A 288,358-nucleotide genomic window follows, 5' to 3' on the forward strand; every position below is an offset into this window, starting at 1 on the left:
TTTAGGTTGAAAGTTAACTCAAAATCAACTCCCAAACATAGTGCAAGTTTTTAAAAGACACTTTCTTCAAGCAGTAGTACAGGAAAAAGTCTGAATCTTTCAAGAAAATCATGATTTTTATGCAGAACAATGCTCCATGGCATGCATCGATGTACTCATTTGCTTGGGTAGCCAGTAAATGCCTTAAAGATGAAAGAGTAATGACGTGGCGCCTTCCTCACCTGATTTAAACCCTATTGAGAACTTGTGGGCCCTTCTTAAACAGGAGATTTACGATGAAGGAAAACAGTATACCCCTCTGGACAGCGTCTGGGAGGCTGCGGTTGGTGCTACCCAAAAAGTTGATAGTCAACTGCTTAAGAAACTGACAAACTCCATGGATGGAAGACTCATGTCTGTTATTGAAAAGAAGGAGGGTTATATTAGTCGCTGATATATTTTTTAATCTCAGAAATGTATTTGTGTACATTTTGAATTATTTAGTTATTTTTCTCACTTTAAAAGATGAGAATAAACAATTTAGATAAGAAGACTTAGATTTTTCATTTGGCCAGTAATTCTGTACATATAGATATTCTCCTAAGAAAGACAAAACCTCACTTTTACTTTCTTAAATATTCAGGTTTATTAACCTTTTGGCTTGATTAGCTGCCCTGTAGTTGTTCAATAATAAAATTAAATTTTCAAAAGTGCAAATTGCCTAATAATTGTGCACACAGTATAGCCTATAAAAAAGCAGAAGTAGGGAATGCAGCAGTCATTTTGTGGTGAATCTGGATAATGAGAGGATATCACAGCTCAAATCTTAGCCATAGAGATAGGGAGAGAAAGTCATAAAACACTGAACATAGTACTATATACAAAGAGTATGTGCAATAGATCAGCAGTAAATATTAGTGTGTGAAGAAAGTAAAATAATTCAACAATTCAATTGGTAGGAAGAGAGAGAGATAGCCGAGAAAGCAGTGATTCATTAGTACTGCTGGCTGGCAGAATTTCAATTAAATACAGTTTTTTTTTCATTCATCCAAAAACAGAGCGTAAACATTGCTCAAAGAAAAAAAAATACATTTCACTCCGTGACTGCTTCACAAAGTACGTCACAAACTACAGTTATTTTGTGAACCTCTGATATTAGTCTAATTTACATACTTGCCACACCAATAATGTAGTCTGTTGCCCCTGTTGTTGTTTTTTGGGGCATGTATCTAGTATTTTTTGGTCTGTCCTCTTTGAGAAGAGGGTAGTTCTGTAAAAAAAAATACAAAAGAAAAGTAAAAAATGTGAATATTTTACTTGTGGCTATTTGCTTACCCAAGTGTGCATTTCACAAACTACTTATTTTATTGCAAACCCATTTAGTCAAATTTGATGTACATAAATATCACTCAAATACTGCAGCCTGTTGCCACTGCGGTGTCAATGATATCTGTGTCTTTTCTAACCTCTGGTCCCCTAAATTACTGCATTCTGGGTACTAAAAAAAAGATATTTCACTACAAAAATTTTCCAGTTGATGCATTGAGAAACTGTTACCTGAGATCCGCAAATTGCAGGTGATGAGGAACACAAGTCGCTTACTGAGGCCCTTCAAAGAGGCTCCAAAATTTGCTGGTAGGGATAAATGTAGCATCAACTAGGACATTCCCCAACTATGAATATAAGAAAAAATGCTGCCAAGATTCAACAAGTGATGGAGGTATTTCCATATTTATCCCGTCATCTCGGATTCATTGAGACCTTATGGTGCTTCCATTTGCTGTTGACAGGCTGTCGTGTATCGGTCAACCACTGCTGCTTCTTGGGACTTTCTTTGGTCTGTGTTATGCTATAAAATGTAACATTTTTAGAAATTTTAGTGCTGCACTGCGAAAAACTTGATTTATCATAGCATAAAAAATAAGTAATTGCTTCCATGATTACTTATTTGCCATCTTTATAATTTTTGGCTAAAAGTACAATTTTTGGGGATATTGACTGTGCAGAAAAGGCTAAAATTAAAACATAGTGAAAATGATTACCATATCTTATGGGCATTAATAGGTGTTAATTCCCCCAGCAGGCCCCTATGCAGGAATGGGGCTCTGTTCAGAACTGTATACTAAAGTCTAAAATTCTGAAAAAAAATCCATTCCATAATTACTATATTCTTTACCTCCATTCTCAGTTTTCATGATAATTGGGATGTTTTGGGCAGGGATGGACTGGGACTGAAATTCAGCCCTGGCATTTGAAATCACACAGGCCCATTCTGTCCCCGCCCCCGAGGACCAGTTGGAGATAAATTACTAACGTTACTCTGCCTAGAGGAAATCAAGATTTACTACAAGACCAATATTTGTAATAATACCAATAATACTGCTATATAAAATTAAACAATTATAATATAAAAAAATAATATAGCAATATTACAGACAAATACCAACAAACCATAACCAAATATTACCAGAATATACCATATTGATAATACCACCATACTGATCGTTAAAGGGATTGAGGTGAAAGTCTATGTAACTTCAGACTTCTGAATCATCATAGTGCACAGTTTGAGGATTCTCTGGTGCCGGCATTGGGAGCGGCCATCATGTAACCGGATGTATGCAATTTTCACACCTCCAGACACATTCCGACTAATTGTTTTTGGCTTTGCTAGTTTCACTTGTATTGAGCGAGGCTGTGCACGTCTAGTTAGCTTGTGATCACATATATGCCAATTACATACTTGCGGTCACATGACCAGGGGCGTAACTCCAGTAGGTGCAAGGGTTGCAATCGCACCCGGGTCCTGGAGCCTAGGGGGCCCCAAAAGTCCCTTTGGTCTATATGAAAAGACCAATGCTATTAACAGCTTGCAATAATTGGGGGCCCCACTAGAGCTTTTGCTTTAGGGCCCATGCTGTTCAAGTTAAGCCACTGCACATGATCACCAACTGCCAGTGCCAGCACCTGAGAATCCTCACAGCGTGCAAGTTATGTGAGTATTCAGAAGTCCACAGTCATATACAGTCACTGCAGACTTTAACTAGACTTTAAAGTATGATGACCCCACACAGTATGATTGCCCCATAAACCTTACAGAATGTATGATGTCCCACAGCACCCCACACAGTAAGATTGTCACCACAGCCTCCCATAATGTATGGTATCAACCAAAGGCCCCAGTATATAGTGTAAGAGGCTTCACAGACCCCCACATAGTATGATATCCACCACAGCCACTCCACACAGTATGATGTCCATCACAACTACTCTGCACAGTAAGATGGTCCCCCCATAGCCACACCACACAGTATGTGTGATCCCCCATACACTATGAAGATCCCTTATAGCCCCGATACCGTATGAAGGTCCCCCTACAGTCCTGTATATAAAGTATGATGTCCACCAAACCCCCCTGTACAGTATGAGGACCCCACAACCTCCAAAGAGTATAATGTCCCCCATAACTATCCCATACAGTATGATGGTCACCACAGTCCCCAACATAGTATAATGTTCCCCATAGACCTCCACACAGTATATTGTGCACCACAGCCACTCCACACAGATGTCCACCACAACCACCCTACACAGTAAGATGGTCCCCCACAGTCGTCCCACATAGTATGATAGATTCCCCATACACTATGAAGATCCCCCATAGCACCAATACTATATGATGGTCCCCCCACAGCCCCCTATATAGTATGATGGTCCATATCACAGCCCCATATATAGTATGATGGTCCACCTCACAGCCCCCCATATAGTATGATGGTTCCTCCAACAGCCCCCTATATAGTATGATATTTCCCCCAACACCTCACCCCATATAATATGATGGCACAGCCCCGACAGCCCCTCTTATAGTATGATGTTTCACTTCATAGCCCCCTATATAGTAAGATGGTCCATATCACAGCCACCTAAATAGTATGATTGTCCCTACAACAGTCCCCTATATAGTATGATGATCATCCCAACACCCTCCGCATATAGTATGATGGTACACCCCACAGCTCCTTATATATTATGATGGTACACCTCTCAGCCACTATATAGTGTGATGGTACCCCCAACAGTACACTATATATAGGGGGCTATGAGGTGAAACATCATACTATGTGGGGGGCTGTTGGGGGTACCATCATTAGGCTGGGACAGCTCATAGAGTCTCACGGCTTTCAGTATCACCTGTATGCTGATGAGACACAGATCTACCTCTCCGGACCCGATATCTCCTCCCTACTAACCAAAATCCCACAATGTCTGTCCAATATTTCATCCTTCTTCTCCACTTTGTGCCAACTCCAACTCAAAAATATATCCCGGATCTGTACATTCCTTAATCAACAATCTGCAAAAACACTACTTCACACCCTCATCATCTCCAGCCTTGATTACTGCAACCTCCTGCTCTGTGGCCTCCGTCCAATTCAAAACCCTAACCTTCGCATACAAAGCCATCCACAACCTGTCTCCTCCATACATTTGTGGCCTAGTCTCCCGGTACTTACCTGCACGCAACCTCCGATCCTCACAACATCTCCTTCTCTACTCCCCTTTTATCTCCTCTTCCCACAATCGCATACAAGATTTCTCCCATGCTTCCCCCCTTCTCTGGAACTCTCTACCCCAACACATCAGACTCTTGACTACCATGGAAACCTTCAAAAGGAACCTGAAAACCCACCTCTTCCGACAAGCCTACAACCTGCAGTAACCCTCACCTACTATATCTTCACCCATCCCTTGTAGACTGTGAGCTCTCGTAGGCAGGGTCCTATCTCCTCCTGCTCAAGTCTGTGACTTGTATTGTTTAAGATTATTTCACTGTTTTTTATTATGTATACCCCTTTTCACATGTAAAGTGCCACTGAATAAATTATGCTATAATAATAATAATAATAATAATAATAATAATATGATGGTCTAATTCACAGCACCCCAAAAATTAAAAATCCCTATACTCACCTAATCCAGGCACCACATCCTCCATCTCCTCTTCTATCCATTCTCGCCGTGGATGCTGGCGGTGCGATGCAGTGACATCATTGCACCGTCGACGTCCCCCGCTTGGTGCTGGCCTCAGGCAGGTCACAGACAAAAGGGACACTCGCGGCCTGCTCGGGTAAGTGATGGAGCCAATGACTTTATGCTCCATCATAACTGTTAACAGCATGGGCATCTTGAGGATGCAGATTCTGATAACATTGTAGCAGACAAGGAGGCCCACGACCAGACAGGCCCTTCTGGCATTTGCCAGAATTGCCAGATGGCCAGTCCGGCCCTGGTTCTGGGCATTAGATCTCGAAGATATTCCCAGAAAGGCCCCTGCACGTGATTGGGCCCCTGCACAGGGCTTCCCATGTCTTCTATGATTACTATTTTCCATCCTCATTATGTTTAAAAATAAAGAGTTTCTGGGAATTAAATGGCATGGATTTCCTTGGCCATCCCCTGCACAGAATTGGGCCCCTTCTTTGCCTGAGCACAAAAAAGCTGGTGTATACCATTTTTTAGTTGATCTACAAGATTTCCATAAATTGTTTGGAGCTAAGACGATGCACTACTGCAACTAGGCAAGATGCAACTGACACCTTCAAAATTGGGAAAATCTAGTTCTATTATCTTGCCTCCCACATGTACAAGATTAGCCCCTTTCCTAGGACTGGGAATATAAAAAGCTGCTGTAGTGTTATTTTTCATCTTTATCACATGGGTTACAGAAGGTAATCAAACCAGGAATCAAACACTGATTCTATGTTAGCCAAACTCTGGTCTCCATAGTAGCCACAGATAGGGCAGACAGCGACACTCGAATGGATGGTTGCCATCAAGACCCTTCCCTACGTTCATCATTTATAAAATGCATGATTCATCCAGGTTTAACCTGGACCATATCCTTAAGCTGATGAATTCTGCCAGTAGACCCCTGGGCAGGAAACTTGATTCTTTCTCCAGGATTTACAGGCAGCTACAAGATGGTCTGCCTAATCACAAAAAAAGGATAATGTTTGGACCGTCTTTATGATTTAAAAAGCATAAAAAATCTGTCAGTGCAGACAGACTGTAACTACTTGGTTAGCCATAGCCACATATTTTAAGAACATGGACTTCAACCTTACTAAGGGCTCATTCATACATCACTTTTTCATGTATGAGTTGTGTTTTCCATGGATAGAATGCATACACTTGATAATCACAAGGCTGTTCACATATCCGTGCATTTTCGTGGATGAAGTTGTTTGCTCCAAATCATTGAAACATGTCTGATTTTGAGATAAAAAATATATATAAAACAACTTGCACTAGTGTATAGGGTATGTGGCAAGAAATAACAATGAAGATGTTAAAATTGTCCAATTTTATTAAATACGTAGGTTACAAGAAGTTAAAACTCAATGTTTTAAAAGGTGGCTAGTGGGCTAAAAGCAATGGGAGGAAAGATAGTCAGGATGGGAGCCCTAGAAGTTTTTCCTGGTTGAGAGGCAGTTATGAGCTTCCTGGAGGGTCTTTTGATGACCAGGTCAGAGGGTCCCCCTTATATGGAGAAAAGGAAGGGAATTGTTTAGTGGAAAGTTTTAGAGGTTGCCTTCTTATATTATTGAGATATCTAGTTACCTGATCTGAGGTGTAGGAGGCTTTTGGGGAAGGGGTCCGGTCAGGTGTGGGTTATCTACGTTCCAGTTAGACAGCAAGGGAATGAGAGTCGATTTTCATTCAGTCATGGGAGGTCTTAGTTGCCTAGGGGAGGGAGGGGGGAGAAAAATGGGTTTTTGTACCTGTGTTGGTCGATTGTGGTGAGAAGGTTTGAATGTAGACAAGGGGGCGGCTTCCACTTGTGGAGTGAAGGCGATCACCTATGTTTAGCGACAAAGGGAGCGGAAAAAAAGATTAATAGGAAATGGTGGGTTCCTTGCTGGAGTGGAGCGGGGTAGAATTCCTGCAGCATTAGCGGGTGGCTTGTCATGGTTTCATAGAAGTACAGTCATGGCCAAAAGTATTGAGAATGAGACAAATAGTAATTTTTCCAAAGTTTACTGCTTCATTTTTTGTAATGGCAATTTGCATATACTCCTGAATGTCAAAGAGTGATCAGCTTAACAGCAATTACTGTACTTGCAATGTCAATATTTGACCAGAAAATGAACTTTAACCCCCAAAACACATTTCAACATCATTGCAGTCCTGCCTTAAAAGGAGCAGCTAACATCGTTTTAGTGATTGATCCATTAACACCGGTGTGGGTGTTGATGAGGACAGGGCTGGCGATCAATCAGTCATGATTAAGTAAGAATGACATCACTGGACACTTTAAAAGGAGGCTGGTTCTTGGTATCATTGTTACTCTTCAGTTAACCATGGTTATCTCTAAAGAAACACGTGCAGCCATCATTGCACTGCTCAAAAATGGCCTAACAGGGAAGAGTATCGCAGCTACAAAGATTGCACCTCAGTCAACAATCTATCGCATCATCAAGAACTTCAAGGAGAGAGCTTCCATTGTTGTCAAAAAGGCTCCAGGGCGCCCAAGAAAGACCAGCAAGCGCCAGGACCGTATCTTAAAACTGTTTCAGCTGCGGGATCGGACTACCAACAGTGCCGAGCTTGCTCAGGAATGGCAGCAGGCTGGTGTGAGTGCTTCTGCACGCACTGTGAGGCGGAGACTCTTTGAGCAAGGGCTGGTTTCTGCAAAAGGTACATGGAGTGGACTGCTGAGGACTGGGGCAAAGTCATTTTCTCTGATGAAACCCCTTTTCGATTGTTTGGGACATCTGGAAAACAGCTTATTCGGAGAAGAAGAGGTGAGCGCTACCACCAGTCTTGTCTCATGCCAACTGTAAAACATCCTGAAACCATTCATGTGTTGGGTTGCTTCTCAGCCAAGGGAATCGGCTCACTCACAGTCTTGCCTAAAAACACAGCCATGAATAAAGAATGGTACCAGAATGTCCTCCAAGAGCAACTTCTCCCAACCGTCCAAGAGCAGTTTGGCGCCCAACAATGCCTTTTCCAGCATGATGGAGCACCTTGCCATAAAGCAAAGGTGATAACTAAATGGCTCATGGAACAAAACATAGAGATTTTGGGTCCATGGCCTGGAAACTCCCCAGATCTTAATCCCATTGAGAACTTGTGGTCAATCATCAAGAGACGGGTGGACAAACAAAAACCAACAAATTCTGGCAAAATGCAAGCATTGATTATGCAAGAATGGACTGCTATCAGTCAGGATTTGGTCCAAAAGTTGATTGAGAGCATGCCAGGGAGAATTACAGAGGTCTTGAAGAAGAAGGGGCAACACTGCAAATATTGACTTGCTGCATTAACTCATTCTAACTGTCAATATAACCTATTGGTACTCATAATATGATTGCAATTATATTTCTGTATGTGATATAAACATCAGACAAACACTAATAAAAACCAGAGGCCAGCAGATCATGTGAAAATATAATTTTGGTGCCATTCTCAAAACTTTTGGCCATGACTGTAGGGGCAGTCCTTTGATCGCTGTTGTTTTAAATCCTTACGTGGGTCAGAGAAAACAAATCACAGCTTAATCACAGCGTGCATAGCACAGTCCAGGGAGCTGCACGTATTGTAGCAAGCTGGCACAATGACTTACGGTTCAGTCGCACTCTTCTTGTCAGTTGTGGACATCCAATGTCAGTGGACCTGTGTGGCTGCCGGTCCGTGTGGCAGAAGAAGCTTCCTCCGCTGTATGAATGAGTGGCGTGGTGCAGAGAGGGGAGGGGCAGGGTCCCGGCCGAGACCCGCCGCTCTCACCAATCTCTGTGTGTCGGCACTCGGCGGTGCAGTAGAGGACCTGCGCGCTTGTGCACACTGGCCGCTTGAGGACCTGCGTGGCATCACGTCACGTGGGTGAGTACCGGTACGGTAGCCTAGGGAGATCAGAAAGGCTGACACGTTTCGGAAACTGCGTTTTCCTTCTTCAGAGCTGATCCCTAGGTACTTGTGTGTCCTTTTTCATAGGTATATGGGTGGGAGTGTACCAATGGGCAGGTAGCTGTCACTTTTTTTTTTTCTCTCCCTTTTTTTTTTTTTTTTTATTTTTTTATGGCTGTCAATCTTCATTAAACGCAAACAGTTCGATTTCTGAGTTCAAACCTCTAGGTTTTAGAGAGTCAAACATAAAGATCCATTTACTCTCAACCCGAGACATTTGTTTCAGGTAGTCACCTTTCCGCCATTGTTTTGGCACTTTTTGTATAGCTGTCACCACGATTCCTGCTGTGGAACCCCCATGTTTTTCAGCATAGTGTTTTGAAAGTCGGTGTCCGTCAAACTTGTTGGTGATATTCCGTAGGTGTTCATTAATACGCGTGTTCATGGGGCGTTTCGTTCTGCCTACGTATAGTTTTTTGCACGGACATTTTAAGCAAGAAATAACCCCCTCTGTTGTGCATGTAATGAAATCTGGTATAGTATGTGTTATGTCTCTTTCGGTATTACTTTTTGTTTTTCATAGTCAGTTTTTTGCATACTGTGCATTTTTGACATGGGAAGAAGCCGCAGATATCTTTAGTAAAGGAGAGGGTTCAATTTTTTGGGGGGGGGGTAATTTTGGACTGTGGGGACCACAAGATTTCCCAGGTTGCATGCTTTCTTGTATATAAAGCGTGGGTACTTTGGGAGTTTATCACTGATAATCTTATCATTTTGTAGGACACTTCAGTGTTTTTTAATGATTCTCTTTAGTAAATGTGTATTGGAGTTATAGGGTGTTATAATGGGTACATTCAAATTATTAGATGGTACCTGAATCTTTTTAGTGGGGTACTTTAAAATGTTGTTACGTGGGATTTGTTTTACTAGATTTTTGGTTGATGTGAGGAAATGAGGGTCATATCCTTTATTTTGGAATTTGGTGGTTAGTACTCCTGCTTCCTCCTCAAAGTATTTGGTATCTGAACAGTTTCTATGAAGTCGCATAAATTGGCTCTTAGGGATGTTGAATAACCAAGTAGGGAGGTGGCAACTGTCCAGGGAGATGCAGCTGTTTGCATCTGTGGGTTTGGTAAAAGTGCCGGTGTGGATCTGATTATCCCGGACATGGATATTGAGGTCAAGAAAATTGATTTGTTGGGTACTCGTGGTTGAGGTAAAATGTAAAAAACAGTCATTCTGGTTAATCTCCTCAATGAATTTGTCCAGAGAGAGTTGGTTGCTGGACCAGATAAAAATTATGTCATCAATAAAGCGATGCCATAGGACCAGGTTCGCGCGCAGCGACCCACCCGGGTAGATGGTGGAGTCTTCCCATTTTCCGACGTACAGGTTTGCATAACTGGGCGCGAACCTGGTCCCCATCGCTGTGCCCCATTGCTGGGTATAGTAGTTCTCCAAGTGTTTGAAGTAATTGTGTGAAAGTATGAAACGCATACATTCACTGATGAATGAAATCTGGCCCTCCGGGAGTTTATTCTGTTTTTTTAGGAAATATGAAGCCGCTTGGCATCCTTTTTCATGTTAGATTAACGTATATAGGGATGTGATGTCAAGGGTGCCGAGGATGTAATTTTCCTCCCATGTGACTTGTTTTAGTATGCGTAGTACATGTTGGCTGTCCTTGATGTAGGCCAGTAGGTGTGGTACAAAGTCATGTAGATGGTTGTCAATGTATCTGGAAAGGTTTGCAGTGAGGCATTGTATCCCTGAGATGATGGGTCTTCCTGGTGGATTGGTAAGAGATTTGTGTATTTTAGGAAGATAATAGAACACGGCTAATCTAGGTGATCGAATGTTAATGTAGGCAAATTCCGCTTTATTCATAAAACCTGCTTCTAGTCCCTTTTTGGTAAGTTGTCTCATTTCATTAGAGTAGGTAGAGGTAGGGTCGTTAGCAAGTACCTTATAGGTGCGTTTGTCGTTAAGTAATCTAAGTGCCTCATTTTGATAATGTTCGCTATCTAGGATGACGATGCCTCCTCCTTTATCTGCAGGGCGTATGATTATGTCATGGTTGTTTTGTAGGGATTTTATTGCTTTTCGTTCAGCCATGCTTAGATTATTTTTCAGTTTTGTGCATCTTTTATCACTGAGTTTACGTATATCGGTTATTACATTATGCTGGAAGCTCTCAAAGGCTGTGGAGTATTCGTTGAGAGGGTGTAAATTAGATTTCATTTTTAGATTGGTGTGTATATACGATGAAGTGGGCGGATTGGCTTGATCCTGTGTTGGAGTTTGGGTTTCCTTTTTTATGTAATATTTTTTGAGAGCCAGTTTTCTCATGAATTGTTTGATTCCAATAAAGGCCTGAAATTTGTTAAGGCCTATCGAGGGGGCAAACTTCAGGCCTTTATTAAATAGGTTGATTTCATTGGGTTTTAGGTTGTGTTTACTTTGGTTAAAAATAGAGTCACCTTTACTGTTTATCTCTTCTGATTGTTTCTTCTTTTTGGAGAATTGCCCTCCTCTACAGCCCCTTTGGCGCCTTTTCTTTGGGCCAACTGAAAAAAAATTGAGTTGCTGGCCCTTTTACAAATTTGTGGGTGTTGAGAGTTTGCTCTGGTTCTCAAGCCGTTGTCTTGGGAGGAGGTAGGATATTGATTATTATTGCTAGGGGATTCAATAATTGTTTCCAGTGGGTCAAAGCGGTTTTGTGTGTTAATGGGTGTAAGTATTGGGGAGGTAGCTTCAGTGGGAGGTTGAGGGCTGGTTGTTGTTCCTCTATGGCCATCCAGATGTGCTTGATGATAATTGTCTGGTGTTGGATGGGTGGAAAATCTGTCCTCTGATATTTGGGTGTCCGATGGTGGTGGACTGGCTATGGCCTCGTCCACAACTCAAAAACTAATCCTTCCCGTACGTGATATTGTGTGTTAATGGTTGGGACAGCGTCACATCCAAATTTCCATCTTTTCTTATCCACAATATCTTTTTCTTTTTAATTTATCCTATTCCTTATACTGTTTGAAAGACTGATAATTTCCGGATGATGTTTATATGGTTTTATGTCATTGAATAGCTCAGCAATTTTGGTTTTACTCTCCATCAGTTGTTGTTTTCTTTTGTTAATAATAAACAGAACAGCCTGTTTGGAGAAGGATTTAAACATGTTGTCCCATTCCAGAAGTGTATCTGGGTCACATATGTCTCCTGACAGGGATTTTGTTACTAATAGGCCGGCTGGGATACTGTCATAGGCTAGGTATCTTTCTAGGGTGGCAACTTCCCACAGATCCCTTTATTTCTTTAAGTGGGAGTTGCTCCAGGGTTTTTAGTGATTCTTTCATCTCACTAATGTGGTCTAGATTTGTTGCTGGGGGTGATATGTTTTGGGCTGTATTAAAAAACTTGTGGATATTTTGTATACGGTTTTTACGATCAGACCATAAGTCACTCATGATTACAATAAACTGCTAGGATGGGAAAAAACGAAGAGATGTTACTGTATTGTATACCTAAAAAGCAGCCTCCAAGAGTGGTAAAAAAGGGGTTAGAAAACAATTTAATGGAATGGTGGCACTAATAGTTATGCCCTATATCTGCTGCAAGAGAGGACAACTACCACAGTTGTCTGACGTTTTCAAGATAAAAAATATATCTAAAACAACTTGCGCTAGTGTATAGGGTATGTGGCAAGAAATAACAATGAAGATGTTAAAATTGTCCAATTTTATTAAATACGTAGGTTACAAGAAGTTAAAAATCATTGTTTTAAAAGGTGGCTAGTGGGCTAAAAGCAATGGGAGGAGGGAAGATAGTCAGGATGGGAGCCCTAGAAGTTTTTCCTGGTTGAGAGGCAGTTATGAGCTTCCTGGAGGGTCTTTTGATGACCAGGTCGGAGGGTCCCCCTTATATGGAGAAAAGGAAGGGAATTGCTTAGTGGCAAGTTTTAGAGGTTGCTTTCTTATATTATTGAGATATCTAGTTACCTGATCTGAGGTGTAGGAAGCTTTTGGGGAAGGGGTCCGGTCAGGTGTGGGTTATCCACGTTCCAGTTAGACTGCAAGGGAATGAGAGTCGATTTTCCTTCAGTCACGAGAGGTCTTAGTTGCCTAGGGGAGGGAGGGGGGAGAAAAATGGGTTTTTGTACCTGTGTTGGTCGACTGTAGTTAGAAGGTTTGGATACAGACAAGGGGGCGGCTTCCACTTGTGGAGTGAAGGCGATCACCTATATTTAGTGACAAAGGGAGTGGGAAAAAAGATTAATAGGAAATGGTGGTATTTTATAACGAGTACTGCTAGAGAGCAGTGGTGGAATATACCTGTACAGGTCGAGTCACTTATTTGTTGCTGACTGGTGCTGTTTAGGAGGAGACCAGCATTTAGTGGTTGCAAGGTGCTAAACACTGGTGGGTGTATTTGTGGACCCAGGAGTAGTTAAAGCAAATGGGTTCCTTGCTGGAGTGGAGTGGGGTAGAATTCCTGCAGCACTAGTAGCGGGTGGCTTGTCTTGGTTTTATAGAAGTAGGGGCAGTCCCCTGACCGCTGTTGTTTTAAATCTTTGCGTGGGAAAGAGAAAACAAATCACAGCTTAATCACAGCGTGCATGGAAGAATCCAGGGAGCTGCATGTATTGTAGCAAGTTGGCACAACGACTTACTGTTCAGTCACATTCTTCTTGTCAGTTGTGGACATCCAATGTCAGTGGACCTGTGTGGCTGCCGGTCCGTGTGGCAGAAGAAGCTTCCTCCGCTGTATGAATGAGCGCTGGTGGCGTGGTGCAGAGAGGGGAGGGGCAGGGTCCCGGCCGGAGACCCGCCGCTCTCCCCAATCTCTGTGTGTCGGCACTCGGCAGTGCAGTAGAGGACCTGCGCGCTTGTGCACACTGGCCGCTTGAGGACCTGCGTGGCGTCACGTCACGTGGGTCAGTACCGGTACGATGGCCTAGGGGGATCAGAAAGGCTGACACGTTTCGGAAACTCCGGTTTCCTTCTTCAGAGCTGATCCCTAGGCACTTGTGGGTCCTTTTTATAGGTCTATGGGTGGGAGTGTACCAATGGGCAGGTAGCTGTCACTTTTTTTTTTTTTTTTTTATGGCTGTCAATCTTCATTAAACGCAAACAGTTCGATTTCTGAGTTCAAACCTCTAGGTTTTAGAGAGTCAAACATAAAGATCCATTTACTCTCAACCCGAGACATTTGTTTCAGGTAGTCACCTTTCCGCCATTGTTTTGGCACTTTTTGTATAGCTGTCACCACGGTTCCTGCTGTGGAACCCCCATTTTTTTCAGCATAGTGTTTTGAAAGTCGGTGTCCGTCAAACTTGTTGGTGATATTCCGTAGGTGTTCATAAATACGAGTGTTCATGGGGCGTTTCGTTCTGCCTATGTATAGTTTTCTGCATGGACATTTTAAGCAATAAATAACCCCCTCTGTTGTGCATGTAATGAAATCTGGTATGGTATGTGTTTCGTCTCTTTCGGTTATTACTTTTTGTTTTTTCATAGTTAGTTTTTTGCATACTGTGCATTTTTGACATGGGAAGAAGCCGCAGATATCTTTAGTATAGGAGAGGGTTCCATTTTTTGGGGGGGGGGTAATTTTGGACTGTGGGGGCCACAAGATTTCCCAGGTTGCATGCTTTCTTGTATATAAAGCGTGGGTACTTTGGGAGTTTATCACCGATAATCTTATCATTTTGTAGGATACTCCAGTGTTTTTAATGATTCTCTTTAGTAAATGTGTATTGGAGTTATAGGGTGTTATAATGGGTACATTCAAATCATCAGATGCTAACTGAATCGTTTTAGTGGGACACTTTAGAATGTTGTCATGTGACATATGTTTTACTAGATTTTTGGTTGAGGTGAGGAAATGAGGGTCATATCCTTTATTTTGGAATTTGGTGGTTAGTACTCCTGCTTCCTCCTCAAAGTATTTGGTATCTGAACAGTTTCTATGAAGTCGCATAAATTGGCTCTTTGGGATGTTGAATAACCAACTAGGGAGGTGGCAACTGTCCAGGGAGATGTAGCTCTTTGCATCTGTGTGTTTGGTGTGTTTGGCACAGGATGCCATGGGCTCTTACACTGGCCCTGTAAGTGGAACTGCTTAAACCGTGAGTAAAGGATCTGGGACTGCATCATCTGGACTCTGTGATCATTCTTGCACAGCGACACATTGCACCATCACCACCATCATCCAAACACGCTGCCCTGAAGCTATACTCTTCCTGTGGGGAGTTACACTACCTTGCTGCACATACCACCAGCTTCAGTGGACTGCTCCGCAGCGGCGGTTCCCAATAACCGCATTCCACAGGTGGCATAGTCGGACTATATATAACAGAGACACAAAGACTACCCTGGTTTGACCGCCATGAGTCACGGACTGGGTCACCGCCACGGTGACTACAACCCCCAGCATCTACTAGGCCTGGCTCCGGGTATCCCCACGGCCCAGGGGGCGCGTCAATTCTTCTGCCACACGGACCGGCAGCCACACAGGTCCACTGACATTGGATGTCCACAACTGACAAGAAGAGTGCGACTGAACTGTAAGTCATTGTGCCAACTTGCTACAATACGTGCAGCTCCCTGGACTCTTCTATGCACACTGTGATTAAGCTGTGATTTGTTTTCTCTGACCCACGCAAGGTCTTAAAACAACAGCGGTCAGGGGACTGCCCCTACTTCTATAAAACCAAGACAAGCCACCCGCTACTAATGCTGCAGGAATTCTACCCTGCTCCACTCCAGCAAGGAACCCATTTGCTTTAACTACTCCTGGGTCCACGGATACACCCACCAGTGTTTAGCACCTTGCAACCACTAAATGCTGGTCTCCTCCTAAACAGCACCAGTCAGCAACAAATAAGTGACTCGACCTGTACAGGTATATTCCACCACTGCGCTGTAGCAGTACTCGTTATAAAATACCACCATTTCTTATTAATCTTTTTTCCCACTCCCTTTGTCACTAAATATAGGTGATTGCCTTCACTCCACAAGTGGAAGCCTCCCCCTTGTCTGCATCCAAACCTTCTAACTACAATCGACCAACACGGGTACAAAAACCCATTTTTCTCCCCCCTCCCTCCCCTAGGCAACTAAGACCTCTCGTGACTGAAGGAAAATCGACTCTCATTCCCTTGCAGTCTAACTGGAACGTGGATAACCCACACCTGACCGGATCCCTTCCCCAAAAGCCTCCTACACCTCAGATCAGGTAACTAGATATCACAATAATATAAGAAGGCAACCACTAAAACTTTCCACTAAACAATTCCCTTCCTTTTCTCCATATAAGGGGGACCCTCCGACCTGGTCATCAAAAGACCCTCCAGGAAGCTCATAACTGCCTCTCAACCAGGAAAAACTTCTAGGGCTCCCATCCTGACTATCTTCCCTCCTCCCATTGCTTTTAGCCCACTAGCCACCTTTTAAAACAATGATTTTTAACTTCTTGTAACCTACGTATTTAATAAAATTGGACAATTTTAACATCTTCATTGTTATTTCTTGCCACATATCATATACACTAGCGCAAGTTGTTTTAGATATATTTTTTATCTTGAAAACGTTAGACAACTGTGGTAGTTGTCGACTCTTGCAGCAGATATAGGGCATACCTATTAGTGCCACCATTCCATTGAATTGATGTCTGATTTTGATTCTAGTGTCAGATCAAACTAACCAATGCAAGTCTATGAGTCCGTGAAAAAAATCGGACAGTACTCGAATACCTTCTGAGTGCTGTCTGTTTTCCAAGGATTGTTTGAGAAACCTTCATAATTTTTCTTTTTTTTTGATATGAAAAAAAAATGATGACACTCTTACCAAACTCTCTGTGTTTGTGTTTAAAAGCTTGAAAGCAGTTGTATACAGTCGACCAGTTGGAGCGTTGGAGTACTTATAGCAAATGTGGTGCCAATATTCAAAAAGGGGACAAAAACTGAACTTGGAAATTATTGGCCGGTAAGCTTAACCTCTACTGTGGGTAAAATCCTGGAGGGTTTCCTAAGAGATGCTATACTAGAGTATCTGAAGAAGAATAACCTCATGACCCAATATCAACATGGGTTTACGAGGGACCGTTCCTGTCAAACTAATCTGATCAGTTTTTAGGAGGAGGCAAGTTCTGGACTGGGCCAAGGAAATGCAGTGGATGTTGTGTATATGGACTTTTCAAAAGCTTTTGATACGGTTCCACACAAAAGGTTGATACATAAAATGAGAACAATGGGGATAGGGGAAAATATATGTATGTGGGTTAAGAATTGGCTCAGTGATAGGAAACAAAGGGTGGTTATTAATGGAAAACACTCAGACTGGGTCTCAGTTAACAGTGGGGTACCACAGGGGTCAGTATTGGGCCCCCTTCTTTTTAACATATTTATTAATGACCTTGTAGGGGGCATACATAGTAATATTTCAATATTTGCAGATGACACTAAACTCTGCAGGGTAATCAATACAGAGGAGGACAATTTTATATTACAGGAGGATCTATGTAAACTAGAAGCTTGGGCTGATAAATGGCAAATGAGCTTTAATGGGGATAAATGTAAGGTAATGCACTTGGGCAGAGGAAATAAAATGTATAATTATATGCTTAATTGTGAATCACTGGGCAAAACTATAACTGAAAAAGACCTGGGAGTATTGGTGGGTGCGACCACACTTAGACTACTGTGTACAGTTCTGGTCTCCGGTGTATAAGAAAGACATAGCTGAACTAGAGCGGGTGCAGAGAAGAGCGACCAAGGTTATTAGAGGACTGGGGGGTCTGCAATACCAAGACAGGTTATTACACTTGGGGTTTTTTACTGTGGAAAAAAGAAGGCTTAGGGGTGATCTTATTACTATGTACAAGTATTTGAGGGGACAGTACAAAGACCTTTCTACTGATCTTTTTACTCTGAGGCCTGAGACTGGGACAAGGGGGCATCTTCTACGTCTGGAGGAAAGAAGGTTTAAACAAAATCACAGACGGGGATTCTTTACTGTAAGAGCAGTGAGACTATGGAACTCTATGCCGCATGATGTTGTAATGAGTGATTCACTGTTAAAATTTAAGAAGGGCATGGATGCCTTTCTTGAAAAGTATAATATTACAGGTTATAAATACTAGATTCCTTGATAGGGCGTTGATCCAGGGAACTAGTCTGATTGTCGTATGGAGTCGGGAAGGAATTTTTTTCCCCAATGTGGAGCTTAGTGTTTGCCACATGGCTTTTTTTTGCCTTCCTCTGGATCAACAAGTTAGGCTATGGGTTGGACTAGATGGACTTAGTCTTCCTTCAACCTTAAAACTATGTTATGTTACTTTCAATTTGCACTGAATCGATTCACCATGAATCACATATTTAGGAAAAATTTGTCTAAGCTGTTGAATTTGAATTTAAAAAGCTTCACTCAAGAACATAATCACATACAAAGTTGAAAATTTGCCAACTGAACAATCTTATCGTATTATCCTCCCACTTCATAATAAACAGTATGCCACATTCTAAAGCATACAGTGGGGAAATGAGTATTTGATCCCTTGCTGTTTTTGTAAGTTTGCCCACTGACAAAGACATGAACAGTCTATAATTTTAAGGGTAGGTTAATTTTAACATTGAGAGATAGAATCAAGAAAAAAAATCAAGAAAATCACATTGTATAAAATTAGATACATTTTTTTGCATTTTGCAGTGAGATATAAGTATTTGATCACTCTGGTAAACAACATTTAATACTTGGTGGCAAAACCCTTGTTGGCAAGGACAGCAGCCAGACTTTTTTTGTAGTTGATGATGAGGGTTGCGGACATGTCAGGAGGAATTTTGGTCCACTCCTCTTTGCAGATCATCCTAAATCATTAAGATTTTGAGGCTGTCGCTTGGCAACTCAGAGCTTCAACTCCCTCCATAAGTTTTCTATGGTATTATGGTCTGGAGACTGGCTAGGCCACTCCATGACCTTACTATGCTTCTTTTTGAGCCACTCCTTTGTTGCCTTGGTTGTATGTTTTGGATCATTGTCTTGCTGGAAGACCCAGCCACGACCCATCTTCAATGTTCTTACTGAGGGAAGGAGGTTGTTGGCCAAAATCTCGTGATACATGACCCCATCCATCTTCCCTTCAGTACGGTGCAGTCGCCATGTCCCCTTTGCAGAAAAGCACCCCCAAAGTATAATGTTTCCCCCACCATGCTTCATTGTTGGGACGATGTTCTTAGGGTTGTACTCAACCTTCTTCTTCCTCCAAACACGGCGAGTTGAGTTAATGCCAAAGAGCTCAATTTTTGTCTCATCTGACAACAGCACCTTCTCCTAATAACTCACAGAATTATCCAGGTGCTCATTGGCAAATTTCAGACGGGCCTGCACATGTGCCTTCTTGAGTAGGGGGACCTTTCGGGCACTGCAGGATTTTAAACCTTTAAGATGTAATGTGTTACCAATGGTTTTCTTAGTGACTGTGGTCACAGCTGCCTGGAGATCATTAACAAGTTCCCCCCATGTAGTTTTAGGCTGATCTATCATCTTCCTCATGATCAAGGATACCCCACGAGGTGAGATTTTGCATGGTGTCCCAGATCGATGTCGATTGACAGTCATTTTGTATTTTTTCCATTTTCTTGCTATTGCACCAACAGTTGTCTCCTTCTCAACCAGCATCTTACTTATGGTTTTGTAACCCATTCGAGCTTTGTGCAGGTCTATGATCTTGCCCCTGACATCCTTAGAAAGCTTTTTGGCCTTGCCCATGTTGTAGAGGTTAGAGTCTGACTGATTAAGTCTGTGGACAGGAGTAGTCTTTTATACAGGTGACTATGTAAGACAAATGTCTTTAATGCAGGTAATGAGTTGATTAGTAGCGTCTAACTGGTCTGTAGGAACCAGAACGCATAATGGTTGTACTGGATCAAATACTTATTTCTAACTGTAAAATGCAAATAAATGTATCTAATTTATAGAATGTGATTTTTTTTTTTTTTTTGCATATTCTCTCTCTCAATGTTAAAATTAACCAACCCTTAAAATTATAGACTGTTCATGTCTTTATCAGTGGGCAAACTTACAAAAACAGCAAGGGGTCAAATATTTCCCCCACTGTATATGCTCAAACTCTTTAAGCTGACCGTGCAGACAAGAAATAAATTCTACGCTGACTTGCTTAGACTCACCCAAAATGCCCCTGCAGATGATAAGATTATCATTCTTGGTAACTTTAACACCAGAGTAAGCAAAGACTCAATGACCTGGTAAAGAGTAATCAGCAAACACGGCATTGGAAAATTAAATCATGATGGGTGCCTTTTTCTAGATTTCTGTGCAGAGAAGCAACTTGCAATTACTAATACCATTTTCCAGTCAGAAAGACAACTTGGATGCATTCTGAGTAAAATGCTAGCACCTCATAGACTATATTTTAGTGCACCAGATAGTCCTACAAGATGTCCTGCCAACCCAAGTAATGCCAACACAGAAAGTCACACCAACTACTGTCTTTTGCACTGCAAACTCAGGCTGCACTTCAAACCAAAGTCAAAGAGGTATGGTATCAAAACAAATAAATTCAAATTAGACAGACTCCAGTCGGCCACTCTGGAAAAAAACTGCTTCCAGACAAATCTTCAAACTAGATTTCTGGATCTCAATTGTCCAACCGACTCCTCCCCAGAAACACTCTGGAAACACCTAAAACCAGGATTCTGCAGACCTATGTAAAAGTCCCAGGAAGAACAATGAGTAGTTTGTATAAAACAACAAGAAGATGCAGGAATTGTTAGCAAAGAAAAGATCTGTCCACCAGGTGCACCTTGCTCAGTCGTCCTGCCCTGATAAGAAAGATGCCTACAGACAAGATTGCCATACTGAACTGTTGGATGGAACATCCCCAAACTCTTTTCAACTTTTTTTAGCTCCATACACACAGTTCAACATTCAGAATTACACTTAATGTTGCAACATTGAAGAAATTATTTAGGCCATTATCACTCTATGAATGCGCAGTAAATTCTGGACCTACTCTCAGCCGGAAGCCCTGGCCTACAGTGAACACTGAGCGCCAGAGATCTGGTGCGACCAAAGCACTGAGTACCAGACAGGAAGCAGCAGGGGCTGCCAAAGAGGCGAGCAGCCAGCAAAAGGTTAAAAAGAAAAAAAAAAACATACTTACCTAATTGATCACCTCATTGGTAGTGTTGAGCCACCCCCGTAGTGTTCGGGTTCGGTTCGTCGAACACCGTTAAAACCAATGGCAGGCAAACAAAAACACATAGAAACACATAGAAAACACCTTCAAAGGTGTCCAAAACCTGACAAACTGCTCAGAAGACACAACTAACACATGGAAAAGTGACAAGTAAATATAGTCATGCGAAAAGAAAGAGGTGGAGGAGTAAAAGGAGGGGGAGACACAGATATAGGCATGTCATGCCCTTCTAAAACCAAAAAAGTGAGAAGCCAACACGGCCAGTCCGTTCCTGCCCGTGAGACCTCCGTGTCACCGGGTTTGTGCAAGAGCTGCGGTGGACCCTGACGGCCAGCCCCCCTCTCAATACTGGTGCCTGTCCGCTGGTGGGTCGAGCCCCCCTGTGGTGGAGGTAGGTCTAAGCTCTGTAATTTAAATTTTCTCTCTAATTTGAATGAGTACACTTTAAATCCTTTTACAAGGATCTATTGGAGTGCAAGTCTGATGCCAGCAGCCACAGTAATTCCAGCTCCAGTAGCGTCCACTAAAGCTGCTGCAGTTAAAAAGCTTTTATAAGGATCGAGCTTGGCGGTCCACCGCTAGGCGTCCTACCGCCAGTCCCAGCCCCTGTGCCTTGGGGTGCCTCCCCCGATGCTCTTCACTGAGTGTCCCGGGGGCCCAAAGAATTTCCTTTGAAAAAATTAAGTGTCCAAACTACAGGTGGTATAGCTTGCTTAACAGCAGGAATAATCCGCTGACTAGCAGACACTGCTACTAGGCCCAAAGTATTGCCTGGGCTAGATGCAGTTAAAAATTTGTAATTAGATCTACAGGCAGTGGCTACTCTGCTGACTAGCAGACACTGAAGCTTTGCAGCAGACCTCTGATTCCCAGGCTATAGTATGAGTAAACAGCTCTTCAGACTCAACCATCTGTATTACCCCAAGCCATAGTGTATGTACTTTCTTACGGTTAAAAGGGGGGGTAGAGACCCGACCCACCTGGAATTGACGATGCCAACGTCATGTAAAACACAGCAAGGGGACTCCAAAAAGAGTCTCCATTTTTTCCAAAAATTGTGGCACAGACACCACTTAAGTGGCATCAATTGTCCCAGAGTTGCTTAAAATGGTTGGTGAGGTGATTTTCCAAAATCCTCAAGCTTTTAGTCTACCCAGGATGACACAGGTGGGGCAGATGGTGGTTGGACCGGCCCGCTAGGCCGCATTGTAGCACAGTGAGATTCGCACTGCAACTTATGCTTCATATCCATGTGACGGTTCAAGCATAAAGTACTCAAACTATTGTTTTTTTGGCCTCTACTTAGCTTTTGGTGACAAATGTTACAAATAACATGAGTTGGGTCATCCTTAGACATCTCAAAAAATGCCCAGGCTATGCAAGGTTTAGAGCCCATGCGACTCTGCTACTAGCAATACTATCAAATGATTGGCTGGGTTAGATGCAGTAAAAAATTCTTATTAGATACACAGGCGGTGCAGCTTGCTTCGCAGCTGGGCTACTACGCCCAAAGTATTGGTAGACTCTATACTAAATAAGGAAGGATTCACTGACTGTAGTGGCCCCTCCGCGGGCCGTGGCGATTGGTCATCCACTTTCGCTGCCCCTTACTCAACGAATTCACAAACATCTCCCGTCGGTTTGGAGTCCCATTATGCCCAACCAAAAGCATAGGCCCCACAACAAAGATATCGTTCTTAGGCAACGAAATTGACACCACAGCAAGGTTGTTCCGCCTCCCATGGGAAAAAATACCAAAAGATTACACCTGATCTAGGTTTTTTGCACAGTAGATGCAAGTATTACTAGGTCTCCTCTTGTTTGCGAGCCGGGTGATGCCAGTCGGAAGAGTTTTTTCTCTTCATTTATCGCCCGCAACAAAAGGGGCATCTAAACCGAGTCATACAATCAGAATTAGCAGCCAGCTACGGGCGGACATAGAGGTGTGGAAAACCTTCTTATAATCATTCAACGGTCACACGTTATTTATGTCAGCAGAACAGTCCAACATTGAACTAAGATTATTCACCGGGGCGGCAGAATCAGGCGGATATGCAGCGATACTAAATAACCAATGGTGCACAAGCTTATGGCCTCTGTATTGGGCAGAACAAGTGCTGACAAAAAAACAGACAGTCCTGGAACTGTTTCCAATAGTGGTAGCAATAGAAATATGGGGCGCGCGCCTGGCTAACAAAAATATACGCTTCATAACAAAAAACACCAGCCTAGTGCACTTCATTAATAATATGGCATCATCGTCTCTCCCAGTGCTAGGCCTACTACACCGGCTGGCATTCCTGTGCCTAAAACACAATGTATGGGTCCGCACTAGCCACGATGCTGAGGGGTCTAACGCTGCCGCTAATGCTTTATCACAATTCAATTGGCAGATTTTCACAGAGCTCCTCCCCAATGCCCACCCATCGGGTAACAGTTGCCCAGCCTCCCTATGGGATCTAGTGGCGAATAGTTGATGCCATTAATCAGAGCGTCAGTTGCCCCGTCGATGTGGCAAGCATACGGTAGGGCATGGGAAGAGTGGACACGACTAGTAGCAGGCAGGCGGGTTGACCAATGTGAGCGAGCCAGATTACAAGTCACCATAGAATTTCTTCACCAGCTAATGATGAGGGGCATATCAGGGGTGTCAGCGCAGTGGTGGCTGACCGGAGTAGCATTTTACTTCCAACTACTGAATTGGGGAGATGTGACAAAGAGATTCATCATCAGACAATCCATAAAAGGGTGGAAAAGGGGTCAGCCAAGTCAGGAGTGTAGACGTCCCGTCCCGTGTCACTAAAACTGATTTCTCACATCATATCCCTAACACCATTAACATGACACTCACAATTCGAAGCAACACTACTGTCTAGTGCATTTGCGATCGCCTTCTTCGGGGAGCTATGCATAAGCGAATTAGTCCCTCAATCCAAAATTACCACCAGTGGAGGCTTATTACACCAGGACGTAGTCATAGCAAATAATGCAATACGTCTACGCATACGCAAATCGAAAATGGTTCCAGCGGGCAGGGGCACTTGGGTACTTCTACAACCCACAAACGGTACGCTGAGTCGGGTAACAATAGTAAAAACATATATAACCATCAGATCACAAAGTAATTTCTTCCTATCACACATTGATGGAATGCCATTATCAAGAAGCCAGTTCCAAGCTATATTTAATAAATGCCTAACATCGGCAGGGAACCACCCCAAAGATTATGGGACACACTCATTCCGCATAGGCGCGGCCAAGGAAGCAGCAAGAGCAGGACTGTCAGAAACGGAAGTTCAGAGGATAGGGAGATGGCGATCCACGTGTTTGGCGAGATACAAAAGACCGGACTTGTTATCCTAACGTGGTTTGTTTCTTTTACAGGTGACGCTAAGCCAACAGTGTGGGTGATAGGCCACTCGGATATATATTGTGCAGAAAAAAGGGCGAAAGTCCGCCCAGGCGGGAGGAAATTTGAGTTTCATAACACATATTTCAACTGGAGAGGTATTAGAGGCCTGCAATGGCCACAGGTACTAATGGAGGTAATCAAGGTAGGGAGAGAGGCAAGAGGTTCGGTCATCTTAGTTATACAGGCCGGGGGAAACGACATAGGTTATCACAAGAGCGCATAACTAATGGCAATAATGAAACTAGACACTGAGTGCTTCAGATTTTTCACAAAAATAACTATAGTATGGTCAGAGATTGTGCCGAGAGCGGTATGGCAAGGTGCCCGATACATCACGGCCATTGAACGGACAAGGGGGCTAATAAATATTTGGATGGCAAAATTTATAAGAGACAGAGGCGGTGTAGTGATAAGACATCAACAACTGGAAGGAGATAAAGCAGGCCTCATACGGCCCGACGGTGTTCACTTAATGGATATTGGACTGGACATATTCCTGTCAGGACTCCAGGACGGAGTGGAACAAGCGTTAAGAGTGATGGATGGGGGTCAGAGTCCTGCATACGAGTACGCAGGATCCTCTGTGGTCTGGAAATAGAAAGGACATGTTGGAGAGTTACACTTGATGGCCAACTTGCCGGTGTGGAGACACAGGGCATGCTGCAACAAGCAGAATTATTTTAGAAATAAAATGCCTTTCTAATGTCATGAGTATAAACAGTTAATAAATCTGTGACCGATCCTCACCCATCCAGTTGTAAGAGTTACATGATTGTATTGTCAATGAAAGGGGGGCGGTAGGGGGGCTGAGCGTCTGGGTTTGGTTGGGGGTTCCCACAGTCTGCCTAGGCTGGATGCAGTTAAAAATTATTATTAGATACACAGGCGGTGCAGCTTGCTTCACAGCTGGGCTACTACACTGACTAGCAGACACTGAAGCTTTGGAGCAGATCTCTGAGTAAACAGCTCTTCAGACTCAGCCATCTGTGTTACCTCAAGCCACAGTGTATGTAGTTTCTTACAGTTAAAAGGGGGGGGGGACCCAACCCACCTGTAATTGACGATGCCAATGTCACTTAAAACACAGCAAGGGGACTCCAAAAAGAGTCTCCATTTTTTTCCAAAAATTTGTGGCACAGACACCACTTAATCCTCAAGCTTTTACTCTCCCCAGGATGACACAGGGGTAGAAAAGTCCTTGCGGATCCATGATTTGTTCATCTTTATGAACGTGAGTCTGTCTACATTCTCAGTGGACAGCCGCGTGGGCTTATCTGTCAGCACACCACCAGCAGCGCTGAACACACGTTCAGACAGAACGCTGGCTGCGGGGCATGACAAGATCTCCAAGGCGTAAGTGGCTAGCTCCGGCCATTTATCCAGATTGGAAGCCCAAAAAGAGCAAGGGTCCAGTGACACAGTCATGGCTTCAATGTTTACTTGGAGATACTCCTGTACCATCGTCTCTAGGCATTGAATATGTTTCAGACTTCTTGTCTCCTGTGGCCTTGCAAAGGATGGGCTAAAAAGTGGTGAAATGACTGCACAAAATTGCTGTTACCAGCAAATACTGTGTTTCTGTTACGGTTTGAGTGCTGAAGACTCGACAATCCCACGGTTGGCAAGTTAGAACTGTGAGATTCACTACGTGCACCACTGGTGTTTTGTGGAAAAGCACATGTAAGATTCTGCAACAGTCTCTGCTGATACTCCTGCATGCGTGAATCCCTTTATATGGCAGGAATTATTTCTGCAAATTTACTTTTGTACCGGGGATCTAAGAGTGTGGCAGCCCAGTAGTCAGGATTATTTTGAATTCTGAGAATCCGATGGTCATGTTGCAGGTAGTGCAGCAAGAAGGCACTCATGTGTCTTGCGCATCCAGGAGCACCAAGTCCCTGTTGTGTTGGTAGCGAGGTAAGAATTATGCTTCCTTCCTCTGCCCTCTCCCCCCAACCCCGCACAACAGAAATGTGATCAAGGTCTCCCTCATCTGATGAGTCTTCCATGCCCATCGCCAGTTCGTCCTCCACTTCTTACTCGGCTCCTGCACCATCCTCAACAGTTTGGCTGCTACCATGCGCCCTGGTTAATTCCTCTCCCCCACCCTCCCATGCGTGCCGCCTTGGTGCTGCCGACCGTCTAGACCTTGCAGATGTTAGCCCTTCCGCATACAACTCCTCCTCCTCTACTTCCTCCACCTCCTCTTGTCCCACCACCTGACTCCGAATTCTGTTTAACGTGTGCTCCAGCATGTAAATCACCAAAATAGTCATGCTGATAATGGCATCGGCAGCACTAAACATCTTCGTCGCCATTTCAAAACTGTGCAGAAGGGTGCATAGGTCCCTGATCTGAGACCACTCCTCCAGCGTGATTTGCCCCACCTCTGGATCTCGTTGGCCCAGGCTATACCTCACAACGTATTGCACCAGGGCTTGTCGGTGCTGCCACAGTCGCTGCAACATGTGCAGAGTTGAATTCCACCGTGTCGGCACATCGCATTTCAGCCGGTGAAGTGGCAGGCCCAACGACTTCTGTAGAGATGCAAGTCGCTGAGCTGCGGGATGCGAATGGCGAAAGTGAGCACACAGCGACCGTGCCCTCTGCAGAAGGCCATCTAGTCCGGGATAGTGGGCTAAAAATTGCTGGACAACCAGGTTCAACACGTGAGCCATACAAGGCACGTGTGTGACATTGCCCCGGCGAAGGGCCGCACCGAGGTTTGCAGCATTGTCGTACACGGCCTTCCCTGGTTGCAGGTCCAGTGGAGGCAACCATTCATGAAACTGGTTTTGCAGAGCTGACCACAACTCCTCAGCTGTGTGACTCACATTTCCCAGACATTTCAAAGTATAAACCGCCTGATGACGTTGAGCCCTGCTGCCAGCATAGTAAAGAGGTGTGCAGGATTCCTGTTAGAACTCTCCCTGTTAGGTTTTTTCTATTTTGCTGGTCACATGACCTTTTTGCCTATTTAATCCTGCTCCGCCCTTCTGGCCATGCTGGACTTCATTGTAATTTCTACTCTTAAGCTAGCCAGGTGCTTTGTAACCTTTCTCAGTCAGTTTAGCTAGGTCTTTTTGACCTTTATGTTCTATGTTGTGTGTTTGTCTTTTTACTGCTGCAATTTCTGCTAGGAGGTGTCCATCTTTCTCCCAGTCCCTAGTTCTTGTAGGGTTCCCTCCCTCACATCTATAGGTCTTCGTTCAGACTAGCTGAGGACTTTAGCGGGTCTGATCGCAGGATCAGGTTCCCCGTTACATCGTAGGAATCTAGCTTAGTTCGATTGTAGGGACAGATCTCCTGTCTTTCCTTAGTGCTTGTAGCCTATCATAACAGTAAGTCCAGCCCAAAAAAATATCTCTAAGGAAAGACCTCCAGTTTCCATCATGGTGTCGGTTCAGGATTTGGCTCAACGCCTGCAGGGACTCTCTCTGGAGGTGGCCGAGCTCCAACAACACGTGAGTAGCTGTTCTGGAGCGCATTTTGTGGAGCCAAAGGTACGATTGCCTGATTTATTTTTTGGTGAACAACAAGATTTTTTTTCCTTTAAAAATGCTTGTTTATTGTATTTTCGTTTCAGACCCAGATCCTCTGGTGATGAATCACAGCGCATAGGGTTCATAATGTCACTTTTGCGCAAAGAACCTCAGGGATGGGCCTTTTCTCTCCAACCTAGTGATCCGTGCTTTAGATCAGTGGATAGTTTTTTTTCTGCTTTGGGGTTGTTGTATGATGATCCTGATCGTGTCTCATCAGCTGAGACGGAATTGAGACTTTTGAGACAGGGATCAGGTAATGTGGAAAATTATTGTACTCACTTCCGTCGGTGGTCTGCTCCGGTGGGGTGGAACGATTCAGCTCTGAAAAGTTTGTTTCTTGCTGGGCTAGGTGAAAGGGTTAAGGATCTGCTTATTGCTTATCCTACACCTGGAAACTTGCAGGAGGCAATGCAATTAGATATACGGGTGGACAGGAGACTGCGTGCAAGGGTTAATGAGAGTAAATCCTTTGCCATGTCAGCTCCTAGTCTTGAGAGGGTCTGTACTGACATTGGAGAGCCGATGGAGATTGGGGCGATGTTACCCCGCTCTCAGGAAAAAGACCGCAGGTTTTCTGAAGGTTTGTGCTTTTATTGCGGAAAATCTGACAATTTCACTAAGAACTGTGTACTTCGTATGAACAAAGAAAAAAAAAAAAAAGGTCAGTTACACCCGTATAGCCTGTTTAAACACTAAGGGGGTATTTCTTTCTGCTACTACTGCAGCTCAGGAAGAATTAATTGAATTTTCGGGTATTTGTGGATTGTGGTTCTACTCTGAATGTGATTGATGGGGGATTCTTGGAAAAACTTAAATTAAAACCCAAACCTTTGTCACCCCCTATTGCCGTGGTTTCTGTCGATGGCTCTCCCTTGAAATGTGTTACTCACAAGGTTTATGAATTTCCCCTCACTATTTATGGTATTCACCAAGAAAATTTGGATTTGGTAGTATTAAATAATTTGTCTTCTCCAGTAATTTTGGGGTTACCCTGGTTAAAATTGCACAATCCTGTACTGGATTGGTCTACTAATGAAATTAAGTCCTGGAGCCCTAAGTGTTATGACAAGTGTTGTAATGGGTGCATTGCTGCTGTGGATAAAGGGGAATTACCTGTACCTATTCAGGATTTTTGGAAAGTTTTTTCTGAGGAGGATTCGCAAATTTTGCCTCCCCATAGAGACTATGATTGTACCATTGAATTTGTTCCTGGAGCGACTCTTCCTAAAAGTCGTTTATTTAATCTTACTATTCCTGAGAGAAAGGCTTTGGAGGAATACATAAAGACGAGCTTGGCTGCCGGTCATATCAGACCCTCTAAGTCACCTGTGGCTGTTGGATTTTTTTTTGTTAAAAAAAAGGTTGGCGGTTTACGTCCTTGTCTGGACTTTCGTGAGATTAATAAAATTACTGTACGTAATCCCTACCCACTGCCATTGATTCCTGATTTGTTTAACCAGTTAGTGGGGGCCAAGTGGTTCTCTAAAATTGAGAATACAATTTGTTGCGCATGAAGGAGGGTGATGAATGGAACACTGCTTTTAACACTCCTGTGGGTCATTTTGAGAATCTGGTTATGCCTTTTGGTCTTACCAATGCACCAGCATTTTTTCAGAATCTTTTAATGACATCCTTAGACCTTTGATCGGCAAAAATGTGGTTGTGTATTTGGATGACATTTTGATTTATTCGCCTGATCTCGAGTCTCATTGGCGGAGCGTACGTGAGGTATTACAGTTATTAATTGACAATTCGCTTTTTGCTAAGCTAGAGAAATGTGAGTTCGCTGTACAGAGAATTAGTTTTTTGGGCAACATTATCTCCAGCGAGGGCTTTGAGATGGACCCGGTGAAAGTTCAAGCTGTGCAGGAATGGCCTAGGCCTATTGGTTTGAAATCGATACAGAGGTTTTTGGGTTTCGCCAATTATTGCAGAAAATTCATGAAGAATTTTTCTATTATTGTTAAACCACTGACCGATCTCACCAGGAAAGGTGCTAATACGGTTCAGTGGACTACTGAGGCCATTGAGGCGTTTGTGTTTCTAAAGGAGAGGTTCAGCTCTGCTGCCATCCTTATGCAGCCTGATGTGACTAAGCCGTTTTTGGTTGAGGTTGATGCTTCTTCTGTGGGGGTCGGTGCAGTGTTGTCTCAGGAAAACAAGGATGGAGTACATCCCTGTGCCTTTTTTTTCAAAAAAATTTTCTGAGACTGAACTTAATTACGATATTGGTAATCGGGAATTGCTGGCAATTAAACTCGCATTTGAACACTGGCGTCACCTCTTGGAAGGTGCTGAATTTCCCATTCAGGTTTTCACTGATCATAAAAATCTGATCTATCTTGATGCTGCCAAGCGCTTGAATGCCGTCAAGCTAGGTGGGCACTTTTTTTTTCGCGGTTTAATTTTTCCGATACTTACATCCCGGGTACCAAGAATGTTAAAGCTGATGCATTGTCTCGCAGATTTTCTCCCATGGTCGGTGCTGAGGAGGAGGAGAGCATTTTACAAGAAGGTGTTGTGATTGCTGCATTGGACTCCGTTTTGGAAGATGAGATTCTTAAAGCACAGGAGAATGCTCCATCTAACACTCCCCATGGGAGGTTGTTTGTGCCTAGGACCTTTAGGAGAGATTTGTTTGTTGAGTGTCATGAGTCTCGGTTGGCAGGTCATCCAGGAATTTCTGAGACCAAGAGACTTGTGGGTCGCAGTTTTTGTTGGCCTGGATGGCAGACGGAAGTCATTAAGTGGGTGCGTCAATGTACTGTGTGTGCTAGATCTAAGTCTTCTCATACTCCTGCTGCGGGGTTGCTTTGCCCTCTGGAGGTTCCTAGTGCACCTTGGACACATCTGGCTATGGACTTTATTACTGACCTTCCCTTCTCTGAGGGTTTCACGGTCATCTGGGTGGTCGTGGACCATTTTAGCAAGATGTGTCACTTGGTTCCCTTCATCAAACTGCCCTGCGCTAAGACACTCGCTAAGGCCTTTGTCAAGGAAATTGTCAGACTCCATGGTGTCCCTACTGACATTGTTTCTGATAGGGGACCTCAGTTCGTGGCTCGTTTTTGGAGTGCCTTTTGTGACAGGTTGGGAGTTCATTTGTCGTTTTCATCTGGATATCATCCTGAGTCTAATGGCCAGACAGAAAGGAAGAATCAGGATGTTGAGCAGTTCTTGTGTTGTTTTGTGGCAGACAATCAAGAGGGGTGGTCCGAGTTTCTGCCGCTTGCTGAATTTGCTCTTAACAACCATACATACTCTTCTGCTGGGTGTTCGCCTTTTTTTTGTTGTTCTGGGAGACATCCGTCTTTTGGGTCATTCTACAAATTGGTATCGGCTGTGTCTGAGGAGGAGAGTTTTTACGGTGATTTGGAGAGAGTTTGGACGGATGTGCGTGGTAATCTTCAGGAGGCTAACAAAAAATCTAAGAGGTACTTTGACAGAAAACGTCAAGAGGTTTTGTTTACGGTTGGTGACATGGTTTGGTTGTCCTCTAAGAATCTGCGGTTGGGGATTCCTTCTAAAAATTGGGTCCCAAGTTTGTAGGGCCCTTTAAGGTGCTTCAGGTAGTTAACCAATCTGCTGTTAGGTTGGAGGTTCCTACCTCCTGGAAGATTAATCGGGTGTTTCATGTTTCTCTATTGAAAAAAGCTGATGTATCAGATAGAGACGCCACTGCCACTGTTCCTCCGGTGGTGGAGGACGAGGAATATGAAATTTCCCGCATCCTTAATTTTAGACGGTATAGGGGGAGTTTGCAGTATCTCGTCGCTTGGAAGGGTTTCGGTCCCGAGGATAACTCATGGGTGAGGGCGGATGATGTTTCTGATTCCAGACTTGTCAGAGCGTTTCACAAGAGGTTTCCTGATAAGCCTGGTCCTAGGGGATCCGGAGGATCCTCTTAGAAGAGGGGGTACTGTTAGAACTCTCCTGTTAGTTTTTTTCTATTTTGCTGGTCACATGACCTTTTTGCCTATTTAATCCTGCTCCGCCCTTCTGGCCATGCTGGACTTCATTGTAATTTCTACTCTTAAGCTAGCCAGGTGCTTTGTAACCTTTCTCAGTCAGTTTAGCTAGGTCTTTTTGACCTTTATGTTCTATGTTGTGTGTTTGTCTTTTTACTGCTACAATTTCTGCTAGGAGGTGTCCATCTTTCTCCCAGTCCCTAGTTCTTGTAGGGATCCCTCCCTAACATCTATAGGTCTTCGTTCAGACTAGCTGAGGACTTTAGCGGGTCTGATCGCAGGATCAGGTTCCCCGTTACATTGTAGGGATCTAGCTTAGTTCTATTGTAGGGACAGATCTCCTGTCTTTCCTTAGTGCTTGTTGCCTATCATAACAATTCCTTCTGCGCAGTTAGAAAGCGGGTGGCATTACCAGACAGACTTTGGGTGCAGGTGGAGGACCGAGAGGAGGTTAAGGAGGCAGAAGCAGAAGCAGTGGAGGAAAGAGGATTGATGCACAACTCGTGGGGATGGCAAGACTTGGACAGCAGCCCCTTGTCCTCCTGTCACCATAGTTACCCAGTGCCCAGTCAGCGACATGTAACGCCCCTGTCCATGCCTACTCATCCAAGTGTCTGTGGTGAAATGCATCCTGTCACACACAGAGTTTCTCAAAGAAGCGGTGATGTTGTGTGCGACATGCTGGTGGAGCGCAGGCACACCTTTCTTTGAGAAGTAGTGCCGACTGGGTATCTGGTACTGGGGCACTGCGACGGACAGAAGGTCTCAAAAATCCTCTGTGTCCACCAGGCGGAAAGGCAGCATTTCTGTAGCCAAGAGCTTGCAGATGGTGAAATTCAACCTCTTAGCTTTCTCATGGCTAGGAGGAAATGGTCTTTTACTTGTCCACATCTGAGGGACCGAGGGCTTGCTGTTGTGCTTAGACGGGGTTGAGTAGGGTGTCCCAGGCAAACTGACGGTCTGTGAGGAAGATGCAGGCGGACATGTTAGGTTGCCTTGATCGAAAGATGGTGCTCTCGATGTCTGAGAGTGCTCAACACCAGCTGGTGTTTCCACCTCCAAATAAAATGATGACCTGCCAATCACGCTGGCTGTTGCGGGTAAAGAGGTGGCAGGTCTGCGTCCCGAAACATGTATGACTGCTGTCCCCCCAGTCACAGAGGATGAAGAGGCCGCGGATGCACAAGATGGGGCAGACGGTGGTTGTCCCAGCCCGCTAGGCCGCATTGTAGCACAGTGAGCTTCCCACTGCAACTTATGCTTCATATCCATGTGACGGTTCATGCATGAAGTACTCAAACTATGGATTTTTTGGCCTCTACTTAGCTTTTGCTGACAAATGTTACAGATAACACGAGTTGGGTCATCCTTATCGATCTGAAAAAATGCCCAAGCTATGCAAGGCTTAGAGCCCATGCAACCTGAAGAGCCACCACGACTTGTGGTCAGAGGCACAGTTGTGTTTGAGGATGCAGTTGTTGACGTGCTTCCAGTACTACGTCTCTGTCGAGGAAGGCGCAACCTAACCTCATCATCACTAGCATCCTCCTCAACTTCCTCTGCTGACCTCATCGACTGGCTGACTATGGGTTGACAGTAAGTGGGATCTCCAACCTCGTCATCATCACCCTGTGTGTTCTCACACCCGTCGTCCTCAGAGCCAACCTCTTCCTGCCCTGACCGAAAACTCAAGTTGTCGCTCCAATCAGGTATTTGAGTCTCATCATCGTCTTCATCATGGTCTCCACCAACAGGGGTTACAGTTTGGGAACGAGGGTCTACATTATGCTCAGAACCTTCTTCATCTGGTCCTGGATCCGACTCATAAAGATTCTGGGCATCAGTGCAGATCATTTCCTCGTCTGGATTCACCGAAGCTCTGGAGCAGACCTCCGTTTGGGGTGACACCTCTGAGGACTGGAGTATTTGTGATGTTGAAGTTGAGGTGGAGGAGAGCCAACTTAAAGGAGCACTTGATATCCGTTGAAGCACCTGCTGTTTTTGTGCCTCATCTGGAATTTGTAGCGATGGGCGTGGCCGTAAGAAAGGGATCGGATCACATTGTCCAAGAAAAGAAGTAGACATCTTACTTTGGCTGGAAGATGGTCTTTCTTCTGCAGATGTTACTGTTGCTTTAACACCTACCCCACGGAAGCAACCTTTTTTTCCCTTCCCAACACGCCTATTCCCCATTCCACCAGCAGCAGGCCTTTTGCCACTCATTTTGGTGGTTAACTAATTGACAACTGTTATGCACACGCCCGGGCTGAGCGGCGTGTGCGTGTGATTGTAGTGATTCCACTGGACCATGAACCGGAGAGTGCCTGGAGGGGCGTGACTAAGTATCTGGCCGATCCGACCAAGATGGCACGACGGCATACGACGCCAGTGCACCAGGGAGAAACCGGGCAGAGGGACCAGGTGCTACTCCAGGTCAAACTCCGGACACGGGGGTTGACCCACACAGGGATTACTGGATCAGGCTGGTTAGGCTGGCGCACAGACTGGAGGGTATAGGCAGGCACGACTGGTATGCAGGCAGGCGGGTAAAAGCAAGCGCAGCTAGAGTGCAGACAGGGAGGCACTAGCAGGTAGGAACACAGGCGGGATAGGACCCAGTACACACTGGGACTCAGGAACAATACAGGTAGAGGGGTACAGGCAAGCACAGCTAGAGTGCAGACAGGGAGGCACTAGCAGGTAGGAACACAGGCGGGATAGGACCCAGTACAGACTGGGTCACAGAACCGCAGATGCGGTAGACAACCACAGCAGAGAGGGAACGCCCGAAGCGGTGGGCAAGAACAGAGCAGGACGGGGCTGCAGGAGCAGCGAGCACAAGCAGGGCAGGACAGGACTGCCGGAGCAGCGGGCAGAAGCAGGGCAGGACAGGACTGCCGGAGCAGCGGGCAGAAGCAGGGCAGGACAGGACTGCCGGAGCAGCGGGCAGAAGCAGGGCAGGACAGGACTGCCGGAGCAGCGGGCAGAAGCAGGGCAGGACAGGACTGCCGGAGCAGCGGGCAGAAGCAGGGCAGGACAGGACTGCCGGAGCAGCGGGCAGAAGCAGGGCAGGACAGGACTGCCGGAGCAGCGGGCAGAAGCAGGGCAGGACAGGACTGCCGGAGCAGCGGGCAGAAGCAGGGCAGGACAGGACTGCCGGAGCAGCGGGCAGAAGCAGGGCAGGACAGGACTGCCGGAGCAGCGGGCAGAAGCAGGGCAGGACAGGACTGCCGGAGCAGCGGGCAGAACAGGACTGCCGGAGCAGCGGGCAGAAGCAGGCTAGGCTGAGTAGGGGGGACAGGGCTCTGTTCACACGGAACAGACAGGAAGGGAAAGGCAGAGCCAGACACCCACAGGGTACTAGCAGAGAAGTAGCGAGTGGACCACAAACTCACAAACGGGAGTACAGAGACAACAAGCAGGAGTTAGGTACGAGTTCAGACTCTGCAGAAAAAGGAAGGGAACGGACATAGAGGCAAAACAGGTAAAGGATAGGAGAGAGTTCAGACTGGAACTGAGTGTACAGAGGAGACCGACACTGCAGCGGAATACAGGAGCGGGTCTGGGAATACGGCCCCCAGAGAGGCAGGACGAACAAGCAAGGTGCGTGTTCAGACAGGACAGACAAGATACAGGAGCAGGTCTAGGTAAACGGCCCCTAGAAGGCAGGAGGAACAGGCTAGGAGCGTGTTCAGACAGGTCAGACAAGATACAGGAACGGGTCTAGGTAATCGGCCCCTAGAAGGCAGGAGGAACAGGCTAGGAGCGTGTTCAGACAGGCCTGGAAATACAGCCTCCAGGATAGGCAGACAAGAGAACACAGAACGGGACCTGGCACCTTCAGAGTGCAAGCACACACTGAAATGAAACACTATGCTCAGGCAGGGATAGATGGGAGCAGCTGAGCTATATACCAGGTGACAGACAGCAATAGGCTGAGGACGCACAAGGGGTGTGACCCACAGCAGGTACAAAAAGCAGGAAGTGATCGGGCGCCGCCCTTAAGCAGCAGAAACAGACACAAACAGACAGCATGGAGGGAAGCCAGAGAGACATTCTGGACAGGAGATCAAGTGCGCGCTCTTGCACAGTGGGAGATGGACCACTATGCAAGGACGCCGCCAGGTATGTTACAGTACCCCCCCCCTTACGCCCCCTCTTCTTCAGGCCTGCCAGAATCTTCCGCAGGGAATTCGAGGGCCAATTCTTCACTTCGAAGAGATCACTTCCCCTGTCCACCGGAAAAACTGGTCTCCTCTGGGTAGCTAGGATGCTACCTCCCATCCAGCCACCCTTAGCAACAGACGAAATGGGTGGAGTACCAGGAACAGGACACAAGGAAGTCTCTCTCCACATATTTTCAGGTGGCACCCCAGAGGGTACAGGAGACAACTGGAAGTCCTCCACCGGGTTGGAGGGGGACAGAGACTTGGGGGTAATCTCTGCTTCGAGGTACATCTTGTCAAGCTCACAGGAAGAAATAGACGGGTTATCAGGTACATAATGAGGAAAAGTCACTGTCTCTTTGTTTTCTGGTGGTACCCCGGAGGATTCAGGAAACAACTGGAGGTCCTCCGCCGGGTCAGAAGAGTGCAGAGGCTCAGAGAAAACATCTGCTTCAGAGTACACTAGGTCGGACTCACTGGACGAAGCAGGCGAGGTATCGGGTACCGAGTATAGGAAAGTCTCTGTCCATTCTCCACCAGGTGGCACCCCGAAGGGTTCTGGAGACAACTGGCGGTCCTCCGCCTGGTCAGAGGGGGGTAGAGACTCACGGGTAACCTCTGCTTCAGAGTACACTAGGTCGGACTCACTGGACGAAGCAAGCGAGGTATCAGATCCAGGATATAGGAAAGTCTCTGTCCATTTACCACCAGGTGGCACCCCGAAGGGTTCTGGAGACAACTGGAGGTCCTCCGCCTGGTCAGAGGAGTGTAGAGACTCGGGAGTAACCACTGCTTCAGAGTACACTAGGTTGGACTCACTGGACGAAGCGAGCGAGGTATCAGGTACAGAGTATAGGAGAGTCTCTGTCCTTTCGCTACCAGGTAGCACCCCAAAGGGTTCAGGAGACAACTGGAGGTCCTCCGCCTGGTCGGAGGGGTATAGAGACTCGGGAGTAACCTCTGCTTCGGAGTACACTAGATTGGACTCACTGGACGAAGCGAGCGAGGTATCAGGTACAGAGTATAGGAGAGTCTCTGTCCTTTCGCTACCAGGTAGCACCCCGAAGGGTTCAGGAGACAACTGGAGGTCCTCCGCCTGGTCGGAGGGGTGTAGAGACTCGGGGGTAACTACCACTTTGGGGTACCCATTGTCAGGCTCACAGGACGAAGCGGACAAAGTATCGAGTACCGGGTGTAGAGAATTCTCTCTCCATTTGTCATCGAGTGGTATCCCGGAGGATTCAGGAGGCAACAGGGGGTCCTCCGCCAGGTAGTAGAGGTGCACAGACTCTGAGGTAACCACAGCTTTGGAGCATCCTTGGACATGCACACCGGTTAAAGTGGGTGAAGCATCTGATGCCGGGTGCAGGAAGTTCTCCTGTGTGGAGTCTGGATGGGCAGAAGTCTCTTCGGGCAGGAGAACTGGTGCACTACCCACGCACATTACCCTTTGGGGCTTCTCCGGGATACAGGGAGATGAAGCTTCAGTAGGGACTTCAAGGTTGGGGTCAGGAGGTCTCAGGGAGGACAGACCCTGGCGTGACGGCTTGCCTCTACGTCTAGCACGTCTGGACTGCCTCTTGAGGTTGGGAGAAGTATTCCGGAAAGCGTAGTCACCCTGTGAGGATTCTGGGTGGGCAGTAGTCTCATTGGGCTGGAGGACTATTGCGCTACCCACACACATTACCCATTGGGGCTGCTCCGGGATATTGGGAAGTGAAGCTTCAGCAGGAGCCTCCGGGTTAGGATCATCGAAGACCATTAGAAAGGCCACCAGGAAGGCCATTAGGTCCAGGAGGATCGGATCCTGTGTTTCATATAGGGGGTTGATCCATTCCAAGGCATCACCCGCCAGGTAAGACATAATGAATGCCACCTTAACCCGATCGGTGGGAAAACATAGAGGGTAGAACTTGAAGTGTAGCATGCATTGCTCCACAAATGCACGACTTTGTCTAGGATCCCCATAATAACGTAGCGGATCCGCGGGAACGAGAGCAGATAGATCCATCTGGACGGGTGCGTAATTCGCCTGGAACTCAGCTAAAGGAAAAAAAAAAAATTTATTTATTTATTTTAATGCATGTATTCGCTGGAAAACTTCTCAGAGAGCGAAGGCCGTGGGGCTCAACAGGAACCATGGCCTGAGCATGCTGTTATGCACACGCCCGGGCTGAGCGGCGTGTGCGTGTGATTGTAGTGATTCCACTGGACCATGAACCGGAGAGTGCCTGGAGGGGCGTGACTAAGTATCTGGCCGATCCGACCAAGATGGCACGACGGCATACGACGCCAGTGCACCAGGGAGAAACCGGGCAGAGGGACCAGGTGCTACTCCAGGTCAAACTCCGGACACGGGGGTTGACCCACACAGGGATTACTGGATCAGGCTGGTTAGGCTGGCGCACAGACTGGAGGGTATAGGCAGGCACGACTGGTATGCAGGCAGGCGGGTAAAAGCAAGCGCAGCTAGAGTGCAGACAGGGAGGCACTAGCAGGTAGGAACACAGGCGGGATAGGACCCAGTACACACTGGGACTCAGGAACAATACAGGTAGAGGGGTACAGGCAAGCACAGCTAGAGTGCAGACAGGGAGGCACTAGCAGGTAGGAACACAGGCGGGATAGGACCCAGTACAGACTGGGTCACAGAACCGCAGATGCGGTAGACAACCACAGCAGAGAGGGAACGCCCGAAGCGGTGGGCAAGAACAGAGCAGGACGGGGCTGCAGGAGCAGCGAGCACAAGCAGGGCAGGACAGGACTGCCGGAGCAGCGGGCAGAAGCAGGGCAGGACAGGACTGCCGGAGCAGCGGGCAGAAGCAGGGCAGGACAGGACTGCCGGAGCAGCGGGCAGAAGCAGGGCAGGACAGGACTGCCGGAGCAGCGGGCAGAAGCAGGGCAGGACAGGACTGCCGGAGCAGCGGGCAGAAGCAGGGCAGGACAGGACTGCCGGAGCAGCGGGCAGAAGCAGGGCAGGACAGGACTGCCGGAGCAGCGGGCAGAAGCAGGGCAGGACAGGACTGCCGGAGCAGCGGGCAGAAGCAGGGCAGGACAGGACTGCCGGAGCAGCGGGCAGAAGCAGGGCAGGACAGGACTGCCGGAGCAGCGGGCAGAAGCAGGGCAGGACAGGACTGCCGGAGCAGCGGGCAGAAGCAGGGCAGGACAGGACTGCCGGAGCAGCGGGCAGAAGCAGGGCAGGACAGGACTGCCGGAGCAGAGGGCAGAAGCAGGGCAGGACAGGACTGCCAGAGCAGCGGGCAGAAGCAGGGCAGGACAGGACTGCCGGAGCAGCGGGCAGAACAGGACTGCCGGAGCAGCGGGCAGAAGCAGGCTAGGCTGAGTAGGGGGGACAGGGCTCTGTTCACACGGAACAGACAGGAAGGGAAAGGCAGAGCCAGACACCCACAGGGTACTAGCAGAGAAGTAGTGAGTGGACCACAAACTCACAAACGGGAGTACAGAGACAACAAGCAGGAGTTAGGTACGAGTTCAGACTCTGCAGAAAAAGGAAGGGAACGGACATAGAGGCAAAACAGGTAAAGGATAGGAGAGAGTTCAGACTGGAACTGAGTGTACAGAGGAGACCGACACTGCAGCGGAATACAGGAGCGGGTCTGGGAATACGGCCCCCAGAGAGGCAGGACGAACAGGCAAGGTGCGTGTTCAGACAGGACAGACAAGATACAGGAGCAGGTCTAGGTAAACGGCCCCTAGAAGGCAGGAGGAACAGGCTAGGAGCGTGTTCAGACAGGTCAGACAAGATACAGGAACGGGTCTAGGTAATCGGCCCCTACAAGGCAGGAGGAACAGGCTAGGAGCGTGTTCAGACAGGCCTGGAAATACAGCCTCCAGGATAGGCAGACAAGAGAACACAGAACGGGACCTGGCACCTTCAGAGTGCAAGCACACACTGAAATGAAACACTATGCTCAGGCAGGGATAGATGGGAGCAGCTGAGCTATATACCAGGTGACAGACAGCAATAGGCTGAGGACGCACAAGGGGTGTGACCCACAGCAGGTACATAAAGCAGGAAGTGATCGGGCGCCGCCCTTAAGCAGCAGAAACAGACACAAACAGACAGCATGGAGGGAAGCCAGAGAGACATTCTGGACAGGAGATCAAGTGTGCGCTCTTGCACAGTGGGAGATGGACCACTATGCAAGGACGCCGCCAGGTATGTTACAACAACTCTGTAGTTGTTTGCACAAAAAACGATGGATGGAAACTGAGCAGAGCTGAGTGGCCAAACTGTGGTACTAGCCCAAAAGGATTGGCTGGGTCAGAAGCAGTAAAACAATTTTATTACATACACAGGTGGTGGAGCTTGGTATAGATGGCCTAACAGAATGAGTACCACACACTGCTACAGGCCCAAAATTATTTTTCGGGCTAGAGGCAGCTAAAAATTATTATTAATTTCAAAGTTGGTGGAGCTTAGTATAGATGGCCTAATAGAATGAGTACCACTCACTGCTACAGGCCCAAAATTATTTTCGGGGCTAGATGCAGCTAAAAATTATTATTAATTTCAATGCTGGTGGAGCTTAGTATAGATGGCCTAATAGATTGAGTACCATACACTGCTACAGGCCCAAAATTATTTTCCGGGCTAGATGCAGCTAAAAATTATTATTAATTTCAAAGCTGGTGGAGCTTAGTATAGATGGCCTAATACAATGAGTACCACACACTGCTACTATGCCCAAAATTATTTTCCGGGCTAGATGCAGCTAAAAATTATTATTAATTTCAAAGCTGGTGGAGCTTGGTATAGATGGCCTAATACAATGAGTACCACACACTGCTACATGCCCAAAATTATTTTCCGGGCTAGATGCAGCTAAAAATGGTTATCAATTTCAAAGCTGGTGGAGCTTGGTATAGATGGCCTAATACAATGAGTACCACACACTGCTAATATGCCCAAAATTATTTTCCGGGCTAGATGCAGCTAAAAATTATTGTTAATTTCAAAGCTGGTGGAGCTTAGTAAAGATGGCCTAATAGAATGAGTACCACACACTGCTACAGGCCCAAAATTATTTTCGGGGCTAGATGCAGCTAAAAATTATTATTAATTTCAAAGCTGGTGGAGCTTAGTATAGATGGCCTAATAGATTGAGTACCACACACTGCTACATGCCCAAAATTATTTTCCGGGCTAGATGCAGCTAAAAATTATTATTAATTTCAAAGCTGGTGGAGCTTAGTATAGATGGCCTAATAGATTGAGTACCACACACTGCTACAGGCCCAAAATTATTTTCCGGGCTAGATGCAGCTAAAAATTATTATTAATTTCAAAGCTGGTGGATCTTAATATAGATGGCCTAATAGATTGAGTACCACACACTGCTACAGGCCCAAAATTATTTTCCGGGCTAGATGCAGCTAAAAATTATGATTTATTTCAAAGCTGGTGGAGCTTAGTATAGATGGCCTAATACAATGAGTAACACACACTGCTACTATGCCCAAAAGGTTTTACTTGGCTAGGTGCAGTAAAAAATTTCTATTACATACACAGGTGGTGTAACTTGCAACACAGATAGGCTACTCCACTGACTAACACACACTGCAAGAGGCCCAAAAGGATTTTCTTAGCTAGATTTAGCCAAATGCTGTGAAAAACACTTGCACAGCACTAAAACAGACCTGCCTGGCATAAAGTCCTAGGAAATGCTGTAACCTAGCCCTCAAAAGGGCTGCAATTACAACTAGTCCCTACTCCCAACCTATCTGTCTATTTAAGAGCAAATTCGCTTGCAATTCACACAGTTAGAAAGTATAGCGCCCACAGCAGCTTCGGTGCCGTCTAACACTCAGCTGCAGCAGTGAGAAAATGGTGGCGATGTGGAAAATGGCTGGGTCTTATAGGGCAAGGACATATGACATACACAGCCAATGACACATGCCCTTGCTTGTGTGAAAAAAAGCACTTCGCTACGTGTGTGCGCTGCTGATAGGCTGACAGACTGCACCTCCCCACTGTAATTGCGGGAAAGAAAAAAAAAATGGAGATCTTCATTATTTCTGCAGAGATCCATCCCCTGCCCCTCCCCCCGCCCACTGTACACTCAAACTGTGTATTAACATTGATTAACAGCATTACTGTGAAAAAATCCAGTTACGATTTTGGTGCACGAACAGTTATCGAACATAACCTCGAACAGCCGGATTTTTTTCAAATCATTCGTGTTCGTCGAACGGCTCGAACACCGCCCAAAACAGCTCGAATTTGAGATTGGCGAACAGTTCGAGTCGAACACCGCTCATCTCTACTCATTGGTGCCCTTACTGCTCCCTGCCTGATTTCAGGCCCTCCGCGCCTCCCTCATTTATGGCCCAGTGCTCACTCTAGGCTGAAGCTATGAGCAAAAGCCGGAGATCAGGCTCAAGGAGCATGTGCAGTGAACTAGAGTGATCACTGGGTCGGCGATGTTACGCAAAGGAGATGTGGAGGATTGGCCAGTGGACATGGAACACTGGGGGTGACCACAGAGATGAGCGTTAGATATGTTTGTTTTCTTTTTAACATTTTTCTGGCCCTTTACTGTTCAGCAAGATGTAGACCATTTTGCTGAATTCACAAAGAATGAACTACAAAAATATCCGTATTCCCCAGAATTTGGATTTTTGTAAAATATGATTACACTTTAATTCCATTCAAATAAATTCACCCATTTCTAGCTGGCACCTCAGGAAGCTTACCCCCTCTATAGATCACTATTGGTGAATCATAGCTGAAGAAATTCCAACAATTCAGCTACCTGGGATGTCTCATTTCCTGAGATGGCAAGGTTGACAAAGGGATAAATATCAGACTAGCAAAGGCATACAGTACATTTGGTAGACTGTATATAAGAGTGGAACATCAAGCATCTGATGAAAAGCACAATGATTGCATTGTATGGTGAACTCACCATAGGTCACCATGACAGGGGCACCAAAGAAGATATATAAGGACACCCTTAAGAAATCTCTTGATGCCTGTGCCATACGGAATATTGTCAGTCGACTGCCCTAGCTGCTAACAGCGGGCGTTGAAGACATGAAGACAAGGCTGTCTCCTCCTTTGTGAATGCATGCCAGGTTAGCTTTGAAGACAAAAGATAATGGCGCAAGAACCAAAACATTACTTCAGCACAATGTCCAAATCTGTCCTTTTGCTGTAGTCAATGCGACCAAAACTGTTAATCCCGCATTGGCCACATCAGCCACCAGTGTAATCGACATGAACAGTCTCCCTTCTTCACAGATCTTTGTTCGTGAAGCTAAGCCATGATAATCATAACCATTTATATCTTGACAATTTTTACCCAAGTGTGCACTTGTTATATTCAGTTTATTCCAGAGGCACTGCCGCCTGTAGAATAATCAAGTGTAATTAGAATGAATTGCCCAAAACATTTTCAGGTCAATGCACTAGATTAGGAGAAATTAAGGCTGCATTCAGCAATATCATACTGCTTATTAAATGCAAAGACAAGAGAGAGGTCCTTGTATTGATAAGCATCCACTTGGAAAGATCCAGCTGCGTTCAAATCCGTAGTAGCACAGAGCCAATAAACAAGTCTGTAGATGAAGACTACAACAATTTCATGGGCGAGGCGGATCTATCCGATCAGGTTCTGCAACCATAGTTTTCCCTTTGCAAATCCAGAGGGTGATACATAAAATCAGTGCTGAACTTAACACAATGTGACCTTTATACAGCACTTATGCATGCATATATAATACATATATAAATATATATGTATATATAAGCAAAATGCTAATGGGGAGAAATTTCTAGAATTTTGCAAAAATGTCATTAAATCTCTGTTATTTGGACAACAAAAAGGTGACGGCAGCAGTGCAAGCACGGTATCCCAAATATTTCCAGGCCAACATTTCCCTGCAGAAATTGAGAGGAGGCCCCAAAAGAAGTGTAGGGTTTGCTCAAAGCAGAGATTTCAATGAGACACCACCCACCACTGCAGATGGCGCCTATCAAAACCAGGCCTATGTACAATTAACCGATTTAACATTTACACACGTCTCCAGGTTTTAGTTAACCGCTTCCAGACCGCCTACTGTACATAAACGTCGGCACTGCCTGGGCTCTGTGCAGCGCCGACGTTTATGAACGGTTGGTGGTCCCGCAGCCCTCAGGACCCCCAGGGTCCTGCAAGTGCTGCGGTGGCGTTTCAGAGCGACAGCTATGACAGGGGACATCATCGGGACCTGATTGGATCAGGTCCCAATGATGTTAACCCTTTGCTATCTTCTATATGCCGCGATCTATAGTGATCACGGCATTTAGAAGATAGTGAAAGGAGAGGGGGGGGTTGTCCACTTACCTCTCCGACGGCCCCCTGATGTCTTCCAGGATCTGCCGTTGTTATGGCAGCCAGAGTTCACATGACTGCCCCCGGATCTGCCATATATGGTGTCCTGCTAGGCTCAGCCTGCAGCTGAACTCTAGCAGGAGACACTGACTGTGAAACAGTCAGCAAAGCTTTCATGCAATGCAATACATGTCTATTGCACTGCATGAGAACAGTGATTAGAAAAATGAAAATTAATGTCCCATACAGGGACTAAGTAAAAATTAAAAAAAAAGTCAAAAAAATGTTTTTAAACTGTTAAAAAAAATCACAAAATAAAAAATATAAATAAATAAAATATTAAACCAATAAATCCGTATATTTATGCAAAAACAAAAAAGTACACATATTTGGTATTGCTGCATCCGAATCAACCTGATCTATAAAACTGTGACACTAATTAACTCCTTCTGTGCACACCGTAATAAAAATAAATAAAAAACGGAGCAAAAAATGATGCTTTTTCATCATATCGCCAAACAAAAAGTGGAAAATTATGCGATCAAAAAGCAAAATGGAAATAAAAATGGTACCGCTGAAAACGTCATCTTGTTCCGCAAAAAAAAAGGCACCATACAGCTCCATCAGCCGTAAAATAAAAAAGTTATAGCACTCAGAATAAAGCGATGCAAAAAAAATATTTTTTCTATAAAATTGTTTTATTGTGTAAAAACGCCAAAACATAAAAAAAATAGACAGTAAGTGTAGTATCGCTGTAAACGTACTGACCCGAAGAATAATGCTGCCTTATCACTTTTACCATACGCAGAACGGCATTAAAAAAAACCTCAAAAAACAATTCCTGAATTGTTGGTTTTTGTTAATTTTACCTCCCAAAAAACGGAATAGAAAGTGATCAAAATATGTCACGTACCCGAAAATGGTACCAATAAAAATGTCAGCCTCGTCCCGCAAAAAACAAGCCATCACATACATTGTGTTCCAAATTATTATGCAAATAATATTTTCTCAGATTTTACCAAATTACCTATATGAATTGCAGTCATTGTAATTTTCCAGTCAAATAACTATTAGAGTACAATTGAAAGGTTTTTGTACAAACTGCCTATGATAACAGTATATTTTTAAAAAAATAAAAAACTCAAACTGCACTCAAAATGCATGTTCCAAATTATTATGCACAGCAGAGTTTTCAACGTTTTCATTTTAATAAAGAACAAAAATATGGTCATTTTTGAAATTATAAGCATTAGCAGGTTATTACAAACTGAAATCAAACAGTTTTCAACTCAAAACTTTCTTCTAGGTGATGTTACATTTACACATAGGACCGCTTGTTCGAAAGGAGCTTCTGAACTCTCTCATCCATTGAATTTGTCAGGTTTTGGATGGTTTCAGCTTCAATTGTTTTGCATGAGGACAGAATACCCTCCCAGAGCTGTTGCTTAGATGTGAACTGCCTCCCGCCATCATAGACTCTCCTTTTGATGATGCTCCAGAGGTTCTCAATGGGGTTGAGGTCAGGGGAGCATGGGTGCCACACCATAAGTTTGTCCCCTTTTATGCCCATAGCAGCCAGAGATGCAGATGTGTTATGTGCAGCATGAGTCGGGGCATTATCATGCATGAAAATGATCTTGCTGCGGAATGCATTGTTCTTCTTCTTGAACCATGGAAGGAAGTGCTGTTTGAGAAACTCAACATACATTACGGAGTTCATCCTTACCCCTTCAGGGATCCTAAAAGGGCCGACAATCTCTCTCTCCATGATTCCGGCCCAAAACATTACTCCACCTCCTCCTTGTTAGCGCCATAGCCATGTTTGCATGGGGTGTCCATCAACCAGCCATCCTCCACTCCATCCATCTGGACCATCGAGCTCATTTCATGCATGATAATGTACCGTCTCATGCTGCACATAACACATCTGCATCTCTGGCTGCTTTGGGCATAAAAGGGGACAAACTTATGGTGTGGCACCCATGCTCCCCTGACCTCAACCCCATTGAGAACCTCTGGAGCATCATCAAAAGGAGTGTCTATGAGGGCGGGAGGCAGTTCACATCTAAGCAACAGCTCTGGGAGGGTATTCTGTCCTCATGCAAAACAATTGAAGCAGAAACCATCCAAAACCTGACAAATTCAATGGACGAGAGAGTTCAGAAGCTCCTTTCGAACAAGCGGTCCTATGTGTAAATGTAACATCACCTAGAATAAAGTTTTGAGTTGAAAACTGTTTGAGTTCAGTTTGTAATAACCTGCTAATGCTTATAATTTCAAAAATGACCATTTTTTTGTTCTTTATTAAAATGAAAAGGTTGAAAACTCTGCTGTGCATAATAATTTGGAACATGCATTTTGAGTGCAGTTTGAGGTTTTTTTTTTTTTTAAAATATACTGTTATCATAGGCAGTTTGTAAAAAAACCTTTCAATTGTACTCTAATAGTTATTTGACTGGAAAATTACAATGATTGCAATTCATATAGGTAATTTGGGAAAATCTGAGAAAATATTATTTGCATAATAATTTGGAACACAGTGTAGCTCTCAAAATATGGCGATGCAAAAACTAGATTTTGCAAAAAAAAGCGTATTTTAGTGTGTGACAGCTGTCAGTCATAAAAACCCGATATAATTCTGGTATCGCCGTAATCGCACCGACCCGAATAATAAAGTAATCTCATCACTTATACCGCACGAGAAACGGCATAAAAAATAAATAAAACCAATTCTTCACCTGCTACTGATTTGCTTATTATGTCTCCCAAAGATCTCAGTATGCTCGGCACACATTTATCCTGCGCTCTGCGCTGAGCAATTACACAAGAGTTTACGTGTAAATCTCTGAAATACGTGATTCAAACGGAACCCATGACAGAAGATTCCCTTTAATGAGGCAGATATAGGCCACTGCGGATGCCGTCTGACCTGTGATCCCACGGTGTCAGTTTTTTTAGGCGTGCATAAAAGTGCGGTTGGCCACAGTTTTGTGCACTTCTGAAAAAATGGACACCGCTAAACAGAGGCCAGACAGAGTCCAGAGTAACTCTGCTGCCTCATTACAGTGAATGGATCCCGCAGGGGTTTCATCTGAATTACATCACTTGGAAATTGAGATGGAAACCCCGATGAAAGTGCTCAGTCTAGAGCGCCGGATAAATGTTAAGTAAAATGTTCCCAATAAAAGCTTCAACTCAGTCCTCAAAAAAAGCTAGTCCCCACTCAGGTCCATCATCTGTTAAAAATATAAGGGACTTCCAAGTTACTGGTAGCAGAAAGGCTCTGGAAAAGCAAATTGGCCCTTGACCCCCAAAAGAAATTCAGAAAATGTTGTGCTCCCAAATGCAAATGCCTATTCTACAATAATTTGTTCTCCAATTGTCAAATAGCACTCCGTCCCTCCCAGATCTCGTCGTATGGCTAAGCGGTACGATACAGCCACATATGGGATATTGCCACTTTTAGAAGAAATTGTGTGACACATTTCGGCACCATTTTTACCCATTGCCCTGTGTGAAAATGTAAAATCTGAGGGTAAAACATTTTTTTGTGGTAAAAATATAATTATGTTTTCTTCACTGCCCAATGGTATAAATTTAAAAATTAAAAAATACTCACTACTTCCCTAGATGAATTCCATGAGAGGTGTAGTTTACAAAATGGGGTCACTTGTTGGGGTTTCTGCTGTTTCGACATGTCAGCAACTCTTCAAATGTGACATGGTGTCTGCAACCTATCCCAGCCAACATAGCACTCCTTTCTCTTCCGAACCCTGCCGTACACCAAAGCAGTGGTTTTCCCCCACATATGGGCTATCGGCGTACTCAGGAGAAATTGCACAACAAATTTCATGGTGCAATTTCTCCTGTTATCCTTATGATAATGCAAAATTAGGGGATGAAAAACATTTTTTGTGGGAAAAATGTGAAAATTTTATTTTTACGGCTCAATATTATAAACTTCTGTGAAGCACCTGGGGGTGCAAGGTGCTCACCACACATCTAGATAGGTTCCCTAAGGGGTCTAGTTTCCAAAATGGTGTCACTTGTGGGGAGTTTCCACTGTTTAGGCACATTAGGGGCTCCCCAAATGCGACATTGCGTCCGCTAATTATTCATACAAATTTTACATTCAAAAAGTCAAATGGCGCTCCTTCCCTTCCGAACCCTGCAGTGTACCCAAAAAGTGGTTTTCCCCCACATATGGGGTATCGGCATACTCAGGAGAAATTGAACAGCAAACTTCATAGTGCAATTTCTCCTGTTACCCTTATGATAATGCAAAATTAGAGGATGAAAAACATTTTTTGTGGGAAAAATGTGAAAATGTTATTTTTACAGCTCAATATTATAAACTTCTGTGAAGCACCTTGGGGTTCAAGGTGCTCACCACACATCTAGATAAGTTCCCTAAGGGGTCTAGTTTCCAAAATGGTGTCACTTGTGGGGGGTTTCCACTGTTTAGGCACATCAGGAGCTCTCCAACACAACATGGCGTCTGCTAATTATTCAAACAAATTTTACATTCAAAAAGTCTAATGGTTCTCCTTCCCTTCCGAACCCTGCAGTGCGCCCAAACAGTGGTTTTCCCTCACATATGGGGTATCAGCGCGCTCATGAGAAATTGTACTACCAATTGTATATTCCATTTTTTCCTGTTCCCCTTGTGAAAATAAAAACATTGGGTCTAAATTAACATTTTTGTGAAAAAAAGTTAAACGTTCATTGTTTTCTTCCACATTCCAAAAATTCCCGTGAAACACCTGAAGGGTTAATAAACTTTTTGAATGTGGTTTTGAGCACCTTGAGGGGTGCAGTTTTTAGAATGGTGTCACTTTTGGGTATTTCCTGTCATAAAGGCCCCTCAAAGTCACTTCTAATAAGATGTGGTCCCTAAAAAAATGTTTTTGTAAATTTTGTTGGAAAAATGAGAAATCGCTGGTCAAATTTTAACCCTTATAGCTTCCTAACAAAAAAAAATGTTGGTTCCAAAATTGTGCTGATGTAAACTAGACATGTGGGAAATGTTATTTATTAACTATTTTGTGTGACATATCTCTCTTATTTAAGGGCATGAAAATTCAAAGTTTGAAAATTGCAAAATTTTCGAAATTTTCACCAAATTTCAGATTTTTCACAAATAAACGCAAGTGATATCGAAGAAATTTTACCACTATCATGAAGTACAATATGTCACGAAAAAACAGTCTCAGAATCAGGGGAATCCGTTGAAGCGTTCCAGAGTAATTACTTCATAAAGTGACAGTGGTCAGAATTGAAAAAATTGGCCTGGTCACGAAGGCAAAAACAGGCTCTGGCGCGAAGTGGTTAAACTCCCTTCAGTCGTTTTATGTAATTTTATTCCTTCATTTTCCCCATAACCATAACCCACAAACCAATTGGCCTTCCAGTATACCTCCTAAATTTAAATGGGTTAAGTCACATGATATTGATGACCTAGGTCGTCCATCAATAACAGGTAGGTTATTTAAAAATTATACAATGTGATTTTCTGGAAATTTTTTAGATTCTGTCTCTCACAGTTCAAGTGTATACCTATCATAAAAATTACAGACCTCTCCATTCTTTGTAGGTGGGAAAACTTGCAAAATTGGCAGGGTATCAAATACTTATTTTCTCCAGTGTATATCCTGGTATGATTTGCTTCATCATGGGCTTCTTTCAGTAATAATATCCCTGTTTTGCGACTCTTCTCCAACAGATATAAAAAACCCAGATTCATCTCCCCTTAGCCGTTCTCATGATGTGCGGTGTCCTCTTGCATAGCCGATAAAGAAGCCGGCATTTGACTTCAGCGTGCAAGCGATGGGCAGCGCATGACGTTACTGCCATGTACAGCCAGTGACTTGCACGCCAACGTCAGTTGCCGGCCTCTGATTGGCCGACAGAATGTATTGCAGTGCAGGGACTCAGCGGGTCTCTACATCACAGAACATTTCAGCTGAATGTATGCCCCTGGACGCACATCCAGCTGAAATAGCTGCTGGCGAGGGCAGGCTCCTCTATTACTCGGGCCCGGTTGCACTCTCTGCGACGACAATTGTTATGTCCCTGCAGACAACCTTTTTAACGCAGAACTCTCATTAAACCCTTAGATAATACTCAAAGAAGTGTTTCTTTACAATTAGTCACAGAAAATTAGAATGTCTGTAAATACCTTTTAATAAAACTAAAAATTCTCTCTATACCCCTAGATGAATTCATTGAGAAATAATTCCATTTTAAAAGTTACAGTTCTCAGAGAGTTTCTGATTCTGCCACTTCAGAATCTGTGCAAATAGTATACATCTGAAAATTGGCAATGCTACTATTCCTATTATTTAATTTAGGGTCACTAATGATTTATTTTCATACTTCTGAAAATAACCAAATATTTCTAGAGGTATGTTTATCACTTAATATGTGGGAAGGTTCTCATTAGGTAATCAATTAATATTATTCATATTTTCCTGTTTATTTTTTTTATTGGAGAAGAAATATAGCATATTTTTATCAGTGAAACACATTTTACCTTTATTATTTCTTTATTATTTTTTCAATATATTTTTTAGACCTATTCCAGGCCATAACATAACTGATTTTATTATTCAAATTATTGTTTACACACATCTGTATATTCTACAATGTGGACCCCTAGAATCGTTCTTGAAAATTGAATCCTTTGGATAATTAATTTCAGGCTTCAATCATCACAAACCAAATTTTATTATTCAGACAAATTATTGTTTGGCCGACCATGCCTGTTTATCAAAGTATGTTAACCTAAACAAGTGTTCTTGAAACGTAAAAAAATGGCCATTAAACTATATATGGGGTTGATAAAAAATAAATAAAAAAAAATCCTAAACAGATCCCATTGGATATTTAATGTAAGCAGAGACTGTAGAGCATCCTGCACTTAATCCAGGTAGGTGTCTGTAAGTGTGTATTATCCCTTGATTTATTATTTTTTACTGCTCCAAGCCACTAGTGAACGTTTATTTTTTCCTGGATAGCCCCTTTGATCACCCACATAAAAATTGCATTTTCATTATTTTGTGGGGGGTTTTTACACCGTTGTTACGACTTTGTCTTACTACACCACATGTTTCGCTCCATTCATATCATTATTCGTTGATATGGGCATGATCCAATTTTTTTTTTTTTGGACGATCTCTAACAATGAAACTTTACGGTATTAATACATTATTGGCTTTATTACTGTATTGTATGGTTTTTGCTGAACCTCTTACAACTAACAATACTTTTAGAATTTCTATAAGTGTATGTTCACACAGTGATACCTACCTTGCCAGGCACATTGTGTACTATGTTGCTTGGCACATTTGTCCATCTTAGAGAGTTTGATGAGGCCAATAGTCACTTTGAAAAATAAACTGGCTGTTAAAGCCCTACTGGTGTTCTTTTATTTTGGGAAAAAACTCCAAACTCAAGTTTGCCACATTCTGGATACATTTTCCTCTATATTTTAGACATATTGCCCTTCACTCCAGTTCAGTTAATTTTTTGTGCTTAATCTACACAAAAGAAGAATAACTGGATTGTTATCAAGACAAAGTTGTATATACCACAAATGCGCTTTTAGGGACATGCATCGTTTTATCAATATTAATTCCAGGAAGGTTTCTATTGTTCAGGTAGATATATGCCTCTATAAGCATTGAAAAACAATTTGGTAACAAATTGTTTGCTTTATTACTCCTTGTCAAAATGAAGAATGCAGTGCTAAGGCTAAGTTTTATTGAAAAATATTTTTGGGTGTTTAAAATGCTCTCCACACTAGAGGAAAATCAAAACTTAGGAGAAAAACAAATGAGCAAATACCGTGCAGTAAGTAATAAATAAATAGTGATAGTACATGTAAATAATATAAGGTACTTAGCTGACAGTATTTTGATCATAACAGTGTAAAGCCATCCCACTGCGACAAGGTGTACCCAATCAGGATGGTCTCTAACTCTTGTAGTTCACCTCACTGCATGCCAGCAGGCCTCAAAATAGATGGGGCTGAGCAGGACCCAGACTGCACTGTTTCAATATCTGCTTCTGGAAAACTATATAGCCGGAACTCACAGCCTAAAAAGGGGGAGCCATGCCCCTGTATGTACAAAGTTCAAGAAACTAAAGCTAAACCAAAGAAATGGGCCCGCACACATGTTGGTATAAGTGCAATGTTAATGTGCACATTCACACTATGGCCACTTAACAGACAAAGCCTAGGATTAAAAGCAAATGAACAAATACCTTACAGTAAGTATATAAATAAATACATAGGAATAGTACATGTAAATAACATAAGGTATTTAATGGACACTATTTTGATCAATAGAGTGTAAAAGCCATCCCACCGCAACAAGGTGTACCCAATCAGGATGGTCCATAAGTCTTGTAGTTTATCTCACTGCATGCCGGCAGGTCTCAAAATAGACACCTGACTGTTTCAATATCTGCATGTGATAAACTATACATATGGAATGCACAGCATAAAAAGGGGGAGCCGTGCCCCTGTGTGAACAAATTTCATACAAGAAGCTCAAGAAACAAGTCAAGAAACTAAAGCAATAATGGAGAAATCGACCAACACACATGTTGGTATAAGTGCAATGTGTAGGTACACATTCACACTATGGCCCTTTAATAGACAGAACCTAGGATTAAAAACAAATGAGCGAATACCCTGCCGTAAGTAAATAAATAGTAATAATACATTAGTTAATAATACTTTGATCAAAAGAGCATGAAAGCCATCCCATCGCGACAAGGTTGTTCCCTAACTCTTGTGAACCTACACGTTATACTTATTCCAACATGTCAAATTTCCTGAAATTCGCAGTTTTACGTGAATCTTAGCAATTTTACTTGAGTTTTGATTCGCTGTTTCCAAAAAGAACTTGTCCTGCACTATTTCCCAGACAGCTGAAGTATCAAAGAGTAGGCAAATGTTAACATTTTGCGTTGCCATGTTTGCTTCCCCAAAATGCACTGCAACTATGATATCTTACGGATTATCATACATTGTATGATATCACAGATCATCACAGATCATCATCACCTGACGAAAATGTCTGCACAGTACTGTATATATATACTAGATGGTTGCCCGATTCTAACGCATCGGGTATTCTACAATATGTATGTGGCCGACCGGGCGTGACTAAACAGCGAAGCAGTGTTTAAATGGGTTGTGCACTACTTTAAATTAACCCCCCAATGTATCCCCCCGGGGCCCCTAAGGAATTTTGTAATTATGTCATGTTGTCAATACTGCTTATGACAACATCGCTGACCACGCACAGCCAGCATGTAATTCCCCCGGCTGCAGCCGACTCTTGCTTCCGCTTACATCACGACTATTTGTGGCTGCAGTCAGGGGTCTCCTGTTCCGTGTACCACAGTGAATGACGGGCTGTGGGCGGGGTTATCCCCCATCGGGTGCGGCGCTGCCTGTGCGGGTACTTCCGCTGCGAGCAGCCGGGAGATGACCGGCTAGCACCGGTCATCTCCTGGCTGCATCGCCGCTGACCTCCATGTGGCTACCATCGGCTAGAGCCGCTGATCTCCCGAAGGCAAGTGTGAAGGGAGGACCGGGGAGAGGCGCCGCCTAGGCCGCTGGTCGGGGTACTTCTGCTGCTAGTACCGGTCATCTCCCGGCTGCATCGCCGCTGACCTCCGTGCGGCAGATGAGCTGCTAACGGCCGCCATCTTGTTCTGAAATCCCACGTCGCTGATTGGCCGCAGCCGGACCAATCAGCGACGCGGGATTTCCTGGACGGACAGACAGACGGGATAAGCCGATTAAATAGTAGATATACACATAGTATATACCTGTGTGTGTGTGCGTGCGTGCGTGCGTGCGTGCGTGCGTGCGGTGTGTGCATCTTTGTTTATATCTTTTTTGCAAACTTTAAAATTGGACTAGACATATTGTGGTGTATAGTTATTTTAATTTCTATCAGTATGAATACTTAAAAAATGTTGTGCTGTAAGTGTTAAACCAAGAAAAATCAGACATTTTCAATCTCGGAATCTAGGGCAGATGTAAATATGCATACCTTTGCCTGTCACAAGTTCACCAATATTTATGAATATTTCATTATTTAAATGTTCCTTTTTATCTGGAAATTTACGGTATACTTACAATTGGATCATATTATTATATTGTGAACCTTTGGGAATTACATGCCTTTTTCTTCTCTCATGGGGGTCACCAGAACTTCCTGTATGATGAAATTTGCATGGATTATACCACTAAAGTTTTCTACTGGGGTAAGGGGTGGAAACAGAAACTCCTATCACAGTTACCGGTGATAATCATACAGCTCTTGACACACAGTTATGAATGATGACAGTTCATTAGCTTATTTGGGAGAATTCTGAGATAATCATAGTGTTACTAAAGCAAGCAGAGATTGCACAGGCTCTAGCTGCCCTTGTTAGATTTTGTTGATTCAGTAAGCATAGAAGAATGTTAGGCTAAGTGAAATCTGGTAAGCAAGATGAAGGCTGAATAGAAGCAAAGATGATGCTGACTGCCGGAAGGAAATGAAGTTTATTCCTCCCGGCACCCTCAAGCTTTTAGTCACAGAGGCGCGGACAGCGCAGATTCAGTTACTTCTCAGTACATAGTGAGTGCTGGTTGAAACCTTGCACTTGCCACTGATTGACAGCCGGCTCTGCATTGCATCAGTCAGTGTCGACAGCGGAGGTACATCCGCCGCTCACTATGTACTGAGCGGTGACTGAAGTCATGCCAGCCGTGCCTCTATGACTGAAAGTTCAAGGTTGCCGGGTGAAATATAGTTAATTTCCTCCAGGTAGCGGGGCTCTCAGTGTGGCAGAATGCTATTAATCTACAGATTAGCCCCATATCTGCAGGTTATCATAATATCATAATACCTTAAGCGTCATGCTAATGTTTGCTACACTTTTTTTATAATGTAAATATGTAGTTATGTACATCGGCTTCTCTGTGACCACATGCTTCTCTGAATTCAGTTCCTGCCCTCCTGTGTAAGGGGGAAGACCGGGGTGTAAGTACTTTCAGAACAAGGGATCCAGAACTGCCGGGGCCGTGCCTCTGGTTGCAGGGGGAAGACAGACTGCAAGCTCAAGGGTCAGGTGACCGGGAAGCTGGGGCGTGTCCAGAGCCAGAGCTCAGGGGTCAGGTGACCGGGGAGCTGTGGGCGTGTCTAGGAAGAGGGAGAAAAAGGAATTTTGTGCTGGAAAGCAGGCAATTGACAGTTGGAGTCAAGCCCGACTAGAGGGTGAAGAGACGCAGGGTCTGTGGAGCCAAGCAAGTGAGGTGCAGTGTTATGGTCTAGGGGCTCAGCTGGTCAAACCGGAGAACGCCCGCTGACACCAGAAGACGGAGCATTGTTTAGGCGGGGAAGCCAGAAGAAAACAACACCAGCATCAGCCGGCAACGGCCTTGTGGGGAACAAGTCAGCCAAGTGTAAAACTGCCGATTACAACCGTCTCGACTCTGCTACATCTAGCCAAACTGTGGATTGTCGGTTATAGCCTTAACCTGCTACTCCCCTTGTTGTCCCCATATTTCCCCTGTGTGAAGATTGATCCTGTTACAATAAATCCCCCCCTGTTTATTAACCATGTACTGTCTGCTCTGTGTTTCTGTGTCACTGCATCTAAAGTACCTGTGTCACATTTGGCGTAGTCGGCATGATGCAGTCTTTAGACACAGACACTGCAGATCAGTCCATCCTGGGAGCCCCTAGATCTAGTTGGCCGCTGGGGGCCATGCTCAGCAATCTCCTAAAGATCATCGGGGACAATATGATTTGGTGGGACTGGGTTGAGAGAGTTAGGAGTATGCTACGTATGCATCCGATGACCCCAGCTATGCAAGCCGAAATAGCCTTACTGGCCCTGGACGGCGAGGCCTGGCACTCCGTGATGTACCGCCCTCCTCATGACCGGGATACTGTAAAAAAAGTGGTGCGGATATTGGAGGAAATGCATGGGGATCCCACCAATGTAGGATAGCTGATGATACGGCTGTTTCACCAAGTGCAGCAGGAGGGGGAGACTGTGACGCTGTATGTTAATGCATTACAGAGGGTGCAAGCCTATATCACTAGAAAAGACGACATGGGGAATTTGGGAATGGCCCCGCCCTGCAGGAGAGTTCCAAAGAGAAGTGAGGCAGCCCTACACAGACAGAGACACGACCTGCTGGAAGTGTGGAGACGGAGGACATTATGCCAGGGGCTGTGCTAGCCGAGGGTGGCCCCTGTCACGGCAACTGTTAAAATAATGGGCTCCGTGTTAGGGGGACTCAGCCCGGAGCCTAAGGAAGGGAAAAGAAAGAGCGGATGTCCCAAGGACCAAGTTTCCACCAGCCCAACTGTCTGGGCTGAAATAAGTGGCCGGGCTGTTCACTGCCTGATTGACATGGGATCCCAGGTGACTACGATGACAGAAGCCTACTTTCAACAGCGATTTCCAGAGATAGCGCGGCCTGAATGGGGACCAGTAATTAGACTCACGGCAGCTAATCAATTACCCATGCCGGTCACAGGGGTGGTATGGATGAAGATCCGAGTGTGTGCAAAAGATGTGGGAAAAAAAGGGGTCATCTTGGTCACAGGGGGAACCGGAAGTGGACCCCCGGTGACCCTCTGAATGAATGTGCTGAAAGAGATCAGGCAAATCCTGATTAGTGTGCTGAAGGAGATTCCTCTAGACCGGTGGGACCCACGAACCCCCCAAAGGAGGGTTTTTCAACAATTAATCCGAGCCGCCCAGGCTCCGGAGACATCATCTTACCGCCAGGAAAAACTGTACTCACGTTACCCGCACGGGTCTGCACACCTCTTGAGGGGGTCAAAGTTCAGATAGAACCAACATCGATGGACAAAGTACCCCCCGGACTCCTGGTGGCTCGGACACTGGCCACCGTCCAGGTGGCAATGTTATAGTGCGGTGTGTTAATCTGGGCGAAGGTGATCTCACACTCTCTACCAGGGCGGAAATAGCCCAGATTCTGGGAATGCCAGAGAAGTTGGTGCAGCCTGATGTGGTACAGCTGTCCGCTGTATGAGGAGACCCCTGGACTCTGGCAGTCACCATACTGCCAGAATCCAACCGTGCTAGTGTGAAGGGGGGACGAAGAATCCTAGAACAAATGCGGGCTGAATTGACGGGACTTTCATCTCAACAGGTGCAGCAGGTTGAGGAGGTACTGGAGCAGTATCAGGAAGTCTTTGCTCGCGATGAGGATGATTTTGGTTGCACCGAAGCCATTACCCAGTGCGGGAGAGATACCGGCAGATACCTCCTCAGATGTATAAAGAAGTTATGGAGATGCTAGCCCATATGTTACAGAATGGTGTGATACGGGAGAGTCAGAGTCCATGGGCAGCCCAGATTGTCCTGGTCAGGAAGAAAGATGGGACCCTGTGGTTCTGTGTGGACTATAGACAACTGAATGCCTGTACAGTATGAGACTCTTACCCACTACCCCGAATCGAAGAATCTCTGTCGGCCTTAGGGAAGGCAAACTACTTCTCCTCCTTGGATCTGGCCAGCGGGTATTGGCAAGTGCCCGTGGCCGAACATGACCGTGCAAAGACGGCATTCATATTACCCATGGGACTGTTCGAGTTCAATCGGATGCCCTTCGGCCTGACTAACGCCCATGGGACGTTCCAGCGTCTGATGGAGAGATGCTTGGGCGATTTGAACTTCGAGGCGACACTGATTTATCTTGACGACATAATTGTCTATGCCGCCACCTTCGAGGAGCACCTCCAGCGACTGGAGCAAGTACTGAGTCGCCTACAGAGTCATGGCCTAAAGGTGAAGCCCCAGAAGTGCCACCTGTTCCGCAAACAGATCGAATATCTTGGTCATACTGTGTCCGGAGAAGGAGTCAGGCCCACCCGGGAAAAAGTGGCCGCCGTACAGGAGTGGCCTACCCCGAAGACAGTGAAGGACATTCTGGCCTTCCTGGGACTTGCCGGGTACTACCGAAGATTCGTGAAGAACTTCACTCGCATAGCCAACCCATTGCTGGAGCTACTTAAGGAAGTGCCGGCGGGTTCCAAGAATAGGGTGATTCGGTGGGGAAGCAGCCAGGAAGAGGCCTTCTGTGCCCTAAAATGGCCCTGACCGAGGCCCCAATACATGCCTATGTGGATTTCTCCCAACCATTCAAACTCCACACTGATGGGAGCCTACATGGTCTGGGAGCTGTGTTATCCCAAGTACAGGAGGAGAAAGAGCGCGTGATTGCGTGCGCCAGTTGCTCCCTTCACGACTCTGAGAGGAACCCAGATAATTATAGCTCTTTCAAATTAGAGTTGCTGGCTCTGGTTTGGGCAATGACCGAAAAGTTCGCAGAGTATTTGTCCGGGTCCGAAGTACTGGTGAGAACAGATAACAACCCGCTGGCTCACCTGGAGAATGCGAAATTGGGGGCCCTGGAGCAGCGATGGGTGGCCCCCATGGCCAGGTACCGGTATAAGATCGCCTACCGGTCTAAGGCAGAGAATACTCACGCCGACGCCCTCTCCAGAGTGACATATGAACGGCTTGATCATGATCGCGATGAAGATTTGTAGGTGGACGAGGTCCCGAGCTTCCGAAGTTTCGTGGGACCGCTGGTTGCGACGCAGGGACAGATCGGAGAGACATCAGAAGAACAGGGCAGCCAAGAGATGACTGGGTCCAACTTCAACAGACTGACAAATAAGTTGCCCAATTACATCAATGGGTGGCTTTGAGATCCCCAGTCGAGAAGAGAGGAGTACCCTGTCCCCGGGGGCGCTGAAAATGCTGGGACAATGGGAGAGACTTTGTTTGCGAAACGGGCTGCTGTACCGACGGGTACAACTACTGCGAGAGTTCGGGATCACCTGGCAAGTGGTGATCCCAGAGAAGTTGGTCGGAGTAGTGGCTAAGGAGACTCATGAACAAGGGGCTCACTTCAAACCAGAGAAGACATTTCAGTGGTTGCAGAGGCTTGTGTATCACCCCCGACTGCGATCAACAATAGAAGACACTTGTCGAAGATGTCGGAGCTGTGAGCTGGTTAAGCCCCTGGAGCAGCGAGTCCCCATGCAAACTATTGTGACTTCTGCCCACTTGCAGGGCTGATGATCGACTAGGGGCGAGAGATTACCGAGTTAGAGCTGGACCCCGAGGAGGACTACCCATGGACGGGGATGTCTTCCTGGGTCCGAGAACACCGGCATCGACTGCAGACCCTCTGACGGTTGGTAAAATAAAAGTTTCGGGAGCTCAAACATCATGAGACATTGCCCCTTCAAGGGACAGCTCTGAGGCCCGGGGAGCAAGTGTTGGTTTGAGACAGGCAGCCCCGGGGCAAATTGAGTAGGCGGTGGGAATGTAGCCCGCACCGAGTGAAGCACAGGGTTGGCACTGAAGGACCTGTGTATGAAGTTCAACCCGAGGGGGCTGAAGGAGCCCCTACCAGAGTGGTTCATCGTAGTATGCTGAGGCCCTGTCTGTCTAAAGATGACGAAGATGAGGAAGGATCACCTGCTTCTAGAGAGGGTCCTGTCACAGTTGCCCCAAGCCACGATGTGGATGAAGAAGAATTGTTGATTCTACCTCTGAGCCCCAGCATTCGATTACCTGCAGTCCCCAGTGCAGGTGGCAAGGGAACACCATCGGTTGAAGCCACCAGGCAGGCGGAGAGTGGGAATCCAAGTAACCCTGCACCCCCCATCGGTCAAGCTGAGTGCATGCAATGGCGATTTAAAGGAGAGCGGGAGTGTAAGGGGAAGACCAGGGTGTAAGTACTTTCAGAACAAGGGATCCAGAACTGCCGGGGCCGTGCCTCTGGTTGCAGGGGGAAGACAGACTGCGAGCTCAGGGGTCAGGTGACCGGGAAGCTGGGGGCGTGTCCAGATCCAGAGCTCAGGGGTCAGGTGACCTGGGAGCTGGGGGCGTGTCTAGGAAGAGGGAGAAAAAGGAGTTTTGCACGGGAAAGCAGGCAGTTGACAGTTGGAGTCAAGCCCGACTAGAGGGAGGAGAGACGCAGGGTCCATGGAGCCGAGCAAATGAGGTGCAGTGTTATGGACTAGGGGCTCAGCGGGTCAAACTGGAGACCACCCGCTGCCACCAGAAGATGGAGCATTGTTTAGGCGGGGAAGCCAGAAGAAAACAACAACGGCATCAGCCGGCAACAGCCTTGTGGGGAACAAGAGTCAGCTAAGTGTAAAAATGCCGATTACAACCGTCTCGACTCTTCTACATCTAGCCAAACTGTGGATTGTCCGTTATAGCCTTAACCTGCTACTCCCCTTGTTGTCCCCATTTTCTCCTGTTAATCCCTGCGTGGAGATTGACCCTTTTACAATAAATCCTCCCCTGTTTATTAACCCTGTACTGGCTGCTCTGTGTTTCTGTGTCACTGCATCTAAAATACCTGTGTCACACCTGCACACTTCTCCTGCTGGCCCCAGTATAAAAAAAGGATCAAACAAAATCAACCAACTTTACTGTACTCCTGAAATAAATGTGCAGATAGCCTTAAACTGTTATAGGGCTTTGATGGTTTCTCTTCATTGTAATTATACACAGACTTTCTAGAGCTATTTTAAAACAATTACCTATACAATACCGGGGGCAACATTTATAGATGTAATTACAATTATTTCTCAATATTACATGGTTTCATTCTTAGGTCTGTAGCTGGCAGTACATAAGTGCTGTTCTTCCTGACATCTATACAGCAGAGACGAGACACAGGGGGGCTCAGTACAATCACTAAAATCCCAGGAATCAGAAATAAGTGACTGGCAGCCCTCAGCATGCCCGCTAACCTGTAAGACTCAGAATCTCATATGCTACAATGCTATGTTGTTTTTATTACTGTGTATGTATTATAATATGTGAATGCATAAACATGTTCTGTGTGATTACTTATTAAAGGAAGAATACATCTAAAATGTATTTTTCCCTTTAATCCTTTACCCCCCAATGGTAAATCAGCGGGAGTCCTTTGAGATTCTTCTCTTCAAGCTGAAACAATCTGAAAATGATATTGTTAAAAATGTGCTTTTCTAAAGTAAAAATATGCAGATTTTAAATGTAGCACTTAAAGTGCAATTCTCATTAGTTTAATTTTTAACACTTTGTTTACAAAGTTCCTAATTTTCTGTTTCTTAAATTAACAGTTTCTCAAACTTTCTATCAAATTTTATAAACATATTGAAAGTTAAAAATATGTTTCTATTTTGTTGTCGCATACAATTCCAATGGTCTAAAATCACCACAATCAATGAACCTATTTAGAGATGGTTAGAAGATAGGTTCACACCACAGGTTGACAAGGTGAGGATTATTTTTATTCTTTTATCATACATAACCAATAGAGATAAATGGATCTTTTGAAATTCTAATTTGCTGACTTCGTCGAATTTTCCCAAGAAATTTGATTTGCGGCAAGTAAATTTGCACAAATCTCAATACTGAAAAGCTTGTAATTGCTCAGAGAATATATATAGAGGAGAGGAAAGAGAGGACCCCGTTGATAATAAAAGTTTACCGTTTATAGGTGAGAGAGTGAGGTAACTCTGCTGACCATAAGAGCTTATACTTTACAGAAGAGAGAGAGAGAGAAGATCCCGCTGAGCAAAAGAGCTTACACTCAATAAGAAAGAGAAAAAGAGGAATCCCATTGACCATAAGAGCTTACACTATACAGGAGAGATACACTTAGGGCTCGCTTACACGAGCATATACATCAGACGGGTGCTATCCGATGTTTTATCAGATAGCACTCAGACCAATGTTATTCTATGGGGCAGTGCTCCTTGGTGGGTTTTTTCTTATGCCGATTCGGCATGGGAATAAAAGTCACAGCATGCTGCAATTTTCAGCACAGATTGGATTGGACTCACATTCAAATCTACGGGTGCGTGTGAAGCGTCGGGCTGCTGTTGCATGTCATCTGAGTGAAGTCCGATTTCCACAGACTCACAGATTGGAGAAGATGGAGAAATTTTGTTCTCTATTTTCTCCTCACCTGTTCTGTCATTCTCTCATCCGAGCAAATCGGATCACACTAAGCTGACACCCGGATCGATCTCTGATCAGAGTTTGATCCAAGTGTCAGCCACATAATCGATCCGATTCTATTGGAAGAGAGAATCTACATTTGTGTGACCTCGGCCTTAGCCAGTGACTGTGGAGATGGAAAATGACTCTGCCATATAAACTGTGCTCCACTGGGAACATCTGATTGGTGATGGCCCTTATAAGTACTGACAACCACTGTATAAGATATGATAATCCGTAATATGGGAGAGCGGTGGGGCATTATGGTGAGGCCTGGACAGCCACGCAAAACAACGTTGTTGCTCTCTAATGCTTCACCTGTGTGGGAAATAACGCTGAGCAATGGGCAAGTTTGTTTTTTAGCTAAAGTAACCATGAATCGAACTCAAAGTGTTTGAATTTGCATGGAACTGCTAATTTCAGGAAATTTAACTCGAACTCTACCCTCCAAGGATCCATGATCCTTACAATGGATTGCGTATAGTAACAGAAGACCAGTTCTAGAGCAATTGATTTGTATAAGAAACTGAAAGGCAAAACCATATTGAGAGGAGGGTTAGAAATTGACACACGCAGCATGAAGCAATGAACCCTTCCTGTCAGGTTCAAGCATTGTGGCAATCCAATTTCATTATTCATGGTAGCAGAAAAACGTTTTCGACAGGACAACGTACCATGCCACATGGAAATCATAGTAATCATAGATTAGTTCTGGGACATCATAGCAGCTTTTCTTTATTCCCTTGGCCTTCACAGTTTCCAGATATTAAACCTGATATGAGGTAAAACAGGCTATTGAGAACATGTCAGTAGCTCCATCTAATTTAAGGAAACTTGTATGTTTTCCGGTGTTTGCGTAGGTTTCCTCCAGGTTCTCCGGTTTCCTCACATATTCTAAAGACATACAGATAGGGAATTTAGATTGGGAGCCTCATTGAGGACAGTGAGGATGTCTGTAAAGTGCTGTGGAAAATGATGGCATCCAAAGCATAATAAATAAAATAATAAATAAGGAAACTGCAAGAAGCACAGGTGTCTAGATGGGCCAAAATAGCGAGGTAAATATTTCAGTCACTGATGTACTCTATGGCATGATGAACTGCCTTGTTTCAAAGGCCAAAGGAGGTCCAACAATACTACTTGGGTGTCTAAGAAAGTGGCCAATCGGTGCCTTTTATGTTGTGTTTGGCTTCATTGCTAGTTTTAGAAGCTTTCAGATACTTTGTAAGCCAAATAGCATTGAGTTTTATGTACCAATTGTCCATATGAACTAACAGAACAGTCAATGAATAAATCATTTCACTTACTCAAAGAACGATAAAAGTTATTTTATTAATGAGTAAGAATACACAAATCATAAAGCAGTGGTCTCTAAGCTAGGACATTTCATATCATGCCCTGGATGCAGCAGCCATGTCTTGTGCCATACGCATGGTCTTTGGCGAATGGCTGAAGCAGTCAAATGAATATCTGCCAAGTAATTACTACGGCAAAGTTAACAGAGATTGGTACCTGTCACCAGAGTAGCCATCATGGAGCGCCGCGAAAATTAGCAGGTAACTATTAAGTATTTTATTATTTTCTAAAATTCTTTATTTGTAGGTTGTTTTTTTTTATTCTAAACAACCGTTCAAATTCTGTCCACAGGGAAATATCAAAGCAAATTCCATTTATCAATACAGCTCCACTTAATATGTCAATGCTATTTAAATGCAAATAATAACATTCATGCCATATAAAGTGTATTGTGCTTCTTCATGCAATATATTAACACATGTATAGTGCAGTCTTTCCTGCCAGGGAAATTTCTGCATCCAGAGGGAGAAATCGTCATTACCGAAGTGAGTTGTAATAAAAAATGGATGTACAGTATGGAGAGCAAATAGTATCCTAAGTATTGAATTAACCTCTCATATAAAATACTCAATTTAGTAAAGCACTGGGTCTTACATGTGCCGCCCTGTGGCTGAGGAACGGTTAATCATCTATGCGTCTTATCCTACTATAAATAGCCAGCCTTAAGCCATTTTTCCTTCCTGTAAGTGGGTATAAAATATTAAAAACAGAATTTCCAGTGGGTGACTTAGATGAATACATTTTCACTAGCGTCCTTCCAGTGAAATAGGTGTGAGTGCATTAACTAGTATTGGTCTGCATGTATATCTGTTTCTATGGCAAGAATAGAAAACTACAGCCATTTGCTCATCTGGATTTTCTTTGACAGCTTGAAGGCTTACAGAACCGTGCAGCCAATCTTCAAAATGCTACTGAAATAAATATTAATCTTGTTGTCGATGGCCTTCTCTTTATTTGAAAATGGCTAAGAAGCCTGTTTGACCTTTGTAATCTAATCCTGTTAACAGGAGTGAAGACAGATGTATGGAAATCTCTCGCTTCCCTGGTAAAATCTCTACAGAGGCAATCTCAAATCTCTCCCTTACAAATGTTGTGCTGCTCCTTTTATTTGAATAATATGCTTGGCACCAAGACAAATCCCTTAATTCTTCCTCCTACGCCAAGAAGTCTGTGCAGTCAGTGAAATATAATACAGATATTTTGAGTTGATCCGGAGCAGAAAATAGCATCTGGCCGCCATTTTCTGCATGCTCTCCTCCATGAAGATTTTTTTTTATATTTGGGGTGTCATGAAGGAATCTGTAAGTATGTATTAAATTTTTAAAGTACATGTCAGTAAAATTGTAAGCCAACCATCTCCAAGCCAACTATGGTACCCAACGGACTTTATTATAGTTAAAGGGTCCAGAAGGCATCAGTACAGGCATACAGATGGCTGAATAACAGTTTAAGTCACTTGTACTTTACAAATTTGATTTTGTGTTAGGCTATGTGCCCACGTTGCGGACCTGAAGCATATTTTTTACGCTTCTCCCTGGCGGGAAAATCGCATGCGGATATTACATGCGGTTTTCCCGCCAGGTAGAAGCGTTTGTGAGGCGTCTTTGCATGCATTTCCGCATGCGGGTTATCAAGCACTTCTCCAAGCATCACTTGGAAAAGTGCTTGACAACTTGTTCAGAATGGTAAAAAATAAAAAAATAAACTTTATACTCACCTTCTGATGCATTCTCTGCCCCGTCCGGAGGCTTGAGCGGCTCACGCTGTTGTGTGCAGGACCTGCGGTGACGTCATTGAGTCATGTGGTGGGTCACATGACTCAATGACGTGGCAGGTCCTTCAGACAACAGCGCGACGGAGGGAAAACATCATAAGATAAGTATAAACTTTATTTTATTCTTTTTTTTACAGGTTCTTTGGTACCCAGGTCTGGAGGAGAGTCTCCTCTCCTCCAGACTTGGGTACCATCCGCACATTGATTCCGCTGCGCTTCCGCAAAATTAATGAACATGCTGCGGATTTTTGACTGCAGCATATACGCTGCGGAAAAATCCGCAGCATGGGCATTGACATTGCGGAATGCCATTGGGGACCATGGGGTGCGGATCTACATGCGTTTTTCAAGCGTTTACGCTGCGGAAATTCCGCAGCATATACGCTTGAAAAACGCTACGTGGGCACACAGCCTTATGGTGTATAACATTTTTCCATTAAAAAGATGGAACCCTAATCAAGCCCCTAACACAGGTGTAAACAAAGTCTAAAGGGTACTAATGGGGGGATGTAGCATTTGATTTATTTTGGAACATGTTTTGTGACATTTCTGTCTTCCTTTTGCCAAATACATAGCAAATCTGATTTTTAAATTTTGATTTTGATAAAGGTTTTGCAAAAATTACCGGTACTATTGTTATGAAGGTGCCTCAGTTTGTCTATTTGCTAGATGCTTTTTTATTTGAAAACCTTTATACCCCAATTGCTTAGCTAGTTTATCCATTGTATTTTCATGAGATGAACTGATACTATGTCACTATAATTTCATGTGCTGAATTGTAGAAAAAAAAAAAGACATGGACCCAACATCCAAAAATCATACGTTGATCTATTGCTGCTAGGCAAAAATTTACAAAACTGAAAATGAAGATCTTAGTTTAACATTCTGATCAAACTATATGAAGCCCACTGCCACGTCACGGTGAACCTCTCAGTGGGTCTCTAACCTAAAAGGTGTGGTGCCGTGCCGTGCACAAACCACCTGCACAGCGCCAATGCTCCAGCAGGGGGGCGGGTGACCTCGTGCCCCAGAGATCTCATGCTGCAAGGCAGAGTCCCCATGACTCCGGGCCATATCACTCCACAGGCACAAAACCACAGCAACAATGGCCGCCATGTGCGATTCATTTCTTTTTTCTGCAGGTCCTGCTCTGCCACTATAATTTCATATTTCACTTCAATGAAGGATTAATAAAGAAGTCTGTTTGAAATAATTAGTGCACTGTATTTTTATAACACGCTGATTAGATAAAAGTAACAAAGAGACTAGTCAAAGGAATTATTTTTCACAGTCATAAAGAAAGCTTTTAACCCCTTTACCTCCAAAGGTGGTTTGCACGTTAATGACCAGGCCAATTTTTACAATTCTAACCACTATCACTTTATGAGGTAATAACTCTGGAATGCTTCAATGGATCTCACTAATTCTGAGAATGTTTTTTTGTGACTTGTTGTACTTCATGATAGTGGTAACATTTCTTTGATATGATTTGCATTTATTTGTGAAAAAAACAGAAATTTGGCAAAAATTTTGAAAATTTAGCAATTTTCAAAATTTGAATTTTCATGCCCTTAAATCAGAGAGACATGTCACACAAAATAGTTAATAAATAACATTTCCCACATGTCTACTTTACATCAGCATAATTTGGGAACAAAAATTTTTTTTTGTTAGGAAGTTATAAGGGTTAAAAGTTGACCAGCGATTTCTCATTTTCCCAACAACATTTACAAAACCATTTTTTAGGGACCACATCATATTTGAAGTGATTTTGAGGGGACTTTATGACAGAAAATACCCAAAAGTGACACAATTCAAAAAACTGCACCCCTCAAGTTTCTCAAAACCACATTCAAGAAGTTTATTAACCCATCAGGTTTTTCACAGGATTTTTTAGACTCTGGAAGAAAAAAATGAACATTTTTTTCACAAAAATGTTAATTTAGACCCATTTTTTTTTATTTTTGCAAGGGTATCAGGAAAAAATGGATCCCAAAATTTGTTGTGCAATTTCTCCTGAGCATGCCGATACCCCATATGTGGGGGAAAACCACTGTTTTGGCATACGGCAGGGTTCAGAAGGAAGGAGCGCCATTTGACTTTTTGAATTCAAAATTTGCTTGAATAATTAACGGATGCCATGTCGCGTTTGGGGAGTCCCTGATGTGCCTAAACAGTGCAAATCCCCCACAAATCACACCATTTTGGAAACTAGACTACTCAGGAACTTATGTAGATGTGTGGTGAGCACCTTGAACCCCCAGGTGCTTCACAGAAGTTTATAACATTGAGCCATCAAAATAAAATTTTCACATTTTTCCAACAAAATGTTTTTCAGCCCCCAATTTTGCATTTTTATAAGGGTAACAGGAGAAATTGCACCATGAATTTTTTTTGCAATTTCTCCTGAGCACGCCGATAATACCCCATATGTAGGGGAAAACCACTGTTTTGGCACACGACAGGGTTCGGAAGGGAAGGAGCGCCATTTGACTTTTTGAATGTAAAATTTGCTTGAATAATTAGCTGATACCATGTCATGTTTGGAGAGCCCCTGATGTGCCTAAACAGTGGAAACCCCCAAATGACACCATTTTGGAAACCAGACCCCTCAGGGAAGTTATCTAGATGTGTGGTGAGCACCTTGAACCCCCAGGTGCTTCACAGAAGTTTATAATATTGAGCTGTAAAAATACAATTTTCACATTTTTCCCACAAAAATGTTTTTCAGCCCCAAATTTTGCATTTTCATAAGGGTAACAGGTGAAATTGCACCATGCAATTTGTTGTGCAATTTCTCCTGAGTACACCGATACCCTATATGTGGGGAAAATACATTGTTTGGGTGCATGGCAGGGCTCAGAAGGGAAGGAGCACTGTGTGACTTTTTGAATGCAAAATTGGCTGGAATCGAAAGCGGATGCCACATTGCGTTTGGAGAGCCCCTGATGTGCCTAAACAGTGGAAACCCCCCACAAGTGACCCCATTTTGTAAACTAGACCCCTGACCCCTTAAGGACTTTATCAAGGGGTATAGTGAACATTTTTAACCCAGAGGTATGACACAGAATTTAATAGCATTAGGTCATCATATTAAATAAGTTTTCATTAGTATTGAACGCAAGTGCTCGCTACTTGAGCTTGCATCAGGTACTCGGGTATGCACCAAGTATCGTGGATGCTCGAGTGACATGCTAGAGTCCCCACCCAGCATATTTCACGGTTGTTAGACACCCAAAAAAACATGCAGGTATCGCTCATGCATGGCAGGCAATTCCCACAACTTTTTTTGGGCTGTATAACAGCCACAAAACATATGGAGTGGAGACTGGAGCGTGTCACTCGAGCACCCGCAATACTCAGTGCATACCCGAGCACCCGATGCAAACTCAAGTAGCAAGCACTTGCGCTCAACACTAGTCTCCATATCGTCTTTATTTTTTTTCTTTACTTTTGAAAAAATCCCAACCCCAACACAACTCTAACCCCAACTCTAGCACAACCCCAACTCTAGCACAACCCTAACCTTAACACAACCCTAACCCTAGCACAACCCTAACCCTAGCACAACCCTAACCCTAGCACAACCCTAACCCTAGCACAACCCTAACTCTAGCACAACCCTAACCCTAGAGTTTATTTTTGACGTCGTTCCTCGTGTGGTATAAGAGATTAAGTGATTAGATGACTTTATTCTTCGGGTCGGTGAGATTACAGCGGTACCAGATTCAAATTTGGTTTTTACGTTTGGCAGCTGTCACACAATAAAAGATGCTTTTTTTTTGCAAAGACTAGTTTTTGCAATCATTTTTCTATATTTCGGCCGACAGAGTCATGTAAGGGCTTGTTTTTTGCAGGACGATTTGACATTTTTATTGGCACCATTTTCGGGCAAATTACATTTTTTGATCGCTTTCTATTCATATTTTTGGGAGGCAGAATAAAGAAAAACCAACAATTAAGGAATTTTTTTTTCTTTTTTATGCCTTTCCACGTGTGGTAAAATTGATAGGGCTGCTTTATTCTTCGAGTCAGTATGTTTACAGTGATACTACATTTATATAGTTTTTTTATGTTCTGGCGCTTTTACACAATAAAAACTATTTTATAGAAAAAATATTTTTTTGTATCGCTTTATTCTGAGAGTTATAACTTCCTTATTTTTTTCGGCTGATGAAGCTGTATGGCAGCTTATTTTTTGTGGGACAAGATGACGTTTTCAGTGTTACCATTTTTATTTACATTCGTCTTTTTGATAGCGTTTTATTCCATTTTTTGGTTGGCGGTATGATGATAAAGCATTGGTTTTTGCTACTTTTTTTTTTTTTTACCGTGTTCACTAAAGGGGTTAACTAGTGGGACAGTTTTATAAGTCAGGTCGTTCCAGATGCAGCGATTCCAAATATGTGTACTTTTATTGTTTTTTTTTATTTTTTTCCATAATAATATTTATTTATGGGTACAGTATATTTTTATTTATTTGAATTATTTTTTTCATTTTTTTTAAATATATTTACTTTTTTTTTCACTTTCTGAAACTTTTTTTCTACTTTTACAGCTTGTCCCACTGTGGGACTGTAGCGTTGCCTTAACAACACTGCCAGGCAGGTCTCAAATACGGTACAGTAGACGAGGAGACAGAAACAAAACACCGGCTTTATTGAGAAACAGAGGATTATATGCCGGAAAATAAGACTAACAGTTGTAATGATAAATACAATAGTGGTTACAAGAAGAGATAGCTGGAGCGCGTCACACAAGCCGTGCTCCAGCTATCGCAATGCAAATTACAATACAAATAGTAAAAACTATCAACTATTCTCTGCTAATTTCCTATCTGGCTGCCGATAATCGGGCCGCGCTGCTACAGCGCCCTAACTAGAGAAACCTGCTCTAAACCCTAAAACAGTTTGACAACAGTGTCACTCACAGCTTTGTAGTCTTAGAAGAAGGTCTTATAATTGCTACTTGGTCCTGATGCGATGAAGCAGAGTTTGTTGTGTTGAGCTCTTCTTTCAGGTTAATAGATCCGTCCTCTTCCAGATCCGGGCAAGTTTCATTCCCACTTTCAATGTTGAAGGATTACTGGTACCAGAGAGTAGTTTTCCCCAATCAGATTAGAGGCACTCGGGGAGAATTACCCTGGATATGCAATGAGTTTTTCTCCTTCTGACATGGTCCTGGAGATGGATCCTGTGGTAAATGGGCACTATCTTTTCTTTGTTAGGACACACTTACTGTCTTGCCTGCCTTTCTCAGGGCAGCAGTCGGCTCACCATGGCAAAAGTCTCTCACAGCATCCACAAGTCCCCCTCGTCTGTTGCTCAACAGTACTATCTCTTAAAGTAAAAGTGTAATTCAGTTGGTAGGCTGACTAGGGGCCAACCCCCTACATGCCTCCCCACTTAAAATTGGCTGTCCTCGGCCTTGCCGTATAGTCCAGGAAGAGGGATAAAAGACTTTATGCAACTGTTTACACAGCAGTGCATCGTTGCCCACAATATATACAGGTGGACCAAATGAACTGATCAGCATCATACCTATTTGGTGGAACCCCTGCATTAGGCCTACTGGATCTCCAGAGGTCATGACTATCTTCAATGGGAACAGTAATGGTAGTACTGTTATTTTCAATAGAAATATCGGACAGACCCCGGGGTTCCTCTTCTCTGCGAATAGGCAATGCTTCTGTCTTGGGCATGTCAGCATCCATTGACTGGGGACTTTCCGCAGTCTCAGGAACAGCCCACCAGTCTTCACTAAAGTCACTGTCAGGGAAATAAAAAATAAAATAAATTCAGCTCACCTGGATCTCACATGCTCCTGGTGCAGGGAAGCCTAGTAACGTGTGGTCTCACATAGTAGAAACAGTATAAATGTAAGAAAAAAATGGCTTCCAGGAAAAAATTTCCCCCAAATTTTTTTTTTTTATTTTTTTTTTTTTTATTGATAGAAAAATAGTTCAGATCAGTTCAGGTAATGAGATAAAAATTCAATGGATAAATCACATCATAGGATCCAGCTACACGTTTCGAGCATGACACTATGCTCTATGTCAAAGGCTTTGACAAAGAGCATAGTGTCATGCTCGAAACGTGTAGCTGGATCCTATGATGTGATTTATCCATTGAATTTTTATCTCATTACCTGAACTGATCTGAACTATTTTTCTATCAATAAAAAAAATAAAAATTGGGGGAAATTTTTCCTGGAAGCCAGTTTTTTCTTACATTTATACTGTCAGAGAAAGCCAGCCTTGCTGCAGGACCGGGGAATCCAGCCCCGGGACAGATGGGGGATCTTCAGACCGGCATGGCCGTAACATATTTCTGAGTAAAGTAGATTCTTCATTTTCAGCTTGTACTTCATACACTGGGCCATTGGGGTACACTCTTTTGATCACTTTGTATGGTTGCACCTCCCAACGTTCACTCAGCTTGTCTTTGGGACATCTTTCCCGCACCAGCACCCGGTCTCCAGGTTGGAGCAGAACTTCCTGAATTGGAGGTCGGCTATTATAAGTCTTCTCTTGTAATCGCTGGCCTGCTAGCCCGCGGATGGTCTGGAGTCAACGACGATGTTCTTTTACCCATGAGGTGGTACATCATTCAAATATATTCTCTGGCTGTTCTAAATTTAGTTTAATGATTTCTCGACCAACTCTTCCAAACAGTAGCATGTACGGGGTATAACCCGTGGTGGTGTGGACCCGATTGTTATAGGTCCAGACCAATTCGGGCACGTAGTTAGGCCAATGTACTTTCTTGTCTTCCTCTAATGTTCTCAACATTTGAAGTAGAGTCCGGTTAAAGCTCTCACAGGCCCCATTCCCTTTGGGGTGATATGGGGTCGAGTACAAGATAAAGATGCAGGGTTGCAGCAAGTGAAAAGCTGGGTAGCCCAGCGAAAAGTACCCCACAAGGAAGAAAGTGCTGACCTAGATGCCGAGATGAAGTCTGTGCTGTGCCAGTGGGATAGGTTGGAATTTTGAGGAGCTGTTCTATACCGCAAGTGGCAACAGTCTGCTGACTTAGAGGCAAGATGGCAAGTAGTAATCCCCGGGAGAGTGGCACGCGAAATTGCCAAAGAAGCTCATGAGTTCGGAGCCCACTTTGGACCAGGAAAGACCTACCACTGGCTGCAGTGCTACGTATATTGCCCCCGGCTGGAAGCCATGGTTGAGGAAGTTTGCCGAAAGTACAGAGTGTGTGACCTCACCAATAGCACAGAACAGAGGGCACATAACAAACCATACAGACCAAAGAACTGCTTGAAGTGTTAATAATAGACTACCTCCTGGTGGGACAATCAACTAGAGGTCCACAGTACTGCCTGATCATGGCTGACCACTTCTCCAAGTTTGCAGTGGTCACCCCAACTCGGGACCAGACAGCTGAGTCTGCTGTGCGAGCCATCTGTCAAGATTTCATTCGGGTCTACGGGTGTCCAAAGCGGATTCACTCAGACCAGGGAGCGTGTTTTCAGGGTAAAGTAATGGAGGAACTGAACCGACAGTACGGCATCGAAAGATCCCAAACAACCCCATATCACCCCAAAGGGAATGGGGCATGTAGTGGGGAGGCATGTAGAGGTTCCACCATTGCCTGTGGTACTCACATTAGCCACATTGCTGTTGGCCGCCTCCATCTCTGTGACCGTACCCTGCTTGCAGCACCACTTGTAGCGGTGCCTGAACGACACCACCGGGCAGGTCTCAAATATGGACAGTAGACGAGGAGACAGAAAAAAAACACCGGCTTTATTGAGAAACGGGATTATATGCCGGAAAGTAAGACTAACAGTTGTAATGATAAATACTAGTGTTGAGCGAGCATGCTCGACACTGCTCGGTACTCGCCCGAGCATCACGCTACTCGGGATGTTCAGCGAGCACCGAGCATTTCCGGGTTACTCAGGCGGGAGCTCGGGTCTCCGCCCTGCATGTTTGACGCTCTTTACAGAGCCAATGAACATGCAGGGATTGCCAGCCAGTCACTGTAATGCCGCAGCCATGTTGTTTGTGGGCATTACAGTGATTGGCTGGCCGCACAGCGTCACCTCGAGTATTTAAAACCGGGTGCCACCATCTTGGACACAGACGCTCCGGATCAGACAGTGTAGGGACAGCGCTGCTGAGCTAGGGAGAGATTTTTCCTGCGAAATAGTTAGTGTAGGGTCTGTAAAGGCTGCCAGAACAAACAAACAGTCCATCTCAGGACTAATATCCATCCCAGATATCAGATAGGCAGGCAGGCAGGCTGTATAGGAGACGCAGTGGTTATACCAGCAAACGCTGCATTACAGTCCTGTGTGCTAATGTTTCTGAAATTGCTGGACTTAGCTGCAGGTCTCGGGGGCCAGTAAAAATCCTTTTTTTTCATCTAAATCCTCTTTTTTTTTTCCTCCTACACACTGTACAAATACCCGTCTTATTAACCTATTGGTGTCCCCCCCCCCCCAAAAAAAAAGTGTGTCTCTGATATTTCAGACACAAATATATCTGTTGAAAAGAGTCTGGTATAGGCCACAGAAACAGAAGTGTGATTTTGCAGTTCCACGGCTAAAATCTCTGTAGCATCCAGTTTTGAGCCTTTGGTATCTAAAAAAAAACATTTTGAGTGTGTCGCTCACTGTTCAGCCACAAATCTATATTTTTAAAAAATCTGGTATATACACCAGTAAATTAAAACTGTGGTTTTGCTGTTCCACAGTAAAAAATCTCTCTTATCCTGCTTTTCGCATTTTTTTGCAGTAAAAAAACCCAGTAGTGTCTCCTGAGTGTTCTGACACAAAAATATATCTGTTGAAAATAGTCTGGTGTACGCCTGACAAATCCCAGTGTGGTTTTGCAGCTCTACGGGTAAAATCTCTGTAGTATCCAGTTTTGGGCCTTTGGTATCTAAAAAAAAACAGTTTGAGTGTGTCGCTCACTGTTCAGCCGCAAATCTATATATTTTAAAAAGTGTGGTATACACCTGAAAATTAAAGCTGTGGTTTTGCTGTTCCACGGTAAAAAATCTCTATTATCCTGTTTTTCGCTTTTTTTGCCTTAAAAAAAAAACAGTAGCGTCTCCGGAGTGTTCGGACGCAAAAATATATCTGTTGAAAATAGTCTGGTGTACGCCTGACAAATCCCAGTGTGATTTTGCAGTTCTACGGGTAAAATCTCTGTAGTATCCAGTTTTGGGCCTTTGGTATCTAAAAAAAAAAACAGTTTGAGTGTGTCGCTCACTGTTCAGCCGCAAATCTATATATTTTCAAAAGTGTGATATACACCAGTAATCAATAACTGTGGTTTTGCCATTCCACGGTAAAAAATCTCTATTATTCAGGTTTTGGTATTTTTTCCGTAAGGAGAAACAGTAATAGTTTCTCCCTGATTGTTCTGATTGTTTAAAAGAGTCGGGAGTAGGCCAGAGAAATAGAACTGTGGTTTTCCTCTAACACGGTTCTAATCTACTTTCTATTAAACTTTTTCCATTGATAGTGCGAGTGTAAGCTATTTTACTTCATTTACAATGGACAAGGCGCGTGGCAAGGGACATGGAACTGGACGTTCTGGTGATGGTGCGTGCAAAGGACGGGGCCGTGGCCAAGGTGAAAATGTGCCACAACCAACAGCCACATCTTCTCGCTCCCACTTCTTGACCGAATTACTAGGGAAGCACAGAACAACACCAGTATTGAGAACTGATCAGTGTGAACAGGTTATTAATTGGATAGCAGATAATACTTCCAGTTACCTGGGCACCACCACCTCCGGTCTGTCTTCCACATGGTCAACTCTTAGTAGCCGTGAGTCTCGACCGCATACTCCTCCTCACCCTGATGCTCCTTCCTCCCACCATGCAGAGTGTCGTCAGACAGCAAATGATCCCACACTTGGACACTCTGAAGAGCTGTTCACTGGTCCATTTCCATATTTGTGCCCCTCGCCTGCTACGCTTGAAGTGGTGGAAGAGGAGATCCCATGTAGCGTTGCCCAAATATTTGAACAGCCACAGCCACAGGAAGTCGACGCTGGCAATTTGTCACAAGAGGTGGACGATGACGAGACACAATTGCCAGGAAGTGAGGAGGAGCATCGTGGTGCCCAAGTGGAAAAGGAGGAGGTGGTGGATGATCTAGTAACTGACCCAACGTGGCAGGAGGACATGCAGAGTGAGGCCAGTAGCACACAGGGGGATGGAGGCAGATTACCCCAACAGGCAGGAAGAAGCAGTGTGGTGGCCGCAGACAGAAGGCGGGCAACCGTTCCCCGTAACACCAACACGAGGGACGTTGCCAGTACAAATGGTAGGTCTTCCAGAGTCTGGAATTTTTTTTAAGACTCTGCTGATAACCCCAAAAAGGCCATTTGTACCACCCGCCATGCCAGCATCAGCAGGGGTGACAAAACTACCAGCCTGACCACCACCAGCATGATCAGGCACATGGCAGCAAACCCAGGGTCCACGACCAGTGTCAGCGGGTGTCACCACTCCTTCTGCTGTTGTGCGTGCAATAGAACCCCCTGTTGTGTGTGCAAGGCAAACCCCTGTCCATACTGCATGCAAAGATGCCCTCTCCTCTCAGTCTTCACTTGTTATGGCAGTTTCTCAAGAAACAACATCAACGTCCATATCCATGTCCCACCACAGCGTTCAATTGTCCATATCCCAGAGCTTTGAATGAAAGCGGAAATTCGCAGCTAACGCCCCACAGGCCACAGTCCTAAATTCGCACATTTCATGACTGCTTGCATTGGAAATGCTGCCTTTTAGGCTGGTGGAGACGGAATCCTTCCGCAACCTTATGGCGGTGGCCGTCGCTCGGTACTCGGTCCCCAGCCGACACTATTTTTCCCAGTGTGCCATCCTCGCACTACACAAGCACGTGTCCCAAAACATCTGCCATGCCCTCAACAACGCAGTTACTGGGAGAGTCCACCAGACAACGGACACGTGGACAAGTGCTTGTGGCCAGGGAAGGTACATCTCCCTGACGGCACACTGGGTAAACATAGTGGAAGCTGGGACCCAGTCGGACCTTGGGAAAGAACACATCCTCCCCACACCGAGGATTGCGGGCCCTATGTCAGTCAGAGTTGCCCCCACAGTGTACAACTCCTGCACATCATCCTCCTCCTCCTCCTCCTCATGTTCAGCCTCCATCTCGGATATCACCACATCAGTTACATGCTGGAAGCACTGCAGTACTGCCTCCGCCAAGCGGCAACAGGCTGTGCTGAAACTCATAAGCTTAGGTTATAAACCTCACACTGCTTGTGAGTTGTGGACAGCTGTGAAAGAGCAGGCAGATCTGTGGCTGAGACCGCTGAACCTACATCCAGGCATGGTCATGTGTGACAATGGCCGTAACCTGGTGGCGGCTCTGAGGCGAGGCGAGATCACACACGTACCATGCCTGTCTCATGTGCTTAACGTCGTGGTTCAGCGGTTTCTTAAATCGTACCCCGAGTTGCCAAATCTGCTGGTGAAAGTATGCCTCCTGTCAGCTCATTTTCGCAAGTCGGCTACAGCTTCCGCCGCCCTTGCTGTGTTGCAGCAGCGTTTGCAGCTTCCAGCTTCTGGTGTGTGATGTCCCCACACGTTGGAACTCTACCCTCCACATGTTGCAAAGAATTTGTGAGCAGAAGAGAGCAGTTGTGGAGTACCAGCTGCAACAAGGCCGTCGATATTCAGGTCAGACTCCACACATAAGACCTCATGAGTGGACCTGGATGTCTGACATATGTATTATCCTGACAAACTTTGAGGAGGCCACCAAGATGGTGAGTGGCGATGACGCCATCATTAGTGTCAGCATCCCACTTGTCTGTCTTTTGCAACGCTGTCTGCAGAGAATTAAAGAGGAGGCATTGCAGCCAGAGTATGATGAGATGGATCAAGAAGCCGTAGTGGGCGATTACACACAGCCCAGCTGCATCTCATCCCAACATGCATTGGGGGACAATGAGGGAGAGGAGGAGGAGAAGGAAAAACAGGAGCTGTTTTCATGCGCTGTAGACGGTAGTACCTGTACAAGTGTCATACCGTCGGTTCAGCGTGGGTTGCCTGAGGACAGGGGAGAGGAGAAGGAGGAGGAGGAGGAGAGCATGGTCAGTCGTCATCTTGGTGAAGACACGGAAATCTTGCCCGTTACCAGTCTGGCACGCATGGGTGACTTTATGTTACGCTGCCTTAACCGTGACCCTCGCGTTGTCAAAATGTTGGGTGACAGTCATTACTGGTTTGTGACACTTGTAGACTCCCGCTACAAGGAGAACTTTCACTCTCTTATTCCTGAGGTGGAGAGGTCTACAAAAATGGGCCAGTACCAGAAGGCCCTTGCTGCAGAACTGTTAAAAAAAATTCCCATCTGAACAAGCTAGCGGCAGAGGTCACAGTTCGTTGACCAACCAAAGTGAACAACCAAAGAGGCAACTCCAATCCAGCAGAGGCAGGGGAACACTGTCAATGTTCTGGGATAGTTTTCTCAGACCCTCCCTTTGGACAGACCCTGAGGCGCGGGGTACTCTCACAAGGAGTGGAAAGTTTCAAAAGATGGTGAGGGAGTACCTTGCCGACCGTACCAGCGTTCTCCGTGATTCCTTTGTGCCTTTTAATTATTGGGTATCCAAGCTGGACACTTGGAATGAACTCTCTCTGTATGCCTTGGAGGTCCTGGCCTGCCCTGCCGCTAGCGTGTTATCGGAGCGTGTTTTTAGTGCGGCTGGGGGAATTATAACTGATAAGCGCACGAGCCTGTCAACTGACAATGCTGACAAGCTGACCCTTTTCAAAATGAACAAGGGCTGGATTGGGCCAGACTTCTCATCACCACCAAATGACAGCAGAGTAACAAAGTCAAATCCACTGTGTTATTTCGGGAGGTGTATTCACATGCACAGCTTCCCACCCACACATGGGTATACGCTTCCTCATTTCGGCTGTTTTATGTTCTTCTCCTTATCTTCAAGCTTCACCACCACTATACCACCAGGGTGACCGTGGTCTGTGTTGCCATTATTGAAAGTTCCTCCGTCCTTATTTTTGTCAGCTTTTGCTTGGAAGGCATAAGCAAAGACTGTGGGAGACCCACGCCCCAATAATGAGAATAATATTTTTAAGATGCTGTACTGTATGGCTCTTGTAAGGGGCACTAAAACCATCTTGTTATACCACTCTGACCTCCATGTCTCTTGTAAGGGGCATTAAACGTGTCGTGTTATACCACTCTGACCTCCACGTCTCTTTTAAGAGGCATTAAAAGCATCTTGTTATACCACTCTGACCTCCACGTCTCATATAAGGGGCATTAAAAGCATCTTGTTATACCACTCTGACCTCCACATCTCTTGTAAGGGGCATTAAGAGCATCTTGTTATACCACTCTGACCTCCACGTCTCTTCTGAGGGGCATTAAAAGCGTCTTGTGATACCACTCTGACCTCCACATCTCTTGTAAGGGGCATTAAAAGCATCTTGTTCTACCACTCTGACCTCCACGTCTCTTGCAAGGGGCATTAAAAGCGTCTTATTATACCACTCTGACCTCCACGTCTCATTAAAAGCGTATTGTTATACCACTCTGACCTCCACGTCTCTTCTGAGGGGCATTAAAAGCGTCTTGTTCTACCACTCTGACCTCCACGTCTCTAGTAAGGGGCATTAAAAGCGTCTTGTTATACCACTCTGACCTCCACGTCTCTTGTAAGGGGCATTAAAAGCGTCTTGTTATACCACTCTGACCTCCACGTCTCTTGTAAGGGGCATTAAAAGCATCTTGTTATACCACTCTAACCTCCACGTCTCTTCTGAGGGGCATTAAAAGCGTCTTATTATACCACTCTGACCTCCACGTCTCTTCTGAGGGGCATTAAAAGCATCTTGTTAAGCTACTGGGACCTCTACGAGTCTTCAAATGGGCATTGCATTTCCTCCTAATTTTTGGAAGCTTTTGCTTGGAAGGCATATGCAAATACTAAGGGAGACCCACTCCCCAATAATGGGAATAATGTTTGTAATATGCTGTACTGCATGGCTCTTGTAAGGAGCATTGCAAGTTGCTCCATCCTAATTTTGGAAACTTTTGCTTGGAAGGCATAAGCAAATACTATGGGAGACCCACTCCCCAATAATGGGAATATGTTTGTAATATTCTGTACTGCATGGCTCTTGTAAGGGGCATTGCAAGTTGCTCCATCCTAATTTTTGCAAGCTTTTGCTTGGAAGGCATAAGCAAATACTATGGGAGACCCACTCCCCAATAATGGGAATAATATTTTTAAGATGCTGTACTGTATGGCTCTTTAAGGGGCATTAAAAGCGTCTTGTTAAGTTACTGTGACCTCCACATCAGTTCCAAGGGGCATTCAAACCGTCTTGTTAAGCTACTGGGACCTCCACGTCTTTTCCGAGGGGCAATAAAATAGTCTTGTTAAGCTACTGGGACAGCCACGTCTTTTCCGAGGGGCATTAAAACCGTCTTGTTAAGCTACTGTGACCTCCACGTCTCTTCAAAGGGGCATTAAAAGTGTCTTCTTAAGCCACTCTGAACTCCACAGCTCTTCCAAAGGGCATTGAAATGTTGTTTTTAATTACCTCTAACCTTCACGACTCTTCCAACGGGCATTGCATTTCCTCCTAATTTTAGTCAGCTTTTGCTTTTCAATGCAAAGGCGAAAACTAAGGGAGACCCACTCCCCAATAATTGGTAGAAAGATTTTAGTACGCTGTAATCCATGTCTGTTTCAAGGGGCATTGCAGTTCCTCATAATTTTTGGAAAGCCTTCCATTCACTGCTTAGGCTAACAGTGTACAGGAGACCCAGTTGCTATAAATGGAAAAAAACGTTTTAATTAAGGCCCTCTGACCTCCATGTCATTTCCAAGGGGCATTGGAGTGCCTCAAAATTTTTGGTATTCATTGCACTCACTGTATGCCCTATAACTGTGTAGCCAAATCGCTCCTTTTGTTACAGAAACATATCCTTCAAGACATATGTGGTTGACTGGCCTGATATTGATGTGAATGGTCCCTGTTCCTCCTGCTCTTTCTCCTTTGCCACTACCTCATCCATCATTTATCACCTGAAGCTATGTTTTAACGGGAGTCTAAGAACAGGAATAGTAGCAGGAAAACATCCAGCAATCCTCGGAGGAGGTAGGATATGCGCCAAAACGCTGACCACCTCAGGCCTAGCCGCTACTACATACATGCGCTTGCATTCCAAGAAAACAAAGCAGATGCTAACTTGTATCATAATAATCATGGTCCTCACCTTGGCACTCTCAACTCCCCTGATGGAGAAGCCAGGGCCCACCGGAGGAGTCTGGTTCTCTGATGGGCTCGTCCAATGCTGCCCTAAAGCAGGCCGGGCTAAGAAAAGTGTGTGGGGGGAAGTTGACAGGAGAAATAGGGGTGGCTGGGGACCGTTTATGGACACCCGGCTGCCCCCAGGCGGCTGGGGACCGAGTGTGGACACCCGGCCGCCGGGCGGCTGGGGACTGAGTATGGATTACAGGCCGCCAACACAGCCAAGATGTGGTGGCCAGATTCCGCCTCCACATGCCTAAAAGGCCCAATTTCAAGTGCAAGCAGTATGGTATTGCGGCCTGGGGGTGGGTGGGTGGCAGGCTGCATACGTGCGCTTGCATTGCAAGGAATGGGAGAGGTACAATTGAACACTGCCCTGGGACAAGGACTTGAACGGGGATAGTTGCAAGTCTGCAATGACAGGTGCAGGGTGGGAGGCATCTTCGCATGTACCATGAACAGGGGTTTGGCATGCACACACTACAGCGGAATAGGCTGTCCTTCCCACTAAATGCACTGGGGAGGGCACAGGTAATGTTTTGGTATACGCGTTTAATCTTATGTATAAGCCACACCGGGACAAATAGGGGCGGCTGGGGACTGAGTATGGATACCTCGCTGCCGAAGCAGCCAGCTTCGGCCTCCTCCAAACTAAAAGGCCCTATTTCAAGTGCAAGCTAGCAGTATGGCATTGCATCCCCAGGGGGTGGGTGGGTGGCAGGCTGCACACTTATGCTTGCATTAAAAGAAAACAAAGCAGATGCTAACTTCTATCATCATCATGCTCCTCACCTTGGCACTCTCAACTCCCCTGAGGGAGAAGCCAGGGCCCACCAGAGGAGTCTGGTGGTCTCATCCAATGCTGCCCTAAAGCAGGTCGGGCTAAGAAAAGTGTGTGTGGGGAAGTTGACAGGAGAAATAGGGGCGGCTGGGGACCGAGTATGGACACCCGGCCACCCTTTGGCGGCTGGAGACCGAGTGTGGACACCCGGCCGCCGGACGCTGGGGACAGAGTACGGATTCCAGGCTGCCAACGCAGCCATGACGTGTTGGCCAGATTCCGCCTCCACATGCCTAAAAGGCCCTATTTCAAGTGCAAGAAAGCAGTATGGTATTGCAGCCTGGGGGTGGGTGGGTGGTTGGCTGCATATTTGCGCTTGCACTGCAAGGAATGGGGGAGGTACAATTGAACAGTGCCCTGGGACAAGAACTTGCACGGGGATAGTTGAAAGTCTGCATCTTCTGATGCAGCAAGGATGACTTCTGATGGGCACACTTTTAGGCAGTGACCTGGGTGTCAGAGATGCTTCCAGGGGTCTTCCCCATGTCTTTTCAGCACTGTATGCATGTGTCACACAGCACATGGCCAGATTTTACCTTATACACAAGTCTTCTTTACCCTGGAAAGGAAGTTCCTTAACATATTTCTCAGGAAAGCAGTTTCAGTTTCGTTTTTGAACGTTTTATTGTGAGCCCTTAAAAGTGGCTTAATACCTCTGACCACGTTGTTGACAGCAGTGACCTGGGGGTCAGAAATGCTTCCTGGGGCGATCCCCATGCTGTCCCCATGTAATTTGAGCACTGTCACTATCGTTTTGGGCACTTGTTAGGCTTTTAAAAGACTGCCGGGGGTGCCGCGCCAAAAATGCTCGGGTCTCCCATAGACTAACATTGGGTTCGTTGCTCGGGTCGAGCACCCGAGTATCACGGCGAGCTTGGCCCGAGCTTTGAGCACCCGAGCATTTTAGTGCTCGATCAACACTAATAAATATAATAGTGGATACAAGAAGAAATAGCTGGAGCGCGTCACCCAAGCCGTGCTCCAGCTATGGCAATGCGAATTACAATACAAATAGTAAAAACAATTTCTATCAACTACTCTCTGCTAATTTCCTATCTGTCTTCCGATAATCGGCCGCGCTGCTATAGCGCTCTAACTAGAGAAACCTGCTCTAAATCCCTAAAACAGTTTGACACCGGTGTCACTCACAGCTTTGTAGTCTTAGAAGAAGGTCTTATAACTGCTACTTGGTCCTGATGCGATGAAGCAGAGTTTGTTGTGTTGAGCTCTTCTTTCAGGTTAATAGATCCGTCCACTTCCAGATCCGGGCAAGTTTCGTTCTCACTTTCAATGTTGAAGGATTACTGGTACCACAGAGTAGTTTTCCTCCATCAGATTACAGGCACTCAGGGAGAATTACAATGGATATGCAATACGCCTTTCTCCTTCTGACACGCTCCTGGAGATCGATCCTGTGGTAAATGGGCACTATCTTATTCTCTTGTTAGGACAGACTTAATGTCTTGACTGTCTCTTTCTCAGGGCAGCAGTCGGCTCACCATGGCAAAAGTCTCTCACAGCATCCACGAGTGCCCCTCGTCCGTTGCTCAACCGACACCAACTGTCCCACGTCCCAACCAACACACAGCAGGCTGCAGGGGGGGAAAGGACTTGTCCACATACAGTTATATGAAAAAGTTTGGGCACCCCTATTAATCTTAAGCTTAATGTTTTATAAAAATTGGTGTTTTTGCAACAGCTATTTCAGTTTGATATATGTAATAACTGTTGGACACAGTAATGTTTCTGCCTTGATATGAGGTTTATTGTACTAACAGAAAATGTGCAATCTGCATTCAAACAAAATTTGACAGGTGCATAAGTATGGGCACCCTTATCATTTTCTTGTTTTAAATACTCCTACCTACTTTTTACTGACTTACTAAAGCACTTTTTTGGTTTTGTAACCTCATTGAGCTTTGAACTTCATAGCCAGGTGTATGCAATCATGAGAAAAGCTACTTAAAGTGTACACTTGCAAGTTGTTCTCCTGTTTGAATCTCCTCTGAAGAGTGGCATCATGGACTCTTCAAAACAACTGTCAAATGATCTGAAAACAAAGATTATTCAACATAGTTGTTCAGGGGAAGGATACAAAAAGCTGTCTCAGAGATTTAACCTGTCAGTTTCCACTGTGCGGAACATAGTAAGGAAATGGAAGAACACAGGGACAGTTCTTGTTAAGGCCAGAAGTGGCAGGCCAAGAAAAACATCAGAAAGGCAGAGAAGAAGAATGGTGAGATCAGTCAAGGACAATCCTCAGACCACCTCCAGAGAGCTGCAGCATCAACTTGCTGCAGATGGTGTCACTGTGCATCGGTCAACTATACAACGCACTTTGCACAAGGAGAAGCTGTAAGGGAGAGTGATGCGAAAGAAGCCGTTTCTGCAAGCACACCACAAACAGAGTCGACTGAGGTATGCAAAAGCACATTTGGGGAAGCCAATTTCTTTTTGGAAGAAGGTCCTGTGGACTGATGAAACCAAGATTGAGTTGTTTGGTCATACAAAAAGGCGTTATGCATGGCGGCAAAAAAACACAGCATTCCAAGAAAAACACTTGCTACCCACAGTAAAATTTGGTGGAGGTTCCATCATGCTTTGGGGCTGTGTGGCCAATGCCGGCACCGGGAATCTTGTTAAAGTTGAGGGACGCATGGATTCCACTCAGTATCAGCAGATTCTTGACAATAATGTTCAAGAATCAGTGATAAAGTTGAAGTTACGCAGGGGATGTATCTTTCAGCAAGACAATGATCCAAAACACCGCTCCAAATCTACTCAGGCATTCATGCAGAGGAACAATTACAATGTTCTGGAATGGCCATCCCAGTCCCCAGACCTGAATATCATTGAACATCTGTGGGATCATTTGAAGAGGGCTGTCCATGCTCGGCGACCATCAAACTTAACTGAACTGGAATTGTTTTGTAAAGAGGAATGGTCAAAAATACCTTCATCCAGGATCCAGGAACTCATTAAAAGCTACAGGAAGCGACTAGAGGCTGTTATTTTTGCAAAAGGAGGATCTACTAAATATTAATGTCACTTTTCTGGTGAGGTGCCCATATTTATGCACCTGTCAAATTTTGTTTGAATGCAGATTGCACATTTTCTGTTAGTACAATAAACCTCATTTCAAGGAAGAAACATTACTGTGTCCAACAGTTATTACATATATCAAACTGAAATAGCTGTTGCAAAAACACCAATTTTTATAAAACATTAAGCTTAAGATTAATAGGGGTGCCCAAACTTTTTCATATAACTGTACACACAAATCAGAGGGGAGTATTGTCTCTTAAAGGAACAGTGTAATTCAGTTGGTAGGTTGACTAGGGGCCAACCCCCTATAGGACTTTCATTTTTTGCAGGCAGATCGCTTGCAAAGTATTGAGATGCAGCAGCATCTCTATGCTATACACGCTGACAGCTCTGTACAGCACAAGTTAGTTTGATCGTTCACTCCGCATGATCAAAGTAACTTCCTGAGGCCTGGTGACCCGGATGTCATCATAGTAACATAGTAACATAATAACATAGTCTTCCTTCAACCTTAAAAACTAAGTCCATCTAGTTCAACCCATAGCCTAACATGTTGATCCAGAGGAAGGCAAAAAAAACTCATGTGGCAAACACCAAGCTCCACATTGGGGAAAAAAATTCCTTCCTGACTCCATAAGACAATCAGACTAGTTCCCTGGATCAACGCCCTATCAAGGAATCTAGTATATATAACTAGTGTTGAGCCACCCCCGTAGTGTTCGAGTTCGGTTCGGTTCGTCGAACACCCTCGTGTTCGCCGAACTGTTCGTCGAACACCTTCGAACACCGTTAAAACCAATGGCAGGCAAACAAAAACACATAGAAACACATAGAAAACACCTTCAAAAGGTGTCCAAAAGCTGACAAACTGCTCAGAAGACACAACTAACACATGGAAAAGTGACAAGTACATATAGTCATGCGAAAAGAAAAGAGGTGAAGGAGTAAAAGGAGGGGGAGACACAGATATAGGCATGTCATGCCCTTCTAAAATCCAAAAAGTGAGAAGCCGACACGGCCAGTTCGTTCCTGCCCGTGCCACCTCCGTTTGTGCCAGAGCCGCGGTGGACCCTGACGGCCAGCCCCCCTCTCCCAATACTGGTGCCTGTCCGCTGGTGGGTCGAGCGAGCCCCCCTGTGGCGGAGGCAGCTCTAAGCTTTTTAATTTAAATTGTCTCTCTAATTTGAATGAATACACTTTAAATCCTTTTACAGGGATCTATTGAAGGGCAAGTCTCATGCCAGCAGCCGCGTAATTCCAGCTCCAGTAGCGTCCACTAAAGCTGCTGCAGTTAAAAAGCTTTTATAAGGATCGAGCTCGGCTGTCCACCGCAAGGCGTCCTACCGCCAGTCCCAGCCCCTATGCCTTGGGGTGCCTCCTGATGCTCTTCACTGAGTATCCCGTGGTCCCGAAGTATTTCCTTTGAAAAAATTAAGTGTCCAAACTGCAGGTGGTGTAGCTTGCTTAACAGCCGGGATAATCTGCTGACTAGCAGACACTGCTACTAGGCACAAAGTATTTCCTGGGCTAGATGCAGTTAAAAATTTGTAATTTGATACTCTCGTTGGATGCTGAGAAAGCATTCCATAGAGTCTCCTGGCACGCCATATATTATTCTCTTAAAAAGCTTGGGGTAGGGGTCTAGGGGACCCTTTTATAGCCAAAATCACAGCCCTGTATCACAATGCGTCACCTAGGCTGAAGATAAATGGAACTGTAGCACCCCGAGGGCTCGGTTGCTGCAGAGGTATTGCACCTCACCCAGAGGTGTGATATCTCACTCTCAGGTAAGGATGGAGTGTGGATCAGGACCACGACACCTGCATGCATTACACCACATTGCCATGGGGCAGGGCGACCAATATGCCCCTGAGATGGGCACGACAGTCCCTGTCCCTGGCTGGAGTGGGGGGAGGGAACACTGAGGAAGGGGAACCCTGTAGTGCAGGAGCAGGGAGGAAGCAGTTCCTGGGTGCATTGAGAAGGGAGTATAAAAGGTGGGCACCATCTTAGTTCAGTGCAGAGAAGTCTGAGCAGAAGTGACAGGGAGCAGGGGCTCTGCATGTGCTCTGCTCCAGAGGCGGGCCTAGTAACAGAGGCCCAGGTCTGGAAGAGGGAGAAGGAAGGAAGAGGAGTGGAGAAGGCTCCAGGAACGAGGAACGAAGGGATCCCAGGGGTGTGGACGGGCGAATCGCCACCGCACGCCCGAATCCACCTGCGTGGAGGGGTCAGGCCAAAGGGGGAGACCGGTCCCCGAAACTAGTGGAGGCAGGAAACGACCCTCAGCTAGAAACCGGAGGCTGTGACATTTTATGTGGCGCAGCCCCTCGCTACACCCGCTAGGAGGGCAGCACATAGGGTCAGGGAAACTGGCGCCAAGTTTACCAAGAGGAGGCCCGAGGCAGCCGGACAGAAGGGTTGGTAAGAAAGGCCAGACAAAGGACACACAAAGGGGGTCCTGTGAAGCGCTCCAAAGTTATCTGGGAGTTGTCTGAGCCCCTCACCTGGTGAGCACAGTACGACGTGGGCAGCCGTTACCTGCAGACGTGGTCTGGATAATAAGAACTGTGAGTAAAGGCCCTGGACTGCATCACTGACTCCGTGTCGTTACTGCTGCTGCCCTGCACCATCACCCCCATCCTCCGCATACACTGCCCTGAGGCTATACTCCTCCCGTGGGGAGTTATGCTATGCTCTGCTGCACCCACAACACCAGCCTCAGCGGTCTGCCCTGCAGCGGCGGTTCACTCTGACCGCAATCCACGGGTGGCGTAGTCGGACATTTAAACATCAAAACCACATAAATAGTTCCGCCACTGGTTTGACCGCCCTGAGCCACGGAACCGGGTCGCCGCCACGGAGACTACAACCACCAGCATCCACCAAAAAGGGTCCGGCTCCAGATGTCCCAAGGCCCAGGGGGGCGTCAGAACATTTTCATCACCTTTCATAATCACCAATGGGACAAGGCAGGGATGTCCTCTATCCCCTCTCTTATACATCCTAGTGACGGAGCACCTGCTCTCATCAATTCGCCATAACCCCAATATTAGGTGGATTGAGGTGGGAGGCACCGAGTACAAGTGCTCTGCATTTGCTGATGATGTCAATCACATATATCCATCAGCAGGCTGTTATGGCTGAAATAGATCACTTTGTTACATGGTCAAATTTTAAAATCAATACAGCGAAGTCTGAGGCCCTCGATGTCTCCCTCCCCAAATCCATACAGGATTCCATCCAGTCCAACTTTCCCTTTGCCTGGCCCTCACAGGGTATCAAATACTTAGGAATTCCTATTCATAGAGACCTCTCCCATCTATGTTATCTTAATTTTGGGCCCTTTATTGAACAACTCCATACAGACCACGGTTGGCAAGTTAGAACTGTAAGATTCACTACGTGAACCACTGGTGTTTTGTGGAAAAGCACATGTACACTGTGTTCCAAATTATTATGCAAAAAGTGTTTAGGAGTGATAAGGGAAGAATTTGTTTGTTTGTCAGTTAAACTCATTGATGGTGACGTGTGTCAGGGCTCTTTATATCACTGTAAGCAATTGCAGACACCTGTGCTAATTAGCTTGGCAGGTGTGTCCAATGAACGGCAAGACTACTTAAGAAGGCTGTCCCACATTATTAAGCAGCCTACATTTTCTGCCAAAATGGGAAAGAAAAAGGATGTGTCGGCTGCTGAGAAGCAACAAATTGTGGAGTGTTTAGGTCAAGGCATGACTACAATCAACATTGTGCGATGATCAGGATGAAGTGTCTTGGCAATCAAGAAGTATGTAGCTGATTCACAGTACACACGTGTGCGTGCTGATAAGGGTAAATTGAGGACTCTTTCCTACAGGCAATTACGTCAGGTTAAAAGAGCAGCGGCAAAAAAGCCTTTTTCATAGCAGCAGACAAGTTTTTGAAGCTGCTGGTGTCTCCACCATCCCCCGAACAACAAGATGCAGGGTCCTTCAGAGGTTTGCAGCTGTGCGTACGCCATCCTGTCGACCTCCTCTATCCACTGCACACAAGCAGAAACGGCTCCAGTGGGCCAAACATTACATGAAGACTGATTTCAAAACTGTTTTGTTCACGGATGAGTGCCGTGCAACGCTCGATGGTCTAGATGGATGGAGTGGAGGATGGCTGGTTGATGGACACCCCATGCAAACACGGCTACAGTGCCAACAAGGAGGAGGTGGAGTAATGTTTTGGGCTGGAATCATGGGGAGAGAGATTGTCAGACCCTTTAGGATCCCTGAAGGGGTAAAGATGAACTCCATAATGTATGTGGAGTTTCTCAAACAGCACTTCCTGCCATGGTTCAAGAAGAAGAACCGTGTATTCCATAGCAAGATCATTTTCATGCATGATAATGCATCGTCTCATGCTGCACATAACACATCTGCATCTCTGGCTGATATGGGCATAAAAGGGGACAAACTCATGGTGTGACCCCCATGCTCCCCTGACTTCTACCCCATTCAGAACCTCTGGAGCATCATCAAAAGGAGTGTCTATGATGGCGGGAGGCAGTTCACATCTAAGCAACAGCTCTGGGAGGGTATTCTGTCATCATTCAAAGCAATTGAAGCAGAAACCATCCAAAACCTGACAAATTCAATGGACGAGAGAGTTCAGAAGCTCCTTTCGAACAAGGAGTCCTATGTGCAAATGTAACATCACCTAGAATAAAGTTTTGAGTTGAAAACTGTTTGATTTCAGTTTCTAATAACCTTCTAATGCTTATTAATTTAAAAAATGACCATTTTTTTGGTCTTTATTAAAATGAAAAGGTTGATCGAAGAGTGTGGGGGATCTAAGAGTGTGGCAACCCAGTAGTCAGGATTACTTCGAATTCTGACAATCTGAGGGTCATGTTGCAGGTAGTGCAGCAAGAAGGCACTTATGTGTCTTGCGCATCTCGGAGCCCCAAAATTATTTTCCGGGCTAGATGCAGCTAAAAATTATTATTAATTTTAAATCTGGTGGAGCATAGTATAGATGGCCTAATAGAATCATTACTGCACACTGCTACAAAGCCCAAATAATTTTCCAGCCAAGATACAGATAAACATGATTAGTAATTTTAAATCTGGTGGAGCATAGTATAGATGGCCTAATAGAATCATTACTGCACACTGCTACAAAGCCCAAATAATTTTCCAGCCAAGATACAGATAAACATCATTAGTAATTTGAAAGCTTAAAACGGTTGGTGAGGTGATTTTAACCAATCATCAAGCTTTTACTCTCCCCAGGATGGCACAAGGGTAGAAAAGTCGTTTCGGATCCATGATTTGTTCATCTTTATGAACGTGAGTCTGTCTACATTATCAGTGGAGAGCCGCGTGCGCTTATCGGTCAGCACACCACCAGCAGCGCTGAACACATGTTCAGACAGAACGCTGGCTGCGGGGCATGACAAGATCTCCAAGGCATAAGTGGCGAGCTACGGCCATTTATCCAGATTGGAAGCCCAAAAAGAGCAAGGGTCCAGTGACACAGTCATGGCTTCAATGTTTACTTGGAGATACTCCTGTACCATCGTCTCTAGGCGTTGACTATGTGTCAGACTTCTTGTCTCCTGTGGCCTTGCAAAGGATGAGCTAAAAAAGTGGTGAAATGATTCCGCAAAATTGATGTTACCAGCAGAAACTGTGTTTCTGTTACGGTTTGAGTGCTGAACACTCGACGGTCCCACGGTTGGCAAGTTGGAACTGTGAGATTCACTACGTGCACCACTGGTGTTTTGTGGAAAAGCACATGTAAGATTCTGCAACAGTCTCTGCTGATACTCCTGCATGCGTGCATCCCTTTCTATGGCAGGAAATATTTCTGCAAATTTATTTTTGTACCGGGGATCTAACAGTGTGGCAACCCAGTAGTCAGGATTATTTCTACTTCTCCCAATTCGAGGGTCATGTTGCAGGTAGTGCAGCAAGAAGGCACTCATGAGTCTTGCGCATCCAGGAGCACCAAGTCCCTTTTGTGTTGGTGGCGAGGTAACAATCATGCTTCCTTCCTCTGTCCTCTCCCCCCTACCTCGCACAACAGAAATGTGATCAAGGTCTCCCTCATCTGATGAGTCTTCCATCAGTTCGTCCTCCACTTCTTCCTGGGCTCCTGCACCTTCCTCACTAGTTTGGCTGCTACCATGCGCCCTGGTAAAACCATCTCCCCCAACCTCACATGACTGCGGCCTTGGTGCTGCCGACCGTCAGGACCTTGCAGATGTTAGCCCTTCCGCATACAACTCCTCCTCTTCTACTTCCTCATCCTCCTCTAGTGCCACCACCTGACTCCAAATTCTGATTAACATGTGCTCCAGCATGTAAATCACCGGAATAGTCATGCTGATAATGGCATCGTCAGCACTAAACATCTTCGTCGCCATTTCAAAACTGTGCAGAAGGGTGCATAGGTCCCTGATCTGAGACCACTCCTCCAGCGTGATTTGCCCCACCTCTGGATCCCATAGGCCCAGGCTATACGTCAGAATGTATTACACCAGGGCTTGTCGGTGCTGCCACAGTCGCTGCAACATGTGCAGAGTTGAATTCCACCGGGTAGGCACTTCGCATTTTAGCCGGTGAAGTGGCAGGCCCAACGACTTCTGTAGAGATGTAAGTCGCTGAGCTGCGGGATGCGAACGGCGGAAGTGAGCACACAGCGACCGTGCCCTCTGCAGAATGCCATCTAGTCCGGGATAGTAGCTAAAAATTGCTGGACAACCAGGTTCAACACGTGAGCCATACAAGGCACGTGTGTGACATTGCCCTGGCGAAGGGCCGCACCCAGGTTTGCAGCATTGTCGCACACGGCTTTCCCTGGTTTCAGGTCCAGTGGAGACAACCATTCAAGAAATTGGTTCTCCAGAGCTGACCACAACTCCTCAGCTGTGTGACTCACATTTCCCAGACATTTCAAAGTAAAAACAGCCTGATGACGTTGAGCCTTACTGCCAGCATAGTAAGGAGTTGTGCAGGATCCCTTCTGCGCAGTTAGAAAGCATGTGGCATGACCAGACAGGCTTTGGGTGCAAGTGAAGGACCGAGAGGAGGTTGAGGAGGCAGAAGCAGTGGAGGAAAAATGACATAAAGAGGATTGACGCACAACTCGTGGGGACGGCAAGACTTGGACAGCAGCCCCTTGTCCTGCTGTCACCATAGTTACCCAGTGCCCAGTCAGCGACATGTAACGCCCCTGTCCATGCCTACTCGTCCAAGTGTCTGTGGTGAAATGCACCCTGTCACACACAGAGTTTCTCAAAGAAGCGGTGATGTTGTGTGCGACATGCTGGTGGAGCGCAGGCACACCTTTCTTTGAGAAGTGGTGCCGACTGGGCATCTGGTACTGGGGCACTGCAACGGACATAAGGTCTCGAAAATCCTCTGTGTCCACCAGGCTGAAAGGCAGCATTTCTGTAGCCAAGAGCTTGCAGATGGTGAAATTCAACCTCTTAGCTTTCTCATGGCTAGGAGGAAATGGTCTTTTACTTGTCCACATCTGAGGGACTGAGGGCTGGCTGTTGTGTTTAGACGGGGTTGAGAAGGGTGTCCCCGGCAAACTGCCGGTCTGTGAGGAAGATGCAGGCGGACATGTTAGGTTGCCTTGATCCAAAGGTGGTGCTATCGATGTCGGACAGCGCTCAACACCAGCTGGTGTTACCACCTCCAAAGAAAATGATGACCTGCCAATCACGCTGGCTATTGTGGGTAAAGAGGTGGCAGGTTTGCGTCCCAAAACAGGTGTGACTGCTGTCCCCCCAGTCACAGAGGATGAAGAGGCCGCAGATGCACAAGATGGGGTAGACGGTGGTTGGCCCGGCCGGCTAGGCCACATTGTAGCACAGTGAGCTTCCCACTGCAACTTATGCTTCATGTCCGTGTGCCGGTTCATGCATGAAGTACTCAAACTATGTATTTTTTGGCCTCTACTTAGCTTTTGTTGACAAATGTTACAGATAACACGAGTTGGGTCATCTTTATCGATCTGAAAAAATGCCCAGGCTATGCAAGGCTTAGCACCCATGCGACCTGAAGAGCCACCACGACTTGTGGTCAGAGGCAGAGTTGTGTTTGAGGATGCAGTTGTTGACGTGGTTCCAGTACTACGTCTCTGTCCAGGAAGGCGCAACCTGACCTCGTCGTCACTAGCATCCTCCTCCACGTCCTCTTCTGACCTCATCTCCTGGCTGACTGTGGGTTGACAGTAAGTGGGATCTCCAACCTCATCATCATCACCCTGTGTGTTATCACACCCGTCGTCCTCAGAGCCAACCTGTTCCTGCCCTGACAAAAAACTAAAGTTGTCACTCCAATCAGGTATTTGAGTCTCATCATCGGCTTCCTCATTGTCTCCACCAGCAGGAGTTACAGTTTGGGAATGAGGGTCTACATTATGGTCAGAACCTTCTGCGTCTGGTCCTGGATCCGACTCATAAAGATTCTGGGCATCAGTGCAGATCATTTACTCGTCTGGATTCACAGAAGCGCTGGAGCCGACATCTGATTCCCAGGCTATAGTATGAGTAAACAGCTCTGCAGACTCAACCATCTGTTCTACCTCATACTCAGATGGGCAGCTGGAGATTTGGGAGCTGTGAGGAAGCAAGTGCGATTGGGGTGACACCTCTGAGGACTGGAGTATTTGTGATGTTGAAGTTGATGTGGAGGAGAGCCCACTTAAAGGAGCACTTGATATCCATTGAAGCACCTGCTGTTTTTGTGCCTCAACTGGAATTTGTAGCGATTGGCGTTGCCGTAAGAAAGGGATCTTATCACATTGTCCGCTAAAAGAAGTAGACATTTTAGTTTTGCTGGAAGATGGTCTTTCTTCTGCAGATGTTACTGTTGCTTTAACACCTACTCCACGGACACAACCTTTTTTCCCTTCCCAACACGCCTATTCCCCTTTCCACCAGCAGCAGGACTTTTTCCACTCATTTTGGTGGTTAACTAATTCACAACTCTGGAGTTGTTTGCACAAAAAAACAATGGATGGGAACCGAGCAGAGCTGAGTGGCCAAACTGTGGTATTAGGCCAAAACTATTGTCTGGGTTAGATGCAGAAAAAAATTATATTCAGTTTGCAACCTGATGGAGGTCAGTATAGATGGACAAAAAGAACAAGTCCCACACACTGCTTGAAGGCCAAATATTTTTTCAGAGCTAGATGCAGAAAAAAATTATATTCAATTTGCAACCTGATGGAGGTCAGTATAGATGGACTAATAGAACAAGTCCCACACACTGCTAGAAGCCCAAATATTTTTTCAGAGGTAGATGCAGAAAAAAATTATGTTCAGTTTGCAACCTGATTGAGGTCAGTATAGATGGCCTAATAGAACAAGTCCCACACGCTGCTAGAAGCCCAAATATTTTTTCAGAGGTAGATGCAGAAAAAAATTATATTCAGTTTGCAACCTGATGGAGGTCAGTATAGATGGACTAATAGAACAAGTCCCACACACTGCTAGAAGGCCAAATATTTTTTCAGAGCTAGATGCAGAAAAAAATTATATTCAATTTGCAATCTTATGGAGGTCAGCATAGATGGACTAATAGAATGATGCTATGCCCAAAAGGTTTTACTTCACTAGGTGCAGTAAAAAAATTGGTATTCTATACACAGGTGGTGTAGCTTGCAACACAGATAAGCTACTCCACTGACTAACACACTCTGCAATAGGCCAAAAAGGATTAGCTTTGCTAGATTTAGCCAAATGCTGTGAAAAAAACTTGCACAGCACTGGCACAGACCTGCCTGGCAAAAACTGATAGGAACTGATGTAACTTAGTCCTGAAAAGGACTGCAATTACAATTAGTCTTTACTCCCACAACCTATCTATTTAAGAGCACAGACCTGCCTGCTAAAAGTCGTAGGAAATGCTGTAACCTAGTCCTTAAAAGGACGCAGTCACAACTATTCCCTACTCCCAAGCTATCTGTAGATTTGTGCGAAAATTGGCTTGAAATTAACAAGGTATAGCGCACACAGCAACAGCGGTGCCGTCTAACACGCAGATGCAGCAGTGAGAAAATGGTGGCGACGGGGAAAATGGCTCGGTCTTATAGGGCAAGGACATGTGACTTACACTGCCAATGACACATGCCCTTGCTTGTGTGAAAAAAAGCAATTCGCTCCGTGTGTGCACTGCTGATAGGCTGACAGATTGCACCTCCCCACTGTAAATGCGGGAAAGAGAAAAAAAAAATGGAGATCTTCATTATTCCTGCAGAGATCCATCCCCTGCCCCTCCCCCCGCCCCGCTGTACACTCAAACTGTGCATTAACATTAATTTTCATCATTACTGAGAAAAAATCCAGTTATGATTTTGGTGCACGAACAGTTATCGAACAAAACCTCGAACAGCCGAATTTTTTCAAATCGTTCGTGTTCGCCGAACGGCTCGAACACCGCCCAAAACAGGTCGAATTTGAGATTGGCGAACAGTTCGAGTCGAACAACGCTCATCTCTATATATGACCTGTAATATTATACTTTTCAAGAAAGGCATCGATGCCATTCTTAAATTTTAGTAGTGAATCACTCATTACAACATCATGCGGCAGAGAGTTCCATAGTCTCACTGCTCTTACAGTAAAGAATCCCCGTCTGTGATTATGATTAAACCTTCTTTCCTCCAGACATAGAAGATGCCCCCTTGTCCCCGTCTCAGGCCTCAGAGTAAAAAGATCAGTAGAAAGGTCTTTGTATTGTCTCCTCATATACTTGTACATAGTAATTAGTGTTGAGCCACCCCCGTAGTGTTCGAGTTCGGTTCGGTTCGTCGAACACCCGTGTGTTCGCCGAACTGTTCGTCGAACTGTTCGTCGAACACCTTCGAACACCGTTAAAACCAATGGCAGGCAAACAAAAACACATAGAAACACATAGAAAACACCTTCAAAGGTGTCCAAAAGCTGACAAACTGCTCAGAAGACACAACTAACACATGGAAAAGTGACAAGTACATATAGTCATGCGAAAAGAAAAGAGGTGGAGGAGTAAAAGGAGGGGGAGACACAGATATAGGCATGTCATGCCCTTCTAAAATCCAAAAAGTGAGAAGCCGACACGTTCAGTCCGCTCCTGCCCGTGCCACCTCCGCGTCGCCGGGTTTGTGCCAGAGCCGCGGTGAACCCTGACGGCCAGCCCCCCTCTCCCAATACTGGTGCCTGTCCGCTGGTGGGTCGAGCGAGCCCCCCTGTGGTGGAGGCAGCTCTAAGCTTTTTAATTTAAATTGTCTCTCTAATTTGAATGAATACACTTTAAATCCATTTACAGGGATCTATTGGAGGGCAAGTCTCATGCCAGCAGCCGCGTAATTACAGCTCCAGTAGCGTCCACTAAAGCTGCTGCAGTTAAAAAGCTTTTATAAGGATCGAGCTCGGCTGTCCACCGCAAGGCATCCTACTGCCAGTCCCAGCCCCTATGCCTTGGGGTGCCTCCTGATGCTCTTCACTGAGTATCCCGTGGTCCCGAAACATTTCCTTTGAAAAAATTAAGTGTCCAAACTACAGGTGGTGTAGCTTGCTTAACAGCCGGGATAATCCGCTGACTAGCAGACACTGCTACTAGGCACAAAGTATTTCCTGGGCTAGAAGAAGTTAAAAATTTGTAATTAGATACTCTCGTTGGATGCTGAGAAAGCATTCCATAGAGTCTCCTGGCACGCCATATATGATTCTCTTAAAAAGCTTGGGGTAGGGGTCTAGGGGACCCTTTTATAGCCAAAATCAGGGCCCTGTATCGCAATACGTCACCTAGGCTGAAGATAAATGGAACTGTAGCACCCTGAGGGCTCGGTTGCTACAGAGGTATTGCACCTCACCCAGAGGTGTGATATCTCACTCTCAGGTAAGGATGTAGTGTGGATCAGGACCCGACACCTGCATGCATTACACCACATTGCCGTGGGGCAGGGCGACCAATATGCCCCTGAGATGGGCACGACAGTCCCTGTCCCTGGCTGGAGTGGGGGGAGGGAACACTGAGGAAGGGGAACCCTGTAGTGCAGGAGCAGGGAGGAAGCAGTTCCTGGGTGCATTGAGAAGGGAGTATAAAAGGTGGGCACCATCTTAGTTCAGTGCAGAGAAGTCTGAGCAGAAGTGGCAGGGAGCAGGGGCTCTGCATGAGCTCTGCTCCGGAGGCGGGCCTAGTAACAGAGGCCCAGGCCTGGAAGAGGGAGAAGGAAGGAAGAGGAGCGGAGAAGGCTCCAGGAACGAGGAACGAAGGGATCCCAGGGGTGCGGACGGGCGAGTCGCCACCGCACGCCCGAATCCACCTGCGTGGAGGGGTCAGGCCAAAGGGGGAGACCGGTCCCCGAAACTAGTGGAGGCAGGAAACGACCCTCAGCTAGAAACAGGAGGCTGTGACATTTTATGTGGCGCAGCCCCTCGCTACACCCGCTAGGAAGGCACCACATAGGGTCAGGGAAACTGGCGCCAAATTTACCAAGAGGAGGCCCGAGGCAGCCGGACAGAAGGGTTGGTAAGAAAGGCCAGACAAAGGACACACAAAGGGGGTCCTGTGAAGCGCTCCAAAGTTATCTGGGAGTTGTCTGAGCCCCTCACCTGGTGAGCACAGTACGACGTGGGCAGCCGTTACCTGCAGACGTGGTCTGAATAATAAGAACTGTGAGTAAAGGCCCTGGACTGCATCACTGACTCCGTGTCATTACTGCTGCTGCCCTGCACCATCACCCCCATCCTCCGCATACACTGCCCTGAGGCTATACTCCTCCCGTGGGGAGTTATGCTACGCTCTGCTGCACCCACAACACCAGCCTCAGCGGTCTGCCCTGGAGCGGCAGTTCACTCTGACCGCAATCCACGGGTGGCGTAGTCGGACATTTAAACATCAAAACCACATAAATAGTTCCGCCACTGGTTTGACCGCCCTGAGCCACGGAACCGGGTCGCCGCCACGGAGACTACAACCACCAGCATCCACCAAAAAGGGTCCGGCTCCGGGTGTCCCAAGGCCCAGGGGGCGGGTCAGAACATTTTCATCACCTTTCACAATCACCAATGGGACAAGGCAGGGATGTTCTCTGTCCCCTCTCTTATACATCCTAGTGACGGAGCACCTGCTCTCATCAATTCGCCATAACCCCAATATTAGGTGGATTGAGGTGGGAGGCACCGAGTACAAGTGCTCTCTATTTGCTGATGATGTCCTAGTATATATCACTCAATCACATATATCCATCCATTCTGTTATGGCTGAAATAGATCACTTTGTTACATGGTCAAATATTAAAATCAATGCAGCGAAGTCTGAGGCCCTCGATGTCTCCCTCCCCAAATCCATATAGGATTCCATCCAGTCCAACTTTCCCTTTGCCTGGCCCTCACAGGGTATCAAATACTTAGGAATTCCTATTCATAGAGACCTCTCCCATCTATGTTATCTTAATTTTGGGCCCTTTATTGAACAACTCCATACAGACCACGGTTGGCAAGTTAGAACTGTAAGATTCACTACGTGAACCACTGGTGTTTTGTGGAAAAGCACATGTACACTGTGTTCCAAATTATTATGCAAAAAGTGTTTAGGAGTGATAAGGGAAGAATTTGTTTGTTTGTCAGTTAAACTCATTGATGGTGATGTGTGTCAGGGCTCTTTATATCACTGTAAGCAATTGCAGACACCTGTGCTAATTAGTTTGGCAGGTGTGTCCAATGAAAGGCAAGACTACTTAAGAAGGCTGTCTCACATTATGAAGCAGCCTACCTTTTCTGCCAAAATGGGAAAGAAAAAGGATGTGTCGGCTGCTGAGAAGCAACAAATTGTGGAGTGTTTAGGTCAAGGCATGACTACAATCAACATTGTGCGATGATCAGGATGAAGTGTCTTGGCAATCAAGAAGTATGTAGCTGATTCACAGTACACACGTGTGCGTGCTGAAAAGGGCAAATTGAGGACTCTTTCCTACAGGCAATTACGTCAGGTTGAAAGAGCAGCGGCAAAAAAGCCTTGTCATAGCAGCAGACAAGTTTTTGAAGCTGCTGGTGCCTCCAACGTCCCCCGAACAACAAGATGCAGGGTCCTTCAGAGGTTTGCAGCTGTGCGTACGCCATCCTGTCGACCTCCTCTATCCACTTCACAAAAGCAGAAATGGCTCCAGTGGGCCAAACATTACATGAAGACTGATTTCAAAACTGTTTTGTTCACGGATGAGTGCCGTGCAGCGCTCGATGGTCCAGATGGATGGAGTAGAGGATGGCTGGTTGATGGACACCCCACGCAAACACGGCTACAGCGCCAACAAGGAGGAGGTGGAGTAATGTTTTGGGCTGGAATCATGGGGAGAGAGATTGTCGGCCCCTTTAGGATCCCTAAAGGCGCTAAAGATGAACTCCATAATGTATGTGGATTTTCTCAAACAGCACTTCCTGCCATGGTTCAAGAAGAAGAACCGTGTATTTCACAGCAAGATCATTTTTTTGCATGATAATGCACCAACTCATGCTGCACATAAAACATCTGCATCTCTGGCTGATATGGGCATAAAAGGGGACAAACTTATGGTGTGACCCCCATGCTCCCCTGACCTCTACCCCATTCAGAACCTTTGGAGCATCATTAAAAGGAGTGTCTATGATGGCGGGAGGCAGTTCACATCTAAGCAACAGCTCTGGGAGGGTATTCTGTCCTCATGCAAAACAATTGAAGCAGAAACCATCCAAAACCTGACAAATTCAATGGACGAGAGAGTTCAGAAGCTCCTTTCGAACAAGGGGTCCTATGTGAAAATGTAACATCACCTAGAAAAAAGTTTTGAGTTGAAAACTGTTTGATTTCAGTTTCTAACAACCTGCTAATGCTTATAATTTCAAAAATGACCATTTTTTTGGTCTTTATTAAAATGAAAAAGTTGATCGAAAAGTTTGGGGGATCTAAGAGTGTGGCAACCCAGTAGTCATGATTACTTCGAATTCTGACAATATGAGGGTCATGCTGCAGGTAGTGCAGCAAGAAGGCACTTATGTGTCTTGCGCATCTTGGAGCCCCAAAATTATTTTCCGGGCTAGATGCAGCTAAAAAATATTATTATTTTTAAATCTGGTGAAGCTTTAGTATAGATGGCCTAATAGGATCAGTGCTGCACACTGCTACAAAGCCCAAATTATTTTCCAGTCAAGATACAGATAAACATGACTAGTAATTTTAAATCTGGTGGAGCTTATTATAGATCGCCTAATAGAATCAGTGCTGCACACTGCTACAAAGCCCAAATTATTTTCCAGCCAAGATACAGATAAACATGATTAGTAATTTGAAAGCTTAAAACGGTTGGTAGGGTGATTTTAACCAATCATCAAGCTTTTACTCTCCCCAGGATGACACAGGGGTAGAAAAGTCGTTTCGGATCCATGATTTGTTCATCTTTATGAACGTGAGTCTGTCTACATTATCAGTGGAGAGCCGCGTGCGCTCATCTGTCAGCACACCACCAGCAGCGCTGAACACACGTTCAGACAGAACGCTGGCTGCGGGGCATGACAAGATCTCCAAGGCGTAAGTGGCTAGCTCCGGCCATTTATCCAGATTGGAAGCCCAAAAAGAGCAAGGGTCCAGTGACACAGTCATGGCTTCAATGTTTACTTGGAGATACTCCTGTACCATCGTCTCTAGGCGTTGACTATGTGTCAGACTTCTTGTCTCCTGTGGCCTTGCAAAGGATGGGCTAAAAAAGTGGTGAAATGATTCCGCAAAATTGATGTTACCAGCAGATACTGTGGTTCTGTTACGGTTTGAGTGCTGAACACTTGACGGTCCCACGGTTGGCAAGTTGGAACTGTGAGATTCACTACGTGCACCACTGGTATTTTGTGGAAAAGCACATGTAAGATTCTGCAACAGTCTCTGCTGATACTCCTGCATGCGTGCATCCCTTTCTATGGCAGGAATTATTTCTGCAAATTTAATTTTGTACCGGGGATCTAACAGTGTGGCAACCCAGTAGTCAGGATTATTTCTAATTCTCACAATTCGAGGGTCATGTTGCAGGTAGTGCAGCAAGAAGGCACTCATGTGTGTTGCGCATCCAGGAGCACCAAGTCCCTGTTGTTTTGGTGGCGAGGTAACAATCATGCTTCCTTCCTCTGTCCTCTCCCCCCAACCTCGCACAACAGAAATGTGATCAAGGTCTCCCTCATCTTATGAGTCTTCCATCAGTTCGTCCTCCACTTCTTACTGGGCTCCTGCACCTTCCTCACTAGTTTGGCTGCTACCATGCACCCTGGTAAAACCATCTCCCCCACCCTCACATGCCTGCCGCCTTGGTGCTGCCGACTGTCTGGACCTTGCAGATGTTAGCCCTGTCGCATACAACTCCTCCTCCTCTACTTCCTCCACCTCCTCTTGTGCCACCACCTGACTCCGAATTCTGTTTAACATGTGCTCCAGCAGGTATATCACCGGAATAGTCATGCTGATAATGGCATCGTCAGCACTAAACATCTTCGTCGCCATTTCAAAACTGTGCAGAAGGGTGCATAGGTCCCTGATCTGAGACCACTCCTCCAGCGTGATTTGCCCCACCTCTGGATCTCGTTGGCCCAGGCTATACGTCAGAACGTATTGCACCAGGGCTTGTCGGTGCTGCCACAGTCGCTGCAACATGTGCAGAGTTGAATTCCACCGGGTAGGCACATCGCATTTTAGCCGGTGAAGTGGCAGGCCCAACGACTTCTGTAGAGATGTAAGTCGCTGAGCTGCGGGATGCGAACGGCGGAAGTGAGCACACAGCGACCGTGCCCTCTGCAGAAGGCCATCTAGTCTGGGATAGTGGGCTAAAAATTGCTGGACAACCAGGTTCAACACGTGAGCCATACAAGGCACGTGTGTGACATTGCGCCGGCGAAGGGCCGCACCCAGGTTTGCAGCATTGTCACACGCGGCCTTCCCTGGTTTCAGATCCAGTGGAGACAACCATTCATGAAATTGGTTCTGCAGAGCTGACCACAACTCCTCAGCTGTGTGACTCACATTTCCCAGACATTTCAATGTAAAAACCGCCTGATGACGTTGAGCCCTACTGCCATCATAGTAAGGAGGTGTGCAGGATCCCTTCTGCGCAGTTAGAAAGCTTGTGGCATGACCAGACAGGCTTTGGGTGCAGGTGGAAGACCGAGAGGAGGTTGAGGAGGCAGAAGCAGTGGAGGAACTTTGACATAAAGAGGATTGACGCACAACTCGTGGGGACGGCAAGACTTGGACAGCAGCCCCTTGTCCTGCTGTCACCATAGTTACCCAGTGCCCAGTCAGCGACATGTAACGCCCCTGTCCATGCCTACTCGTCCAAGTGTCTGTGGTGAAATGCACCCTGTCACACACAGAGTTTCTCAAAGAAGCGGTGATGTTGTGTGCGACATGCTGGTGGAGCGCAGGCACACCTTTCTTTGAGAAGTAGTGCCGACTGGGCATCAAGTACTGGGGCACTGCGACGGACATAAGGTCTCGAAAATCCTCTGTGTCCACCAGGCGGAAAGGCAGCATTTCTGTAGCCAAGAGCTTGCAGATGGTGAAATTCAACCTCTTAGCTTTCTCATGGCTAGGAGGAAATGGTCTTTTACTTGTCCACATCTGAGGGACCGAGGGCTGGCTATTGTGCTTAGACGGGGTTGATAAGGGTGTCCCCGGCAAACTGCCGGTCTGTGAGGAAGATGCAGGCGGACATGTTAGGTTGCCTTGATCCAAAAGTGGTGCTATCGATGTCGGACAGCGCTCAACACCAGCTGGTGTTACCACCTCCAAAGAAAATGATGACCTGCCAATCACGCTGGCTGTTGCGGGTAAAGAGGTGGCAGGTCTGCGCCCCAAAACAGGTGTGACTGCTGTCCCCCCAGTCACAGAGGATGAAGAGGCCGCGGATGCACAAGATATGGCAGACGGTGGTTGGCCCGGCCGGCTAGGCCGCATTGTAGCACACTGAGCTTCCCACTGCAACTTATGCTTCATGTCCATGTGCCGGTTCATGCATGAAGTACTCAAACTATGTATTTTTTGGCCTCTACTTAGCTTTTGCTGACAAATGTTACAGATAACACGAGTTGGGTCATCTTTATCGATCTGAAAAAATGCCCAGGCTATGCAAGGCTTAGCACCCATGCGACCTGAAGAGCCACCACGACTTGTGGTGAGAGGCAGAGTTGTGTTTGAGGATGCAGTTGTTGACGTGCTTCCAGTACTACGTCTCTGTCCAGGAAGGCGCAACCTGACCTCGTCGTCACTAGCATCTTCCTCCACCTCCTCTGCTGACCTCATCTCTTGGCTGACTGTGGGTTGACAGTAAGTGGGATCTCCAACCTCATCATCATCACCCTGTGCGTTATCACACCCGTCGTCCTCAGAGCCAACCTGTTCCTGCCCTGACAAAAAACTAAAGTTGTCGCTCCAATCATGTATTTGAGTCTTATCATCGTCTTCCTCATTGTCTCCACCAACAGGAGTTACAGTTTGGGAATGAGGGTCTACATTATGGTCAGAACCTTCTGCGTCTGGTCCTGGATCCGACTCAAAGATTCTGGGCATCAGTGCAGATCATTTCCTCATCTGGATTCACAGAAGCGCTGGAGTCGACCTCTGATTCCCAGGCTATAGTATGAGTAAACAGCTCTGCAGACTCAACCATCTGTTCTACCTCATACTCAGACGGGCAGCTGGAGATTTGGGAGCTCTGAGGAAGCAAGTGCGATTGGGGTGACACCTTTGAGGACTGGAGTATTTGTGATGTTGAAGTTGATGTGGAGGAGAACCCACTTAAAGGAGCACTTGATATCCGTTGAAGCACCTGCTGTTTTTGTGCCTCATCTGGAATTTGTAGCGATTGGCGTGGCCGTAAGAAAGGGATCTTATCACATTGTCCGCTAAAAGAAGTAGACATTTTAGTTTGGCTGGAAGATGGTCTTTCTTCTGCAGATGTTACTGTTGCTTTAACACCTACCCCACGGACACAACCTTTTTTCCCCTTCCCAACACGCCTATTCCCCTTTCCACCAGCAGCAGGCCTTTTTCCACTCATTTTGGTGGTTAACTAATTCACAACTCTGGAGTTGTTTGCACAAAAAAACAATGGATGGGAACCGAGCAGAGCTGAGTGGCCAAACTGTGGTATTAGGCCAAAACTATTGGCTGGGTTAGATGCAGAAAAAAATTATATTCAATTTGCAACCTGATGGAGGTCAGTATAGATGGACTAATAGAACAAGTCCCACACACAGCTAGAAGCCCAAATATTTTTTCAGAGGTAGATGCAGAAAAAAATTTTATTCAGTTTGCAACCTGATGGAGGTCTGTATAGATGTGTTAATAGAACAAGTCCCACACACAGCTACAAGCCCAATATTTTTTCAGAGGTAGATGCAGAAAAAAAATATATTCAGTTTGCAACCTGATGGAGGTCAGTATAGATGGACTAATAGAGAAAGTCCCACACACTGCTAGAAGGCCAAATATTTTTTCAGAGCTAGATGCAGACAAAAAATTATATTCAGTTTGCAACCTGATGGAGGTCTGTATAGATGGATTAATAGAACAAGTCCCACACACAGCTAGAAGCCCAAATAATTTTTCAGAGGTAGATGCAGATAAAAATTATTTTTAATTTGCAACCTGATGGAGGTCAGTATAGATGGACTAATAGAGAAAGTCCCACACACTGCTAGAAGGCCAAATATTTTTTCAGAGCTAGATGCAGATAAAAATTATTTTTAATTTGCAACCTGATGGAGGTCAGTATAGATGGACTAATAGAACAAGTCCCACACACAGCTAGAAGCCCAAATATTTTTTCAGAGGTACTGTAGATGCAGATAAAAATTATTTTTAATTTGCAACCTGATGGAGGTCAGTATAGATGGACTAATAGAGAAAGTCCCATACACTACTAGAAGGCCAAATATTTTTTCAGAGCTAGATGCAGATAAAAATTATATTCAATTTGCAACCTGATGGAGGTCAGTATAGATGGACTAATAGAGAAAGTCCCACACACTGCTAGAAGGCCAAATATTTTTTCAGAGCTAGATGCAGATAAAAATTATTTTTAATTTGCAACCTGATGGAGGTCAGTATAGATGGACTAATAGAACAAGTCCCACACACAGCTAGAAGCCCAAATATTTTTTCAGAGGTACTGTAGATGCAGATAAAAATTATTTTTAATTTGCAACCTGATGGAGGTCAGTATAGATGGACTAATAGAGAAAGTCCCATACACTACTAGAAGGCCAAATATTTTTTCAGAGCTAGATGCAGATAAAAATTATATTCAATTTGCAACCTGATGGAGGTCAGTATAGATGGACTAATAGATTAAGTCCCACACACTGCTAGAAGGCCAAATATTTTTTCAGAGCTAGATGCAGAAAAAAATTATATTCAATTTGCAACCTGATGGAGGTCAGTATAGATGGACTAATAGAATGATGCTATGCCCAAAAGATTTTACTTCACTAGGTGCAGTAAAAAAATTGGTATTCTATACACAGGTGGTATATCTTGCAACACAGATAAGCTACTCCACTGACTAACACACTCTGCAATAGGCCAAAAAGGATTAGCTTTGCTAGATTTAGCCAAATGCTGTGAAAAAAACTTGCACAGCACTGGCACAGACCTGCCTGGCAAAAACTGATAGGAACTGATGTAACTTAGTCCTGAAAAGGACTGCAATTACAATTAGTCTTTACTCCCACAACCTATCTATTTAAGAGCACAGACCTGCCTGCTAAAAGTCGTAGGAAATGCTGTAACCTAGTCCTTAAAAGGACGCAGTCACAACTATTCCCTACTCCCAAGCTATCTGTAGATTTGTGCGAAAATTGGCTTGAAATTAACAAGGTATAGCGCACACAGCAACAGCGGTGCCGTCTAACACGCAGATGCAGCAGTGAGAAAATGGTGGCGACGGGGAAAATGGCTCGGTCTTATAGGGCAAGGACATGTGACTTACACTGCCAATGACACATGCCCTTGCTTGTGTGAAAAAAAGCAATTCGCTCCGTGTGTGCACTGCTGATAGGCTGACAGATTGCACCTCCCCACTGTAAATGCGGGAAAGAGAAAAAAAAAATGGAGATCTTCATTATTCCTGCAGAGATCCATCCCCTGCCCCTCCCCCCGCCCCGCTGTACACTCAAACTGTGCATTAACATTAATTTTCATCATTACTGAGAAAAAATCCAGTTATGATTTTGGTGCACGAACAGTTATCGAACAAAACCTCGAACAGCCGAATTTTTTCAAATCGTTCGTGTTCGCCGAACGGCTCGAACACCGCCCAAAACAGGTCGAATTTGAGATTGGCGAACAGTTCGAGTCGAACAACGCTCATCTCTATATATGACCTGTAATATTATACTTTTCAAGAAAGGCATCGATGCCATTCTTAAATTTTAGTAGTGAATCACTCATTACAACATCATGCGGCAGAGAGTTCCATAGTCTCACTGCTCTTACAGTAAAGAATCCCCGTCTGTGATTATGATTAAACCTTCTTTCCTCCAGACATAGAAGATGCCCCCTTGTCCCCGTCTCAGGCCTCAGAGTAAAAAGATCAGTAGAAAGGTCTTTGTATTGTCTCCTCATATACTTGTACATAGTAATTAGTGTTGAGCCACCCCCGTAGTGTTCGAGTTCGGTTCGGTTCGTCGAACACCCGTGTGTTCGCCGAACTGTTCGTCGAACTGTTCGTCGAACACCTTCGAACACCGTTAAAACCAATGGCAGGCAAACAAAAACACATAGAAACACATAGAAAACACCTTCAAAGGTGTCCAAAAGCTGACAAACTGCTCAGAAGACACAACTAACACATGGAAAAGTGACAAGTACATATAGTCATGCGAAAAGAAAAGAGGTGGAGGAGTAAAAGGAGGGGGAGACACAGATATAGGCATGTCATGCCCTTCTAAAATCCAAAAAGTGAGAAGCCGACACGTTCAGTCCGCTCCTGCCCGTGCCACCTCCGCGTCGCCGGGTTTGTGCCAGAGCCGCGGTGAACCCTGACGGCCAGCCCCCCTCTCCCAATACTGGTGCCTGTCCGCTGGTGGGTCGAGCGAGCCCCCCTGTGGTGGAGGCAGCTCTAAGCTTTTTAATTTAAATTGTCTCTCTAATTTGAATGAATACACTTTAAATCCATTTACAGGGATCTATTGGAGGGCAAGTCTCATGCCAGCAGCCGCGTAATTACAGCTCCAGTAGCGTCCACTAAAGCTGCTGCAGTTAAAAAGCTTTTATAAGGATCGAGCTCGGCTGTCCACCGCAAGGCATCCTACTGCCAGTCCCAGCCCCTATGCCTTGGGGTGCCTCCTGATGCTCTTCACTGAGTATCCCGTGGTCCCGAAACATTTCCTTTGAAAAAATTAAGTGTCCAAACTACAGGTGGTGTAGCTTGCTTAACAGCCGGGATAATCCGCTGACTAGCAGACACTGCTACTAGGCACAAAGTATTTCCTGGGCTAGAAGAAGTTAAAAATTTGTAATTAGATACTCTCGTTGGATGCTGAGAAAGCATTCCATAGAGTCTCCTGGCACGCCATATATGATTCTCTTAAAAAGCTTGGGGTAGGGGTCTAGGGGACCCTTTTATAGCCAAAATCAGGGCCCTGTATCGCAATACGTCACCTAGGCTGAAGATAAATGGAACTGTAGCACCCTGAGGGCTCGGTTGCTACAGAGGTATTGCACCTCACCCAGAGGTGTGATATCTCACTCTCAGGTAAGGATGTAGTGTGGATCAGGACCCGACACCTGCATGCATTACACCACATTGCCGTGGGGCAGGGCGACCAATATGCCCCTGAGATGGGCACGACAGTCCCTGTCCCTGGCTGGAGTGGGGGGAGGGAACACTGAGGAAGGGGAACCCTGTAGTGCAGGAGCAGGGAGGAAGCAGTTCCTGGGTGCTTTGAGAAGGGAGTATAAAAGGTGGGCACCATCTTAGTTCAGTGCAGAGAAGTCTGAGCAGAAGTGGCAGGGAGCAGGGGCTCTGCATGAGCTCTGCTCCGGAGGCGGGCCTAGTAACAGAGGCCCAGGCCTGGAAGAGGGAGAAGGAAGGAAGAGGAGCGGAGAAGGCTCCAGGAACGAGGAACGAAGGGATCCCAGGGGTGCGGACGGGCGAGTCGCCACCGCACGCCCGAATCCACCTGCGTGGAGGGGTCAGGCCAAAGGGGGAGACCGGTCCCCGAAACTAGTGGAGGCAGGAAACGACCCTCAGCTAGAAACAGGAGGCTGTGACATTTTATGTGGCGCAGCCCCTCGCTACACCCGCTAGGAAGGCACCACATAGGGTCAGGGAAACTGGCGCCAAATTTACCAAGAGGAGGCCCGAGGCAGCCGGACAGAAGGGTTGGTAAGAAAGGCCAGACAAAGGACACACAAAGGGGGTCCTGTGAAGCGCTCCAAAGTTATCTGGGAGTTGTCTGAGCCCCTCACCTGGTGAGCACAGTACGACGTGGGCAGCCGTTACCTGCAGACGTGGTCTGGATAATAAGAACTGTGAGTAAAGGCCCTGGACTGCATCACTGACTCCGTGTCATTACTGCTGCTGCCCTGCACCATCACCCCCATCCTCCGCATACACTGCCCTGAGGCTATACTCCTCCCGTGGGGAGTTATGCTACGCTCTGCTGCACCCACAACACCAGCCTCAGCGGTCTGCCCTGGAGCGGCAGTTCACTCTGACCGCAATCCACGGGTGGCGTAGTCGGACATTTAAACATCAAAACCACATAAATAGTTCCGCCACTGGTTTGACCGCCCTGAGCCACGGAACCGGGTCGCCGCCACGGAGACTACAACCACCAGCATCCACCAAAAAGGGTCCGGCTCCGGGTGTCCCAAGGCCCAGGGGGCGGGTCAGAACATTTTCATCACCTTTCACAATCACCAATGGGACAAGGCAGGGATGTTCTCTGTCCCCTCTCTTATACATCCTAGTGACGGAGCACCTGCTCTCATCAATTCGCCATAACCCCAATATTAGGTGGATTGAGGTGGGAGGCACCGAGTACAAGTGCTCTCTATTTGCTGATGATGTCCTAGTATATATCACTCAATCACATATATCCATCCATTCTGTTATGGCTGAAATAGATCACTTTGTTACATGGTCAAATTTTAAAATCAATGCAGCGAAGTCTGAGGCCCTCGATGTCTCCCTCCCCAAATCCATATAGGATTCCATCCAGTCCAACTTTCCCTTTGCCTGGCCCTCACAGGGTATCAAATACTTAGGAATTTCTATTCATAGAGACCTCTCCCATCTATGTTATCTTAATTTTGGGCCCTTTATTGAACAACTCCATACAGACCACGGTTGGCAAGTTAGAACTGTAAGATTCACTACGTGAACCACTGGTGTTTTGTGGAAAAGCACATGTACACTGTGTTCCAAATTATTATGCAAAAAGTGTTTAGGAGTGATAAGGGAAGAATTTGTTTGTTTGTCAGTTAAACTCATTGATGGTGATGTGTGTCAGGGCTCTTTATATCACTGTAAGCAATTGCAGACACCTGTGCTAATTAGTTTGGCAGGTGTGTCCAATGAAAGGCAAGACTACTTAAGAAGGCTGTCTCACATTATGAAGCAGCCTACCTTTTCTGCCAAAATGGGAAAGAAAAAGGATGTGTCGGCTGCTGAGAAGCAACAAATTGTGGAGTGTTTAGGTCAAGGCATGACTACAATCAACATTGTGCGATGATCAGGATGAAGTGTCTTGGCAATCAAGAAGTATGTAGCTGATTCACAGTACACACGTGTGCGTGCTGAAAAGGGCAAATTGAGGACTCTTTCCTACAGGCAATTACGTCAGGTTGAAAGAGCAGCGGCAAAAAAGCCTTGTCATAGCAGCAGACAAGTTTTTGAAGCTGCTGGTGCCTCCAACGTCCCCCGAACAACAAGATGCAGGGTCCTTCAGAGGTTTGCAGCTGTGCGTACGCCATCCTGTCGACCTCCTCTATCCACTTCACAAAAGCAGAAATGGCTCCAGTGGGCCAAACATTACATGAAGACTGATTTCAAAACTGTTTTGTTCACGGATGAGTGCCGTGCAGCGCTCGATGGTCCAGATGGATGGAGTAGAGGATGGCTGGTTGATGGACACCCCACGCAAACACGGCTACAGCGCCAACAAGGAGGAGGTGGAGTAATGTTTTGGGCTGGAATCATGGGGAGAGAGATTGTCGGCCCCTTTAGGATCCCTAAAGGCGCTAAAGATGAACTCCATAATGTATGTGGATTTTCTCAAACAGCACTTCCTGCCATGGTTCAAGAAGAAGAACCGTGTATTTCACAGCAAGATCATTTTTTTGCATGATAATGCACCAACTCATGCTGCACATAAAACATCTGCATCTCTGGCTGATATGGGCATAAAAGGGGACAAACTTATGGTGTGACCCCCATGCTCCCCTGACCTCTACCCCATTCAGAACCTTTGGAGCATCATTAAAAGGAGTGTCTATGATGGCGGGAGGCAGTTCACATCTAAGCAACAGCTCTGGGAGGGTATTCTGTCCTCATGCAAAACAATTGAAGCAGAAACCATCCAAAACCTGACAAATTCAATGGACGAGAGAGTTCAGAAGCTCCTTTCGAACAAGGGGTCCTATGTGAAAATGTAACATCACCTAGAAAAAAGTTTTGAGTTGAAAACTGTTTGATTTCAGTTTCTAACAACCTGCTAATGCTTATAATTTCAAAAATGACCATTTTTTTGGTCTTTATTAAAATGAAAAAGTTGATCGAAAAGTTTGGGGGATCTAAGAGTGTGGCAACCCAGTAGTCATGATTACTTCGAATTCTGACAATATGAGGGTCATGCTGCAGGTAGTGCAGCAAGAAGGCACTTATGTGTCTTGCGCATCTTGGAGCCCCAAAATTATTTTCCGGGCTAGATGCAGCTAAAAAATATTATTAATTTTAAATCTGGTGAAGCTTTAGTATAGATGGCCTAATAGGATCAGTGCTGCACACTGCTACAAAGCCCAAATTATTTTCCAGTCAAGATACAGATAAACATGACTAGTAATTTTAAATCTGGTGGAGCTTATTATAGATCGCCTAATAGAATCAGTGCTGCACACTGCTACAAAGCCCAAATTATTTTCCAGCCAAGATACAGATAAACATGATTAGTAATTTGAAAGCTTAAAACGGTTGGTAGGGTGATTTTAACCAATCATCAAGCTTTTACTCTCCCCAGGATGACACAGGGGTAGAAAAGTCGTTTCGGATCCATGATTTGTTCATCTTTATGAACGTGAGTCTGTCTACATTATCAGTGGAGAGCCGCGTGCGCTCATCTGTCAGCACACCACCAGCAGCGCTGAACACACGTTCAGACAGAACGCTGGCTGCGGGGCATGACAAGATCTCCAAGGCGTAAGTGGCTAGCTCCGGCCATTTATCCAGATTGGAAGCCCAAAAAGAGCAAGGGTCCAGTGACACAGTCATGGCTTCAATGTTTACTTGGAGATACTCCTGTACCATCGTCTCTAGGCGTTGACTATGTGTCAGACTTCTTGTCTCCTGTGGCCTTGCAAAGGATGGGCTAAAAAAGTGGTGAAATGATTCCGCAAAATTGATGTTACCAGCAGATACTGTGGTTCTGTTACGGTTTGAGTGCTGAACACTTGACGGTCCCACGGTTGGCAAGTTGGAACTGTGAGATTCACTACGTGCACCACTGGTATTTTGTGGAAAAGCACATGTAAGATTCTGCAACAGTCTCTGCTGATACTCCTGCATGCGTGCATCCCTTTCTATGGCAGGAATTATTTCTGCAAATTTAATTTTGTACCGGGGATCTAACAGTGTGGCAACCCAGTAGTCAGGATTATTTCTAATTCTCACAATTCGAGGGTCATGTTGCAGGTAGTGCAGCAAGAAGGCACTCATGTGTGTTGCGCATCCAGGAGCACCAAGTCCCTGTTGTTTTGGTGGCGAGGTAACAATCATGCTTCCTTCCTCTGTCCTCTCCCCCCAACCTCGCACAACAGAAATGTGATCAAGGTCTCCCTCATCTGATGAGTCTTCCATCAGTTCGTCCTCCACTTCTTACTGGGCTCCTGCACCTTCCTCACTAGTTTGGCTGCTACCATGCACCCTGGTAAAACCATCTCCCCCACCCTCACATGCCTGCCGCCTTGGTGCTGCCGACTGTCTGGACCTTGCAGATGTTAGCCCTGTCGCATACAACTCCTCCTCCTCTACTTCCTCCACCTCCTCTTGTGCCACCACCTGACTCCGAATTCTGTTTAACATGTGCTCCAGCAGGTATATCACCGGAATAGTCATGCTGATAATGGCATCGTCAGCACTAAACATCTTCGTCGCCATTTCAAAACTGTGCAGAAGGGTGCATAGGTCCCTGATCTGAGACCACTCCTCCAGCGTGATTTGCCCCACCTCTGGATCTCGTTGGCCCAGGCTATACGTCAGAACGTATTGCACCAGGGCTTGTCGGTGCTGCCACAGTCGCTGCAACATGTGCAGAGTTGAATTCCACCGGGTAGGCACATCGCATTTTAGCCGGTGAAGTGGCAGGCCCAACGACTTCTGTAGAGATGTAAGTCGCTGAGCTGCGGGATGCGAACGGCGGAAGTGAGCACACAGCGACCGTGCCCTCTGCAGAAGGCCATCTAGTCTGGGATAGTGGGCTAAAAATTGCTGGACAACCAGGTTCAACACGTGAGCCATACAAGGCACGTGTGTGACATTGCGCCGGCGAAGGGCCGCACCCAGGTTTGCAGCATTGTCACACACGGCCTTCCCTGGTTTCAGATCCAGTGGAGACAACCATTCATGAAATTGGTTCTGCAGAGCTGACCACAACTCCTCAGCTGTGTGACTCACATTTCCCAGACATTTCAATGTAAAAACCGCCTGATGACGTTGAGCCCTACTGCCATCATAGTAAGGAGGTGTGCAGGATCCCTTCTGCGCAGTTAGAAAGCTTGTGGCATGACCAGACAGGCTTTGGGTGCAGGTGGAAGACCGAGAGGAGGTTGAGGAGGCAGAAGCAGTGGAGGAACTTTGACATAAAGAGGATTGACGCACAACTCGTGGGGACGGCAAGACTTGGACAGCAGCCCCTTGTCCTGCTGTCACCATAGTTACCCAGTGCCCAGTCAGCGACATGTAACGCCCCTGTCCATGCCTACTCGTCCAAGTGTCTGTGGTGAAATGCACCCTGTCACACACAGAGTTTCTCAAAGAAGCGGTGATGTTGTGTGCGACATGCTGGTGGAGCGCAGGCACACCTTTCTTTGAGAAGTAGTGCCGACTGGGCATCAAGTACTGGGGCACTGCGACGGACATAAGGTCTCGAAAATCCTCTGTGTCCACCAGGCGGAAAGGCAGCATTTCTGTAGCCAAGAGCTTGCAGATGGTGAAATTCAACCTCTTAGCTTTCTCATGGCTAGGAGGAAATGGTCTTTTACTTGTCCACATCTGAGGGACCGAGGGCTGGCTATTGTGCTTAGACGGGGTTGATAAGGGTGTCCCCGGCAAACTGCCGGTCTGTGAGGAAGATGCAGGCGGACATGTTAGGTTGCCTTGATCCAAAAGTGGTGCTATCGATGTCGGACAGCGCTCAACACCAGCTGGTGTTACCACCTCCAAAGAAAATGATGACCTGCCAATCACGCTGGCTGTTGCGGGTAAAGAGGTGGCAGGTCTGCGCCCCAAAACAGGTGTGACTGCTGTCCCCCCAGTCACAGAGGATGAAGAGGCCGCGGATGCACAAGATATGGCAGACGGTGGTTGGCCCGGCCGGCTAGGCCGCATTGTAGCACACTGAGCTTCCCACTGCAACTTATGCTTCATGTCCATGTGCCGGTTCATGCATGAAGTACTCAAACTATGTATTTTTTGGCCTCTACTTAGCTTTTGCTGACAAATGTTACAGATAACACGAGTTGGGTCATCTTTATCGATCTGAAAAAATGCCCAGGCTATGCAAGGCTTAGCACCCATGCGACCTGAAGAGCCACCACGACTTGTGGTGAGAGGCAGAGTTGTGTTTGAGGATGCAGTTGTTGACGTGCTTCCAGTACTACGTCTCTGTCCAGGAAGGCGCAACCTGACCTCGTCGTCACTAGCATCTTCCTCCACCTCCTCTGCTGACCTCATCTCTTGGCTGACTGTGGGTTGACAGTAAGTGGGATCTCCAACCTCATCATCATCACCCTGTGCGTTATCACACCCGTCGTCCTCAGAGCCAACCTGTTCCTGCCCTGACAAAAAACTAAAGTTGTCGCTCCAATCATGTATTTGAGTCTTATCATCGTCTTCCTCATTGTCTCCACCAACAGGAGTTACAGTTTGGGAATGAGGGTCTACATTATGGTCAGAACCTTCTGCGTCTGGTCCTGGATCCGACTCAAAGATTCTGGGCATCAGTGCAGATCATTTCCTCATCTGGATTCACAGAAGCGCTGGAGTCGACCTCTGATTCCCAGGCTATAGTATGAGTAAACAGCTCTGCAGACTCAACCATCTGTTCTACCTCATACTCAGACGGGCAGCTGGAGATTTGGGAGCTCTGAGGAAGCAAGTGCGATTGGGGTGACACCTTTGAGGACTGGAGTATTTGTGATGTTGAAGTTGATGTGGAGGAGAACCCACTTAAAGGAGCACTTGATATCCGTTGAAGCACCTGCTGTTTTTGTGCCTCATCTGGAATTTGTAGCGATTGGCGTGGCCGTAAGAAAGGGATCTTATCACATTGTCCGCTAAAAGAAGTAGACATTTTAGTTTGGCTGGAAGATGGTCTTTCTTCTGCAGATGTTACTGTTGCTTTAACACCTACCCCACGGACACAACCTTTTTTCCCCTTCCCAACACGCCTATTCCCCTTTCCACCAGCAGCAGGCCTTTTTCCACTCATTTTGGTGGTTAACTAATTCACAACTCTGGAGTTGTTTGCACAAAAAAACAATGGATGGGAACCGAGCAGAGCTGAGTGGCCAAACTGTGGTATTAGGCCAAAACTATTGGCTGGGTTAGATGCAGAAAAAAATTATATTCAATTTGCAACCTGATGGAGGTCAGTATAGATGGACTAATAGAACAAGTCCCACACACAGCTAGAAGCCCAAATATTTTTTCAGAGGTAGATGCAGAAAAAAATTTTATTCAGTTTGCAACCTGATGGAGGTCTGTATAGATGTGTTAATAGAACAAGTCCCACACACAGCTACAAGCCCAATATTTTTTCAGAGGTAGATGCAGAAAAAAAATATATTCAGTTTGCAACCTGATGGAGGTCAGTATAGATGGACTAATAGAGAAAGTCCCACACACTGCTAGAAGGCCAAATATTTTTTCAGAGCTAGATGCAGACAAAAAATTATATTCAGTTTGCAACCTGATGGAGGTCTGTATAGATGGATTAATAGAACAAGTCCCACACACAGCTAGAAGCCCAAATAATTTTTCAGAGGTAGATGCAGATAAAAATTATTTTTAATTTGCAACCTGATGGAGGTCAGTATAGATGGACTAATAGAGAAAGTCCCACACACTGCTAGAAGGCCAAATATTTTTTCAGAGCTAGATGCAGATAAAAATTATTTTTAATTTGCAACCTGATGGAGGTCAGTATAGATGGACTAATAGAACAAGTCCCACACACAGCTAGAAGCCCAAATATTTTTTCAGAGGTACTGTAGATGCAGATAAAAATTATTTTTAATTTGCAACCTGATGGAGGTCAGTATAGATGGACTAATAGAGAAAGTCCCATACACTACTAGAAGGCCAAATATTTTTTCAGAGCTAGATGCAGATAAAAATTATATTCAATTTGCAACCTGATGGAGGTCAGTATAGATGGACTAATAGAGAAAGTCCCACACACTGCTAGAAGGCCAAATATTTTTTCAGAGCTAGATGCAGAAAAAAATTATATTCAATTTGCAACCTGATGGAGGTCAGTATAGATGGACTAATAGAATGATGCTATGCCCAAAAGATTTTACTTCACTAGGTGCAGTAAAAAAATTGGTATTCTATACACAGGTGGTATATCTTGCAACACAGATAGGGATAGGCTACTCCACTGACTAACACACTCTGCAATAGGCCAAAAAGGATTAGCTTTGCTAGATTCAGCCAAATGCTGTGAAAAAAACTTGCACAGCACTGGCGCAGACCTGCCTGGCAAAAACTGATAGGAACTGATGTAACCTAGTCCTGAAAAGGACTCCAATTACAATTAGTCTTTACTCCCACAATCTATCTATTTAAGAGCACAGACCTGCCTGATAAAAGTCGTAGGAAATGCTGTAACCTAGTCCTTAAAAGGACTGCAATCACAACTATTCCCTACTCCCAAGCTATCTGTAGATTTGTGCGAAAATTGGCTTGAAATTAACAAGGTATAGCGCACACAGCAACAGCGGTGCCGTCTAACACGCAGCTGCAGCAGTGAGAAAATGGTGGCGACGGGGAAAATGGCTTGGTCTTATAGGGCAAGGACATGTGACATACACTGCCAATGACACATGCCCTTGCTTGTGTGAAAAAAAGCACTTCGCTCCGTGTGTGCGCTGCTGATAGGCTGACAGATTGCACCTTCCCACTGTAAATGCGGGACAGAGAAAAAAAAAATGGAGATCTTCATTGTTCCTGCAGAGATCCATCCCCTGCCCCTCCCCCCACCCCGCTGTACACTCAAACTGCGTATTAACATTAATTTTCATCATTACTGAGAAAAAATCCAGTTATAATTTTGGTGCACGAACAGTTATCGAACATAACCTCGAACAGCCGAATTTTTCTCAAATTGTTCGTGTTCGCCGAACGGCTCGAACACCGCCCAAAACAGCTCGAATTTGAGATTGGCGAACAGTTCGAGTAGAACAACGCTCATCTCTAATAGTAATAAGATCACCCCTAAGCGTTCATTTTTCCAAAGTAAATAACCCCAAGTGTAATAACCTGTCTTGGTATTGCAGACCCCCCAGTCCTCTAATAACCTTGGTCGCTCTTCTCTGCACCCGCTCTATTTCAGTTAGGTCTTTCTTATACACCGGAGACGAGAACTGTACACAGTATTCTAAGTGTAGTCGCACTAGTGACTTGTATAGAGGTAAAATTATGTTCTCCTCATGAGTATCTATGCCCCTTTTATAGCATCCTATTAATTTATTTGCCTTTGCAGCAGCTGCCTGACACTGGCCACCAAACGTGAGCTTGTCGTCCACCAATACACCCAAGTCTTTTTCAGTTACAGTTTTGCCCGGTGTTTTACAATTAAGCATATAATTATACATTTTGTTTCCTCTGCCCAAGTGTATTACCTTACATTTATCCCCATTAAAGCTCATTTGCCATTTATCAGCCCAAGCTTCTAGTTTACATAGATCCTCCTGTAATATAAAATTGTCCTCCTCTGTATTGATTACCCTGCAGATTTTGGTGTCATCTGAAAATATTGCAATACTACTCTGTATGCTTCCTACAAGGTCATTAATAAATATGTTAAAAAGAAGCGGGCCCAATACTGACCCCTGTGGTACCCCACTGTTCACCGAGACCCAGTCTGAGTGTGTTCCATTAATAACCACCCTTTGTTTCCTTTCACTGAGCCAGTTCTTAACCCACATACATATATTTTCCCCTATCGCCATTGTTCTAATTTTATGTATCAACCTTTTGTGTGGAACCGTATCAAAAGCTTTTGAAAAGTCCATATACACAACATCCACTGCATTTCCTTGGTCCAGTCCAGAACTTGCCTCCTCATAAAAGCTGATCAGATTAGTTTGACAGGAACGGTCCCTCGTAAACACATTTTTATATTGGGTCATGAGTAGTGTTGAGCGAGTATGTTCTGTCCGAGTATGCCCGGGCCGAGCTCCGAGTATTTATAGCTGCTCGGTGATATGTTTTAATCGCTCCCGTGTGCATGATTTGCAACTGTTTGATAGTTTTATTACATGTGAGGAATGTGATACACATTCCTCACATGTAATAAAACTGTCAAACAGTTGCAAATCATGCACACGGGAGTGATTCAAACATATCACCGAGCAGCTATAAATACTCGGAGCTCGGCCCGTGCATACTCGGTGAAAGGGTTAATAGAACATACTCGCTCAACACTAGTCATGAGGTTATTCGCCTTCAGATACTCTAGTATAGCATCTCTTAGGAAACCCTCCAGGATTTTACCCACAGTAAAGGTTAAGCTTACTGGCCTATAAGTTTGGTTTTTGTCCCCTTTTTTAATATTGGCACCACATTTGCAATACGCCAGTTGTGTGGTACAGACCCTGTTATTATGGAATCTTTAAAGATTGAAAATAATGGTCTATCTATGATGTTACTTAATTCCTGCAGTACTCGGGGGTGTATCCCATCCGGGCCCGGGGATTTGTCAACTTTAGTGATTTTTAGACGCCACCATACTTCCTGCTGGGTTAAGCAAGTGACATTTAATGGAGAATTTATGTCATCACTAATCATGTTTTCTGTCATGCGATTTTCTTGTGTAAATACTGTTGAAAAAAAATATTTTAGAATATTGACTTTTTCCTCATCCACCATTTCACCCAGGCTATTTTTAAGGCGGCCAACACTATCATTTTCTAGTTTTTTACTATTTATGTAGTTAAAGAATATTTTGGTATTATTTTTACTTTCTCTGGCAATGAGTCTCTCTGTCTTTGCTGCCTTGATTAGGTTTTTACAGAATTTATTTAATTTTCTGTATTTATTTAATGCCTCATCACTACCTACTTACTTTAGCTCTCTAAATGCTTTCTTTTTGTCACTTATTGCGCCTCTTACAGTTCTATTTAGCCATAGTGGTTTCCTCCTATTTCTAGCATGTTTATTCCCATAGGGTATATATTGTGCACAGGTCCTAATCAGGATGCTAATAAATGTCTCCCATTTGCTTTGTGTAGCTTTATGTCTCAGGATATCGTCCCAGTTTATTGCACTAAGATCATCTCTCAACTGTTGGAAATTTGCCTTCCTGAAGTTTAGTGTCCTTGTAACTCCTCTACTACACATCTTATTAAAGGATACATGAAAACGTATTATTTTGTGATCACTATTACCCAAGTAACCCCCAACTCGTATATTTGATATGTGGTCTGGCCTGTTGGTTAATATTAGGTCTAGCAGTGCCCTCCTTCTTGTTTGGTCCTGAACCAGTTGTGAAAGGTAATTGTCTCTCATAGTTGTCAAAAACCTATTACCTTTGCTTGAACTACAGGTTTCTGTTCCCCCATCTATTTCAGAGTAGTTGAAGTCCCCCATAATAATGACTTCTACTTGAGTCGCTGATTCATCAATTTGTTTATGAGGATATTCTCCACTGCTTCCATTATTTTGGGAGACTTATAACAAACCCCTATCAGTAATTTATATTTTTTCCCCCTCCCCTTATCTCTATCCACAGGGACTCTACGTTTTCTTTAAATTCACATATATTCTCATGCAAGATGGATTTTAAGGATGATTTTACATATAAACACACGTTCCCCCCCCCTCGCTTGTTTGTACGGTCATTTCTGAACAGACTATAGCCCTGTAAATTAACTGCCCAGACATGGCTCTCATCCAGCCTTGTCTCAGATATCCCCACCATGTCATAATTATTTTCCATCAAAATGAATTCTAATTAATCGGGTCACCATGGCAGCGATCGGGACCCTGTGCTCACATCGCGGGGTCCCAATTCAAGGTAAGAGGCGCGCGTTTACCTCCCCTTGCTGCCGGAATGCTGCAATCAAATTAGATCGCAGCATTTCGGGGGTTAGTGTGCCAGGAGCAGCGCGGGACCGCTCCTGGCACATAGCATCGGATGTCAGATGTGAGAATCAGCTGACACTAGGCGGCGATCGCTTCTGTGCGGGCGCAATCACATTGTGCATAATAGTATGTACCTGGTCCAATAGGCCCAGGGCACAGGGACGAACTATTACCGACAATGGCAGTAAGGGATTAAAGGGAACTTCGTACTCTATGTTTCGGTATGACTTGTCCAAGGCTGGGCCCTGGCTGCACTCCCCACTCTCTTCCCTAAATTGAGAGGTCTCTTCCTCTGTGTGTATATAAGGAAAGACCTGTTAGTCAAGTGGAGTGGGGTGTGAGAAACCACCAGGGACCGACCTCAAACTAATCAACGCAAAATACATAGCCACCAGGCCGGCTTTTAAAAGTAATCTTTTTCTGCATGCTTCCATCTACATTATGATTAGATGTGCACGGCCTTGCTTAATACAAGTGAATTGAGTGAGGCTGTGCATTGCAAGTTGAAATGTGTCCTGATGTATGCAAATCACATACTTGTGGTCACGTAACCACCCATTCCTGGCGCTGAAACCGGAAAATCCTGACAGCGTGCGGGTGCACAGGCTCTTAGGATTCAGAAGTCTGCAGTTACAGAGTGACTGCAGACTTTTAGCAAAAGACCGGACAACCCTTTAATATCTTGATTTGCTTCAATCACTTATTTTATTTTGATGCCTTGAAAGTTTTTCATAAACTTTTTTTAAATTCTCTTTAGCACTCCGGTCATAACAAACTGTTTTACATAGTAATGTGTTTTCTATTTGAGAAGCATCAAAGAGATGACTGATAAAAATGGAAAGTAATAGTCCTGCATGCATGGGCTTGGCTGAGATTAATGACAGCCTATACCCATTTTTATATCTGGAGGGCATCCAACATTATTTTCATCTTTCTTCATTACTAGAATAAGTGGCATTGAATTGAAATCAGTGAGTTAATGTACTGCAGTATCTATGAAAGGCAATGTTCACGTCACATTTGGATTATAAAGTTAAAGTACAGATACATTTTCTTTATTTTAATTTACAAAGTATTTAGTTTTTTTTAAAGAAGTTAACTTTTTTCACTTACGTGAACGTTTAGTGCACAAGTATTTACCATACAGAATATACACTGCTCAAAAAAATAAAGGGAACACTCAAATAACACATCCTAGATCTGAATGAATGAAATATTCTCATTGAATACTTTGTTCTGTACAACGTTGAATGTGCTGACAACAAAATCACACAAAAATCATCAATGGAAATCAAATTTATTAACTAATGGAGGCCTGGATTTGGAGTCACCCCCAAAATTAAAGTGGAAAAACACACTACAGGCTGATCCAACTTTGATGTAATGTCCTTAAAACAAGTCAAAATGAGGCTCAGTATTGTGTGTGGTCATACAGGCACGTGGAGGCCATACACAATACTGAGCCTCATTTTGACTTGTTTTTAGGACATTACATCAAAGTTGGATCAGCCTGTAGTGTGTTTTTCCACTTTAATTTTGGGGGTGACTCCAAATCCAGGCCTCCATTGGTTAAGAAATTTGATTTCCATTGATGATGATTTTTGTGTGATTTTGTTGTCAGCACATTCAACGTTGTACAGAACAAAGTATTCAATGAGAATATTTCATTCATTCAGATCTAGGATTTGTTATTTGAGTGTTCCCTTTATTTTTTGAGCAGTGCATACAGTATGTCTGACTATAAAAGCAAATAAACGTAAAATAGGCAACACTTCAGATTTTTTGCTGTGATAACCAACTGTTGCAGCAAGGTGATGAAAATAAAACAACGGTGGCCTCAGTCATGCTGGACAGCATGGCAAGCTGTATACTAGAATGTTTTTGGAATGAAAGGCATATTATAAAATGAAGGAATTATTGGATAGCCATGCTTTAGGCTACATTCAAACAATCAATATTTGGTCAGTATTTTACCTCAGTATATGTAAGCCAAAACCAAGAGTGACTGAAAAATACAGAAGTGGTGACATGTTTCTATTATACTTTTCCTCGGATTGTTCCACTCCTGGTTTTGGCTTACATACACTGAGGTAAAATACCCGTGTGAACATAGCCATGTTCAGTGTTGGCCGGGTTTCAGCCCTCCTTACCTCGGCCCTGTCTCTGAGCACAGAACACCTTGTACTTCCAGGCAGTCCAGGGAGGTTGCAGTTCTGGAATATGACAGGAGTGTAGGAGACTATCACAGAGCAGGTGCATTTATACGGAGACTTGATTACTCACAGGTGGATTCTATCTATCATTACCAGTCATTTAGGACAACATTGGATCATTCAGAGATTCTCACTGAACTTCTGGAGTGAGTTTGCTGCACTTAAAGTAAAGGGGCCAAATAATATTGCACGCCCCACTTTTCAGTTTTTAATTTGTTAAAAAAGTTTAAAATATCCAATAAATTTCGTTCCACTTCACGATTGTGTCCCACTTGTTGTTGACTCTTCCCAAAAAAAATAGAATTTTATATCTTTATGTTTGAAGCCAGAAATGTGGCAAAAGGTAGAAAAGTCCAAGGGGGCCAAATACTTTCACAATGCACTGTAATTATATATATATATATATATATATATATATATTATATATATACACATACAATGGTGGACAAAAGTATTGGCACCCCTGCAATTCTGTCAGATAATACTCAGTTTCTTCCTGAAAATGATTGCAATCACAAATTCTTTGGTATTATTATCTTCATTTAATTTGTCTTCAATGAAAAAACACAAAAAGAATTGTCCTAAAGCCAAATTGGATATAATTCCACACCAAACCTAAAAAAGGGGTAGATAAAAGTATTGGCACTGTTTGAAAAATCATGTGATGCTTCTCTAATTTGTGTAATTAACAGCACCTGTAACTTACCTGTGGCACCTAACAGGTGTTGGCAATAACTAAATCACACTTGCAGCCAGTTAACATGGATTAAAGTTGACTCAACCTCTGTCCTGTGTCCTTGAGTGTACCACATTGAGCATGGAGAAAAGAAAGAAGACCAAAGAACTGTCTGAGGACTTGAGAAACCAAATTGTGAGGAAGCATGAGCAATCTCAAGGCTACAAGTCCATCTCCAAAGATCTGAATGTTCCTGTGTCTTCCGTGCGCAGTGTCATCAAGAAGTTTAAAGCCCATGGCACTGTGGCTAACCTCCCTAGATGTGGACGGAAAAGAAAAATTGACGAGAGATTTAAACGCAAGATTGTGCGGATGGTGGATAAAGTACCTCGACTAACATCCAAACAAGTTCAAGCTGCCCTGCAGTCCGAGGGTACAGCAGTGTCAACCCGTACTATCCGTCGGCGTCTCAATGAAAAGGGACTGTATGGTAGGATACCCAGGAAGACCCCACTTCTTACCCCGAGACATAAAAAAGCCAGGCTGGAGTTTGCCAAAACTTACCTGAGAAAGCCTAAAACGTTTTGGAAGAATGTTCTCTGGTCAGATGAGACAAAAGTAGATCTTTTTTGGGAAAAAGCATCAACATAGAGTGTACAGGAAAAAAAGAGGCATTCAAAGAAAAGAACACGGTCCCTACAGTCAAACATGGCGGAGGTTCCCAGATGTTTTGGTATTGCTTTACTGCCTCTGGCACTGTACTGCTTGACCGTGTGCATGGCATTATGAAGTCTGAAGACTACCAACAAATTTTGCAGCATAATGTAGGGCCCAGTGGGAGAAACCTGGGTCTCCCTTAGAGGTCATGGGTCTTCCAGCAGGAGAATGACCCAAAATACACTTCCAAAAGCACTATAAAATGGTTTGAGAGAAAGCACTGGAGACTTCTAAGTTGGCCAGCAATGAGTCCAGACCTGAATCCCATAGAACACCTGTGGAGAGATCTCAAAATGGCAGTTTGGAGAAGGCACCCTTCAAATATCAGGGACCTGGAGCAGTTTGCCAAAGAAGAATGGTCTACAATTCCAGCAGAGCATTGTAAGAAACTCATTGATGGTTACCGGAAGCGGTTGTTCGCAGTAATTTTGGCTAAAGGTTGTGCAACCAAGTATTAGGCTGAGGGTGCCAATACTTTTGTCTGGCCCATTTTTTGGAGTTTTGTGTGAAATGATCAATGATTTGATTTTTGCTTCATTCTCTTTTGTGTTTTTTCCTTGCAAGCAAATTAAATAAAGATAATAATACCAAAGAATTTTCAGGAAGAAACTGAGTATTATCTGACAGAATTGCAGGGGTGCCAATACTTTTGGCCACCACTGTGTATAATATATATATATATATATATATATATATATATATATATATATATATATATATATATATATATAATGAAAAAAATCACAATTCAAAGGTGTCCACAATTTCTATCACTCGGAAATTCAGATCTATATGGTCTGTTCTGGCCGAATCAAACATTTTTTTCACTTAACTACCAATTCACAGTTATATTTCGGATGTGAAGGGAATTGTGTCAAGCAAATTGACTCTGAAGTTCTCTCAACACCTTCAATTTGACATTTAGCTTTTCTTTTACTGTGAGCCAGGTATAATCATTGATTTCTTCGGGTTTGATATATTTATTAGAAGGTTAACATGATGTTTGGATACCTGCTTGCCTATCATGAGTGGCAGCAGGTGTCTGCAAAATTACACAACCATTTAGAAAAAGAAACATTATGCAAATAGAACCTATCACCTCCTGGAAAACTTCATGCAGTAACAGATAAGCAAAATAGTAAACCTTTCTAATATATATGTAGATTTGCTCTTTTGTTTATAAATATACATAGATATACATATATATCTATGTATGTGATGCGCCCCCTGGGGCCGTGGGGTACTCGGTAGCCGGGCTGGTCCTTTTTGGGGTAGTCACGGTGGCAGTGACCTGGTCCGTGGCCCAGGGTGGTCAATAAGCAAAGTCAATTGGGGAATAAAGATTTGGGGATAAAGTTCAGTGACGCCACCCTTGGTATGCGGCTATAGGTAGCCGTCGCTGCTGTTCAGATCTACTGGGGCTGTTAGTGACGCAGCAGAGATGGTTCAGCTCTACACGGGTAGAGCTAGGCCCCAGGGCAGTTAAATAGGAGAATTTTGGATGTTGGTGTTGTAGTGCAAGGCAGGTGATGCAGCAATTAAGTCTAGGACTATAGTTGAGCCACCCCCGTAGTGTTCGGGTGCGGTTCGATTCGTGGAACTGTTCGTCGAACACCGTTAAAACCAATGGCAGGCAAACAAAAACACATAGAAACACATAGAAAACACCTTCAAAGGTGTCCAAAAGCTGACAAACTGCTCAGAAGACACAACTAACACATGGAAAAGTGACAAGTACATATAGTCATGCGAAAAGAAAAGAGATGGAGGAGTAAAAGGAGGGGGAGACACAGATATAGGCATGTCATGCCCTTCTAAAATCAAGAAAGGCTGGAGTAAAAATCTAAAATCAGCCTACCAACACCCAGACGTCGTGACAAGAAAATGAAAAAAAGAAATATCTTTAGGTAGAATGGCGGTTCCATTCAGAACACTTTCCTTACAAGACGCAGTGGTATCCCCGTTGTGAGTTGTGCCAAAAACGGAACCCAATACATTCGGACTAATCCACCATTTGTCATATCCAAGGGGCAGGTCAGTAAACGACAACATCGACGCGGAACCAAGTACAGTCATGGCCAAAAGTATTGAGAATGAAACAAATAGTAATTTTTCCAAAGTTTACTGCTTCATTTTTTGTAATGGCAATTTGCATATACTCCTGAATGTCAGAGTGATCAGCTTAACAGCAATTACTGTACTTGCAAAGTCAATATTTGCCCAGAAAATGAACTTTAACCCCCAAAACACATTTCAACATCATTGCAGTCCTGCCTTAAAAGGAGCAGCTAACATCGTTTTGGTGATTGATCCATTAACACAGGTGTGGGTGTTGATGAGGACAGGGCTGGCGATCAGTCATGATTAAGTAAGAATGACATCACTGGACACTTTAAAAGGAGGCTGGTTCTTGGTATCATTGTTTCTCTTCAGTTAACCATGGTTATCTCTAAAGAAACACGTGCAGCCATCATTGCCCTGCACAAAAATGGCCTAACAGGGAAGAGTATCACAGCTACAAAGATTGCACCTCAGTCAACAATCTATCGCATCATCAAGAACTTCAAGGAGAGAGCTTCCATTGTTGTCAAAAAGGCTCCAGGGCGCCCAAGAAAGACCAGCAAGCGCCAGGACCGTATCTTAAAACTGTTTCAGCTGCGGGATCGGACTACCAGCAGTGCCGAGCTTGCTCAGGAATGGCAGCAGGCTGGTGTGAGTGCTTCTGCATGCAATGTGAGGCGGAGACTCTTTGAGCAAGTGCTGGTTTCAAGGAGGGCAGCAAAGAAGCCACTTCTCTCCAGAAAAAACATCAGTGACCGACTGATATTCTGCAAAAGGTACAGGGAGTGGACTGCTGAGGACTGGGGCAAAGTCATTTTCTCTGATGTCACCCACTCACCACACCGGCGTCCTCTCCTAGAATGCTTCACCCACTCACCGCACAGGCGTCCTCTCCTAGAATGCTTCACCCACTCACCGCACAGGCGTCCTCTCCTAGAATGCTTCACCCACTCACCGCACAGGCGTCCTTCTCCTAGAATGCTTCACCCACTCACCGCACCGACGTCCTCCCCTAGAATGCTTCACCCACTCACCGCACCGACATCCTCTCCTAGAATGCTTCACCCACTCACCACACCGACATCCTCACCTAGAATGCTTCACCCACTCACCACACCGACATCCTCACCTAGAATGCTTCACCCACTCACCACACCGGCGTCCTTCCCTAGAATGCTTCACCCACTCACCGCACCGACATCCTCCCCTAGAATGCTTCACCCACTAACCGCACCGACGTCCTCCCCTAGAATGCTTCACCCACTCACCACACCGACATCCTCTCCTAGAATGCTTCACCCACTCACCACACCGACATCCTCCCCTAGAATGCTTCACCGACTCACCACACCGACATCCTCTCCTAGAATGCTTCACCCACTCACCACACCGACGTTCTCCCCTAAAATGCTTCACCCACTCACCACACCGGCGTCCTCTCCTAGAATGCTTCACCCACTCACCACACCGACGTCCTCCTCTAGAATGCTTCACCCACTAACCACACTGACGTCCTTCCCTAGAATGCTTCACCCACTCGCCACACCGGCGTCCTTCCCTAGAATGCTTCACCCACTCACCACACCGGCGTCCTCTCCTAGAATGCTTCACCCACTCACCACACCGACATCCTCTCCTAGAATGTTTGGGACATCTGGAAAACAGCTTATTCGGAGAAGAAGAGGTGAGCGCTACCACCAGTCTTGTCTCATGCCAACTGTAAAGCATCCTGAAACCATTCATGTGTGGGGTTGCTTCTCTGCCAAGGGAATCGGCTCACTCACAGTCTTGCCTAAAAACACAGCCATGAATAAAGAATGGTACCAGAATGTCCTCAAAGAGCAACTTCTCCCAACCGTCCAAGAGCAGTTTGGCACCCAACAATGCCTTTTCCAGCATAATGGAGCACCTTGCCATAAAGCAAAGGTGATAACTAAATGGCTCATGGAACAAAACATAGAGATTTTGGGTCCATGGCCTGGAAACTCCCCAGATCTTAATCCCATTGAGAACTTGTGGTCAATCATCAAGAGACGGGTGGACAAACAAAAACCAACAAATTCTGGCAAAATGCAAGCATTGATTATGCAAGAATGGACTGCTATCAGTCAGGATTTGGTCCAAAAGTTGATTGAGAGCATGCCAGGGAGAATTACAGAGGTCTTGAAGAAAAAGGGGCAACACTGCAAATATTGACTTGCTGGATTAACTCATTCTAATTGTCAATATAACCTATTGGTACTCATAATATGATTGCAAAAATATTTCTGTATGTGATATAAACATCAGACAAACACTAATAAAAACCAGAGGCCAGCAGATCATGTGAAAATATAATTTTGGTGTCATTCTCAAAACTTTTGGCCATGACTGTACAGTAGTATATACTGTACATCCTTTGACAAGGCAATCAGGCGGATCAAAAAGTTGGGAAGGGTCACCCTAATGGCCAAAACAAGCATTGATGCGGCGTTCCGGTTAATTACTACCTGTGCCTCCGAATAGTGTCCACCTATTGGGCTGCTTCTGGGAAGGAGCATAGTATATAGATCGCTGTTTGCCCATGGGGTGCTCCAGATCCTGCTCACTATTTGAGGCGTTTAGTTGCTTCCTCAAATGGGTTGTAATGGACTTTTCTAAGGGGGCACATATTATCCATTACCTCGACAACTTCTTATGCCTGGGCCCAAAAGATTTTCCACAGTGTGAATACTTGCGGTAGTCCACCTGTGAGAAGGAGAGAGCTGGAGGGAGAGCGGACACCACAGAGCCGAGGGGTTAGATGGAGAACGGAAGAAGGAAAGAGGGCGAGGGAGGTAAGGGAGTACAGTGGAAGGTCGACCTGAGCTCCCCCACGTTCCTGCTGGGCGGGGAACAGCCCTGGGAAGAAAAGCCGCTTGCGCATCCCTTTGAAGTTACGGGCGCGAGTGGGCAGAGGGACTACGCTGGAGTGTGAAGCCGACATGGCCAGTCCGTTCCTGCCCGTGCGACCTCCGTGTCGCCGGGTTTGTGCCAGAGCCGCGGTGGACCCTGACGGCCAGCCCCCCTCTCCCAATACTGGTGCCTGTCCACTGGTGGGTCGAGCCCCCCTGCGGTGGAGACAGGTCTAAGCTCTGTAATTTAAATTGGCTCTGTAATTTGAATGAGTACACTTTAAATCCTTTTACAAGGATCTATTGGAGGGCAAGTCTGATGCCAGCAGCCGTGTCACTTCCTGGGCGGAGTCAGGTAGAGAGAGTCAGGTGTTGGAGAGAGGAGCTGAAGCTCCAAGACTTTGTTTGCCTACAGGGACCCCCCCTTTCTCGGACCCAGGAGAGGGAGGGTGGGTTGAGGACTTTAGTGGGGCCTGTCCCCGTCTCCCACCTCTCGGTTGGTACCGGTGGTGGGAGCCCTATCAGGACCTTTCTGAGAGCCCTGTCTGGACTTTTCTGGGAGCTTTGAGTCCTCCTTCCTCCATTATGAAAGGGAGCACATTAAGGGCTAAAAAAAGCTAAGGAGGCTAAGGCTAAGAAGGAGGTGGCCAAAACAGAGAAGAAGGGGAGGAGGGGCAGCAGGGCACCGGCCGAAGCCGGGCCAGATGCAGTAACCATCTCTCCTCTCGGTGAGGGGCCTAGTTCTCGCGGGGGCTCGGCCATCCACAAGGACTGGGGCGTCCAGGCCGAGGGGGAGCCTGTTGGCACCTATGGCTCCCGCCTGAGTGCGTACCTCCGCGAGTACGGGGAGGCCGGTAATACCTTGGGACGATTCCGGGAGGAGCTGCGGTGTGCCCGGCTGGCCACAGATAGAGCCGGCCTCTGGCCGCACGATGCACTGTCTGTCAAGATTAAGGAGCTGAAAAGCTCAGTAAAAAGTCTGGAAAAAAGGAAACAAGAAATCCTGGAAAATGCGGGTCCCTTCTATGAGAAACTGGTGAACGACGAGAGGTTCTGGAGCATGACTGCCATCACAAAGAGGGTGCCAGGGGTTCTGGTCGCCTGGCCCAGGCAGAGGAATCATCGTCATCAGAGGAGGAGGAGGAGGAACAACAGGAGCCAGAGGGCCTGCCTGGGGACTCGGTAAGTGATCACCGAGTCACGCATAGTCGGCTGCTGGAACACCACCAGGTCGCGCTCCCGTTGGACTCCAGTCTATCGGAGGACGAGGGGAGCGGCGACAGTAGCAGTAGCGAGGGGGGTTACCTCATGTGCCAGATCCGGCAGCTCGAGTCCCTGGGAGTGGATTACTCCCAGCTAAGATTTAGGGATGAGGGCTGCCAGGATGAGGTAACCAGGAGGGGGGAAAGAAAGAAGAAAGGAAAAAAAAAAAGGTGGTGGAGTAGAAATACATCTATGTCCCCCTTCCTGGGACCCCTCAGTCCCACTGTGGGCCCGTTTCCCACCCCAGCCTGGGTTCTGATGTGGCCCCAGTGCAAGGGAGCGGGGAGAATAATGTAACCGTGGTACAGGTGTGACGCCTCTTCTCGGAAGCCCTTTTCTTTACCCTGGGAGATGGGGGACTCGGAGTCGGGTCCTGTGATGGAGAGATGGGGTGCAGCCGTGGCCCGGACCCGACCCGTGCTCAGGGCCGTCACATTAAAAGGATGGTGTGGGCTTATCCGGGTTGAGTGGCTGATTCCGACTATGCCACCTGTGGTGTCAGGTGAGGGGCCACCAGCGCCGCTGCAGTCCGCTGAGGCATGGTGGTATGGCGGCCAAAGTTATTACTACTCCCCACAGGCGGAGCAAGGCCTCAGGGCAGAGAGGCAGGATGACGGGGATAGTAGTCTAGGAGGTCTGGTGCTGTGTAGCGCGGTGTAGTGCAGAATTAAGAGTCCGGAGGCCATAGGGGTGAACTTCCAAGGCTTTACTCACGGTAGAGATGGCAGTAGGAAGGTGACTCCCTGCTCCACGCGGAGTTCTGCGGTCAATAGGGACGGGGGTCCGAAAACCTCCGAGTAAGTCCAGTGTTAGATCAGGACCCTGCACCAGAGTGTTCCTAGACTTCAGACCGAGTGCTTTCCTGTCTGTGTGTGTAGATAGGCCGGGTCTCCCTCTGAACTCCTCTCAGAAAAAGGGCACGGGTGGCAGCGCCATTCCTTCCGATACGATCCTCAGGACCTAACCGGGCTTCCCTGACCAGGACGTGGAGTAGCAAGATCAGGTGTCGGGGGCCGGTACCCCTTTTTGCGGCCGGACTCCCTCTGACTAGATCAGCATAGAGAGGACAGGTGGCGTACACTGCTCCGTCTGCATCCTTCCTGGGATCCATTTGCTATGGAGCTACACTCTTTAGCTCCGGGCCTTCTTGATTATGGTCCTTGACCGGGCTGAGACAATCATTATCTGCAGCCTGCCCCTCGACCCCAAGGCTAAGATATGAGGGCCGTGTCTCCGTCCTCTGCAGGTCCACACAGGATCCACTCTCAGGGAGGGTGATCACATTACAAGAGCAGTCGAAAGAACAAGAACAAGAACCAAGATGGCAATCTATTAAATATGAAATATTAAGTGTAACTAAATTGTGAGTCCTCCACCCTCACCCACTAACTGGTTCCCCAGTCTCCCTGTTACCAGGAAGGCAGCACCTAGTGCATACTAGCCCCCTCTGGTGGAGAAATGTGGTGTTGGATGCAAAGGTTGGGTCCCAACCATCACACTGTTCTTACTTGAGAGGAGGAACACTGCACTCCATTAAAGAAGTGCAGCATCCCTGTGGCGGTTGAACCCTCAGGGGCACCACACAGGCAGCCGCCCCTGCTGGTCATAGCAGGGGGGGTGGGCAAGGACCAAACATGAGGATGGTGCCGCAGGTCCGGCTGACCCGGACCCCCACCTTGGTGGGGGGGGGGTGCCTCCGGGGTCCCCTGCGAGTATGTCATCTACTGGGTCTGCGGGGGCCCCGGGGCCCGCTAGTAAGGGCATAGGGGCAGCCGTGATTGCTGCAGCCATCCTCACCCCGCCCACACCCTCAGCGGGGGGAAGGCAGTCTGCCGGGGTCCCCTGCGAGCCCGCTTCCACCTGGGGCTGCGGGGGCCACGGCGCCGGAGTCTCCATAGGGCGGGAGCAGGGCCGCGACTGTAAAACTGCCGGCCGTATCCCGGACCGCACCACCGGCGGGGGGGGGCCGGTGTCGCCGGGGTCCCCTGGGGGCCCGCCACCATCTGGGGCCGCAGGGACCTTGGCGCTGGTAGAGAGTGAGGGCGGGAGGTGTAGCAGGGATACCGTGGCGGTGACGCAACCGGCCGCGTCCATGACCGCACCTCCGGCACGGGGCGCGGTGTTGCTGGGGTCCCCCGTTGGCCTAATTCCACCCAAGGCTGCAGGGGCCCCAGTGCCGGTATCAGGGGAAAATGCAGGTAATGAAAGTGCAGGAGACATACATTGTAAGAAACAAAAAAATGGCACAACATCTGAAGCCCTCCCCCAACCACAGCAAGGGGGGCCGCACCGACGGGGTCCCCCGCTGGCAATATTTTACCTGGAACTGTGTCGCCTGGGCTGGCGGGGTCCTCGGCGGTGGCTGGTCCCTCAGGGAGTGACGCTCTGCAGCAGGCATTGGGGGAGCAATGCTCTGCTGCAGCTCTCACTGCTTCTGCTGGTTCTGCTGCACACCCTGCTGTGAAGCAGGGTGTGTCTGTTTATAACTGCAGCTCTGAGAACCTTAAAAGGGAAGAACACCTTAAAACAGCAAAACAAGGAAAGAGTCTAGGGGAAAAGCATGAAGTGAGTAATAAAAATAAAACTGTAGTAAATGGTGTAGCAGGAAAAGCGGGAAAAACGCATGGTGGGAATGGGGAAAAAGAACAGCAAAAAAAGAGTGGGGAGGAAAAACCGCATGGTGTGAATGATGCACAAAAAAGTGTATAAATAGTGGTGTGAATGAAAGAGTAAATGGAAGTGAAAACGGTGCAAGTGGGGAATGTGTGGAGATGGAGGAATGGCCACCTCTAGGGGGGGGCAGTGTGAGTGTTGCGGAAAATGGAGCAGTAGGTAAGGAAAATGGATCAGTGGGTAAGGGGAAAAATAATGGTGATAATGGGGTGAATGGTGAAGCAGGGGCCGGTCCATCGCCCCCCACAAATGGTATGTGTTATTCAGAGGTAGTGTCAGGCTCTTCCTCACACCCGGGCATGGGAGGTGGAGATTTCCACCGCCTTTTTCTGCAGGGTCTCAGGCACAGGGAGCGGATAATCTCTGTAGAGGGGAGGGACGTGGACCTGTCCTTTTGGCTGGATAAGTTTGGACAGGCGGCCTTCCAAGGAAAAAAGGGGGGGCGAGACCGTATGGTCTCTCCCTACAGCCGGGCAGGGGGTGAACAGAAGGAATGTGGTCCGTCTCCGGTGGAGGGGCAGTGATACGTGCCCTCCAAGATCTAGGGTAGTGAAGCTCCTTCTGGAGATGGGCTTCAGAGCGAGTGACATCTTTGCCCTGATACATCCTTTTGGCGCTCCCATCTTTGATGTCAGCTTCGTTCGACCGGAGGGCATGGAGCTCTTCTGGTCGAATTACGAGCTGGCAAAGGAGATGCCCGACTGGCGGGGTCTCATCGCTGAGGCGATATCCCGCCAAAACGGACCCAAGGTAGTGACCATTTTGACCTGTAACGAGTCACTCTCGGGGATTGACATAATGACCTGGCTTAGCCGGTACGGTGAAGTGGTGGAGACCACCAAAAAAATCTTGGATGAAGGCATATGGTCAGGGGGCTGGACCTTCATGATGAGGTTGAAGCGGTCCGGCGGCACTGTCGCCCACATCCCTTCCTCGGCCTTCCTTGGAAGGGATAGGATCCTGGTCTTCTACCAGGGACAACCGAAGGTGTGCCACAGGTGCGGCGATCCTACGCACCTTAGTGCGGCCTGCAGGGTGCAGAAATGCACCCTGTGTGGAGAGGTTGGCCATCTCGCCGCCTCTTGTGGTACGGTTAGGTGCCACCTGTGTGATGCCGTCGGGCATCCGTTCAGCCGCTGCCCTCGTTCCTTTGCCAATGCCGTCTTCGGTCAGACGGGGGGTAACCGTGTCGGGGTAAATCCCGGCGGTGCACCCCCTGCGGAGCCTGAGGTCGGCGGAGGTGAGGGAACTGTAGGACCAGTGAAGAAGAGCAGCAGAGCCCACAACCCCTCTTACCAGCGGAGGCAGGTGAGGCGTCATGAGGGGAAGGGGCAGTTGGATCCCCAGGCAACTGGGGTGATGACAGTCCCCCCTCCGGGGGTTTCGGCTGGCGCCACTGAGGCCCTGGGGAGAAAGCGATGAACGAGGAGATCAGGAGGCTGGAGAGAGAGGAGATGGCTGCGCTCTCAGATTCCTCCCAGTATGAAAGTGTTGGAGGGGACGAGGTGCAGCCTAGAGCAATGGATGGCAGTGCAACCCTAGTTAAGAGGAAGAAGAACAAGAACAAGAAGAACAAAGGGAAGGGGGTTGTTAGATCTGCCCCCCCGACCAAAAAGGTGCCAGCGGAAGGCTCCGCGACCTCCCCTTTGGTCCCGGTCTCTAACCGGTTCAAAGCCCTCGAGGACCCTGATGTGCCGGGGGTCGGGGGTGAGGTGCTGGGTGTGCCATCTGTGTCATCTGGGGAACCAGTGGGGGATGGTGGGGTCCCTTCTCTGGGGGTTACACCATCTTCCTCTGGGGGAGGGACTGTCCCCGTGCCTGTTGGTGAGGAAGGGAGGGGGGGCTCCATGGATACCTCGGTCTCCCTCAAGCGCCGGGAGTGTGATAGGGGGAGCAGTATGGGGCCCCTTTCGGATGGTGAAGGGGGTGGGAGGAAGAAAAAGGCCATCTAAATCGATCATCCAATGGCGGCACCCACCCCGTTGACACTGGCGTCCATTAATGTCGCTAGTATTAAGTCTGATGCGGCCAGATTCACGACCTTTGATTTCTTCACCCGGGTTGAGGCTGAAGTTTTATTCTTGCAGGAGACCAGGCTAACGGACATGGGGGTCATTCACAAGGCGAAAAGTGAGTGGAGGTGTGGGCCCTCATACTGGTCTCTTGCGGCCGAGCCGTATAGCGGGGTGGCGGTCCTTTTTAAGGCCGCAGCAGTTGAATGCCGGAGGGTAATCGAGATAGAAATGGGGAGGTGCTTGGTCTTAGACGTCTTCATGAGGGGACAAGAGCTTTGGCTCATAAACATCTACGGTCCTCAGTCTAAGTGGGACCGCAAATGTCCCTTTATGAAGATCAAGCCTTATCTTTTTACAAGCCAGCAGGTGGTCTTTGGAGGTGACTTCAACACCGTCACAAGATTGCGTGACAGGGGAGGTGCCAAGGGCCGGCTGGCTTATGATAGCATTGCCTTGAATAGCATAGCTAGTGATGCTCACCTGGTGGATGTCCACATCCGGCACACCCCAGGTCACAGTGGGTTCACCTATTTCAGTTGTAGCTGTAGGTCAAGGATAGACAGGTTTTTTTTAAAGGAGGAGACCGTCTCTTCAGCAGCGTCCGCTGTGGAGGTGGAATTCTCCGACCACTGTCTAATTTTCTTTTCCTTGAATGTTGCAGAAACCCCCCGGATGGGGAGAGGTCTATGGAAGCTGAATTCATCCCTGCTGGAAGAAGCGGAGGTGAGACAATCCTTTGAGGACTTTCTTCAGAGCCAGGTACCGCTATTGGATCTGTGTAGCACTAAGTCAGAGTGGTGGGAGATGTTCAAGGATCGGGTTGCGAGCTTCTTCCGCCAGCTCTCTAGCCTCAGGAACCTGAGTAAGTACCGTTTGTACCAAGGTCTGAGGAGGAAACTCGAACAGCTCGTTTCAACTGGAGGTGACCGCGAGGAAATCTCCAGGGTGAAGTCTTTACTTAAGAGGTGTCAGTACGATAGACACACATCTTTAGTTTTTGAGAGGGATTTCGGGAGGTACTGCTCTCCCGACCCCTACAGAAATTGGAAGATGTCAGTAGGTTGTAAAGTGGTGACCGGCCTGATTGACTGTACAGGCTCCCTGAACCGATCCAAATCAGGGATCTTGGAAGTCGTCAGGTCGTTCTACTCATGCCTCTTGGGAAAGAGGGATCTGAATCAGGACGTGATGTCGGCTTTCCTGGCTGAAGCCGTCCCTGAATCAGGGGATGACCCCTCACTTAGTGTTTTGACCGAGGTAATCAGGGAAGAGGAAGTGAGACTGGCCATTGATGGGCTCCGGCCCAAAAAATCGCCAGGTCCAGACGGCTTAACGTCTGAATTCTACAAGACCTTTAGGGACTCCTTGGTCCCCCTCTTGACGGAGGTGTTAAACGAATGCCTCTCCTCGGGTGCTCTTCCCCGTTCAATGAGGAGGTCCGCCCTGATTATCCTGTCAAAGGGTAAGGACTCGTCCCGTATTGAGAATTGGCGTCCCATAGCGCTTCTCAATACCGACCGGAAGGTACTGGCTAAGATACTGTTTAATCAGTTGGTGAAATTTGCTCCCCGGCTCCTTTCGGGGTCCCAGCACTGTTCTGTTCCAGGCCGCAGCACTTTTAGTGCTGTGCTCGGTGTCCGAGAGGTAGTGGAGCAGGACAGGGCTGGTCTCTGGAAGGGGTTCCTGCTGTCCTTAGACCAGGCAAAAGCCTTTGATCGGGTGAACCACGACTACCTCTGGTCCGTCCTTCTGAGGTATGGCCTGCCCGGGGGGTTTGTAAATTGGTTAAAGGCATTGTATGCGGGGGCAGAGACTTTCCCTTTAGTGAATGGTTGGTCGGGCAGCGCTTTTGAGGTGGAAGCCGGGGTTCGTCAGGGCTGTCCGATGAGCCCGCTGTTATACGTGTTCGCCATCGACCCCTTTTTAAGGAGGATCGAGGGTGGACCATTGGCTGGAGTCCAGATGGACGTGACGGCCCCGGAGGCCACCTTGAGGGCAGCGGCGTATGCTGATGATGTCTCCCTTTTTGTGTCCTCGAAGGAGAAGGCGGACTGGGTGATGTCGGAGGTTGACCGCTGCTGGGAGGCATCCGGGTCGAGGATTAACCAGGAGAAATGTGAGAGTCTCTGGCTGGGAGGGGGAGACCCCAGTTTTTGTCTCCCGGACACCCTCCCAGTCCCAGTCCACGGCTAAGATCTTAGGCATCATTTTCGGCCCGGGGGATTACCCCCAACAAAATTGGGAGGGCAGGCTAAAGATCGCCGCCCAGAAGGTGGACCAGTGGAAAGGGTGGACTTTAACCCTGAGGGAGCGGGTGAACCTGATCAAGGGGTACGTGCTTCCATTGTTAAATTACCTGAGCAGCATATGTATCTTGCCAGAACCTCTCTGGACACAGGTCTATGGCCTGTTTTTCCAGATGTTATGGGGAAACAGGCTTAACCTAATCAAGGGAGGTCATGTACCGTACGAGGAGACTAGGTGGGTTGGGCATGGTCAACCCGGTGGTGTTCCTAGTGAATGCCTTTCTTAAGACCAATGTGGCAAACCTCTGGTCAGAGAGGGCTCCTCCGTGGGTATTCTCCTGTAGGGGTTGGCTTCAGCCTTTCTTCCAGGAATGGGAGAGAGAAGGGCGTGTGAAGGATCTGCGCACACCGCATGGGCATCTCCCGGCTTATGCTACCCCGGTTCTGAAGGTGATCCGCCGGTGGGGTCTGGGAATGTGGGAGATCAGGACAATGCCAAGGAAATTCCTTGACAGGAGGGTCCTGTTGACCAATTTCCAGAAGCCTCTGGCCCTCAAGGATTACCCAAGTCGGGATCTGGAGGGGGGGGGCTGAGGTTATTAAATTCTGACCGGATGCCCCTGAAGTTTTGGGACTTGGCTTGGCGCTGCTTCCACAGGAGGCTGTATGTGAGGGGCAATTTAAAGTGAAGGAATTCCGATGATCGGGGTTGTCCTCGTGAGGAATGCTGCGACGTGCTGGAAAGCATGGAGCACTTCCTCCTTCATTGCCCCTTCAATACAGGGGTCTACACCAGGGTGGGTGCTTCCTTAGGCTGGCCTCAGCTGGCTCGCCTCTCCTATCCTGAGTGGGCATATGGAGCATTCGGGTCCCTTGGTGGCCAAGTTCGGGGCACTTTATTCTTAGTCAGTTTAGTGGTTAGGTTTTACACATGGAATGCACGTTGTCTAGTGTCAACGCAGCAAAAGGTCCTCCCCGAGGAAGAGGTGGTTAGGAACATTCTGGGTGACCTTGGTAAAGTGCGCTCGCTGGATTTTGACAGGCTGGGCGCAAGGAGGGCTTCTCTCCTTTGGAGGGGTTTCTCCTTCAGTGTGCCCTAGGGACAGATAAACTGTGTTAATAATTTTTGTTCTCAGAGAGGGATAGTTAGTTAGGTATATAGGGGCAGTGTGTTTTAGGGACAGTCAGGGCCAGAATAGGGCGAGATAGGTAGGCACGAGGTGAGGTAGATAGGGCTTTAGGGACAGAGAGGGACAGGTAGGGACAGGTTTCTTTTATGTAGGGATAGGTTTTTTTTTTACGTGAGTGATAGGAAGGGAGAGTTAGTTTCTCTTTTTTCTTTTAAAATGTAGGGAGAGTGCCTGTCTGTCCGGCTCCCGGTGGTGGGCTGTTACTTTTCACTTATAGCTTTTTGTTTTTCAGAAATATTAAGGTGTATGGGGCTCGCAAGCACCGAGCCATGGCTTAAAAGGTGTAAGTTGTATAAGGTTGATAATGTTGTATAAGGTTGATAATGTTGATAAGGTTTGTTTTGTATAATGTAATGTAATGATAGGTATAATAGTGACATAATGCAATGATAGGTATAATGATAGTGTAATATATGGAAATAACATGTGGTGTAGGGACAGGAAAAAATAAAAATTAAAAAAATAAAAAAATAAATAAAAATTAAAAATTAAAAAATATATATTAAAAAAATAAATAAATAAAAAATCTAAAAAAAAAATAGTGTATATAGAATTTTGTAAGCTCCCGTTGGTTTTCTTTTTTTTTAGCTATGTTTATGTTGAAGGGCGATGGACCGTGTTTTGAGTAGACTGTAGGATGTCTGGGTATATTGAATGTATGGTAATGTGGTCCCTGTCTCTTTTCTCTCCCCTTTCCACAAAAACACTGGAGCCTGAAAGGAGGCGGAGAGGAGGAGGGACAAAGAGAAAGACAAAGGAGCAGGAACAAAGAGAGCGAGGGAGAGCGAGGGAGAGCAGAGAGCGGAGCCGAGCCAAATATGGACTCAAAGGACTCATGGACTCTCATGGACTCTCATGGACTCTCATGGACTCTCGCATAAAGAAATGGACTCTTATGGCCCTTGTGGACCCTGGACCGGCATCTGGGTAAAGTCTTGGATTCGGTTTTTGGACATTCATCAAGACATCTTGGTATGGTCTACCCTTTCCTTTTGTTTTGGGCAGCTTAGCCTCTTTTTTTTGTTGACAAAAACTTTGTAATGTTATGGGGTGGGGATTAATGGATGTTGATGGTGTGTGTATAGGTTTTCTATTTTTATAATAAAAAAGAGTTCCAGCTCCAGTAGCGTCCACTAAAGCTGCTGCAGTTAAAAAGCTTTTATAAGGATCGAGCTTGGCGGTCCACCCCAAGGCGTGCTACCGCCAGTCCCAGCCCCTTTGCCTTGGGGCGCCTCCCCGATGCTCTTCACTGAGTGTCCCGGGGGCCCGAAGCATTTCCTTTGAAAAAATTAAGTGTCCAAACCACAGGTGGTGTAGCTTGCTTAACAGCTGGGATACTCCGCTGACTAGCAGACACTGCTACTAGGCCCAAAGTATTGCCTGGGCTAGATGCAGTTAAAAATTTGTAATTAGATCTACAGGCGGTGGCTACTCCACTGACTAGCAGACACTGAAGCTTTGGAGCAGACCTCTGATTTCCAGGCTATAGTATGAGTAAACAGCTCTTCAGACTCAACCATCTGTGTTACCCCAAGCCATAGTGTATGTAGTTTCTTAAGTTTAAAAGGGGGGGGGAGACCCGACCCACCTGGAATTGACGATGCCAACGTCATGTAAAACACAGCAAGGGGACTCCAAAAAGAGTCTCCATTTTTTCCAAAAATTGTGGCACAGACACCACTTAAGTGGCATCAATTGTCCCAGAGTTGCTTAAAATGGTTGGTGAGGTGATTTTCCAAAATCCTCAAGCTTTTAGTCTCCCCAGGATGACACAGGTGGGGCAAATGGTGGTTGGCCCGGCCCGCTAGGCCGCATTGTTGCACAGTGAGCTTCGCACTGTAACTTATGCTTCATATCCATGTGACGGTTCAAGCATAAAGTACTCAAACTATTGTTTTTTTGGCCTCTACTTAGGTTTTGGTGACAAATGTTACAGATAACATGAGTTGGGTCATCCTTAGCGATCTCAAAAAATGCCCAGGCTATGCAAGGTTTAGAGCCCATGCGACACTGCTACTAGCAATACTAGAAAATGATTGGCTGGGTTAGATGCAGTAAAAAATTGTTATTAGATACACAGGCGGTGCAGATTGCTTCACAGCTGGGCTACTACGCCCAAAGTATTGGTAGACTCTATACTAAATAAGGAAGGAGTCACTGACTGTGGTGGCCCCTCCGCGGGCCGAGGCGATTGGTCATCCCCTTTCGCTGCCCCTTACTCAACGAATTCACAAACATCTCCCGTTGGTTTGGAGTCCCATTATGCCCAACAAAAACCATAGGCCTCACAACAAAGCTATCGTTCTTAGACATCAAAATCGACACCACAGCAAGGTTGTTCCGCCTCCCATGGGAAAAAATACTAAAACATTACACCTGATAGAGGGTTTTTGCGCAGTATGGAAAGTAACACTACAGCAGATGCAAGTATTACTAGGTCTCCTCGTGTTTGCGAGCCGGGTGATGCCAGTCGGAAGGGTTTTTTCTCGTCATTTATCGCCCGCAACAAAAGGGGCATCAAAACCGAGTCATAGAATCAGAATCAGCAGGTAGCTATGGGCGGACGTAGAGGTGTGGAAAACCTTCTTATAATCATTCAACGGTCGCACGTTATTTATGTCAGCAGAACAGTCCAACATTGAACTAAGATTATTCACCGGGGCGGCAGAATCAGGCGGATATGCAGCGATACTAAATAACCAATGGTGCACAAGCTTATGGCCTCTGTATTGGGCAGAACAAGTGCTGACAAAAAAACAGATACTCCTGGAACTCTTCCCAGTAGTGGTAGCAATAGAAATATGGGGCGCGCGCCTGGCTAACAAAAAACACCAGCCTAGCGCACTGCATTAATAAGAAGGCATCATTGTCTCTCCCAGTGCTAGGCCTACTATGCCGGCTAGCATTCCTGTGCCTAAAACACAATGTATGGGTCCGCGCTAGCCACGATGCTGAGGGGTCTAACGCTGCTGCTAACTCTTTATCACAATTCAATTGGCAGATTTTCAGAGCTCCTCCCCAACGCCCACCCATCGGGCAACAGTTGCCCACCCTCCCTATGGGATCTAGTGGCGAATAGTTGATGCCATTAATCAGAGCATCAGTTGCTCCATCGACGTGTCAAGCATACCGTAAGGCATGGGAAGAGTGGACACGACTAGTAGCAGGCAGACGGGTTGACCAATGTGAACAAGCCAGATTACAAGCCACCATAGAATTTCTCCACCAGCTAATGATGAGGGGCATATCAGGGGCATCAGCGCAGCGGTGTATGACCGGAGTAGCATTTCACTTCCAACTACTGAATTGGGGAGATGTGACAAAGAGATTCATCATCAGACAATCCATAAAAGGGTGGAAAAGGGGTCAGCCAAGTCAGGAGTGTAGACGTCCCATCCTGTGTCACTAAAACTGATTTCTCATATCATATCCCTAACACCATTAACATGCCACTCACAATTTGAAGCAACACTACTGTCTACTGCATTTGCGATCGCCTTCTTCGGGGCGCTATGCATAAGTGAATTAGTCCCTCAATCCAAAATTACCACCAGTTGAGGCTTATTACACCAGGACGTAGTCATAGCCAATAATGCAATACGTCTACGCATACGCAAATTGAAAACGGTTCCAGCGGGCAGGGGTACCTCTTGTCCCACCACCTGACTCCGAATTCTGTTTAACATGTGCTCCAGCATGTAAATCACCGGAATAGTCATGCTGATAATGGCATCGTCAGCACTAAACATCTTCGTCGCCATTTCAAAACTGTGCAGAAGGGTGCATAGGTCCCTGATCTGAGACCACTCCTGCAGCGTGATTTGCCCCACCTATGGATCTCGTTGGCCCAGGCTATACATCAGGACGTATTGCACCAGGGCTTGTCGGTGCTGCCACAGTCGCTGCAACATGTGCAGAGTTGAATTCCACCGTGTCGGCACATCGCATTTCAGCCGGTGAACTGGAAGGCCCAACGACTTCTGTAGAGATGTAAGTCTTTGAGTTGCGGGATGCGAACGGCGGAAGTGAGCACACAGCGACCGTGCCCTCTGCAGAAGGCCATATAGTCCGGGATAGTGGGCTAAAAATTGCTGGACAACCAGGTTCAACACGTGAGCCATACAAGGCACGTGTGTGACATTGCCCCGGCGAAGGGCCGCACCCAGGTTTGCAGCATTGTGGCACACGGCCTTCCTTGGTTGCAGGTCCAGTGGAGACAACCATTCATGAAACTGGGTCTCCAGAGCTGACCACAACTCCTCAGCTGTGTGACTCACATTTCCCAGACATTTCAAAGAAAAAAACGCCTGATGCCATTGAGCCCTGCTGCCAGCATAGTAAGGAGGTGTGCAGTATTCCTACTGCACAGTTAGAAAGCGGATGGCATTACCAGACAGGCTTTGGGTGCAGGTGGAGGACCGAGAGGAGGTTGAGGAGGCAGAAGCAGTGGAGGAACTTCTAGATAAAGAGGATTGATGCACAACTCGTGGGGAAGGCAAGACTTGGACAGCAGCCCCTTGTCCTGCTGTTACCATAGTTACCCAGTGCCCAGTCAGCGACATGTACCGCCCCTATCCATGCCTACTCGTCCAAGTGTCTGTGGTGAAATGCACCCTGTCACACACAGAGTTTCTCAAAGAAGCGGTGATGTTGTGTGCGACATGCAGGTGTAGCGCAGGCACACCTTTCTTAGAGAAGTAGTGCCGACTGGGAATCTGGTACTGGGGCACTGCAACGGACATAAGGTCTCGAAAATCCTCTGTGTCCACCAGGCGGAAAGGCAGCATTTCTGTAGCCAACAGCTTGCAGATGGTGAAATTCAACTTCTTTGCTTTGTCATGGCTAGGAGGAAATGGTCTTTTACTTGTCTACATCTGAGGGACCGAGGGCTGGCTGTTGTGCTTAGACGGGGTTGAGTAGGGTGTCCCCGGCAAACTGCCGGTCTGTGAGGAAGATGCAGGCGGAAAAGTTAGGTTGCCTTGATCCAAAGGTGGTGCTCTCGATGTCGGAGAGAGCTCAACACCAGCTGGTGTTTCCACTTCCAAATGAAATGATGACCTGCCAATCACACTGGCTGTTGAGGGTAAAGAGGTGGCAGGTCTGCGTCCAAAAACATGTGTGACTGCTGTCCCCCCAGTCACAGAGGATGAAGAGGCCGCGGATGCCCAAGATGGGGCAGACGGTGGTTGGCCCGGCCCGCTAGGCCGCATTGTAGCACAGTGAGCTTCCCACTGCAACTTATGCTTCATATCCATGTGACGGTTCATGCATGAAGTACTCAAACTATGGATTTTTTGGGCTCTACTTAGCTTTTGGTGACAAATATTACAGATAACACGAGTTGTGTCCCATATTCCTCCCAGTCCTTAGTACTTGTAGGGATTCCCTCCTCACATCTATAGGTCTCCGTACAGACTAGATTTGGACTTTAGCAGGTCTGATCGCAGGATGAGGTTCCCTGTTACATCGTAGGGATTCAGCTGAGTCTTATAGTAGGGACAGATCTCCTCTCTTTCCTTAGCTTTGGTAGCAGAACATAACAGTAAGTCCAGCCTGCAAATTCTCTAAGGAAAGATTTTTTTTTTTTTTTTTGTTTTGTTCCATCATGGTGTCGGTTCAGGATTTGGCTAAACACCTGCAGGGACTCGCTCTGGAAGTGGCCGAGCTCCGTCAGCACGTGAGTAACTGTCCTGGAGCATATTTCTTGGAGCCTAAGGTATGTTTGCCGGATTTATTTTTTGGTGAACATCGAGAATTTTTTTCATTTAAAAATGCTTGCTTATTGTATTTTCGTTTGAGACCCAAGTCCTCTGGGGATGAATCCCAGCGCGTAGGGTTCATAATGTCACTTTTGCGCAAAGAGCCTCAGGAGTGGGCCTTTTCTTTGCAACCTAGTGATACATGCTTCAGATCAGTGGATAGTTTTTTTTCTGCTTTAGGACTATTATATGATGATCCTGACCGTGTGGCATCAGCTGAGACTGAGTTGAGACGTTTAAAACAAGGATCAGGTAATGTCGAAAAATATTGTACTCATTTTCGTCGTTGGTCCACTCAAACAGGGTGGAACGATTCTGCTCTGAAAAGTCTATTTCTTGCTGGGCTCAGTGAAAGGGTTAAAGACCTGCTAATTGCTTATCCTACACCTGAGGATTTGCAACAGGCTATGCAATTAGCTATACGGGTGGATAGAAGACTGCGTGCTAGGGTTAATGAGAGCAAATCCTCTGCTATGTCAGTTTCTGGTTATGATAATGTGTGTACTAACAGTGGTGAACCGATGGAGATTGGATCGGTGGCACCTCGCTCTCAAGAAAAAGACCGTCGTTTTTCAGAAGGCTTGTGTTTCTATTGCGGAAAATCTGGTCATTTGATTAAAGGCTGTGAGCTTTGTATGAAGAAAGAAAAAAAAAATGGTCAGTCACGCCCGTATTGCCTGTTTAAATTCCAAGGGTATATTTTTAGCTGCTTCCACGATTGCTCAGGAAAAATTAATGGAATTTCGGGTGTTTGTTGATTGCGGGTCTACACTGAATGTAATTGATGGGGGATTCGTGGAAAAACTCAATTTAAAACCTGAACCTTTATCATCCCCCATTGCTGTGGTTTCTGTGGATGGCTCCCCTTTGAAGAATATTACTCTCAAGGTCAGTGAATTTCCTCTCACTATTAATGGTGTTCACCATGAGAAATTGGATTTGGTAGTGTTGAATAATTTGCCTTCTCCAGTAATATTGGGTTTGCCCTGGTTAAAATTTCACAATCCTGTACTGGATTGGTCTACCAGTGAAATTAAATCCTGGAGCCATAAATGTTATGACAAGTGTTGTAACGGGCGTATTGCAGCTTTGGATAGGGGAGAATTGCCTGTTCCTATTCAGGATTTTTGGAGAGTTTTTTCTGAGAAGGAATCGCAGGTTTTGCCTCCCCATAGAGACTATGATTGTTCTATTGAATTTGTCCCTGGAGCGACTCTTCCTAAAAGTCGTTTATTTAACCTTACCATTCCTGAGAGGAAGGCTTTGGAGGAATACATACAGACAAGTTTGGCCGCCGGTCACATTAGGCCCTCTAAGTCTCCTGTGGCGGTTGGATTTTTTTTTGTAAAAAAAAAGGACGGCGGTTTACGTCCTTGTCTGGATTTTCGTGAGATTAACAAAATTACGGTACGCAATCCTTACCCACTGCTATTGATTCCTGATCTGTTTAACCAGTTATTGGGGGCCAAGTGGTTCTCTAAAATTGACCTTAAGGGGGCATACAATCTGTTGCGCATGAAGGAGGGTGATGAATGGAAGACTGCTTTTAACACTCCTGTGGGTCATTTTGAGAATCTGGTTATGCCTTTTGGTCTTACTAATGCTCCTGCATTTTTTCAGAATCTGATTAATGACATCCTTAGACCTTTGATCGGTAAAAATGTGGTTGTGTATTTGGATGACATTTTGATTTATTCGCCAGATCTGGAGTCTCATTGGCGGAGCGTGCGTGAGGTATTACAGTTATTAATGGACAATTCGCTTTTTGCTAAGCTGGAGAAATGTGAGTTCGCTGTACAGAGAATTAGTTTTTTGGGCTACATTATCTCCAGCAAAGGTTTTGAGATGGATCCGGTTAAGGTTCAGGCTGTGCAGGAATGGCCTAGGCCTATTGGTTTGAAATCGATACAGAGGTTTTTGGGTTTCGCCAATTACTACAGAAAATTCATAAAAAAATTTTCTAGTATTGTCAAACCTCTGACTGATCTCACCAGGAAAGGTGCTGATGCGGTTCAGTGGTCTTCTGAGGCCATTGAAGCTTTTGTGTATCTCAAGGAGAGGTTCACCTCTGCTCCCATCCTTATGCAGCCTGATGTTACTAGGCCGTTTTTGGTTGAGGTTGATGCTTCCTCTGTGGGGGTTGGCGCAGTATTGTCTCAGGATAACGGGGATGGATTACATCCCTGTGCCTTTTTTTCAAAAAAATTTTCGGAGACTGAACTGAATTACGATATTGGTAATCGGGAATTATTGGCTATTAAACTCGCATTTGAACACTGGCGCCACTTCTTGGAAGGTGCGGAATTTCCCGTTCAGGTTCTTACGGATCATAAAAATCTGATATATCTTGATGCTGCCAAGCGCCTGAATGCCCGTCAGGCTAGGTGGGCACTGTTTTTCTCGCGGTTTAATTTCTCCGTTACTTACATCCCTGGTACTAAGAATGTTAAGGCGGATGCCTTGTCTCGCAGTTTTTCTCCCATAGTCGGTGCTGAGAAAGAGGAAAACATTTTACAAGAAGGTGTTGTGATAGCTGCTTTAGACTCCGTTTTGGAAGATGAGATTCTTAAAGCTCAGGAGAATGCCCCATCTAACACTCCTCATGGGAGGTTGTTTGTGCCTGGGACCTTTAGGAGAGATTTGTTTGTTGAGTGTCACGAATCTCGGTTGGCAGGTCATCCCGGAATCTCTGAGACCAAGAGACTGGTGGGTCGCAGTTTTTGGTGGCCTGGATGGCAGAAGGAAGTCATTAAGTGGGTGCGCCAATGTACTATATGTGCTAGATCTAAGTCCTCACATACTCCTGCTGCGGGGTTGCTTTGTCCTTTGGAGGTCCCCAGTGCTCCTTGGACACATTTGGCTATGGACTTTATAACTGACCTTCCCTCCTCTGAGGGTTTTACTGTCATCTGGGTGGTCGTGGACCGTTTTAGCAAGATGTGTCACTTGGTTCCCTTCGTCAATCTGCCCTGCGCTAAAACTCTCGCTAAGGCCTTTGTCAAGGAAATTGTCAGACTTCATGGCGTTCCTACTGACATTGTTTCTGATAGGGGTCCTCAGTTCGTGGCTCGTTTTTGGCGTGCCTTTTGTGACAGGTTGGGAATTCATTTGTTGTTTTCGTCCGGATATCATCCTGAATCTAATGGCCAGACAGAAAGGAAAAACCAGGATGTTGAGCAGTTCTTGCGTTGTTTTGTGGCAGACAATCAAGAGGGGTGGTCTGAGTTTCTGCCACTTGCCGAATTTGCTCTGAACAATCATACATCTTCTTCTGCTGGTTGTTCGCCTTTTTTTTGTTGTTCTGGGAGACATCCGTCGTTTGGGTCGTTCTCCAAGTTGGGATCTGCCGTGCCTGAGGAGGAGAATTTTTCCGGTGATTTGGAAAGAGTTTGGACGGATGTGCGTGGTAATCTTCAGGAGGCCAACAGAAAATCTAAAGACTACTTTGATAGGAAACGACAGGAGGTTTTGTTCACTGTTGGTGACATGGTTTGGTTGTCCTCTAGGAATCTGCGGTTGAGGATTCCTTCTAAGAAATTGGGTCCCAAGTTTGTAGGGCCCTTTAAGGTGCTTCAGGTTGTCAACCAATCTGCTGTTAGGTTGGAGGTTCCTACCTCCTGGAGAATTAATCCGGTCTTTCATGTCTCTCTGTTAAAAAAAGCTGTTGTGTCGGATGGTGATGCCTCTGCCTCTGTTCCTCCGGTGGTGGAGGACGGGGAATATGAAATTTCTCGCATCCTTGACTCTAGACGGTATAGAGGTAGTTTGCAGTATCTTGTGGCCTGGAAAGGTTTCGGACCCGAGGATAACTCTTGGGTGAGGTCAGATGATGTTTCCGCGTCCAGACTTATCAGAGCGTTTCACAGGAGATTTCCTGATAAGCCTGGTCCTAGGGGATCCGGAGGATCCTCTTAGAAGGGGGGGTACTGTTAGAACCTTGCTGTTAGGTTTTTTTTCCTTTGCTGGTCACATGACCTTGTTGGCCTATTTAATCCTGCTCCGCCCTTCTGGCTTTGCTGGACTTCATTGTATATCTACTTTCTAGCTAGCCTGTGCTCTGTATCTAACTCTGTTAGTTTGCTTGGTCTACGGACCTCTATGTTCTATCTATTTTGTTTGTTCGTCTGTCTGCTACTATTTCTGTTAGGAGGTGTCCCATATTCCTCCCAGTCCTTAGTACTTGTAGGGATTCCCTCCTCACATCTATAGGTCTCCGTACAGACTAGATTAGGACTTTAGCAGGTCTGATCGCAGGATCAGGTTCCCTGTTACATCGTAGGGATTCAGCTGAGTCTTATAGTAGGGACAGATCTCCTCTCTTTCCTTAGCTTTGGTAGCAGAACATAACAGCTACTCCAATGAGTAGCAGACACTGCTACTATGCCCAAAAGGTTTTACTTGGCTAGATGCAGTAAAAAAATTGGTATTAGATACACAGGTGGTGTAGCTTGCAACACAGATAGGCTACTCCACTGACTAACACACACTGCTAGAGGCCCAAAAGGATTGGCTTACCTAGATTTAGCCAAATGCTGTGAAAAACACTTGCACAGCACTGGCACAGACCTGCCTGGCAAAAAGTGCTAGGAACTGCTGTAACCTAGCCCTCAAAAGGGCTGCAATTATAACTAGTCCCTGCTTCCTAAACCTATCTGTCTATTTAAGAGCAAATTCGCTTGCAATTCACACAGTTACAAAGTATAGCACCCACAGCAGCAGCGGTGCCGTCTAACACTCAGCTGCAGCAGTGAGAAAATGGTGGCGATTTAGAAAATGGCTGGGTCTTATAGGGCAAGGACATGTGACATACACAGCCAATGACACATGCCCTTGCTTGTGTGAAAAAAAAGCACTTCGCTCCGTGTGTGCGCTGCTGATAGGCTGACAGACTGCACCTCCTCACTGTAAATGCGGGAAAGAAAAAAAATATGGAGATCGGCATTATTTCTGCAGAGATCCATCCACTGCCCCTCCCCCCGCCCACTCTACACTGAAACTGTCTATTAACATTGACTAGCAGTATTACTGTGAAAAAATCCAGTTACGATTTTGGTGCACGAACAGTTATCGAACATAACTTCGAACAGCCGGATTTTTTTCAAATCGTTCGGGTTCGTCGAACGGCTCGAACACCGCCCAAAACAGCTCGAATTTGAGATTGGCGAACAGTTCGAGTCGAACACCGCTCATCTCTATCTAGGACACAGCGGGTTACAGTCTTCAAGTGTTTACTCACAGTTTTTATGGTGTTCCAGATTACAACTGCCAGCAGGTTATAACAGCCCACCGAGTCCTGTGTCCTCCGGGGAAGTGATCCAGCCAACTCTCAGATAACTTGGGTGCACTTGAACGGGACCCCCTTGTTATGTACCTTTCCAGGTCGTCTCTCTGCGCTGGCTCTCGCCCTCCTGCCCTGCGCCTCACACACAGTGTCCCGAGCCAGTGGCCGCGGGCCTTGTTTGGCGATGTCCAGTCTGTCCCCTTGGTCCAATATGGCCACTTTTTCAGTGAATATGTGTGAACTGTGGCTATGACACATAAAGATACTGCAACCTCCAGTTTGCTAGCTGAGCCTTAAAGTACTCCACTAGGCTGGGGCCGGTCCCCTTCTGCGGCCTGATCGCTTCATTGTCAGCGTGAACTCAGGCGCACGGGTGGCCTCCGCACTCTCCATGCCCCTAGGATCCCTTCTATCTCTGGAGCCCCTCTCACTTCTCCGGTGTTCTCTCCTCTCTCTCCTCCTGGGCCTCTCTGACTGAGCCCAACTCCTCTCTCAACTCCTCTGGAACGGCTAACAACTCCTGCTCCAAGGACTGGAGCCAGGAAAATGGACCCTTCTAGATGTTTCTAACCTTCTTTTATACTGTTCTGTCTGTGCTCCCCTAAACGACTTCCTCCACCCACCTCCTCTACTTAGTTCCACCCTCCTGACAGCGACCAGGGGTGTGCTCTCCCTTAGGAGGTATATGGACCTTCCCTTTTAAAGTGGTGTAGTGTTGGATGTGAGTGTGTGGGTCCCGGGTAATGCTCCCTCCTTACCTCCTGGCTGAGATGCAGTACCTCTGTGGCAACTGGACCCGCAGGGGCGGCACATTTGTATATCTACGTATGTATGTATATATCTATATTATAACCTGGGATGCGGGTCTCTGTCTGAAGCCTCGATAGACTGCGCATGCGCGATGCGCAGTCTGACTCCAGACAGAATCACGCATCCAGCCGTTACAGGTAAGAGGAGTATGTATGGCGCTGGAGATCACGGTATGTGTATACACTGAATGCACACCGCGATCTCTGGCGCCATACTTACATACTTACCTGACCAAGAGGAGCGTTGCAGCAGCGCCTCTCTTCGCCGGAGACTGGGGCAGGAGTGAGGCGTCGGATCGACACATGCGCATAGTGCTATCCGGCGCCATTTTACTGAAGACACATTTACAGTGTGTCTTCAGCAAAATGGCGCTGGACAGAGCGATGCTCTGGCGCTGCACTCCTCCCCCGGCCTCCGGCATAACAGGACGCAGCAGTGCTGGAGCACAGAGAAGAAAGGTGAGTATAACTGTTTATTTTCTTTGTATGTGTGTACAGTGTGAAAGTGATGAGGGGGCCACACATACCAGGATTGGGGGGTGAGAGGACCATGCATACCAGGATTGTTGGATGAGAGGATCATGCATACCAGGATGAGGGGTACCACACATAATAGGATTGGGGTGTGAGGGGACCATGCATACCAGGATTGGGGGGTGAGGGGTACCATACATACCAAGATTGGGGGGTGAGAGAACCATGCATAACAGGATTGTGGGGTGAGGGGACCATGCATACCAGGATTGTGGGGTGAGGGGATCATGCATACCAGGATGAGGGGTACCACACATACCAGGACTGGGGTGTGAGGTGTTATGATCTGCTACAAGCACTAAGGAAAGAAAGGAGATCTGTCCCTACAATAGAACTAAGCTAGATCCCTACGATGTAACGAGGAACCTGATCCTGTGATCAGAACTGCTAAAGTCCTCGGCTAGTCTGTACGAAGACCTATAGATGCAAGGGAGAGATCCCAACAAGAACTAGGGACTGGGATAAAGTTGGACACCTCCTAGCAGAAATTGTAGCAGTAAAAGACAAACACATAACAAAGAACATAAAGGTCCGAAGACCTAGCTAAACTGACTGAGAAAGGTAACTAAGCACCAGGCTAGCTTAAGAGTAGAAATTACAATGAAGTCCAGCAAGGCCAGGAGGGTGGAGCAGGATTAAATAGGCAAAAAAGGTCATGTGACCAGCAAGATAGAAAAAACCTAACAGGAGAGTTCTAACAGTACCCCCTCTTCTATGAGGATCCTCCAGATCCCCTAGGCCCAGGCTTATCAGGAAACCTCTTGTGAAACGCTCTGACAAGTCTGGAAGCAGAAACATCATCCGCCCTCACCCATGAGTTATCCTCGGGTCCGAAACCCTCCCAAGCGACGAGATACTGCAAACTCCCTCTATACCGTCTAGAATTTAGGATCCGGGAAATTTCGTATTCCCCGTCCTCCACCACCGGAGGAACAGTGGCAGAGGCGTATCCATCCGACACATAAGCTCTTTTCAACAGAGAAACATAAAACACCGGATTAATCTTCCAGGAGGTAGGAACCTCCAACCTAACAGCAGATTGGTTAACTACCTGAAGCACCTTAAAGGGCCCTACAAACTTGGGACCCAATTTTTTAGAAGGAATCCTCAACCACAGATTCTTAGCGGACAACCAAACCATGTCACCAATAGCAAACAAAACCTCTTGCCGTTTCCTATCAAAGTACCTCTTAGATTTTTTGTTAGCCTCCTGAAGATTACCACGCACATCCGTCCAAACTCTCTCCAAATCACCGGAAAAACTCTCCTCCTCAGGCACAGCCAATACCAATTTGGAGAATGACCCAAAAGACGGATGCCTCCCAGAACAACAAAAAAAAGGCGAACAACCAGCAAAAGAGGATGTATGGTTGTTAAGAGCAAACTCAGCAAGTGGCAGAAACTCAGACCACCCCTCCTGATTGTCTGTCACAAAACAACGCAAGAACTGCTCAACATCCTGATTCTTCCTTTCTGTCTGGTCATTAGACTCAGGATGATATCCGGATGAAAACGACAAATGAACTCCCAACCTGTCACAAAAAGCACGCCAAAAACGAGCCACAAACTGAGGTCCCCTATCCGAAACAATGTCAGTAGGAACGCCATGTAGTCTGACAATTTCCTTGACAAAGGTCTTAGCAAGTGTCTTAGCGCAGGGCAGTTTGATGAAAGGAACCAAGTGACACATCTTGCTAAAACGGTCAACGACCACCCAGATGACTGTGAAACTCTCAGAGGGGGGAAGGTCAGTAATAAAGTCCATAGCCAGATGTGTCCAAGGTGCACTAGGAACCTCCAGAGGGCAAAGCAACCCCGCTGCAGGAGTATGTGAAGACTTAGATCTAGCACACACCGTACATTGACGCACCCACTTAATGACTTCCTTCTGCCATCCAGGCCACCAAAAACTGCGACCCACAAGTCTCTTGGTCTCAGAAATTCCTGGATGACCTGCCAACCGAGACTCATGACACTCAACAAACAAATCTCTCCTAAAGGTCCTAGGCACAAACAACCTCCCATGGGGAGTGTTAGATTGGGGCATTCTCCTGTGCTTTAAGAATCTCATCTTCCAAAATGGAGTCCAATGCAGCAATCACAACACCTTCTTGTAAAATGCTCCCCTCCTCCTCAGCACCGACCATGGGAGAAAAGCTGCGAGACAAAGCATCAGCTTTAACATTCTTGGTACCCGGGATGTAAGTAACGGAAAAATTTAAACCGCGCGAAAAAAAGTGCCCACGTAGCCTGACGGGCATTCAAGTGCTAGGCCGCATCAAGATAGATCAGATTTTTATGATCAGTGAAAACCTGAATGGGAAATTCAGCACCTTCCAAGAGATGACGCCAGTGTTCAAATGCGAGTTTAATAGCCAGCAATTCCCGATTACCAATATCGTAATTAAGTTCAGTCTCAGAAAAATTTTTTGAAAAAAAAAGCACAGGGATGTACTCCATCCTTGTTTTTCTGAGACAACACCGCACCAACCCCCACCGAAGAAGCATCAACCTCAACCAAAAACGGCTTAGTCACATCAGGCTGCATAAGGATGGGCGCAGAGCTGAACCTCTCCTTTAGAAACACAAAAGCTTCAATGGCCTCAGTAGTCCACTGAACCGCATTAGCACCTTTCCTGGTGAGATCGGTCAGTGGTTTGACAATAATAGAAAAATTTTTAATGAATTTTCTGTAATAATTGGTGAAACCCAAAAACCTCTGTATCGATTTCAAACCAATAGGCCTAGGCCATTCCTGCACAGCTTGAACTTTCACCGGGTCGATCTCAAAGCCCTCGCTGGAGATAATGTAGCCCAAAAAACTAATTCTCTGTACAGCGAACTCACATTTCTCCAGCTTAGCAAAAAGTGAATTGTCAATTAATAACTATAATACCTCACGTACGCTCCGCCAGTGAGACTCCAGATCCGGTGAATAAATCAAAATGTCATCCAAATACACAACCACATTTTTGCCGATCAAAGGTCTAAGGATGTCATTAATAAGATTCTGAAAAAATGCTGGAGCATTGGTAAGACCAAAAGGCATAACCAGATTCTCAAAATGACCCACAGGAGTGTTAAAAGCAGTCTTCCATTCATCACCCTCCTTCATGCGCAACAAATTGTATGCCCCCCGGAGATCAATTTTAGAGAACCACTTGGCCCCCACTAACTGGTTAAACAAATCAGGAATCAATGGCAGTGGGTAAGGATTGCGTACAGTAATTTTATTAATCTCACGAAAATCCAGACAAGGACGTAAACCGCCGTCCTTTTTTTTAACAAAAAAACATCCAACAGCCACAGGAGACTTGGAAGGCCTAATGTGACCGGCGGCCAAGCTTGTCTGTATGTATTCCTCCAAAGCCTTTCTCTCAGGAATAGTAAGATTAAATAAACGACTTTTAGGAAGAGTCGCTCCAGAGACAAATTGAATGGTACAATCATAGTCTCTATGGGGAGGCAAAATTTGTGACTCCTCCTCAGAAAAAACTCTCCAAAAATCCTGAATAGGAACAGGTAATTCCCCTTTTTCCACCGCAGCAATACGTCCGTTACAACACTTGTCATAACACTTAGGGCTCCAGGACTTAATTTCATTGGTAGACCAATCCAGTACAGGATTGTGCAATTTTAACCAGGGTAACCCCAAAACTACTGGAGAAGGCAAATTATTTAATACTACCAAATCCAAATTTTCTTGGTGAATACCATTAATAGTGAGGGGAAATTCACAGACCTTGTGAGTAATACTCTTCAAGGGAGAGCCATCGACAGAAACTACAGCAATAGGGGATGACAAAGGTTTGGGTTTTAATTTAAGTTTTTCCAAGAATCCCCCATCAATCACATTCAGAGTAGAACCACAATCCACAAATACCCGAAATTCAATTAATTCTTCCTGAGCAGCAGTAGTAGCAGAAAGAAATACCCCCTTAGTATTTAAACAGGCTATATGGGCGTAACAGACTTTTTTTTTTTTTTGTTCATACGAAGCACACAGTTCTTAATAAAATGGTCAGATTTCCCGCAATAAAAGCACAAACCTTCAAAAGACCTGCGGTCTTTTTCCTGAGAGCGGGGTGCCATCGCCCCAATCTCCATCGGCTCTCCAATGTCAGTACAGACCCTCTCAAGACTCGGAGCTGACATGGCAGAGGATTTACTCTCATTAACCCTTGCACGCAGTCTCCTGTCCACCCGTATAGCTAATTGCATTGCCTCCTGCAAGTTTCCAGGTGTGGGATAAGCAATCAGCAAATCCTTAACCCTTTCACCTAGCCCCGCAAGAAACAAACTTTTCAAAGCTGAATCGTTCCACCCCACCTGGGCAGACCACCAACGGAAGTGAGAACAATATTTTTCCACATTACCTGATCCCTGCCTCAAATGTCTCAATTCAGTCTCAGCTGAAGAGACACGATCAGGATCATCATACAACAAACCCAAAGCAGAAAAAAACTATCCACTGATCTAAAGCATGGATCACTAGGTTGGAGAGAAAAGGCCCATCCCTGAGGTTCTTTGCGCAAAAGTGACATTATGAACCCTATGCGCTGTGATTCATCACCAGAGGATCTAGGTCTCAAATGAAAATACAACAAACAAGCATTTTTAAAGGAAAAAAATTATTGTTGATCACCAAAAAATAAATCAGGCAAACGTACCTTTGGCTCCACAAAATGTGCTCCAGAACAGCTACTCACGTGTTGTTGGAGCTCGGCCACCTCCAGAGAGAGTCCCTGCAGGCGTTGAGCCAAATCCTGAACCGACACCATGATGGAAACTGGAGGTCTTTCCTTAGAGATATTTTTGGGCTGGACTTACTGTTATGATCTGCTACAAGCACTAAGGAAAGAAAGGAGATCTGTCCCTACAATAGAACTAAGCTAGATCCCTACGATGTAACGGGGAACCTGACCCTGCGATTAGACCCGCTAAATTCCTCGGCTAGTCTGTACGAAGACCTATAGATGCAAGGGAGGGATCCCTACAGGAACTAGGGACTGGGATAAAGTTGGACACCTCCTACCAGAAAATGTAGCAGTAAAAGACAAACACACAACATAGAACATAAAGGTCCGAAGACCTAGCTAAACTGACTGAGAAAGGTAACTAACCACCAGGCTAGCTTAAGAGTAGAAATTACAATGAAGTCCAGCAAGGCCAGGAGGGCGGAGCAGGATTAAATAGGCAAAAAAGGTCATGTGACCGGCAAGATAGAAAAAAACTAACAGTTCTAACATGAGGGGCCCATGTATACCAGGATTGGGGGGTGAGGTGTACAAGAAAAATAAGGAGGGCACCACTATACAAATATATATGGATCAGCCCACCACATACAGTTATATAAGTAACACAAAAAAGAGAAGGAAAGACTGTATACAAAGGCAGGGATCACTATAAATCAATATTTATTAGGCAACCATCATGTAAGCAAACCACAAAATATTAAAAACACTTAAAAACAAGAATGTTTCATTCTGTATCAATACCATAGCAAGTCATGATATGGTCAACCCTCATATATGCAAGTGAAAAACAAGGTATTAGGGGGTCAGTTATAACGACAACACCCTAAAGTGTCACTGATAGAAAAAAGAGTAGTAAGGCAGCACCAAAAACTAAAGTAAGCTGTATAGAGAATATGCTGCTGACACAAAAGATTATTTAAGGAGCATAAATGCCATGATGAAATATGGCAGAACTACTGATAAAATAAAGCATCAGTAGAGGGTCCGAAAATAATATGTCCGAACTAATAGGTGAGCCAGAAGCTATACCTGGGAGGGTAGAGAAACTACCAAAGACCCCACGCGTAACGCCGCTACACAAACAGCTTCATCAGGGGAGGTCCTTACTACTCTTTTTTCTATCAGTGACACTTTAGGGTGTTGTCGTTATAACTGACCCCCTAATACCTTGTTTTTGGCTTGCATATATGAGGGTTGACCATATCATGACTTGCTATGGTATTGATACAGAATGAAACATTCTTGTTTTTAAATGTTTTTAATATTTTGTGTTTTGCTTATATGGTCGTTGCCTAATAAATATTGATTTATAGTGATCCCTGCCTTTGCATACAGTCTTTCCTTCTCTTTTTTGGGGTGAGGGGTACCACACATACCAGGATTGGGGGTGAGGGGACCATGCATACCAGGATTGGGAGATGAGGGGTACCACACATACCAGTATTGGGGGTTAAGGGGACCATGCATACCAGGATTGGGGGGTGAGGGGTACCACACATACTAGGATTGGGGTGTGAGGGGACCATGCATACCAGGATTGGGGGGTGAGGGGTACCACACATACCAGGATTGGGGGTGAGGGGACCATGCATACCAGGATTGGGGGGGTGATGGGTACCACACATACCAGGATTTGGGTCTGAGGGGCCCATGCATACCAGGATTGGGGGGTGAGGGGTACAATGCATACCAGGATTGTGGGGTGAGGGGTACCACACATACCAGGATTGGGGGGTGAGGGGTACCACGCATACCAGGACTGGGGGGTGAGGGGACCATGCATACCAGGATTGGGGGGTGAGGGGTACCACACATACCAGGATTGGTGGGTGAGGGGACCATGCATACAAGGATTGTGGGGTGAGGGATACAACGCATACCAGGATTGGGGGGTGAGGGATACCACACATACCAGGATTGGGGGGTGAAAGGACCATGCATACCAGGATTGGGGGGTGAGGGGTACCAAACATACCAGGATTGGTGGGTGAGAGGACCATGCATACAAGGATTGGGGGGTGAGGGGTACCACACATACCAGAATTGGTGGGTGAGGGGACCATGCATACAAGGATTGGGGGGTGAGGGGACCATGCATATCAGGATTGGGGGGTGAGGGGACCATGCATACCAGGATGAGGGGTACCACACATACCATTATTGGGGGATGAGGGGCCCATGCATACCAGGATTGGGGGGTGAGGGGACCATACATACCAAAATTGGGGTGTGAGGGGACCATGCATACCAGGATTGGGGGGTGAGGGGACCATGCATACCAGGATTGGGGGATGCTGGGACCATACATACCAGGATTGGGGGGTGAGGGGACCATGCATACCAGGATTGGGGGTGAGGGGTGACATGCATGCCAGAATAGTGATGAGGGGTACCATACATACTAGGATAGGAATGCAGGGTACCATGCATACCAGGATGAGGGATGGGGTGCCATGCATACCAGGATGAGGGGTACCATGCATACCAGGATAAGGATGAGGGGTGCCATGCATACTAGGATGAGGAATTGGGTGCCATGCATAGCAGGATGAGGGATTGGGTGCCATGCATACCAGGTTTCTGGGATGAGGAGGCCATACATACCAGGATAGGGATGAGGGGTACCATGTATACCAGTATTGGGGATGAGGAGTGCCATGCATACCAGGATGGGGGTAAGGGAGCCACGCATACCAGGATTGGGGGTGAGGGGTGCCATACATACCAGTATAGGGATGAGGAATGCCATGCATACCAGGATTTGGATGAGGGGCCATGCATACCAGGATGTGGATGAGGGGCCCATGCATATCAGGATGAGTGATACCATACAAACCAAGATAGGAATGAGGGATGGGATACCATGCATACCAGGATAGGGATGAGGAGTACCACGCATACCAGGATTGGGGATGAGGGGGCCATGCATACCAGGATTGGGGGTGAGGGGTGCCATACATACCAGGATTGGGGGTGAGGGGTGCCATGCATATCAGGATAGGGATGAGGGGTGCCATGCATGCCAGGATAGGGATGAGGGGTGCCATGCATACCAGGATGGGGGATGAGGGGCCATGCATACCAGGATGTGGGTAAGGGGCCCATGCATACCAGGATGAGGGATACCATACATACCAGGATAGGGATGAGGGATGGGGTACCACACATACAAGGATTGGGGATGAGGGGTGTCACGCATACCAGGATTGGGGATGGGGGGCCATGCATACCAGGATTGGGGGTGAGGGGTGCCATACATACCAGGATTGGGGGTGAGGGGTGCCATACATACCAGGATAGGGATGAGGAGTGCCATGCATACCAGGATTTGGATGAGGGGCCATGCATACCGGGATGGGGATGAGGAGTGCCATGCATACCAGGATTGAGGATGAGGGGCCATGCATACCAGGATGGGGATGAGGGGTGCCATGCATACCAGGATGTGGGTAAGGGGTCCATGCATACCACGATGAAGGATACCATACATACCAGGATAGGGATGAGGGATGGGGTACCATGCATACCAGGATAGGGATGAGGAGTACCACACATACCAGGATTGGGGATGAGGGGTGCCACGCATACCAGGATTGGGGGTGAGGGGTGCCACGCATATCAGGATTGGGAAGGAGGGGGCCATGCATACCATTATTGGGGGTGAGGGGTGCCATACATACCAGGATTGGGGGTGAGGGGTGCCATGCATACCAGGATGGGGATGAGGGGTGCCATTCATACCGAGATAGGATGGTGGGGACAGGATGGGGGCAGAACAAATACCAGGAGGGGGGCAGCACATACCAACATGGGAGACCATATACAAATAAAAATGCTCGCCACCTGGGCGTAGAATGTGTTCAATAGCTAGTTTATATATGTATATATATATATATATATATATATACTGTATATATATATATATATATATATATACACTGCTCAAAAAAATAAAGGGAACACTTAAACAACAGAATATAACTCCAAGTGAATCAAACTTCTGTGAAATCTGAAATCAAACTGTCCACTTAGGAAGCAACACTAAATGACAATCAATCTCACATGCTGTTGTGCAAATGGAATAGACAATAGATGGAAATTATTGGCAATTATCAAGACACCCTCAATAAAGGAGTGGTTCTGCAGGTGGGGACCACAGACCACATCTCAGTACCTATGCTTTCTGGCTGTTTTGGTCACTTTTGAATGTTGGTTGTGCTTTAACACTCGTGGTAGCATGAGACGGACTCTACAACCCACAGAAGTTGCTCAGGTAGTGCAGCTCATCCTGGATGGCACATCAATGCGAGCTGTGGCAAGAAGGTTTGCTGTGTCTGTCAGCGTAGTGTCCAGAGGCTGGAGGCTGTAAAAGGAGACAGGCCAGTACACCAGGAGACGTGGAGGGGGCCGTAGGAGGGCAACAACCCAGCAGCAGGACTGCTACCTCCGCCTTTGTGAAAGGAGGAACAGGAGGAGCACTGCCAGAGCCCTGCAAAATGACCTCCAGCAGGCCACAAATGTGCATGTGTCTGCACAAACGGTTAGAAACCGACTCCATGAGGGTCATATGAGGGCCTGACGTCCACAGATGGGGGTTGTGCTCACAGCCCAACACCATGCAGGATGCTTGGCATTTGCCACAGAACACCAGAATTGGCAAAGTCGCCACTGGCGCCCTGTGCTCTTCACAGATGAAAGCAGGTTCACAGTGACTTGTGACAGACATGACAGAGTCAGGAGACGCCGTGGAGAGCAATCTGCTGCCTGCAACATCCTTCAGCATGACCGGTTTGGCAGTGGGTCAGTAATAGTGTGGGGTGGCATTTCTTTGGAGGGCCGCACAACCCTCCATGTGCTCGCCAGAGGTAGCCTGACTGCCATTAGGTACCGAGATGAGATCCTCAGACCCCGTGTGAGACCATATGCTGGTGCGGTTGGCCCTGGGTTCCTCCTAATGCAGGACAATGCCAGACCTCATGTGGCTGGAGTGTGTCAGCAGTTTCTGCAAGATGAAGGCATTGAAGCTATGGACTGGCCCGCCCGTTCCCCAGACCTGAATCCGACTGAGCACATCTGGGACATCATGTCTCGCTCCATCCACCAACTCCTGCACCACAGACTGTCCAGGAGTTGGCAGATGCTTTAGTCCAGGTCTGGGAGGAGATCCCACAGGAGACCATCTGCAACCTCATCAGGAGCATGCCCAGGCGTTGTAGGGAGGTCATACAGGCACGTGGAGGCCACACACAATACTGAGCCTCATTTTGACTTGTTTTAAGGACATTACATCAAAGTTGGATCAGCCTGTAGTGTGTAGTTTTCCACTTTAATGTTGGGGGTGACTCCAAATCCAGGCCTCCATTGGTTAAGAAATTTGATTTCCATTGATGATTTTTGTGTGATTTTGTTGTCAGCACATTCAACTTTGTACAGAACAAAGTATTCAATGAGAATATTTAATTCATTCAGATCTAGGATGTGTCATCTGAGTGTTCCCTTTATTTTTTTGAGCAGTGTATATATATATATATATATATATATATATATATATAGTTGAAACCAGAAGTTTACACACATTATATAAAAAGACACATATGCATGTTTTTCTCAGTATCTGACATGAAATCAGAATAAACCTTTACCGCTTTAGGTGAATTAGGATTACCATAATTTTTAATATTTTAATATTTGACAAATGGCATTAATATGTGGCAGTACTGAAGCAACATCTCAAGACATCCGTCAGGAACTTAAAGCTTGGGCGGAAATGGGTCTTTCAAATGGACAATGACCCCAAGCATAAAGCCAAAATGGTAACAAAGTGACTTAAGGATAACAAAGTCAATGTTTTGGAGTGGCCATCACAAAGCCCTGATCTCAATCTTATTGAAAATTTATGGGCTGAAAAGGCAGGTGCGAGCAAGGCGACCTACAAACCTGGATCAGTTACACCAGTTTTATCAGGAGGAATGGGCCCAAATTCCAACCAACTATTGTGAGAAGTTTGTGGAAGGATATCCCAAACGTTTGACCCAAGTCATTCGGTTTAAGGGTAATTTTACCAAATATTAATGAAATGTATGTAAACTTTTGACTTTGCAGTAGGTAATAAAAATGCCTTAAAACATTCTCTCTCTCTCTCTTTCATTATTCTGGCATTTGGCACATATTAAAAATTATGGTAATCCTAAAACGGGAAAGGTTGATTCTGATTTCATGTCAGATATTGAGAAAAACATGCATATGCGTCTTTTTATATAGTGTGTGTAAACTTCTGGTTTCAACTGTGTATGTCTATGTATATATTTATATTTGCTGTTCAACCTTTTGCCTTTAAAACAGCACCAATCCTTCTAGGTAGGTCACATGCACACAGTTTTTGCAGGAAATCGGCAGGGAGCTTGTTTCAGACATATTGGAAAGCTAATCACTGGTGATGAGCAGATTGATTCCCTGCAAATCGACCTTAACTTGAATTTTCTGAAATTCGCATGTCTCTGAGAATTGAAATAACTTGTGATACGATTCACGAATATCCCCCAAAAAATGCATTCATGGTCTGCTGATGATTGCATTAGGTCGCGGCCCCACTATCAGTATTTGGTCAGTATTCGGTCAGTATTTTTTCTCAGGAGTAGGAGCCAAAACCAGGAGTGGGTGATAAATACAGAATTTTTTTTACAGTCCCTGTGATAGTGCCCCCTAATTGACTGTGCTACACTATAAAGGAGTGAAAAAGCTGTTTGCACCCCTTCTGAAAAACATGTGTATTGATTGCAATGCACGGACCTGTTTTTCATGTGATTTTACACACACTGTGTTCTACAGCAGTTAATTAGCGTATGACAGGGTTAATGTTTCTATTATACCATTTCTCTGATTGTTCCTCACCTGGTTTGGCTTGCACTCCTGGGAAAAAATACTGATCGAATAGTGATAGTGGGGCCCATGGGCGTACCCACCGCGGGGCAGGGGGGGGCAGCTGCCCCCCTAGAAGCAAGCACGCCAGCTGCACGCCAGGGCCAGCGTCAGCACCCGGTGCACCCTCACCATCAGCGCCCGCTCTCCCCCGCTTGCTCAGGGCCCCAGCACCCGGCACAATACTTACCTCTCCCCGCGCCTCCGCAGCAGCTCCTGCATCCTCCGCCACTGCTGCACTGTGAGGTCAGAGGGCGCGGTGACGTCTTTACACCGCGCTCTCTCCTGAGCAGTCACAGCGCAGAGCGGGATGAGGCCGGTGACGCTGGAGTCCGGAGCAGCGGCAGCAGGTGAGATGTGAGGTAAGTATTTGATTATTTTTTTTTATTGTATGGAGGCCTGTGGCAGTATAAGGGAGGGGGTGAGGTGGAGGTGTGTGACATCCTGCATGGGGCATTATAAGGGGGGGTGACATCCTGCATGGGGCATTATAAGGGGGGGGTGACATCCTGCATGGGGCATTATAAGGGGGGGTGACATCCTGGATGGGGCATTATAAGGGAAGGGGGGGTGACATCCTGCATGGGGCATTATAAGGGAGGGGGAGTGTGTGACATCCTGCATGGGGCATTATAAGATAGGGAGTGACATCCTGCATGGGGCATTATAAGAGAGGGGGGTGTGTGACATCCTGCATGGGGCAGTATAAGGAGGGGGGCGTGTGTGGGGGGAACAGCCTGCGTGGGGCATTATGTGGAGGGAACAGCCTGCGTCGGGCATTAGGTGGGAGGGAACAGCCTGCATGAGGCATTATGTGTGGGGAACAGCCTGCATGGAGCATTATATGGGGGCCAGTATTCTGTATGGAGCGTTATATGGGGGCCAGTATTCTGTATAGAGCGTTATATGGGAGCCAGTATTCTGTATGGAGTGTTATATGGGGGCCAGTATTCTGTATGGAGCGTTATATGAGGGGCCAGTATCCTGCATGGAGCGTTATATGGGGGCCAGTATCCTGCATGGAGCGTTATATGGGGGCCAGTATTCTGTATGGAGCGTTATATGTGGGCCAGTATCCTGGATGGAGAGTTATATGGGAGCCAGTATCCTGTATGGAGCGTTATATTGGGACCAGTATCCTGTATGGGGCATTTTATGGCGGCCAGTATACTGTGTGGAGCGATTCGCCGGTTTATGAGCTATTGTGGAATTTACAATAGATATCACTCATGTAATGTAAGAAGTGAAATCTTTGCATTGTACTATATATATATTTCTCTTCGGTATCTGTGACCATGGATTGCCCCCCCTAGTTTTGATCCTGGGTACGCCCATGGGGGGGCCGTAGCCTTAGATAGAGAGTGGGCCAGTGATGTCAGGTGGAGATGCATGGGTTTCCCCATAATGCTCACCAGCTCTCACATCACACAGTCTTGTAAGGGACCTGTCGCGGCGAGCTTTGCTTTGTGGTCTTAAAACACACTGTTGCAGTACCCCTGAGTGTGTGGGTGTGATGTGGGGGTTTGCTGCTTCTCCCTATTCAAGCCACAAGTGGTTTGATGGTAAAGGGACCTTGTAAATACGTGACAAATCAGTGAGACGAGAATCCATTGTAAAAAGATTAAAACATCTTTACTGGATTTCTTCAAACAAGTTTTCAACAATTGATAGAAGACACAATACTTTTGGTACATATCTTCTCTTCTGTAACATAGAGGTTTTCTTATGTATTTTACACACGGCTTTTCAATGGTATTGGTAAAATTCAAGAATGACAGTATTTCTCAAGTTTCTCAGCTCTGGCTTACTCTTCTTTATCCTCCACTGTAATGATACCACATGTCCTCTCCTGGTCGGAATAGGAATTTTCTAAAGCTCCAGAACTGGACAACATGCCTTTCTGTATCCCACTCCTTATAGATGCCTAGTGGAATTCTGCCTCCCTCAGTTCTGTTTTGCTACAGCTGATACTCACTGATGGCAAAGAGGATCCTTCTTAATACTCCTTCAATCTCTGATCTCTGGCCATATAAGAAATCAACTGTTGAATACTTTGGTCTGGGACTTGCTATCCTTAGAACTTGTGTTACTGAACTCATTTGTGGCCTGTATTATAGACAACAGTGTATAACACTTCTTTCTTTTTCAGCAGCTTCTCAATAACTGCCTAACAATCAGGAACTAGTTTCCTGAGCCCACTTAAATTCTCTCAAACTAGGCTTGCACTAACTATTAACCCTGTCATACGCTAATTAACTGCTGTAGAACACAGTGTGTGTAAAATCACATGAAAAACAGGTCCGTGCATTACAATCAATACACATGTTTTTCAGAAGGGGTGCAAACAGCTCTTTCACTCCTTTATAGTGTAGCACAGCCAATTAGGGGGCACTATCACAGGAACTGTAAAAAAAGAGTGCAGGACAAGCATCGGCCATTTTAAGCTTGCACAGTGTATTGATAGAAGGTCAGAGTGCATAGCTCATTACAACTAGAGATAGCTAAAAGCCTGAATCTGATTGTGGTGTAATACTGCAGTGCTGAGGCACTTTAAAAATGGGAGTAGTAGTCTCAGTCTGTGAATATTAATACAAAGATTCAAGTGAAAGGGAGGCGCAGGATCTGCAGAGTCTGTGTGTCTATAAATTGATTGATCTGTGATATACTGAAGTAACAACACCTTAATAAAAGTATGTTTTTCTATTCTTTTTCACACACTGCAGAGAATGAGAGCAGTTAATAATATGTCCTACTGTTGCTAATAAGAGAAAAGTCAAAAAAAGCAAAAGAAAAATGTCCACTTTCCAGAAATTGAAAACAAAATTGTCTACCTCACGAAGTGTGCTTATTCTGTTGTAATACACTCTCTGACAGAAGTTATGTCGCTTATCCATGTTATGTAAATAAAAGCTTATAACCTGACATTAAATTCATCCATTGGTTTTATAAATTACTCTTTTGAAAGCTGAAACCCTCCCAAATTTGGTTTAGGTTAAGAAAATAAATTGGCATCAATGCTGAAATATTGATCATTTAATGAACACAGAATGGTCAGATTTTGGCAAGACAAAAGTTTTGTCGCCTGGTCATATAATGCACCCAATCCTAGTTTACATCCTCACCTGTGCTCAGCAAATGATCGTTTAATTAGTGAGTGTGTATAAAAAGAAACCCAGCTCCCCAGACCTTCACTTGAACTGCAACTTGAGCTCTGACAACATGCCAAAAATCCACCCTGCGACCAAAGCCTTGATTATCAAGAGGCTGAAGACCAGATCCACTGCAGAGGTGTCTGGCACCTTTAAGGTGTTTCAGTGTCAAGTATGAGGGCTTTGACTAGTCGTGGGGGCGTTCATGTCCAAAGACTAGTCTTCCCACCTAGCATGTTATCATGCCCCAGTGGGCGTGATACCATAACTTAAAAGCGCGGGCGTCATTTTTAGCTCTATATTTACCTCGTGCATAGACTTCTAATCATGTGCAGTGCACCTCTCTGAAGCCGGCAAGGTTACACTCAGCTTCAGAGGATCAATGATGAGAGGGGAAGAAGTCGTGAGCATGCGCGAGGTAAGTATAGTGCTAGCGATGACGCCGGAAATTGTAAAATATGTAATCTCGCCCACAGGGGCATCATAACATGCTAAGTGGGCCGACTTGTCTAAGGAATCGAATGCCCCTTCGACTAGTCAAAACCCTAATTTACAAGTTTACATGGCTTCCATACTTTAGGCAGTCATTGCCTGCTCTACAAAGTATTAAAAATTAACATTTTATTTATGGTAAAGTTAATTTGTCCGATTACTTTTTAACCCCTGAAATGAGGAGGCTTCGTAGAAAAATGGTTAATAATAGTGATGAGCGAGCACTAAAATGCTCGGGTACTCGTTGCTCGGGTCGAGCAAATTGGAATACTCGGGTGTTCGAACCGAGCAATGAGCCCAATGTAAGTCTATGGGAAACTCGAGCATTTTTCAGGCAGCCCCCTCCCAGCGGTCTGCAGAGGGCCTAAAAATTGCCCAAATCGATGGGAACAGTGCTCAAATGACATGGGTACAGCATGGGGATGACCCCTGGAAACATCTCTGACTCTCAGATCACTGCTGTCAGCAACGTGGTCAGAGTATTACACCACTTTTACGGACTCACAATAAAACATACAAAAACTAAACTAAAATGGATTTTCCTGGGAAATATGTTAAGGAACATCCTTTCCAGGGTAATGACTTGTATATAAGGCAAAATAAATAACCAAAAACAAAAATACTCCTCCACAACTTGGGCTATGTTCACAAGTAGCGTTTTTGATGCGTTTTTGCACTTTTGAATTGCTTTCAACTAAGACAAACGCATTCACCAGGAAATGTCATTTTAACATTTTACAGCCTTATCCGGCCATGTGGTGTGTGACACATCATCAGACACATCATACATACAGTGCTGAAAAGACATGGGAACAGCATGGGGAAGACCTCTGGAAGCATCTCTGACTCCCAGGTCACTGCCTAAAAGTGTGCCCATCATAAGTGATCCTTGGTGCATACGAAGATGCCTCCCGCCATGCACCTGTCGCTGCAGACTTGCAACAATCACCGTCCACGTCCTTGTCCCACTGCAGCGTTCAGTTGTCCCTACCCCATTCCTTGGAATGCAAGCGCAAGTATGCAGGCAGCCACCCACAGGCTCTAATACTATACTGACAAATTTTTGACAGCTGCTTGCACTTGAAATGTGGCCTTTTAGGCTCGTTGAGGCGGAAGCTTTTCACAACCTCATGCCAGCAGCGGCCGAGTGTCCATACTCGGTCCCCAGCTGCCATTATATTTCAAGGTATTGCCTCCGCCTTCCACAAGCATGGGTCCCACAACATTACCAGTGCCCTCCCCAGTGCACTTACTGGGAAGGATCGCCTAACCACAAACATGTGGACAGGTGAATGTGGCCAGGGACGGTACGGAGCCAGTCCACAACTTTTTTTGCTAAGAGTTGTATTTAGCTCGGTGAAAGGATTGGCATACCCTGCGTGTCATTTCTCCCAGGAAGTCCTGTAATTGAGCTTGTTGCAGAAGCAATGGCAGCCCATCCAACATCAACTCGCACTTGTCGGTGGTGCTTTGACAAACACACACATCTTTCTTTGCGCATTTAATTTCTTAAATACAGAGTTGGACAATGGCCTGATCTGTAATGCGTTTTGAGAAATAACATGCATCAGCATGGCCGATCCGCATTAAAAAAGCAGCCATAGAGTGTCTGGGAACCTTCCCCCACACTTTTCTTAGCCAGGGCTGCTTTTCGGCAGCTTTGGACGGGCTCACCAGAGAACCAGAGACTCCTCCGGCGGGCCCTGGCTTCTCCTTCAGGAGAGTTCATAGTGCCGAGGTGAGGCCATGATGATGATTGAGGCCACCATCTGCTTAGTTTTCTGTTACTTGGAATGCAAGTGCAAGTATGCAGCCAGCCACCCACCCACCCACCCACAGGCTGCAACACTAAACTGCCAGATTTCTGGGCAGCTCTTTGCACTTGAAATATGGCCTTTTAAGCTCGTGGAGGCGGAAGTTTTCACAACCTCAAGCGGGCGGTGGCCGGGTGTCTATACTTGGTCCCCAGCCGCCACTATATTTCCAGGTATTGCCTCCGCCTTCCGCAAACACGGGTCCCACAACATTACCCGTTCCCTTCCAAGTGCACTTACTGGGAAGGATCGCCTAACAACAAACACGTGGCCAGGGACAGTATGGAGCCAGTCCACAACTTTTTTGGCTGAGAGTTGTATTTAGCTCGGTGAAAGGACTGGCATAGAGGGAAACCGTATCTACCCTGCGTGTCATTTCTCCCAGGAAGTCCTCTAAAGCTTCTTGCACTTAAAATGTGGCCTGAACGTTACTGCTGGTACTTTTCTGTGGGAATTTGCTTGCCTCCTACCAGCCTGGAATATTTCCAGCAAACTATGGTACGACGCCATGGTATTAGCACTGCCCCCAGGTACCAGTAGCGAAGCCATCCCCGATTTCCTTCTCAGGAATTTTATTTGGTAGACTGAGTGGCTGTCCAAATACATTTTCTCACAAAGGAGCAGAAGACAGAGTGGCAGGAGGTGCAAGTTTCCCCAGCCTGTTAGATATTAGAGGGTGAAAGGCAGCACATTGGATCAGTGGTTAGCACTGAAGCCTTGCAGCGCTGGGATCCTGGGCTCAAATACCAGCAAGGACTTTGTATGTTCTCCCCATGTTCGCTTGTGTTTCCTCCTCAGTAATAAAAGCAGCCATAGAGTGTCCGGGAACCTTCCCACACACTTTTCTTAGCCAGGACTGCTTCTCAGCAGGGTTGGACGGTCCCACCAGAGAATCCTTGGCTTCTACCTCAGGAGAGTTCTTGATAGCGCTAACTTTGCCGCTGCTATGGGGCTCTTGAGGGGGTGAGAAAGGTTAGCACTCAGAATCAAATCCTCTGGTGGGCACAATGTTTTTCAATCTGAAACAGCTTCTCAGTGGGAGTTCTATTTCACCACAGCCATATTCTTTAGCTCGGTGAAAGGGCTGGCATAGGGGGAAACCGTATCTACCCCGGCTGTTATTTCTCCGTCACCAGGTTCCGCCCATTGTCACACACGACCATGCCTGGCTGTATGTTCAGCGGTGAGCGCCACAGATCAGGCTGCTGTGTTACAGCTTTCAACAACTCTGCAGCGCTGGGCGGTTTGTCAATTAAGCATTAAGCATCTTATCTTCAGCACAGCCTGTTGCCGCTTGGCCAAGGCAGTGCTGCAGTGCTGTCAGCTTGTGACTGATGTGATCATTTCGGAGATGGAGGAGGAGGTGCATGAGCTGAACAATGTGATTCCATTAAGGTTAAATTGGTGACGCTGTTTTTTATACTAAAGAAAGATCCTATTGTTTCGATTTGTTTACGTTATTTTTTAAGACAAATGCATTCACCGGGAAATGTCATTTTAACATTTTACAACCTTATCTGGCAATGTGGTGTGTGACACATCATCAGACACATCCTTTTCATTTACGATGGAGGGACTCTGAAAGTCATAAAGCCTATTTTTACAGGGACATCAGACGGCCCTTACTATTCTTAAAAGGCCAGCAGTCGGCCGTAGCTATTGTTAGAGAGCTATCAGCCGGCTATGCCTTGTTGTTCTCATTATTAACAAGTGGGTCTCTTATACTATTATTGTGTATTCAGTGACTGCAAGGGCTGCCAAAAATTTGGACGCAACCCAATACCCGTTTGAAGAGATATAGAGGAGGGTCTCAGTAAAAAAAATATTCCCATTATAAAGGAGCGGGTCTCCTTTAGTGGTAATGCCCATGCTGTGACTGCAAGGGCTGCCAAAATTTGGGAAAAACCCCACTAAGAATTTAAAGACACATAGAACAGGGCCACAGTAACAAGGTATGACATGTTCCCGTTAGAAAGGAGAGGCTCTGCTATACAGTTATAGGGTATGCAGTGAGTCCAACGGCTGACCAATTTTAGGAAAAACCCCACTAAGAATGTAAAGACACACAGAGCAGGGCCATAGTAACGACAAATTCCCATTAGAAAGGAGAGAGTCTCCCATAGTGTTGGCCTATACAGTGAATGCAAGGGTTGCCAAACATTTGGAGGCACTTCAATGCCCCTTGGAAGAGACATGGAGGAGGGCCTCATAAAAAAATGTTCCCATTAGAGAGGAGCGGGCCTCCTATATTTGTAATGCCCATACACTAAGTGTATGGGCTGACAAACATTTACCCCTGGGGGGTATACATGAACATACTGTATAAAAAAAAATATTCATGGGCATCATAAACACCCATAAAAAAAAATATGTGGCATCACGGACCACGGTCACCCTGGTGATATAGTGGTGGAGGATGAGGAGAAGGAGGAGGACAAGAGCAAATAGACAAAATCAGGAAGCATATACATGTGTGGGTGTGAAAAGGTGCATGGGAATACACCTCCCAAGAAAAGACACTGGATTTGAGGGTATGTTACGCTGCTGTCATTCGGTGGTGTTGAAAAGTCTTGCCCAATCCAGCCCTTGTTCATTTTTATAACAGTCAGCCTGTCAGCATTTTCAGTTGACAAGCGGATGCGCTTATCAGTTATAATTCCACCAGCGGCACTAAAAACCCGCTCTGATAAAACGCTGGCGGCAGGGCAGGCCAAGACCTCCAAAGCATAGAGAGCCAGTTCATTCCATGTATGCAGCTTGGATACCCAATAATTATAAGGCACAGAGGAATCACGGAGGATGTTGGTATGGTTGGCAAGGTACTCCCTCAGCATCTTCCCAAACTTTGCATTCCTTGTGAGAGTACCACGCGCCTCAGGGCCTGTGCGATGGGAGGGTCTGTGAAAACTCTTCCAGAACTTTGACAGTGTTCCCCTGCCTCTGCTGGATTGAAGTTGTGTCTCTCTCGCCTGTAATCACTTGGTTGTCCAACGAAGTGTGCCCTCTGCCGCCAGCGTTTTCAGATGGGAATTTTTTTAATAATTCCGCAACAAGGGCTTTATGGTACTGCCCCATTTTTGTAGACCTGTCCGCCTCAGGAATAAAAGATATAAAGTTCTCCTTGTAGCGTGGGTCTAGAAGAGTCACCAACCAGTAATGACTGTCACCCAAAATTTTGATAACGCGAGGGTCATGGGAAAGGCAGCATAACATAAACTCAGCCATGCGTGCCAGACTACTAACAGGCAAGACTTCCGTGTCCTCACCAAGAGGATGACTGACCATGCTCTCCTCGTCATCCTTCTCCTCTCTGTCCTCTGGCCATCCACGCTGAACAGACGGTATGACAGCTGTGCAGATAGTACCATCTATAGTGCATGAAACTAGCACCTGTCCTTCCTCCTCCTCCTCCTCTTCCTGACTGTCACCCAATCCACGTTGGGATGAGATGAGGCTTGGCTGTGTGTAATCACCCTTTATGGTTCCTTGCTCCATCTCATCGTGCCTGCAATGCATCCTCTTTGATTGTGAGCAGAGAGCGTTTCAGAAAACAGAGAAGCGGGATGGTGATGCTAATTATGGCGTCATCGCCACTCACCATCTTGGTGGAGTCTTTAAAGTTTTGGAGGATGGTACATATGTCTGACATCCATGTCCACTCCTGAGGTCTTATGTGTGAAGTCTGAGCTGAATACTGATGGCCTTGTTGATGCTGGTACTCAACAACTGCTCTCTTCTGCTCACAAATCCTTCCCAACATCTGCAGTGTAGAGTTCCAATGCGTGGGGACATCACACACCAGTCTGTGAGCCGGAAGCTGAAAACGCTGCTGAAACACTGCAAGGGCGGCGCAAGCTGTCGCTGACTTTCTAAAATGGGCATACAGGCGGCGTACTTTAACAAGCAGATCCGGCAGCTCTGGGTAGGATTTGAGAAACCGCTGAATCACGAGGTTAAGCACATGGGCCAGGTATGGTACATGTGTGAGCTCGCCTCACCTCAGAGCCGCCACCAGGTTCTGGCCATTGTCAAACACTCCACCATGCTTGGCTGTAGGTTTAGCGGTGTGAGCCACACATCTGCCTGCTCTTTCAGAGCTGTCCATAACTCTTCAGCATTGTGTGGTTTTTCACCTAAGCATATTAGCTTCAGCACAGCCTGTTGCCACTTAGCCGAGGCAGTGATGCAGTGCTTCCAGCTTGTGACTGATGTGGTCATTTCGGAGATGGAGGCTGAAGAGGAGGAGGAGGCTGAGGAGGATGAGGTGCAAGAGCTGTAGACCGTGGGGGCAACCCTGATTGACCTAGGGCCCGCAATCCTTGGCGACGGGAGGACGTGTTCCGTCCCAAGGTCCGACTGGGTCCCGACTTACAATATGCTAACCCAGTGTGCCGTCAGCGAGATGTACCGTCCCTGCCCACAAGCACTTGTCCACGTGGTTAGGTGGACTTTACCGGTAACTGCGTTGTTGAGAGCACGGCAAATGTTTTGGGACACGTGCTTGTGTAATGCGGGGACGGCACACCGGGAGAAATAGTGGCGGCTGGGGACCGAGTACCGAAGGACGGCCGCCGCCATCAGGTTGCGGAATGCTTCAGTCTCCACGAGCCTAAAAGGCAACATTTCGAGTGCAAGCAGTCGTGAAATGTGAGAATTTTGTAGTGTGGCCTGTGGGGCGTTGGATACATATTTGCGCTTGCGTTCCAAGGACTGGGGTATGGACAACTGAACGCTGCGCTGGGACAAGGACGTGGACGTGCTTCCTGATGTTGCTACTTGAGAGTGTGCAACGACAGGTGCAGGGCAGGAGGCGTCTTCGCATGCACCATGGGCAGGGGATTGGCTTGCATGCACAACAGCGAAAGAAGCAATGGTGCCACCCATAGACACTGTATCTGGACCCTGGGGTTCGGCCCACAAAGTCGGGTGCTTTGCTGCCATGTGCCTGATCATGCTGGTGGTGGTGAGGCTGGTCGTTTTGCCACCCCTGCTGATTCTGGCCTGGCAGGTGGTGCAAATGGCCTTTTTGGGGATATCGGCAGAGTCTTTAAAAAACAACCAGACTCGGGAAGACCTAACAGTTGTACTGCCAACTTCCTTCGCGTTGTTGTTACGGGGAACGGTTGCCTGTCTTCTGTCTGCGGCCACCACACTGCTTCTTCCTGCCTGTTGGGGTGCTCTGCCTCCCTCCCCCTGTGTGCTGCTGTCCTCGCTCTGCATGTCCTCCTGCCAGGTTGGGTCAGTTACTATATCATCCACCACCTCGTCTTTCACTTCCGCACCCTGGTCCTCTTCCTGACTTTCTGGCAATTGTGTCTCATCATCGTCCACCTCTTGTGACACTTTCCCACCATCGCCTTCATATGACCGTGGCTGCTTAAATATTTGGACATCACTACACATGATCTCCTCTTGCCCCGCTTCGAGTGAACTGGGCGAGAGGCCCGAATCTATAAATGGAAACATGAACAGCTCTTCAGAGTGTCCAAGTGTGGGATCAGTTGTCTCTGGGTACTCGGCATGGTGGGAGGAAGGAGGATCAGGGTGAGGAATATGCGGTCCAGACTCACGGCTACTGAGACTTGACCATGTGGAAGACAGGGTGGTGGTGGTGGCTAAGGGACTGGAAGCATTATCAGCTATCCAACCAACAACCTTTTGACACTGCTCTGGGTTCAATAGTGGTGTGCTGTGGTCCCCTAGAAATTGGGACAGGAAGGTCGAGCGAGAAGCTGTGAGTGTTTGTTGTGGCACAATTTCGGCTTGCCCACGGCCTTGTTCTCGGCCTCTGCATGCACCATTACCATCACGTCCAGTTCCCCGTCCCTTGCCACGTGCCTTGCCCATTTTAAATGGAGGACAGTATCTTCCACGCTCACTACAAATGACTGAGTTTGAGCGAACTTATATGTGATCCGTGTGATAGAGAAAACAGAGTTTTAAATACCTGGCCTGTAAGTAAGTAGTTTGAACAGCAAACTGCGGTGAATTGCTTCAATGACACACTAAAGGAAATTTTTAATGGAGGCCAGAAATGGCAATATTTTCTGACAACGTATATGTGATCCGTTTGACAGAGAAAACACAGTTTTAAATAGCTGGATTTCTAGCACTCTAATATAGCAAGGACCTGGCTGTATTCTGCAGTGCCAACAAGCAAATGGCGCAGAAAAAATTGTGTTCTCTGGATTGCTTTTTAAGCAAATAATGAGGATTAAGATCCAAAGAAAAGTATTCCTGGCCCCTGAGACCTGGGCCTTTGTATAGAAATATCTAACCGCAGCAGAAGGCAGAATTGGAATGGAGCCTCTTGTGCTATATGCACTGCAGTCTGCTATATACACCCTGCCTGCCTGATATCTCTGCAGATGGATTAGTCCTCAGTAGGACTGTTTGTTAAGATGGATAAGTGTAATGTATGTTTTTTCTCCCTACACTACCTAATACACAATCAAATCTGTCCCTGACGCAGCAGCAGCTCTCCCTACACTGTCTGATCAGGAGTGACTGTGATGAGCATGGCGGCGCCAGGTCTGATATAGACCTGATGACGCTCTGCGGTCAGCCAATCACTGTAATGCCCACAAACAACATGGCTACAGCATTACAGTGCATGGCAGGCAATCCCTGCATGTTCATTGGCTCTCTAAAGAGCACCAAACATGCAGGGAGGGGACCCGAGTTTCCGCCCAAGCAACCCAGAAATACTCGGCGAGCACCGAGCATCTCGAGCCGTGAGATGTTTGGCGAGCACCGAGCAGTAGCGAGCATGCTCGATCATCACTATTAATGTCTTATCTAGACTGCTACTCTGTAGTTGCCAAGGTGCTATAAAAAAATAATTATAAAGTGAAATTAGGTTTGCTAATTGCTATGCATGTTCTTTTAACAAACAAAAGACATTGGCTCTAAGCTTGTATGCACTGCAGTCTGCTATATACACCGCCTGCCTATACACCCTGCCTGCCTGTTATCTCTGCAGATGAATTAGTCCTCAGAAGGACTGTTTGTTAAGATGGATATGTGTAATGTACGGTTTTTCTCCCTACACTACCTAATACATGATCAAATCTCTCCCTGACACAGCAGTAGCTCTCCCTACACTGTCTGATCTGGAGTGACTGTGACGAGCATGGCGGTGCCATGTCTGATATAGACCTGATGATGCTGTGCGGCCAGCCAATCACTGTAATGCCCACAACCAACATGGCTATGGCCTTACAGTGCATGGCAGGCAATCCCTGCATGTTCATTGGCTCTCTAAAGAGCGACAAACATGCAGGGAGGGAACCTGAGTTCCCGCCCGAGCAACCTGGAAATACTCGCCGAGCGCCGAGCATCTTGAGCAGTGAGATGCTCGGGCGAGCAACGAGCAGTAGCGAGCATGAGCGCACATCACTAGTTAATAAACGTTTCACAGGATATTTTTGTTTAGCACCTTTATTTAAATCTGAAAGTCTACACTTCAATTGCATCATAGTTATTTCATTTTAAATAAAAAATTGTGGCATGCAGAGCCCAAATCACGAAGATTCGGTCACTGTCTAAATATTTCTGGACCTTACTGTATCAGGCATGCATAAAATCAGTTGAAGGAGTGACTGCAGAACATTTGTGACAAATATTGTGACTCTTTGAAATGTTGCAAATGATGAATCAGGCAAAAACAACTGGAAACTCTGCCCTGAGTGACATCATGTTGTTAAGTTGTCATGTGTGCATAACCTTGGACAAGCAAGTATTTGCCGCTAGGCACCGGAGTGTGTTGTGACGGTCTATCTGTGTATCATCTATATATATAATCGTCTTATCCCGTCTGTCTGTCTGTCTGTCTGTCTGTCCTGGAAATCCCGCATCGCTCATTGGTCCGGCAGCGGCCCATCAGCGCCGCGGGATTTCTGAAAAAAGATGGCGGCTGTTAGCGGCTCATCTGCGGGACGGAGCTCAGCGGCGATGCAGCCGGGAGATGACCGGCACGAGGCGCTCATCTTCCGGCCGGTACCAGCAGAAGGACCTCGACCGCCGGACCCATCTGCGGGACGGAGATGCAGCCGGGAGATGAGTGTCGCGAGGCGCTCATCTCCCGGACAGTAGCAGCGGAAGAACCCCGACCGCCGGCGCCGCTGACCTCCATGCGGAAGGGAGGACCGGGGAGCGGCACTGCGGGTCGGGATACTTCTGCTGCGAGCACCTGCTCATGTCCCAAGTTCTCGCTGCGGAAGTAGCCGCACAGGCAGCTCCGCTCCCCGGTCCTCACCAAGATGATTCGATGATTGGTCGCGGTCTTCGGACCCGACCAATCACTGATCTTACCGCAAAAGTTAAACACCGCTGTGCTGATTGGTCGCGGACGCTGCCCACGACCAATCACCGATTTGGGCGCCACATTTAAATATCAGCCGCGACCAATCACCGATCTTGGCTCCACATTTAAACACCGCTGTGCTGATTGGTCGCCGACGCTGGCCGTGACCAATCACCGACTTTGGCGCCACATTTAAATAGCATCTGTGACCAATCAGCACAGCGGTGTTTAAATGTGGCGCCAAGATCGGTGATTGGTCGCGGCCGATATTTAAATTTGGTGCCCAAATCGCTGCCCGCGACCAATCAGCACAGTTGTGTTTAACTTTTGCGGCAAGATCAGTGATTGGTCGCGGGCCAAGACCGTGACCAATCACCGATTTGTGCGGCACATTTAAATAGCGGCCGCGACCGACCAATTGGATGTCAGAGCCGCTCCCCGGTCCTCCCTTCACACCCTAGCCGCATGGAGGTCAGCGGCGCTGCCTGTGCGGATACTAACGCTGTGAGCAGCTGGGAGATGAGCGGGCGCTAGCAGCAGAAGTATCCCGACCCGCAGCGCCGCTGACCAGTCCTCCCTTGACTCCCTAGCCGCTGATGTCCCCACAGTACCCGCATGGTGTTACAAAGGTCCGGACATTTGTGTTAAAAATCGCTGATTGGTCGCTGGCGCTGCCCGCGACCAATCAACGATTTGGCCGCCACATTTAAATATCGGCCGCGACCAATCATCGATCTTGGCGCCACATTTAAACACCGCTGTGCTGATTGGTCGCGGACGCTATTTAAATGTTGCGCCCAAATCGGTGATTGGTCGCGCCCAGCGTCGGCGACCAATCAGCACAGCGGTAACACCATGCGGATACTGTGGGGACATCAGCGGCTAGGGAGTCAAGGGAGGACCGGGGAGCGGCACTGCGGGTCGGGATACTTCTGCTGCGAGAGCCCGCTCATGTCCCGGGTTCTCACAGCGGAAGTATCGGCACAGGCAGCGCCGCTGACCTCCATGCGGCTAGGGTGTGAAGGGAGGACCGGGGAGCGGCGCTGACATCCAATTGGTTGCGGCCGCTATTTAAATGTGGCGCACAAATCAGTGATTGGTCGCAGTCTTGACCAAGCACTGATCTTGCCGCAAAAGTTAAACACTACTGTGCTGATTGGTCGTGGACGCTGCCCGCGACCAATCACCGATTTGGGCGCCACATTTGAATAGCGTCCATGACCAATCAGCACAGCGGTGTTTAAATGTGGCGCCAAGATCGGTGATTGGTCGAGGCCGATATTAAAATGTGGCGCCCAAATCAGTGATTGGTCGCGGCCAGCGCCCGCGACCAATCAGCGATTTTGAACATAAATGTACGGAGCTTAGTAACACCATGCGGCTACTGTCGGGAGATCAGCGGCTAGGGTGTCAAGGGAGGACCGGGGAGCGGCGCTGCGGGTCGGGATACTTCTGCTGCGATCGGCCGCTTATCTCCCAGCTGCTCGCAGCGGAAGTAGCCGTACAGGCAGCGGCGCTGACATCCATGCGGAAGGGAGGACCGGGGAGCGGCGCTGCGGGTCGGGATACTTCTGCTGCTAGCAGTCGCTCATCTCCCGGCTTATCGCAGCGGAAGTAGCCGCACAGGCAGCGGCGCTCCCCGGTCCTCACCAATATGATTCCGCTCCCCGGTCCTCACCAATACGATTCGCTGATTGGTCGCGGTCTCCGCACCCGACCAATCAGTGATCTTGGCCGCCACATTTAAACACTGCTGTGCTGATTGGTCGCAGACGCCAGACGCGACCAATCAGCGAGATTTGCGCCAAATTTAAACAACGCTATGCTGATTGGTCGTGGTCTCCAGCCGCGACCAATCAGCGAGATTGGCGCCAAATTTAAGCAGCGCTATGCTGATTGGTCGCCGTTGCCAGCCGCAACCAATCTGCGAGATTGGCGCCAAATTTAAACAACGCTGTGCTGATTGGTCGTGGACGCCAGACGCGACCAATCAGCGAGATTTTTGCCAAATTTAAACAACGCTGTGCTGATTGGTTGCGGACTCCAGCCGCGACCAATCAGCGAGATTGGCGCCAAATTTAAACAGCGCTCTGCTGATTGGTTGCAGCTGGGAACCGCGAACAATCAGCCAGATTAGCGCCAAATGTAAACAACGCTCAGCTGATTGGTCGCATCTGGCATCCGCGACCAATCAGCCACATTGGCGCCAAATTTAACCAACGCTCTGCTGATTGGTCGCGGCTGCCAGCCCCGACCAATCAGCAATTTTGGTGCCAAATTTAAGCAACGCTCTGCTGATTGGCCGTGTTCGCTGGCTGCAACCAATCAGCATTATTGGCGCCAATTTTAAACCATGCTCTGCTGATTAGTTGCGACCGCCGGCCGTGACCAATCTGCGATATAGGCGCCAAATTTTAACACCGCTTTGCTGATTGCGCCCGGTCGACTGCATACATATTCTAGAATACCCGATGCATTAGAATCAGGCCACCATCTAGTATATAGTAATAGACTCAGATTAACCCTTTACAAGCAGCTGATTCCCTTATTTTGCAGATCAGTCCTTTGGATGAAGCTACTTTTTCTTGAATATTAATCCTTTAGAAACAACTGAATTTTCCTTTATCTAGGATGCAAAATTCACAGAGACATCTTGTTACATGACTGATAAATAACTTTATTCTGTATGAAGAAGCTCCTTCTTTGGCTGTAGGTATGGTAATTGTTTTTCTATCTGCATAAATAGTCCACTAAGCAAAAAAAGTATAAATAAGGTTATTGTAAGTGGGTTATCTCAATAAGAACAATGTATTAGGGCATATGATCGATTTCTTAGAATGGGATCTCCCTCTAAAATCCAGACCAGAGAACCAGCTCCCGATCTGTCTGATCCGGTCACTATTGCGTTTCAGGGATACAGATCAGCTCGGGGGATGTGATTGGCAATGTGAATACCCTAGAGCTTATATTGATTACCAGAAATATATGGATCTTTATTTGAGGTGTGTAGTCATCCTGTAAGCAATATGAATCACTTGTAGGCATCTACCTACAATTTTATTTTTTAAGCTACTGATTAGGGGAAACAAGCTTAGAGCCAATGTTTTTTGTTTGTTAAAAGAGCATGCATAGCAATTAGCAAACCTAATTTCACTTTATAATTATTTTTTTATAGCACCTTGGCAACTACAGAGTAGCAGTCTAGATAAGACATTAATAGGGATGATCGAGCATGCTCGCTACTGCTCAGTGCTCGCCCGAACATCTCACGGCTCGAGATGTTCGGTGCTCGCCGAGTATTTCTGGGTTGCTTGGGCGGAAACTCGGGTCCCCTCCCTGCATGTTTGGCGCTCTTTAGAGAGCCAATGAACATGCAGGGATTGCCTGCCATGCACTGTAATGCTGTAGCCATGTTGTTTGTGGGCATTACAGTGATTGGAAGGCAATCCCCGCATGCTATATCAGACCTGGCGCCGCCATGCTCATCACAGTCACTCCGGATCAGACAGTGTAGGGAGAGCTGCTGCTGCGTCAGGGACAGATTTGATTGTGTATTAGGTAGTGTAGGGAGAAAAACCGTACATTACACATAACCATCTTAACAAACAGTCCTTCTGAGGACTAATCCATCTGCAGAGATATCAGGCAGGCAGGGTATATAGGCAGGCAGTGTATATAGCAGACTGCAGTGCATATAGCACAAGAGGCTCCATTCCAATTCAGCCTTCTGCTGCTGTTAACTATTTCTATACAAAGGCCCAGGTCTCAGGGACCAGGGATACTTTTCTTTGGATCCTAATCCTCATTATTTGCTTAAAAAGCAATCCAGAGAACACCGTTTTTCTGCGCCATTTGCTTGTGTAAGGAGAGGTGCTGCTGTGTCAGGGACAGATTTGCTTGTGTATTAGGTAGTGTAGGGAGAAAAACCATACATTACACATATTCATCTTAACAAACAGTCCTTCTGAGGACTAATCCATCTGCAGAGATATCAGGCAAGCAGTGTGTATAGGCAGGCAGGCAGTGTATATAGCAGACTGCAGTGCATATAGCACAAGAGGCTCCATTCCAATTCTGAATTCTGCTGCTGTTAGATATTTCTATACAAAGGCCCAGGTCTCAGGGGCCAGGAATACTTTTCTTTGGAACTTAATCCTCATTATTTGCTTAAAAAGCAATCCAGAGAACACAATTTTTTCTGCGCCATTTGCTTGTTGGCACTGCAGAATACAGCCAGGTCCTTTCCATATTAGAGCACTAGAAATCCAGCTATTTAAAATTGTGTTGTCTCCGTCAAACAGATCACATATAAAATACTGCCATTTCTGTTCTCCATTAAAAATTTCCTTTTGTGTGTCATTGAAGCAATTCGCGGCAGTTTGCTGTTCAAACTACTTACCTACAGGCCAGGTATTTAAAACTCTGTTTTCTCCATCACACGGATCACATATACGTTGTCAGAAAATACTGTCATTTCTGGCCTCCTTTAAAAATTTCCTTTAGTGTGTCAGTGAAGCGATTCACCACAGTTTGCTGTTCAAACTACTTACCTACAGGCCAGGTATTTAGAACTGTGTTTTCTCCATCAAATGGCTCACATATAAGTTCGCTCCAAACTCAGTCATTTGTAGTGAGCATGGAAGATACTGTCCTCCATTTAAAATGGGCAAGGCACGTGGCAAGGGACGGGGAACTGGACGTGATGGTAATGGTGCATGCAGAGGCCGAGGACAAGGCCGTGGGCAAGCCGAAATTGTGCCACAACAAACACCCACATCTTCTCGCCTGACCTTCCTGTCCCAATTTCTAGGGGACTGCAGCACACCACTATTGAACTCAGAGCAGTGTCAAAAGGTTGTTGGTTGGATAGCAGATAATGCTCCAGTCCCTTAGCCACCACCACCACCACCCTGTCTTCCACACGGTCAAGTCTCAGTAGCCGTGAGTCTGGACTGCATATTCCTCACCCTGATTCTCCTTCCTCCCACCATGCCGAGTACCCAGAGACAACTGATCCCACACTTGGACACTCTGAAGAGCTGTTCACTTTTCCATTTATAGATTCGGGCCTCTCACCCGGTCTACTTGAAGCGGGGCAAGAGGAGATCGCGTGTAGCGATGTCCAAATATTTGAGCAGCCACGGTCACACGAAGGCGATGGTGGGAAAGTGTCACAAGAGGTGGACGATGATGGGACACAATTGCCAGAAAGTCAGGAGGGGGACTAGGGTGCGGAAGTGGAAGACGAGGTGGTGGATGATATAGTAACTGACCCAACCTGGCAGGAGGACGTGCAGAGTGAGGACAGCAGCACACAGAGGGAGGGAGGCAGAGCACCCCTCCAGGCAGGAAGAAGCCGTGTGGTGGCCGCAGACAGAAGGCAGGCAACCGTTCCCCGTGACACCAATACGAAGGAACTTGCCAGTATGATCAGGCACATGGCAGCAAAGCACCCGGCTTTGTGAGCCGAACCCCAGGGTCCAGGAACACTGTCTGCGGGTGGCACCATTGCTTCTTCCGCTGTTGTGCATGCAAGCCAATTCCCTGTCCATAGTGCATGTGAAAACGCCTCCTGCCCTGCACCTATCGTTGCATACTCTCAAGTAGCAGCATCAGGAAGCAGGTCCATGTCCTTGTCCCAGCGCAGCGTTCAGTTGTCCATACCCCAGTCCTTGGAACGCAAGCGCAAATATGCAGCCAACGCCCCACAGGCCACACTACTAAATTCTCACATTTCATGACTGCTTGCGCTCGAAATGTTGCCTTTTAGGCTCGTGGAGACGGAAGCATTCCGCAACCTGATGGCGGCAGCTGTCCCTCGGTACTCGGTCCCCAGCCGCCACTATTTCTCCCGGTGTGCCGTCCCCGCATTACACAAGCACGTGTCCCAAAACATTAGCCATGCTCTCAACAACGCAGTTACCGGTAAAGTCCACCTAACCACAGACACGTGGACAAGTGCTTGTTGGCAGGGACGGTACATCTCGCTGACGGCACACTGGGTTAACATAGTGGAAGCTGGGACCCAGTCGGTACTTGGGATGGAACACGTCTTCCCGACGCCAAGGATTGCGGGCCCTAGGTCAATCAAGGTTGCCCCCACGGTCTACAGCTCCTGCACCTCATCCTCCTCAGCCTCCTCCTCCTCTTCAGCCTCCATCTCCGAAATGACCACATCAGTCACAAGCTGGAAGCACTGCAGAACTGCCTCGGCCAAGCGGCAACAGGCTGTGCTGAAGCTAATATGCTTAGGTGAAAAACCGCACAATGCTGAAGAGTTGTGGACAGCTCTGAAAGAGCAGGCAGATCTGTGGCTCGCACCTCTGAACCTACAGCCAGGCATGGTCGTGTGTGACAATGGCCGGAACCTGGTGGCGGCTCTGAGGTGAGGCGAGCTCACACACGTACCATGCCTGGCCCATGTGCTTAACCTCGTGGTTCAGCGGTTTCTGAAATCCTACCCGGAGCTGCCGGATCTGCTTGTTAAAGTATGCTACCTGTGTGCCCATTTTAGAAAGTCAGCTACAGCTTCCGTCACCCTTGCCGTGCTTCAGCAGCGTTTGCAGCTTCGGGCTCACAGACTAGTGTGTGATGTCCCCACGCGTTGGAACTCCACACTGCAAATGTTGGGAAGGATTTGTGAGCAGAAGAGGGCAGTTTTTGAGCACCAGCATCAACAAGGCTGTCAGTATTCATTTCAGACTCCACACATAAGACCTCAGGAGTGGATATGGATGTCAGACATATGTACCATCCTCCAAAACTTTGAGGACTCCACTAAGATGGTGAGTGGCGATGACGCCATAATTAGCATCACCATCCCGCTTCTCTGTCTTCTGAAATGCTCTCTGCTCACAATCAAAGAGTATGCATTGCAGGCGGAGCACGATAAGATGGAGCAAGGAACCATACAGGGTGATTACACACAGCCAAGCCTTATCTCATCCCAACGTGGATTGGGTGACAATGAGGAAGAGAAGGAGGAGGAGGAAGGACAGGAGCTAGTTTCATGCACTATAGACGGTACTACCTGCACAGCTGTCATACCGTCTGTTCAGCTTGGATAGCCAGAGGACAGAGATGAGGAGGAGGAGGAGAGCATGGTCAGTCATCCTCTTGGTGAGGACACGGAAGTCTTGCCTGTTAGTAGTCTGGCACGCATGGCTGAGTTTATGTTACGCTGCCTTTCCCTTGACCCTCGCGTTCTCAAAATTTTGGGTGACAGTCATTACTGGTTGGTGACACTTCTAGACCTATGCTACAAGGAGAACTTTATATCTCAAATTCCTGAGGCGGCCAGGTCTACAAAAATGGGGCTGTACCAGAAGGCCCTTGTTGCGGAACTATTACGAAATTCCCATATGAAAACGCTGGCGGCAGAGGGCACACTTCGTTGGACTACCAAGGAGTACAGGCAGGGGAACACTGTCAAAGTTCTGGGAGAGTTTTCTCAGACCCTCCCATCGCACAGGCCCTGAGGCACGGGGTGAGGGAGTACCTTGCCGACCGTACCAATGTCCTCTGTGATTCCGCTGTGCCTTATAATTATTGGGTATCCAAGCTGGATACGTGGAATGAACTGGCTCTCTATGCCTTGGAGGTCCTGGCCTGCCCTGCCTCCAGCGTTTTATCAGAGTGGGTTTTTAGTGTCGATGGTGGAATTGTCCGTGATGCAACACCAACATAATTTTTTTAAAGGGTGTTTATGATGCCCGTAAAAAAAAATTTTTATACAGTATGTTCATGTATACCCCCCAGGGGTAAATGTTTGTCAGCCCATACACTTAGTGCATGGGCATTACAAGTATAGGAGGCCGGCTCCTTTCTAATGGGAACATTTTTTTATGAGGCCCTCCTCCACATCTCTTCGAAGGGTCATTGAAGTGCCTCCAAATTTTTGTCAGCCCTTGCATTCACTGCATAGGCCAACACTATGGGAGACTCTCTCCTTTCTAATGGAAATTTGTCGTTACTGTGGCCCTGCTCTATGTGTCTTTAAATTTTTAGTGGGGTGTTTCCTAAAATTGGTCAGCCGTTGGACTCACAGGATACCCTATAACTGTATAGCAGACCCTCTCCTTTCTAATGGGAACATGTCGTACCTTGTTACTGTAGCCCTGCTCCGTGTGTCTTTAAATTCTTAGTGGGGTTTTTCCTAAAATTGGTCGGCCGTTGGACTCACTGCATACCCTATAACTGTATAGCAGACCCTCTCCTTTCTAATGGGAACATGTCATACCTTGTTACTGTGGCACTGTTCTATGTGTCTTTAAATTCTTAGTGGGATTTTTCCTAAAATTGGTCAGCCGTTGGACTCACTGCATACCCTATAACTGTATAGCAGACCCTCTCCTTTCTAATGAGAACATGTCGTACTTGTTACTGTGTCCTTGCTCTATGTGTCTTTAAATTCTTAGTGGGGTTTTTCCTAAAATTGGTCAGCCGTTGGACTCACTGTATACACTATAACTGTATAGCAGACTCTTTCCTTTCTAAATGGAATTTGTCATTACTGTGGCCCTGCTCTATGTGTCTTTAAATTCTTAGTGGGGTTTTTCCCAAATTTTGGCAGCCCTTGCAGTCACAGCATGGGCATTACCACCCGCTCCTTTATAATGGGAACATTTTTTTTTCTGAGACCCTCCTCTATGTCTCTTCAAAGGGGTATTGGGTTGCGTCCAAATTTTTGGCAACCCTTGCAGTCACTGGATACACGATAACAGTATAGGATACCCACTTGTTAATAATGGGAACAACAAAGCATAGCCGGCTGATGGCTCTCTATCAATAGCTACGGCCGACTGCTAGCCTTTTAAGAATAGTAAGGGCCGTCTGATGGCCCTATAAAAATAGGCTTTATGACTTTCAGAGTCCCTCCATCATAAACAAAACAGGATGTGTCTGATGAGGTGTCACACACGATATTGCCAGATAAGGTTGCAAAATGTTAAAATGACATTTCCCTGTGAATGCATTTGTCTTAAAAAACAACGTAAAAAAAACAAAACAATAGGATCTTTCTTTAGTATAAAAAACAGAATCATCAATTTAACCTCAATGTAATCACATTGTTCAGCTCATGCACCTCCTCCTCCATCTCCGAAATGACTACATCAGTCACAAGCTGACAAAAATGCAATGCAGCACTGCCTTGGCCAAGCGGCAACAGGCTGTGCTGAAGATTAGTGTTGAGCCACCCCCGTAGTGTTCGAGTTCGGTTCGGTTCGTCGAACACCCGTGTGTTCGCCGAACTGTTCGTCGAACACCTTCGAACACCGTTAAAACCAATGGCAGGCAAACAAAAACACATAGAAACACATAGAAAACACCTTCAAAGGTGTCCAAAAGCTGACAAACTGCTTAGAAGACATAACTAACACATGGAAAAGTGACAAGTACATATAGTCATGCGAAAATAAAAGAGGTGGAGGAGTAAAAGGAGGGGGAGACACAGATATAGGCATGACATGCCCTTCTATAATCCAAAAAGTGAGAAGCCGACACGGCCAGTCTGCTCCTGCCCGTGCCACCTCCGTGTCGCCGGGTTTGTGCCAGAGCCGCGGTGAACCCTGATGGCCAGCCCCCCTCTCCCAATACTGGTGCCTGTCCGCTGGTGGGTCGAGCGAGCCCCCCTGTGGTGGAGGCAGCTCTAAGCTTTTTAATTTAAATTGTCTCTCTAATTTGAATGAATACACTTTAAATCCATTTACAAGGATCTATTGGAGGGCAAGTCTCATGCCAGCAGCCGCGTAATTCCAGCTCCAGTAGCGTCCACTAAAGCTGCTGCAGTTAAAAAGCTTTTATAAGGATCGAGCTCGGCTGTCCACCGCAAGGCATCCTACTGCCAGTCCCAGCCCCTATGCCTTGGGGTGCCTCCTGATGCTCTTCACTGAGTATCCCATGGTCCCGAAGCATTTCCTTTGAAAAAATTAAGTGTCTAAACTACAGGTGGTGTAGCTTGCTTAAAAGCCGGGATAATCCGCTGACTAGCAGACACTGCTACTAGGCACAAAGTATTTCCTGGGCTAGATGCAGTTAAAAATTTGTAATTAGATACTCTCGTTGGATGCTGAGAAAGCATTCCATAGAGTCTCCTGGCACGCCATATATGATTCTCTTAAAAAGCTTGGGGTAGGGGTCTAGGGGACCCTTTTATAGCCAAAATCACGGCCCTGTATCACAATACGTCACCTAGGCTGAAGATAAATGGAACTGTAGCACGCTGAGGGCTCGGTTGCTACAGAGGTATTGCACCTCACCCAGAGGTGTGATATCTCACTCTCAGGTAAGGATGGAGTGTGGATCAGGACCCGACACCTGCATGCATTACACCACATTGCCGTGGGGCAGGGCGACCAATATGCCTCTGAGATGGGCACGACAGTCCCTGTCCCTGGCTGGAGTGGGGGGAGGGAACACTGAGGAAGGGGAACCCTGTAGTGCAGGAGCAGGGAGGAAGCAGTTCCTGGGTGCATTGAGAAGGGAGTATAAAAGGTGGGCACCATCTTAGTTCAGTGCAGAGAAGTCTGAGCAGAAGTGGCAGGGAGCAGGGGGTCTGCATGAGCTCTGCTCCGGAGGCGGGCCTAGTAACAGAGGCCCAGGCCTGGAAGAGGGAGAAGGAAGGAAGAGGAGCGGAGAAGGCTCCAGGAACGAGGAATGAAGGGATCCCAGGGGTGCGGACGGGCGAGTCGCCACCGCACGCCCGAATCCACCTGCGTGGAGGGGTCAGGCCAAAGGGGGAGACCGGTTCCCGAAACTAGTGGAGGCAGGAAACGACCCTCAGCTAGAAACCGGAGGCTGTGACATTTTATGTGGCGCAGCCCCTCGCTACACCCGCTAGGAAGGCACCACATAGGGTGGCGCCAAGTTTACCAAGAGGAGGCCCGAGGCAGCCGGACAGAAGGGTTGGTAAGAAAGGCCAGACAAAGGACACACAAAGGGGGTCCTGTGAAGCGCTCCAAAGTTATCTGGGAGTTGTCTGAGCCCCTCACCTGGTGAGCACAGTACGACGTGGGCAGCCGTTACCTGCAGACGTGGTCTGGATAATAAGAACTGTGAGTAAAGGCCCTGGACTGCATCACTGTCTCCGTGTCGTTACTGCTGCTGCCCTGCACCATCACCCCCATCCTCCGCATACACTGCCCTGAGGCTATACTCCTCCCGTGGGGAGTTATGCTACGCTCTGCTGCACCCACAACACCAGCCTCAGCGGTCTGCCCTGCAGCGGCGGTTCACTCTGACCGCAAGCCACGGGTGGCGTAGTCGGACATTTAAACATCAAAACCACATAAATAGTTCCGCCACTGGTTTGACCACCCTGAGCCACGGAACCGGGTCGCCGCCACGAAGACTACAACCACCAGTATCCACCAAAAAGGGTCCAGCTCCGGGTGTCCCAAGGCCCAGGGGGTGCATCAGAACATTTTCATCATCTTTCACAATCACCAATGGGACAAGGCAGGGATGTCCTCTGTCCCCTCTCTTATACATCCTAGTGACGGAGCACCTGCTCTCATCAATTCGTCATAACCCCAATATTAGGTGGATTGAGGTGGGAGGCACCGAGTACAAGTGCTCTCTATTTGCTGATGATGTCCTAGTATATATCACTCAATCACATATATCCATCCATGCTGTTATGGCTGAAATAGATCACTTTGTTACATGGTCAAATTTTAAAATCAATGCAGCGAAGTCTGAGACCCTCGATGTCTCCCTCCCCAAATCCATATAGGATTCCATCCAGTCCAACTTTCCCTTTGCCTGGCCCTCACAGGGTATCAAATACTTAGGATTTCCTATTCATAGAGACCTCTCCCATCTATGTTATCTTAATTTTGGGCCCTTTATTGAACAACTCCATACAGACCACGGTTGGCAAGTTAGAACTGTAAGATTCACTACGTGAACCACTGGTGTTTTGTGGAAAAGCACATGTACAGTGCGTTCCAAATTATTATGCAAAAAGTGTTTAGGAGTGATAAGGGAAGAATTTGTTTGTTTGTCAGTTAAACTCATTGATGGTGATGTGTGTCAGGGCTCTTTATATCACTGTAAGCAATTGCAGACACCTGTGCTAATTAGTTTGGCAGGTGTGTCCAATGAAAGGCAAGACTACTTAAGAAGGCTGTCTCACATTATTAAGCAGCCTACATTTTCTGCCAAAATGGGAAAGAAAAAGGATGTGTCGGCTGCTGAGAAGCAACAAATTGTGGAGTGTTTAGGTCAAGGCATGACTACAATCAACATTGTGCGATGATCAGGATGAAGTGTCTTGGCAATCAAGAAGTATGTAGCTGATTCACAGTACACACGTGTGCGTGCTGATAAGGGCAAATTGAGGACTCTTTCCTACAGGCAATTACGTCAGGTTGAAAGAGCAGCGGCAAAAAAGCCTTGTCATAGCAGCAGACAAGTTTTTGAAGCTGCTTGTGACTCCAACGTCACCCGAAGAACAAGATGCAGGGTCCTTCAGAGGTTTGCAGCTGTGCATACGCCATCCTGTCGACCTCCTCTATCCACTTCACACAAGCAGAAACGGCTCCAGTGAGCCAAACATTACATGAAGACTGATTTCAAAACTGTTTTGTTCACGGATGAGTGCCGTGCAGCGCTCGATGGTCCAGATGGATGGAGTGGAGGATGGCTGGTTGATGGACACCCCACGCAAACACGGCTACAGCGCCAACAAGGAGGAGGTGCAGTAATGTTTTGGGCTGGAATCATGGGGAGAGAGATTGTCGGCCCCTTTAGGATCCCTGCAGGCGCTAAAGATGAACTCCATAATGTATGTGGATTTTCTCAAACAGCACTTCCTGCCATGGTTCAAGAAGAAGAACCGTGTATTTCACAGCAAGATCATTTTTCTGCATGATAATGCACCATCTCATGCTGCACATAAAACATCTGCATCTCTGGCTGATATGGGCATAAAAGGGGACAAACTTATGGTGTGACCCCCATGCTCCCCTGACCTGTACCCCATTCAGAACCTTTGGAGCATCATTAAAAGGAGTGTCTATGATGGCGGGAGGCAGTTCACATCTAAGCAACAGCTCTGGGAGGGTATTCTGTCCTCATGCAAAACAATTGAAGCAGAAACCATCCAAAACCTGACAAATTCAATTGACGAGAGAATTCAGAAGCTCCTTTCGAACAAGGGGTCCTATGTGAAAATGTAACATCACCTAGAATAAAGTTTTGAGTTGAAAACTGTTTGATTTCAGTTTCTAACAACCTGCTAATGCTTATAATTTCAAAAATGACCATTTTTTTGGTCTTTATTAAAATGAAAAGGTTGATCGAAAAGTTTGGGGGATCTAAGAGTGTGGCAACCCAGTAGTCATGATTACTTCGAATTCTGACAATATGAGGGTCATGCTGCAGGTAGTGCAGCAAGAAGGCACTTGTGTCTTGCGCATCTCGGAGCCCCAAAATTATTTTCCGGGCTAGATGCAGCTAAAAATTATTATTAATTTTAAATCTGGTGAAGCTTTAGTATAGATGGCCTAATAGGATCAGTGCTGCACACTGCTACAAAGCCCAAATTATTTTCCAGCCAAGATACAGATAAACATGATTAGTAATTTGAAAGCTTAAAACGGTTGGTAGGGTGATTTTAACCAATCATCAAGCTTTTACTCTCCCCAGGATGACACAGGGGTAGAAAAGTCGTTTCGGATCCATGATTTGTTCATCTTTATGAACATGAGTCTGTCTACATTATCAGTGGAGAGCCGCGTGCGCTTATCTGTCAGCACACCACCAGCAGCGCTGAACACATGTTCAGACAGAACGCTGGCTGCGGGGCATGACAAGATCTCCAAGGCGTAAGTGGCTAGCTCCGGCCATTTATCCAGATTGGAAGCCCAAAAAGAGCAAGGGTCCAGTGACACAGTCGTGGCTTCAATGTTTACTTGGAGATACTCCTGTACCATTGTCTCTAGGCGTTGACTATGTGTCAGACTTCTTGTCTCCTGTGGCCTTGCAAAGGATGGGCTAAAAAAGTGGTGAAATGATTCCGCAAAATTGATGTTACCAGCAGATACTGTGGTTCTGTTACGGTTTGAGTGCTGAACACTTGACGGTCCCACAGTTGGCAAGTTGGAACTGTGAGATTCACTACGTGCACCACTGGTATTTTGTGGAAAAGCACATGTAAGATTCTGCAACAGTCTCTGCTGATACTCCTGCATGCGTGCATCCCTTTCTATGGCAGGAATAATTTCTGCAAATTTACTTTTGTACCGGGGATCTAACAGTGTGGCAACCCAGTAGTCAGGATTATTTCTAATTCTCACAATTCAAGGGTCATGTTGCAGGTAGTGCAGCAAGAAGGCACTCATGTGTGTTGCGCATCCAGGAGCACCAAGTCCCTGTTGTGTTGGTGGCGAGGTAACAATCATGCTTCCTTCCTCTGTCCTCTCCCCCCAACCTCGCACAACAGAAATGTGATCAAGGTCTCCCTCATCTGATGAGTCTTCCATCAGTTCGTCCTCCACTTGTTCCTGGGCTCCTGCACCTTCCTCACTAGTTTGGCTGCTACCATGCGCCCTGGTAAAACGATCTCCCCCACCCTCACATGCCTGCCGCCTTGGTGCTGCCAACCATCTGGACCTTGCAGATGTTAGCCCTTCCGCATACAACTCCTCCTCCTCTACTTCCTCCACCTCCTCTTGTGCCACCACCTGACTCCGAATTCTGTTTAACATGTGCTCCAGCATGTAAATCACCGGAATAGTCATGCTGATAATGGCATCGTCAGCACTAAACATCTTCGTCGCCATTTCAAAACTGTGCAGAAGGGTGCATAGGTCCCTGATCTGAGACCACTCCTCCAGCGTGATTTGCCCCACCTCTGAATCTCGTTGGCCCAGGCTATACGTCAGAACGTATTGCACCAGGGCTTGTCGGTGCTGCCACAGTCGCTGCAACATGTGCAGAGTTGAATTCCACCGGGTAGGCACATCGCATTTTAGCCGGTGAAGTGGCATGCCCAACGACTTCTGTAGAGATGTAAGTCGCTGAGCTGCGAACAGCGGAAGTGAGCACACAGCGACCGTGCCCTCTGCAGAAGGCCATCTAGTCTGGGATAGTGGGCTAAAAATTGCTGGACAACCAGGTTCAACACGTGAGCCATACAAGGCACGTGTGTGACATTGCCCCGGCGAAGGGCCGCACCCAGGTTTGCAGCATTGTCGCACACGGCCTTCCCTGGTTTCAGGTCCAGTGGAGACAACCATTCATGAAATTGGTTCTCCAGAGCTGACCACAACTCCTCAGCTGTGTGACTCACATTTACCAGACATTTCAATGTAAAAACCGCCTGATGACGTTGAGCCCTACTGCCAGCATAGTAAGGAGGTGTGCAGGATCCCTTCTGCGCAGTTAGAAAGCTTGTGGCATGACCAGACAGGCTTTGGGTGCAGGTGGAAGACCGAGAGGAGGTTGAGGAGGCAGAAGCAGTGGAGGAACTTTGACATAAAGAGGATTGACGCACAACTCGTGGGGACGGCAAGACTTGGACAGCAGCCCCTTGTCCTGCTGTCACCATAGTTACCCAGTGCCCAGTCAGCGACATGTAACGCCCCTGTCCATGCCTACTCGTCCAAGTGTCTGTGGTGAAATGCACCCTGTCACACACAGAGTTTCTCAAAGAAGCGGTGATGTTGTGTGCGACATGCTGGTGGAGCGCAGGCACACCTTTCTTTGAGAAGTAGTGCCGACTGGGCATCTGGTACTGGGGCACTGCGACGGACATAAGGTCTCGAAAATCCTCTGTGTCCACCAGGCGGAAAGGCAGCATTTCTGTAGCCAAGAGCTTGCAGATGGTGAAATTCAACCTCTTAGCTTTCTCATGGCTAGGAGGAAATGGTCTTTTACTTGTCCACATCTGAGGGACCGAGGGCTGGCTATTGTGCTTAGACGGGGTTGATAAGGGTGTCCCCGGCAAACTGCCGGTCTGTGAGGAAGATGCAGGTGGACATGTTAGGTTGCCTTGATCCAAAGGTGGTGCTATCGATGTCGGACAGCGCTCAACACCAGCTGGTGTTACCACCTCCAAAGAAAATGATGACCTGCCAATCACGCTGGCTGTTGCGGGTAAAGAGGTGGCAGGTCTGCGCCCCAAAACAGGTGTGACTGCTGTCCCCCCAGTCACAGAGGATGAAGAGGCCGAGGATGCACAAGATATGGCAGACGGTGGTTGGCCCGGCCGGCTAGGCCGCATTGTAGCACACTGAGCTTCCCACTGCAACTTATGCTTCATGTCCATGTGCCGGTTCATGCATGAAGTACTCAAACTAAGTATTTTTTGGCCTCTACTTAGCTTTTGCTGACAAATGTTACAGATAACACGAGTTGGGTCATCTTTATCGATCTGAAAAAATGCCCAGGCTATGCAAGGCTTTGCACCCATGCGACCTAAAGACACCACCAATACTTGTGGTGAGAGGCAGAGTTGTGTTTGAGGATGCAGCTGTTGACGTGCTTCCAGTACTACGTCTCTGTCCAGGAAGGCGCAACCTGACCTCGTCGTCACTAGCATCTTCCTCCACCTCCTCTCTTGGCTGACTGTGGGTTGACAGTAAGTGGGATCTCCAACCTCATCATCATCACCCTGTGCGTTATCACACCCGTCGTCCTCAGAGCCAACCTGTTCCTGCCCTGACAAAAAACTAAAGTTGTCGCTCCAATCAGGTATTTGAGTCTTATCATCGTCTTCCTCATTGTCTCCACCAACAGGAATTACAGTTTGGGAATGAGGGTCTACATTATGGTCAGAACCTTCTGCGTCTGGTCCTGGATCCGACTCATAAAGATTCTGGGCATCAGTGCAGATCATTTCCTCGTCTGGATTCACAGAAGCGCTGGAGTCGACCTCTGATTCCCAGGCTATAGTATGAGTAAACAGCTCTGCAGACTCAACCATCTGTTCTACCTCATACTCAGACGGGCAGCTGGAGATTTGGGAGCTGTGAGGAAGCAAGTGCGATTGGGGTGACACCTTTGAGGACTGGAGTATTTGTGATGTTGAAGTTGATGTGGAGGAGAGCCCACTTAAAGGAGCACTTGATATCCGTTGAAGCACCTGCTGTTTTTGTGCCTCATCTGGAATTTGTAGCGATTGGCGTGGCCGTAAGAATGGGATCTTATCACATTGTCCGCTAAAAGAAGTAGACATTTTAGTTTGGCTGGAAGATGGTCTTTCTTCTGCAGATGTTACTGTTGCTTTAACACCTACCCCACGGACACAACCTTTTTTCCCCTTCCCAACACGCCTATTCCCCTTTCCACCAGCAGCAGGCCTTTTTCCACTCATTTTGGTGGTTAACTAATTCACAACTCTGGAGTTGTTTGCACAAAAAAACAATGGATGGGAACCGAGCAGAGCTGAGAGGCCAAACTGTGGTATTAGGCCAAAACTATTGGCTGGGTTAGATGCAGAAAAAAATTATATTCAATTTGCAACCTGATGGAGGTCTGTATAGATGGATTAATAGAACAAGTCCCACACACAGCTAGAAGCCCAATATTTTTTCAGAGGTAGATGCAGAAAAAAATATATTCAGTTTGCAACCTGATGGAAGTCTGTATAGATGGATTAATAGAACAAGTCCCACACACAGCTAGAAGCCCAATATTTTTTCAGAGCTAGATGCAGAAAAAAATTATATTCAATTTGCAACCTGATGGAGGTCAGTATAGATGGACTAATAGAATGATGCTATGCCCAAAAGATTTTACTTCACTAGGTGCAGTAAAAAAATTGGTATTCTATACACAGGTGGTATATCTTGCAACACAGATAGGCTACTCCACTGACTAACACACTCTGCAATAGGCCAAAAAGGATTAGCTTTGCTAGATTCAGCCAAATGCTGTGAAAAAAACTTGCACAGCACTGGCACAGACCTGCCTGGCAAAAACTGATAGGAACTGATGTAACCTAGTCCTGAAAAGGACTCCAATTACAATTAGTCTTTACTCCCACAATCTATCTATTTAAGAGCACAGACCTGCCTGATAAAAGTCGTAGGAAATGCTGTAACCTAGTCCTTAAAAGGACTGCAATCACAACTATTCCCTACTCCCAAGCTATCTGTAGATTTGTGCGAAAATTGGCTTGAAATTAACAAGGTATAGCGCACACAGCAACAGCGGTGCCGTCTAACACGCAGCTGCAGCAGTGAGAAAATGGTGGCGACGGGGAAAATGGCTTGGTCTTATAGGGCAAGGACATGTGACATACACTGCCAATGACACATGCCCTTGCTTGTGTGAAAAAAAGCACTTCGCTCCGTGTGTGCGCTGCTGATAGGCTGACAGATTGCACCTCCCGACTGCAAATGCGGGAAAGAGAAAAAAAAATGGAGATCTTCATTGTTCCTGCAGAGATCCATCCCCTGCCCCTCCCCCCACCCCGCTGTACACTCAAACTGCGTATTAACATTAATTTTCATCATTACTGAGAAAAAATCCAGTTATGATTTTGGTGCACGAACAGTTATCGAACATAACCTCGAACAGCCGAATTTTTCTCAAATTGTTCGTGTTCGCCGAACGGCTCGAACACCGCCCAAAACAGCTCGAATTAGAGATTGGCGAACAGTTCGAGTAGAACAACGCTCATCTCTACTGAAGATAACACGCTTAATGCTTAATTGACAAACTGCCCAGCTCTGCAGAGTTGTTGAAAGCTGTAACACAGCAGCCTGATTTGTGGCTCTCACCGCTGAACATACAGCCAGGCATGGTCGTGTGTGACAATGGGCGAAACCTGGCGACGGAGAAATAACAGCCGGGGTAGATACGGTTTCCCTCTATGCCAATCCTTTCACCAAGCTAAAGAATATGGCTGTGGTGAAATACAACCCCCACTGAGAAACTGTTTCAGATTGAAAAACATGTTGCCCACCAGAGCAGGGCCGGCGTCAGCACCCGGCGCACCCGGGCAAATGCCGGGGCCCTGAGCAGGCAGAGGGGCCCACTGGCGGTCGCGCACCCCGCTGGGCTATGGGCGGAGGAGAGCGGTGTCAGTGCTCGCCCTTCTCCGCCGTTTGCTCAGGGCCCCGGCAGCCGGATACTTACCTCTCCCCGTGCCTCCGCAGATCAGCTGTCTTCCTGCTCTGCGCTCCCTGTGACGTCTCAGGTCAGAGGGCGCGGTGACGCCTTTACACCGCGCCCTCCCCTGAGCCGTCACAGGGAGCGCTGAGCGGGAAGACGCCGACAACGCTGGAGTCCCGGACCCGAGCAGTGGACAGCGGGCAGCTGGCGGTTGGTAGCAGGTGAGGAGAAGGGAGGTGAGTATTTGATTTTTTTTTTTTAATGTATGGAGGCATGGGGCAGTATAAAGAGAGGGGGGGGCATCCTGCATGGGGCATTATAAAGAGGAGGGGTGACAGCCTGCATGGGGCATTATAAAGAGGAGGGGTGACAGCCTGCATGGGGCATTATAAGGTGGGGAACAGCCTGCATGGGGCATTATAAAGAGGGGGGGCATCCTGCATGGGGCATTATAAAGAGGAGGGGTGACAGCCTGCATGGGGCATTAAAAGGTGGGGAACAGCCTGCATGGGGCATTATAAAGAGGGCGGGGGGCATCCTGCATGGGGCATTATAAAGAGAGGGGGGGACATCCTGCATGGGGCATTATAAAGAGGAGGGGTGACAGCCTGCATGGGGCATTATAAAGGGGGGGACAGCCTGCATGGGGCATTATAAAGAGGGGGGGGGATTCCTGCATGGGGCATTATAAAGAGGAGGGGTGACAGCCTGCATGGGGCATTATAAAGAGGGGGGGGGATTCCTGCATGGGGCATTATAAAGAGGGGGGGTGACAGCCTGCATGGGGCATTATAAGGTGGGGAACAGACTGCATGGGGCATTATAAAGAGGGCGGGGGGCATCCTGCATGGGGCATTATAAAGAGAGGGGGGGACATCCTGCATGGGGCATTATAAAGAGGAGGGGTGACAGCCTGCATGGGGCATTATAAGGGGGGGACAGCCTGTATGGGGCATTATGTGGGGGGTAACAGCCTGCATGCAGCATTATATGGGGGCCAGTATCCTGTATGGAGCGTTATAAGGGGACCGGTATCCTGTATGGAGCGTTATATGGGGGCCAGTATCCTGTATGTAGTTTTATAAGGGGACCAGTATCCTGTATGGAGCGTTATATGGGGGCCAGTATCCTGTATGGAGCTTTATAAGGGGACCAGTATCCTGTATGGAGCGTTATAAGGGGACCGGTATCCTGTATGGAGCGTTATATGGGGGCCAGTATCCTGTATGTAGTTTTATAAGGGGACCAGTATCCTGTATGGAGCGTTATATGGGGGCCAGTATCCTGTATGGAGCTTTATAAGGGGACCAGTATCCTGTATGGAGCGTTATATGGGGGCCAGTATTCTGTATGGAGCCTTATATGGGGGCCAGTATTCCGCATGGAGCCTTATATGGGGGTCAGTATTCCGCATGGAGCCTTATATGGGGGTCAGTATTCCGCATGGAGCCTTATATGGGGGTCAGTATTCCGCATGGAGCCTTATATGGGGGTCAGTATTCCGCATGGAGCCTTATATGGGGGTCAGTATTCCGCATGGAGCCTTATATGGGGGTCAGTATTCCGCATGGGGCCTTATATGGGGGCCAGTATTCCTTATGGGGCCTTATATGGGGGCCAGTATTCTGTATGAAGCGTTATATGGGGGCCAGTATTCCGTATGGAGCCTTATATGGGGGCAAGTATTCTGTGTGGAGCGATTCACCGGTTTCTGAGCTATTGTGGAATTTACAATAGATATCACTCATGTAATGTAAGAAGTGAAATCTTTGCATTGTACTATATATATATATATATATATATATATATATATATATATATATATATATATTTCTCCGCCGTATCTTTGCATCATGAATCGTGGTATGTGTTAAAGGGGCCCACTGAGACTCTTTCGCCCGGGGCCCAGAAAAACCTGGAGCCGGCCCTGCACCAGAGGATTTGATTCTGAAGCTAACCTTTCTCACCCGCTCAAGAGCCCTATAGCAGCTTCAAAGTTAGCGCTATCATGAACTCTCCTGAGGTAGAAGCCAAGGCACACCAGAGGATTCTCTAGTGGGACCGATCAACCCTGCCGAGAAGCAGTCCTTGCTAAGAAAAGTGTGTGGGAAGGTTCCCGGACACTCAATTTTTACTGAGGAGGATACACACGCAAACACGGGGAGAACATACAAAGTCCTTGCAGATGTTGTCCTTGCTGTTATTTGAACCCAGGATCCCAGCGCTGCAAGGCTTCAGTACTAACCACTGATCCAATGTGCTGCCGTTCACCCTCTAATATCTAACATGCTGGAGAAATTTGCACCTACTGCCACTCTATCTTCAGCTCCTTTGTGAGAAAATGTATTTGGGCAGCCACTCAGTCTACCAAATAAAATTCCTGAGAAGGAAATTGGGGATGGCTTCACTACTGGTACTGGGGGCAGTGCTAATACCATGGCATTGTACCATAGTTTGCTGGAAATATTCCAGGCTGGTAGGAGGCAAGCAAATTCCCACAGAAAAGTACCAGCAGTAATGTTCAGGCCATATTTTAAGTGCAAGCAGCTTTAGAGGACTTCCTGGGAGAAATGACACGCAGGGTATATACGGTTTCCCTCTATGCCAGTCCTTTCACTGAGCTAAATACAACTCTCAGCAAAAAAAGTTGTGGACAGGCTCTGTACCGTCCCTGGCCACATTCACCTGTCCACGTGTTTGTGGTTAGGAGGTCCTTCCCAGTAAATGCACTGGGGAGGGCACTGGTAATGTTGTGGGACCCATTCTTGTGGAAGGCGGAAGCGATACTGGGAAAGATAGTGGCAGCTGGGGACCGAGTATGGACACCTGGCCGCTGCTGACATGAGGTTATGAAAAGCTTCCGCCTCCACGAGCCTAAAAGGCCACATTTCAAGTGCAAGCAGCTGTCAAAAATTTGGCAGTATAGTATAGCAGCCTGTGGGTGGGTGGGTGGCTGCCTGCATACTTGCGCTTGCATTCCAAGGAATGGGGAAGGGACAACTGAACGCTGCAGTGGGACAAGGACGTGGACGGTGATTGTTGCAAGTCTGCAACGACAGGTGCATGGCGGGAGGCATCTTCGTATGCACCAAGGATCACTTATGATGGGCACACTTTTAGGCAGTGACCTGGGAGTCAGAGATGCTTCCAGAGGTCTTCCCCATGCTGTTCCCATGTCTTTTCAGCTCTGTATGCATGTGTCTGATGATGTGTCACACACCACATGGCCAGATAAGGTTGTAAAATGTTAAAATTACATTTCATGGTGAATGCATTTGTCTTGGTTGAAAGCAATGCAAAAGTGCAAAAACGCATCAAAAACTCTACTTGTGAACATAGCCCAAGGTGTGGAGGAGTATTTTTGTTTTTGGTTATTTATTTTGCCTTATATACAAGTCATTACCCTGGAAAGGATGTTCCTTAACATATTTCCCAGGAAAATCCATTTTGGTTTCGTTTTGGTATGTTTTATTGTGAGTCCGTAAAAGTGGCGTAATACTCTAACCACGCTGCTGACAGCAGTGATCTGGGAGTCAGAGATGCTTCCAGGGGTCTTTTCTATGCTGTTTCCATGTGATTTGAGCACTGTTCCCATCGATTTGGGCAATTTTTAGGCCCTCTGCAGACCATCGGGGAGGGGGGCCGCCTGAAAAATGCTCAAGTTTCCCATAGACTTACATTGGGCTCGTTGCTTGGGTCGAGCACCCGAGTATTCCAATTTGCTCGACCCGAGGAACGAGTACCCGAACATTTTAGTGCTCGCTCATCACTAGACATGAATAAAAGAAATAAAAGATTGATAGAAATCTATTTAATACCAATTACAAAGCCACTTTGAGGCTATCTAGGCAATCTGGAACTTATGGTCCATCATGAGATGTCACGGTTTGACTCTGATCCATTCAGTAATCAATTGCCGAAGCTACGCTTTGACTTTGTGGGCTTTTTTTCTTTGAAATCTCGGAGTATAGCCATCTTTAAGCCAGCACATGAAGCGGCTGTTATTGCAGATGAATATCGCAGTTTAGTGATGGAGCAGATGTGTGTAACAGTACTTGGACTCTGGTCTGTCTGTGGTAATGATTATTACTGCACCCCCTCTCTTTGCAGGATTTCCAGATATTGTGCATCTTCCAGTCTGCTCAGGCAGAAAGTGCTTTGATAAATCCCTCATAAGCATTTCCAGAAGAGCCTGGCACAGCAGCGGAGGTAAGACTGCAGATTAAAAGAGCCATCTTCTTAAAACTAATGAGTCTGACTATGAACCAAAAGCCCAAGATCCTCAGACAGTAATACCCATCCAATTAGACTTCCAGCTGATCCTCATTATTGAAGCAAGGTTTGGCTCTTGGCTGCTCAGTTGAGTCTGTTAGCTACTGTTTAAAATAGAAAGAAAAAAAGAGAGTTTTATAAAGACAAGTTGACATGTGGTATTTTGTTGTTTCAACATTTGCACCACAGGTGATGACGAGGAGAGGGCACTGGTCCCCTCGAGCTGCCTTGTAAGTACCACACTAACTTCTCAGCTTTGAACCAGCTCTGTCTGTTTTATGAGCCACAGTAACCCTTCGCCTTGTGTCCTGCTGAGTGTCTTCCCTATCAGGAACATTTAATAAGACAAGACTAGATATGGTTCATACAGCATTACCATGGAAACATTTCTTATGAGGGCATGAGTCAAGTAGTGACAGCAACCATGAGTTAAAGGTTAGCAAGGCAAAGAATTATTATCATTGATGAAGTATTTTTAATAAGACCCAAAACTTTGGAATAGGAAAGCGATAAGACTCGTTATTCAGTTTTTACATGTCAGAAAACAATATATTATTCGCTTAATGGCTATATAAGCCCAATTATAGAACAGTCCATAGAACATTTCAGAAATGAAAGTAGAGCTAGTTACTGGGGCAAACGGTAACAAAATAGTAATTGTGTTTGAATTGTCCTCATTTTAAATGGGTGCTCCTATCTCATTAACAGGATATGCAACAATTGTTGGGTGCCCAACCTCTGGGACACCAACCTTTCTGAGAATGAAGCGTTTATGGCACTACTTAAGTGGTGTGTCCCCTTCACAGTTTTTCTTCTTTGCAAAGGACATACGCTGCCAACCAGCTGTAGAGCGGCCTCCGGCACAACGGAGACAGCAAGAGCTAGCTGTCCAGGCAAAATATGTGAAGAGGAAGCATCATTGAAGTAGTAATGTGGTCCCTTCATTCTTAGATTTGGAAAGAGATGACTAATCCTTGCGATATCCCATAACTTACTAAAATAGAAATACCGCCCACCCCACAGCACACACAAACACACATATATAAATGCAAGAATAAATAAAATTCTAGAAAAGTAGAAAAGCTGACATGTATCATAACTGCACTTTTAGTCTTTAATAGCTGTTTCATTTTGGGTGTGGATATTATAATACATTCGTAGAAACTATCCCATTCAGATATAAGACATGGATTTTCCAGTCCAAAAATTTTTAACAATTCTGCCATGTGTGAATATACTCTGAAGACGAGTGACTACTATTTTCAATGTTCAAAATCCATAACTTTTTGTTGCATATCATAAGCACTAAGTGGCCACTAAACTCATTCCAAATGTAGCAGACATATCGTGACCATTTTTAGAAAGAGATATCAATCAAGAAAACAGTTAAAAAAGTATTTTTGTGCTGAGCAGAAAATACAGGTTTAGCACACAACTAGGGTATTTTACAGTTGCTACAGTACATCTGTGAAAACTTTGTAACCCTACCAACTACCATTTCCCAAATAAACATACAAAACATACTGCTTGACAGTGAATAAAGGCCACCACAGCCTCTTTACTAAATATCTAACATTCAAACTACTTAGACAATAATATCCTTTAATTTTTAAGAAGTACACAAATCACTTGTTATGAATTTACCTGGGTTGGAGTAGTGGTATTGCAACCACTAGGGGTAGCACCTGCAGGTACCGTAGTCAGGAATAAGCCAGAGGTCAGTACAGTGGGAGCAGCAGTATAGTTTGAAGGATAAGCAGGTTGCATTGTCAGGAATCAGCCAGAGGTCGGTACCTGGGAGCAGCAGTATAGTTATAGACAAGGCAGCAGGTGAAAGGAGAGCTTGACTAAAGGCTGGGAGCTAAATAATCTCACAAAGAAGGAAGTGCAATGCCAGGTTTAAGTAGGGCGTTCAATCAGGAGATTACAGGGTGGAGCCAATCAGGAATTTAGGGTAGAGGCAATCAGGAACAACACAGAAACTAGTATCTGGGTTAGCGAGGAACTGTCCAGCGAGGTTCAAGATCTGACAATAGTTTCCTCCTTACAGGATAGCCTGTGGACATCTCAGGAGCTGGCTTCTATGGATGCCTCTGATGAAAGGCTCTTGTAAGCCTGGGTGCATGAACATTGCACCCCAGCTCCCACGAATTATCTTCTAGTCCGTAACTCCTCCATTGCACCATTATTGTAATCTTCCTCTAAATCTTCTAGAGTCCAGAATTTTATCCACAATGTACTCTTCTTCACCATGGACTTTTTCTGGTAGAGGAAGTGGCTGAGTTCTTCTTGGAAACGGGTTCTCACTGAATGGTTTGGGCAAGGATACATGGAACACATGGTTTTCAGAGTATTAGGAAGTTTTAAATGGAAAGCAACTCGGTTAATTTGTGTAGAAATTTGAAACAGTCCTATGAATTTTTGACACAATTTTGAAGACGATGCATTTGTTTTCATATTTTTTGTAGATAGTGTAAGGCGGCGGCGTTCACACCATGCAGTAACTGAGGCAGTGACCCAAGCAAATCCAACATAAGCAGCTTTTATTCAGCAAAACTTACAGGTAAACAGAAAGTCCTCCGGTTCGCAGCCGGTTAACACAAGTCCATAACAATGGTTGCCGGGGGCAATGGCTGCACCGGCCGCTCAGAGCCTGACGGGTGCAGAGCCTTCCCAGACGTGGATTCAGATGCTCACAGGCCCGCCAAGCTTTCCTGTTATGCTCCTAGCAGGGCCCAACACTGAACAACACTAATCCTTAATGCTGGGTTTTTAAAGGACCTGTGGCAAGAGAAACTGGAAAACCCGGGTTGGAGGGAGGAGGCCGCCCCACTGCCTTCCTGTAGCCTCCTCCAAGAAATGAAGGCCCTGCCGGGTTTTACTAATCTGCCTTAGCCGGATAGCCTGACCAGGTCAATGCTCACCTTCATTCCTGCATTGCAGCCGCAGGTGTGTCTGTGACTGCAATGCACTCCAAAGGATTTAATAGGTCTCTGTACACATTCTGTGGATATATAACGTCCCTCGTATACGATCCCAGTCACTGCCTCACAATAGTCAAACCTTGTTACCGACCTGAAGGGTAGGACAGGATTTGTGATGTTTATCTGCTACTTCTTTATAATCTTTTATAATATCTCAATTAGTTCTTTCTGAAATTTCTGCAACTTTGTAAGTCTGTCAGTAATGACAGGAACCAAAGTATTATCGTATTTTTCGGACTATAAGACGCACCTTTTTCATCCAAAATTTTGGAGGAAAGTGGTGGGTGCATCTTATAGTTCAGATGCACCTTATGGTTGTGGCTGTGGATAATGAGGGGGGGAGCGGCAGCGGCTCAGGAGCAGGTCACAGGAAGCAGGAGCTGGCTGCTGCGGCTAACACTGTGCCTGCTGTTAAAAAAAATGAGTATTCTCTGCTCTTCATGGCCATGGGCATGGAGACCACTGAATATTTACTTTCTTTAACAGCGGGCACACATGATCGCCCAGCTGATGCAGGAAGCCATCAGCTGCGGCTAACACCGTGCCCACTATTAAAGGAAATGAATATTCACTGCTCTCCACTCCCATAGTCCTGGCGTGGAGAGCAGTGAATATTCCAGCAGCTGATCTCGGCATGTGGGAGCGCATGACAGTGACATCATGTGCTGCTTACACGCTGAGATCAGCTGCTGCCAGCAGAACAGGATGCAGCGCTGGAACAGAGGGAAGAAAGGTGAGTAGAATAGGTTTTTTTTTTAATGTGTGCAGCATGATATGGGCACTCAGATAAATTCAAATAATTTTGAATTTTTTAATGATGATAAAGTAGTACATAGCCACAGATGTTTTGGTCTAGTAAGACCTTAATCAGTGTACTCAAATTCAAAGAATGACAAAGTAAATAATAGTATAAACAAAACAAAAATACAAATAACAACTGTCACCAAGGAAGATATCAATAATAAAAGGTAGGATATGCTGAGAGTACAAATCAACATTCTAGCAAACATGGAAACATGTGGGAGGGGAAGTAACAATATGCAGACATACCACAATGTTAAGAGAAGTAGATATACAGTACAGACCAAAAGTTTGGACACACCTTCTCATTTTAAGATTTTTCTGTATTTTCATGACTTTGAAAATTGTACATTCACACTGAAGGCATCAAAACTATGAATTAACACATGTGGAATTAAGTATTTAACAAAAAAGTGTGAAACAACTGAAAATATGTCTTATATTCTAGGTTCTTCAAAGTAGCCACCTTTTGCTTTGATGACTGCTTTGCACACTATTGGCATTCTCTTGATGAGCTTCAAGAGGTAGTCACCGGAAATGGTCTTCCAACAATCTTGAAGGAGTTCCCAGAGATGCTTAGCACTTGTTGGCCCTTTTGCCTTCACTCTACGGTCCAGCTCACCCCAAACCATCTCGATTGGGTTCAGGTCTGGTGACTGTGGAGGCCAGGTCATCTGGCGTAGCCCCCCATCACTCTCCTTCTTGGTAAAATAGCCCTTACACAGCCTGGAGGTGTGTTTGGGGTCATTGTCCTGTTGAAAAATAAATGATGGTCCAACTAAACACAAACCGGATGGAATAGCATGCCGCTGCAAGATGCTGTGGTAGCCATGCTGGTTCAGTATGCCTTCAATTTTGAATAAATCCCCAACAATGTCACCAGCAAAGCCCCCCACACCATCACACCTCCTCCTCCATGCTTCACGGTGGGAACCAGGCATGTAGAGTCCATCCGTTCACCTTTTCTGCGTCGCACAAAGACACGGTGGTTGGAACCAAAGATCTCAAATTTGGACTCATCAGACCAAAGCACAGATTTCCACTGGTCTAATGTCCATTCCTTGTGTTCTTTAGCCCAAACAAGTCTCTTCTGCTTGTTGCCTGTCCTTAGCAGTGGTGTCCTAGCAGCTATTTTACCATGAAGGCCTGCTGCACAAAGTCTCCTCTTAACAGTTGTTGAAGAGATGTGTCTGCTGCTAGAACTCTGTGTGGCATTGACCTGGTCTCTAATCTGAGCTGCTGTTAACCTGCGATTTCTGAGGCTAGTGACTCGGATAAACTTATCCTCAGAAGCAGAGGTGACTCTTGGTCTTCCTTTCCTGGGGCGGTCCTCATGTGAGCCAGTTTCTTTGTAGCGCTTGATGGTTTTTACAACTGCACTTGGGGACACTTTCAAAGTTTGCCCAATTTTTCGGACTGACTGACCTTCATTTCTTAAAGTAATTATGGCCACTCATTTTTCTTTACTTAGCTGCTTTTTTCTTGCCATAATACAAATTCTAACAGTCTATTCAGTAGGACTACCAGGGGAGGAGTCCTCAGGAGATAATTTGCATGTTCCCACTGCATTTTGGGGTAAGTGAAGAGTCTCCGCAAGCTCAAAGAACACTGGATTTTGGCTGTTGGAGCTGAAAAGAGGACATCGGTAAACCAGGGGAGGAGTCCTGAGGAGATAATTTGCATATTCCCACTGCATTTTGCGGTAAGTGAAGAGTCTCCGCGAGCTCAAAGAACACTGGATTTTGGCTGTTGGAGCTGAAAAGAGGACATCGGTAAACCAGGGGAGGAGTCCTGAGGAGATAATTTGCATATTCCCACTGCATTTTGCGGTAAGTGAAGAGTCTCCGCAAGCTCAAAGAACACTGGATTTTGGCTGTTGGAGCTGAAAAGAGGACATCGGTAAACCAGGGGAGGAGTCCTGAGGAGATAATTTGCATATTCCCACTGCATTTTGCGGTAAGTGAAGAGTCTCCGCGAGCTCAAAGAACACTGGATTTTGGCTGTTGGAGCTGAAAAGAGGACATCGGTAAACCAGGGGAGGAGTCCTGAGGAGATAATTTGCATATTCCCACTGCATTTTGCGGTAAGTGAAGAGTCTCCGCGAGCTCAAAGAACACTGGATTTTGGCTGTTGGAGCTGAAAAGAGGACATTTTGAAGCTTTTTTTATAAGCTTTTTTCACTGTTTTCAGAACATTAACAATAAGAACATGGAAGAGTCCAGGAGCCATTTGGTGAGCTGCATATCCTGCTACATGTTCACAGACTTGCCAGTGGAAAAGCCAAACTTCACATGCCAGAAATGTAAGCTTGTGTCCCTGTTGGAGGAAAAGTTGCGAAATCTAGAAGAGAGGTTAACTACCTTGAAAATCATTAAGGAAGGTGAAGAGTTATTAGACAGAGCAGAATTATCTCTTCATGATTCAGAAAGAGAAGAAATTCGAACTGCACCTGAGGAAACAGAGGAATGGAAGCATGTGACCCACAGAAGCAGGAGGATCGAGAGGCAGTCAGCACCCATACTGCTCAGGAACCAGTAACAGGCTCTCACGCAGGAGAACCATGAAGAAATACAGCAAAATAAGACTTTGCCAGCAATGAATAACCTTGTAAGCCCTCAGAATCCTCCTGGATGGAGAAAGAAGAATGTTGTGAAGAAAAAACGGAGAGTGGTGGTCATGGGGGATTCCCTGTTAAGAGGAACAGAGGCCGCTATCTGCAGACCAGAGATAACCTCAAGAGAAATGTGCTGTCTTCCAGGAGCAAAAATTAAAGATGTGTCTGACAGGATATCAAGACTCTTCAGACCTACAGATCACTACCCATTCCTGCTAATACATGTGGGGACAAATGACACCATAAGAAAGGACCTGGAAACCATCTGCAGTGACTTTGAAGACTTAGGCAAACAAGTGAAAGAATTGGGAGCGCAGGTGGTCTTCTCATCCATCCTCCCAGTGGATGGCCATGGAACAATGAGGTGGAATAAGATTCTACAGGTGAACAACTGGCTACGTCGATGGTGCCGTCAACAAGGATTTGGATTTCTGGATCACGGAATGAATTACCTATACGATGGACTACTTGCTAGAGATGGGGTGCACCTTACGAAGACTGGAAAACATGTATTTGGAAGTCGCCTTGCTACACTCATCAGAAGAGCTTTGAACTAGAACAATGTGGGAAGGTGACAAATACTATTGAGATCTCTGCTACTGGAAGTGGAAAGGAAGAACAAAGACAAAACAATTTAAATAATAAAAATATGGGAGGAAGAGAAACCAATCACAAACTAAAATGTTTTTATACAAATGCACAAAGCATGGGCAACAAACAAGGAGAATTGGAACTACTAACGCAGGAAAAGAAATATGATGTCATTGGAATCACTGAAACTTGGTGGGACGATACACATGATTGGAATAAAAGGCTAAAAGGATACAACTTATTTGCAAGAAACAGACTTGATAAACGAGGAGGAGGTGTCGCATTGTATGTTAGAAAAGCGTATATCTGCACAGAGATTGAAGCTTCAGAGACTGGGAGTTCTGTGGAAACTGTTTGGGTAAGAATACAAGGAGAGAACAACGGAAAGGACACCATTGTAGGCATTTACTACAGGCCACCTGGGCAAGCTGAAGATATAGATGAACTCTTTATGTATCAAATGACCAAGTTCTCCAAAAAATATGACGTAGTGGTCATGGGAGATTTCAACTATCCAGACATTTGTTGGGAATCTCTCTCAAGTAAAACTAACAGGTCAAGCAAATTCTTATCCTCTCTTGCTGACAACTTTATCTTCCAAAAGGTAGGGGAGAAAACAAGGGGATCTGCTACTTTGGATCTAATCCTTATAAACAGGGAGGAAATGGTTGAGGAGGTAAAGGTGGCTGGGACCCTAGGAGGCAGCGATCATGCTATTATAGAATTTTGGATAACTAGAGGAGGAAGACATGTGAAGACTCAAACTTCAAGGTTAGATTTCAGAAAGGCTGATTTTAAGAGACTCAGAAAGAGAATAGGAGGGATCCAATGGCTGGATGTCCTTAAGGACAAAAATGTCCAGGAAGGATGGGAAATTTTTAAAAATCAGATTCTCAAAGCACAATCGTTAACAATCCCGAAAAGTAGGAAGAATGGGAAGCATTTAAGAAAACCAGGATGGATGAACACAGAACTTAAACACATGCTAAAAAGAAAGAAAGAAATGTTTATTAAATGGAAAGAGGGAGGCATATCTAAAGAAGATTATAATGCAGTCTGCAGATCCTGCAGGGCACGTATCAGGCTAGCTAAAGCTGACAATGAATTAAGGCTTGCAAGAGATGTCAAAAGCAATAAAAAAGGATTTTGGGGGTATGTCAAAAGTAAAAGAAAAGTCAAAGATGCTATAGGATTTTTACAGGATGAAAATGGAGAAATGGTAAGAGAGGATGTTGAGAAGGCCGAACTTTTTAATTCCTATTTTGCATCTGTTTTCTCTCAGAAAGAAAATGTAACATCAACTGATCTTCACTGTCCTTTTAAAGGAATAGAAGAATCCAAGTTATCTGTAAACAGAAAGATTGTGAGGGAATATTTAGCTAACATAAATGAGTTCAAGTCTCCAGGTCCAGATGAATTACACCCCAGAGTACTGAAGGAGATCATAGAAGAAATTTTAGAACCACTCTCCATAATCTTTGAAAATTCTTAGAGAACAGGAGAAGTCCCAGAAGACTGGAGAAGAGCAAATGTTGTTCCTATCTTCAAAAAGGGGAAGAAGGTGGACCCAGGGAACTATAGGCCGGTGAGTCTGACTTCTATACCAGGAAAGATCTTTGAACAAATTATTAAACAACATGTATGTAAGTACCTGGATAAGAATGAAGTGATTAACCAGAGTCAGCATGGGTTTGTAACTAACAAGTCATGTCAGACTAACTTAATTTCCTTCTATGACAGAATCACTGACTGGGTGGATCAGGGAAATGCTGTAGATATAGTATATCTTGACTTCAGCAAAGCATTTGACAAAGTATCTCACACCATCCTTATTGAAAAATTGACCAAGTATGCAATGGACCAGGCAACTGTTAGGTGGATTCATAACTGGCTTAGTGATCGGACTCAAAGCGTGGTTGTAAATGGCTTCACATCCAGCTGGATGAATGTCTCAAGTGGGGTACCACAGGGCTCCGTCCTGGGACCTGTATTGTTCAACATCTTTATCAATGATTTAGATGAAGGAATTGAGGGTAAACTGATTAAATTAGCTGATGACACAAAGCTAGGAGGGATAGCTAATACTAGAGAAGAGAGAGAGAGGATTCAAAAAGACCTAAATAAACTGGAGCAGTGGGCAGCAACCAACAGAATGGTTTTTAACAGGGAAAAATGCAAAGTACTACATCTGGGCAGTAAAAATAAAAAAAGCATATACAGAATGGGAGGAGTAGAGCTAAGCAACAGTACATGTGAAAAAGACTTAGGTATACTAATAGATCATAGACTGAACATGAGTCAACAGTGTGATGCAGCAGCAAAAAAGGCAAATACAATTCTGGGACGTATTAACAGAAGCATACAGTCTAGATCACGTGAAGTCATTATCGGTCTTTACTCCTCTTTGGTCAGACCTCATCTGGAATACTGTGTACAGTTTGGGGCACCACATTTTAAAAAAGACATAGACAAACTGGAGCAAGTTCAGAGAAGAGCGACCAGAATGGTGACTGGTCTGCAAACCATGTCCTATGAGGAACGGTTGCAGGATTTGGGAATGTTTAGCTTGCAAAAAAGAAGACTGAGAGGAGACTTAATAGCTGTCTACAAATATGTCAAGGGCTGTCACATTGTAGAAGGATCATCTTTATTCTCATTTGCACAAGGAAAGACTAGAAGCAATGGGATGAAACTAAATGGGAGGAGACACAGATTAGATATTAGAAAAAACTTTTTGACAGTTAGGGTGATTAATGAGTGGAACAGGCTGCCACGAGAGGTGGTGAGTTCCCCTTCAATGGACATCTTCAAACAGAGGCTGGACAGACATCTGTCTGAGATGATTTAGTGAATCCTGCTTTGAGCAGGGGGTTGGACCAGATGACCCAGGAGGTCCCTTCCAACTCTACCATTCTATGATTCTATGATTCTATGACTATCAGCTGTGTATCCACCAGACTTCTGCTCAACACAACTGATGGTCCCAACCCCATTTATAAGGCAAGAAATCCCACTTATTAAACCTGACAGGGCACACCTGTGAAGTGAAAACCATTTCCGGTGACTACCTCTTGAAGCTCATCAAGAGAATGCCATGAGTGTGCAAAGCAGTCATCAAAGCAAAAGGTGGCTACTTTGAAGAACCTAGAATATAAGACATATTTCCAGTTGTTTCACACTATTTTGTTAAGTATATAATTCCACATGTGATAATTCATAGTTTTGATGCCTTCAATGTGAGTGTACAATTTTCATAGTCATGAAAATACAGAAAAATCTTTAAATGAGAAGGTGTGTCCAAACTTTTGGTCTGTACTGTACATAAGAGAAATGTGATATCCAGCCTCTGTTTTGACTGCATCCAAAACCCCTCCTTAAAAGAAAGATCTAAGTTTGTAGAAGGATGGTTAAGAAAAAAGTCAGTTTAGTATCCATCTTTAATCTTCGTTAAAAAATTCTTTAGTGTCCAGTATTCCCAAGAAATGTTTTGGTCATAGAATGGTACAGTCAGTGTTAGACCTCTCCTGAGGTTCGTTAAATATTCTGTACTGACCATCAGTCTTGCCATTTCTTGAACCAGGCCGATAAGAAATTATAAATTTAAACCTGGAGAAAATTAAGGCCCAACATGCTTGTCTTGCAGGCAAACTCCTAGCTGTATAGGTGAATTCTAAATTTTTGTGGTCAGTTAGGACAATCACCGGATGACTGGCCCCTTCTAAAAGATGTTTCCATTCGGAGAAGGCAGCTTTAATAGATAAAAGTTTTTTATTTCCAATGTCATAATTATTTTTTGCAAATGACATAGTATGAGTAAGAAATGCACATGGATGAAGCTGCATCTTGTCCATCAACATGCTGGGACAAAAACGGCTCCCACCGCAGAGTCTGAGGCATCTCCTTCGACAGCAAACGGCAGTTCAGGATTTGGATGGACTAGTAAAAGTGCAGATATAAAAAGAGTCTTTAGTTTGTCAAAAGCCACTTGTGCCTCTGGAGACCAGAAAAACACTTTGGTTTTATTAGTGAATGAAGTAATTGGTAATAAGATTTTTGGAAAGTTTTTTATGAATCTTCTGTAGAAATTTGCAAATCCTATAAAATTCTGGAAGTCTTTTAGATTTCTTGGGTAGGCCAGTCAACTACTGCTCTGATTTTCATAGGATCCATGCTGAGACCTTCTGAGGAGATAATATATACAAGAAATTGAATCCTGGTTTGATCAAATTCACATTTTTCGTGTTTGATATAGAGATGATTCTCCTGTAGACATACCAGGACTAACTGGACTTGCTCCTCCAAAGTATCTGAAAATATAAAAATGGCATCGAGATAAACAACAAATCGATCCAGGAAATCTCAAAAAACATCATTAATGAAGGGCTGAAAGGTGGCAAGGGCGTTGCTAAGGCTGAAAGGCATAACCAGGTATTCAAAATGTCCATATCTAGTTCTAAAGGTGGTTTTCCATTCATCTTCCGGGCAAATTCGTATGAGATTATAAGCCCCTCTTAGATCGAGTTTGGTAAAAATCTTGGCACAACACAGTCTCTCTAGCAACTCAGAAATTAAGGGAAGTGGGTGATGATTTTTAATTGTAATCTTTTTTATTTCTCTGTAATCAATACGTAGTCGCAGGGTTGAGTCCTTCTTTTCTACAAAAAACGAGGGTGCTTCAGCTGGAGAAGAAGAAGGATGAATGAAGCCTTTCTCTAAATTTTCATCTCAGTGTTCTTTTAATATTTGCAAGTCTGGTTCAGAGAGATTGTAAATTTTCCCAAACAGAATGGATGCTCCCGGAAGTAATTAAATGGGTTAATTGTAAGAACTTTGAGGAGGCAGTTGATCGGCTCTTTTCTTACTGCAGACCTCACTGAGGTGGTAGTTTATCATAATTCTGATGAGAAATCTCAGCTACTTGAATTTGTTTGAGAATAGATAAATTATCATGGTAATTGTCCTTATTGTACTCAGAGGGAAAGGTAATGGTCCTCGATTCCCAATTGATAGAAGGGTTATGAATTGAAAACCAGGGAAGTCCTAGAATAACTTGAAATTTTGGAGAAGAAATAAAATGAAAACTAACAGCTTCATGATGATTTGGTTCAATACAGATTTCAAGTTCAATTGTCTCGTAACAGGTCCAGAAGATAAAGGTGATTCATCCACAGTTTCTATATCGATTGGCATGGATTTAGTTCTACTTGCGTTGTTATTATTATCAAGTGTAAATTGTAAGTCCAGGAAATTTTCTCCTGCTTCAGAATCTAACATGGCAGCGCATTGTATTTTTTGGTTCCCGATTATGACCTTTATGGGAATGACAAAATGAGAAGATGGTGATTGCTCTTTGCCTTTATCCTGCATTACAGATGAGATGGTCTGCATAACAGGATCTGGTGATTCAGAAAGGTCTAAATTGCTTGCAGTTTTGGCATTTGTGAAGGCTATAGTCCTTTTATTAGGACAGCTAATGGCAAAATGTCCAGAGCCCCCACAATAGAGGCATACATTTTCTGTACGTCGCCTCTCCTTCTCTACTGCATAGAGATGTTTTCGGATTACTTCGATTTTCATAGGTTCAGGCACACTTTCCATTTCCTGTTGGTTTTTTAATGCTGATTGAGTAAAGGAGTAGTTAGGGTTGTTTCCAAATACTCGCAGTCTTTCCTTTCTTCGTTCAGTGAGTTTCTGATCAAATTGGATGCACAATTAAATAAAAAGTCCTCTAAATTATCAGGGGACTCGACCCTTGCAAGTTCATCCTTTATTAGCTCTAATAATCCTCGTGGAAATTTACTCTTTTGGACAGCTAAATTCCATGTGGTGTCTGCCACCCAGCGGAATTCTGAGGTATATTCAGCTACAGAGCACTGCACTTGAAGTAAATTATGCAACTTGGTTTCAGCTGTAGCACAACGATTTGGGTCATCAAACACTTGATTCATAGCTGTGATGAAGGAAACTTAGTTATTTAGGAGGTCACAATTCTTTCCCACATATGGTGAGGCCCTCATCAGTCAGGGGATTAATGATGAAAACAACCTTTTTTTTGTCACTGGTAAACAGAGAAGGTTGCATCTGGAAATAGATATGACATTGATTAAGAATTCCACGATAATAATGATGATCCCCACTGAACTTTGCGGGCAGCGGCATGTGTGTTTGATTCCAAGCCTGAGTTGCGCAAATCCAGAAGTTGCCTCTGTAACTTAATAATTTCTTTTTGCTGATCCAACACCAGTGTTTGCAACATAGAATTTTTTTCTTGGAATGTGGCACCAAAATCCAGAAGTTCAGCAACCTGTTGCCTCAGGGTGGTTACAACAGACTCCATTTTGTTCTCGAGATTATTTTGTTATGAACTGACCTGGGTTGGAGTAGTGGTATTGCAACCACTAGGGGTAGCACAAGCAGGTAGCATAGTCAGGAATAAGCCAGAGGTGGGTACAATAGGAGCAGCAGTATAGTTTGAAGGATAAGCAGGTTGCATAGTCAGGAATCAGCCAGAGGTCGGTACCTGGGAGCAGCAGTATAGTTATAGACAAGGCAGCAGATGAAAGGAGAGCTTGACTACAGGCTGGGAGCTAAATAATCTCTCTTAAGAAATAAAGTGCAATGCCAGGTTTAAGTAGGGTGTTCATTCAGGAGATTACAGGGTGGAGCCAATCAGGAACTCAGGGTGGAGTCAATCAGGAACAAAACAGGTACTATTATCTGGGTTAGCAAGGAACTGTCCAGCGAGCTGAATAGCTCAAAGGGAAGAGCTGCCTCGTGGTGCACAAGAGCTGCTGGGTTCAAGTCCTGACATTACCTGTCACACTGCACTGACTTAGGATGGAAAATCTGTTAGGGGTGGCAAACAGAAACAAGAACAACTATTTCTCAAGTAACATCTATTAAAGAAGGAAAGTCAAAGCACCAAAGAGACAGGGAATCATTGCAACTAATGAACTCTCTCTGTCTTCTCCCCACCTACAATGTAGTTCTTTTCCTTACTCCTTCCTTATTTCTCTGATCAGTCCTTGTATATTTCTTCAATTCTTAAAAAACGTTTTTTCCTTATAAGCGATGTCATGGTCAGGCCTGTAGTTTCAGTACTTTTTTAATATATCAAATATTATGCTAAAATATGCAAGAGCGCACTAGCAGCCTAGTAGTATATGTTCCTATCTCCTACTTTAGAATATAGTTTTGTAAATAATGTCCAGTGTAATTTCAGTAAATCAGTTCAGTACTGTGTCCAATCTTCTATTACCTGAGCATTGTGACTGTTCTCTAGTTTTATGGATACATCAAATTCTTTTAGATTAACTGCAACACCAACTGCAGTGATGACTTTGTTTGCCTCCAATTTGCTTTCAATTTACAGGAACTACCTGGAGGCAGTTATAATATGACTCGCTCCTAAGTCTGCGCAGATTCTCCTTTCTCTCCTTTAACGCACCAAGCAAAGGTTACAGAATGTAGGGCAACTTCAATTCCCAAATCTTTATTACATTTCTGGCATACTCTCAGGAACTATTTCCATTCAGACCCAAAATAAAGATACATTATAAGTTTCCATTTCCCTCCACTGAAGCCGAGGATGGGGCTCTCCCAGCTCACAGTATAGAGTACTTCTCAAACTTCAGACGAACTTGTTAATAGGATGTAAAAAGTCAATGACTTTTGCACTTCTCATCACTCTAGGCATTGTAAAATGTACTCTATATACTAGAAGCAAATTACACATCATCTGAACTGTGGCAAGTTAGCACAAGAAATATCTTCAATATATATTTTGTTAAAATGTCTATGACATGGTACTAGCATAGCACAGAGATGTACATTCTAAATCCCTATTTCAAGACCTTTAACAGAACCTCAAACCTGCTGTTTATCATTGATAATAGATGAGTCTTTAAAGTTGTTGTCCGGGCCAAAATGATAAGTCTGCAGTCACTCTGTGTGACTGCAGATTTATGAATCCCCCCAGCGCAGACACTGTGCGCTGCGGGGATTCGCCAGTTTGAGACCCGGGACCGGAGGCTATATATATGTTATACATACCCCCGGCCATTCAGCGCCACCTCTCTCCATCCACTTGTATGGAGCGAGGCCACGCCCAGTCTAGTGACATGGACAGCCAGTGGGCGCATCTGACTAGAAGGCGCGGCCTTGCTCAATACAAGTGTGTAAAGTGCCCCAGCGAGGTAGTCGTGGGCGAGCTGTAGTCCTTACTCGCTTTGACACCCTACAGACAATTTGTGTCCTCCCTCTGATGTGTGGCTGGGTATATGACATTCTTCACTTACTTCAAACCATCCGATCGCAGCTGTCTCCAGCCATTTCTCTTCTGGGACCAGGGCAGCAATAAATTCAGAGGACATGAAGTTCTTAACCATAACTGGGATTTTGCTTGGGGGAGAGAAGTATATGCAATATTTACAGTCAGGTACATTGGATAAGGCCCAACAGGTTTTCATCTCCCATACAAGTGCTAGAAACATCTTCAGCCCTGGTGCCCTTTTCAGGTGAAACATCTCTCTAATTCTACTTTCTGTCCCAAGAGATGATTCCTCACCAGCGACAGTGTGTCCGGATCCTATATCTCCCTCATGGCTTAACCTGGAGTCCTATCTTCCTTTGCTACCTGCAGACTAGAAGTGCCCCAGGATCCTCAATACCACTGTTAAGTTTCTCAGGCCGAATAATGGGACTCCTGCGTGAGGAGATATTTACACTGCTTATCCACTGTCTGAGGGTAGGGAGCCCCCATCTACCCTAGCAGCCAATTTCCCTGGCTGTCCGCCCGTAAGGCTTCCTGTCACAACTCTGACAGGACTCCAACTGACACTTTCTGGAAAATTCTCCAGATGTTACCTATGATGCCCCACCCCCTGCGGCAGTTAATTCCTCACTGTCATTCTGGTAGCAGGCTCTCACTAACAGCTGTGCCCGACAGTGGCATCTTGTGGCCGATTAAAAGTACTACAGCCCCACAAGGAAATATATCAGGGACAAGCTTTATACACACTTTATCCTCAGGCTCCAGTGACTGACTGTAATGCTACTTGCACACCCCATATACAGGGCCATGATGCTAGTGCCCTGGACAATTGTGGGTTTAGAAATCTTTCCCTGACATGCAAAAAAAGTGCATAAATTGGACCCACACCCAGGAAGCTTTTGGACACAGAGGAAAGGAGCTGCCTGCATACAGTGGCATGTAAAAGTTTGGGCACCCCTGGTCAAAATTACTGTTATTGTGAACCGTTTTGCAAATTGAAGATGAAATGATCTCTAAAAGGCCTAAACTCCTTTGTATTTTAGACAATATATATATATATATATAATTTTTTTTTTTTCATCTTTTACATTTTAAAAATTACAAAAAGGAAAATGGGCAGATGCTAAAGCTTGGACACCATGTATGGTTAGTACCTAGTAGCACCCCCTTTGAAAGTATCACATCCTGTAAACTCTTTTTATAGCCAGACAAAAGTATTTCTTGTTTGAGGGATTTTCATCCATTTTCATTCATTGGATGATTCTTCCAGTTCTGTGAGATTCCTGGGTCATCTTGCATGCAATGCTATTTTGAGGTCTAGCCACAGATTTTCAATGATGTTCAGATCAGGGCTGTTATAAAACCTTCAGCTTGCTTTTAGATAGAGGTATACTATTGTGAAATTTACTGGTTCAGCTGCTGCCTTGACCCACAGAGACTAGTTCCCCCCCCCATAAATGTATAAGAATGGGAAAGGCTGTAGCAAAGTGTAGCCCCTCAGAAACCTACAGTGGCATTTTATGACAGGCTGCAACGTGAAGTTCTTTCTTAGATGGAATTTATCACCTATATTTTTTCCTAATTAAAAGATAGTGAAACATTCTTTTCTAATCTGTTTTTATTTATGATTGTAGATTTTTAATTCTATTTTCTGTACATTATATTTCAGACTTATATTAATTGAAAAATGATGGTGGATTAGTGCAACGATGGGTAATGGCAACTACTGATATGTAGACTTATGAAAGGGTTAATTCCATGATTTATAGATGGGATAGGTTATAGCCTAGGGAGCAATGATTGTTCCGTTGCTGGAACACCCATCAATCCCCAAAAACAGTGTTTTGAAATATCCCGTCTGTATGTGCTCCACCACTCTGTTCATTTTCTGTGGTATTGCTGGAGATTTTCGAAGACAGTTCTCAACTTTTATGGCAATCCCAAAGAAAATGAGAGGTGCTCTTGAGCATGTTTGACCATTGCGCCATTCCGAGAGAGCATTTCAGAGCCCAGTTCTTAAGATCATATGGCTACTGGTAGTCAGAACCCCACTGATCCACAAGCTGTCATTTATCATTTGTATAATGGACAAACCCTTAAACAGTGCTGACCAATAAAAAAGTAAAAGCCCCTTTATCCACTAGAAGTTTTTAAACTATTTACAGATCATCAAGGTTTAAAAAGTTGTTCTCAAGATTCCAATGGACAATTCCTTCAGAAAGATTCTGATCCTGGGAATAGATGATTTTCCAGTTAAAGTAAGATCTATAATAGTGCAAATTTTCTTGGTAACAAAGCTGTTATTGTTGTCTAAATTGAAACAAACATGTATTCCCTCAATTACAGAAGTCATAGTCAGAATTATGAATAGTGCTGAGCCACCCCCGTAGTGTTCGAGTTTGGTTCGGTTCGTCGAACACCCGTATGTTCGCCGAACTGTACGTCGAACTGTTCGTTGAACACCTTCGAACACCGTTAAAACCAATGGCAGGCAAACAAAAACACATAGAAACACATAGAAAACACCTTCAAAGGTGTCCAAAAGCTGACAAACTGCTCAGAAGACACAACTAACACATGGAAAAGTGACAAGTACATATAGTCATGCGAAAAGAAAAGAGGTGGAGGAGTAAAAGGAGGGGGAGACACAGATATAGGCATGTCATGCCCTTCTAAAACCAAAAAAGTGCGAAGCCGACACGGCCAGTCCTTTCCTGCCCGTGCGACCTCCGTGTCGCCGGGTTTGTGCCAGAGCTGCGGTGGACCCTGACGGCCAGCCCCACTCTCACAATACTGGTGCCTGTCTGCTGGTGGGTCGAGCCCCTCCGCGGTGGGGGGGCAGTAACATCTGCAGAAGAAAGACCATCTTCCAGCCAAACTAAAATGTCTACTTCTTTTCGTGGACAATGTGATACGATCCCTTTCTTACGGACACGCCCATCGCTACAAATTCCAGATGAGGCACAAAAACAGCAGGTGCTTCAACGGATATCAAGTGCTCCTTCAAGTGGGCTCTCCTCCACCTCAACTTCAACATCACAAATACTCCAGTCCTCAGAGGTGTCACCTCAATCGCACTTGCTTCCTCACAGCTCCCAAGTCTCCAGCTGCCCGTCTGAGTATGGGGTAACACAGATGGTTGAGTCTGCACAGCTGTTTACTCATACTATAGCCTGAGAAACGGAAGTCTGCTCCAGAGCTTCTGTGAATCCAGACGAGGAAATGATCTGCACTGATGCCCAGAATCTTTATGAGTCGGATCCAGGACCAGATGAAGAAGGTTCTGAGCATAATGTAGACCCTCGTTCCCAAACTGTAACTCCTGTTGGTGGAGACAATGATGAAGACGATGATGAGACTCAAATACCTGATTGGAGCGACAACTTGACTTTTCGGTCAGGGCAGGAAGAGGTTGGCTCTGAGGACGACGGGTGTGAGAACACACAGGGTGATGATGACGAGGTTGGAGATCCCACTTACTGTCAACCCACAGTCAGCCAGTCGATGAGGTCAGCAGAGGAAGTGGAGGAGGATGTGACTAGCCCAGGGGATGGGGATGACTCGGTACCCGGGCCTTTGCCTGGCCTTTGGGATGTCGCGGTGGTCGGCTCCCGGGCCCGTACCCTGGGGTCAGTCTTTAAAAGGTTGGATAATTGTTAATTTTATAAGAGTTCGTGACGCCACCAGTAGTCCACTGAGGCCGGTGATAAGGCAGCTTGATGGTATAGCTCCCCATAGGTGGAGCTAGGCCTCAGAAAAGCGTATGCAGGGGGAATGCAGGACAGGTGAGACCCAGCTGGGTCAGAGCAAGAACGGGAACGGACACGGTAGTCACTTCAGTACCTTTTACTGGTGGAAATTCAGGCACATCCCGAGCACTGTAGGGTGAAGGGTGCATATCAGGATCCTCCCCAATGAGCGGGTGTAGGGCCTCCTGTTTCTTGCCTCTGCGTAGTAAGTTTCTGACCTGCCTGGAGCTAGGCCTAACTTTGTCTCTGTCCTGCGCTGGCTGACCTTGTGGTAGGGCCTTGTCTTGGAGTTCACGCTCCCAGTATGCGGGGCCTAAGCGTCTCCTGGCTCTGTTACATATCAGCACCTTAGCGATCCTGGGACTTGTAGTTCTCCAGGGATTCCGGTTATGCCTTACTGGGTCATAAAGATCCCGGTAAGCTCGGATCCGGTGTCCGGTAAATGCTTTGGGGTGAGCTGGTTAAGCTCCTCTGCCCCCTATGTACTAACTCTCCACTCGCCTTCGGCCTACTCGGGCCCTCACTAGGCTATACACACTAACGGCAACTTGCCGCGCTTCACCGATCTTATGGCGCCGGCACACCTTAAGCTCTAACTGGGCTCCCTGAATCTATCTAACAGGAGCCTCATGCTCCACTGCTGAACTATTAACTGAGTTCTCTAGACTAGACTGAGCTCCACTGCAGACTGACCTCTCTTAGGCTTCTCTACTGCAGGAACTCTTCAAAGGAACTGAACTGCCTAGCTCCACCTTCCCTATTTATATCCCTAACGGGCTCCCTCTGCTGGTCTGAGGTGGAAAGTGGAGATGTGTGAATTTTTATGGGGGCCTCTTGTGGAGGATTCCATCAATGCACTCTTCTAGGATCTGTGATACCAAGCGCAGCTGGGTGTCACAGATGCTATTGACGAAGAGGTTAGGTTGTGCCTTCCTGGACAGAGACGGAGTACTAGAAGCACGTCAACAACTGCATCCTCAACCACAACTCTGCCTCTGACCACAAGTCGTAGTGGCTCTTCAGGTCGCATGGGCTCTAAGCCTTGCATAGCCTGGGTATTTTTTCAGATCGATAAGGATGACCCAACTCGTGTTATCTGTAATATTTGTCACCAAAAGCTAAGTAGAGGCCAAAAAATCCATAGTTTGAGTACTTCATGCATGAACCGTCACATGGATATGAAGCATAAGTTGCAGTGGGAAGCTCACTGTGCTACAATGCGGCCTAGCGGGCCGTGCCAACCACCGTCTGCCCCATCTTGTGCATCCGCGGCCTCTTCATCCTCTGTGACTGGGGGGACAGCAGTCACACATGTTTTTGGACACAGATCTGCCACCTCTTTACCCGCAACAGCCAGTGTGATTGGCAGGTCATCATTTCATTTGGAAGTGGAAACACCAGCTGGTGTTGATCGCTCTCCGACATCGAGAGCACCCCCTTTGGATCAAGGCAACCTAACTTTTCCGCCTGCATCTTCCTCACAGACCTGCAAGTTTGCCGGGGACACCCTACTCAACCCCGTCTAAGCACAAGAGCCAGCCCTCGGTCCCTCAGATGTGGACAAGTAAAAGACCATTTCCTCCTAGCCATGACAAAGCTAAGAGGTTGAATTTCACCAGCAAGCTGTTGGCTACAGAAATGCTGCCTTTCCGCCTGGTGGACACAGAGGATTTTCGAGACCTTATGTCCGTCGCAGTTCCCCAGTACCAGATGCCCAGTCGGCACTACTTCTCAAAGAAAGGTGTGCCTGCGCTCCACCAGCATGTCGCACACAACATCACCGCTTCTTTGAGAAACTCTGTGTGTGACAGGGTGCATTTCACCACAGACACTTGGGTGAGTAGGCATGGACAGGGGCGTTACATGTCGCTGACTGGGCACTGGGTAACTATGGTGACAGCAGGACAAGGGGCTGCTGTCTAAGTCTTGCGGTCCCCACGAGTTGTACGCCAATCCTCTTTATCTAGAAGTTCCTCCACTGCTTCTGCCTCCTCAACCTCCTCTCGGTCCTCCACCTGCACTCAAAGCCTGTCTGGTAATGCCACCCGCTTTCTAACTGCGCAGAAGGAATCCTGCACACCTCCTTACTATGCTGGCAGCAGGGCTCAACGGCATCAGGCGGTGTTTACTTTGAAATGTCTGGGAAATATGAGTCACACAGCTGAGAAGTTGTGGTCAGCTCTGGAGACCCAGTTTCATTAATGGTTGTCTCCACTGGACCTGCAACCAGGGAAGGCCGTCTGCGACAATGCTGCAAACCTGGTTGCGGCCCTTCACCAGTGCAATTTCACACACGTGCCTTGTATGGCTCACGTGTTGAACCTGGTTGTCCAGCAATTTTAAGCCCACTATCCCGGACTAGATGGCCTTCTGCAGAGGGCACGGTCGCTGTGTGCTCACTTCCGCCATTCGCATCCCGCAGCTCAACGACTTACATCTCTACAGAAGTCGTTGGGCCTTCCAGTTCACCGGCTGAAATGCGATGTGCCGACATGGTGGAATTCAACTCTGCACATGTTGCAGCGACTGTGGCAGCACTGACAAGCCCTGGTGCAATACGTTCTGACGTATAGCCTGGGCCAAGGAGATCCAGAGGTGGGGCAAATCACGCTGCAGGAGTGGTCTCAGATCAGGGACCTATGAAGTTGATGCGCCCCCTGGGCCGTGGGGTGCCCAGAGCCAGGCCGGTAGATGCTGGGGGTTGTAGTCACTGTGGTGGCGACCCGGTTCGTGACCCAGGGCGGTCAATCCAAGGGTAATTTGTATATATGGGTTTTATAATGTCCGACTACGCCACCTGTGGAGTGCGGCCAAAGGGGCCGCCGCTGCGGAACAGTTCTCTGAAACTGGTGTTTTTGCAGCAATGGTATTATTACTCCCCACAGGAAGAGTGTAGCTTCAGGGCAGTGTGGGTGGATGATGGTGGTTGTAGTGCAGGGAGTCAGTAATGAACACAGAGTCCGTGTGATGCAGTCCCAAGATCTTTACTCACAGTTGTTGCAGTCCAGATTACAGGTACCAGAGCAATCTCCCCCGTCATGCTGTGCGTACTCAGTGAGGGGCTCAGTTCACCCCCAGATAGCTCTGGAGTACTTAGCAGGACCCCCTTCTGTGTGTCATTTCTCTGGCCTTTTCCCTACACCTCACACCCAGTGACACTTCTATCCGGTATCCTCGGGCCTTGGCGGGCGACGTGTGTTCCGTCCCCTGGGTCCTATGTGGCTACCTTCTTAGTTAGACTGGTGTGGACTTTGGCCTGCAGTACATGAAATTCTGCAGCCTCCGGTTTCTAGTTGAGCCTTGCTGTTTCTCCGCTAGTTGAGGGACCCGTTCCCCTTATCTGGCCTGACCCCTCTATCTCCTGGTAGCAGCGGGCTTACGGGTGGCCTTCTGCACGGCCCATACCCCTAGGGTCCCTTCGGTTCCTGGAGCCTTCCTGCTCCCACTCCTCTCTTCTCTCCTTCAGTCCTGGGTCTCCCAGGCTAACCCCGCCTCCGGAGCAGAGCTCATGCAGAGCCTCTGCTCCTGTCACTTCTCCTCTGACTGTCTTGCTCTTTCTAAGATGGCTTCCTATTTATACTCTCCCTGTCATGTGCTCCCCTAAGCTGCTTTCTCCACCCACACCCACTACATAGGACCCTCCCACCAGCTAGGGACCTGGGACTGTGCTCTCCCTTAGGAGCAATCTCGCCCTACCCCCACTGCGGGTATGTGTTGGATGCAGGTGTTAGGGTCCCGAGCCATACTACTTCCTTACCTGAGGGTGAAATACCACACCTCTGGGTGAGATGCAGTACCTCTGTGGCGACTGAACCCTCAGGGGCACCACACACCCCTCTGCACAGTTTTGAAATGGCGACGAAGATGTTTAGTGCTGACGACGATGCCATTATCAGCATGACTATTCTGGTGATTTACATGCTGGAGCACACGTTAAACAGAATTCAGAGTCAGGTGGTGGGACAAGAGGAGGTGGAGGAAGTAGAGGAGGAGTCGTATGCGGAAGGGATAACATCTCCAAGTTAGAGATGGTCGGCAGCACCAAGGCGGCAGGCATCGGAGGGTGGGGGAGAGGGATTAACCAGGGCGCATGGTAGCAGCCAAACTGTTGAGGAAGGTGCAGGAGCCGAGGAAAAAGTGGGAGACCTTGATCACATTTCTGTTGTGCGAGGTTGGGGGGAGAGGGCAGAGGAAGGAAGCATGATTCTTACCTCGCTACCAACACAACAAGGACTTGGTCCTCCTGGATGAGCAAGACACTTGAGTGCCTTCTTGCTGCACTACCTGCAACATGACCCTCGGATTGTCAGAATTCGAAGTAATCCCGACTACTGGGTTGCCACACTCTTAGATCACTGGTACAAAAGTAAATTTGCCGAAATAATTCCTGCCATAGAAAGGGATTCACGCATGCAGGAGTATCAGCAGAGGCTGTTGCAGAGTCTTACATGTGCTTTTCCACAAAACACCAGTGGTGCACGTAGTGAATCTCACAGTTCTAACTTGCCAACCGTGGGACTGTCGAGTCTTCATCAATCAAACCGTAACAGTAACACAGTATCTGCTGGTAACAGCAATTTTGTGGAATCGTTTCACCACTTTTTTAGACCATCCTTTGCAAGGCCACAGGAGACAAGAAGTCTGACACATAGTCAACGCCTAGAGAGGATGGTACAGGAGTATCTCCAAGTGAACATCGAAGCTATGACTGTGTCACTGGACCCTTGCTCATTTTGGGCTTCCAATCTGGAAAAATGGCCGGAGCTCGCCACTCACACCTTGGAGATCTTGTCATGCCCTGCAGCCAGCGTTCTCTCTGAACGTGTGTTCAGCGCTGCTGGTGGTGTGCTGACAGATAAGCGCACGCGGCTGTCCACTGAGAATGTAGACAGACTCACGTTCATAAAGATGAACAAATCATGGATCCGCAAGGACTTTTCTACCCCTGTGTCATCCTGGGGAGACTAAAAGCTTGAGGATTTGGTAAAATCACCTCACCAACCATTTTAAGCAACTCTGGGGCAATTGATGCCACTTAAGTGGTGTCTGTGCCACAATTTTGGGAAAAAATGGAGACTCTTTTTGGAGTCCCCTTGCTGTGTTTTACGTGACGTTGGCATCGTCAATTCCAGGTGGGTTGGGTCGCCCCCCCCTCCCTTTTAACTGTAAGAAACTACATACACTATGGCTTGGGGTAACACAAATGGTTGAGTCTGAAGAGCTGTTTACTCAGAGGTCTGCTCCAAAGCTTCAGTGTCTGCTAGTCTGCGTAGACTTTTTAACTGCATCTAGCCTAGGCAATACTTTGGGCGTAGTAGCCCAGCTGCGAAGCAAGCTGCACCGCCTGTGTATCTAATAAGAATTTTTAAATGCATCTAGCCTAGGCAGACTGTGGGGACCCTCAACCAAACCCAGACGCTCAGCCCCCCTACTGCCCCCCTTTCCTTGACAATGCAATAATGTAACTCTTACAACTAGATGGGTGAGGATCGGTCACAGCTTTATTAACTCTTTATACTCATTCCATTACAAAGGCATTTTATTTCTAAAATAATTCAGCTTGTTGCAGCATGCCCTGGGTCTCCACACCGGCAAGTTGGCCAACAAGTGTAACTCTCCAATATGTCCTTTCTATTTCCAGGCCACGGAGGATCCTGCGTACTCGTATGCAGGACTCTGACCCCCATCCATCACTCTTAACGCTTGTTCCACTCTGTCCTGGAGTCCTGACAGGAATATGTCCAGTTCAATATTCATTAAGTGAACACCGTCGGGCCGTATGAGGCCTGCTTTATCTCCTTACAGTTGTCGGTGTTGTATCACTACACCGCCTCTGTCTCTTCTAAATCTTGCCATCTGAATATTTATTACCCGCCTTGTCCGTTCGATGGCCGTGATGTCTCACGCACCTTGCCATACCGCTATCAGCACAATCTCTGACCATACTATAGTTAGCTTTGTGAAAAATTCTCTGAAGCGCTCAGTGTCTAGTTTCATTATTGCCATTAGTTATGCGCTCTTGTGATGACCTAGGTCGTGTCCCCGGGCCTGTATAACTTAGATGACCGGACCTCTTGCCTCTCTCCCTACCTTGATTACCTCCATCAGTACCTGTGGCCATAGCAGGCCTCTAATACCTCTTCAGTTGAAATATGTGTTATGAAACTCTAATTTCCTCCCGCCTGGGCGGACTTTCGCCCTTCTTTCTGCCCAATATATATACAAGTGGCCTATCACCCACACTGTTGGCTTAGCGTCACCTGTAAAAGAAACAAACCATGTTAGGATAACAAGTCCGGTCTTATGTATCTCGCCAAACATGTGGATCGCCATCTCCCTATCCTCTGAACTTCCGTTTCTGACAGTCCTGCTCTTGTTGCTTCCGTGGCCGTGCCTATGCGGAATGAGTGTGTCCCGTAATCTTTGGGGTGGTTCCCTGCCGATGTTATGCATTTATTAAATATAGCTGGGAACTGGTATCTTGATAATGGCGTTCCATCAATGTGTGATAGGAAGGAATTACTTTGTGATCTGGCGGTTATATATGTTTTTACTATTTTTACACGACTCAGTGTACCGTTTGTGGGTTGTAGAAGTAAGCAAGTGCCCCTGCCCGCTGGAACCGTTTTCGATTGGCGCATGCGTAGACGTATTGCATTATTTGCTATGACTACGTCCTGGCGTAATAAGCCTCCACTGGTGGTAATTTTGGATTGAGGGACTAATTCGCTTATGCATAGCGCCCCGAAGAAGGTGATCGCAAATGCAGTAGACAGTAGTGTTGCTTCAAATTGTGAGTGTCATGTTAATGGTGTTAGGGATATGATGTGAGAAATCAGTTTTAGTGACACGGGACGGGATGTCTACACTCCTGACTTGGCTGACCCCTTTTCCACCCTTTTATGGATTGTCTGATGATGAATCTCTTTGTCACATCTCCCCAATTCAGTAGTTGGAAGTGAAATGCTACTCCGGTCAGACACCGCTGCGCTGACGCCCCTGATATGCCCCTCATCATTAGCTGGTGGAGAAATTCTATGGTGACTTGTAATCTGGCTTGTTCACATTGGTCAACCCGTCTGCCTGCTACTACTCGTGTCCACTCTTCCCATGCCTTACGGTATGCTTGCCACGTCGACGGGGCAACTGACGCTCTGATTAATGGCATCAACTATTCGCCACTAAATCCCATAGGGAGGGTGGGCAACTGTTGCCCGATGGGTGGGCGTTGGGGAGGAGCTCTGTGAAAATCTGCCAATTGAATTGTGATAAAGCATTAGCAGCAGCTTTAGACCCCTCAGCATCGTGGCTAGCGCGGACCCATGCATTGTGTTTTAGGCACAGGAATGCTAGCCGGCGTAGACGGGAGAGACGATGATGCCATCTTATTAATGCAGTGCGCTAGGCTGGTGTTTTTTGTTATGAAGCGTATATTTTTGTTAGCCATGAGCACCCCCCCTCCCTATTTCTATTGCTACCACTATTGGGAAGAAAAAAATTTTTCCGGGCTAGATGCAGCTAAAAACTATTATTAATTTCAAAGCTGGTGGAGCTTGGTATTGATGGCCTAATACAATGAGTACCACACACTGCTACTATGCCCAAAATTATTTTCCAGGCAAGATGCAGCTAAAAATTATTAGTAATTTGAAAGCTGGTGGAGCTTAGTATAGATGGCCTAATAGAATGAGTACCACACACTGCTAATATGCCCAAAATTAGTTTACAGGCAAGATGCAGCTAAAAATTATTTTGAATTTGCAACCTGGTGGAGGTTAGTATAGATGGACTAATAGAACAAGTCCCACACACTGTTACAAGCCCAAGCCCAAATATTTTTTCAGAGCTAGATGCAGAAAAAAATTATTTGGAATTTGCAACCTGGTGGAGGTTAGTATAGATGGACTAATAGAACAAGTCCCACACACTGCTACAAGCCCAAGCCCAAATATTTTTTCAGAGCTAGATGCAGATAAAAATTATTTTGAATTTGCAACCTGGTGGAGGTTAGTATAGATGGATTAATAGAACAAGTCCCACACACTGCTACAAGCCGAAGCCCAAATATTTTTTCATAGCTAGATGCAGATAAAATTTATTTTGAATTTGCAACCTGGTGGAGGTTAGTATAGATGGACTAATAGAACAAGTCCCACACACTGCTACAAGCCCAAGCCCAAATATTTTTTCAGAGCTAGATGCAGATAAAAATTATTTGGAATTTGCAACCTGGTGGAGGTTAGTATAGATGGACTAATAGAACAAGTCCCACACACTGCTACAAGCCCAAGCCCAAATATTTTTTCAGAGCTAGATGCAGATAAAAATTATTTTGAATTTGCAACCTGGTGGAGGTTAGTATAGATGGACTAATAGAATGATGCTGTGCCCAAAAGGTTTTACTTCACTAGGTGCAGTAAAAAAATTTGTATTCTATACACAGGTGGTGTAGCTTGCAACACAGATAGGCTACTCCACTGACTAACACACACTGCAAGAGGCCAAAAATGATTTGCTTTGCTAGATCTAGCCAAATGCTGTGAAAAAAACTTGCACAGCACTGGCACAGACCTGCCTGGCAAAAAGTGATAGGAACTGATGTAACCTAGCCCTCAAAAGGACTGCAATTACAATTAGTCTTTACTCCCAACCTATCTATTTAAGAGCACAGACCTGCCTGATAAAAGTCGTAGGAAATGATGTAACCTAGTCATTAAAAGGACTGCAATCACAGCTATTCCCTACTCCCAAGCTATCTGTAGATTTGTGCGAAATTGGCTTGAAATTAACAAAGTATAGCGCACACAGCAACAGCGGTGCCGTCTAACACGCAGCTGCAGCAGTGAGAAAATGGTGGCGATGGGGAAAATGGCTGGGTCTTATAGGGCAAGGACATGTGACATACACTGCCAATGACACATGACCTTGCTTGTGTGAAAAAAAGCAGTTTGCTCCGTGTGTGCGCTGCTGATAGGCTGACAGATTGCACCTCCCCACTGTGAATGCGGGAAAGAGAAAAAAAAATGGAGATCTTCATTATTTCTGCAGAGATCCATCCCCTGCCCCTCCCCCCGGCCCCGCTGTACACTCAAACTGCGTATTAACATTAATTTTCAGCATTACTGAGAAAAAATCCAGTTGTGGTTTTGGTGCACGAACAGTTATCGAACATAACCTCGAACAGCCGAATTTTTTTCAAATTGTTCGTGTTCGCCGAATGGCTCGAACACCGCCCAAAATAGCTCAAATTTGAGATTGGCGAACAGTTCGAGTCGAACACCGCTCATCTCTAATTCTGAACAATAATATGTTTGAATATACATATACAATCAGAAATAACACACTTTCAAGTTATGACTTGAAATGGTCCATATGGATCTCGATATATCCTCATGAATAGGAGTCCTTAAAAACAAAATATATGATCAAAATATGTACAGTGGGAATCTATACCATTCATTTTATGATTGCATAGACTAATGTTCTTTTCTCTCCAAATATTGCATAAGGTACAATAGATTCAGTTGACCTTTTATGTATATGTTTTTATTTATGTTCCTATGTCCCTACTTTCTACATTCTGTTTATCCCTTCCCTTTTCCTCCCATTTTTCTTGTTACATATACTATTTCTATGTATATTTCCTTATGTATGTTTCCTTATGGGGCATGATGGTGGCTCAGTAGTTAGCACTGCAGCTTTGCAGCACTGGGGTTCTGGGTTCAAATCCCACCAAGGACAACATCTGCAAGGAGTTTGTATGTTCTCCCTGTGTTTGCATGGGTTTCCTCTGGGTTCTCCATTTTCCTCCCACATTCCAAAGTGATAGGGAATGTAGATTGTGAGCCCCAATGGGGACAGTACCAATAATGTCTGTAAATTGTCTGAATTGTAAAGCGCTGTGGAATATGTTAGCACTATATAAATTAAAAAGATTATTTATTTATTATTGTAACTCTTCCCTTAAAAATTAATAAAAATTATTTGAAGAAGAAAGATTCTGATCCTAGCAAAGACTGTCACAGATGCCCATCTACAACTGTGAGCCTTCCCTATTATTTATTATTATAGCGCCATTCATCCATGGCGCTTTACATGTGAAAAGGGATATACATAGCACAAACAATTACAATAAATTTTGAACAAGTCGGCGACTGGTATAGGAGGAGCGAGGACCCTGCCCGCGAGGGCTCATAATGTACAGGAGATGGATGAGGATACAGTAGGTGAGGGTAGAGCTGGTCATGCAGTGAATGGTGGAGCGAGGGTTACTGCAGGTTGTAGGCTTGTCGGAAGAGGTAGGTCTTCAGGTTCTTTTTGAAGGTTTCCACGGTAGGCAAGAGTCTGATGTGTTGGGGTAGAGAGTTACAGAGTAAGGGGGATGCACGGGAGAAATCTTGTATACAATTGTGGGAAGAGGAGATAAGAGGGGAGTAAAGAAGGATATCTTGTGAGGATCGAGGGTTGTGTGTAGGTAAGTACCAGGAGACTAGGTCACAGATATATGGGGGAGACAGGTTGTAGATAGCTTTGTATGCCATAGTTAGGGTTTTGAACTGGAGTCTCTGGGCAATGGGGAGCCAGTGAAGGGATTGACAGAGAGGAGAGGCAGGGGAATAGCGGGGGGACAAGTGGATTAGTCGGGCAGTAGAGTTTAGGATAGATTGGAGGGGTGCAAAAGTGGTAGAAGGGGGCCACAGAGCAAGAGGTTGCAGTAGTCGAGGCGGGAGATGATGAGGGCATGCACTAGTGTTTTTGCAGATCCGTGGTTGAGGAATGTGCGGATCCGGGAGATAATTTTGAGTTGGAGTCGGCAGGAAGTGGAAAGGGCTTGGATATGTGGTTTGAAGGAGAGATCAGAGTCCAGGGTTACCCCAGGGCAGCAGGCTTGCGGAACTGGGGAGAGTGGGCACCCATTGACTTTGATGGATAGGTCAGTTGGGGGGGTTAAGTGAGACGGTGGAAAGATGATGAATTCAGTATGGCAATGTTAAGTTTTAGAAATCTGTCAGAGAAGAAGGATGAAATAGCGGACAGACATTGTGGGATTTTGGTTAGTAGGGAGGAGATATCGGGTCCAGAGAGGTAGATCTGTGTGTCATCAGCATAGAGGTGATACTGAAAGCCATGGCACTCTATGAGCAGTCCGAGGCCAAAAGTGTAGATGGAGAAGAGCATGGGTCCTAAGACTGAACCTTGGAGGACACCGACAGATAGGGGGCGAGATGAGGAGGTGGTGTGTGAGTGGGAGACACTGAATGTCCGGTCAGTTAGGTATGAAGAGATCCAAGATAGGGCCAAGTCCGTGATGCCAAGAGATGAGAGAGTCTGTAGTAAGAGGGAATGGTCGACTGTGTCAAATGCAGATGACAGGTCCAGGAGGAGGAGGACATAGTAGTGTCGCTTGGATTTGGCAGTAAGTAGGTCGCTGGTGACTTTAGTCAGGGCAGTTTCAGTGGAGTGGTGCGATCGGAAGCCATATTGGAGGTAGTCAGAGAGGGAGCAGGAGGAGAGGTGGGAGGATAATTCAGAAAGGACGTGTTGTTCCAGTAGTTTTGAGGCATAGAGGAGAAGTGATATGGGGCGATAGCTAGTCAGAGAGGATGGGTCAAGGGAGGGCTTTTTGAGGATGGGTGTGATTGAGGCATGTTTGAAGCATGAGGGGAAGACACCAGTTGTTAGTGACAGGTTGAAAAGGTGGGCAACTATGCTACCTGTAAATGTAAAAAATATGTAAACGGCAAAAGGGGCATTTACTAGAAATGTTCAGAAAACATTCACCAATTTCAAATTCGGCACAACCATTGCAAGTTCTGATTCGTCATCGGACCCCCGAACGATTTTACTCAAAATCGACAGAATTCAGCCAAAGTGCGGTAAACGATCATGTTTCCACTAATGTTTTTTTAGGACTTTGCCTAGGATAGTGGTGCTGTACAATGCGCAGGTGGGATGTGTTTAATGAAGGGAGTGGGTGGGGAGAGGTCATAGGAGAGGCGGACTGTTATTCTTAATTTTTTTTTTTCTTAACTTAATGTGTGCAGATTCCGGCAGCCAACCAGGGCACAGGAACCATCCACAACCTCAAGACACTAGGGCTTGTGTCATTGGCTGCCAAAGTCACATGTCCCTCTCCATATAAAGAGCAGACATGTTGTTTCGGTGCCATTTTGTCAGTGTAACAGCACAGAGAGGCTGCTCCTGCAACTGCTACTAGATAGTGAGACAGTTAACTAGGCGGTTGCTTGACAGTCAGCTAGTTTAGATAGATAGGATCCTGTGTGGCTGTGAAATCTACATTCCAGCAGATCAATCGTTTTTGCTAATAGTGTGGTCCAGACAGAGACACCCGGCCACATTTCAACATATAACTCTGTTGTGCTGATATTGTGCTCCATGCAGGAGTACACCTTTGAAACTCTAAATTCTTTCTGATAATACTGTGGTCCTGAAACAACGCCACATTTGTACATAGAAAAATTTGGTGCTGGTAATTTTTTTTGGCCATGCAGGAGTTAACATTAGAAAATCTAAATTCTTTCTGCTTATAACATGGCACTGAAACAAGGCTACATTTGTGCATAGAAAGATTTGGTTCTGGTAATTTTTTTATCCAGGCAGGAGTTCAGATTAGAAAATTTTAATTCTTTCTGCTAATAATGTGGCGCTGAAACAAGGCCACATTAGTGCATAGAAAGATTTGGTGCTGGTAATTTTTTGGCCAGGCAGGAGCTCATATAGAATTAGAAATCTACATCTTTTCTGCTACCATCATGCTACAGAAACTAGGCCACATTTGAGCTTTTATTTCTATTGTGCTAATACTCTGCTACATCCATGAGTTCACATTAGAAAATCAAAATTTGTGTTTGGTACTGTAACATACCTGGTGGCGTCCTTGCATAGTGGTCCATCTCCCACTGTGCAAGAGCGCGCACTTGATTTCCAGTCCAGACTATCACTTTGGCTTCTTTCCATATTGTCTGCTTTGCTCTGCTCTGTCTGCTTAGGGCGACGCCCTCTGAACTTCCTGTTTCTTGTAGCTGCTTCAGACACACCCCTAATGCGTCCTCAGCCTATTGCTGTCTGTCACCTGGTATTTAACCCAGCTCCTCCCTGGAATCCTTGCCTGAGCATCTTGTTCTGTCAGTTGGCTTCTAGTCACTGATGTGCCAGGTCCTGTCTATGTTTCCTGCCTTGCGGTATCAGTTCCCGTGTCTGAACTGTGTCCTGTCTGTGTACTCTAGCCAGCTGTCTTTCTGCCTTTCCTGAAGGCTGTATTTCCAGGTCCGTGTGAACACGCTCTTAGCCTGTTCCTTCTGCTCTCTATTGATCTGTTGTCTGTGTCTTTTCCCAGTGTCTGTTCCTGCCCTAACTATCTTCCAGCCTGTTTCCCATCTCTCTCTACGCCCATATCTTCCCTTTTTCTGCAGAGTCTGAACTCGTACCTAACTCCTGCTCGTTGTCACTGTACTTCCGTTTGTGAGTTTGTGGTCCACTCGCTACTTCACTGCAAGTACCCTGTGGGTATCTGGTTCTGCCTTTCCCTTCCTGTCTGTTCCGTGTGAACAGAGCCCTGTCCCCTCTGCCCTGCCTTGCTCACCGCTCCGGCGGTTTCTGCCTGCTCTGCCTTGTTTACCGCTCCGGCGGTTCTTGCCTGCTCTGCCTTGCTCACCGCTCCGGCGGTTCTTGCCTGCTCTGCCTTGCTCACCGCTCCAGGCTATCTCGCTCTGCTCTGACCCTTTGCTCACTGCTCCGGCAGTCTCGCTCTGCTCTGACCCTTTGCTCACTGCTCCGGCTGTCTCGCTCTGCTCTGACCCTTTTCTCACTGCTCCGGCAGTCTCGCTGTGCTCTGACCCTTTGCTCACTGCTCCAGCAGTCTTGCTCTGACCCTTTGCTCACTGCTCCGGCAGTCTCGCTCTTCTCTGACCCTTTGCTCACTGCTCCGGCAGTCTCGCTCTGCTCTGACCCTTTGCTCACTGCTCCGGCAGTCTCGTTCTGCTCTGACCCTTTGCTCACTGCTCTGGTAGTCTCGCTCTGCTCTCACCCTTTGCTCACTGCTCCGGCAGTCTTGTTCTGCTCTGACCCTTTGCTCACTGCTCTGGCAGTCTCGCTCTGCTCTGACCCTTTGCTCACTGCTCCGGCAGTCTCGCTCTGACCTTTTGCTCACTGCTCTGGCAGTCTCGCTCTGCTCTGACCCTTTGCTCACTGCTCCGGCAGTCTCGCTCTGCTCTGACCCTTTGCTCACTGCTCCGTCAGTCTCGCTCTGCTCTGACCCTTTGCTCACTGCTCCGGCAGTCTCGCTCTGCTCTGACCTTTTGCTCACTGCTCCGGCAGTCTCGCTCTGCTCTGACTCTTGCTCACTGCTCCGGCAGTCTTGTCCTGCTCCACTCTTGCTCACCGCTCCAGGCGGCCTCGTCCTGCTCTACTCTCGCTCACCGCTCCAGGCGGTCTCGTCTTGCTCTGCTCTTGCTCGCCGCTCCGGGCGGCCTCACTCTGCTGTGTTTGTCCACCGCATCTGCGGTTCTGTTCCTGAGTCCCAGTCTGTACTGGGACCTATCCACTCTGTGCTCCAACCTGTCGTACCTCCCAGTACCTCCCTGCCTGCATACCAGTCGTGCTTACCAGCATCCACCTGCCTGCATACCGGCCGTACCTGTCAGTACCTCCCTGTTTGCATACCAGTCGTGCTTGCCAGCAGCCACCCATCTGTGTGCCAGCCTAACCTGCCTGTTCCTGTATTCCCCAGTGTGGGTCAACAGCCGTGTCCGGGGTCTGACCTGGAGTAGCCCCTGGTCCCTCTGCTCGGTTTCTCCTTGGTGCACTGGCGTTGTATGCCATCGTGCGACCTTGGTCGGATCGGGTGGATACTTAGTTACGCCCCTCCAGGTATTCACTCTCCCGTACAGTCCAGTGGAATCACTACATATACACGCACACGCCAGTCAGTCCGGGCGTGTGCATTACAGGTACTATCGTGCTGCATAAATGACGCCACATCTGAGCTTTTAATTATTTTTTGCTAATCTTCTGCTCCATCCACGAGTTCACATTAGAAAATCTAAATTTGTGTCTGGTACTACCATGCTACATAAACAAGGCCACATCTAAGCTTTTAATTTTTTTGTGCTGATATCCTGTTCCATCCAGGGGTACACATTAGAAAATTTAAAATTTTTCTGCTACTACTGTGCTACAGAAACTAGGCCACATTTGAGCTTTTATTTCTTTTGTGCTGATATTCTGCTCCATCCGGGAGTTCACATTAGAAAATCAAAATTTGTGTCTGGTACAACCGTGCTACATAAACCAGGCCACATCTGAACTTTTAATTCCTTTTTTGCTGATATTCTGCTCCATCCAGGTGTCCACATTTGAAAATTTCAATTTTTTCTGTTACTACCGTGCTACAGAGAATAGGCCACATTTGAGCTTTTATTCCTTTTGTGCTGATATTCTGCTCCATTCAGGAGTTCATATTAGAAAATCTAAATTGGTGTCTGGTACTACTGTGCTAAAGAAACTAGGCCACATTAGAGCTTTTATTTCTTTTGAGATGATATTCTCCTCCATTCAGGAGTTCACATTAGAAAATCTTATTTTTTTCTGCTACTACCAAGCAACAGAAACTAGGCCACATTTCAGCATAGAAAGATTTGGTGCTGGTAATTTTTTTGACCAGGCAGAAGTTCACATTAGAAATCTACATTTTTTCTGCTACTACCGTGCTATAGAAACTAGGCCACATTGGAGCTTTTATATCTTTTGTGCTTATACTCTGCTCCATCCAGGAGTTCACATTAGAAAATAAAAATTTGTTTGGTGCTACCGTGCTATATAAACTACGCCACATCTGAGCTTTTAATTCTTTTTTGCTGATATTCTACTCCATCCAGGAGTACACATTAGAAATTCTAAATTTGTGTGTGGTACTACCGTGCTGCATAATCCAGGAACATCTGAGCTTTTAACACTTTTTTGCTGATATTCAACGTTATCCAGGGGTCCACATTACAAAAAAAACTAAATTTGTGTCTGGTACTACCAAGCTACATAAACCAGGCCATATCTGAACTTTTAATTCTTTTTTGCTGATATTCAGCTCCATCCAGGGGTCCACATTAGAAAATCTAAATTTGTGTCTGATTCTACTGTGCTACTAAACAAGGCCACATCTGAACTTTTAATTCTTTTGTGCTGATATTCTGCTCCATCCAGGATTCATATTAGAAAATCAAAATTTGTGCCTGGTGCAACCGAGCTACACAAACCAGGCCACATCTGGGCTTTTAATTCTTTTTTGCTGATCTTCTGCTCCATCCTGGAGTTCACATTAGAAAATCAAAATTTGTGTCTGGTACTGCCGTGCTACATAAAACAGGCCACATCTGAGCTTTTAATTCTTTTGTGATGATATTCTGCTTTATCCAGGAGTTCACATTAGAAAATCTAAATTTGTGTCTGGTACTACAACCCCTGGCAAAAATTATGGAATCACCGGGCTCAGAGGATGTTCATTCAGTTGTTTAATGTTGTTGAAAAAAAGCAGATCACAGACATGGCACAAAACTAAAGTCATTTCAAATGGCAACTTTAGGGCTTTAAGAAACACTAAAAGAAATCAAGATAAAAAATGTGGTACTCAGTAAGGATAATTTTTTACAGACCAAGCAGAGGGAAAAAAATTATGGAATCACTCAATTCTGAGGAAAAAATTATGGAATCACCTTGTAAATTTTCATTTCCAAAACTAACACCTGCATCAAATTAGATCTGCTTGTTAGTCTGCATCTGAAAAGGAGTGATCATACCTTGGAGAGCTGTTGCACCAAGTGGACTGACATGAACCATGGCTCCAACACCAGAGATGTCAATTGAAACAAAGGAGAGGATTATCAAACTCTTAAAACAAGGTAAATCTTGACGCAATGTTGCAAAAGATGTTGATTGTTCACAGTCAGCTGTGTCTAAAATCTGGACCAAATACAAACAACATGGGAAGTTGTTAAAGGAAAACATACTGGAAGACCAAGGAAGACATCAAAGCGTCAAGACAGGAAACTTAAAGCAATATGTCTGGGACAGGGCTTGGACCAGCATTTCTAGCTTAAATTTTGATCAGTAACATGTGGATGATGACAGGTGAAGGCCTGGTGCTCTGAGAGCTCTGCCAAATTCAGGCATGAAGGAGACCCAGCTTGGAGTCCAAATATTTCCAAGAATTATGGGTAGATAACACTAAAGTGGCATCAATTTTTATTTAATATTTATTATACTCAATTATATTTCGTCATTAATTCCACAGCGCTTTACAGACATTATCAATTTTCCCAGAGTAGAAATAGTATAATGCGGCTCTGACACCCCTTCCACTACAGGCAACCAACCAGATGGAGCCCCTTCTTGGAGTCTCCACATTTCAAAAAATTGTTAGTAACATCAGCAGCAGTAGCAACAGCAGTCACAGAAGACACAACAAAGGTGTCACTGACTGCAATAACGAGAGATCAATGCAGGACACTAAAAACTACACCACCGCCTAGTCTGCACAGTCTGTGACTGGGGTGCAAAAGTCATTGGAGATCCATGACTTTTTCATCTTGATGAAAGTTAGGCATTCTACACTTTCAGAGGACAGCCGGATCCGCTTATCCATCAGGACAACACCAGCAGCGCTGAAGACATGTTCGGAGAAAACGCTGGCGGCTGCCCAAGACAAAACATCCAAGGCATGAATGGCAAGCTCAGGCACTCTTCCATTTTTCTAGACCAAAATTCAAAAGGGTCCAATTCCCCCCTGATGGCATTGATATTGAGATCGAGATACTCCTGTACCATCTTCTCCAGTCGTTCACTACATGTCAGACTTTTATTCTGTTCTGCTGGTGCACGGGCTGGTCTCAAAAATGAGTGTGACGACAGAAATTGTTTAATGTTTTTTAAAATTCATTTTACTCATATATCGCCATCAATTCCACAGCACTCTACAAACATTTACAGACATTATTGGTAGTGTCTCCATTGGGGCTCACAATCTAAATTTCCTATCAGTATGTTTTGGAGTATGGGAAGAAACTGAGTACCTGGAGGAAACCAACGCAAACACAGGGAGAACACACTAACTCCTTGCAGATGTTGTCCTTGGTGGGGTTGGAACCCAGGACTCCAGTGCTGCAATTCTGCTAATGTTTTTGCGTTGACTCTACATTCCTGGGGCTGGAAGTCTAGAACTGCGATGTTTTGATACTCCAGCATGCGTGTGTCCCTTTCCAGGGGGGAAGCATCTGGCAAAATTTACTCTTGTACTGTGCATCTAACAGAGTGGCAATCCAGTATTCAGCACTATTGATAATCATAACACCAAGTGGGATCTACAACCTCATCGTCATCCTCTCTGTACTCCACTCCTTACCCTGAGAGTCACCCTCTTCCTCTTCCTGCCCTGACAGCACAGTACAGTCAGCGTGTGCATCAGGTATCTGAGTCTCACCAGGATCATCTCCAACCTCCAGGGGTTAACGTCTGGTGACAAGGGTCTGGATTCTGCTTGGACTCTACTTCGTCCTGCCCCGGATCCAAGTGAAAAAAATTTTGGGCATCAGTGCAGATTAGTGATGAGTGAGCACTAAAATGCTCGGGTCGAGCAAATTTAAATACTCGGTGCTCGACCCGAGCAACAAGCCCAATGTAAATCTATGGGAAACTCGAGTATTTTTCAGGCGGCTCCCCCCGGCGGTCGGCAGAGGGCCTAAAAATTGCCCAAATCGATGGGAACATTGCTCAAATGACATGGAAACAGCATGGGGAAGACCCCTGGAAGCATTTCTGACTCCCAGGTCACTGCTGTCAACAAGGTTGTCAGAGTATTATGCCACTTTTACGGACTCATAATAAAACATACAAAAACAAAACCAAAATGGATTTTCCTGGGAAATATGTTAAGGAACATCCTTTCCAGGGTAATGACTTGTATATAAGGCAAAATAAATAACCAAAAACAAAAATACTCCTCCACACCTTGGGCTATGTTCACAAGTAGTGTTTTTGATGCGTTTTTGCACTTTTGCATTGCTTTCAACCAAGACAAATGCATTCACTGGGAAATGTCATTTTAACATTTTACAACCTTATCTGGCCATGTGGTGTGTGACACATCATCAGACACATCCTGTTTTATTTATGATGGAGGGACTCTGAAAGTCATAAACCGTATTTTCAAAGAAAAATTTGAGAAATAACATGCATAAGCATGTCCGATCCACATTAAAAAAGCAGCCATAGAGTGTCAGGGAACCTTCCCCCACACTTTTCTTAGCAAGGACTGCTTCTCGGCAGGGTTGGAAGGTCTCACCAGAGATTCCTCTGGTGTGCCCTGGCTTCTACCTCAGGAAAGTTTATGATAGCGCTAACTTTGCAGCTGCTATGGGGCTTTTGAGCGGGGGAGAAAGGTGAGCCCTCAGAATCAAATCCTCTGGTGGGCACAATGTTTTTCAATCTGAAACAGCTTCTCAGTGGGAGTTGTATTTTACCGCAGCCATATTCTTTAGCTCGGTGAAAGGACTGGCATAGAGGGAAACCGTATCTACTCCGGCTGTCATTTCTCTGTCACCAGGTTCCACCCATTGTCACACACGACCATGCCTGGCTGTATGTTCAGTGGAGAGAGCCACAGATTGGGATGCTGTGTTACAGCTTTAAACAACTCTGCAACGCTGGGCGATTTGTCACCTAAGCATTAAGCATGTTATCTTCAGCACAGCCTGTTGCCGATTGGCCAAGGCAGTGCTGCAGTGCTGTCAGCTTGTGACTGATGTCGTCATTTCGGAGATGGAGGAGGTGCAGGAGCTGTACAATGTGATAACATTGAGGTTAAATTGGTGACGCTGTTTTTTATTCTAAAGAAGTATCCTATTAGTTTGGGTTTTTAAAGACAAATGCATTCATCGGAAAATGTCATTTTAACATTTTACAACCTTATCTGGCAATGTGGTGTGTGACACATCATCAGACACATCCTGTTTTATTTATGATGGAGGATCTCTGAAAGTCATAAAGCCTATTTTCAAAGGGCCATCAGACGGCCCTTACTATTCTTAAAAGGCCAGCAGTCGGCCCTCGCTATTGTTAGAGAGCCATCAGCCGGCTATGCTTTGTTGTTCCCATGACTAACAAGTGGGTCTCCTATACTGTTATTGCGTATGCAGTGACTGCAAGGGCTGCCAAAAACTTGGACGTAACCCAATACCCCTTTGAAGAGTCATAGAGGAGGGTCTCAGCAAAAAAAATGTTCCCATTATAAAGGAGCGGATCTCCTATAGTGGTAATGCCCATGCTGTGACTGCAAGGGCTGCAAAAATTTGGGGAAAAGCCCACTAAGAATTTAAAGACACATAGAGCAGGGCCACATTACCGACAAATTCCCATTAGAAAGGAGAGAGTCTGCTATACAGTTATAGGGTATGCAGTGAGTCCAAAGGCTAACCAAATTTAGGAAAAACCCCACTAAGAATTTAAAGACACATAGAGCAGGGCCACAGTAATGACAAATTCCCATTAGAAAGTAGAGAGTCTGCTATACAGTTATAGGGTATCTAGTGAGTCCAACGGATGACCAAATTTAGGAAAAACCCCACTAAGAATTTAAAAACACATAGAGCAGGGCCACGTAACAAGTACAACATGTTCCCATTATAAAGGAGAGGGTCTGCTATACAGTTATAGGGTATGCAGTGAGTCCAACGGCTGACCAAATTTAAGAAAAACCCCACTAAGAATTTAAAGACACATAGAGCAGGGCCACAGTAATGACAAATTCCCATTAGAAAGGAGAGAGTCTGCTATACAGTTATAGGGTATGCAGTGAGTCCAACGGCTGACCAAATTTAGGAAAAACCCCACTAAGAATTTAAAGACACATAGAGCAGGGCCACAGTAATGACAAATTCCCATTAGAAAGTAGAGAGTCTGCTATACAGTTATAGGGTATGCAGTGAGTCCAACGGCTGACCAAATTTAGGAAAAACCCCACTAAGAATTTAAAAACACATAGAGCAGGGCCACGTAACAAGTTCGACATGTTCCCATTAGAAAGGAGAGGGTCTGCTAGACAGTTATAGGGTATGCAGTGAGTCCAACGGCTGACTAAATTTAGGAAAAACCTCACTAAGAATTTAAAGACACATAGAGCAGGGCCACGTAACAAGTACGACATGTTCCCATTAGAAAGAAGAGGGTCTGCTATACAGTTATAGGGTATGCAATGAGTCCAACGGCTGACCAAATTTAGGAAAAACCCCACTAAGAATTTAAAGACACATAGAGCAGGGCCACAGTAATGACAAATACCCATTAGAAAGGAGAGAGTCTGCTATACAGTTATAGGGTATGCAGTGAGTCCAATGGCTGACCAATTTAGGAAAAACCCAACAAAAAATTTAAAGTCACATAGAGCAGGGCCACAGTAACGACAAATTCCCATTAGAAAGGAGAGAGTCTGCTATACAGTTATAGGGTATTCAGTGAGTCCAACGGTTGACCAATTTAGGACAAACCCCACTAAGAATTTAAAGTCACATAGAGCAGGGCCACAGTAACAACAAATTCCCATTAGAAAGGAGAGGGTCTGATATACAGTTACGGGGTATGCAGTGAGTCCAACGGCTGACCAAATTTAGGAAAAACCCCACTAAGAATTTAAAGACACATAGAGCAGGGCCACAGTAACAACAAATTCCCATTAGAAAGGAGAGGGTCTGCTATACAGTTATAGGGTATGCAGTGAGTAGAACGGCTGACCAATTTTAGGAAAAACCCCACTAAGAATTTAAAGACACATAGAGCAAGGCCACAGTAATGACAAATTCCCATTAGAAAGGAGAGAGTCTGCTATACAGTTATAGGGTATGCAGTGAGTCCAACGGCTGACCAAATTTAGGAAAAACCCCACGAAGAATTTAAAGACACATAGAGCAGGGCCACAGTAACAAGTACAATATGTTCCCATTAGAAAGGAGAGGGTCTGCTATACAGTTATAGAGTATGCAGTGAGTCCAATGGCTGAACAAATTTAAGAAAAACCCCACTAAGAATTTGAAAACACATAGAGCAGGGCCACAGTAACAACAAATTCTTATTAGAAAGGAGAGTGTCTCCCATAGTGTTGGCCTATGCAGTGAATGCAAGGGCTGCTAAAAATTGGGAGTCACTCCAATGCCTCTTGGAGGAAACTTAGAGGGCCTCATAAAAAAATGTTCCGATTAGAAAGGAGGGGGTCTCGTATACTTGTAATGCTCATGCACTAAGTGTATGGGCTGACAAACATTTACCCCTGGGGGGTATACATGAACCTACTGCATAATTATTTTTTTTTGTGCAGGCATCATAAACACCATTTAAAAAAATTATGTGGTTGTTGCATCACGGACCACGGTCACTCTGGTGATATGGTGGTGGAGGATGAGGATGAGGATGAGGAGAAGGAGGAGGACAAGAGCAAATAGCCAAAATCAGGAAGTGCATACCTATGTGTGGGTGTGAAGAGGTGCATGGGAATACACCTCCCAAAAAAAGATACTGGATTTGAGTTTATGTTACGCTGCTATCATTCGGTGGTGTTGAGAAGCCTGGACCAATCCAGCCCTTGTTCATTTTTATAAGAGTCAGCCTGTCAGCATTTTCAGTTGACAGGCGGATGCGCTTATCAGTTATAATTAGTGTTGAGCATTCCGATACTGAAATATCGGGTATCGGCCGATATTCACGGTATCGGAATTCCGATACTTAGTTCCGATACTTTTAGAATTTTGGATACCGGAATCGGAAGTTCCCATAATGCAATGAGCCAGTTTCACTTTATTCAGCCAATGAGGATCCTAAGAAGAGTGGGCACATCCTGTTAGGCATGTAGGCATGTTAACTAATGGCATGGCTGTGATTGGCTGCTGAAATGATGTCATGATGCACTATAAAAGCCGCCGCCGCCATTTTGAGCTCACTCTGCTGTGAATTCAGTTAGGGATAGGACGCTATTGTTCTGAGGGACTGTTTTAGCTACCTATTTGCTCTATTCTGCTTTACCCAAGCTACTTTATAAACCGCTGTGCCTTGCAGCGCTAGTGCACAGTTCTCTGTGCTGTTCACGGCTGTCTGCAAGGTCTCTGTGTGTGAGTGAAGCTCATGCTGTAGTGTGTGCTTCAGCCACGTCTGGTTGTAGTACACTCAGCGTGCGTCACTGCCTCATACATTGCCTTTTTTGCTAATTGATCATTTTTCCTGATTTCTCCTATTAGTGTGGTGGTTCCATCCGTATCCAGCTAGATTGGTCCCAAACACACTATATAGGAGTAGATAGAGAAGCTTTATTTTGCCTTGCAGCGCTAGTGCACAGTGCTCTGCATCTGCACTGTTCGCGGCTGTCTGCAAGGTCTCTGTGTGTGAGTGCAGCTCACGCTGTAGTGTGTGCTTCAGCCTCGTCTGGTTGTAGTGCGCTCAGCGTGCGTTACTGTCTCATACATTGTCCTTTTTTGCTAATTGATCATTTTTCCTGATTTCTCCTATTAGTGTGGTGGTTCCATCCACATCCAGCTAGATTGGTTCCAAACACACTATATAGGAGTAGATAGAGGAGCCTTTCTGCAGCCTTGTGCCCTGCAGCCCCAGCCAGATTAGTATTAGCCTATTTTTTGTAGCCTCATCTATTGCATTGTAGGTTACCTTCCTGCATTGTAATAGCTACAAAAAGTTTGTGATACTATCGGTATTACATCTTTGGGCACATCCAGCGTCTTTTTGTGACAAAAAAAAGCTAAGTAAAGTTCACCAAACACTCCACTTTACAGTTGTGTAGGCCACATTAGATCATATTAAAGTCTAGTCCACACTTTATAAAATTAGTGTTTCTTTTACCTGTTAGCAGCTGTTCAGGAATAAGCACACTAAGCCCTTAGTACTTTTCTTCCTATCTTTATCAGTCTACCAAGATGAAGAAGGCAGGGAGTAAGGCATGTGGTCGTGGTCGTGGGCGTGTGCGTGGAGTTTCTGCAGGGAGAGGACGTGAGGATTCTGTGCCTGCAGGGAGAGGTAGTGGGGATTCTGTGCCTGCTGCGGGCACCAGTGACTCAGCATCCCCCAGTTTTACCAGGGAACAGTCCTTTATGCGCAGCTTTGTAGGAGCTAGCCGTACCCCACTGCTGTGGGAGGACCAAATTGAAGCCGTTGTCAGATGGATGGCAGCTAACACATCAACTTCAATTAGTTCCAGATCCTCTCAGGTCCTGAGCACTGAAGAGCACCCATCTGTCTCTTCACCACCTGCCAAATTGCCCAGGCAGTCAGAGAGCCCTGGACAGGAGCCATCTCTACTTCTGTTCTCTGAATCTCTTGGCTTGGAAAGAGGGGGCCAGCCAAGCAGAATTCTAGAATTTGAAGAAGAGGTAGTATGCAGTGATGCGCAACCATTTTGTCTCACTGAATCTGAAGAGGCGGGTGGGCCAGTGCCTATGGTCAGCAGCACACCTCAGTACGCATCTGATGATGAGACTCAGGTGCCACTTTCTGGTGCGTACTGTGCTGTCGAGACTACCCAGGAGAAGCAGTTGTTTGAAGAGGGTGGTGTAGATGATGAGGTCCTTGACCCATCATGGCGTGAGGGACAGGATGGTGGTGGGAGCAGCTCTGAGGAAGAGATTCCCCGAACGGCCCAAAAAGGAGGAAGAGGGAGGGGGCAGACTTGGTTGCCTGTAGACTCCACTTCGGCACCCATTAGGAGCATGGCTCTTCCAAAACCCAAAGTGGACGCTCCCAAGACTTGCAGAGCCTGGTCCTTTTTTGACACAGTTGCAGATGACATTTGCTTTGTCAAATGCAAGCTGTGTAATCAGAAGGTGAAAAGAGGGAAAAGTGTCAGCAACCTCAATACCACAAATATGTGGAAACATGTGCGGACCAAGCACGTGGTGGAGTTACAAAGACACACTGAAGACCTAGGCCAACCTACAGCGCCACCTACCACCTCTTCAGCTCGTGTTGTAGCCTCTTCCTCCAGCTCACACACAGCTGGTTCGGCTTCCTCACAGGATCGCCATGGAAGAACCTCTGGCACTGTTGTACAGAGACACAGTGTCATTCCACCCACAGCACCACGTTCCCTGTCATCCTCACACTCCCAGGCCAGTCTACAGCCATCGTTAGCACAGGCATGGGAGAAAAGGCGCACATACTCAGCAAACCACCCCCGAGCACAGGCTCTGAATGCTGGCATTGCAAAACTACTGGCCCTTGAAATGCTATCATTCAGGCTGGTGGAGACTGACACCTTCCGTAATTTGATGGCATTGGCAGTCCCACAATACAACGTGCCCAGCCGCTTTTATTTCAGCAGGCAAGCCGTCCCTGCCCTGCAACAGCATATGGAGGGAAAAATTAAACATGCACTACAAAACGCCGTCAGTAGCAAGGTCCACCTGACCACCGATGCATGGATCAGTAAGCATGGACAGGGACGATACCTTTCCCTCACTGTCCATTGGGTAAATGTTGTGGAGCCAGGTACAGATCTTGAGAGTGGCGCTGTACGTGTTCTGCCAATTCCAAGGATTGCAGGAATCCAGTCTGTACACATTGACTCCTCCTCATACTCCAGTTCCTGTGAATCAGCGCTGCAGGAGCCGTCACGGTCTACCTCCACATCGACCCGTGAACGCTTACCTGTTATGACCTATATGAGCACAGCCGTGGCCAAATGTCAACAGGCCGTATTAAAATGAATTTCTTTGGGGAATCGAAGCCACACAGCGCAGGAGCTCTGGAATGCCATCAAGCAGCAGAGCGACGTGTGGTTTGTGCCAGCGAATCTGCAGCCAGACATGGTAGTGTGTGACAATGGCTGAAATCTGGTGGCAGCTCTGGGCCTAGGCAACCTCACTCACATCCCATGTCTGGCACATGTGCTCAACTTGGTTGTGCAGAGTTTTTTGAGGGATTATCCGGATCTTGATGCACTGCTGCACAAGGTCCGCATAGAGTGTGCTCACTTGCGGCCTTCCAGCAACGCAAGATCGCGCATTGCAGCTCTGCAGCGCCGATTACGTCTTCCGGAACATCGCATCATATGTGACCTACCCACCAGGTGGAATTGAACGTTACATATGTTGAAGAGGTTGTGTGAGCAGCAGGCAGCAGTAATGGAGTACCAGCTGCAGCAGGCGCAAACAAGTCGCAGTGCGCGCCGTTCACACTTCACCACCACTGAGTGGGCCTCTATGAAGGACATTTGCCACGTTTTGCGTGCCTTCGATTATTCCACGCAGATGGCGAGTGCAGATGATGCACTAGTCAGCATGACTATCCCCCTTATCTGCCTGCTTGAAAAAACACTGCAAGCACTAAGGGAGGAGGTTTTGGAAGAGGTGGAGGATGAGGAGTCACAAATGCCATCTGCTTCTGTACAGTCTGTGCAACGTGGTTCCTCACAAAGGCCTAGGCAGGGGACACTTTGTGAGGAGGATGAGGAGGAGTCAATGGAGGAGGAAGACATCTGTCCAGAGGAGGGAGGTACACAATGCTCTAGTAATCAGTATCTAGAGCGAGGGTGGGGTGATGCAGAGCAGGCAGAGATCACGCCTCAAGCAGGGGACAGCGTTTCTTGGCCAGTTGGCAGTCTGCAGCACATGGTTGATTTCATGTTGCAGTGCCTGAGAAATGACGGCCGCATCGGCCACATTCTCAAGAAGGCTGATTATTGGGTGTCCACCCTCCTAGATCTTCGCTACTGGGACAACTTACAAAGCCTCATAACGCCGTTGAACCGGGAGCATAAAATGCGGGAGTACCAAGACGCACTGGTGCATTCCATCATGTTCTCCATTCCACCCGAGAGCAGTGCTACTAGTGCTTTACAAAGCATCTCAGTGCGTCGAGGCAGTGGAGGAAGCTCTGCACAAAGAGGGAGCAGAAGTATGGCCTCAGCACAAGGCAAGACCAGTATGGCCCAAATGTGGCAAAGTTTTGTGTCCCCGCCACAAATGTCTACACCATCACAGACGGCTCCAGTCAGCAGGAGGCAATGTTTCCGTCAGATGGTGACAGACTACATGTATTGCCCTCTCAGTGTACTCCCAGACGGCTCTTCCCCTTTAAAGTTTTGGGTCTCTAAGCTGGATACATGGCAAGAGCTTAGTCAGTATGCATTGGAGGTGCTGGCTTGCCCTGCTGCTAGTGTATTATCGGAACGCGTCTTTAGTGCTGCAGGTGGTGTACAAACAGACCGTCGCATGCGACTATCCTCCAATAACGTTGACTGGATTACTTTTCTGAAAATGAACAAGGCCTGGATCTCGGATGAATTTGCCAGTCCTCTTCCAGAATAAATAATTGGTTGGCAACAGTATCCAGGTCTCCTGTTGTGTTCATGTTTCTACCAACTGAACTGTAATCCCTGGGCTCCAACACCGCCAGTTGCTGCTCAGAAGTGCCGTCTGCACAGTCAACGCTTGCTCCAGTGGTATTGGAATTCAGTAACGTCAGCTGATCCCCTGCTGTGTGTCCGGCAAATTCTTCTGCTCTGTCCACATTCACACTACTACAGATTTTAAAGTAGCTCCAATTACACCTCTAGCTCCTCTCTGTTTTCTGTATTTACCCTGAGCTCCAACACCGCCAGTTGCTGCTCAGAAGTGCTGTCTGCACAGTCAACACTTGGTCCAGTGTTATTGGGGTTCAGTAACGTCAGCTGATCCCCAGCTGTGTGTCCGGCAAATTCTCCTGCTCTGTCCACATCCACTCTACTACAGATTTTAAACTTGCTCCAATTACACCTCTGGCTCCTCTCTGTTTTCAGTATTATCCCTGAGCTCCAACACCGCCAGTTGCTGCTCAGAAGTGCCGTCTGCACAGTCAATGCTTGCTCCAGTGTTATTGGGGTTCAGTAACGTCAGCTGATCCCCTGCTGTGTGTCCGGCAAATTCTCCTGCTCTGTCCACATCCACTCTACTACAGATTTAAAACTTGCTCCAATTACACCTCTGGCTCCTCTCTGTTTTTAGTATTATCCCTGAGCTCCAACACCGCCAGTTGCTGCTCAGAAGTGCCATCTGCACAGTCAATGCTTGCTCCAGTGTTATTGGGGTTCAGTAACGTCAACTGATCCCCTGCTGTGTGTCTGGCAAATTCTCCTGCTCTGTCCACATCCACTCTACTGCAGATTTAAAACTTGCTCCAATTACACCTCTAGCTCCTCTCTGTTTTCAGTATTATCCCTGAGCTCCAACACCACCAGTTGCTGCTCAGAAGTGCCGTCTGCACAGTCAACGCTTGCTCCAGTGTTATTGTGGTTCAGTAACTTCAGCTGATCCTCTGCTGTGTGTCCGGCAAATTCTCCTGCTCTGTCCACATTCACACTACTACAGATTTTAAACTTGCTCCAATTACACCTCTAGCTCCTCTCTGTTTTCAGTATTTACCCTGAGCTCCAACACCGCCAGTTGCTGATCAGAAGTGCCGTCTGCACAGTCAACGCTTGATCTAGTGTTATTGGGGTTCAGTAACGTCAGCTGATCCCCTGCTGTGTGTCCGGCAAATTCTCCTTCTCTGTCCACATCCACTCTACTACAGATTTAAAACTTGCTCCAATTACACCTCTGGCTCCTCTCTGTTTTCAGTATTATACCTGAGCTCCAACACCGCCAGTTGCTGCTCAGAAGTGCCGTCTGCACAGTCAACGCTTGCTCCAGTGTTATTGGGGGTCAGTAACGTCAGCTGATCCCCAGCTGTGTGTCCGGCAAATTCTCCTGCTCTGCCTAAACATCCACTCTACTACAGATTTAAAACTTGCTCCAATTACACCTCTTGCTCCTCTCTGTTTTCAGTATTATCCCTGAGCTCCAACACCTCCAGTTGCTGCTCAGAAGTGCCGTCTGCACAGTCAACGCTTGCTCCAGTGTTATTGGGGTTCAGTAACGTCAGCTGATCCCCAGCTGTGTGTCCGGCAAATTCTCCTGCTCTGCCAAAACATCCACTCTACTACAGATTTAAAACTTGCTCCAATTACACCTCTTGCTCCTCTCTGTTTTCAGTATTATCCCTGAGCTCCAACACCACCAGTTGCTGCTCAGAAGTGCCGTCTGCACAGTCAACGCTTGCTCCAGTGTTATTGTGGTTCAGTAACGTCAGCTGATCCTCTGCTGTGTGTCCGGCAAATTCTCCTGCTCTGTCCACATTCACACTACTACAGATTTAAAACTTGCTCCAATTACACCTCTAGCTCCTCTCTGTTTTCAGTATTTACCCTGAGCTCCAACACCGCCAGTTGCTGCTCAGAAGTGCTGTCTGCACAGTCAACACTTGGTCCAGTGTTATTGGGGTTCAGTAATGCCAGCTGATCCCCAGCTGTGTGTCGGTCAAATTCTCCTGCTCTGTCCACATCCACTCTACTACTGATTTAAAACTTGCTCTAATTACACCTCTGGCTCCTCTCTGTTTTCAGTATTATCCCTGAGCTCCAACACCACCAGTTGCTGCTCAGAAGTGCCGTCTGCACAGTCAACGCTTGCTCCAGTGTTATTGGGGTTCAGTAACGTCAGCTGATCCCCTGCTGTGTGTCCTGCAAATTCTCCTGCTCTGTCCACATTCACACTACTACAGATTTTAAACTTGCTCCTATTACACCTCTAGCTCCTCTCTGTTTTCAGTATTTACCCTGAGCTCCAACACCGCCAGTTGCTGCTCAGAAGTGCTGTCTGCACAATCAACACTTGTTGCCATGTTATTGGGGTTCAGTAACGTCAGCTGATCCCCATCTGTGTGTCCGGCAATATCTCCTGCTCTGTCCACATTCTCACTACTACTACAGATTTAAAACTTGCTCCAATTACACCTCTGGCTCCTCTCTGTTTTCAGTATTATCCCTGAGCTCCAACACCGCCAGTTGCCGCTCAGAAGTGCTGTCTGCACAGTCAACACTTGCTGCCGTGTTATTGGGGTTCAGTAACATCAGCTGATCCCTTGCTGTGTGTCCGGTAATTTCTCCTGCTCTGTCCACATTCACACTAGTACTACAGATTTAAAACTTGCTCCAATTAGGCCTCCGGCTCCACTCTTTTTTCAGTATTTACCCTGAGCTCCAACACCGCCAGTTGCCGCTCAGAAGTGCCGTCTGCACAGTCAACACTTGCTGCCGTGTTATTGGGGTTCAGTAACGTCAGCTGATCCCGTGCTGTGTGTCCGGCAATTTCTCCTGCTCTGTCCACATTCACACTAGTACTACAGATTTAAAACTAGCTCCAATTAGGCCTCCGGCTCCACTCTTTTTTTAGTATTTACCCTGAGCTCCAACACCGCCAGTTGCCGCTCAGAAGTGCCGTCTGCACAGTCAACGCTTGCTCCAGTGTTATTGGGGTTCAGTAACATCAGCTGATTCCCAGCTGTGTGTCCGGCAATATCTCCTGCTCTGTCCACATTCTCACTACTACTACAGATTTAAAACTTGCTCCAATTAGGCCTCCGGCTCCACTCTTTTTTCAGTATTTACCCTTAGCTCCAACACCGCTAGTTGCCGCTCAGAAGTGACGTCTGCACAGTCAACACTTGCTGCCATGTTATTGGGGTTCAGTAACGTCAGCTGATCCCTTGCTGTGTGTCCGGCAATTTCTCCTGCTCTGTCCACATTCACACTACTACTGATTTAAAACTTGCTCCAATTAGGCCTCTGGCTCCACTCTTTTTTCAGTATTTACCCAGGGTTACAGCCCCGCCAGCTGTTTCCCGGCAGTGTCTTTGGCACGGGTACTCCCTCCTGCCCAGCCAAGTTCCAGCACGCCAGCTGTTTCCGGGTAGTGTCAACGTCACTTTGCCTCCAATACGTTGTCCTGTCATGTTGCTGTCGGGCTAGCCGACTCTATGGTGCCTGCAGTTTAGGTGACTCCTATGTGGGCTGCGGGATCTGGCAATGAAGGCTGGTTCCATAGTGCCAATAGGACAAGCACCCCCTGTAGGACTGTGGGTTTCGGTAACTCAGGCCGGCTCGCGGCCTTGCAACTTTTTTTTTCATGGTTACCTTCTGCTACCCATCCGGGTTCCAGTACCGTCAGCAGGTTCTCGGCAGTGCCTTTGGCTTAGGTGCCTCCTTCTCGGTATCCAAGTTCCACCAACGTCTGCTGGTCCTTGGTAGTGCTTTCTGGCACAGGTATCTTCTGCTTAGTAACTGGGTTCCAGTACCGTCAGCTGGTCCTCGGTAGTTCCATTGGCTCTTGTACCTTCTGCTACCCATCCGGGTTCCAGTACCGTCAGCTGGTTCTCGGCAGTGCCTTTGGCTTAGGTGCCTCCTTCTCAGTATCCGAGTTCCACCAACATCTGCTGGTCCTTGGTAGTGCTTTCTGGCACAGGTACCTCCTGCTTAGTAACCGGGTTCCAATACCGTCAGCTGGTCCTCGGTAGTTCCATTGGCTCTTGTACCTTATGCTACCCATCCGGGTTCCAGTACCGTCAGCTGGTTCTCGGCAGTTCCTCAGCCTTCTTGTACCTTCTGCTACATTTCCAAGTTCAAGCTTTTTTAAATGGTTTTTCGTAATCTCTCTGGATCTCCCTGACGACGACCCTGAAGACGACGACCATGAAGACCACCCCTTAGAAGACGAGGACTCCGAAGACGACGACCCTGAAGACCACCCTGAAGAAAACGAGGACCCCGAAGACAACGACCCTGAAGACGAAGACCCTGAAGACCACCCCGAAGAAGATGAGGACCCCGAAGACGACGACCCTGAAGACAACAACCCTGAAGACCACCCCGAAGAAGACGAGGACCCTGAAGACGATGACCCTAAAGACGACGACCCTGAAGACCACCCCGAAGAAGACCAAGAAGATGACCCTGAAGAAGATGACCAAGAGGACAAAGAACAAGAAGACAACCACCAAGATACAGAAGAACAAGAGACATAAAACCAAGAAGCAGAAGAACAAGAAGCTGCAGAGCAAAAAGCAGAAGAACATTAAGCATAAGACTAAAAATCAGAGCAAAAGATATTATCTAAATTTTAAGCAGAAGAAGACTAAGCAGTGTATGGGGGTCAGTCCGTTCCTCCTCGTGGTGCCCCTGGAAAAGACCTGCTGCTGCAGGCCAAACTGAACGCAGACAAATCCTGTTGTAAATCTTTTTTGACAGGCACAACGGAAGGTGTAATCTTCAAACTTTTATAGATAACAACTGTAACGGGTCTGGGAGGCGGAACCTCTGAGCAACTATACAAGGGGGCGGTCCTTGTAAGGAAGCGGGTGGCTCCCAGGGAAGACGGGCAGGTAGTCACGGCAAGTGACAGGGACAGTCTCTGGGTAAAAGGGCAGGTAGTCACGGCAAGTGACAGGGACAGTCTCTGGGTAGAAGGGCAGGTAGTCACGGCAAGTGACAGGGACAGTCTCTGGGTAGAAGGACAGCAGGCAGGTGACTGGTGAGCGCTCCCAGGTGAGCGGGCGAGAGTCTCTGGACAGGCAGGTGGTCACAGCAAGTGACGGCAGAGCCTCCAGGTAGGCTGGCAGGCAGGTAGCAGGTGAGCGCTCCCAGGTGAGCAGGCAAGAGTCTCTGGACAGGCAGGTGGTCACGGCAAGTGACGGCGGAGCCTCCGGGTAGGCTAGCTGGCAGGTAGCAGATGAGCGCTCCCAGGTGAGCAGACAAGAGTCTCTGGACAGGCAGGTGGTCACGGCAAGTGACGGAGGAGCCTCCAGGCAGGCTAGCAGGCAGGTAGCAGATGAGCGCTCCCAGGTGAGCGGACAAGAGTCTCTGGACAGGCAGGTGGTCACGGCAAGTGACGGCGGAGCCTCCAGGCAGGCTAGCAGGCAGGTAGACGGATATCAGGCAGGTATCAAGCAGGAATCTGGCAGGTGACTGGCAGGTAACTGGTAACGGGACCTGAGGGCTGAAGCAGAGTGAAGGCTTTGCAACAACATTGCTCGGGCACCTCCATTTTGGAGGAGGTACCTAATATATGGTGAGGTCCTCCGGCCATTGGCCGGGGACTCCTTAGGACAGCGCGCGGCCCCTTTAAGAGAGGGGGAGCGCGCGCGCGCCCTAAGCACAGTGGCCGGGAAGCAGCGCGCGCTGCCAGCAGAGTGGGAGGAGGACGCCGGGCACGGAGTGGAGACATGAGGGGAACAGCGACGCTACAGTACCCCCCCCTTTAGGCCCCCCCTTTTTTAGGCCAGACAGAAATTTATCAAGGATGAGAGGGGCATGGATGTTCTCCCGGGGCTCCCACGTTCTCTCCTCAGGACCAAACCCCTTCCAATCTACCAGAAAAAAGGTTTTTCCTCTTACCCTTTTGGTGGCCAGAATGTTCTCTACCTCAAACTCGTTTTCAGCGGAAACCGGAGCAGGAGGCGTACCTGTAGACTTGGAAAAAGAGTTAAGTACCACGGGTTTGAGGAGAGATACATGGAAGGAGCTAGGGATCCGCAAGTTGGCCGGGAGTTTCAATTTATAGGCCACTGGGTTGATTTGTTTGATAACTTTTAGTGGGCCGATGAACCGAGGCCCTAACTTGTAGGAAGGAATCTTGAGCCGGACATACTTGGACGAGAGCCAGACTTTATCTCCAGGATGGAATTGTGGAGTATCCAGGCGTTTTTTGTCAGCGTGTTTCTTCATCCGCTCGGACGACTGAAGGAGTGCGGATCTGGTACTCTCCCAAATGGAGGAAAATTTGCTAACGAGAGATTCCGCAGCCGGATTGTCCACCGAGGTGGAGACGGGAAATGGGATCCGAGGATGCTGACCGAAGACTACAAAAAACGGGGATCTGGAGGAAGATTCGCTCTCGTGATTATTGAAAGAGAATTCGGCCCATGGCAGGAGATCCACCCAGTCTGAATGGTGGGCATTAACGAAGTGCCGGAGGTAACTGGTCAGGATCTGATTGATCCGCTCCACCTGACTATTGGACTGTGGGTGGTATGCGGAGGAGAAGTCTAGGGTGACGTCTAGCAGCTTACATGTGGCTCTCCAGAAGCGTGAGGTGAACTGAACCCCACGATCCGACACGATGTGGAGGGGCAGGCCATGGAGACGGAAGATGTGGCGGATAAAGTCTTTAGCCAGCTCGGGTGCAGACGGGAGGCCTGGCAGGGGAATGAAATGAGCCATTTTGGAAAAGCGGTCAGCGACCACCCAAATGACCGTACAACCGGCAGAGACAGGGAGATCTGTTATGAAGTCCATAGCTATATGCTGCCAGGGGGCAGCAGGTACTGGTAAAGGAAGGAGGCGACCGGCTGGCAGGTGTCTTGGAACCTTGTTGCGGGCGCAGGACACACAGGCAGAAACAAAGTCTATTACGTCCTTGTGCAGGGTAGGCCACCAGTAGTGCCGGGTGATAAGCTGGAGGGTCATTTTCTGACCGGCATGGCCAGCAAGCTTAGACGAATGACCCCAGTGTAGGATCTTCTCCCGATCAGGTACCGTTACGAACGTCTTACCGGGAGGGAGACGATTTAGACTCACGGGGGCCACCTGCATTACTCTGGCGGGATCGATGATGTGTTTAGGTTCCTCCTCAAGATCAGACACCAGGAAGGATCGGGACAAGGCGTCAGCTTTGATGTTTTTGTCAGCCGGGCGAAAATGAAGAACATAATCAAAGCGAGCAAAAAACAAGGACCACCGGGCTTGGCGCGGGTTAAGTCTCTGGGCACTCTGGAGGTAAGCCAAGTTCTTGTGGTCCGTGTAAATTATTACCGGGTGAAGAGCCCCCTCGAGCAGGTAACGCCACTCCTCCAATGCCAGCTTAATGGCCAATAATTCTCGGTCTCCTATAGAATAGTTGCGCTCGGAAGAGGAGAAGAGTTTGGAGAAGAAGCCGCAAGTTACCATTCTTCCGGAAGACGATTTTTGGGTAAGTACCGCTCCGGCTCCAGAGGAGGAGGCGTCAACTTCCAGGAAGAATTGCTTGTTGCCGTCCGGGCGATGCAGCACCGGGGCGGAAGAGAAAGCCTGTTTTAAGGAAAGAAAGGCTTCCTCAGCTTCGGGCGGCCATTCTCTGGGATTAGTGCCCTTACGGGTGAGCGCAGAGATTGGGGCAGTCCGGGAAGAGAAGTGCGGTATGAAGAGGCGGTAGTAGTTGGCGAAGCCCAAGAACCGCTGAATAGCCTTCAACCCCTCTGGTCAAGGCCACTTCTCGATGGCAGACAGTTTCTCAGGATCCATTCGTAGGCTGGTCTGAGAAATTATGTAGCCCAAAAACGGAAGCGAGGTCTGCTCAAAGAAGCACTTCTCATATTTAGCGTAGAGGTGGTTCTGCCTGAGCCTAAGCAGAACCTGACGAACATCCCTCTAGTGTGTGGGGAGATCCGGAGAGAAGACCAAGATGTCATCCAGGTACACTACTACGCAGGAGTAGAGAAGGTCCCGGAAGATGTCATTGACCAACTCTTGAAAGACGGCGGGAGCGTTACAGAAACCGAAGGGCATTACCAGGTATTCATAGTGGCCGTCCTGGGTGTTGAATGCCGTCTTCCATTCATCCCCCTGACGGATACGGACCAGGTTATACGCCCCACGGAGGTCCAGCTTGGTGAAGATTCTAGCCCCCCTCAGACGGTCAAATAATTCCGGAATGAGCGAAAGGGGGTATTTATTCTTCACCGTGATCTGGTTAAGGCCTCTATAGTCTATACAGGGACGGAGTGAGCCATCCTTCTTTTTGACGAAGAAGTTGCCTGCTCCCGCCGGGGAAGTAGGTTTCCGGATGAATCCCCGGGCCAGATTCTCCTCAATATATTCTGACATGGATCGGGTCTCAGCAGCGGACAAAGGGTAAATGCGCCCACGGGGAGGAGTAGCGCCGGGCATCAGGTCGATTGGGCAGTCGTACGGTCTATGAGGGGGTAATGTCTCTGCCTCCTTTTTATTAAAGACGTCCGCATACGACCAATAAGGAGCCGGAAGACCAGGTAGATTGGCTGGAGTAGGAGAAGGACGGACAGGATGGACGGGAACTAAACAAGCCTTATGGCAGTCCTGTCCCCAGCGAAGGACTTCTCCGGTCTGCCAATCAAGCATGGGTGCATATTTCTGAAGCCAAGGTAGGCCTAGCAATAGAGCGTGAGAGAGTCCAGGCAGAACATGAAAGAAGATGCTCTCAGAGTGCAGCATTCCCACCTGCAGGGTTATGGATTCGGTGATGAGTTGGATGGGATGTGGTAAGAGGCCCCCATCCACGGCAGCGACAGATAAGGGTACGGCTAGAGGTTTGGTGGGAATGCGGTATTTCTCTACCAGAGACTGAAAAATGAGATTTCCGGCAGCTCCAGAGTCAAGTTGGGCTAGTTCAAAATAACGGTTCTCCCCGCAGATAATAGAGACCGACAGCAACAGGGATGGAGAGGGTTTACTCTTGTCTAGGACGACCTCTCTGAGCGATCCTAGACACAGGCGTTTCCCGACCTCTCCGGGCAGGAACGGATCCGGTGCTCCTTACTGCCACAGAAGAAGCAGCTCCCCTCGGCACGGCGTAACTCTTGACGGGTTTTGACCATCTTGGTCTGGTCGACCTGCATAGGCTCGGGTGAGTGCGCCTGGGGAGTAGCAGGAGAAGGGACAGGTTTCTGAAAGGTAGGGGCTAGACGTGGAAACCTCCTCTCACGGGTGACCTCTTTGGCGCGTTCCTGGAACCGGATGTCAATCCGGGTGGCAAGAGTTATTAAGTCGTCGAGAGTGGTAGGTATGTCCCGACCGGCGAGTTCATCTTTAATACGGCCGGACAGACCCTCCCAAAAGACAGACACCAGGGCGTCGTTATCCCAGGCCAGCTCCGAAGCAAGGGTACGGAACCGTATGGCATATTGGCCCACGGTGAGATTTCCTTGATGGAAACGTAGCAGAGATGATGCGGATGAGGTCTTCCGTCCGGGTTCGTCGAAGACTTTCCGGAAAGCCGTGAGAAAGGCTGGCAGGTTGGACACCAGGGGGTCTCCTCTCTCCCATAGAGGATTTAGCCAAGCCAGTGCCTCCCCCGTGAGATGGGACATGATGAAGGCTACTTTGGCCCTGTCGGAGATAAACTGGTGGGACAGGAGTTCAAAATGCAGGGTGCATTGGTTTATGAAGCCCCGAGCTTGAGCGGGGTCGCCTCCGAAGCGAGGAGGTGCAGAAAGCCGGGGTCCGGGGCAGGATGCCATGGTATTGGTGGGCAGCGGCGCTGCCGGGCTGCGAGTCATGACACTAGCGGTGGTTGCTGGTGGAGCAGTCAGAGTGTCCAGGCGAGAGTTGACATTCCGCAGATGACTTAGGATGGACTCCTGTTGGGACCTCTGACGGGACAGTTCATGACATAGGTCCGAGAGCGAGGGAGCTTGGGTGCCACCGGGTTCCATGGCCCGAGCAAACTGTAACGGGTCTGGGAGGCGGAACCTCTGAGCAACTATACAAGGGGGCGGTCCTTGTAAGGAAGCGGGTGGCTCCCAGGGAAGACGGGCAGGTAGTCACGGCAAGTGACAGGGACAGTCTCTGGGTAAAAGGGCAGGTAGTCACGGCAAGTGACGGGGACAGTCTCTGGGTAGAAGGGCAGGTAGTCACGGCAAGTGACAGGGACAGTCTCTGGGTAGAAGGACGGGTACTCACGGCAAGTGACAGGGACAGTCTCTGGGTAGAAGGACAGCAGGCAGGTGACTGGTGAGCGCTCCCAGGTGAGCGGGCGAGAGTCTTTGGACAGACAGGTGGTCACGGCAAGTGACGGCAGAGCCTCCAGGTAGGCTAGCAGGCAGGTAGCAGGTGAGCGCTCCCAGGTGAGCAGGCAAGAGTCTCTGGACAGGCAGGTGGTCACGGCAAGTGACGGCGGAGCCTCCGGGTAGGCTAGCAGGCAGGTAGCAGATGAGCGCTCCCAGGTGAGCAGACAAGAGTCTCTGGACAGGCAGGTGGTCACGGCAAGTGACGGCGGAGCCTCCAGGCAGGCTAGCAGGCAGGTAGCAGATGAGCATTCCCAGGTGAGCGGACAAGAGTCTCTGGACAGGCAGGTGGTCACGGCAAGTGACGGCGGAGCCTCCAGGCAGGCTAGCAGGCAGGTAGACGGATATCAGGCAGGTATCAAGCAGGAATCTGGCAGGTGACTGGCAGGTAACTGGTAACGGGACCTGAGGGCTGAAGCAGAGTGAAGGCTTTGCAACAACATTGCTCGGGCACCTCCATTTTGGAGGAGGTACCTAATATATGGTGAGGTCCTCCGGCCATTGGCCGGGGACTCCTTAGGATGGCGCGCGCGGCCCCTTTAAGAGAGGGGGAGCGCGCGTGCGCGTGCCCTAAGCACAGTGGCCGGGAAGCAGCGCGCGCTGCCAGCAGAGCGGGAGGAGGACGCCGGGCACTGAGTGGAGAGGTGAGGGGAACAGCGTCCCTGCCTAGCAGGAGGCAGGGACGCTGATGCTACAACAACTACAGGAATGCCTGTCACAAATAAGAATATGATGAAGAAGAATAATATGAAGAAGATGAAGAAGTAGAATATGAAGAAGAATAATAGTTGAATAAGAAGAATATGAAGAATGTAAAAAAAAAGAATAATAGGAAGAAGGTGAAGAAGAAGAAGATGAAGAAGGTGAAGAAAAAGTTGATGAAAAAGATGCTGATGCTGAGGATGATGAAGGAGAAAGTGTGGGAGAAGTAAAAAAGAAGGTGAAGAGCATAGAAGTAGTGAAACATAAATATCTGACAAAATATAGAAAAGCTTAACATAGTCAATATTTTTGTAACTCAGAACGTCTTAAAAAAAATATTAATTCCTGCTATTCCATTTGATTGGGCTAAACCTCTATGCCTTTATTGTCTCCCCCACCTACCCCAATACATTCTACATTATTCTTAGCTGTTTTCCTTCATGTAGAATTAACCTACAAGGAAAGAAAGGGTTTATTTTCATTCCGATATTTGTGTCCCATTGACTTGCATTGGTTTCCGATATCGGAATCGGCGATATCCGATAATTTTTGGGTATCGGTCCGATCCAATCCGATCCGATATTTCCCGATATCGGAAGGTATCACTCAACACTAGTTATAATTCCACCAGCGGCACTAAAAATCCGCTCTGATAAAACTCTAGCGGCAGGGCAGCCCAGGACTTCCAAGGCGTAGAGAGCCAGTTCATTCCCTGTATCCAGCTTGGATACCCAATAATTAAAAGGCACAGAGGAATCACGGAGGACTTTGGTACTGTCAGCAAGGTACTCTCTCAGCATCTTCCCAAACTTTGCACTCCTTGTGAGAGTACCCCGCACCTCAGGGCCTGTGTGATGGGAGGGTCTGAGAAAACTGTCCCAGAACTTTGACAGTGTTCCCCTGCCTCTGCTGGATTGCATTTGTGTCTCTCTCTCCTGTAGTCCTTGGTTGTCCAACACACTGTGACCTCTGCCGCCAGCGTCTTCAGATGGGAATTTTTTTAATAGTTCCGCAACAAGGGCCTTCTGGTACTGCACAATTTTTGTAGACCTGTCCGCCTCAGGAATAAGAGATATAAAGTTCTCCATGTAGCGTGGGTCTAGAAGTGTCACCAACCAATAATGACTGTCACCCAAAATTTTGAGAACGCGAGGGTCATGGGAAAGGCAGCGTAACATAAACTCAGCCATGCGTGCCAGACTGCTAACAAGCAAAACTTCCGTGTCCTCACCAAGAGGATGACTGACCATGCTCTCCTCCTCCTCTTCCTTTCTGTCCTCTGGCCATCCATGCTGAACAGACGGTATGACTATTGTGCAGGTAGTATCGTCAAAAGCGCATGAAACTAGCTCCTGTTCTTCCTCCTCCTCCTCCTCTTCCTCATTGTCCCCCAATCCACGTTGGGATGAGATGAAGCTGTGCTGTGTGTAATCACCCTGAATGGTTCCTCTTCAAAGTTTTGGAGGATGGTACATTTGTCTGACATCCATGTCCACTCCTGAGGTCTTATGTGTGAAGTCTGAACTGAATACCGATGGCCTTGTTAATGCTGGTGCTCAACAACTGCCCTCTTCTGCTCACAAATCCTTCCCAACATCTGCAATGTAGAGCTCCAATGCGTGGGGACATCACATACCAGTCTGTGAGCCGGAAGCTGCAAACGCTGCTGAAACACGGCAGGGGCGGTGGAAGCTGTAGGTGACTTTCTAAAATGGGCACACAGGCGACGTACTTTAACAAGCAGATCCGGCAGCTCCGGGTAGGATTTGAGAAACCGCTGAACCACGAGGTTAAGCACATGGGCCAGGCATGGTACGTGTGTGATCTCGCCTCTCCTCAGAGCCACCACCAGGTTCCGGACATTGTCACACACGACCATGCCTGGCTGTAGGTTCAGCGGCGTGAGCCACACATCTGCCTGCTCTTTCAGAGCTGTCCACAACTCTTCAGCATTGTGCGGTTTGTCACCTAAGCATATTAGCTTCAGCACAGCCTGTTGCCGCTTGGCCGAGTCAGTGCTTCCAGCTTGTGACTGATGTGGTCATTTTGGAGATGGAGGCTGAAGAGGAGGAGGAGGCTGAGGAGGATGAGATGCAGGAGCTGTAGACTGTGGGGGCAACCATGATTGACCTAGGGCCCGCAATCCTCGGCGTCGGGAGGACGTGTTCCGTCCCAAGGTATGACTGGGTCCTGGCTTCCACTATGTTAACCCATTGTGCCATCAGCGAGAAGTACCATCCCTGCCCACAAGCACTTGTCCACGTGTCTGTGGTTAAGTGGACTTTCCTGGTAACTGCGTTGTTGAGGTCACGGCTAATGTTTTGGGACACGTGCTTGTGTAATGCGGGGGCGGCACACGGGGAGAAATAGTGGTGGCTGGGGACCGAGTACCAAGGGACGGCCGCTGCCATCAAGTTGCGGAATGCTTCAGTCTCCACGAGCCTAAAAGGCAACATTTCGAGCGCAAGCAGTTGTGAATTGTGGGAATTTAGTACTTTGGCCTGTGGGGCGTTGGCTGCATATTTGCGCTTGCGTTCAAAGGATTCGGGTATGGACAACTGAACGCTACGCTGTGACAAGGACGTGGACGTACTTCCTGATGCTGCTACTTGAAAGTGTGCAATGACAGTTGCAGGGCAGGAGGCATCTTCGCATGCACCATCGACAGGGGATTGGCTTGCATGCACAACAGCGGAAAAAGCAATGGTACCACCCAAAGACACTGTTCCTGGACCCTGGGGTTCGGCCCACAAAGTCAGGTGCTTTGCTGTCATGTGCCTGATCATTCTTGTGGTGGTCAGACTGGTCGTTTTGCCACCCCTGCTGATGCTGGCCTGGCAGGTGGTGCAAATGGCCTTTTTTGGGGTTATTGGCAGAGTCTTTAAAAAACAACCAGACTCGGGAAGACCTAACAGTTGTACTGGCAACTTCCTTCATGTTGGTGTTACGGGGAACGGTTGCCTGCCTTCTTTCTGCGGCCACCACACTGCTTCTTCCTGCCTGTTGGGGTGCTCTGCCTCCTTACCCCTGTGTGCTGCTGTCCTTGCTCTGCATGTCCTCCTGCTCGGTTGGGTCTGTTACTATATCATCCACCACCTCGTCTTCTGCTTCCGGACTCTTGCCCTCCTCCTGACTTTCTGCCAATTGTGCCTCATCATCGTCCACCTCTTGTGACACTTTCCTACCGTCGCCTTCGTGTGACCGTGGCTGCTCAAATATTTGGGCATCGCTACATTCGATCTCCTTTTGCCCCGCTTCAAGTGGACTGGGCGAGAGGCCCGAATCTATAAATGGGAAAGTAAACAGCTCTTCGGAGTGTCCAAGTGTGGGATCAGTTGTCTCTGGGCACTTGGCATGGTGGGAGGAAGGAGGTTCAGGGTGAACAATATGCGGTCCAGACTCACAGCTACTGAGACTTGACCGTATGGAAGACAAGGTGGTGGTGGCGGTAGCTAAGTGACTGGAAGCATTATCTGCTATCCAACCAATAACCTTTTGACACTGCTCTGTGTTCAATAGTGGTGTTCTGTGGTCCCCTATTAATTGGGACAGGAAGGTCGATCGAGAAGATTTGGGTGTTTGTTGTGGCACAATTTCAGCTCGCCTCGGCCTCTGCATGCACCATCATCACCATCACGTCCGGTTCCCCATCCCTTGCCACATGCCTTGCCCATTTTAAATGGAGAACAATATCTTCCACGCTCACAACAAATGACTGAATTTGGAGCGAACTTATATGTGATCCGTGTGACGAGTAAACCACAGTTTTAAATACGTGACCTGTAGGTAACTATTTTGAACAGGAAGCAGCCAGGCTCATTAATGGTGACCTTGTGAGTTGGGGCTTCGCACCTCTGCGATGCACGGATAGGTTGCCGGGCATCCCGCCTAATCGAATAGCAGGGGCGTGTAATAGGATACTGACTAGGCACGGTGCCGCGAGTGTGTGAATTGCACCCTACTGCAAGTTTCATCTGTGTGCAGCTTTAGTGCTAGGCAGTCGCTCCTCCAGTGAGAGTGGGTGAGAGTGATTGTTCATCAGCATTCTGCACCTGTGTTACCTCCTTGTAACAAAAGGGGGCTGGCTGCGTCCTGGTCTGCATTTTTCTTGAAACCTTGGCTGGTGAGTACCATTGCCTTTTGCTATTTTCTAACTATTTTGAACAGCAATCTGGTGTCAATTGCTTCACTGACACACTGAAAAAAAAATGTAATGGAGGCCAGAAATGGCAGGATTTTCTAAAAATTATATATGATCCGTGTGACGGAGAAAACACAGTTTTAGGTACGTGGCCTGTAGGTAATTATTTTGAACAGCAATCTGGTGTCAATTGCTTCACTGACACACTGCAACAAATTTTTAATGAATGCCAGAAATGGCAGTATTTCCTGAAAACGTATATGTGATCCGTGTGACGGAGAAAAAACAGTTTTAAAGAGCTGGACTTTTAGCACTGTAATATGGAAAGGACCTGGCTGTATTCTGCAGTGCCAATGGCGCAGAAAAACTGTTTTCTCTGGATTGCTTTTTAAGCAAATAATAAGGATTAAGATCCAAAAAAAAAATATTCCTGGCCCCTGAGACCTGGGCCTATTTCTAGAAATATAACAGCAGCAGACAGAACTTCAATGGAGCCTCTTGTGCTATATGCACTGCAGTCTGCTATATACACTGCCTGCCTGCCTATATACTGCCTGCCTGGTATCTCTGCAGATGGATTAGTCCTCACAAGGACTGTTTGCTGAGATGGATATGTGTCTCTAATATAGTTTGGTACACCTACACTAACTAGAATCATGCAAATCTCTCCCTAGCTCAGCAGCAGCTCTCCCTGCACTGTCTGATTCCGGAGTGACTGTGACGAGCATGGCGGTGCCAGGTCTGATATAGACATGATGACTAGAGATGAGCGTTGTTCGACTCGAACTGTTCGCCAATCTCAAATTCGACCTGTTTTGGGAGGTGTTCGAGCCGTTCGGCGAACACGAACGATTTGAGAAAAATTCGGCTGTTCGAGGTTATGTTCGATAACTGTTCGTGCATCAAAATCATAACTGGATTTTTTCTCAGTAATGATGAAAATGAATGTTAATACGCAGTTTGAGTGTACAGCGGGGCGGGGGGAGGGGCAGGGGATGGATCTCTGCAGGAATAATGAAGATCTCCAGTTTTTTTTCTCTTTCCCGCATTTACAGTGGGGAGGTGCAATCTGTCAGCCTATCAGCAGCGCACACACGGAGCGAAGTGCTTTTTTTCACACAAGCAAGGGCATGTGTCATTGGCAGTGTATGTCACATGTCCTTGCCCTATAAGACCAAGCCATTTTCCCCGTCGCCACCATTTTCTCACTGCTGCAGCTGCGTGTTAGACGGCACCGCTGTTGCTGTGTGCGCTATACCTTGTTAATTTCAAGCCAATTTTCGCACAAATCTACAGATAGCTTGGGAGTACGGAATAGTTGTGATTGCAGTCCTTTTAAGGACTAGGTTACAGCATTTCCTACGACTTTTATCAGGCAGGTCTGTGCTCTTAAATAGATAAGTTGTGGGAGTAAAGGCTAATTGTAATTGCAGTCCTTTTCAGGACTAGGTTACATCAGTTCCTATCAGTTTTTGGCAGGCAGGTCTGTGCCAGTGCTGTGCAAGTTTTTTTCACATCATTTGGCTGAATCTAGCAAAGCTAATCCTTTTTGGCCTATTGCAGAGTGTGTTAGTCAGTGGAGTAGCCTATCTGTGTTGCAAGATATACCACCTGTGTATAGAATACCAATTTTTTTACTGCACCTAGTGAAGTAAAATCTTTTGGGCATAGCATCATTCTATTAGTCCATCTATACTGACCTCCATCAGGTTGCAAATTGAATATAATTTTTTTCTGCATCTAGCTCTGAAAAAATATTTGGCCTTCTAGCAGTGTGTCGGACTTGTTCTATTAGTCCATCTATACTGACCTCCATCAGGTAGCAAACTGAATATAATTTTTTTCGGCATCTAGCTCTGAAAAAATATTTGGCCTTCTAGCAGTGTGTGGGACTTGTTCTATTAGTCCATCTATACTGACCACCATCAGGTTGCAAATTCAAAATAATTTTTTGTCTGCATCTAGCTCTGAAAAAATATTTGGCCTTCTAGCAGTGTGTGGGACTTTCTCTATTAGTCCATCTATACTGACCTCCATCAGGTTGCAAATTAAAAATAATTATTTTTCTGCATCTAGCTCTGAAAAAATATTTGGCCTTCTAGCAGTGTGTGGGACTTTCTCTATTAGTCCATCTATACTGACCTCCATCAGGTTGCAAACTGAATATATATTTTTTCTGCATCTACCTCTGAAAAAATATTTGGGCTTCTAGCTGTGTGTGGGACTTGTTCTATTAGTTCATCTATACTGACCTCCATCAGGTTGCAAACTGAATATAATTTTTTTCTGCATCTAGCTCTGAAAAAATATTTGGCCTTCTAGCAGTGTGTGGGACTTGTTCTATTAGTCCACCTATACTGTCCTCCATCAGGTTGCAAATTCAAAATAATTTTTTGTCTGCATCTAGCTCTGAAAAAATATTTGGCCTTCTAGCAGTGTGTGGGACTTTCTCTATTAGTCCATCTATACTGACCTCCATCAGGTTGCAAATTGAATATAATTTTTTTCTGCATCTAGCTCTGAAAAAATATTTGGGCTTCTAGCAGTGTGTGGGACTTGTTATATTAGTCCATCTATACTGACCTCCATCAGGTTGCAAATTCAAAATTATTTTTTGTCTGCATCTAGCTCTGAAAAAATATTTGGCCTTCTAGCAGTGTGTGGGACTTTCTCTATTAGTCCATCTATACTGACCTCCATCAGGTTGCAAATTAAAAATAATTTTTATCTGCATCTACCTCTGAAAAAATATTTGGGCTTCTAGCTGTGTGTGGGACTTGTTCTATTAGTCCATCTATACTGACCTCCATCAGGTTGCAAACTGAATATAATTTTTTTCTGCATCTAGCTCTGAAAAAATATTTGGCCTTCTAGCAGTGTGTGGGACTTTCTCTATTAGTCCATCTATACTGACCTCCATCAGGTTGCAAATTAAAAATAATTTTTATCTGCATCTAGCTCTGAAAAAATATTTGGCCTTCTAGCAGTGTGTGGGACTTGTTCTATTAGTCCATCTATACTGACCTCCATCACGTTGCAAATTCAAAATAATTTTTTGTCTGCATCTAGCTCTGAAAAAATATTTGGGCTTCTAGCAGTGTGTGGGACTTGTTCTATTAGTCCATCTATACTGACCTCCATCAGGATGCAAACTGAATATTATTTTTTTCTGCATCTAGCTCTGAAAAAATATTTGGCCTTCTAGCAGTGTGTGGGACTTTTTCTATTAGTCCATCTACACTGACCTCCATCACGTTGCAAATTCAAAATAATTTGCTGTCTGCATCTAGCTCTGAAAAAATATTTTGCCTTCTAGCAGTGTGTGGGACTTTCTCTTTTAGTCCATCTATACTGACCTCCATCAGGTTGCAAATTAAAAATAATTTTTATCTGCATCTACCACTGAAAAAATATTTGGGCTTCTAGCTGTGTGTGGGACTTGTTCTATTAGTCCATCTATACTGACCTCCATCAGGTTGCAAACTGAATATAATTTTTTTCTGCATCTAGCTCTGAAAAAATATTTGGCCTTCTAGCAGTGTGTGGGACTTGTTCTATTAGTCCACCTATACTGTCCTCCATCAGGTTGCAAATTCAAAATAATTTTTTGTCTGCATCTAGCTCTGAAAAAATATTTGGCCTTCTAGCAGTGTGTGGGACTTTCTCTATTAGTCCATCTATACTGACCTCCATCAGGTTGCAAATTGAATATAATTTTTTTCTGCATCTAGCTCTGAAAAAATATTTGGGCTTCTAGCAGTGTGTGGGACTTGTTATATTAGTCCATCTATACTGACCTCCATCAGGTTGCAAATTCAAAATTATTTTTTGTCTGCATCTAGCTCTGAAAAAATATTTGGCCTTCTAGCAGTGTGTGGGACTTTCTCTATTAGTCCATCTATACTGACCTCCATCAGGTTGCAAATTAAAAATAATTTTTATGTGCATCTACCTCTGAAAAAATATTTGGGCTTCTAGCTGTGTGTGGGACTTGTTCTATTAGTCCATCTATACTGACCTCCATCAGGTTGCAAACTGAATATAATTTTTTTCTGCATCTAGCTCTGAAAAAATATTTGGCCTTCTAGCATTGTGTGGGACTTTCTCTATTAGTCCATCTATACTGACCTCCATCAGGTTGCAAATTAAAAATAATTTTTATCTGCATCTAGCTCTGAAAAAATATTTGGCCTTCTAGCAGTGTGTGGGACTTTCTCTATTAGTCCATCTATACTGACCTCCATCAGGTTGCAAATTAAAAATAATTTTTATCTGCATCTAGCTCTGAAAAAATATTTGGCCTTCTAGCATTGTGTGGGACTTTCTCTATTAGTCCATCTATACTGACCTCCATCAGGTTGCAAATTCAAAATAATTTTTTGTCTGCATCTAGCTCTGAAAAAATATTTGGCCTTCTAGCAGTGTGTGGGACTTTCTCTATTAGTCCATCTATACTGACCTCCATCAGGTTGTAAACTGAATATATTTTTTTTCTACATCTACCTCTCAAAAAATATTTGGGCTTCTAGCTGTGTGTGGGACTTGTTCTATTAGTCCATATATACTGACCTCCATCAGGTTGCAAATTGAATATAATTTTTTTCTGCATCTAACCCAGCCAATAGTTTTGGCCTAATACCACAATTTGGCCACTCAGCTCTGCTCGGTTCCCATCCATTGTTTTTTTGTGCAAACAACTCCAGAGTTGTGAATTAGTTAACCACCAAAATGAGTGGAAAAAGGCCTGCTGCTGGTGGAAAGGGGAATAGGCGTGTTGGGAAGGGGAAAAAAGATTTTGTCCGTGGGGTAGGTGTTAAAGCAACAGTAACATCTGCAGAAGAAAGACCATCTTCCAGCCAAACTAAAATGTCTACTTCTTTTAGCGGACAATGTGATAAGATCCCTTTCTTACGGCCACGCCAATCGCTACAAATTCCAGATGAGGCACAAAAACAGCAGGTGCTTCAACGGATATCAAGTGTTCCTTTAAGTGGGCTCTCCTCCACATCAACTTCAACATCACAAATACTCCAGTCCTCAAAGGTGTCACCCCAATCGCACTTGCTTCCTCACAGCTCCCAAATCTCCAGCTGCCCGTCTGAGTATGAGGTAGAACAGATGGTTGAGTCTGCAGAGCTGTTTACTCATACTATAGCCTGGGAATCAGAGGTCGACTCCAGCGCTTCTGTGAATCCAGACGAGGAAATGATCTGCACTGATGCCCAGAATCTTTATGAGTCGGATCCAGGACCAGACGCAGAAGGTTCTGACCATAATGTAGACCCTCATTCCCAAACTGTAACTCCTGTTGGTGGAGACAATGAGGAAGACGATGATGAGACTCAAATACCTGATTGGAGCGACAACTTTAGTTTTTTGTCAGGGCAGGAACAGGTTGGCTCTGAGGACGACGGGTGTGATAACGCACAGGGTGATGATGATGAGGTTGGAGATCCCACTTACTGTCAACCCACAGTCTGCCAAGAGATGAGGTCAGCAGAGGAGGTGGAGGAGGATGCTAGTGACGACGAGGTCAGGTTGCGCCTTCCTGGACAGAGACGTAGTACTGGAAGCACGTCAACAACTGCATCCTCAAACACAACTCTGCCTCTCACCACAAGTCGTGGTGGCTCTTCAGGTCGCATGGCTGCTAAGCCTTGCATAGCCTGGGCATTTTTTCAGATCGATAAAGATGACCCAACTCGTGTTATCTGTAACATTTGTCAGCAAAAGCTAAGTAGAGGCCAAAAAATACTTAGTTTGAGTACTTCATGCATGAACCGGCACATGGACATGAAGCATAAGTTGCAGTGGGAAGCTCACTGTGCTACAATGCGGCCTAGCCGGCCGGGTCAACCACCGTCTGCCATATCTTGTGCATCCACGGCCTCTTCATCCTCTGTGACTGGGGGGACAGCAGTCACACCTGTTTTGTGGCGCAGACCTGCCACCTCTTTACCCGCAACAGCCAGCGTGATTGGCAGGTCATCATTTTTTTTGGAGGTGGTAACACCAGCTGGTGTTGAGCGCTGTCCGACATCGATAGCACCACCTTTGGATCAAGGCAACCTAACATGTCCGCCTGCATCTTCCTCACAGACCGGCAGTTTGCCGGGGACACCCTTATCAATCCCGTCTAAGCACAATAGCCAGCCCTCGGTCCCTCAGATGTGGACAAGTAAAAGACCATTTCCTCCTAGCCATGAGAAAGCTAAGAGGTTGAATTTCACCATCTGCAAGCTCTTGGCTACAGAAATGCTGCCTTTCCGCCTGGTGTACACAGAGGATTTTCGAGACCTTATGTCCGTCGCAGTGCCCCAGTACCAGATGCCCAGTCGGCACTACTTCTCAAAGAAAGGTGTGCCTGCGCTCCACCAGCATGTCGCACACAACATCACCGCTTCTTTGAGAAACTCTGTGTGTGACAGGGTGCATTTCACCACAGACACTTGGACGAGTAGGCATGCAAAGGGGCGTTACATGTCGCTGACTGGGCACTGGGTAACTATGGTGACAGCAGGACAAGGGGCTGCTGTCCAAGTCTTGCCGTCCCCACGAGTAGTGCGTTAATCCTCTTTATCTCAAAGTTCCTCCACTGCTTCTGCCTCCTCAACCTCCTCTCGGTCCTCCACCTGCACCCAAAGCCTGTCTGGTCATGCCACAAGCTTTCTCACTGCGCAGAAGGGATCCTGCACACCTCCTTACTATGCTGGCAGTAGGGCTCAACGTCATCAGGCGGTTTTTACTTTGAAATGTCTGGGAAATGTGAGTCACACAGCTGAGGAGTTGTGGTCAGCTCTGGAGAACCAATTTCATGAATGGTTGTCTCCACTGGACCTGAAACCAGGGAAGGCCGTGTGCGACAATGCTGCAAACCTGGGTGCGGCCCTTCGCCGGGGCAATGTCACACACGTGCCTTGTATGGCTCACGTGTTGAACCTGGTTGTCCAGCAATTTTTAGCCCACTATCCCGGACTAGATGGCCTTCTGCAGAGGGCACGGTCGCTGTGTGCTCACTTCCGCCGTTCGCATCCCGCAGCTCAGCGACTTACATCTCTACAGAAGTCGTTGGGCCTGCCACTTCACCGGCTAAAATGCGATGTGCCTAACCGGTGGAATTCAACTCTGCACATGTTGCAGCGACTGTGGCAGCACCGACAAGCCCTGGTGCAATACGTTCTGACGTATAGCCTGGGCCAACGAGATCCAGAGGTGGGGCAAATCACGCTGGAGGAGTGGTCTCAGATCAGGGACCTATGCACCCTTCTGCACAGTTTTGAAATGGCGACGAAGATGTTTAGTGCTGACGATGCCATTATCAGCATGACTATTTCGGTGATTTACATGCTGGAGCACATGTTAAACAGAATTCGGAGTCAGGTGGTGGCACAAGAGGAGGTGGAGGAAGTAGAGGAGGAGGAGTTGTATGCGGAAGTGCTAACATCTGCAAGGTCCAGACGGTCGGCAGCACCAAGGCGGCAGGCATGTGAGGGTGGGGGAGATGGTTTTACCAGGGCACATGGTAGCAGCCAAACTAGTGAGGAAGGTGCAGGAGCCCAGGAAGAAGTGGAGGACGAACTGATGGAAGACTCATCAGATGAGGGAGACCTTGATCACATTTCTGTTGTGCGAGGTTGGGGGAAGAGGACAGAGGAAGAAATCATGATTGTTACCTCGCCACCAACACAACAAGGACTTGGTGCTCCTGGATGCGCAACACACATGAGTGCCTTCTTGCTGCACTACCTGCAACATGACCCTCGAATTGTGAGAATTAGAAATAATCCTGACTACTGGGTTGCCACACTGTTAGATCCCCGGTACAAAAGTAAATTTGCAGAAATTATTCCTGCCATAGAAAGGGATGCACGCATGCAGGAGTATCAGCAGAGACTGTTGCAGAATCTTACATGTGCTTTTCCACAAAACACCAGTGGTGCACGTAGTGAATCTCACAGTTCCAACTTGCCAACCGTGTGACCGTCGAGTGTTCAGCACTCAAACCGTAACAGAACCAAAGTATCTGCTGGTAACATCAATTTTGCGGAATCATTTCACCACTTTTTTAGCCCATCCTTTGCAAGGCCACAGGAGACAAGAAGTCTGACACATAGTCAACGCCTAGAGACGATGGTACAGGAGTATCTCCAAGTAAACATTGAAGCCATGACTGTGTCACTGGACCCTTGCTCTTTTTGGGCTTCCAATCTGGATAAATGGCCGGAGCTAGCCACTTACGCCTTGGAGATCTTGTCATGCCCCGCAGCCAGCGTTCTGTCTGAACGTGTGTTCAGCGCTGCTGGTGGTGTGCTGACAGATAAGCGCACGCGGCTCTCCACTGATATTGTAGACAGACTCACGTTCATAAAGATGAACAAATCATGGATCCGAAACGACTTTTCTACCCCTGTGTCATCCTGGGGAGAGTAAAAGCTTGATGATTTTTTAAAATCACCTCACCAAACGTTTTAAGCTTTCAAATTACTAATCATGTTTATCTGTATCTTGGCTGGAAAATAATTTGGGCTTTGTAGCATTGTGCAGTACTGATTCTATTAGGCCATCTATGCTAAGCTCCACCAGATTTAAAATTACTAATCATGTTTATCTGTACCTTGGCTGGAAAATAATTTGGGCTTTGTAGCAGTGTGCAGCACTGATTCTATTAGGCCATCTATACTAAGCTCCACCAGATTTAAAATTAATAATAATTTTTAGCTGCATCTAGCCCGGAAAATAATTTTGGGGCTCCGAGATGCGCAAGACACATAAGTGCCTTCTTGCTGCACTACCTGCAACATGACCCTCATATTGTCAGAATTCGAAGTAATCCTGACTACTGGGTTGCCACACTCTTAGATCCCCCAAACTTTTCGATCAACCTTTTCATTTTAATAAAGACCAAAAAAATGGTCATTTTTGAAATTATAAGCATTAGCAGGTTATTAGAAACTGAAATCAAAAAGTTTTCAACTCAAAACTTTATTCTAGGTGATGTTACATTTTCACATAGGACCCCTTGTTCGAAAGTAGCTTCTGAACTCTCTCGTCCATTGAATTTGTCAGGTTTTGGATGGTTTCTGCTTCAATTGTTTTGCATGAGGACAGAATACCCTCCCAGAGCTGTTGCTTAGATGTGAACTGCCTCCCGCCATCATAGACACTTCTTTTGATGATGCTCCAGAGGTTCTGAATGGGGTAGAGGTCAGGAGAGCATGGGGGTCACACCATAAGTTTGTCCCCTTTTATGCCCATATCAGCCAGAGATGCAGATGTTTTATGTGCAGCATGAGATGGTGCATTATCATGCATAAAAATGATCTTGCTGTGTAATACACGGTTCTTCTTCTTGAACCATGGCAGGAAGTGCTGTTTGAGAAACTCCACATACATTATGGAGTTCATCTTTACCCCTTCAGGGATCCTAAAGGGACCGACAATCTCTCTCCCCATGATTCCAGCCCAAAACATTACTCCACCTCCTCCTTGTTGGCGCTGTAGCCATGTTTGCATAGGGTGTCCATCAACCAGCCATCCTCCACTCCATCCATCTGGACCATCGAGCGTTGCACGGCACTCATCCGTGAACAAAACAGTTTTGAAATCAGTCTTCCTGTAATGTTTGGCCCACTGGAGCCATTTCTGCTTGTGTGAAGTGGATAGAGGAGGTCGACAGGATGGCGTATGCACAGCTGCAGACCTCTGAAGGACCCTGCATCTTGTTGTTCGGGGGACGTTGGAGGCACCAGCAGCTTCAAAAACTTGTCTGCTGCTATGACAAGGCTTTTTTGCCGCTGCTCTTTTAACCTGACATAATTACCTGTAGCAAAGAGTCCTCAATTTGCCCTTATCAGCACGCACACGTGTGTACTGTGAATCAGCTACATACTTCTTGATTGCCAAGACACTTCATCCTGATCATCGCACAATGTTGATTGTAGTCATGCCTTGACCTAAACACTCCACAATTTGTTGCTTCTCAGCAGCCGAAACATCCTTTTTCTTTCCCATTTTGGCAGAAAATGTAGGCTGCTTAACAATGTGGGACAGCCTTCTTAAGTAGTCTTGCCTTTCATTGGACACACCTGCCAAACTAATTAGCACAGGTGTCTGCAATTGCTTACAGTGATATAAAGAGCCCTGACACACATCACCATCAATGAGTTTAACTGACAAACAAACAAATTCTTCCCTTATCACTCCTAAACACTTTTTGCATAATAATTTGGAACACAGTGTACATGTGCTTTTCCACAAAACACCAGTGGTTCACGTAGTGAATCTTACAGTTCTAACTTGCCAACCGTGGTCTGTATGGAGTTGTTCAATAAAGGGCCCAAAATTAAGATAACATAGATGGGAGAGGTCTCTATGAATAGGAATTCCTAAGTATTTGATACCCTGTGAGGGCCAGGCAAAGGGAAAGTTGGACTGGATGGAATCCTGTATGGATTTGGGGAGGGAGACATCGAGGGCCTCAGACTTCGCTGCATTGATTTTAAAATTTGACCATGTAACAAAGTGATCTATTTCAGCCATAACAGCATGGATGGATATATGTGATTGAGTGATATATACTAGAACATCATCAGCAAATAGAGAGCACTTGTACTCGGTGCCTCCCACCTCAATCCACGTAATATTGGGGTTATGGCGAATTGATGAGAGCAGGTGCTCCGTCACTAGGATGTATAAGAGAGGGGACAGAGGACATCCCTGCCTTTTCCCATTGGTGATTGTGAAAGGTGATGGAAATGTTCTGATGCACCCCCTGGGCCTTGGGACACCCGGAGCCAGACCCTTTTTGGTGGATGCTGGTGGTTGTAGTCTCCGTGACGGCGACCCGGTTTTGTGGCTCAGGGCGGTCAAACCAGTGGAGGAACTATTTATGTGGTTTTGATGTTTAAATGTCCGACTACGCCACCCGTGGATTGCGGTCAGAGTGAACCGCCGCTGCAGGGCAGACCGCTGAGGCTGGTGTTGTGGGTACAGCAGAGCGTAGCATAACTCCCCACGGGAGGAGTATAGCCTCAGGGCAGTGTATGCGGAGGATGGGGGTGATGGTGCAGGGCAGCAGCAGTAACGACACGGAGTCAGTGATGCAGTCCAGGGCCTTTACTCACAGTTCTAATTATCCAGACCACGTCTGCAGGTAACGGCTGCCCACGTCGTACTGTGCTCACCAGGTGAAGGGCTCAGACAACTCCCAGATAACTTTGGAGCGCTTCACAGGACCCCCTTTGTGTGTCCTTTGTCTGGCCTTTCTTACCAACCCTTCTGTCCGGCTGCCTCGGGCCTCCTCTTGGTAAACTTGGCGCCAGTTTCCCTGACCCTATGTGGTGCCTTCCTAGCGGGTGTAGCGAGGGGCTGCGCCACATAAAATGTCACAGCCTCCGGTTTCTAGCTGAGGGTCGTTTCCTGCCTCCACTAGTTTCGGGGACCGGTCTCCCCCTTTGGCCTGACCCCTCCACGCAGGTGGATTCGGGCGTGCGGTGGCGACTCGCCCGTCCGCACCCCTGGGATCCCTTCGTTCCTCGTTCCTGGAGCCTTCTCCGCTCCTCTTCCTTCCTTCTCCCTCTTCCAGGCCTGGGCCTCTGTTACTAGGCCCGCCTCCGGAGCAGAGCTCATGCAGAGCCCCTGCTCCCTGTCACTTCTGCTCAGACTTCTCTGCACTGAACTAAGATGGTGCCCACCTTTTATACTCCCTTCTCAATGCACCCAGGAACTGCTTCCTCCCTGCTCCTGCACTACAGGGTTCCCCTTCCTCAGTGTTCCCTCCCCCCACTCCAGGCAGGGACAGGGACTGTCGTGCCCATCTCAGGGGCATATTGGTCGCCCTTCCCCACGGCAATGTGGTGTCATGCATGCAGGTGTCGGGTCCTGATCCACACTCCATCCTTACCTGAGAGTGAGATATCACACCTTTGGGTGAGGTGCAATACCTCTGTAGCAACCGAGCCCTCAGGGTGCTACAGTTCCATTTATCTTCAGCCTAGGTGACGTATTGCGATACAGGGCCGTGATTTTGGCTATAAAAGGGTCCCCTAGACCCCTACCCCAAGCTTTTTAAGAGAATCATATATGGCATGCCAGGAGACTCTATGGAATGCTTTCTCAGCATCCAACGAGAGTATCTAATTACAAATTTTTAACTGCATCTAGCCCAGGAAATACTTTGTGCCTAGTAGCAGTGTCTGCTAGTCAGCGGATTATCCCGGCTGTTAAGCAAGCTACACCACCTGTAGTTTGGACACTTAATTTTTTCAAAGGAAATGCTTCGGGACCACGGGATACTCAGTGAAGAGCATCAGGAGGCACCCCAAGGCATAGGGGCTGGGACTGGCAGTAGGATGCCTTGCGGTGGACAGCCGAGCTCGATCCTTATAAAAGCTTTTTAACTGCAGCAGCTTTAGTGGACGCTACTGGAGCTGGAATTACGCGGCTGCTGGCATGAGACTTGCCCTCCAATAGATCATTGTAAATGGATTTAAAGTGTATTCATTCAAATTAGAGAGACAATTTAAATTTAAAAGCTTAGAGCTGCCTCCACCACAGGGGGGCTCGCTCGACCCACCAGCGGACAGGCACCAGTATTGGGAGAGGGGGGCTGGCCGTCAGGGTTCACCGCGGCTCTGGCACAAACCCGGCGACACGGAGGTGGCACGGGCAGGAGTGGACTGGCCGTGTCGGCTTCTCACTTTTTGGATTTTAGAAGGGCATGACATGCCTATATCGGTGTCTCCCCCTCCTTTTACTCCTCCACCTCTTTTCTTTTCGCATGACTATATGTACTTGTCACTTTTCCATGTGTTAGTTGTGTCTTCTGAGCAGTTTGTCAGCTTTTGGACACCTTTGAAGGTGTTTTCTATGTGTTTCTATGTGTTTTTGTTTGCCTGCCATTGGTTTTAACGGTGTTCGAAGGTGTTCGACGAACAGTTCGACGAACAGTTCGGCGAACACACGGGTGTTCGACGAACCGAACCGAACTCGAACACTACGGGCGTTGCTCAACACTAATGATGACGCTGTGCGGCCAGCCAATCACTGTAATGCCACAACCAAAATGGCTACGGCATTACAGTGAGTGGCTAGCAATTCCTGCATGTTCATTGGCGTTCTAAAGAGCGCCAAACATGCAGGGAGGAGACCCGAGCTCCCTCCGAGCAACCCCGGAAATACTCCAGAAAAAGCATGTCGAGCAGTGAGGTGCTCGGGTGAGCATCGACCAGTAGCGAACATGCTCGCTCATCACTAGTGCAGATGCTTTCCTCCTCTTGAGTCTGTGAATCTTTGGAGCAGACCTCTAATGCCAATGGAATAGAATGTGGAAACAGCTTTGCAGACTCACCCATCTGTGGTTTCCCATAGTCAGTTGGGTGGTTGGAGAGTTGTGATGTGAGGGGAAACAAGGGTAATAGGGGTGCCACCTCTGAAGACTGTACTGTGTGTGATGTTAAGGTGGAGGAAGAGGAGGAGAGGCCACTTGGTGCAGTGCTTGCAATCCACTGGAACATATGCTCTTTCTGGCCCTCATCTACAAGGCGTAGTGCTTTGCGGCTGCCAAAGATAGAGAGTTTAGAAGCTCGTCCAGTAACAATAGTTGTCAAAATGTTGTCCTATTACTCACTGTAACAAAACAAACCTGCTTCTCATCTCTCATACCATCCCTGTCTCACAACCCTAAACAGCTATTCAGTACTTTAAATTGTTTTTATGCAATTTTGCCTAAAGTCCCCACGGCCCCTCCTCACAACTACACAACAACTTTCCTCCTCCAAAACCAGCCTCTCCGCCATCATGGAAGATCACCTTTCCTCTTTACTCTCCAAATCACATCTCACCACCTGTGAACTTGACCCAATCCCATCGCACCTCATTCCAAACCTTACCACAGTCTTAATCCCAACCCTAACCCACCTCTTCAACCTGTCACTAACAACTGGTGTCTTCCACTCAGCGACAGGCAATCTCTGCATGTGTCACGGCTGTCTAACAGCCGTGACACATGCTGCCGCAGCGACACTGACATCAATGCCAAGCGCGCTGCAAATACTCGGCGAGCACCCGAGAGTGTTCACCGAAATGGTTAACAATTCATGCTCGCTCATCACTACTCCTCATACCTAACAGACCAGAGATTCAGTGTCTTCCACTCATACACCACCTCCTCGGCAGGCCCCCTATCTGTCTGTGTCCCTCAAGATTCAGTTCTAGGACCCCTGCTCTTCTCCATCTACACCTTCGGCCTGGGACAGTTCATAGAGTCTAACAGCTTTCAGTACTACCTCTATGCTAATGACACACAGATCTATCTTTCTGGACCTGATATCACCGCCTTACTAACCAGAATCCCACAATGTCTGTTAGCTATTTCATCTCTGCTAGATTTCTAAAACTTAACATGGATAAAACCAAATTCATCATCTTTCCACTATCTCATTCAACCCCGTCAACTGACCTATCCATCAAAGTCGATGGCTGCCCACTCTTCCCAGCCCTTTCCACTTCCTGCTGACCCCAACTCCAAAATATCTCTCGATTCTACACATTCCTCAACCATGAATCTGCAAAAACACTAGTGCACGCCCTCATCATCTCCCGCCTTGACTACTGCAACCTGCTGCTCTATGGCCTCCCTTTTAACACTCTCGCACCCCTCCAATCTATCCTAAACTTTGAAGGCCAACTAATCCACCTGTCACCATGCTATTCGGTACTTACCTGCACGCAAACCCCAATACTCACAAGATATCTTTCTCTACTCCCCTCTAATCTCCTCTTCCCACAATCACATACAAGATTTGTCCGTGCATCTCCCATACTTTGGAACTCTCTTCCCCAACATATCAGATATCTGTCTGGGATGATTTAGTGAATCCTGCTTTGGACCAGATGACCCAGGAGGTCCCTTCCAACCATTCTATGATTCTATGATTCTATGATGAGACTCTCACCTGCCGTGGAAACCTTCAAAAGGAACCTTAAGACCTACTTCTTCCAACAAGATTAAAACCTGCCCTCACCTACTGTATCCTCACCCATCATAGTAACATAGTTTGTAAAGCCGAATAAAGACTTGCGTCCATCAAGTTCGACCTGTTAGTTCTGTGATTGCTAAAGTTGATCCAGAGGAGGGCAAAAACCCCAAATGATTTAGCCAATCTTCACCTGAGGAAAAATTCCCTCCCGACTCTGTAACCAGCAGTCAGAATAAATCTCTGTATCAACCTACTATTTTATTTTATTTTTAAGTATACGCTGAAATCTGCCTGGTATCTAGAAATGCATCCAGTCCCTGCTTGAACTGGTGTAGTGAATCCGACATTACCGTCTCCTCACTCAGTGAATTCCATATTCTCACTGCTCTTACCGTAAAGAACCCCTTCCTATGCTGGTGCTGAAACCTTTTCTCTTCCAGTCTTAGTGAATGCCCTCTTGTTACCGTAATATCCCTCCTTTTGAACAAATCCCGGGCAAGATCTCTATACTGTCCCCTAACATATTTGTACACATTTATTATGTCCCCCCTCAACCTTCTCTTTTCCAGGCTGAATAGTCTTAGTTTTGCCAACCTCTCTGGGTATTGCAGTCCCTCCATTCCCTTTATTAATTTTGTTGCCCTCCTTTGTACCTTTTCAAGCTCATTTATATCCTTTCTATATATTGGGGCCCATAACTGAGCACAGTATTCCAAGTGTGGTCTGACCAGTGCTTTGTACAGTGGAAGAACAATGTTCTCATCCTTTGCAGCTATACCTCTTCTGATACATCCCATTACCCTGTTTGCCCTTACAGCAGCGGCCTGACTTTGGGCACTCCAATTTAGTTTGCTATCAATCAAAATGCCCAAGTCCTTCTCCATCTCTGAATTCCCCAATGATTTCCCATTCAGTGAGTACTGGTGACTTCCATTTTTCCTTCCCATATGTATGACCTTACATTTCTCCTCGTTAAACCTCATTTGCCATTTAATGCTCCACCTACCCAGCTTATCCAAATCCCTCTGTAGGTCTGCAGTGTCCTCTTTTGTATTAATTGTTTTACATAACTTTGTGTCATCTGCAAATATTGATATTTTACTATTTATCCCGTTGACTATGTCGTTAATAAAGATATTAAATAACATTGGGCCTAGTACAGACCCCTGTGGTACCCCACTAGTGACGCTTACCCAATCTGAGTATATTCCATTTATAACCACCCTCTGCCTTCTATCCTTTAGCCAGTTAGCTACCCACTTGCAGACATTTTCCCCCAGCCCCATCATTCTCATTTTGTATACCAACCTATTATGTGGCACGCTATCGAACGCTTTTGAGAAGTCGAGATACACGACATCCACTGGTTCCCCCTGATCTAATCGAGAGCTAACCTCCTCGTAGAAGTCAATCAGGTTTGTTTGGCAGGAGCGATTCCTCATGAATCCATGTTGGTTCGGGATTAAAAGATTATTAGCATCAAGATGCTCCGTAATTGCCTCTTTAATGAAGCTTTCAAAAATTTTGCCCACAACGGACGTCAGACTCACCGGCCGATATTTTCCGGCGTCACTTTTCGCTCCCTTTTTTGAATATTGGCACTACATTCGCCTGTCGCCAATCAAGTGGTACAGACCCAGTCCTTAAATATAAGATATAACGGTCTGTCTATCACATTACTTAGTTCCCTTAGTACCCGTGGGTGTATGCCATCAGGTCCTGGTGATTTGTTTATTTTAATGTTACTGAGGCGCTTCTGTACCCCAACTTGGGTTAGATTTGTCATACTTAGTGGAGGATTAAGCTTGTCACTTCTCATTTCTCCTGTTAGTTCTATTTCCTTTGTGAAAGTTGTCGAAAAAAAATTATTTAATAGATTAGCTTTATCCTCATCTTTCTCTATGATTTTGCCTTCCTCACTTTTTATCGGTCCAATATTATCCGATTTAATCCTTTTACTATTTATATACGTAAAGAACAGTTTGGGATTTGATCTACTTTCCCTAGCAATACGTTTCTCTGTTTCCTCCTTCGCTATTTTTATTTGTTTTTTACAGGTTCTCGTTTTTTCCTTGTAACACATTAGTGCCTCCTTACTGTTTTCCTGTTTTAATCTCTTGAATGCCTCTTTTTTGCTATTTAACGCCACTTTTACGTTCTTGTTCAACCATATTGGTTTCCTCTTATTTCTAGCCCTTTTATTCCCATACGGTATATACCTCTCGCACTGAGTATTCAGAATTCTTTTGAAGGTTTCCCATTTACTATTCGTATTCCATTGATTAAGTACTTTGTCCCAGTCAATAAGTTGAAGGTTTTCTATCAGCTGATCAAACTTCGCCCTCCTAAAGTTTAATGTTTTTGTTGTTCCCTTATTGATAACCCTACTGAAGGGCATTTTGAAGTCGATAATATTATGATCACTATTTCCTAGGTGCCCCCCTATCTGTACCTCAGTTATTCTATCAGGCCTATTAGTCAATATTAAGTCCAACACGGCCTTCCCTCTCGTTGGTTCCTGCACTAGTTGGGAAAGATAATTATCCTTAATATTTGTCAAGAACCTTTTTCCTTTCTGAGATCTACAGGTTTCTGTTTCCCAGTCAATATCCGGGTAGTTGAAATCCCCCATTACAATCACTTCATTATGTTTTGCTACTTTGTCTATTTGTCCTAATAGCAGATTCTCATTCTCCTCTGTTATATTTGGTGGCTTATAGCAGACTCCCAGTAATATTTTATTATTATTTTCTGCCCCCTCTATCTCTACCCACCTGGACTCGACCCCCTCTTCTCCCTCTCCTATATCTTCCCTTAGTCTGGGTTTTAGACATGACTTTACATATAAGCAGACTCCTCCACCTTTCCCCTGTTTCCGGTCCCTTCTAAATAAACTATAATCTAATAAATTTACCGCCCAGTCGTAGCTATCGTCTAGCCAAGTCTCTGTTATACCTATGATGTCATACCTCTCCTCCAATATAAGCGCCCGCAGCTCATCCGCCTTATTGGTCAGGCTTCTTGCGTTGGTCAGCATGCAAAATAAAACTTTGGGGTTATTTAGCATCCTATTCGTCTCTAACGATCTAACTGTACTATCCCCACCCCCCTCTCCACCCTCATTATATTCACTTCTCCCCTTCCCCCTTGCTTGCCTCACATCCCACCTATTTCCTTGGTTTCCCCCCCGTCTCTAGTTTAAAAACTCCTCCAACCTATTTGCCATCTTCTTCCCCAGCACCGCTGCACCCTCCCCATTGAGGTGCAGCCCGTCCCTACGGTAGAGCCTGTAGCCGACCGCGAAGTCGGCCCAGTTCTCCATGAACCCAAACCCTCCTGCCTTGCACCAACTCTTTAGCCACTTATTCACCTCCCTAACTTCCCGTTGGCGCTCCTGTGTGGCTCGCGGGATTGGTAGTATTTCTGAGAAAACTACCTTGGAGGTCCTTGCCCTAAGCTTCCTACCTAGGTCCCTGAAATCATTTTTAAGGATCCTCCATCTACCACTCACTTTGTCATTGGTGCCGATGTGGACCATGACCGCTGGGTCTTCGCCAGCCCCACCCAGTAACCTGTCAACCCGATCCGCGATGTGCCGGACTCGAGCGCCAGGGAGGCAGCACACCGTTCGGCGATCCCGGTCTTTGTGACAGATTGCCCTGTCTGTCCCCCTAATAATAGAGTCACCCACTACCAGAACCTGTCTTGCCTGCCCTACACTTCCCCCCTCCCCCTCATTACTGGAGCATACACTCCCCCAGCGGTCAGAGGATCTGTCGTGCTCCAATAATGCCGGTTCTGAACCAGCCTTCCTATACTTCTTCCCTCTATCCCTCCTAACTGTTATCCAGCTCCCTGCCTGTTCAGCCTGCACTTCCCCTCTATGCTCCACCCCCAGTATTGACCCATTGAGTGTCTGCTCGGTGAGCAGCAAACTCCGTTCCATGTTGTCGATGCTCCTCAGTATCGCTATCTGAGCACTTAGATCCAGAATTTGGGCTTCCAAGTGCACGATATGCTCACATCTCTCGCAGCAGTATGGATCCTCGAGCGGTTGCTCACGGAATGCATACATTGCGCAAGATGTACACTGCACGGCTCCGGCCAACATGGATGTCATTCTAAATATGGGGATACAGTCAGTATATATATACAAGTACAAAACACAATTATTTATATATAGGTGTATGGACGGGGATCAATTAGGGATGTGCAAGTGTATCAATTAGATATCGGCGGGGGATCAGTTAAGTATGGACGGGGGATCAATTATCAAGTATGGACGGGGGAATCAGCTAAGTAGGTCAGGTGGATTAATTAAGTATGGACGGTTTGTCAATTAACTATGGACTGGGGATCAATAAATATGGACTGGGGAAATAATTAATTGTGGACTGGGGAATCAATCAATTAATTATGGACAGGGAGTTAATTAAATATGGATGGGGATAAGGCAAATAAATAGGGACTGGGGATCAGTAAAAGTGGACAGGGGGAATCTATTAAATATGGACAAGGGGGATCAATTGACTATGGGCTGGGGGGGATCGATCAGTTAAATGTGGTTGGGGGGATCAATTTAATATGGACAGGGGTGGTTGGGGGATCAATTAAATGAGGACGGGGGGGTCAATTTAAATGTGGTCAGGGGGATCAGTTAAATATGGATGGGGGGTGATCAGGGGATCAATTTAAATATGGACGGGGGGTGATCAATTAAATATGGACTGGGGGATCACTAAAGATGGCCGGGGGAGTTGTATTAAATATGGATAGGGGGGAGATCGATCAAGTATGGACAGGGGATTCATTTAAATAAGGCCGGGGGGGGAGCACTTAAATATAATACAATTACAATACAAATACAATACAGTACAGTACAGTACACACTCGGGTTCAGTAGGGCCGCTTATCGCGGCCTCCTGCCCCTCACTCACCTCCTCTAGGGACGCTGCACGCTATCACAGCGCGCTCGCCCCTCCAGTCGCCTCTTACCGGTCCTCCTGGTCACCACCACCTGGCGCCCTCCGCCGGCCGGCGCTGCACGCTATCACAGCGCTCTCTTGCGCTCGTCCCTCCGGTCGCCTCCTACCGGTCCACCCGGTCCACTCGGTCACCTCCGCCTGGCTCCCTCGCCGGAGGGCCGCGAGCCGAGTCGGACCTCGCCGCACGCCGCTCACCACAGCCACACCACAGCCCACGTGCTCACACCCCGCGCGCGCTCTCACTTCCGGTCACGTGCTCCATTGTAGACTGTGAGCCCCCACAGGCAGGGTCCTCTCTCCTCCTATACCAGTCGGTGACTCGTTTTTGTTCAAGATTATTGTATTTGTTGTTTGATACGTATACCCCTTTTCACATGTAAAGCGCCATGGAATAAATGGCATGATAATAATAAATAATAATCATACTATTTATATTCTGGGTCAATTGATGCCACTCTTCCTCGTTTCTGCCCCTAATTTGAGCTGTTTTTGCAGATTTTGCCACCCCCCCGAGGGTGTTGTCTATGCATTTGGTTTTGCCTCCCATTGAATCCAATGGGATACTGATTTGTTCGATGAACCTTTCGACGAACTGTTCGGCGAACCACAGGAAATTCGTCTATCGGAACAGAATCGAACCTTGAAAGGTTCACTCATCTCTAGCATTTACCTCCAGATGTAAAAAAATAACTATCCTTAAAGAGTACTTGTCACTAGTGTTGAGCCACCCCCGTAGTGTTTGGGTTCGGTTCGGTTCGTCGAACACCGGGATGTTCGAGGAACTGTTCGTCGAACTGTTCGTCGAACACCTTAGAACACCGTCGAACACCGTTAAAACCAATGGCAGGCAAACAAAAACACATAGAAACACATAGAAAACACCTGCAAAGGTGTCCAAAAGCTGACAAACTGCTCAGAAGACACTCTCTTTAAAAAAGCCGGCCGGCAAATTCAGCAGCGGCATACACCGGTACCCGACAATTTAGACAAGAAGGAATAGAGCATCACACATAGATTAGATAGATAGAAACATGTCAGTCACACATATAAGAAGCACAGTGACAGTGTTGGTTACTGCACTTGTCATTTAGTGTAAAGGATTTATTAAAAAAAATATTAGTGTTTTCATGCACCGTCTCTTTAAAAAAGCCGGCCGGCAATTCAGCATCTGTACCCGACAATTTAGAACAGAAAGAATAGAGCTTCACACATAGATTAGATAGATAGAAACATGTCAGTCACATATATAATAAGTACAGTGAGAGTGTTGCTTACTGTACTTGTCATTTAGTGTAAAGGATTTATTTAAAAAAATAATAGTGTTTTCATGCACTGTCTCTTTAAAAAAGCCGGCCGGCAATTCAGCATCTGTACCCGACAATTTAGAACAGAAAGATAGAGCATCACACATAGATTAGATAGATAGAAACATGTCAGTCACATATATATGAAGTACAGTGATAGTGTTGGTTACTGTACTTGTCATTTAGTATTAAAATAAAGGATTTATTATTAAAAAAATTGGCGTGGGGTTCCCCTTAATTTTAGGCTCTAGCGGAGGTTAAGCAGACAGCTGGGGCAGATGTTTGAAGCCTGGGAAGGGGGTAATACCCACGGAGCTTCCCAGGCTACTAATATCAGCCCCCAGCTGAATACATAGCCTTTACTAGCTATTAAAATGGGGGACCCCCCAAAAAAAATGACGTGGGGTCCCCCCTAATTTAATAGCTAGCAAAGGCTAGGCAGACAGCTGGGGGCTGATATTAATAGCCCAGGAAGGGAGCCATGAATATTGGCCCCCTCCCAGGCTAGAAACACCAGCCGTCAGCCGCCCCAGAAATGGCGCATTCATAGGATGCGCCAATTCTGGCACTTAGCCTCGCTCTTCCACGCTGCCCTGGTGCGGTGGCAGGGGGTAATAGGGTTGGGGTTGATGTCAGCTTATAATGCCAGCTGACATCAAGCCCAGGTTAGTAATGGAGAGGCGTCTATAAGACACCCCCATTACTAACCCCATAGTCAAAGTTAAAAAAAACACAAACACCCAGAATAAAGTCCTTTAATTGAAATAAAGACACAATCCTTTATTGTTCTAAATTAAACCATACTTACCATCACGCCCATTCCAGCTGAAGCCAACGATCTCCTGCAATAAAAGAAAAATAATAAAGCAACCTCATCCTTACCTTTCCATGGTTCCCACGACAGCTTCAGCTCTGCTACATCGAGATGACAGGCTGGACCGCAGCAGAACGCTGCCATCCAGCCTGTCATCCCGCAGACACTGAGAAGCGCAGGCTTGCTTGCGCTGCTCAGCGTCTCTCTGTGACGACATCCAGATGAGCCGAGTTCATGTCCAATGAACTCGGCTCACCTCATGCACGTCACTGACAGCGTGGGAAAATTCTCACGCTGAAGCGCTGATTGCAGGAGAATTTTCCCACGCTGTCAGTGACGTGCAGGAGGTGAGCTGAGTTCATTGGACATGAGCTCACCTCATGCACATCACTGACAGCGTGGGAGAATTCTCCTGCACTCAGCACTTCAGCGTGAGAATTTTCCCACGCTGTCAGTGACGTGCATGAGGTGAGCCGAGTTCATTGGACATGACCTCGGCTCATCTGGATGCCGTCACAGCGAGACAGTGAGGAGCGCAAGCATGCCTGCGCTTCTCAGTGTCTGCGGGATGACAGACTGGATGGCAGCGTTCTGCTGCGGTCCAGCCAGTCATCTCGATGTAGCAGAGCTGAAGCTGTCGTGGGAACCATGGAAAGGTAAGGATGAGGTTGGTTTATTATTTTTCTTTTATTGCAGGAGATCGTTGGCTTCAGCTGGAATGGGTGTGATGGTAAGTATGGTTTAATTTAGAACAATAAAGAATTGTGTCTTTATTTCAATTAAAGGACTTTATTCTGGGTGTTGTGTTTTTTTTAAATACTTTACTAGAAATTCATGGCGGTCATGTCTAATACTGGCGTGACCCCATGAATTTTGGGCTTGGGGCCAGCTGATAATACCAAGCTGGCCCTAACCCCTTTATTACCCAGTGAGCCACCGCACCAGGGCCCTGGATGAGTTGGGTACAGCGCCAGAAGATGGCGCTTCTATGAACGCGCCATTTTCCGGGGTGGCTGCGGACTGCAATTTGTAGCGGGGGGGGCCCAGAAAGCTTGGGCCTCCCTGCGCTGCAGATTCCAGCCCCCAGCTGCCTAGTTGTACCTGGCTGGACACAAAAATAGGGCGAAGCCCCACGTACTTTTTTTTTAATTATTTCATGAAATTCATGAAATAATTAAGAAAAAAAGGCCTTCCCTATATTGTTGTGTCCGGCCAGGTACAAATAGGCAGCTGGTGGTTGGGGGCAGCCCGTTCCTGCCTGCTGTACCTGGCTGGACACAAATATAGTGCGAAGCCCCACTTCAATTTATTTTAATTATTTCATGAAATTCATGAAATAATTAAGAAAAAAAGGGCTTCCCTATATTGTTGTGTCTGGCCAGGTACAAATAGGCAGCTGGTGGATGGGGGCAGCCCGTTCCTGCCTGCTGTACCTGGCTGGACACAAATATAGTGCGAAGCCCCACTTCAATTTTTTTAAATTATTTCAGGAAATTCATGAAATAATTTAAAAAAAATTGACGTGGGGCTTCGCACTATATTTGTGTCCAGCCAGGTACAGCAGGCAGGAACGGGCTGCCCCCAACCACCAGCTGCCTATTTGTACCTGGCCGAACACAACAATATAGGGAAGCCCTTTTTTTCTTAATTATTTCATGAAATAATTTAAAGAAAATTGACGTGGGGCTTCGCCCTGTTTTTGTGTCCAGCCAGGTACAACTAGGCAGCTGGGGGCTGGAATCCGCAGCGCAGGGAGGCCCAAGCTTTCTGGGCCACCCCCGCTGCAAATTGTAGTCCGCAGCCACCCCGGAAAATGGCGCGTTCATAGAAGCACCATCTTCTGGCGCTGTACCCAACTCATCCAGGGCCCTGATGCGGTGGCTCACTGGGTAATAAAGGGGTTAGGGCCAGCTTGGCATTATCAGCTGGCCCTAAGCCCGAAATTCATGGGGTCACGCCAATATTAGACATGACCACCATGAATTTCTAGTAAAGTATTTAAAAAAAACACAACACCCAGAAAAAAGTCCTTTAATTGAAATAAACACACAATTCTTTATTGTTCTAAATTAAACCATACTTACCATCACGCCCATTCCAGCTGAAGCCAACGATCTCCTGAAATAAAAGAAAAATAATAAAGCAACATCATCCTTACCTTTCCATGGTTCCCATGACAGCTTCAGCTCTGCTACATCGAGATGACAGGCTGGACCGCAGCAGAACGCTGCCATCCAGCCTGTCATCCCGCAGACACTGAGAAGCGCAGGCTTGCTTGCGCTCCACAGTGTCTCTCTGTGAGGGCATCCAGATGAGCCGAGTTAATGTCCAATGAACTCGGCTCACCTCATGCACGTCACTGACAGCGTGGGAAAATTCTCCTGTACTCAGCGCTTCAGCGTGGGAGAATTCTCACACTGAAGCGCTGAGTGCAGGAGAATTCTCCCACGCTGTCAGTGACGTGCAGGAGGTGAGCTGAGTTCATTGGACTGAGCTCACCTTATGCACGTCACTGACAGCGTGGGAAAATTCTCCTGCACTCAGCGCTTCAGCGTGGGAGAATTCTCACGCTGAAGCGCTGAGTGCAGGAGAATTCTCCCACGCTGTCAGTGACGTGCAGGAGGTGAGCTGAGTTCATTGGACATGAGCTCACCTTATGCACGTCACTGACAGCGTGGGAGAATTCTCCTGCACTCACCGCTTCAGCGTGAGAATTTTCCCACGCTGTCAGTGACGTGCATGAGGTGAGCCGAGTTCATTGGACATGAACTCGGCTCATCTGGATGTCGTCACAGAGAGACGCTGAGCAGCGCAAGCAAGCCTGCGCTTCTCAGTGTCTGCGGGATGAGAGGCTGGATGGCAGCGTTCTGCTGCGGTCCAGCCTGTCATCTCGATGTAGCAGAGCTGAAGCTGTCGTGGGAACCATGGAAAGGTAAGGATGAGGTTGCTTTGTTATTTTTCTTTTATTGCAGGAGATCGTTGGCTTCAGCTGGAATGGGCGTGACGGTAAGTATGGTTTAATTTAGAACAATAAAGGATTGTGTCTTTATTTCAATTAAAGGACTTTATTCTGGGTGTTTGTGTTTTTTTTTAACTTTGACTATGGGGTTAGTAATGGGGGTGTCTTATAGACGCCTCTCCATTACTAACCTGGGCTTGATGTCAGCTGGCATTATAAGCTGACATCAACCCCAACCCTATTACCCCCTGCCACCGCACCAGGGCAGCGTGGAAGAGCGAGGCTAAGTGCCAGAATTGGCGCATCCTATGAATGCGCCATTTCTGGGGCGGCTGACGGCTGGTGTTTCTAGCCTGGGAGGGGGCCAATATTCATGGCTCCCTTCCTGGGCTATTAATATCAGCCCCCAGCTGTCTGCCTAGCCTTTGCTAGCTATTAAATTAGGGGGGACCCCACGTCATTTTTTTGGGGGGGTCCCCCATTTTAATAGCTAGTAAAGGCTATGTATTCAGCTGGGGGCTGATATTAGTAGCCTGGGAAGCTCCGTGGGTATTACCCCCTTCCCAGGCTTCAAACATCTGCCCCAGCCGTCTGCTTAACCTCCGCTAGAGCCTAAAATTAAGGGGAACCCCACGCCAATTTTTTTAATAATAAATCCTTTATTTTAATACTAAATGACAAGTACAGTAACCAACACTATCACTGTACTTCATATATATGTGACTGACATGTTTCTATCTATCTAATCTATGTGTGAAGCTCTATTCTGTCTGTTATAAATTGTCGGGTACAGATGCTGAATTGCCGGCCGGCTTTTTTAAAGAGACGGTGCATGAAAACACTATTATTTTTTTTGATAAATCCTTTACGCTAAATGACAAGTACAGTAAGCAACACTGTCACTGTACTTCTTATATATGTGACTGACATGTTTCTATCTATCTAATCTATGTGTGAAGCTCTATTCTGTCTGTTATAAATTGTCGGGTACCGCTGCTGAATTGCCGGCCGGCTTTTTTAAAGAGACGGTGCATGAAAACACTATTATTTTTTTTGATAAATCCTTTACGCTAAATGACAAGTACAGTAAGCAACACTGTCACTGTACTTCTTATATATGTGACTGACATGTTTCTATCTATCTAATCTATGTGTGAAGCTCTATTCTGTCTGTTATAAATTGTCGGGTACCGCTGCTGAATTGCCGGCCGGCTTTTTTAAAGAGACGGTGCATGAAAACACTATTATTTTTTTTGATAAATCCTTTACGCTAAATGACAAGTACAGTAAGCAGCACTTTCACTGTACTTCGTATATATGTGGCTGACATGTTTATATCTATCTAATCTATGTGTGAAGCTCTATTCTTTCGGTTCTAAATTGTCGGGTACAGGTGTATGCCGCTGCTGAATTGCCGGCTTTTCATGTTTCACTGTTGGCACTGTTCCCATCGATTTGGGCAATCACTGTAATGCCACAACCACCATGGCTGTGGCATTACAGTGAGTGGCAGACAATCCCTGCATGATTGGTGCTCTAAATAGCACCAGACATGCAGGACACGCTTTTGGTGCACGAACAGTTATCGAACATAACCTCGAACAGCCGAATTTTTTGCAAATCGTTCGGGTTCGTGGAACAACTCGAACACCGCCCAAAACAGCTCGAATTTGAGATTGGCGAACAGTTCTAGTCGAACACCGCTCATCTCTACTTGTCACCAAATTTTTCATGTTTGTTCATGTCACGAACTGGACACATGATGTAATAGAGACTGTAGAGCAGAACAATTTATTTTTTTTAATTTTGCGGAGATATTAGCAATCAAAGTTTTTGGCACTTAATAAGTAAATTTTCGTCATGTTCAAAGAAGTGTCATTAGAGAGTTTTCACTGGGGGCATGTACTTCTTCCCCCGTACACAGGCACCAACACTCAGAGGAAACTAGAACACGCCCCACAATAGCTTAGAGTAGGTTTCTCACTGTGAGGCATATAATGCCAGCCAGCTCTGATCTCACTGCAGTTGTGGTGAGTACAGCACACAGAAGTGTAGTTACTGACTACTTTGTGCTTTCATCTCCTGGCAATCCTTGTGGTCGGAAGGGTAGCATAGCTGAGTTTACCTGTGTCACATTAAAAACCCTTCTATCAGGTGTCCTCTTTTCATAGAACTGTGTCACCTCTGCTGTACTGCCCTCCCCCCCAGACTGCCTGTCTGGATGAGAGATCAAAGGTGCCAGTAATTACATGTCAGTTGTGCACACAGCAACTTGTAATATCTCTGTAGTGAGAGTGGAACCAGCTGTCATTACATCTCACACAGGAGTAGATTGCTCACAGCTACTGTGGGACCTGTTTTTTCCCTTTATTGTTGCTGCCTGCTTATAAATTGGTCAATGTCATACTCGGGGAAGAAGTACCCCTCCCAGTGAAAACTCTCTGATATTGCCCACTTGGAATTTAAAATCAACTCAAACGGCATGGATTTATATACTGTGACCGAAAGAATGGTAAAAAATAAAAAAATAAATCTATACTTACCTTCTGATGGCCCCCGGTGTCTTGTTTACCTCTGTCCTGGCTGCCGGAAGCGGTACACTGAAGGACCTGCCGACGTCAGCGTCGCGTGACCCGTCACATGACTATGACGTCAGCGCAGGTCCTTCATTCCATCGCGATGTGCTGGCATGAAAGGACGAGTTCAGCGGGGGCCGTCAGAAGGTAAATATAATCTTTATTTTTTATTTTATTCTTTTTTTCACAGTTTCTATGGTACCCGGGTCCAGAGGAGAGTCTCCTCTCCTCTAGACCTGGGTACCATCCGCACATTGGAACGCATGTGTGGCGTCTCTGAGGGTTCAGTCACCACAGAGGTACTGCACCTCATCCAGAGGTGTGGTATCTCCTTCCCTCAGGTAAGGAGGGAGTGCTGCCTGGAACCCCAACATCCACATTCAACACTAC

At 46.4% G+C, this 288,358-nt stretch overlaps 1 long non-coding RNA gene across 1 annotated transcript; it reads right to left on the reverse strand.

The window, feature by feature from the left end:
- Window positions 1–737: 737 nt before the first annotated feature.
- LOC141165240 (uncharacterized) lies at window positions 738–131,968 on the reverse strand. The gene is made up of 3 exons (XR_012251108.1): window positions 131,833–131,968; window positions 1,537–1,828; window positions 738–1,249 (listed from the first exon to the last, which is right to left on the reverse strand). It is a non-coding gene; the product is annotated as an uncharacterized lncRNA (long non-coding RNA).
- Window positions 131,969–288,358: the final 156,390 nt, after the last annotated feature.

The sequence above is a fragment of the Phyllobates terribilis genome, unplaced genomic scaffold (genome assembly GCF_046119375.1).
Source record: "Phyllobates terribilis strain yellow unplaced genomic scaffold, ASM4611937v1 Scaffold_11__3_contigs__length_659146591, whole genome shotgun sequence".
In the NCBI taxonomy this organism is placed as follows: Eukaryota; Metazoa; Chordata; class Amphibia; order Anura; family Dendrobatidae; genus Phyllobates; species Phyllobates terribilis.